The 243793-nt window shown below is 38.8% G+C and overlaps 1 protein-coding gene and 1 pseudogene across 10 annotated transcripts; both read right to left on the bottom strand.

Annotated features, from left to right (window-relative positions):
* Positions 1-547: 547 nt before the first annotated feature.
* PTPN4 (protein tyrosine phosphatase non-receptor type 4) lies at positions 548-197585 on the bottom strand. Of its 10 annotated transcripts, none has more exons than XM_055572900.1 (28): positions 197028-197585; positions 165673-165827; positions 142431-142460; positions 116495-116602; positions 106569-106632; positions 106392-106491; positions 102157-102201; positions 101842-101894; positions 101364-101484; positions 98437-98524; positions 89166-89254; positions 75338-75401; positions 71975-72147; positions 62376-62444; positions 54744-54869; positions 52753-52911; positions 42069-42228; positions 39065-39148; positions 38917-38973; positions 32556-32712; positions 28581-28747; positions 27624-27714; positions 27478-27539; positions 25205-25351; positions 22286-22414; positions 16652-16800; positions 14997-15132; positions 548-8333 (listed from the first exon to the last, which is right to left on the bottom strand). In XM_055572900.1, the coding sequence occupies exons 2-28, from the start codon at positions 165808-165810 to the stop codon at positions 8247-8249; spliced, it is 2853 nt and encodes a 950-aa protein (XP_055428875.1). In that variant the 5' UTR covers positions 165811-165827; positions 197028-197585; the 3' UTR covers positions 548-8246. The 10 variants fall into 10 exon arrangements, with proteins under 10 accessions (XP_055428875.1, XP_055428876.1, XP_055428877.1 ...); XM_055572901.1 differs by having other exon boundaries at positions 106392-106470; XM_055572902.1 differs by having other exon boundaries at positions 106569-106611; positions 197028-197584.
* Positions 45701-47195, bottom strand: LOC129646549 (tumor susceptibility gene 101 protein-like; annotated as a pseudogene).
* Positions 197586-243793: the final 46208 nt, after the last annotated feature.

Below are 243793 nucleotides of genomic sequence, written 5' to 3'. Positions count from 1 at the left end.
CAGAGTCAGACACAACTGAGCAACTAACACTTTCACTTTATTTCTAGATATAAAATTAAATGTTAATTTTCTCCAAGAAATTTTTTTATAGATGAGAAATGGCATACCTAAATGTACTTAGGGAAGATATGAGGCAAGTGGACTTCAGACACATAAAAAAAGGTCATTTACCTTGACTGACAAGGTCTTATGGTAGGAATACCAGAGCAGAGAGGCTAGTGCTGGGAGAAGAGAGGAATCTAGCAGTGGCCAGTGAAGGAGCGTCTCATCAGATGTGGTTTAATCTTCTAAACCCCTTTTAGTTCCTGACTCACCCACTCACCAGCAAATACAACCACTACATCAGTAATTCTAGAAATAAAATTTGCATTTAGCATTCTCCTAGTCTATGATCACCCAATAATGAAAATAACCATTGTTTGAAAAGCCCAACAATGAAAATTCCCATAAAATAATCTTTAAAACTCTTATACTTAAATTACTAAAGCACATCTTTATTTTGCAATTGAACAATTTAAAGTCACAGCTAGAGTTTTTTTCACGTTGAACCTGAACAACTATTTCTCAGTCAAAATGAATTGTGGCCAAGAAAATACGTATAATGACTGCATTTCACATAAATTGCTTTCAGGGTTAAACAGTTTCAATGCAAACCAATATTTTTATCCTGTTTGCTGTTAGTACATAAAATTCATTGCAGGAATTCTAATTTTTCACAGAAATTAAGACAAATCCACAAGGTCTTTCAAGCACACAGTAAGCTGCAGTGACAAATGCACAGAATGCATAGTGATGATTTCAAATAACCCAGTGTTGACCAAATTCAAGTTTACAGATTTTAAATGAACTATATGATTCTTTGTCTCCTAATTACGGGAAACCATATGGAAAGAGGTATTTTTGTGAAACGGGGGAAGAGAATTTAGAGTTAAGGGGCTAATCCCATTTAGCTACTAGTTCAGTACAACCAAACGTGAAATGGCAGCAAACAATGTAAAATCATAATCTAATTAGAAAATTAACTAGACTTTTAATTAGGTGACTTTTTGCCCTTCATATTTACATATAGCACCTGTTACAAGAAAAAAAATTCCAAATTGAAACAGTCTCTACATAGAAATACTATTTTTAAAACTACTAAAAATATCACTGATGAGTCTATCGTATACTATCTGTCCTAAAAATTAAGCCTACACTGTAGAAGATAAAGACTAGCTTTTCTTATTTGAAAAGATTACAATATGGGATGTAATTGCAACATCCTGATGCTGCTGGAACCCCAGGCTGGACAGTTTTTATTTGCCTAAGCACTAATACTCTAATGACAGAAAAGGAAAACAGCTTAATGTAAACTTTTAGTCTCTTAAATCTTGCCCTTCAACATGTATACGAAGTGTCAGAACTCTGCCCCTTGCAACTTACTGGTGGTGAAGCACTGACTCAACACCTAAGTACAACTCAAAACAAAACAAATGGACTCCAGGTGTTCATTATGTAATGTACAAAAATGCAAAGCAGAATGATTTTAGTGAACCAAATGTGGCTGAAGCTAGCTGAGAGAACTGAGAGTCCAGCAAGACTGTCAACTGGGTAGCGTTTATTGTACCAAATAAATTACAGAAGAGTGGCAAAGCTAAAATCACACAAGTTACCTTTTAAATATCAAATGATCAAGGGATCATTGTAAAGCATTTAAACGTGGGTCTAATCCAATGAGCTCTACGTGCTAATGTTATATGTTTCCGTATTTACAAGACTCTAGGATAAATTTTATCTTTAAATGTATAAATTAAGTCAGTAGTAAGCTTGAAATAAAGTGCTATTTGAAATTCAAAAAACCAATTTCAGCAATGAAATATGACCTACTCTATTGGATATTAGAAAGCTTGAGTAATCTTGTCAACTAGCTGAAGGGTTGGCAAAAAACTGGAACACAATTCAGGAATAGAAATGAAGAAGCTTCTTTTAGTAACAGGTAAAATGGGTTCAAGTGTGCCTATAGTGAATTTAGGGAAAACACAAATCAGAACCTATTTTGGCCTAAGATTGTAGGGCTGAGTCTCCTTACTGATTTTATGGTGATAATTTCATGCAGCAATGTGACATTTTAGTTAAGATTATCAGATTATCTGCTAAATTTTGGAAACTCTCAGGGTTGAGGGGGCCTGATATTAATTTTTTAACAACTGTAACAAAAATTAATGAAGGGAAATATTACATCACAAAGACTCTACTATAAATGGAAGTTCAAAAACCTTTTTTACCTTGGAGAAATGGACTGGAGCCCAAATAATGAAGCCCCCGCTGAGTCAAGCTCAGTGCATGATGAATAATAAATACTACCTTTCAAAGAAATTGTTGAACAAATTAATCATGCCTGTTGGTTTAAAATGTAGAGCTTTTTTTTTCTTCTATTCAGCTAAATTAATAAACCCTCAGCCATATAAGACACCACTGCTATAGGTCAGAGTTGGGCTCAGTGGTTTTACCTGTCCAAAATACTGAGAATGAAAACCCGACTATCTGTCAGGGCCTTTGCACTGATTTACTGTGGTGAGTGTTAGCCACAGTTTTCTGGCTTCACCGAAGTCACATACTCCAGACTGTTGTCCTCGTCTGTGGCTGAGACAGGGACGAAGCCCGAGAACTTTCCTTCATGGTAAACACATGCAGCAGAATGCTTACTCTCACACACATACTCCCCCACAACCCCAGAAGTCTATAATTTAATGATCTTATACTTAAAAACAGTATGCACACATTTTTTGGGAAAATTTCTATTCTAGAGCTAACACAAAGCAAAGTGAAAAAGAAGGTATTTGAAATATTGAAATATGCTTCAATAATGATCATTTTTTATAAATAAAGTGACATTTTCTTCTAAAATTGCATTTTGTATAATGAAATGGGAAACACTCCTTCTTTCCTTTTCAATTCCTTGCTAACTTTTTTTAAAACAAAGCGTATCCTTACCCTTAAGATTAAGTCTTAATTCTAGTAACATTTGAAAGATACATTCATTTCTTTACAGCATGAAAGACATACAAATATCTTTTTTTTTCCTTTTTAAAGAACAAAGCAAAAGAAGTTAACAGTTTCAATCTTTTGTCCATAGAAAAATATTTTCTATATCATTTACACAACAATAGGTAGGAAAATTCTACAGTGTTTAACTGAAACTTTCTATGAGCAAAACAAGGCTTTCAAACATTTTCATTCTTGTACTGGTTTTAGGAACACATTAGAACCTCTTCCTAAAACTATAGTCTTAAACTTGCAATATTGCTAATACCTTTCACTGTGTAAATTAAAAAAACAAAACAAACAAAAACTGGTTTACTTATTTATTCACTGAACCCTGCCTAGTCAGCATTGATGGACTGTACCCCAGTACCCCTGGCTGCCCAATCAGCTTAGATTACGACAATAAAGATAACAATGACCACAAAACTTTAGAAATCAACAATAAACTGTAGAAAAAGCATACAAATAAGTAGCAGCAAATTTAGATATGGGAACAGAAATAACTATTTGGTGTCTACCCACAACAATTTCACCCAGATTATAAAAATAAAATGTGTCATTTCTCACTGAAATAGGGATTGTTTTTGATAACATTGTAAGGCTTACTGTAGGAATTGCTACTGAGAAAAATGAAGTCTGTGTATAGTAAAATGTTGTGTTGAAAACAGTTGTAGATATTGTAAAGTAAGTTAATCCCCAAAAGTACAATTTTGAGATTAACTTCATGAGCTCTCTGTAAAATTGCTGAAGTTGCCTATTAGCAGTTAGCCCTCAAATAAATTTTGCTATTATACAAATTCCTTTGGAGCTATACAATTCTCTAAAAACTTTATAAAACAGTTGCTACAAGCTGTGTTGTTATCACACTGAGACACCAATAAAACTTTGCCAACAGATCAGGAATTCTGATACTTGATAAAATTAATCCAATGGGTTTTAAAACATATTTTACTTAGAGGAAACACCAGGAAAAAAAATGGTTGCAGAAACTGTAGTTGGCTAGGTGAAGCAAACATGAGAACCAATAAGCTATATTAATATAAAGCAGTTACTTTGTTGATGTGGCCATTTACATACAGAAGTTGTGACACAATTTATCTTTCTCTTGTATTATTAAAAGGTATTTGTTCTAACAAATATTTTCCTTAATGTAAATGACTTAAATGCAAATTGATCAGAACTACAAAATAATTACTACAAAATAAAAGAGGTGTAAACATATCCCACATTATTGTGGTATAAATAATTTTTATGAATTCAAAACTACTTTGGCAACCTTACCATCAGAATATCTTTAAATATTCAAAACACAGATATTACACAGAACATTGTTAAAAATCCTTATTTCCTTCTTCCTTCCTGATTTAAGATTATAAAACAAATATAAATGCTTTAATTCTACATGTTCACATTATGAACATAATTTATTTAAGTGGACATACATTCGAAATCTTCGTTCTATGTTTCAAGTGCTTTTAAAAATCAGTCTTCTAATTTGCATTTTCGAATGTTTTCACACTGCATGTACATCAGCCCAAATACTTGACAAAAGCTATTGTTTAGTCAGGGAAGCATGACAAGCAGACAGAGTGGAGCCCTAATTAGATTGCTTTTTAAAGCCTACTTGTTTTCTAAATTAAGTAAAAATACTGCCTGAGTATAATTCTTGAGCTGAAATAGACTAAACTTCACAAGAATTTATGATATTCACAAGTTACCTATAGTAATAGAAGGTGAGCCTTGATAAAATCTTTCAAGTTTCTTTCAGCTCTCAGGTTGTGGTACATCTAGTGGAGACGGGAGACTTTTATTCAAATAGCTGATTAGACCTGGCTAATCACCTGCCAACAGATTATAAACAACTCCCATAGTTAACATAATCCTTTACCCCTGTTTGTATCAGCCTTGGTGAAACACACAAATGCATAATCGCATAAAACATCTCTATGTGTATATACTAGTACTTGAAATCTTCAAGCAACTGTCATAATGGCTTAACATATTTTTATACACTCGAAGTCAGTTTTTATATATAAATTTTCTCTTTACTCTTAATCAACATGGTCAACCCTTTCCGCCCTCCTACTTGTGCCAGCAGGCTGTACAAAGGAAGTGAATTCTTACGCTATTTACTCTGCCTTTATTTTGAATTATGCACTGATTTAATAAATACTAAGTGTTCTTCTTATGAATGCAGTTTATTCCAGAATATTCCTCAACCTGTGTACACAGTGCTGACACAAGTCAGATGGTCAACACAACACCTACAAAGAACGTGGTAAAACCATCCTGAATCAGAGGCAAGGTTTTTTACAAACATTCTTAGCATTTACAAAAGTCCTTTGATTCACCAGGACCTATTTCCAGTTGTGAGAATAGCAACATTGATTTCTTGCACATGTGGGTTGTTTGGGGGAGGTAGGGTTGGCTGCTGGAGAGGGGAGTAGTTTAGATACAAGGAATTTGGCATTTTTGTCATACACTATTACATTGATATGAATGGAACCTAGAACTACTAAGTGTACAAAAACTGGGATTATTCCTAGAACTCTACTTAGATTTATGAACAGATCAAAAACAATCCCAGGCAGGGAGTCCCCTGGAAGTCCAGTGGTTAGGAATTGGCTCTTTCACTGCCATGCACATGGGTTCGTTCCCTGGCTGGGGAACAAAGACCCCAAGGCGTGGCCAAAAAATATCAGGCATAAACTCTTATTTGTTAGGTAAACAGGGAATCACAATTAGCAATGTTTACTTTAAAAAGCTGTAGGGATAATTTAAGTTTAAGATCCTAATAAGTATGTCTTTGAAAAAGGATATTTTCTGTACATAAAAATACTGACAGGGTGTAGCTCCCAGAAGAAAAATTCATATATGAGAAATTTAAAGATAATTTAAAATTTTTAATATATTATCATTTAAAAACTGGCATTAATGATTTACAAAGGCAGCAGTGCTTATTGTCAATAAATGATTAGTTACTTTCCAAAGTGTAAATGTAACCCTAAGTCAAAAAACATGACACCACGATCTGCTTACATCTATACAACTTTACCTTTTTGTCTATGGTTGTCATATTCTGTCCATATAGTTAGGATAGGTTTTCTTTTTAATTCAGGTAAAAAACTACTGCCAAAACAGTTACTAATTATGTACACTCCCAACATTTTACTTTTTCACATTTCACCTTACCATGATGTCATATAGCAGTCTAAATCACACCTATCTGTTGGCAGAGAATGGAATGTTCAAATAAGACTGTGTAGCTATTTACTATCTTATACTGTCTTGACTGTGAAATTCAGAAATAGATACAAGAATTTCACTTTGACATAAAGGTTATGCTTACTTTTCTCTTTTAAAAAAAAGTAAAATATTTTAATACAACAATGTATTTGGTATTTTGTCTATTAACGTTTAGGACTTAACTTCCTAAGATTTACTATTATAGATTTTTAACATTTGAAATAACATCATTTAGATTATACCAAAGATTTAAAAATGTACATTTTCCCGCTCACACTAAATGATGTTCCAAAATATCTACCATTCAACTGTAAATTTTATCAAGACATACAGAAATATTCAGAAACCACTAGTAAATGAATCTATTTTAACCATAATCCATATAAAGTAATTTTGTAATGTAACATTTCAATAGCTGAGAAAATTCCCACTTATATTAAAACTGGATAATTTTAAAGTTCTATTTCTCTGAGGACTTAAAAAGAAAAAAACAACGAAAAAACCTGAAGAGGATAATATACACACTCTTATCAGGTCCTCCACCAGGCTGGACAATCAAAACTCTCCATATTAACATGCTTATAACTTAGTAAGTATATATAAATTGGAGTAATTGTACACAAAATGACAAGAAAGTCCTCATCTTAGCTGTTGAGGGATTACATTTAGAAATAACTCAATACTGTTTTATTCCTTGTTTGTAGTATCCCAATCAACAGACCAGTGTGAACAAAGCTTGACAAGAACCGAAATGAATGCTAAAAAGGGATAATTTAGTTAGTGATAGAAACAAGTCACAATTAGCTGCTTTAACTTTAGCTTATTCATATGTTTAACTTCAAAGTGTGTATTAGGTGCCATTTCTAAAGGTAGGAGTAAAATAAATATGAAATTTGAAGAATAAAGCATCTTTTAACTTCAGCTGCTAAACTGTAACCCCTGTCCCTCAGGAAAGGAATGTGCAGGTTTTGAATAATTCCATAGCAGCAGAGCACTCACTCAGTAGGTCACAAATTATCTTGGCTTCTTGTGGCAAAATACAGGAATTGAGTAAGAAATAGAATTTCATTACCCTCCTTTGACTGCATAACTCTCAATACGAGAAGCCATTTTAAAAATGGTGAACTGATTCAAAATGCATAAAACTGTAAATGTACAATATACATACATACCTCCTAGTAGGGTCAAAGGAGTGCCTTTTCATTAGACATACAAAGACGTCGCAAGGCACTTAAGGGGTTAAGACACAATGCATGCATTCCTTTACATCAAGTATGTGAAATCACATGATTTGGAATAAGCCAACCTTATGATAAATGTAAGTTACATTGTTAAATTCAAGAAAATTTGTAGATTCATATTTATACTTTCTATAAGATGCTGGTAAATGGACAATGTGCAGCATTTCCTGGGAAAAGCAAATTCCACTTTCTTCTTCCAAACAGCAGGTCTCTATGGGGGGAGTGTAGGGGAAGATGTGCTGCATCCATAGGCAGTGTATTGGCTAATATTGAGAATGATATTGCTAACATTTAAAAAGTAACATCTGGTCATCAGTATAGTAAGAACACGAATCACTGGGAGACACCAGAGCTGACTCCTGATGTTCAATGCTTTTTGCTTTCAAGATACAGGTATACAACAGAGATGCTGAGAATTCTGAGCCTTGTTTGTGGCAATTCTACCAGAAGGGGACGGCATGGCACCACCACAAGATGTCATAAATTACCCTGAACATACTCAGTTATTCACTATTTGTTTGGAGCAAAGAATGAAATAGTCTTCAAACACATGAATTATAGATTTTGAGAGAGTGACTTTTTCTTTAAAACATAAAGTGCAACAGTGCTGAAGTTTTCAGTTTTTGTTAGTTCTTCTTTTTCGTCTGTTTAGATGCCATTTCCTGTGAGCAGTGTTATGGCACAGTGACTATAATGGAAAGCAATTTCCAATACATTTCCCAGACCTTTGCTTTCTTATTTATTTGATGATGTCGTTAAAGGTTTAACAAATCCTTCTTCATAAACTTTCAAGATAGCTTCGCATACAAATCTGTATTGACTCTGAAAAATAAAATATAAAAAACAGACTTGATCAGAAAGACTAGAAAATAAACAAACAAAAAAGACAAACATCTCACCTGGCTTTCTTATACAAGAAATACAAAGTAAAACTGCACGGATACATAATTTTTCACTAAGACTGGCAAAAAAAGTTTGACAACATATTTTGTTGGCAAAACTCACTCATACATTGCTAATAGGAATGTACAATACTATAAGCCTTATGGGTGAACACCTGGCAGTATCTAACAAAATTACATTAATTTATCTATTGACCCAGCAATCCCACTTCTAGGACTCTATCCAAAAGATAAACTAGAAAAAGAAATTGAAAATATTTATTCATAAATGAGGCTATTCACCGCAGATTTATAAAAACAAAAAAGTAGAAGCAATTCAAATTGTCATCAGTAAAGGGCTGGGTCCGTAATCAGGTACATTCTCAAAGTCGGTACTATGAAATGGAAAGAAAAGGAAAAAAGTCTACAGAATATTACAGAATGATTCCAGGATATTTTGCTAAGTAAAAAAAGGCAAGACAGAGAAAAGTGCATATATTATCTTTATTAGAGAAATGGGACAGGGATATAAACATGTACCTAACTCAATGTGTAAGAAAACAGAGAAGGAAGGACAAATCATTATGGCTTGCTATAAGAAAAGGAATCAACAGGGTGAAGGAGAGAGATAGAGATTAGACTTTATTGAATATACTTCCTTCTTTCATAAATTTCACTTTGGAATCATGTAAAGACATTTCATAATTAGAACATGAATTTTAAAAGCCTCAATAAACTGAAAATACATAACATATCCATGTATGTATCTAGTTGATGGCATAACCACACAGAAAGGAGCTATTTCAAAGGACTTTGAAACAATAATTTGACTATATATCTTTTGTAGAATATATATTCCAAAACAAAATAACTGTGGAAAAGAACTGAAAATTCTCTTTGGTAATCATACTGTTTGTGGTGTTAGCTTTGTTATTCTGAGACTTTGTTGGGTATTGTGTAATAAAACAAATGAGTACTTGTGACATGCTACGTCTTCCATTTCCAGTACCATGGAGAACCTGCACTCTTGTTAAAGAAGAAAAGGGACAAAGATGTTAAGTAGAAAATGGTAAGTGAAAACACTGTGGTCTGAATCTGTAGAGGAAGCACCAGTATTAACTCGTGATAAGTTTGTTTTCCCTCTTCTGGCAACCAAAGATTTTCAGAGACACATACTGACACTTAGCCAACAGCAATAAAAATCCCTCAGAAGGTGGTCCCTAAAATAATTCCCCAATAAAAAGGACCAGAACTTTATGGAGAAATTACTAATGCTAAGTCTGGAACAAGAAATGTACAAGCTGGACATCTATACTGATAGCAATAAGCTATCAAAGTCACTAGCTCTTAACATAAAGGCTCAGGAGCTAGAATGAACAGTTTCCCAGGAACCAAAAATGGAATAAATTATGCATATTTAAGAAAAATAATTGCAATGGGTTGAAATATATCACACACGTTTAAATACATGAATTCAAAACAATACCAAAACAAACAAAAGTAAGTGGTTGCCACTGGGAGAGGCCAATGAACCAGTTCATTACATTAAAAACTTGTAAGTAAAGGGAAAGCATCAAATATTTATCTTGCCTTTCCTATGCAGACTGTATCACCAGTTAACCAAACAACAGATGAGAAGTTTTAAAGAAGTATTCCAACTCTTTTAAAGAAGTATTCCAACTAATAAATAAAAAAAGGAATAACAGAATATCATCATTTTGCAAGCCAAATGGATAAATGATGCAGACACTGATCACCCAAGGCTGCTACCATCACAAAAGGGAGGCAGACACATCATGTGTCTCTCGAAGGAAGAACGTAACATCACTGAAGGTGCTATAGGCTACAGATCCATTTACCAGGTAAGACAGAGAACACCACCTTGTTCCGTCCAGAATGCAACCAGCAAAACCTAGACTATGGGAAAACATGCAGCACAAACATCCTGGTTTGCTCATCAAATAAACTGCAAGATAAAGAAGAGAGATTGGACTTCTCTGGTGGCGCAGTAGATAAGAATCCTCCTGTCAATGCAGAGAACATGTGTTTGATCCCTGGTCTGGGAAGATTTCACATGTGGAGCAACTAAGTCAGTGCACCACAACTACTGAGCCTGCACTCCAGAGCCCACGTGCTGCAACTACTGAAGGCAGAGCGCCTAAAGCCTGTGCTCCGCAACAAGGAGAAGTCACTGCAATGAGAAGCTCATTCGCTGCACCAAAGAGTAGCCCCAGCTCGCCACAACTAGAGAAAGCCTGCACAAAAGCAACAAAGACCCAGTGCAGCCAAAAAAAAAAAGAGAGAGAGAGAGGTAGGAAGAAGATACAGATTAAAAGAGGTTTAGGAGACAAAGACCAATCAAAATATGTGGACCATATTTGAATCTTGGCTTTACACAAACTGTAAGAACAAAATCAAAAACTTATTATGTATGATATGATCCAGCAATTTGACTTCTGAGTATATATCTTAAAAGATTGAAAGCAGAGTCTAAAAGACACTCATGCTCACATTCATGAGACATTCATGCTCACAGCAACATTAGTCAACAAAACCTAAAAGTAGCATCACTAACTCAACAGACATGAGTTTGAGCAAATTCTGGGAGATAGTGAAGGACAGGGGAGCCTGTCATGCTGCAATCCACGGGGTCACAAAAGTTGGACATGACTTAGCAAATGAACAACAACAAAAGGTGAAAATAAACCAAATGTCCAATAACGGATAAAAGGATAAGCAAAATGTGGTATACACATACTATGAAGTATTTTTCAGCTTTAAAAAGAAAGGAAATTCTGCCACACAACATGGATGAGCCTTGAGGATATTATGCTCAGTGAAATGAGCCAATCGCAAAATCATATATGTACGATTCCATGTATATGATATATCCAGAGCAGTCTGATTCACAGAAACAGAAAACAGAATGATGGCTGCCAGGGACTGGAAGAGAGGAAAATGGAGAGTCATAGTTTAATGGGTACAGAGTTTTAGTTTTTCAAGATGAAGAAGTTTTAATGATTGGTTATACAACAGTGTGAATATACTTAATACTACTGAATTGTACATTTAAAAATGGTCAAGATGGTAAATTTTGTGTTCTGTATTTTACAACAATTAAAAATAAATCTACTATGTATGGATATGGATATAAAAACCTCAAGAAAATACCAGCAAATCAAGTCAAGCAACACATAAAGAGAATTATATACCATGTCTAAGTAAGATTTAGCTCAGGAATGCAAGGTAAGTTTAACATTCAAAAATTAATCAATCTAATACACTCTATTAATAGAGTAAGACACAAACCACATGATCATCTCAACAGATACAGAAAAAGCATTTGACAAAACTGAACACCCTTTTGTCATTGAGACCACTCAATAAACTAATGTGAGGGCACCTTCTCAATTTGATAAAAAAGCATTAATGAAAATCTATGGCTAACATGATACTTAGTGGTAGAAAACAGAAAGCTGTCTTCTAAGGCTAGGAACATGACAAGGATGTCTAGTTTCATCACTTCTACTTAACACTATACTGGAGGTTCTTGCCGGGGCGCTTGGGCAAGATGAAGAGAAGATATGAAATAAGATAAAAAGAAAACCATGCCTATATTGGAAAGGAAGAACTAAACTATATTTGCAAATGACACAATTTTATATAGAGAGAATCTTAAGAAATCTACTTTCACACATACAAAAAATTGAGTTAATAAGTGATTTCAGCAAGGCTGCAGGCTATATGGTCTATATTCAAAACCAGCTTATTTCTATATTTAAGCAATGCATAATCCTAAAACAAAATTAAGAAGACAAGTCCACTTACAATATTACCAAAAAGATTAAAAAAACTTAAGAATACATTTAACAAAAAGAAGTACAAGATTTGCACTTTGAAAACTACAAAATACTGCTGAAGAAAATCAGTGAAAACATAAATAAATGGAAAGACATTTTGTGTTCATGCTTTTGAACATGGATTATTATTAAATGGCAACACTCCGCAAAATGACCTATACATTTAATGCAATCCCTATCTTGCTTTTTTTGAAGAGAGGACAAACTGTTTCTAATGCTCATATGGAAATGCAAAGGACCTAGAACAACCAAAACAGTCTTGAAAAAAACAAAGTTGCAAGATACAGATTTCCTGACTTCAAAATTTATTGTAAATTTTTAGTATTCAAGACAGTGTGGTATTAACATAAAAACAGACATAAAAATCAACGGACTACAACTGAAACTCCAGAAATAAACACTTGTATTTGTGGTCAACTGATTTTTGACAAGGGACCCAGAAACAATTCGTGAGGAAAGAACAGTTTTTTCAACAAATGGGGCTGAGACAACTGAAAGTCCATACAGAGAAGAATCAAGTTAGAACGCTACCTCAAACCATATGTAAATATTAACTCAAAATGTATCAGACACCTAAATGTGAGGCCTAAACTATAAAACTCTTGGAAGAAAAGGGAGGGATAAATATTTGTGACTTTAAATTAGGCTGTGATTTCTTAGCTATGACACCAAAAGTATATGTGATTAAAAAGAAAACTAGACTTAATCAAAATTTTAAAAATTGGTGCTTCAAATTAATCAAGAAAGTGAAAGATCAGTATAAAACACTTGCAAATCACAGATCTATAAGAGACTTTATTTAGAAAATATAAAGAACTCTTAACAATTCAATGATAAAACAAAAACCCAAATTGCAGAACAGGCAAAAGACTTGGATATTTCTTGAACAAAGATACACAGATAAATGACCACATGAATCATTACTTATTACAGAAATGCAAATCAAAACCACAATAAGATACCACTCTATATTTAACAGGATGGCTAAAATAAAAAAAAGATAATGACAAGCAATGACAATGATGTGGAGAAAACGGAATGCTCACATACTGCCAGGGGACTGCAAAATGGTACATCTGCTTTGAACAGTTCCTCACATTACCCAGCAATTTCCCTCCTGAGTATATACCCAAGAGAAATGAAAACATTTCCACACAAAAATATAAATACAAATGCTTATGGTATCATTATTCACAACAGTGAAAAAGTGGAAACAATCCAGAAGAATATGTATCTATTCAGTGAAAAAGGAATGAAGTACTGATTATACTACAGAATGTATATCCTTTTAATGTTATGCTAACTAAAAGAAGCCAATTATAAAAGATCAAATTATATGATTCCATTCACATGAATGGTCCAGAATAGGCAAACTGATGGAAATAGAAAGTAGATTAATAGTTGCCTAGGACTAGGTTGGGGAAGGCTGGGGAAGATACTAGGAAAAATGGGTACAGGGAACCTTTTTTGGAGTGAAGAAAATGAGCTAAAACTAGATAGCAATGATGGCTGCCAAACACCATGATATACTACAAACCAGTGAACTGCACATTTGTTATAAAGGTGAATTTTATGGTACATGAATTATATAAAGCTATTCTAAAATTTGAGAAGACATGATTAATATGAAACAACTGGAAATCTGAATACTGGCTATTGCTATTAGAGAATTATTGTTAATTATAATTTGGTGTGATAATGGTGTTACGGTTTTGTTTAGAAGGAAAACCACTCCTCATCTTTTAGAGAAACATACTGAAATACGTATAGACAAAATGATATGGTATCCAGGGTTTGCTTCAAATATGAGGAGAGTAGGTAGCCGTATAAAGGAAACGTGATGGCCAATGCCAGGGCTGAGTACGCAACACAGTGTTCAGTACATTACATTGTCTATTTTTGTGTAAGTTTGAAATTCTCTATAATTAAATGCTAATAATATAGCAGGCATTTATTAGACCACATAGGTCAGTTCACTTGAGTAACCTTAATGCCGCCAACAATGCAAACATTCCACAATGGCTTAATATAAAAAATAATCTTAACTTTAAAATTTCATGATTCTTCTTTTGATTCTTGGAACATAATTCAGAGTCATTATAGAATACAGTAAATTAATAGCTTAACTTTATATTAACAGTAAGTTAATAGCTTAATTTCTATGATTTTTGCTGTTGCAATTTAAGTTCTTATGGAAAAAAGAGAGGCAATTTCCCCATAGCTGTTTCACAGAAAGTAGTCTATCAAGATTCTCCAGTCTAGGGACACTATGGTTCTCAGCATTCCATTTGACTAAGTAACACAGGATAAGTTGCTCCTCTGCACCTGCTGAAGCAGTCAAAAACTAGCAAGCGAGGGTAGTGTAGGCAAACATTTTCTATAAAAAACCAGATAGCAAACATTTTTGGTTTTGCAATCACAAATGCAAAATGCAGCAGGTGGCCTGCTGCAACTTTTCAGCTCTGCTACTGTAATGTGAAAGCAGCCATAGATAATATGTAAATACATAGCTGTGGCTGATTCCAATAAAACTTTATTTATAAACACAAGTGGCGGGCCAGGTTTGGCTCATGGACAGTATCTGCCAATCCCTAAGCTAGAGTTATTACCTCCTGGAAGAGAATTAAAAAGAAAAAAGTATAGTTTGGAACATACACTGATAACAAAAAACCATGACATACACTGATAACAAAAAACCATGACGTTGAGAATATACACTTACACATGAGCTATGTAGTACTTACAGGAGTTTGGATCATCATGGCTCGCTGATCTCTCATTGTTCTCACAATATCTAGTGGATAAACTGGCTGATTGCATTCAATGAGACACATGGCTGTTTCCATAGTAATAAGAACCCCAGTTCTTCCAATCCCAGCACTAAAAAGGATAAATATGGGACAAAGTCTTACTGATACGGTTCTGTTAAACTTCTTATGCCTTTTGTGCAGAAACTTAGAGAACTGAATCATATTACGGTAGAAGAACAACTTGATTTTAATATTTTATATTATCAAAAGTGGCAAGGCAACTGGAAACTATTTTGAAAACAAAAAAAAATTTCACTTAATACAGATTAAATGGTTTGTAACCACCTCTCCCCCACTGTTAGTTGCAAATATACAACTTTAAAAGCGTCACATTTCAGTTTTTAAAATCTGAACAAGGTATAGAAGATTAGTGACATAATAGCTTTAAAATGCAAAATAAGAGAATTACAATAATAAATCAGTAACAAAAGCAAAAAAGACAACTAAAACACTCAAAAAATTAGCTTTTAAAGCCAAATTTAATTTTCATTAAACTTTACCACTGAGGTAGTTAAGATATTGAGAACTAAGGATATCCAACAGCCAAATGGGCCCACCATTCCTGTCATCTGCCTCTCAAATAACTAGGCTAAAATCTGTTTTGATGGATGTGAAAGTCTACCCTTAAAAAGTGCTGGAAAGTATAAGGATAAAGAGATACCTTAATACATCCTCTGAATCAAATCACTTAATAACAGAAGTAACAAAGAGAAGGAGAAAATAATTCCTGGCTCCTAATCTCTGGGTCTGTGGCAATGAGTCTGGAATCACTGATTTCAGTCCCTTGAGGGCAGATGGGCGCCTGAATATGAAAGGAAGGAGGGTGTCCACTACTGCTCACTTGGAGCTCCTGGAAGTGGCACATCCTGAGGTAGTATTGGGTGGAGTCATCACCGACTCAATGGACATGAGTACGGGTAAGCTCCGGGAGTTGGTGATGGACAGGGAAGCCTGGTGTGCTGCAGCCCATGGGGTTGTAAAGAGTCAGACATGACTGGGCAACTGAATTGAACTGAACTGAACTGACTCCAAGGATGTGAAATGCCAATCAAAGGTCTTAGGAGAGGCCAGGATGGAGTACCTTGCTGGAGGGGGAAATCCAAACCTTATGATGATACAATCTAATTCTTACAATATTGTTATTTCTCAAATCTATAATACCATTAAATTTAAGACATAACCCAATTTCAGAAATGTTTGACTATGAAAAAGACAAACTTCTAAGAACTAGTATTATTTTTACTTTTTATGATAAAGTTTCTGCCAATTGTATGTTAAGTCATATTCTTTGCTTTCTACCTTCAGAACACTGCTTTGAGTTCTAATTTACCAGAGAGACAATCACAACTTAAGGGCAAAAGAGAGTACATATTCCCTTTAAAAAATGACCTATTTAGTCACTTAGTGTTAGTCATTCAGTAGTGTCCAACTCTTTGCAACTCCACAGGGGTCAGAGCCTGATAGGCTCCTCTCTCTGGTGGGGTTTCTCAGACAGGAATACTGCAATGGGTTGCCATTCCCTTCTGGGCTTCCCTGGTGGCTCAGACGGAATCTAGTCAGTTACTCAATCATAAAAGAAAATAAAATACCTGCAATGAACAACTATAGGTTCTTCCTTGCCAGCCCTCTTATTTCGTACGTGGCAAACAAAATCCAGAAAGTCGCTTGAATCGTCAGGGACTCCATGGTCGGGCCAGGCTATATACTGGATTTGAGTGAGTGGACGACTCTCATTTTTCTACATATAAATGAAAGATTATGCAACTGACTTAGAAATAATCCTTAAAATATATGTAAACATTCATGTCATTTTAATTTTAGAAGCAAAAGAAACTACTTTCATTATGCCCCAAAAGTAATGTATAAATTCAATAAAACTCAAAAGTTTAAGGAAAAGGAAAGAAACCACTTTATAGAAACAGCTGTATCCATTTAAGAATCAGTCACCTGGATTACCACTCTTCTTATAACTAAATTTCTATATTTGTATTTTTAGGATGATAATCAGGTAAACAGACAAAAATAGATTAAGATTCCAGAGAAATGTTTAAAACAAAATAAAAACTAGATGAGCAAAAAAGGTTAAAAAAAATTTTTTTTAATGAACAAAGTTGGGCTAATCCTGATAAGAACAAGTGAAATTATGGACATCAAGAAAATAAAATCTCAAAGTAAATGCAGATTAAAAACTGGAGACCATAAAACACAAAATCAAATCAATATTTAATTCTTCTCTGGGAACCAATTTCTCCATTGGTATAATGGAGAAAGTAAGGTATTGAATGCATACATCTTAGTTCAAATCTCAATTTCGTCAGTTAAGACAGTATTTCATGGTCTCATTTTCTTCAACTGAAAAATGAAACAACATCTACACCTAAAAGGGATAGTCTTACGTTACAACTGATTCATTTCAAGGACCGGCAAATCACCCAATCACAGCTGTTTGGAATCATATACTCATAGTCAGATTCCAACACTGTGAAATCTGGTTACTGTCACTTACATTGGATGAACTTCCAAAGAACATGAATGTAAAGGTACTTAAGAAAAAAAAATTCCCAGAGAGACCTCAATTCAATCTGGGAACTAATGTTACAGATAATTGAAGGCATCTAATACAGAATACCTTTGACTATTATCGTTAACAAAAGAACTTAATGGTACCAGTAATCTGCAAGAAGGATAATTAAAGTCATACTTTATTAAGTTTTGGGGTAGTGTTTATCTGTTTGTCCATCTATCCATCCATGTATGTACGTATTTATGGCAGCAAATTAATTTTCCCAATTATATTTGGCTCAAACCTTAGAAACCAATTTGTGTCTCAGCATAGTTCTGAGATACTCAGGACTGCAAAGAAAAGCCACTATAACATATAAAACTGCCACAGATAATCTGTAGGTGGAGAACAACAGGATATACATATTACCTGATGTGACCACTGACCATACACAAGCTCATTTTTCACTTCTATTTAGGAAAATGAAAAAAACAGCTTCTTGGCTTGCTTTGTTACATACAACCATTAGTTATACAGCACACATGCCCAAACCCAAAATTCATTCTGATACTATCTCCAGCCCATAAGGTTTTGAAACTGTACTTTCTTGTAACTTCAGTTTTATTCAGTGCCAGATTCCTGCAGTATACATTAGCACAACTTCTAGCTCCTTTCCTTTCTAGTCAGCAAGGTCCCATCTCACTGGACTCTTCTAGTCACTTTCAGGGATGGGGTGCGTTAGGAGTGGTGTATGAGTGGAATTAGGGGAGATGTGGTCTCATCTCCGAAGGCCTCACTGTGGATGCCTGTGATGTTCTTCTCCAGCAATCAACCACTCCTTTTTTCCTACAGCCCCTTAGCCTCAAGATGGCTGGTGTAGGCACTGGCAGCCTGACAAGACAAGCAGATTCTGCTTCCACATACATCTTCCAGTTGGGTGACTGAGCTGGCATTTATTCATCAGTTTGCACTTCTGGCTTTAATCTGGAAGCCAAATGGAGGGACTCAGGGAGCAGGTAAGGAAAACTAACAATTAAAAAGCTGTAAAGATACCCACTCCAGTATCCTTGTCTGAAAAATCCCATGGACAGAGGAGCCTGTCAGGCTACAGTCCATGGGGTCACAAAAGAGGTGAAGATGACTTACTGACTAAACAACAGCAGCAATCTGTCTGATGTTACAGCGTCCTGCCTACAATCTTACCCTCCTAAATAATGAGGAGATTGTGAAACTGGTCTTCTCCACTCATTTCATGTTCAGTCACTCAGTCGTGTCCAACTCTTTGTGACCCCATGGACTGTAGCACAACAGGTCTCCCTGTCCTTCACTAAATCCCAGATCTTGCTCAAACTCATGTCCATTGATTCAGGGATACCATCCAATCATCTGGTCCTCTGTTGTCCCCTTCTCCACCTGCCTTCGATCTTTCTCAGCATCAGGGTTTTTTCCAATGAGTTGGCTCTTTGTATCAGGTGACCAAAGTATTGGAGCTTCAGCTTTAGCATCAATCCTTCCAATGAATATTCAGGATTGATTTCCTTTAGGATTGACTGGTTGGATCTCCTTGCTGTCCAAGGGACTCTCAAGAGTCTTCTCCAACACGACAGTTCAAAAGCATCAAGTCTTTGGCCCTCAGCATTCTTTATGGTCCAACTTTCACATCCATACACAAATACTGGAAAAATCATTAACTTTGACTATATAGATCTTTGTCCGCTAAGTAATGTCTCAGCTTTTTAATACACTGTTTAGGTTTGTCATAGCTTTTCTTCCAAGGAGTAAGCATCTTTTAATTTTCTGGCTGCAGTCACCATCTGCAGTGATTTTGGAGCCCCCCCAAAAAAAGTCTGCCACTGTTTCCACTGTTTCCCCATCTATCTGCCATGAAGTGATGGGACCGGATGCCATGATCTTAGTGTTTTGAATGTTGAGTTTTAAGCCAGCATTTTCACTCTCTTCTCTCACCTTCATCAAGAGGCTCTTTAGTTCCTCTTCACTTTCTGCCATAAGGGTGGTGTCATCTGTGTCATCTGCATATCTGAGGTTATTGATTTCTCCTAGCAATCTTGATTTCAGCTTGTGCTTCACTTAGCCCAGCATTTAACATGATGTACTCTGCATATAAGTTAAATAAGCAAGAAAACAATACATAGCCCTGACATACTCCTTTTCCAATTTTGAACTAGTCTGTTGTTCCATTTTCAGTCCTAACTGTTGCTTCTTGACTTGCATACAGGTTTCTCAGGAGGCATGTAAGGTGGTCTGGTATTCCCATCTCTTGAAGAACTTTCCAGTTTGTTGTGACCCACACAGTCAAAGATTTTAGGATAGTCAATGAAGCAGAAGTAGATGTCCTTCTGGAATTCTGTTGCTTTTTATATGATCCAACAGATGTTAGCAATTTGATTTCTGGTTCCTCCGCCTTTTCTAAATCCAACTTGAACACCAGGAAGTTCTCGGTTCATAAACTGTTGAAGCTAGCTTGGAGAATTTTGAGAATTACTTTGCTAACATGTGAAATGAGTGTAATCATGTGGCAGTTTGAACCTTCTTTGATATTGCCCTTCTTTGGAACTGGGATAAAAACTGACCTTTTCCAGTCCTGTAGCCACTGCTGACTTTCCCAAATTTGCTGGCATATTGAGTGCAGCACTTTAACAGCATTAGCTTTTAGGATTTGAAATAGCTCAGCTGGAATTCCATCACCACTACTAGCTCTGTTCATAGTGATGCTTCCTAATGCCCACTTGAGTTCACATTCCAAGATGTCTGGCTCTAGGTGAGTAATCACACCATCGTGGTTATCTGGGTCATTAAGATCTTTTTTGTATAGTTCTTCTGTGTATCCTTGTCACATCTTCTTATCTTCTGCTTCTGTTAGGACCATACCGTTTCTGTCCTTTATTGTGCCCATCTTTGTATGAAATGTTCCCTTTGTATCTATAATTTTTTTAAAGAGATCTCTACTCTTTCCCATTCTATTGTTTTCCTCTATTTCTAGGCATTGTTCACTTAGGAAGACTTTCTTATCTCTCCTTAATATTCTTTGGAACTCTGCATTCAGATGAGTATATCTTTCCTTTTCTCCTTTGGTTTTCATGTCTCTTCTTTTCTCAGCTATTTATAAGGCCTCGTCAGAAAACCACTTTGCCTTTTTGCATTTCTTCTTATTGGGAATGGTTTTGATCACCACCTCCTGTACAATGTGACAAACCTTGGTCCATAGTTCTTCAGGAACTCTGTAAGATCTGATCCCTTGAATCTATTTGTCACTTCCACTGTATAATCATAAGGGATTTGATTTAGGTCATACTTGAATGGTCCAGTCGTTTCCCTACTTTTTTCAATTTAAGTCTGAAATTTGCAATAAGGTGTTCATGATCTGAGCCACAGTCAGCTCCCGGTCTTGTTTTTGCTGACTGTATATAGCTTCTCCATCTTCGGTTGCAAAGAATATCATCAATTTGATTCTGGTATTGACCATCTGGTGATGTCCGCATGTAGAGCCATCTCTTGTGTTGTTGGAAGAGGGTGTTTGCTATGACCAGTGCGTTCTCTTGGCAAAACTCTGTTAGCCTTTGCCCTGATTCATTTTGTACTCCAAGGCCAAACTTGCCTGTTACTCAAGGTATCTCCTGACTTCCTACTTTTGCAGTCCAATCCCCTATGATGAAAAGACATCTTTTTTTTGGTGTTAGTTCTACAAGGTCTTGTAGGTCTTCATAGAACCATTTTACCTCAGTTTCCTCGGCATTAGTGGTTGGGGCACAGACTTGGGTTACTGTGATGGTTTGCCAAATTGAATGGTTTGCCCTGGAAATGAACAGAGATCATTCTGTCGCTTTTGCGACTGCACCCAAGTACTGCGTTTTGTACTCTTTTGTTGACTATGAGAGCGACTTCATTTCTTCTAAGGGATTCTTCCCCACGGTAGTAGATATAATGGTCATCTGAATTTAATTCATCCATTCCAGTCCATTTTAGTTCACTGATTCCTAAGATGTCGATGTTCACTCTTGCCATCTCTAGTTTGACCACTTTGTCCACTTTTAATTTACTTTGATTCATGGACCTAACATTCTAGGTTTCTATGCAGTATTATTCTTTATAGCATCAGACTTTACCTTCACCACCAGATGCACCCACAACTGGGTGTTTTTATCACTTTGGCTCAGTCTCTTCATTCCTTCTGGAGCTATTTCTATGCTCTTCTCTAGTAGCATAATGGGCACCTACCAACCTGGTGAGTTCATCTTTCAGTATCATACCTTTTTGCCTTTTCATACTGTTCATGGAGTCCTCAAGGCAAGAATGCTCATTAAAAAGGGGGAATAATCTAATAGCTGTCTGTTGTTATTTCCATTTCCATCTCCATTTCCATTGGAGATGTACTTCAATACCTTACTGATATTACTTGGAGAAAGAGATGTATAATTAACACCCTGGTACGATTTTTATGAATAGGGAAAATATTAATAGTAATAAGTATTATTTACTCAATTATTTTTTTACTGATCATTCATACTTAGCTACAGAAATTGGAAATATTATATTAAGAGAACATATTTTATAAGATTCCAGTGTATCCTAATGAAGCAAATAGTTCAATAATTTTTTGTATTTCCTAATAACTAGGACTCAAGATTAAAAACATTTTCATCTTTCAAAGCCTTTACCTTGAACATAACGGCTCTAACCAGTAGGCCCCCCGTTCCCCTACCTCCTGGTTGAACAGTGTCATCTTCCTGAAGACATATGCAGTGTTCCCCTCTTCTGAGTGGCAGGTGACTTGGTAGCAGCCATAGAATGAACTTCCTGTGGGTTCCGGCCAATACTGGTGACACTTAACCTGGTATCAATAAATTTTAGAAATAGACATAATTTAGGTTCTCCAATTTTTTTAATATTTTAATTTTTAAGAACTTTCAAGCTTAAAGAAATGTAACAAAAATAATTTAATGAATTCTCATATACCCTTCAATTGCACTCATCTCACATGCTAGTAAAGTAATGCTAAAAATTCTCCAAGCCAGGCTTCAATAATACGTGAACCGCGAAATTCCAGATGTTCAAACTGGTTTTAGAAAAGGCAGAGGAACCAGAGATCAAATTGCCAACATTCACTGGATCATCGAAAAAGCAAGGGAGTTCCAGAAAAACATCTATTTCTGCTTTATTGACTATGCCAAAGCCTTTGATTGTGTGGATGACAATAAACTGTGGAAAATTCTGAAAGAGATGGGAATACCAGACCACCTGACCTGCCTCTTAAGAAATCTGTATGCAGGTCAGGAAGCAACAGTTAGAACTAGACATAGAACAACAGACTGGTTCCAAATAGGAAAAGGAATACGTCAAGGCTGTATATTGTCATCCTGTTTATTTAACTTACATGCAGAGTCCATCATGAGAAACGCTGGGCTGAAAGCAGCACAAGCTGGAATCAAGATTGCAGGGAGAAATATCAATAACCTCAGATTTGCAGATGGCACCATCCTTATGGCAGAAAGTGAAAAAGAACTAAAGAGCCTCTTGATGAAAGTGAAAGAGGAGCGTGAAGAAGTTGGTTTAAAGCTCAACATTCAGAAAACTAAGATCACGGCATCCGGTCCCATCACTTCATGGCAAACAGATGGAGAAATAGCGGAAACAGTGGCAGACTTTATTTTTGGGGGCTCCAAAATCACTGCAGATGGTGACTGCAGCCATGAAATTAAAAGACGCTTACTCCTTGAGAGAAAAGTTATGACCAACCTAGACAGCATATTAAAAAGCAGAGACATTACTTTGCCAACAAAGGTCCATCTAGTCAAGTAGTCATGTATGGATGTGAGAGTTGGACTATAAAGAAAGCTGAGCGCTGAAGAATGATGCTTTTGAACTGTGGTGTTGGAGAAGACTCTTGAGAGTCCCTTGGACTGCAAGGAGATCCAACCAGTCAATCCTAAAGGAAATCAGTCCTGAATATTCATTGGAAGGACTGATGTTGAAGCTGAAACTCCAATACTTTGTCCACCTAGTGCGAAGAGTTGGCTCATTGGAAAAGACCCTGATGCTGGGAAAGATTGAAGGTGGGAGAAGGGAACGACAGAGGATGAGATGGTTGGATGGCATCACTGACTGAATGGACATGAGTTTGAGTAATCTCCGCAAGTTGGAAGAGGCCTGGCCTGCTGCAGTCTATGAGGTCACAAAGAGTCGGACATGTCTGAGTGACTGAACTGAACTGAACATATACCCTTCACAGAGATCTGTCAACGAGCAACATTTTTTTTTGGTCATTTCTTCTCTTTGTAATAAGAGTCTGTTTGGATATATTTCGAAACTTCAGATATCTTGTTTACAACAAGCTTCCAACCTTAAGTAATTATTACTATGAGGGTGCCAAATGGTATACTAATCGTTATATTTCTTAGATTTAATAGTATGAAAGACTCTTCAACTAAAATGGGAAATGCAATCCATTTACTTTCATAAATTAGGATTAAAAAAATAAGATTTAATGACATACAATTCTGTTACATTCTATTCAGCCATTTAAAACACACTACTCTATCATTTTTAGAATATCCACAGAGCTGTGTAACCCTCACCACAATCACTTTTAGAACACATTCATTACTCCCAGAGGAAGGCCCACATCCATCGGTAACAATCATGCAACTCCTCTAATCCACCTGTCTCCTTCCGTCCCAGACCTGGGCAACCACTGCTCTACTTTCTGTCCCCTGTGGCCTACTTTGGACATCACATATAATTGAACCATAAAATATGTTGTGTTTGGTGACTGGCTTTGTTTACTTAGAATAATGTTTTCTAGGTTTATCCATGTTGCAGCATGTATCACTTTTCATACCTTCTTATTGCTAAATAATATTCAACTGTATGACTACACCATATTTTATCTGGTACATTTCGCTTCTTTCTACCTATGGGCTACTGAGAATAACGCTGCTGTGAACATCTGTGCACCAGTTTTTGTGTGGACATGTATTTAATTCTCTCGGGTATTTCTATGAGTGAAATTGCTAAGCTGCAGTCACACTGTTTAGCCGCTTGAAGAAATGAAGGGTGTCTTCAAGGTAGTTGCATCATTTACCAAATCCATCAGCAAGACAGCAGGTTCCACTGTCTCCACATCATTACCAACATTGATTATTTTCTGTCATATTTACTTTAGCTATCCAACTAGCTATGAAGTAGTATCTCACTGTAGCTTTCACTTCCATTTCCTTGGCGACTAATGATGCTGAGTATCTTTTCATGATCTTATTGGTCATTTGAATGTCTTCTTTGGAGAATCATCTATTTAGATCCTTCGGCCATTTTTAAATGGGATATTGTAATTTCATGGCTAAGTTGTATGACTTCTTCACACATTATAAATACAAATCACTTATTCAAACATTTATCAGTCCATTTAAATAATAATAATAATGGCTAACATCACATTTCTTTTAACACAGTATGTGTTAGTTGCAGTTTTAAGCATTTAACCATGATGATTTTAATCATGACACCATAAGAAAGGAAGTTTAAAGATTACAAAAGAGATTAAATCAATATGAATATTTTAACTATAGATGTAATGTAATTTGAAAAATGTCTGAGCAATGTGTAAGATTCAAGTATGACTTACTCTGCCACGTTCAACCTGTGTGGTCAACATCACAACCATGGAGGAGCCTTGTTCCCAAGTCATCTGCCAAAAATCTGTACAAGTGTGTGGTAATGGCCCTTGACAAGCAATGTACTGATTTATAATTCTAGAAGAAGGAATTTCCATCTAAAAAGAAAAAGACACAAAACCAAAATCGCTTTGCATTATTACTTTTTCTTAGGATCAAATATAGGAAAATCATCTATTAAATGATAACTGAATTAATCTCAATAAATTGCAGAGTCAGTAAAACAAATCTCTATCAACTATTTTATTTGAAGAAGTTTCTTGGCAATGTGCAGTAGCTATATATACTTATCTTTCAATTAGTGGAAACAGAAATTTAAATATTTTCCAAAGTACTCTTATGAAATTAAAAGCATCTATATAGAGAATCCTGTTTCACAGGCACGGACTTGGTATAGAAATAAAAAATATTTCTCTCTCTATAGGAAACAAACACTATATATAAAAATAAACAACAAGGTTCTACTATAAAGCACAGGGAATATATTCGATATCTTTTAAGTTAAAATGGAAAAGAAAAAAAAAGTCTCTAAACAGCTTATTAGTAAATTTTGTGAGGAGCAAAAATTCTGCCATTTGCTTTAGTTTAGATTTTTCATATTACATATGTGTTTATATATTATGTAATATGCATATTAATTATATATAATATATATATAACATGAAAAGATTGGCAAGTATTTTAAATTCATTATTTTCAGAAGTTAAGACTGTAACTATTTGGGGAAGATAAACTATCATCCTATTACATTTTAAACACTGAATTCAAAAGGTGCATGTGTTTATTTCTGGGCTTCCCTGGTGTCTCAGCTGGTAAAGAATCTGCCTCCAATATGGGAAACCTGAGTTCAATCTCTGGGTTGGGAACATCCCTGGAGAAGGGAACGGCTACCCACTCCAGTCTTCTGGCCTGGAAAGTTTTACGGACTGTATATAATCCATGGGGTCGCAAAGAGTCAGACATGACTGAGCGACTTTGACTTTCACCTCACTCACCATACTGTTGTAACACTTTGAACAATAATAACAACAAGCACTTAAATTATTCACATAAAGGAAAGTACAAATCAAACTGTAAGAAATTACCATTTCTTACCTATTAGGTTGAAATATCAGAAAATTTGATAATACCATATACACATATGTAGCCTTTATCAGAAACTACGGGTTCATATATGCATTGGAATTCAGAATTTGGGGGATTTTTGAAAGGTTCTTCAGTGCACACACCATGTAATAAGTAATGTTCCTTGCAGGCTATAGGTCATTACTCTGTCATCAGTCATTATCAAAAAGTCTACAAATAATAAATGCTGGAGAGGGTGCAGAGAAAAGGGAACCCTCTTGCACGGTTGGTGGGAATGTAAATTGATACAGCCACAATGGAAGATGGTATGGATATTCCTTAAAATTCTAGGAATAAAACCACCATGTGACCCAGTGATCTCACTCCTAGGCATACACCCTGAGGAAACCAAAACTGAAAAAGACACATGTACCCCAATATTCACTGCAGCACTATTTACAATAGCTAGAACATGGAAGCAACCTAGATGTCCATCGACAGATGAATGGACAAAGAAGCTGTGGTACGTATATACAATGGAATATTACTCAGCCATAAAAAGGATCACATTCAAATCAGTTCTAATGAAGTGGATGAACCTACAGTCTATTATACAGCATGAAATTAAGTCAGAGACAGAAAGATAAACATCGTATACTAACACATATATATGAAATCTAGAAAGATGGTACCGATTAATTTATTTCTGAAGAAAGAGATATAGAGAACAGATTTATGGACACGGGGAGTGGACTAGAAGAGGGTGAGATGTATGGAGAGAGAAACATGGAAACTTACATTACCATATGTAAAATAGATAGCCAATGGGAACTTGCTGTATGACTCATGGATCTCAAACAGGGGCTGTGTATCAACCTAGAGGGATGATGGGGAGAGAGATGGGAGGGAGGTTCGAGAGGGAGGGGACATATGTATAATACTTGCAGCTGATTCATGTTGAGGTTTGATAGAAAACAACAAAATTCTGTAAAGCAATTATCCTTCAATTAAGAAATAAATCAACTTTTAAAAAAAGTGCTCATCAGAGGTACAAAGTAAAGTTGATCCTCATTAATCATGGATTCTAGAATAAACCTCAAAGTTTAGATCAGCCCCTCTTATTCCAAATGACAAAGGTATAATTAAAAAAAAAACTTACATTTATATAATTTGCATTGATATAGTCTTCATTACCCTTTAAAATGACCCGTGTAGCATCATCTGAAAAAATTTAAAAGACAGAATATTTTAATAAAGTTATGTTAAGAAGATTAAACTTAACACACAAGGAGAATAGATACTTACAAGGCGAAATATCTCTGTATCTATTTTTGGAAATGTTCTGAGGTAATTTGGCACAACACATTGTCATTCCAGGCTTTTTCCGATATAGTTGCTAAAAAAAAGAAAGTACAAGACAAGTTCAGAAAGCCATTGAGAGTTTTTACTTTTTTAGACTTGATTCTATGCTATCAAGAAATGGGTTTTTACATTGGAATACCTCATCTATACAATGATGTATCTTAGGTTAGTAAAGTATTGAACCAGGTTTGCAAAGCTGAATTCTGCAAAATTTCTAATATGAATTATAAACATTTTGAAAAATGGTAAAACATGTAAAAACAATTTTGCTTACAGAAAGAGTACCTGAAATTTTAAATAGCAAATCTATAGGAAATATTTACTTCATTTATTTTATATTTGAAGGTACTCCTTTATTTCTTTTTTAATATATACCCACTCTTTGTTAGATTTTTCTTCCCATTTAGGTAGCATTCATTTAGAGGTGTTTAAAAGGAAAACTGATATGCCCTAAATATTTTATCATCATTTATCTATGACATATACTCCAGAGCAACAGATATTAATGATGGCTAACTATGTTGAAAAAAATTAGAGAAGGATTAAATATGACAAGGCACAAAAACTATTCTTTAATTCAGGATTTTTAAGTCTATAATAGTCTATCTTCATCTGCAGCCTTTCATAAACACAGCTATTTAATTATAGAAAAAAATGTTGTTTGATGACATAGACCTATATAATCTTATCTCCCTCTTTTAAACTGATACCTATTAGTGAAACCACAGCTAGAACTTGGGGAGTAATTTTTAAAACTTTACACTTTACAGCTCTTTTTGCCAATATTTCTCAATAATATTTTATTAATACATTATAACTGATACTAGATTAGGCAGTTAAGAAGTCATGAAATTAATAACAAAATATGGGCAAACACCTTTTCTATATCATGTTACTTACATCAAACTGTGTCAGTACTGTTCCTGTGATAAGGCCCTCAGCCAGCTGGATCATCGACTCTCGCAGGGAGTGGTCATCCTGATGGATGCTGTCGAGAGGGGCTTTCTCAGGAATGTACTGGAAGTCTGGCTCATTTTCTAGCTTTTCTTCCACTACATCATACACAGCTACAAACACAAAACCAATATGGAAACCTTAATGAATTGGCAAAAGGAATTTATCAGATATTATTTAATTTAAAGTGAAAAAAATATTCACTTATTTGTCACTCATCAGATCTGAGTCTGGGGTCACTGTATATGGGCCAAGAGTGTTGTAGAGTTGAAAAAGTACCTCTGGGGAAATGAAGGGTTCTTGGCCATTATTGCTGAAAATGTCTGCAACTTGCAGAGACAGTAAGAAAAAGAGGAATGTCAAGAAGATCTGCTCTGAACATATCTGTCCTTAATCTGTAGAATCTTGGGCAACAGCACCAATAGAGACCTATCCATCACACATGTAGACAGGAAGAGTTACACATGAACTGAACAGAATGCTACACTAAATATGTTCTATTGTTGTTTCTTGACATATTTATTAAACAACTTACAGGACTAGTTTTGTTTTTTTTTTTTTTTTAATATATTTCTTTATTTGGCTGCACAAGTAAGGCACTTGGGATCTAGTTCCCTGACCAGGGATGGAAATCAAGCCCTCTTCTGCCTTGGGAGTGTGGCGTTCTAACCACTCGACCACTGGGAAGTCCCAGGAAACCAAATGTCCAAGGAGAATTCTAGGCCAGAATTCATAGTCATGGGAATGAGGGGAGCCAAACTCTAGGCTGTAATCCTTAGCCCAGTCTCAGCCTGCCCTCCTCTTCTTTCCACCCTCAGCTTCACTCTGTAATGCAGGGGCCTATAAACATACCATGAACAACATCTCAGTCCACACAGAAGCTCAGTCTACACTCCTGTGGAAACTGCTTCTTATGATACCTTATTGGCCTATATCCTGTCACCAACCCTTGGGAGAACGGACCTGAGAAAACTGGCCACAAAAACCCAGGAAGCAGGCTCAGAGCTATTTGGTCAGAGAACTGAGAGTTGAAAAAAGTGGTCTAGAAAGGAAGGAGAGGCCATAGGTGCTGGCTTGCATGCACCCTTGGTCCTGCAGAATCCTGACCCCCATGGGGGCAGCAGAGCTGAAGAAGGGCAGAACCTTCTAAAGGACGGAGTCAAGCTCCTGCCTTTAAGAGGCTTTGTTCCTGCTCAGATATAAATGCATTTTTGAGAAGAACAGATTTCTGAAATGAAGAATGCAAAGACAAAAAGATATAAATGCATTTTGTCTAAGAAGAAATAAGATTTAAAGGGCAAAAGACCAGGAAAAACAAGCTCTTATATTCTGATATTTTTAACTAATTAATTGATTACGGCTGTGCTGGGTCTTCATTGATGCCTGTGGGCTCTCTCTGGTTGTGGTGCATAGGGTTCTCACTGCAGTGGCTTCTCCTGTTGCAGAGCATGAGTTCTAAGCTCTCAGGCTCTAGAGTGCAGGCTCAGTGGCTGTGGCACATGGGCTTAGTTGCTCTGCAGCATGTGGAATCTTTCGGACCAGGGATTCAACCCATGGCCCCTGCACTGGCAGGCAGACTCTTAACCAGTAGACCACCAGGGAAGTCCTTTTCTGATACTTTTGACAAACGTAATTTAAAATTTTGATTATACATTATTATTTTTTTTTAATGGACATGACACCTGCACTGAAAGTGAATCCTGGTCCAGATTTTAATGATAAAACAGTATTAGAAAGATATTTGCCAAAAGAAGTAGGTACCAGGTGGGTTCCTCTCCTAAAGTATAAATGGGGTAACTTGGAATTGCAAAATGACCATGCCTTTTCCATTATGTAGACTTTTGTTCATATTCTCTCTCTTTACTAGTCATGAATTTGCAAGCAGGTAATGAATGTCTTGGTGAATAAATGTTTTCAACTATAATATGATGCTAATTCACTTATCTCACTGGATGGCTGTAAACATTAAATGAGAAGGTACGAAAGAGCCAGGTCTATGGAAAGCATTTTAAAATTATTAGCTAATATGATTATTAAGTTCTCCAGGATCTGTTATCAAGAAAAAATTGAAAAAAAAAAAAAATCAAATTCAGAGACAACTCTTAGTATGAAAATTAAGTTGCTTTATGTGACAGAAAATGCCTAAAAATATCCAATCTAAATAAATGAGTTCCTTTAAAAGTAAAAAATGTAACGTTCTGTTGAAGTCTTCTAAATTTTCCTAGAAAGCTAATTTTTTTTTTTTTTTTTTTAACAAATTGAAGGTGTATGGCAATTCTGTGTTGAGCAAGCCTATTGGTATCACTTTTCAAGCAGCATTTGTTACTTTGTGTCTCTCATATTTTTGTAATTCTCCCAATAAATTTCAAACTTCTTGTTTTTATTATATTTGTTATAGTGCTCTATGATCAATGATCTTTGATTTAGTATTTCAAAAAAGATTATGACTCCCTGAAGGTTCAGATGATGATAGCAATTTTTAGCAATAAAGTATTTTTAAATTATGGTATGTACATTACATACTTAACAGACTACAGCATAGTATAAACAAAACTTTTATATGTACTGAGAAATAAAAAAAATATGTGACTTGCTTTACTGTAGTATTTTATTTATTTACTGTGATATTTATTGTGATGGTCTGGAACTGAAACTGCAATATCTCCAAGGTCTGCCTGTAGAGAAGATAAAATGAAAATGTCCGTACCCAAGAGGCAAAATGGGTGTATAGGGGAGTAGATATTTCTAATTACATTTTGCTCCTTATGGTATGTAGTCAGCAACTAACAATGTGACATTAACCAATAATTACTCTTCTGACTAAAACTATGATTAACAATAAACTGTTCAGAACAAAACTAGAAGAAAATGTCTAACGCTAGATAGTACAGGCACTTAAGAATTTTTTCTCAGAGGAGAATGATTAATGTTGAGGAAACTTGAAACTATGCCATTATGAACACAGGTTGAAGGACCTGGGATTGTATAACTGGGGAAAAAAAAAAAAAAAAAAGGACAGCTTCTAGTAAAACTCACTGCAAAACACTGATGAGGGATTGAACTTATTCTGTATTACGTTTAGTCTGCATATTGCATAGCACAAAGAGACAGCACTAGAAACGCTGGGATTGAAGGAAGATGGACTTTAAGGTCAATTAATAATTTCACACTGGACTTTAAGGTCAATTAATAATTTCACACTGTCCACAGGGGGAATGAACTGCTTCAGGTGCCACTGAGCACTCCACATGGCAGGATATTCTTGAGGTTGTCACGGAAACTAAACTCTAGCTTGTTGGTTTTCTACAGGTGGAACAGCAAGTATATCTGAGTACCTAGGACTCCTTGAGCACCTTGGGGGTGAGAGAGGCAATTTCAGTCATGGTGGTCTGGAGAGAACTTCCTGAGGCTGACATCTCAGCAGAGACCTGAACGATGTGAAGGTATACACTGTACAAACATCAAGAGGAGTGCTTTAAGCAGAAGGACCATCAAGAAGGCCATCACAGACAACAAGAGAGTGAGGAAGGCAGAGGGGCAGGCAAGGTGGCTGAGAATTTGCATTTGACTCTACATGTGAACACTTCTCTGGTGGCTCAGTGGTAAAAAAAAATCCACCTACCAATTCAGGAAACGTGGGTTTGATCCCTGGGCTGGGAAGATCCCCTGGAAAAGGAAATGGCAAACCACTCCAATATTCTTGCCTAGAAAATCCCATGAACAAAGGAGCCTGGTGGGCTACAGTCCATGGGGTCTCAAAAGAATAGGACATGACTTAGCGACTAAACAACAACCACTCTGAATGGAAGCCACAGGTCAGTCTGATGTGACCAAGTTCTAAGAAGTCCACTCTAGCTGTTGTGTCTAGTAATAAACATGAGGGAATTATTAAAAACATGCAGTAAATCATAGAGTACCCACCGTTAGGTCGAACTAGAAGGACTAACTCCCCAGAATGTCTCTCACAGCTCGCTTTGATCAGCAGGACCACCTGGTCGTGGGTGTGCTCTGCAATGTCCCGACCGTTGATCAGTACCACTTGGTCCCCTTCATTCAATCGAGGGACACACAGGTCAGCCTGTCAAGGGATGCAAAGAAGGTTTCAAATTCACATGTAGCTTTCTGGAAGTAAGGAACAGCAATTTACGTTTATAGACTCCAGAAGAGAAATAAAATTACATACTGAAATCATCTATCCATTCACTCATCTATTAAAAAAACAGAAATAGAAAACTCACTTTCAGACCTCCCTGGTGGTCCAGTGGTGAACAATTCATCTGCCAATGCAGGGGACACAGGTTCAATCCCTGGTCCAGGAAGATGGGGCAGCTAAGCCTGGACACCACAACTAATGAGTCTGTGCTCCAGAGCCTGTGCTCCGCAACCAGAGAAGCCACCACCACCAAAATGAGAAGGCCATGTACAACTAGAGTAGCCCCTGCTTGCAGCAACTAGAGAAAGCCTGCATGCAGCAATGAAAACTCAGTGCAAACAATAAGAAATTAAAAACAAAACTCACTTTCCTATAAAGACATTCTTTTTTTCCTTCTTTATTAATAATTTTTCCCCTGATGCCCTAGTACAATTCCAGACATACAAGACTAATGCTCTCAAGTGCATAGATCAAGGTAGCTCTCACTTTGCACTGTCCAGATACATACAAATTTCAGTTGCACAGTTGAGTTAAATAACACCAAACTCCTAACATCATGCGAATTTCAGTTTCACATAAATTACAAGTAACTGCATAAAATTCAAAACTCGCTGTTAGCCCGACAGTCCAAAAATCACTATATAAATCATAAATATGCAGCATGATCAATGACCAATCACATCCCTTCTTTCCAAATGTACTGATGGCTTGTTGTTATGCATCAGTTACTCAGTTTATATGGAGATAGCAAAGCAGGTACTTGTGTGGTCTCCTTATCTCCCAAAGATAAACCCACTTTGAGTAAGGAGTAACTGGCCAAAAAGTTACAAGAGCAGCAAAGAAACAAAAAGGGACAGTGCTGAAGGTGAAATTCAAAGTGAACATAAATGGAGTTATAGAAGTAATTGACTATGTAAATATCAACATTTCTATTGTTTGAGAGACCCTAGATATGCAGGGAAAGGAATTTAGAGAAGATGAACTTATTAGAGAGAAGAACTTTATTTAGAGAAGATGAACTTTCACAAATGATTAAAGTGGCTGTGACAAGAAGGATGAAGATGTCCAAGGAAGTGATGCTGGCAAGAAACTTCTTGGGACTTCCCTGGCGGTCCAGTGGTTAAGACTCCACACATCCAATGCAGGGGGTGTAAGTTCTATCCCTGGTCAGGAAAATACCATCCCACATGCCACATGTGGCAAAAAATAAAAAATAAAAAATTGAGAGGAAATAAAAATGGACAGATCTTTAAAAAACAAAAACTCAATCCAGGAAGTCCTGGAAGATATTTCATATCACTGAAAGTGCAAAGGGCAAGTGGAAGTGGGATCCAAACTTAGATAGAATTATCACTATTTGTTGAGATAAATAAGGAAAAATGCTCACCCTGTAATTTAAGTTATATGACAAGAAAAAGAAAAGCACTGTTCACAAATTACCTTTGGTAAGTTTTCACAAAGAAATAAAATACTTTGATTCTCAATGTTTCTAATGTTCTGAATTACAGGATAATAAATCAGTATTAGTTTATTATTTCTTCATTTCCCAATACATTTAAAAAAGAAAGCATCAGAAATTTTAATGTTTTGATAAAAAATTTAAAGGTCATGGAAAAAAACACTATTTTCCCCATTGACTCGGTATGGGTTCAGGCCACATGGTTATATTTACAGCCCTGCACCACTGTGCGAAAACAAACAAGTAAATAAGGTAAAAGAAACCAACAGAAATATGGACAGCCTGTTCCAGGAATACAGTAATGAGAACACAACAGAATTAAGTTTGCAGGATGATGGGGCTGGGCCTAACAGAAAGGGCTGTGGCAAAGGCTTGAAAGATGGAAGCAGGACTAAACTCATTATACAACACAAAGTCAACAAAATCCAACAAGGTACTGTCATTAGTAGAAAGAGCACTGATCCAGAAGTCAGGTTCTTCCACTGCTGCTTATGAAATGTGTGATTTTAGACACCTGAAATTCTGAAAATGGAACAGGTATCTATTTTAATTATGCTAGTTGTAAAATTTTAAAAATGAGATATTTCAATGTAAAGAATTAAAACCTGGGAAAATTCAAAATTAAGGTTCAGACCATTCCCTTGAGGTGCTCTTTCTCTATTTCTCGGCATGTTATAGCACACTACTAGTTACCTGTTATAACTGAAGGGAACCCTCTTACACTTAATCATCTTCTGCTCTTTGTCAGGTATAATTTCTTACTTGCATTTCATTCTGATTTGGAGTCTACATCAGATGAATTTTGCTGGGACAACAGCTATTGGCTTGAATATGATCAGACAGGAAGAAATATATGACTTTGGAAATTGCTGTTGTTCAGTCACGAAGTCATGTTTGACTCTTTGCAAACCCATGGACTGCAGCACGCCAGGCTTGGAAATAACTTGAAAATTACTCTGTCTGTTTCAAAAGGTGTCCAATAGAGAAAATGACATTAAAATATTTTAAACACTGCCCTTTTCTACCAATCACCTAAAATGAGGTTTCTAAACACTGTAATGGTCTGTAAGTTAATAATATTTATTTATTTAATTGATTCTAAAGTCAGCCACTATTTACAGAACATCATTCTGGCAGAAAGGAAAAATTACCAATATAGTAATCTGTACAGCCTAAAAAAAATTTAGAATCATACAGTTTTGTTTGGAAATTAACCTGTCTATAGAGTGCTCCCTGAACATCCGTGACTGAATTGCAAACTATCCACGTTCACTGCTCAGAAAAAATCAATATGTGTTTTATGACTTTACCTGGCATACAAATAAAAAAAGATTTCTTTCCTAATTGTAAGGGCAATACATGCTCACCATCATGATTCAGACAATTAAAAAAAGGAAGCAAGAGATAAATATCAGTAATTCCACCATCACGGTGAAATACTGTTAACGATTTCAGCATGTTTCCATATTTTTAAAACTAACTCAATTTAAAAAACTGGATAAAACACATATGAAATTATAATACGTATTTTCATTTAGTTGATTTACAATATTGTGTTAGTCTCAGATGTACAGGTAAGTGATTCAGTTATACATAGTAATACAGGTATGTCTTTCAGTTCTTTTCCATTACAGGTTATTACAAGACATTGAATATAGTTCCCTGTGCAATAAAAGTAAATCCTTGCTACTTATCTATTTTATATACGTGGTGTGTATCTGTTAATCCTGTACTCCTAACTCACCCCTCCTAGCCTCTTCCCTCTTTGGTAACCATAAGTTTCCTTTTTATGTCTCTGAGTCTGTCTTTGTTTTATAAATAAATTTATTTGTATTATCTTTAGATTCTACATATAAATAATACCATATAATATTTGTCTTTTTCTGTCTGACTGACTTCACTCAGTTTGATAATCTCTAGGTCCATTCACATTGCTGCAAATAGCATTATTTCATTCTTTTTATAGCTGAATAGTATTCCATTGTAAAATATTTTTCAAAATACTATCTTACGAAAACCTTTCCATACTTACATAATACTACATCATCTATTATTTCAATAGCTGCAAACCAAAGCATAATTTATTTAGTCAGCTCTAATGATATACATTTTGATTTTCCCTCCAATTTTAATTTTCACATACAATACTACAATGAACATTGTTGTGTATCCTATACTCTGTTTCATAAGAGGTAATTCCTAAAAGTAGAATTATCAGGTCAAAAGACATATATTTGACTTTTAGTTAAAACTTTTGTACTGGGAAAAGCTATACATTGCACAGTTTAAAAAGCTGACTTGGTCTGTAAGATTATTATGACAAGAAACCATTTCCTGCATTCTTCCCTATGCTCCCCTCACCGCTCCCCCCTCCACCATCTCATTTGAGGCAATTAGTTTCAACATTTTAGCTACAGCTTTTGTATTTACCTTAGTATCACTATGTAACTTTGCGATTTCATTTTTTAGTTTTTATTTTAGACATTATCTTTCTACTTGATAAATGAGAATATAGCCACCTCTCACCTCCTCATCTTGCAGTAGTAGCCCTGTCCCCTAACACATATTTTCCAATACATACTGAACAAATAATTTTAGACTACTTCCCTTATCTTTCACATGTGTAGTAAGTTTATTTTATACATCACATCCCTGTCTTGTCACTTCTGATCACAAGGGATTTGTCTAAAGGAGGACCTTTGATCCAAGCTGAATCTATGAGGTTTTGCTTCCTCTGAGTCTATAATTTAGAGTGAGGAGTCGATTGACTCTGGGGTGCTGAGCTGGTTACATAAAATACAAACCCAGAAGTTGCTGGTAGGCACATCCCTTCAAAAGAACTGAGGGACATAATGGTGGCAGCTACACAATTTCTATTTAGTTGAAATTTTGGAGTCACCATCATATCTAAACAAAGAGTGTGTCTGTGGTGCTAATGTTACAGGAACTTGGCTTGAAGCTGCTACTAAGTACACTTTTCATTTAGAATGTATTTTATTGTAGCTTGAGAGATTAAGCTGATTCCAGTACAGACCGGTTTACACCGAGAAAGAAAAATTCACAAAAAAAGAAATGAACATGAAAAGTAGTTCTGATGATTTGTAAAATTCTTTCTAGAAGTCTGACTACATTCCTGTCCTGGGGTTTTGTGATACACCTCTACAGCTGTACGAAAAATTTTGTATTTATAATTAAGCCAGGGGTATGCAGTGACAGACTTTATTTTCTTGGGCTCCAAAATTACTGCAGCCATAAAATTAAGACACCTGCTCCTTGGAAGGAAAGCTATGACAAACCCTAGATGGTGTACACCCTAGATGGTGTATTCAAAACCCTAGACATCAATTTGCTGATAAAGGGCTACATAGTCAAAGCTATGGTTTTTTTCAGTAGTCATGTATGGATATGAGAGTTGAATCATAAAGAAGGCTGCTACACAATTTCTACTCAGTAGAGATTTTGGAGTCACCAAAGAATTGATACTTTCAAATTATGGTGCTGGAGATTACTTTTGAGAGTCCCTTGAACTGTAAGGCGATCAAACCAGTCAATCCTAAAGGAAATCAACCCTGAATATTCATTGAAAGGACTGATGCTGAAGCTCCAATACTTTGGGCACCTGATGCAAAGAGCCGACTCACTGGAAAGGACCCTGATGCTGGGAACAATTAAAGAGGAGAAGGGGGTGACAGAGGATGAGATGGTTAGACAGGATCACCGACTCAATGGACATGAATCTGAGCAGACTCTAGGACACAGTGAAGGACAGGGAGTGCTGCAGTCCATAGCTCACAGTGTGCTGTAGGCCACGGGGTCACAAAGACTCAGACACAACTTAACAACAACAAAAATTTCACAAGTACCCTGTTATTTGCAATCAACAAGTTCTTAAAAACCAGAACCAAAACTATATATCATGATATCCTTGATCAATCTTGACTGTGATCTTCAAATCAACTTTGAGGTTGCTGCAAAGCACCAAAATCCCATAACTGGTCTCTTTCTCTCAGGCTGCAGGTTCCTACCTTTCCCAGGACAGAGACAGTTAAATGATAATGGGTACTGACTCAAAGTTTTTTAAGAAAAATGCAGTTAAACAGAATAAACAACAGAAACGGGAATCTGAAAGCAGTATTTACTATATAATGAGCAATAAAAATGATGTACCCACAATTTATTAAGAATTGTCCTTACGATTCACAAGCAGAAAGTTTATGAGTGCTGAAGCTGAAAGAAAGGGCAGGGGGGCAGGGGGATTTTCATCATCATGGGTACATACAGTATTTTCTTTACTTTTGCTTAGCATGTTCACAATAAAGAGTTTCAAATAAATATTTTAAACAGAAAGTAGACAAATATAATGTAAATAAACGATTCTAAATGAAAAAAGAAGTCAACGAAAAAGCAAACAAACTATACCTCTGTCTACATTTTGCTATTTAGAGGGGTTATTTTGATAGAATCTAGAGTCTTTGTAAAAACAAGTATTTGAAAAACTGTTCTAGAAGATAGGGAAGAAATAAAAATTAACTTCTCAGCAATTTAGGAGATTCAGCAAACAACATGTGATACTTGACAGATTAAATGATTCATTTTATTGTTTTATTTATACTAAGAAAATAAGTATGTATTCTTGAAGCTAGGATCACTGAGAAGGCTGTTGAACTCACAGGGGTTCCTGGCGCAACTCGGGACACGATCACAGGCATCTTCTGGTCACATCCTCCCTTTACATTAGAATAAATCAAGCATTAGTCAGCATAACAGATATAGAAACACCTTATTTAAAAGATGAGTGCAATACAAATTCTAAGTTACCTTTACATTGAATCCAAACCTCCCATTTTCATCAGGTTTCATTCTGATTAGAACGAGATTATCATGTGGAATACCACCGTTAGGCTTAAAAAGACAAAAATAGATGACTCATCATTCTCTTCATTCATAGGCTACTTACTTTCAGATATACAGGAAGCATGCTTTGTGTATGTTGATATTATCTAAAGCGTATAAAGAATCATAATTCAAATTTCTCTCTTGCCTTACCACTGTATACTGGACTACAGGCGCCACAGTAACAGGGCCTTTATTAATTACCTAATTAATTAACCACAGTGTCCCTAGAACCTGGCTCAAAGCTTTGCGCAGAACAAGTATTTGCAAGTTTTACATGAATTCATGATTCCCTCTGCTTTTTAAAAACAGCTTCATTGAGATACAATTTATTACACTTCACCCATTCAGAGAGTATAATTCAATAATTTCTGCTACAGTGACAGAATTGTACCAACACCACTACTATTTAACTTTAGAACCTTTTCCTCATCCCCCAAAGAAACCCTGTGTCCATCATCAGTCACTCCCCCTCTGCTTGCCCCCATCCCCCAAGTCTTATTCAACCCCTCATCTATTTTCTCTCCCTCTATATATACATACTTGACTATTCTGAACGTTTCATGTATGTAGAATTACACAATATATGGTCATTTGTAGCAGGCTTCTTTCACTAAATGTTTTATGCCTACTCTTTAAGGTAAGTATCTGGCTAATTCTTTCTTATCCTTCAAGACACAGGTCTGAGATGATCATTTCTGGGAAATCTTCCCTTAAATCCACAGCTGAATTAGTTGTATTTATATACTTGTGAATTCCCTAAAGTCACTTCTAATTACAGAACTCATCCTCCTCAATGCACCAGTAGCATCTGACACAGGTGATTACTCTCTCCGTGACCTTTTTCTCATCAGCTAGCTGGCTAGTTTTCTTTCCTACCATTTTGTCTGCATCTTTTCAGTTTCCTTTGCTTTCCATCTCCCTCATGTTTATAGCTTGGAGGACTAAAATTTCCGAATCTCTTATTAAGGTAATCTGCACACTCTATACTTCCTGTCTCATGGTTTTAAATATTCTGTCTACATGCCATCAACTCTCAACATTATAACTTCAGCTTCAATCCCTCCCTTCAACTCCAGAATCATGTCTCTAGATGGATTCCTAGTAGACATATCATTGTGCCCCTATCGAGCTCCCGATACTCCTCCCCACACCTGTTCTACCTGGAACCTTTCACGTCCCAGCAAATGGCAACTTCATCCTCCTAGTTGTTTAGGTCCCAAATCTTCCTATTATGCTTGATTCTCTCTCCCTAGTACGCTACAACCAGTCCATCAGCAGACTGTGTCAGCTCTACTCTAAAACTCCACCCAGAATACAGCCATGTTGGTCCAATCACCACTGCTTCATGGGATGACACCTAATGGCCAGTTTCTCTACTGCTACCCTGCTTTTGCTTTTTCTCAACATAAAAGCCAGAGTGAAACTATTAAAACCTAAGTGACAGCACATTGCTTCTCTCCTCAGTTATGTCCATTTGCTTCTAATTTCACTTAGAGACTGGACAAAACCTTTACAAGACCGGGCATTTAGGATCTGGCCCTTTCCTGTTCCTTCTAGTTTGCTCATTCTGCTCTGGCCACACTGACCCCCTTGGTGTCCTCTGACAGTATCAGTCACACCCTGTCTTTGCACTGTTGTCCTCTGGGCTTACCTGCTCTCCTGTCAAGTATCCATGTAGTTTATCACCAAACTCATCCCTGGCTCACACTACGTAAAACTAATACTCCACTCTGGAAATTTCCTAGCCCTTTTCTGCCTTGTCTCTGTAGCATTTATCTAATAGGCTATATATTTATTTACTTTGTTTACAGCTCGTCTCATCCTTATCCTTAGAATATAAGTTCCTTGCAGGCAGAGTTTTTTAAATTTTATTCTACTATATTCCCAGAGCCCATAACAGTGCATGGCACAGAGCAGGTATTCAATAAGTAATTTTTGCTTGAGTGGAAAAACAAACTAGATTGTAGATTATTTATCAGCAGGGACAATGTCTGATTTATCTTTATATGCCCACTACCTACCTTAGTAGATAAAGAAAGACCTAAGTTAACTATGAACCAATGAATGATACATAGGAATCATCACACAGGTAGCACTAAAGTTGTCATTCATTTTGAATAAGGATTTTGATCTCTATGATGTGTCTGTGGTGGTACAGTAAATGTGGGAGAACTTTAAATGGCTGCCTCTGGCTTTTCACTTTTAGACAGTGCGGGAGGATCATGGGTGAAGAACAAGAGGGTAAGTGAGCAATGGCCAGCAGGCCATTTGGCTTCACCCACACCTGCTGTGGGGCCTCCTCTCCTTGTATCTCATTTTATTCCTTGATATCCCTTTAAGTTTCCTGAAATACACCCATATTTCTGTCTGTCCTATACTTCTTCATAAACACAATGTATCCTTAAAATTTATTAACAACAATCTGACCTTTGATTCATCTACTTGAAAAAGCAATGAAAATTCACAAATCAGGGGATTCTAAAAATTTACCATTTTTGTTTGGTACAAAGTACTAAAATATCTCATGGATATATTTTGAAGAACACAGCAATTATATATTCCAAAGACCTGCATTCAATTTCAAAAGGCTGATTAAAATGATAAAGTTGCTGCACTTAATTATATAATAAAATTAATGATATATAATAGGCTATTAGCATTTGTTCTGGAAATGTGCTTTGCAAGACTGAAACCAACAAATCTGTCAAATATTAACTTCTAGAGCAATGAACGTTTTATAAATGATGATAAAAGAAAATTCCACAATTGGGTTATATGATGGCACAATTTATGAGTAAACATATGATGAAAAAGAGAAAGTACTGTAATATAATTTACAGATAAAACAGGCTAGGGTACAAAAGAAATTTCATTTACAATTAAACATTTTCAAAGAAATGTGAGAATATCTGAAGAAGCTACTTACAGTAGATTTTTCAGGAGACGATGGAACATCAAATGTTTCATTAACATGGTTTTCCAGATCTTGTTGAGAATGTGAATAATGAATCTGGCTCCAACTGTTCTTCTTTGATTGTTTGGGTGGTAAAGCTGGAGGCTGCCCATCTCCAGGAGTCTCTTGTGATCTAGTTAGGAAAAGAAGGGAAAAAAATTAAGTATTTTGGAAGCTGTCTTACAGAATTGTTATTTTAAAAGCTGGGGTCAAGCAACTCAGATATTTACTATGTCTAGTAGGAGACAAGCTTTGAATACCATATTTATTTGCAAGTGCCACTGTTTCATGAAAACTTTCTTAACTTTGAACTTTAAAGTAATAAATCTAATTTCTTATCAAATCTGTAAACAATTCTACAGATTGTTTATATAATATATAAAATATACTTTAAGGATACCCCTATGAAGAGATTTATTGATCTACCATAACAATGTATATACATTTCCAAAAACCCCTTTCTAAGGTCTTCAGTGGAGTTCTATGGGCAGGCAGAGAGAGAACTGAGAGCCAAGCTGTGCACAGATACCAAGCTATAACACAGATACTCGGTGCCACCTTAGAAGTCAAGGGACTGTCCATTTTATTTGGAAATAAAATGCAATTTATGGAAGTGATGAACACAAAGGTAAGAGTGCTGAGTTCACTGAGGCGACAAAACTAGAGAAGACAGTGTTGGAAAACCTGATTTTAGGTGAGGATGCAAGAACCCAATTAACATTAGAAAGCAGATGCCTTAGGCAGAAGCAGCAGGAGCAGATGAGCTGACTCTGACAGGGGAAACCTCAAGGTTAAAAATGCACCTTTTAGGAAGCAGCACAGTACATGCAGTAAAAGTTGAGTTTTTCACAAAGGCCAGAAGGGGGAACCAGTGGTTCAACTTGGACCCCAGAAAGCCTGCGTCCATGTAAGTCTTGGACTTGAAGGGACCCAGAAGGGGAAAACTGACCATCAGTGGGGTTTTTATTTATCTCAGAGGTAGCAGGAGATCCTTTGGGAAAATAAAAGAATTTTTATCCCACTGTCTAAGGACAGGTGAGAGAGTTGACAGCTGCTGTGTCAACCTCATGGCTGCTGCTGTGGTAATTAGGACAGGCTACACAGATGCTAAGGCACATCTACAAGGCCTGCAAGAAGCAGAACTGTACCCTTCACTCCTCCCTGGCTGACATCAGGACTGGCTATATGATGTGCTCTGGGCAATGAAATATGAGTAGCCACTTCTGAAGGGAGTATTTGTGTTTGTGTTTCTCTCTTCCCTCAGGCAGGAAACCAGCCATGTCCCAACAGGGGCTGCTATCAGTCTGAGCCTTAAATGACCATGACATAGAGCAGAGCCACAGGTGATCCATGAGTATACGGAATGTATGGGAGAAAGAACCCTTGATGTACGTTACTGTGAGTGGGGAGACTCTGCTACCATGGAATAATTTGGCCCAAGATAACTGACACACAGGTTACTGCCAGAGTAGCTCTTGGAGACATGCTGCTCTTGGTAGAGAAGCTGTGAACTTATTGAGAGACTTGCTGCTGGACACCTGGTAGATATGGCAGTGATACTAAAACCTGCTTAGTGCCGAGGTAGTCAGCCAAGATTAACAGCGAATGATCTAACTTCTCCTAAGAGAAAATACAGCTCTTCTAATCTAGTATAAATTATACTTGCTAAATACGCAGATTAACAATAACCACCACTCAGTGGTCTACATGGAAGTCTTCAGGGCTCAAAACGCTCTAAATTCTGGTAAGTCTATAAAGACTGCATCAGAGAGCACATCTCCCCATTTCAGCAAAAGCTTCTCTGAGGTCTATCTTGATGGCTAGAGACTCCAGGTCCCAGACATACTAGTTTTTATTCTGCTAATTTCAACTGCCAAGAACTCAAGCCTCTGAGATCCAATACATTCAAGGGCTGGTGGTCCAAGAAAATGTCCTCACAGATTACAATAGAGATGAGTGCTTCCACTATGGCCTGCTGTAGGGGATTAGGACATGTAACTGTAGGCAACCCTTGACAGAGCCTCAGATATGAAATTTCTAAAAAGCAGTTATCAAAATACTCTAAGACTTCACGAAAACCAGAAGTCACTGGACTTCACATGGATTAATCAATAGGTCTCATCTCTTCTTTAGGACTAAGTATTACCATGTGGGGAAGGTGAAGAGAAGCTTTTTTTTTTAGTTTTGCATATGGCTATCACACCTGGGAAGCATTTCATATTAAAACTAAAGGTCTTGGCAAGACTGTAAGGTTAAGATCAGGTGGGAATGGAGTCAGAGCAACTTTCTTTATCCTTGGTTCAGCTAACTGTCTAAACATAGTGCCAAGACAAACAACAGGGACAAACATAAGCCTGACAGGCAGCACGGTGTCTAAGTGAGCCATGCCTGGTGGGCAGGGGCATCACGGTGGCAGCACTCAGTTACAAGAGGGGACAGCACCGACACACTGACAACATGGGACACTCTGCTGACTGCTGAGCCTGCATTTCCAGGGTTACAGACTAGGGGTACACGGTCCAAAAAACTATAGACGTGATTTTTATTATGTGCTTTTGATTAGTACCTAGAGAAGGAAATGGCAACCCACTCCAGTCTTCTTGCCTGGAGAATTCCATGAACAGAGGAGCCTGGCAGGCTATACAGTCCATTGGGTCGCAAAGAGTCAGACACGACTAAACAACTAACATTCGTTTTGATTAGAAATTATTGTCCAAGAACAGTGGCTGCAAATTCATGGCTTGTGGGCCAACTTTAGCTAACAGACATTTGGCCTGTTCACTGTAAAACTGTGAGTTGACTACATTTAAAAAATTACAAATCTGGATTTCCAGAATGAAAAACTTGGAAGCTCTGGAAAAAATGGACCAGCACTACAAGTTGTTAACAATTGAACAAAGCCAAGTGATAGCTGCTGCCTTTAGGTGACCATGGGCATTCCAGTCCACATGAATCCCACCCACACTTTGGTGGGTGTCTGAATATACCTTCTCCTTTACTTATTCAGAGTCTGCAAGAAGACACAGGAAGGAAGAGACTTTAAGTGTACTGGCCTGAGTTGGGATTTGAGTCAAACTCTATAAAGAAAAGGTAAGGAGAATACAGTGCAGGCTGGAAGGACTAGGCAAGATCTCAGAGAGGAAAAGACAATACAATTTTGGATTTCAGGATAGGACTATCTGTCTTCTTTCATTGTTTTATGTAACTTTTTTGTTAAAGTAACTTCACAGAGAGTGCGACAGGCTCTCCACAAGTCTGATTATTGCAGAGGGTTATTATAGTTGGTCTAGGGAACTTTCACAAACGAATTATGTGTTCGCCCAGTAATCCTGGCAGCAATTACCCTTTCTGTTTTTTCAACTTCAATAACCAAACATTCACTCTCTTTTCTTTCTACCTACCTATCTTTCTACAGTGTATAAAAGTAATTAAGAATATAAACACAGACTCCTAAAATTCTTTTTCTGGGCAAAAGCTTATCAATTACATTTTAAAAACATACCCATATTAACTCATCTTATTTTAAGAAATAACTTCCGTGTTCATATTTAATGCAGAAGTATTACATGCAATCTATTACTTAAACAATTATCTAGGAAGATGACTTTTTTTTTAAAGCAACAAATTTTATTTAGCATAGTCAGTCCCAACATTCAGCACAAAAAAAGTTTACAGAGGATAGAAAGTGCATTAATAAAAGCCAGTCTTTACCAAAAGAAAACAGAAAACATATTATTGATTCAAAATATTTTACACTTGAATGATAAACTGCAATAACTTATTTGGGGCACCTACTAATATAAGAGAAAGTAAGAGAAGAAAAGAATACTTTAGAAGAGTTCAATCTCCATCTGGTATCAGAGAAGTCAGTAGAGGTCACTGAGACCAGCAGTCTTTCTTGCTTTCTGCATTAGTGCCCTCAGCTGGAACTGTTTATGGGACAGAAGACGTACATGCTTTAGGAAGATGTCTAGGTCTATTACTCCCTGCCTCAAAGCTTCTCCCAGGTAAAAAATAGTGTCTTCAATAGCATTTTCCTCTGCATAAAGATTTAGGATCTGTTTGTATAGTGGGGCTGTGGGAATGATAACTTCATCAATATCATTGTTTTCAGATTGATTTTCCATTTTCTCCAGAGCAGAACTGAGTTCTTTCTCAAAAGTTCTATGTTTTTATCAACCTCAGCTACTTCTCAGCTACTCTTCGAGTTTCTGGTGACCTTTTTTCAGGTCTTCCTCTGTTCGTTTCAAGGCATTGAGTTCTGCCTGGGCACGATCCATTTCCTCCTTCATCCGCCATCTCAGTCTGTCACTGACTGCTGAGATAAGAGAGGCTCGGATAGTGTCCTCGCTAATTGTGCCATCTCTACTGGCACCAAGAGTGGTCACAGAAGGCTGGGAAGGGTACTAGGAACTTGTGGCAGGATACTGACCACCAGGTCGGTAAGGGCAGCCTGGGTAACCACTCGGATTGGGAGGGTACCCGGATGGTATGCAGAAATCCCACTTGTCATGCCTGGCATGTAGGAAGAATCTGGTGGCCTTATTGCCTGGTATGGTGGATAAGATGCCGAAACAGTAGGACGAGAGAAGACTGGAGGTTCATCTCCAAACACCACAATCATGACTTGAATAAGCCCCAGTAAGTCTGACTGTGGGTGCTTCCATTCATGTAGATAAGGAAGACATATCTTACCATTAGCATCCACATGCTTTCCTGTTTTAATAGTCATTGAGCTAGTAGGCTTAACAAAACAGATAGGGGGATTATACGGATATGTGTCCAGCAGCCACAGGCAGATTGGAATATTGTATGTATTACTTCTATAAGGCACAGGAATTGTTCCAGTAAGGTTCATTAGTTCCCTGGAACTGCCATCATTAAAAACGTATGAATCCAACACAGGTTTGAGATCTTTGTATAAAGTAATAACGTTAACAGTTTCACATACAGTTAGGTCTCTGTATTTGTACTTGGACACCATTTTCTTGAGCTGGCTCTCCGACCCTGCCATGGCGGCTGCCTCGTGACTCCGGTCCCTGCAGGCAAAGGGTCAGCCACTCCGGGGCCGCCCCGGGCCGCCCCACACAACCGCACATGGACGAGCCAGCCGCCCCACTCCCACCCTCCCTCTAGCAACAGGAAGTCAGCCTCCACCGGAAGATGACTTTCATAGGTAAACCATGTATTGTAATTTAAAATTATAATACATTTGAAATAATATCATGAAATAGGCCAGTTCTTTAAAAAGCTTCTATTTCTAGGCCAAAGCAAAAACAAACAAAAACTGCCAAGGAAAACAGAATGAAGAGACATCACATACTCTGGAAGGACAATCAGGCAGTGTAGTAGAACGAAGCCCTACAAGGAATAACAGCTAGCATCTGAAAGAAGGGACCTATAACTTAAAGGAAGACCAGCATCTACTATCAGGTAGTTTAGACAGGACTTGGGAAATAGGAACAAAGTAAGAAGAGGGATCAGGGCTGTGGCTGGGGTCTTACAAGTAGAAGTAATCAGCTGGCTTTAAGTATGGGAGCTGGGGAAAAAATTGGTCATACAGACAGTATAGAAAATATAATCTCAAAGAGATGATTATAATTACTCATAAAAAAGAAAAATGAACAGGATAAACCCTGAAAACTGTAAATAAAAAAAAAATGCTGCCAAAAGTTTAACCGTACCAATACATCTTTCATACATATAAGTATAAAGTTTATTCTAAGAGTAGAAAACAAAAACCATACTCTTGGTAGACACTAATACAAACTTAACCAGAAATGATGGCTCCTTTTTCATTAAAACTCTTATTTTTTAAGATACACACCAGGAGCTCTTGTCTCATTCAATTACAATCACTAGTGTCACCTGTCTTCATTAGGCATTTACCCCTGCCACACTTCTGTGAGATACAGACAAAATTCTGGGTCAAAATTCAGGCTTCTTGATGTTTTGGCTAATTTATAGTAACATTTAGAGTATTTCAAAGTAAACACCATTTCAGACTGGTTACTGATTTATGCTCAAGACAATTCAAGTGTTTAGAAACTCCCCAGGATATGATTGGTGGTGGTAGTTTAGTCGTTAAGTCATGCCCGACTCTTGTGCCCCCATGAACCGTAGCCTGCCGGGCTCCTCGTCTTGGGATTCTCCAGGCAAGAATACTGGCGTGGGCTGCCATTTCCTTCTCCATAGGATATGATTAACAGAAGAATACACTTGAAAATGTCGTATTATTTTATCAGTAGGCATCTAGTCCAGAACCAAGGTCACAGACCTGAGATTTCTGGTTTCAACCAAACTCCAAGTCTCTGACCTTCGCTTCCAAATGCAAGTCCTGGAGACTTTTGCCGGAGCTGGATGGCAGGTAACCATACTTCAGTGAAACAGCCTACACCTGCACTTAGTCCTGCTCTCACAGGTACAGCATCTCACGTGGTGAATCCTCTGAGGGCCCACGACTTAAGACTCTTACATCCAACCCTCTTTGGTTCTTTTATTTCCTTGTCCTAGAGCAGTTGAGCATTTGCAGGTTAGACTGGATCAAGACTGGCATGGGAGCTGGGTTACACTGAGCCTGCAGGCAAAGTGATCAGTGCCAGTAGTTCAGAGAAGCAAAGGGAAAGCAAAGCTTTGAGGACTAGTCAAAAGGAATTGAAAAGGTAGGACAAAGACACAGTGACTCATTAGACAAGACTGGAATGGGGCAGTCTAGGAGAGAATAGATCAGGGAACTAGATTTAACATTTGAGGATTATGAAATCTGCAGTCTCTGGTGATTAGGAACTGAATGATGAAGTTGAGAATCTGGGGAATTCCTCATTGTGTTCAACCGGATAGCCATACTTCAGACATGCAGACAGGTAAAGGGTTGATAATATACTTAAAAGCTGCTGGTATACACCTCCCCCCAAATTAAATGAAAGATGTATTTGTATTTATTATAGTTAACATATACTAAGTACACTTTCCTCGGCTGAACTACTAATAAGCATCTCATTAAATGTTCACAGAGGACCTATGAGGTAGATATGATCGTCCTGCTTTTACAAACAAGGAAATTAAGGCTTACAGAGATAAAACAACTCACCCAAGGTCACAAAATTAGAAGTGGTGGAACCAAGTTTTAAACCCAGTCTGAATCCAGAGCTTGTGCTCTTAACACAAAGTTATAGTTGCACCTCAAAGAAAACAACTGCAAAAAGCAGGAGGAAACTTATTTTAAATCAGGAGTTTCTTAACCTGTAGCACGCACACATGGTACACATACTTTAAGGGCTTCCCAGGTGGCGCTAGCGGTAAAGAACCCACCTGCCAGAGACCAAGGTTCGATCCCTGGGTTGAGAAGATCCCCTAGAGAAGGCCATGGCAACCCACTCCAGTATTCTTGTCTGGAGAACCCATGGACACAGGAGCCTGACAGTCCTACAGTCCATGGAGCCACAGAGAGTTGGACATGACTAAAGCAACTTAGCATGCATGCAAACCTGTAGCAGTGGACCCTTTTCTTCAAATGAAATGCTGCTCAGAAGCCAGTTTTTAAGATAGACAAAAACTAAGCAACCCTATCTACTAGTATCTGAGGCTTCAACAGACCTTATCAGAGCAAATGCTGAACATGACTGTTTTCTTTCATTCCATTTTGCTTATAATGGTAGCATCTTAAATTCTACCAGAAACTGTTTATATTTAAAATGAACAGAATACAAGATCAGGGCTCTAACAACATCCATATTTACTTTAATTGATAATATATTCCTAATGCAAAGGTTTTTGATATATCTGAAACCAATAACTTGCCTAAAATGATCCAAAGTGGGGGCTAGATGGGAACAAGGACTTGAAACACATACTGTTCAAATTTTATCCACATAAAAAATTTATGGACAAATTACCACCCGTCTTAACTTTTGGATGTTAAAGAAAAAAGGAGAACCAGGAATGTGATTCTATAAGTGTTCCAATGCCCAACTTTCAATAATATGCTTATCTTAAACTCTGACATTTTGGAAAATGTTATGTGAAGAGCAAAAAATGAAAATATTATACTTAGGTGCACTTTGCTGTTACAGGCATATTCTAACACAGCAGCAAAAGAGTTGTTAAAATTGTCAATCAAGCCAAGTGGGTAAAAACTTTCCTGACTTTCAGTCCAGTCAGTTTTAAATTTCCTCATGAATGCTTCAACAACAGCAGTGATTTGATTTGCTTACTCTGCAGTCAAAACAGTTCTCTATTGCAGCCTTTAGCAATCTGTATCATAATAAAAATAAAATTTATCCATCTCCCATTCACATGCTCTGCTGATTATTTTTTAGAAATAATTGAACTTCCCTGTTACATATCGGTATTGTGGTATGAATTTATTTTTTTTAAAAATCTGTTATTTTTCAAGTAATTTAGGGCTAATGATTATCTTAGAAAAATTACAAACTAAAAATAGTCTGATTTTCTCTGGAACATTTAAAGAAAGGAAGGAAATGGTAGGATGTAGTTTCAATCACCCCTGCCTTTAAATGGTAACTTTATTCTAAGCAATAAAACAGCCTCCTATTTGTTTCCACAATAAACACACCTGTGAGTTAATAGCATTTTCTCCTGTGAAGCAGGCAAACTCACCCAGTGCCCCAAGTCAGGACTCACCTTAACTCCCATGGACTCATATAAAAACCAGGCAACTGGTGAGCTAGCTCAACATCTATTTCCATGCACTACACTGAGACACTCTGTGCTTAATCCAACATATTGCTGGAACTCTTTTCACATTTGACCAAGGTAAAACTAAAATCTATGGAGTCCAAGTTGAAAAATATTTGCTCTAAATGGAAAAAAAAAATATCAACAAAGCCTTGTCCAGGATACAAAGTTCTACAGACTGGCTCAGGTAAGAAAATCAGAGTTTTAGTTCTGTAATTTGGAACAAATGCTGTAAGTGTGGCTTTTTCTCTTCTATAAAGTGGGGTTATATACCTTTTCTATTTTATTGAGTTCTCTTGAGTAGAATAGTGAGATAATTTATGAAAAAAGCTGACTGTAAGCTACTAATGTTAGTTACTATTATTAGTTTACCATTATGCTTGTCTTTTCAGAACTCTCTCATTAAACTGGCCGAATTTCAGATGCAGTGTTATAGATTCAAAACTGAATACAAACACATAAGCTTCATAAAATACATGTCCAGAGAGAAAGCCCAAAACATCTGAAATTCTTGTGGACTGGGCAGGGGAAGCAAACACTCTGCATGGTTCCAGTCTATGCCAAACCTGCTTTTCCATTTCAGGTCAGGAAAAGACAACAAAGGTATTCTGAAGAGGGTAAGTGATTTGGGGGATTTGTGAATCTATACAATTCACAAAAGGAAATATTCAACTGTATGTATATGCAGATGTGTATGTGTCTCCACGAAAACAGCCCTTCAAAAACCAGAATGAGGCCATGTGGTCAGGTCCCGGGAGTGACACTGATCTGTCTATAATGAGATGGGCTTTGTCATTCCTCTATGTGGTCAGCTTTCATGTGCTGAAAGCATGTCATTCTAAAATTTAGTCAGCTGGCATTTCAATCACATCCTTAATTATTGTACACTTCTTAAAGTTTCAGAAATAGAATTTACATGCTTATTATTTACAATCAAACAAAAAGGTTACAGTTATAATTTTTAAAGTGATAAAACATTATAAATTTCCACCAATCTTAACTCTCGTCCATCCACAGTGCACACAGGGCACACTCCATGGTGTGCAGTGTGTATCTTTCTATTCCTCCATCCTTTATAAAGTACACACACAGTCAAGATCTTTCATGCAGATGTACATTAGCCAGACTAACCACCCAGTGGTCTTGACAGCTTGGCCGCTTCCCTGCTGGCCACGCACTGAGGACAGCAGTGGCTCCTCTGCACCAGGCAGCCTTTCCTGGAGCACAACACTCCACCTGTTCTCCATCTTTCCATCATTTAGACCCACCCTTTCTTCAACCCTGATCACTTTCACTATATTTTAAACTTCTTTTTCCTTCTCAACAATTAATGGATCATCTTATCTATTATCTTATAAAGTACCTTTTCCCTAATTTGTACACTGTATTTTTACTTCCATATGAATTAACTGCATTATATGAACCAATAAATCAGGAAACTGCCTATTAATACGACGTAAGCATGTTGGCATTAAACTGACATACTGAGTTATGAAGTTTAATTTATGCAGTTTGTAATGAGATAGAAATGAATTTTAGAAATGGTACATGCATGCTTTCTACAACTTATTGTCAGTGTGATATTTTCCCTTGTTACTTAATTTCCCTCAATACTGCCTATTTATTCTTACGGCTCCCTTCCTGAAAAATATTAAGAAAATTCTACCTTTCATCACCTTACTGCCGGACCACAATGATACGTTAAACTACAGAAATATGTAATGGTATGAACTAAAGTTCAAGAATATACAGAGTCAAAAATAATAACAGTGATTCTGTGAAGTGAGGGGCTACCAAGACCTTCAGGAACATATAAGCACATTTACAAATATATGAATTTTTAAAACATTGTACAAATAAAATCTTGTATCAAATACCATAATTTCCCAGATTATTTCAAATGAAATAATTTGGGGCATTATTATTTATAAGAAGGAAGCTAAATGAAAAAAAGCCTTACGGTGATGATTCCAAAACAATGCTATTAGCTTGTGTGGAAGATGGAGAGTGATGATTCCCGAAGGCCTCGCTCGGGGAAGTGTGGACCATGTGGCCCACCAGATGACCCACCGAAGATGGCCGCAGCCGGGTTCCCTCTTGGGTGAACGCAGAATTTCGACTATGAGAAGAGGAAGAGAAACTGAGTGAAAATGTGCTTTACCTCAGTATTTTCAAGTTTCTTAATTATATGATTGCATTAGAAAGTGGGTATGTGTTTTAAGACTAACCACATTTTACTAAGCTGAGTCTCTGACAAAGACAGTATGGGGTAAACAGAAAGAACACAGAATAGGAAGTCAAAGATCTGAGCTATAGTTAGCAATCTGCCATGGGGATTTTATCTGTTTCAATCATCTGTTATCTCTACCAACCTTAATGTTTCTGGGTTTTAGTCACTACAGATTTGCATCTTAAGCAGCATTTACAAAATAAAAGGAATAAATAATTCAGAAATATCTTTTCATATTTGGTCTGAACTCTTTTTTAGTCCTTTAATAAATTCTTTCATTTGTAAATGGGGCTTTCTATAATTTCTAAGAATAGAGATACTGAACACAACATTTCCATCCTCATAAGAGACGCAGTCACTTTAAAATTTAGGGGAAAAAAATTTTTTTTCAGATCATACCTAAAATTGTTTTATTACCAGAAAGTTTGACCAGAGTTAGTGACAATTAATTAATTCAATTGTCTGGTTTAAATTTCTTGTGTTTTCTACAATTTTCTGTAATTGTTTAGAGGGATACTGGAAACAAGAAAGGCTGGCTGGAAAAGAGACCAGGTTCGGGATCTTCTTCAAGCAAGCTGATTAGCCTTTGAATTTATATGCAGTCTATTATAAAAAAGATAACTTAGCAAGATACTGAGAAACTTTTGAGTCTATTTTGTTTCTAGTAGTAAGGAAGACAACATGCTATGAACCAAACTGTTTATGACCATACTTTACATCCAATACAGTAGAAATTTACTCTTAAACTGACACTCATCAGCAAAACAGCTTTTAGGATTTAGTGCACATTTATTGGGAGAAGGCAATGGCACCCCACTCCAGTGTTCTTGCCTGGAGAATCCCAGGGACGGGGGAGCCTGGTGGACTGCCGTCTATGGGGTCGCACAGAGTCGGACATGACTGAAGCGACTTAGCAGCAGCAGCAGCAGCACATTTATTGAACATTAATGTGCATAAAGTATGTCCAAAGGAACTTCTTTAAATATTATATTCCACGCCAAACTTCAAATATTTTGGGGGTTAACAAGAACAGTCAACATTCAACTGACACTCAACAGTCAACTGACACTCATTTTGTTATCATTATCTTAATCACATACATACAATACAACACATCTGTTAACTCTATAAAATTAAGATAACATCTTTGGCCAGAACACATGTATTATTATTACACCCTACACCCAAGCATCCAGCTTTTGTGAGAAATGCTAGGATGAAACATATTCACAGTAACTACTGAATATCTGTGCTCCTCAGCAGAGCTATGGCTGCGCCTGTGGGAACTGAGGCTGGAGACCACTGTTTCCTAGAACACAGACAGTCGCAACCCAGGAGCAGGGTAGGAGCTTAAGTAAGAAAATCACAGCACCTAGCATATTCAAGTAATATGTGGTCCCCTAGAAACTGTGTTGGAGACACACAAGGAAAAGGATTATGTCATCAACAACCATACCCCTAGATTTTAAGTCTACTAAGAGATCTTGATTTATTGGTCAGTAACCTGACTATGAAAGTCAGCTTTGTAGTTAAGAGAGCATTTTTATTTCCTGCTCTGCTTACATAGGGAGTTTCAAGATAAGAGAAAATAATGCCCTGGAGCAATGACAATCATGCCTGAATGAACAATTTAAATTTTACATATTATGATGATGTTCAGCCCCTAGAAACATACAGCCAAAAATTTAGAACCTAGCAAAACGTACGCCTGATGTACTTACTGGTTAGGTGTTCCTGGTGGAGATCGTGAAGGAAGGCTCTGTGTTTCTAACCTGTCATCAGATAGTGAATTTCTGCTGACTACTTCCCAATCCATTAATTTCCGTGCCAAGGGCTTACTTGGGGATCTGGAGTAACAATTTAAATAATATGTAAAAATGTTTATTTTTAAACCCCAAACTATGTACCAAACTTTAGAAATCATCTTAATAGACTATAGTTTAGATGAGTAAACATAATGCTTTTACTTGTAAGAAATCAATGCATTTGGAGGCTATTTACCAAACAATTTCTTAAGATAGTAAATCTGTTTATATGAAGAGAGAAGGCTAAGAAAAAGAAGGAAAGAGAAGAAGGAAGAGGAGAAAAAAGAAACAAAGCAAGGACAGTAAAGAAAAAAACAATGGAACAGCTGGTTAGCAAGTTTTCCCAGATACTATCAGTATTATAGGCATTGTCTGTCTGTTTTCCACAGTTTCTGTGACTCTTATCTTGGGATGTTTTAATTCCTACCATATCATTTCCTGGGTGTCCTTAAACTGAAACCCTGATCCTCTGACTCAATAAGGACAGGACAAAAACGCTGTGTATATTTTATTTAAATTTTCCCCTTTTAAATACAGTAGGCTAGTGGATTTTTTTTTCTTCTTTAGGAAACATTTAGAAAGTTAACTATTTTGTCTCACGGTGGGGCACAGCGTATGTTTCTTTATATGGTCAGTTACTATAGTGATACAGAGACTAAGTGATCTTTGCAGAGAACAAACAACCTTAGAATTTTAGGTAAATTAACAATTGAAGTCATTTGTTATACATATTCAAAAAGTGGCCAAAGTTTATGAAACATACATGACATCTATTTAAATGCCTAGCTTTTTGACATGCAGAGTCATATGAAGATTAATGTAATGAATTAAGTAAATTACATAAAAATACATACTATATCATCTTCTAAACTCAGATAGTTTTATATTTCAGTAATAAATTCACTGATGCACCCAGACCAGATTTAAAAAGCATGGTAATACTGACCAAGAGTACCCAAGAAATTTTATATACATAGTAGAAAACATTAAAATAATGAGTGGGGACTATTAATCCTAGCTTTGACCTTCCCTTAGACAAACCATTTAGGCTTCTACATCTAAATACCTAAATTTACTTGTAAAATATATGCTCCCAAGGTCCTTCCCTACCTTCTGAAATGACCTATGAGTATGTAAATTTTCAGTGCCATGTTTTATTAATATTATTAAATCACAAACAACTTTACTTCTGAATTCAAACCACACAAATGCTCTATCATTTCATGTACTCATAGCCAAAATATTTTTACATTGGCCAATGACATTGCTTTTTTCTCTTTTTATTGAAATATAGTTGACTGACATCTCCTTAAGAACACTGAAAGTTTTCTAAAAGAGAAGTAATGTCATCAATCCAAAAAAAAAAATCATTGACTCAGATTTCACTTTTCATAAGTGAATTTGAAGTAATCTAAACATAAACACTTCCCATTATCATGAGTTTAAATTACAGGTTTTTCTGATTTGAAAATAACTCGGTATACTATTTAGCCTGCCTCATCATTCACAAAAAAGTAAATAATCTCATGTATTAGATTTTTTTAAACTGAAATAAAGATTATTATAACATATAGTATTTATAGCTTTTCTATTAATGCTAATTCTTAAGGTAATAAATAGATTACTCACATATTAGATTATTAAATGTAAACTGCTTAAGTGAGTCCACTAACCACAATCAGAGATCACCTATTTTCATTTTCTAAAAAGGGAAAGAGTTATTTGAAGGAGGAAAAAAAAATCTAGTTATACTCACCTAATGTAAAGCATCAGAACACTTTACTGTTGTTAATAAACTAAACATGGATGGAAATGCTTTGCATTTAAAACTAAATTTCAAGGTATTTTATTTTATTAACAGTTTCAACCTCAGAGACCCACCCACTCAAGCTTGCTGTCTATGTTTCCTGTTCAGTGTGGAAATTTCAGAGAAAAAAATACCACACTTCATCAGTGTTTGCAATGTGGTAAATTTATTTTCTGACCATGGCACCTTATTTTTCTGTTGCATGGGAACATTTTTTTGTTTTTTCCTTAGATATTATATGACAACTGAAAAAGTCTGGAAGCAATTCAAAGAACTGATGTATCAGAAAAATAAAATAAATTAATATTTATTATTGCTGAAAAAGCAATCTTACATAAAAAAGTGTAAGGAGAAACCTTTTCTATCTATTTATACTGCCAACTGAAATCCCAAGGAGTAGGCAAGGACTCTAGAATTCTCTAATACGCTAACAGAATAATTAAATAATTGCTAAAGACCTCCAGGGTATTGTGATAGATGTGCATCAGATTACCACAATCCCAGAAAAGCTTAGTCTTTCAGAGCTAGTAAGATCAATTAAAACAGTACTAATAAAAACCCCATCCTAGTGATGACTTAGTATTTCAAAGAGGATTCATATAATTCCAGCACAACAAAAGAAACATGATACTTCTTTGGGGCCCATCGTATTGGAATTTTAGCTCTATTAGTCACTGAATAATACGTATTTGTTTTATAAGATAACCAATTAAAATAATTTCACGCTTAATAATTTCACACTTTAATTATGTATATATAAAATAAAGAACTATCTGACCAGTGATCTTATTACTAAGTGAAGTAAGTCAGACAGAGAAAGGCAAGTATCATACAATACCCCTTATCACGTGGAATCTTTAAAAAATGATACAAATGAGCTCATTTACAAAACAGAAACAGACTCACAGACTTAAGAGAACAAACATGGTTATCAATGGGGAAAGCTGAGGGGCAGGGATAGATTGGGAGTTTGGGACCGACATGTACACACTGCTATATTTAAAATAGATAACCAACAAACCTCAGATAAGCAGATGACACCACCCTTATGGCAAAAAGTGAAGAGGAACTAAAAAGCCTCTTGATGAATGTGAAAGAGGAAAGGGAAAAAGTTGGCTTAAAGCTCAACATTCAGAAAACTAAGATCGTGGCATCTGGTCCCATCACTTTATGGGAAATAGATGGGGAAACAGTGGAAACAGTGTCAGACTTTATTTTTGGGGGCTCCAAAATCACTGCAGATGGTGAATGCAGCCATGAAACTGAAAGACACTTACTCCTTGGAAGGAAAGTTATAACCAACCTAGACAGCATATTCAAAAGCAGAGATATTACTTTGCCAACAAAGGTCCGTCTAGTCAGGACTATGGTTTTTCCAGTGGTCATGTATGCAAGTGAGATTTGGACTGTGAAGGATGTGTGCCGAAGAATTGATGCTTTTGAACTGTGGTGTTGGAGAAGACTCTTGAGAGTCCCTTGGACTGCAAGGAGATCCAACCAGTCCATTCTGAAGGAGATCAGTCCTGGGTGTTCATTGGAAGGACTGATGCTAAAGCTGAAACTCCAATACTTTGGCCACCTCGTGTGAAGAGTTAACTCATTGGAAAAGACTCTGATGCTGGGAGGGGTTGGAGGCAGGAGGAGAAGGGGACGACAGAGGATGAGATGGCTGGATGGCATCACCAACTCGATGGACATGAGTTTGAATGAACTCCGGGAGTTGGTGATGGACAGGGAGGCCTGGTGTGCTGCGATTCATGGGGTCACAAAGAGTCAGACACGACTGAGCAACTGAACTGGACTGAACTGAACTGAACTGAACTGAAAGGCTTACTGTATGGCACAAGGAGTTCTGTTCAACATTCTGTAATAACTGAAATGGAAAAAGAATTAATACTTGTATATGTGTAACTGAATCACTTTGCTGTCCACCTGAAACTAACACAACATTGTTAATCAGCTATGCTGCTGCTGCTGCTAAGTCACTTCAGTCGTGTCTGACTCTCTGTAACCCCATAGACAGCAGCCCTCCAGGCTCCCCCGTCCCTGGGATTCTCCAGGCAAGAACACTGGAGTGGGTTGCCATTTCCTTCTCCAAGGCAGGAAAGTGAAAAGTGAAAGTGAAGTCGCTCAGTCATGCCCGACTCTTAGCGACCCCATGGACTGCAGCCCACCAGGCTCCTCCATCCATGGGATTTTCCAGGCAAGAGTACTGGAGTGGGGTGCCATTGCCTTCTCCGTAATCAACTATACTCCAATATAAAATAAAATTTTTTTAAAAATTTAAATAAAATTGAAAAAATAAAACATATTGGGAACCACTCTGGGAAAAAAAAGAACTAAGATGCAGATGTAACTATCTGCATATTTCTCAAAATGTGATATGCTCAAAATATTAAAGCATTAACACATACAAATAAAGGAAGTCACTTGCATGTGATATTAACATATAATACATCTATGATTTGGTATTCATATTAGAATATCATATTACAATAGAACCAGTTATGAAATCATGTTCAATGTTTTTATAAAGATCAAGCAGCAAAGTAGTTAAGCTTCTTGTTAGGAAAAGAATAAAAAAAATAAGTATTTTGTTATGGTGCAGTTTTAACAAAGAAGAATCAGGAAAGTATTCATTTTGATTTTAACAAGTCTGAAAGGAGTGTTGCAAAAAAGTTATAGTACTAAGAACTAGAATAAACATGTACCCATTCTAAGTTAAAGCAGAATTGATAGGAAGTAAATTATTTCTTTCTCAAGAGCAATTTCAAGGAAAATTATTTCAAATTAACATTCTGCTGTTCATTTTACCTTTATACAGGTCCTTAGAATTTTCTAACTGGAAACAAGGGTATCTATGACTGTAGAAAGGAGGAATTTGAATAATTTCAGTAGCCATATCTATTAGGGTAGATAACTTAATTGTTCTTACTTTCTTTTTTTCTCTTTTTCTGAATAACCAAAACACTAACATGACACTAAGATTTATATTTAATAGAGAAATAGATAATATTTCCATCAATAAATCTAAAAATAAAAGCAAAAAAAAAAAATTTCAAAACTTCTTTGAACAAATGCCAAAATGAATTATATCATTCCAATTCAAGTTAAACTTATCACAGCAAAATGCTATAGCCCTGACCAGCTAAATCTTTCCTGTATCAAGGCATTTTTCACCAACAATTTTCCAGTTGGGTAGATTATTCATACACAAATCAGGATGAAGGTAAATCAGGAAAGAAGAAAAAAAAATTAAATTTTATTATTCAAACACACAAAAATCACGTTTTAATGATTTTATTTTGTTTCAAATGTCCTTACTCAAAGGCACTTGTAATATTATTTATTATTTATTTTTACAAGCATTCCAGGAATACTGCTGGCACAGCCTCAGATTAAGTAATGACTCCTGACTCTGCAGGCAGATAAGTGGCAGAACAAAGGGAAGAATCTTAGAGTTAAAGCTACAGATTAGGCTAAAAGGACTTAGCTGTTTTAAGATTTACTGACATAAATGACTGCAGATTTTTCAACATTGAAGAAAATTCCTATGATATGCTGACAGAAAAACAAGCAAGAAAAAGCATGAAAAAATTTTTGAAACAAATATAGACATACATAGAAACATCTCGGTGAGCATATATATGGTAAAATTATGAACAGTAAACACTGTTTTGGGGTCAAATTTTTTCTTTACATTATTTGACATTGTTGGAACTTTGAAAAAAATTGAACTATCATTTATATGAGTAGAAAAAAATAAAGCAATTTGTACTTTTAGAGGAAAGAAAAAAGAAACAAAAACTTTTTACTCTAGAAACACAAAGCAGGGAGGTCTTCTGGATAAAGACTAAGAAGAAAATTAAAGTCAAAAACAAAATTGCCTAATTCTCATTTATTAAAACTCTCAGGCCTCCACTGGCAGCAGACTCTCAGCACAGGAACTCTTTAAAGAGCTGTGGCTACTATGGTGAATAAGACCGAGGAACTGCCATCCTCCTAGAGTTGACATCCTACTGGAGGAGACAGACAATAAATAGGATCATTGTTCACATTTGTGGCAGGGAAGGAATCAAACATTCACATGTCTGATGCAGAACAGCAAAAACTACTGCAAAGAGGTTAAAAGTATGGTTAGAACCTAGGATACCTGGTTAGAATCTTGTCTGCATCCCTCACTATCTACATAACAATCTCAGGTATGTTATTCAAACTTACTCAGTTTTCTCATTTGTATTAGATTTATTACAGTAATTCACTGAGTTTGAAAACTGTGAGTTAACATATAAAAACTGACTGGTACAGATAAGTACAAAATAAGTATTAGCCATTATGCGATTACTTGATCACCCTCTTTCCATTCACACCCCATACAGTGATCCTACCCCAGCAGCCAGGATAATCTTCCACCCTCCCCTATATTTTTATTTTGAATATTTCAAACATAAACAAAGTAGAAAGAAAAGTTTGATAAACTCCATGTACTCAGGACCCAGGTTTAGCAGTCATCATCATGAGAATCTTGTTTTGCCTTTCCCACCAATTATTCTGAAGCAAATCCTAGAAACCATATATGATATTTGGAAATATTTCAGTTTATCACTCCAAAGCATGAGAATGCTACCATATTTTTTAAAAATGTAAGTCAGTTTACATCCCTCCCATGCTCTCAGTCCCCGTGGCTCCTACTTAGACTCCTAAGTCCTTACCATTCCCAGCACAGGGCCACAGAGACTCCAGCTGCCGCCTGCCACTTTGACCATTTCCTTGACTATGGCCTTGCACACTCTGGCCCATTATGGGCTCCAGCTTCACGGCCTTCCCTGCCACAGTCCTTCACCTACTGTAGGTCTCTGTTGCACCAATTAGAGTTTAAACTTCATTAGACTCAAGATGTCTATCTTCTTCTTCACTGTATTTCCAGGGCCTGAAATAATGTTCAGCACGGTAGGTCTTCAATTTAATATTTGCTGCCACCAATCTGGTCATTCTCCCTCATCAGCTCTAATTACGTAATCATCTACTGGATAATACTGTTAGATTACTGCTCAGACATCTCAAACTAGATCTGTGCAGTTTAACTTTTCTATCACTATCCGTTTTCTCCTGTAACTCCTGTCCAATTTGCATCACTCCAATCTGGTAGTCTTTTCCAGATACTCCTGTCTCTCACATACCTCTACCAACTGGTCAAGGATTTGTGCTAGCTCTACCCACAAAGTAAATTCCTCAAATTTGTTCCCAATTAATCATTTCATTGCCAGTGTTTTAGTTCAGGCCCTGGCTATTTTCATTTGGATTACTACCTAATTGGTCTCTGGGTATCCAGTCTTTACTTCCAAATCATTTTCTGTCCTTACTCATAAAACTATTCTCTAAACCACAAATCTGATCATGTCATCTCACTTTTAAAAACCAAACTGGTTATTTATAGATCTTAAAAAATGAAGATAACAAAACAGTACCCAAATAAAAAGCAACTTCTTAACAATATGATTTAAATAAAGATGGAAATGGGCTGGATAATACATGAGTTATTATGTTTTTCAAAAGTGTTAACAAAAGGAAAAAAAAAAAACTTCCAACAAAATGTAGCATTTTTTTCCTCAACATAATTTATTGTTTAACTGAAGACAGGATCATGTGGTAACTCTGTGATCATATGTGGGAAAAGAGTTTTCAGTAATTTTAATCTTGCTTTGAAAACAACTCAAGACACTGAATTAGATGTCACTTACCTTGCAAACACTCTGTCTTTATTTGCCTTTTCTTTGCCATACTGAACTGACTGAACTTCAGTTCGCCCACTGAAATACATAAATATGTACAATAAGAAAACCTTAAAGAGAACCACAAGATAAAATGACAACACACAACATGATGAGATTACAATTACATGAGACAATATCTCTAGTGGAGAAAACAGAGCAGAGGGTAAAAAGAATGGACTATACTCCACTTCAATCTGGATGGATGAAACTTAATTACAGTTCTTCCATTAATGAACAAGGACTTGTTCCAAAGACACTGTTTTCAGATACTCTTTCATTTGGAAGTTAGTGTGAAAGAAGTAATTTTGTGTGAGAGGAAACCCTCTCTGCTATGCCCTGGAAAGGCACTCCCTCTAGACTCAGAAATAGGCTGCTCTGTCCCAGCTCATATAAGCCCTGCCCTCACTCCCCACGTCTGTGGTTTGGCTAGTGTCTTTACTACTACTACGACTGAAGTGACTTAGCACAGCACAACAGAGCACAATCAAGGGCCTGATACATGCGGACATCTTCAAGAACTAACTGCTCTTTCCCTGGGAAGCTTTTCTTCCTAATCTACTGATAATGATCATAGATATATCCTCAAATCTCTTCATGTCCAGATACAGGCAACTCCAGAAATTTTTATAAGAGAAGGAACAAAGCACAGAATGTGGTTGGGAGTTGGGTACTGTCTTGGAGCTGATCTGTCTCAAAGCACACCATTTATGTATGAGAAGTGAGATTCCTCTGTGGTACTCCAATAGTTCACACAAAATTTATTAAAAACTCAGTTCTCAGAGAACCCGTTACCTGACACATAACATACCTAAGTGAATGAACATAAATGTCTAGAATACCAAATAAAAAACCATTTACATATAGAAATTTAATATACACAAAAGCAGCCAAATACAGATTTCCAAAGCTAAGCAAGCAATTTTAAGATCATCTTCTACAGACAAGTATAGATAAATGTGAACAGAATGGCATGTTTGTTGAAGTTTTAATGGAAAAGTCAGAAAAATTATCATGATTTTAAAATTTAGATACATTGATGTTTCTTGATAAAATATATTTCCTCTAAGGATAAACTATACTTTGAACTGTGAACAAGGTAACAGATTTAGGTTCACTATTGCTTTGTATTTCCACACTAGAACAAGGACTATAATGCCCTGAATATTTTGGAACAGACATAATAAGGGTATGTGTATGAGGAAGTTGGTAGAGTAAGCACTACATCCTCCGATATTCCAAATTCCATCCCTCAGTCTTCATAATATTTCAACATTTTAAGTATGACAATAGTTCTAGTATTCCTGTGTACGTGCTACGTCCTAAGTCACTTCAGTCGTGTCTGACTTTTTGCAACCCTATGAACTGTAGCCCGCTAGGTTCCTCTGTCCATGGCATTCTCCAGGCAAGAATTCAGGAGTGGGTTGCCCATGCCTGGTCCAGGGGATCTTCTAACCCACAGATCAAACCTGCATCTCCTGTGACTCCTGCATTGCAGGCGAATTCTTTACCACTGAGCCACCGGGGAAGCCCCCCTAGTATTCCTAACCACTGCTTGTTATGAGGGAGGGAAAAAAGCATTTATCTAATGTGTATCCATTAGGCATAGGACTGTGTCCAGACAAACATTTGTCCTGCTGCCATTCCTATATCATTTACAATACTATTAATCATTTAGGTGATTAAAGACATTTTGGATATGTCTTTTAAAGTTCTTAAGGACTAGAAAAATAAAACCTAACTTTTATAACTATAGACATACATGGTTTACTTATACACTCATTTAACTCCATGTTAACTGAGCTGCCAGAGGCCTCAATCCAGTCCATCTCTGCTCAGCTCAGCTCTGCGGGAGGCTGGAGGTTCCTCTGCAAGCTGGCTTTCTGTTAGGTTCTGTTTTTTTCTGGTTGGAGACCAGAAAGTGGAGCAAGTCAGAAGCTGAGGACTGTCAAATGCTGGAGTTGGTGGGATAGAACACACAAAGAAACAGAACCCTGTGGATGGTGCCATCCCCAGTCAAAGCGGCACCTCCCTGGCAGGTCCAGAACCAACCTACAGTGCTCAACAGTGTAGCAGCAGGTCTAGATTTGTGGGCTCTATAGCCTATGAGTGACACAAGCTTCAAATCCTTAGGCATTACCCATTCTTCTTCTTTGCTTCTCCAAAAGCCCCCTTCCCTTTTGGATTTTTCAGTCTTTCTAACATCTGTGTAACCAGCTGCCATAATTGTTTTTATTTGAAAAATCAAAAAGGCTTTCTGTATTCCTGACTGATATGGTACTTTTCTGGTGAAGAGGATTCAAATGGGACACCACTACTCAAAAGGCTTAATTAACAAATTGAATTTCATAATAAAAATATATAAAGATTAAATTAAAATATGAGGGAGAAATTGTTTATATATCATATTATCCATAATATTATTCTATAAGGGTTTAGTATAATTAGAACACAGTGAAAAACTATACCATAATCTAAGAACAATAACTTCTGACAGTAAGATACTTGTCTTTAGAACAATGAGAAAATACCAGTTGGTGAAAGAATACAGGTTTATTTTACGTGATGCAAACAATATCTACAAGCACAACAAAAAAGTAAACAGATTTAGCCACAGCCTTACCCCTAAGAAATAAACCCCATTATAAGTAGGCAAAAATCATTCTGAAACTCTGTACATACATAGGAAAGGCTATAAATATGGACATAATTCTATTATAATGTCACTATGCTATATACGTCACAATAAAAATATTAAATGGATTTCCTTTGAATTAAAGGAAAGAAAAATGCTACCATTCATTATATTAAAAAAAAAAAAAAAAAGGAAAAGGAGAATAAAAAGGCCAGGGAAAAGCTCAAAAACTTAGCATATTAACATTTAATTGTTAATATGCATTCTCATAGTTCACTAGTCCCTGCTTTCTCTTGCTTGTACTTTGTCAAAGTTTACAACATATATTTTATGGGGGGTTTGCACTGGCCAGGTCTTCGTTGCCGCACACGGGCTTTCTCTAGCTGCAGTGAGCAGGGGCTATCTTCACTGTGGAGCACAGGCTGCTCAGTGTGGGGGTGTCTCTCATTGCAAAGCACAGGCTCTAGGCACATGCACTTACACCAATGGGGCCTCAGTAGCTGCGGCTCGTGGGCTCTGGAGCAAGGGTTCAGTAGCTGTGGTGCTTGGACTTTATTTGTTTGCAGCATGTGGAATATTCCTGGACCAGAAATAGAACCTGTGTCCTCTGCATTGGCAGGTGGATTCTTATCCGCTGTACCACCAAGGAAGTTCATAATATTTTAATACTATGCTATAGGTTTTAATTATCATAGTTGGTAAGGATTGGTTCCATATTTAAAGATTTTAATCTTTATTCTTAATTAGCTCATCAAGATTATTCTTGAGTCATTTTGATTTCTCTTGGATGGCTTAAACTTACCATTAAAAAAAAATTTTTTTTTTTTTTTTTTTTTCAAAATGAGGTCAGAGATGTTCTATTCCCTGAGGTTTTATATATGTGATAATGCCTATCTACTGGCCCTTGTTCTGAATGGGAACCTGGTTAAGTGTAATATTTTCTGCTTATTTTTTTCCTTTAAGACTTTGTAGACAAAGGGTGGCCCATAAGCTACATATAAACTTGAAGCAAGGTTTTATTTAGCATTTACAATGTTTAAAAATATTTAATCTAAAGTGATAAACTTCTAACAAGACTAATAAGGGATAATGACAAATTATCAATAACAAGAATGAGAGAAATGACAGTAGTAGATTCTAGAGATATTGAAAATATAATAGAGAAATATTGCAACTTTTATGCCAAAATATTAAAGAACTTAGACAAAACAAATTCCTTGAAAAAACATGAACTGTCAAAGCTCACCTAGGAAGAAAGAGAAAACCTGAACTGCTTCATTTGTGTTAAAGAAAAAAATGTGCTGTTCAAAAGCCTCCTGTATATCACACTTCTGCATTAGAAGAACAGAACAGGAAAATTCTATCAAATATTTAAAGGGAAATAATATTACTACAGAGACTCTTTTAGAAGACTGAAAAGCAATGAAGCAATACTTCCCAACTCATTCAATGACGCCAAAATTACCCTGACACCAAATCTGACAACAATATTACAAGAAAACTGAAGAGAAATATCCTTCATGGACATAGATGCAGCAAACATTCTAAACTAAATGCAAGCAAACTGAATAAAATAATATATAAAAAGTATAACAGATCATAACTAAGTGGGGTTTCTTTCGGAAATGTAGGGTTACTTTATCACTTGAAAATTCAATCAATATAATTCAGCACATCAATAAAAAGAAAACCCATATGATCATTGTAATAGGTGCAGAAAAAGCTTTTGACAAAAATTAACATCCAATCCTAATAAAAACTTACCACAAATGAGAAATAGAGGAACTTCCTTAACGTGCCTGATATACAGCATCTGTGAAAGCCCAAAACCAACAGCACACTTAAGAATGAAAGACTGAGTGTCCCCTACTAAGATAAGGAACAAGACACGATATCTGCTTTCACCACTTCTACTCAACACTATACTGGAGCTATCAGTAAAGAAAAAGAAATAAAAAAGATCACCGCTACCCTGGCAGTCCAATGGTTAAGAATCCACCTGCCAATGCAGGGGACACCTATTCAATCACTGGTCCAGAAAGATCAAGACGGTGTGCCAAACTACTGAGCCCACATTCTAGAACCCACAAGTCACAACTACTGAGCCCATGTGCCACAACTACTGAAGCTTACATGCCCTAGAGCCTGAACTCTGCAACAAGAGAAGCCCGAACACAACCAGAGAAAGCCTGCATGCAGCAATAAAGACCCAGCACAGCCAAAAATAAAACAAATAATTTGAAAAAAGATCAAACTAGAAAGGAAGAATTAAAACTGTCTTCATTCTCCAGGAAGAAAATCTGCTGGAAAAGAGTTTTTAAAAGCTCCTAGAAGACACAAGGTAAAGGAAAGTTTAAGAAAATTTAAGAGCAACATAAAAAAAATTGCATTTCTAACTGTGATGAACAATCTGAAATTAAAACATAGTAAGACAACTTCTAACAGCATCAACAACATGAAATAATTAAGGATACATTTGACAAAGATGTGAAAAACCTGTATACTGAAAACTACAAACAGAGGAATAAGATTTAAATAAAAAGATACCATGTTCCATGACTCAGAAAACTCAATACCATGTCAATTCTCCTGAAACTGATCTATAGTTTCAGCACAATTCCAATTAGATTTCCAGAAGTGTTTTTTGTAGAAACTGATCAGCTAATTCTAAAATTCAGATGGAAATGCAAACAACTTTTAAAAAGAACAAAGGTAGAAGACAAATACTACTGGATTTAAGACTGTTTATTTAACACCCATTTATTCTCTAGTTTTGCCAATATGGAGACACCCTCCTTGAAAAAGGCATTAAAATCCTTCCATTCATTTAAACACCCTGTGCTGAAAACACTGTGTTTCAAGGTTTTAACTGTAAGACTCAAGTTCTCAGCACTAATTCTTAAGTCTCATCTAGATTTCTCCCCATGGGTCCGGGGGAGATGATCCAAACACAGTGAAGAACATCTTAGGATTGTAGGCTCGGCTGGCCCAGAAGATTTTGCAGCTCCCTGACCACTTGGCTGGAGGATTTCAGGATTAGGACCCCAAATGGGCTGTGGCCACCAGCGGTGGAACACCACTGTCTTGGGTGCACCTGCCTGCCACCAACACGAATGGCACCCCAACTCCTCTTGTCCTCTTCACTACATATACTGTGACCTGGAGTTTCTGGATTCCAGGCGATCTCTGGTTACGCTTCTGTAAACACACCTGCTGCCTCAGCCCTGGTGACCCACATCAAGGGGGGAAAGACACACAGAACTGTTTTTCAACATAGCATCATTCCACACAAAATTATTTTCCTAAGCCTGCAGATTCTTTTTCATTGGAGGACATTCCCAAGGCTGTGACTTTCTCCGACTCTGCGGCACCACTGTGAGAAGGCTGGATGTGCGTGTCCAGTGCTGTGTGAGTCGGGCAAGCCCCTCTGGCTCCACGCTGGTGCACTCTCCTGAGGAGGTGAGGATGGGGCCCTGGACTCCGCAGCAGGACCCCCATCTTGGGTGGGAAACTCAGGACCGCAGAGTACTTCTGTCCTGAAGTAAGTCCTGGAGTGACAAAAGCCACATGCGCAGGACTACTCCACTGAGCAGCTGCATAGGACTGAGCTGGACCCACAAATGGGTCGTTGATGGCTGACCATTCTTGCCTATCTTCACAGGCTAAGAGTCACTCTCCTTCCTTTCCTGCCCATAACTGTACCTGCTGCTGGCACACATAAGGCAACCTCATGTTCTGGGACCAGCCAAGAACTGAGACCCTAGCAGGAGGCCCCTAGTTCATAGTAGACAAACTCCCCATTGAATGACTGCTACCTCATGGTGTTCTTGATGCTTCAGAATTGGAAAAGGATGGAGAGCACAGCAGTGCGCAGGCCCCTTACCCCACCCCCGTGATACCCTGAGGGGCACCAGAACCTCGCCTCACTCAGCCCCCCAAGCACAGACGACCTCTGTGCCCACCTGTCCTATGGGCCCTGGGTGCACCTCCAGCCACTGGCACCGAAGACAGAGGTGCAGGTGCAGGGCTCAGTGCGCAGCAGGCTCTGAGGCCACCCAGACCTGCCATGGTCCCCAACATCTCATCTGCTAGGAAAGCTGGACTAAGACTCACTATTTAAAAAAGAGTCCAGAAATATGTCCACACAAATATGGACTACACTGATTTTCAGCAAAGGTGCAAAGGCAATGCTGTGGAGAAAGAATAACCTTTTCAACAAAAAAATGCTGGAACAACTGGATATCCATATACAAAAAGATAAACTTCAATCCATACTTCACATCATATACAAAACTACTTTCAAATGGATCACAGACCTAAATATAAGAGTTTAAACTATAAAACTCAGAAGAAAACAGAGGAATAAATCTCTCGGACTGTGGGTTAGGCAAAGATTTCTTAAATATGACAAAAGAAAGATCTATGAAAGAAAAAACTGGTAAACTGAACTTACCAAACTTATATGCTTTTCAGAAAACTAGCCACATGAAAAGATACCAGGAGGCAGTGGTTTGAATGTGGCGGAACTGGAACTCTCACAAACACTGCTGGCAGGTGCATAAAATGATGCAAGTTCTTTGGAAAACGACCAACAGTTTCTTAGAAAGTTAAACACACATCTACTATATGATTTGGTCATCCCACTCCTAGGGAACTTAAAGCAAATGTCCATACACATCCTTCCATACTAATGTCCACAGCAGCTTTATTCCTAACAGTCCAAGCCCGAAAGCAATCCAAATGGAGAAACAGTCTGTCTGATATCCACAATTAAGTGAATGGATAAACAAATTGTGTTATACCTACACATGGAATACTACTCTACAATAAAAAGAAATGAACTATCAATCCAGGAAACAAAATGGATCAATTTCAGAATAATTATGCTGGGAAAAAGAGTATATAACAAACACAGACTATTTTAAATGTGTACTTCAATTTATATAAAATCCTAGAAAATGCAAACTGATATTTAGGTGCAGAAAACACAACAGTGGCTACACAGAGACAAAGAGAGGTGGGAGAAAGGGCGTTTCAGAAGAGTATGAGGAAAATCCCAGGGTGGATATACTTACTGTCTTAATTGTGGTGTGGGTTCATGGATATATATACATTATATATTCCAAACAAAAAATTTTAAACTTTAAAAATGGTAGCTTATTGTATATCAGTTATATCTTAATAAAGCTTTTAAAAATGTAAAATCTGCCAGGACTAGGTCCACATTCCCCCAGAGGCAAGAACAGCCTGAACGGGAAGTGTTGCTCCCATGCGAACCAGTATTTTCTTCTTAAATTATATAGTTCTTGAGCTCATTTTTCAAAAGGAACTATTTAATTTACTATTTAGTACTTTAATTTCCATGATGAAAAATCTGCCTCCTTCTTTTTTGTTTTGTTTGGCTGTACCATGTGGCATGCAGCATCTTAGTTCCTCGGCAAGGAATCGAACCTATGCCTCCTGCAGGGGAAGCACAGAGCCTTAACTACTGGGCCACCAGGGAAGTCCATTGAGCTTATTTTTTTTCAAATTAATATCCAGGTAGAAATTTCATCCTGTTTCAGGGACGATTTTCTCCCAAAGTGGTTTCCTTAACTATCTTTTGTATCTATAGTCATCATGATTAGATTTTGTTTTCTATGGTACAGTCAGGGTAAATTACTTGATTTTTCTTTTTTCATCTGAGTCTGGTTTAAATCTGGTTAAAGACTGGTTACTATGATCTATTAATTTTTTTATTGCCTAAATGAAGTGGTGTGTGTATATTTACTGTGTATATCATATTTTCAAGAAGAGAGGGAATAAAAAATGTTGCAAAAGTGTAGTTCTTGTATAACAAGCCTGGTGGTCTTTAGGTTAGGGATGCAGTTTATCGAGGGAACACCGTTATGGTCTGCACTGCTCTCTCATGGGGCTCTCGTCTGTCCCTACTAAGATTTAGCACCAATAGATAAGACTGTTTGATTTTTCCTTGACTGTCACAATTGTTGTCATGCTGCTGCTGCCGCTAAGTCGCTTCAGTCGTGTCCGCCTCTGTGCGACCCCATAGACGGCAGCCCCCCAGGCTCCCCTGTCCCTGGGATTCTCTAGGCAAGAACACTGGAGTGGGTTGCCCTTTCCTTCTCCAATGGATGAAAGTGAAAGTCAAAGTGAAGTCGCTCAGTCGTGTCCGACTCTTAGCGACCCCATGGACTGCAGCCCACCAGGCTCCTTGGTCCATGGGATTTTCCAGGCAAGAGTACTGGAGTGGGGTGCCATTGCCTTCTCCGAACTGTTGTCATACTCACTATCTAAATCTAACTACCTTTAAATTTACAAGTACTAATACTTACTTTTCCCAATACTGTTTTTAGGATAGTGACAGGGAATCAATCATAACATCAAGCCAGTTAAGAATGTTCTGTGCCTATTTTGTGATTACAATTTCCTTAATTCTAGTTAAGTGCTGATAATGAGTTTTTGGGCTATTTTTACTACTTATTTGGAAGAAGATGTATTTTTGATGGTATATCCTGTACTACACTACAGGCTGTGTTTTGTTTTTTTCTGATTACAAATAGGGCAATTATAAATGCTTGAGGTTTATAAATCTTTTCTGGGCCACACCTGAATATTTTCCTCATGAAAAGGTTTTCTTGTAAATATTTAGCAAAGATACAATGGAAATTATAACATGAGCAGGTTGTAAATAATATGGTTGATTCTTTAGAAAACAATGACCTGGAATTGTCAATGGAACAAGTTTCTTAAGTCTGTTTATATGTTGAGAACCTACAGAACTTTTTGCTGATATAAATACAGGAGGCCACATTTCACAGAGATTTTGACCCAGTTGGCATGTATGAGTAACAGATTCTCTAGTTCAATAAACTAGACCTTTATTTAAGGGGAGGAAAAATCAACAGTAAAGAATCAAAGCATAAGCAATACTTACCAGTACCGGAATTTTGAACCTAATGTAAAATAATGTGCAAAAAAATTCTTTTGAGGTGGAAGTGGTCTGTCCAAACGGAAGAATGTGTGATGTTCTACACACGCTTTCCACAAGTTTTTACATGCTCTGTAGTTCACCATGTTAAATCCCAATAATGTTTCTCTAGATTCATGCTGTAATAAATGACAAAAGGCAGGGAATATCATGAAAATGTTAGAATCTAATACTCCATTTATTTTTTACAGATAAATATTCTAGTCCTACGAACACTAATCCTTCTTGTGTCTTTTCTGCTTATCCAATTGAGAACCAGTAATATAAATAGGTGGCAAAATGTGGCCCTTATTTGGCAATGTTACAAATCATAGGAACTTTTACTTTAGAGTACAGTTAGAAATAAATTTAGGGCTTCCCTTGTGGCTCAGCTGGTAAAGAATCCGCCTGCAATGCGAGAGACCTAGGTTCAATCCCTGGGTTAGGAAGATCCCCTGGAGAAGGGAAAGGCTATCCACTCCAGTATTCTAGCCTGGAGAATTCCATGGACTGTATAGTCCATGGGGTCACAAAGAGTCGGACACGACTGAGCAACTTTCACAAATAAATTTAAAACTTGATATATACCTATTTTCAAAACTTAATAGCTATAATCATTTTAAAATACAATCCTTGCCCACAAATTAAACTTTAAGATACATCAACATACCTTTCAACAATATTTTTAAATTTATAAATCTGTCTAGATTGTAAATAAGTAAATAAAAACATTCAGCACTTCAGAACACTATTTTGAAACTCATTTTAAAAATAAGTAGCAACAGAATAGAAGCATTCCTTTAACTTTTTAAACATTTGGCACCAATTACTATTTAAGTAAACTGTTTTGTTTTTTTTTTAATCTATAGCAAGGCAGACACGTCATAAATGTAAAGCTCTGATTTTCAGTGACTGTAACCTTTGACCCTCCCAACCTGATTCAGAAATGTGTCATTAGCAGCACCTGTGAGTATCCTTCATCCTCCCTTTCTACCTGATTACCTCTGTAAAGGTGACTACCCTTCTGGCTTTATGACCACAAATTGTTATATTTGTTTTCAATTTTACATACATGGACGCATACATGTGTATCTTGACTTCTTTTGTTCATTATTATGTTTCTATATTCCTCCATTTAATTGTGAAGCAGTAATTGACTCATTTTCACTCTACACAGTATTCTATTGTATGAGAAGACCACAGTTTATTTATCCACTGTTGACAGACATTTACTGTTTATAGCTTGGTAATGTAAAAATATTGCTCCTATGTATATTCCTGTATTTTGTCTGATGCATGTAGGTGTGAATTTTTGTTGTTGGATCATAGATGTCATGTGCTCACCTCTAGTAGGTACCACCCAACAGTTTCCCAAGACGATTAGCTCAATATTCACTTCTTCCTACAAGCAATGAATGTTCCACACACTCCCAAATCACTGGGTTCACCAATCTTTTCATTACACTATTCTGATGGCTGTGAGGAATTATCACATTCTGGTTATAATTTGTATTTCTCTGCTGTTTAACGAGGTTCATGGTACTGGATAAGGAGATATTCTCCGTTCTGTTCTCAACTCTGGAGTGTCTGTTCAAGTCACTAATGTATTTCTGGATTGGCTTGGATATACAACCAAGGACATGGTGTGTATGTTTATTATACACATATTCTATGCTATTTGCCATAGTTCTTAATTTTAACACAGTCCAAATTATCGATCTTCTCCTTTAATGTTCATTTTCCTTCTACGTCCTATTAAGGCAATCTTTGCCTATCAAAAGGTCATGAAGATTTTTTTCTGTAATAAAATACAGTAAAATGTCCATGTATAAATATTAAACAGTGATGCTAGAAAATGATTCATCAGAGAATTCTTAATTATGCATAAGAGTTGGCTTTGTATGTACTAACACTACCTCAGAGAATCGTTTTGAAGACTAAATGATATGAAAATAGTTGATACACATTATCAGGCACATAGTAAGATCTCCAGAAATGTTAGATACTATATTATTATTATTACAAATAACAAGAGTACCACAGGAAGCAAAATGGAAAAATTGGCTTCAGTATCACCTCCTACCAATATAATTATCAAAAGTAAAATGTCTGTTCTCCAGTTTCCAGGAATGATTTAATATATTTTATTCCTCTAAACATTTATTTAAACATGTAGAATAGTGTTCATTAACAGCATTAATCATGATAGCCACATTCAGAAATGGCAAAACTGTCCATTAAAATAATTAAGAATGAATAACTAATTGATAGTATATTCATTCAGTAGAATTCCAAATAGCAATGGAGCAAAATACTGCTCTGTGTAACAACACAGATGAATCTCCCAATGCTAAGGGAAAGAAGGCAGACAAAAACATTCTGTATGATTTCATATTTTAAAAGCTCAAAACAGGACAAACTAATTCATGATGCTACAAATGAGAATAATATTCACCTTTTGGGAGAGTTAATAACTGTTACTGCATCAGCTCTGTTAGTAATAATACCAGCTTCTGAGGTGGTAGTAATGTTCTACATAATAACATTGTATATTATATACCTATCAAGCACTATACTTAATTTCTGCCTGATTTATTTCAAAAACTCTCTTCAAAAAACTTCCATATTTTGTGAATATAAATGATGATGAATTATACTCAATAGATCAAGATCCTCTATAAAATGCATTTGATTCAAATACATTTTGCACACATATAAACACCCTAAAATATGCGTTAATTTGTCAAGACTTCTAATAATGTCAGTCAAAGGATAAGGCTAATTTAATTCAATGAAATAGATAAAAACTATTTATAAGATGACACTCTTTACAATACTGTACTTTCTACAATAACTCAACATGTTGTATTTATTGATAATATAAAAAAAGGACATTACCATTTGTAACAAAGGCAGGAAATGTACTACACGTTCATGAACTACAAAGAAAACTAAACACTCAGATTCCCTACAATGAAATGAACTTACATATAAAAGGAAGTGCTACAGATTTAGTTTAAAAAAAAGAAAGATACAAAGAAAAAGGACATATAAATCCTCAGTTACTGACCTTATGAATAGAATACAGGGACTGACAATGAATATCACAACTGAAATTAGTTTCTATGTTCAAGAGACAGCAGAACAGCTATCTAGAATAACCTCAGATCAGAACCACAGAAACACTGGAGAAATACTTTGTCACAAACTATAAATTAACTTAGTTGGCAGTTATTAATAGTATTAATAACACTTTTATTTACACTAAAAGTTCTGTAACGAATATTTATTTCTTTATAAACAATTTATATTAATAAGAACAATACTTACCAATTCTTTTCTTAACTGAATAAAAAACTGTTTGCACTTAAAAGAAATTTTCACAATTTTCAACCTGGATAAAAAGAGAACGGATTGAAGTATTTAAAATATTGAACAAAGATAAAAGTATCAACCAAAGAGTAGTTAAAAATAATCTTTTAATTGCATGTTTAGCAATATCTATTTAACTATATGTACATATACACCAAATAATATATATACATATATACATTAAAAAATCAAAAGTTTTTGGTATGTCATGAAAAAATAATTAGAATTTATACACTAAGTTGAGCTATTTTACCAGAACATTTACTGAGAACTTATCCATTTTTCAATTTTGTATCCGAAATTTACATAAAAACACATATTACAAGTTAAAAATTCAAGAATACCAAAAACATAGTTTATTTATTCTTTAAAACTACAAGTAGTTTCCTTGTTCTGCATGCAAAGAGCTTAGAAATCACCACTACATCCTAGCAACAAGTAAAGAGCTAAACAGACTTAAACATCATCAATTCTTCTTGGATCCGAAAGAAAGAGAAGAGCACAGAGCAAACTCGACCTCCGAGATTTGAGAGATGAACAGCTGAGTACAGGGAATCAGAGCTTCCCAGGGAAGAGAACTGGGAGCAGAAACTGTCAGAGGAAGCAGTGCCAGGGTAGGAAAACCTGAACTGTATTTCATGAATTGTTGAAGGCTCAGCATGGCTAACTATGAGAGTGAAAAACTCCAAGAGGACCCACTCATAGGAAGGCCCTTACAGAATTCTAAGATTTATCTCCAGAAGCTCAAACAAATTCCAACAGTAAATATCAGAGGAAAATACCCTCAGGTTTCCAACAGGGAAAGGGGAAAAGAAACCATGTTGAAATAGGCCAGAGCACTCTGCTCTTAACAAGGTCTGCATTTACGGGGGAAACAAGTTAACAAGAGCCTTAAATGATCCAGGGAAAGAAAATACCCAATTTCACTCCACTCTAGAAATCTTGTCCCACCCAAAGAGGGAGAAAAAATTGAGAAACACTTGTGAAGCTCACAATTCAGAGGTCGAGGCTCAGAAAAACACAAAGCTAATCACAAGACTATACCCCCCACTCCCCCCCGCCAACCCCCACCTCATCACTACATTCAGTTCAGTTCAGTTGCTCAGTTGTATCTGACTCTTTGCAACCCCATGAGTCGCAGCACGCCAGACCTCCCTGTCCATCACCAACTCCCAGAGTTCACTCAGACTCACGTCTATCGAGTCAGTGATGCCATCCAGCCATCTCATCCTCTGTCGTCCCCTTCTCCTCCTGCCCCCAATCCCTCCCAGCATCAGAGTCTTTTCCAATGAGTCAACTCTTCACATGAGGTGGCCAAAGTACTGGAGTTTCAGCTTTAGCATCATTCCTTCCAAAGAAATCCCAGGGCTGATCTCCTTCAGAATGGACTGGTTGGATCTCCTTGCAGTCCAAGGGACTCTCAAGAGTCTTCTCCAACACCAAAGTTCAAAAGCATCAATTCTTCGGTGCTCGGCCTTCTTCACAGTCCAACTCTCACTTGCATACATGACCACTGGAAAAACCATAGCCTTGACTAGACGGACCTTTGTTGGCAAAGTAATGTCTCTGCTTTTGAATATGCTATCTAGGTTGGTCATAACTTTCCTTCCAAGGAGTAAGCGTCTTTTGATTTCATGGCTACATTACTAACAGCCTATTTACAGCAGTTCCTTTTACCAGTTCCTTTTACCAAGGTTACTAATCAACCCTGAATATTCATTGAAAGGACTGATGCTGAAGCTCCAACACTTTGGCTATGCTATGTGAAGACCCAACTCACTGGAAAAGACCTTTGATGCTGGGAAAAACTGAGGGCAGGAGGAGAAGGTGGTGACAGAGGATGAGATGGTTAGATGGCATCATCGACTCAAGGGACATGAGTTAAAACAAACTCCAGGACATAGTGAAAGATAGGGAAGCCTGGAATGCTGCAGTTCACAGGGTCACAAAGAATCAGACACAACTTAGTGACTGAACAACAATCTTTTACCAGGATATCAGATCAGCCCATCAAGAAAAAATGACGAGGGATACCAAAATGCAAAACAAACAATATAAAGACACAGTATGTAACAGGACCAGATGTGAAAGAAGTGCTGGAATTATCATTCTGAGAGTTTAAAACAACTTACTTAACATGCTAAGAGCACCAGTGGATAAAGTAGAGAGCAAGAAAAGATAGGCAATGTAAGCACAGAAATGAAAATCATGAAAAAGGGTACCAAAATATAAAATTAATATTCAGAAACCAGCTCCACTTCTATACACTAACAACAAACTAACAGAAAGAGAAATTAAAACAATCCCATTTACTATCACAGTAAAGAGAATAAAATACCTGGGAATAAACCTACCTAAGAAAATGAAAGACATGTACTTGGAAAACTGAAACACACTGATGAAAGACACTGAAAATGATGCAAACATATGGAAAGATACATCATATTTTTAGATTGGAAGAATTATTATTGTTAAAATGACCATATTACCCAAAGAAATCTACATATTCAAGGTAATCTCTATCAAAATACCAATGCATTTTTCACAGAACTAGAACAAATAATTTCAAATTTTGTATAGAAATACAAAAGACTCTAAACAGCCAAACAATCTTGAAAAAGAAAAACAGCAGAAGGAATCATGCTCCCTGACTTCAAACTATACTACAAAGCTACAGATATCAAAACAGTATGGTACTGGCACAAAAACAGACACAGCAATCAATGGAAGAAGATGCAAAGTCCAGAAATAAACTCATGCATGCACCTATGGTCATGAATCTATGACAAAGGAACAAAGAATATACAATGAAGACAGTCTCTTCAATAAGTGGTGCTGGGAAAACTGGACAGCTATATGTTAAAAAATGAGGTTAGAAAATTCTCTAACACCATAAAAAAAACTAAACTCAAAATGGATTAAAGACTTAAATATAAGACTGGATACCATAAAACTCCTAGAAGAAAACATAAGCAAATAGTCTTTGACATAAATCATGGCAACATTTTTTGGGAACCATATCCTAAAACAAATGAAATAAAAACAAACAAATGAGACCTGCTGCTGCTGCTAAGTTGTTTCAGTTGTGCCTGACTCTTAGCGACCCCATGGACTGAAGCCTACCAGGCTCCTCAGTCCATGGGATTTTCCAGGCAAGAGTACTGGAGTGGGGTGCCATTGCCTTCTCCAAATGAGACCTAACTAAACTTAAAAGCTTCTGCATAGCAAAGGAAACCAACAACAAAAAGAAAATCTACTGAATGAGAGAAAATATTTGCAAATGATATGACCAATAAGGGGTTAACATCCAACATATATAAACAGCTCATACAATTCAACATGAAAACAAAACAAAAATCAAACAACCCAAGTAAAAAGTAGAACTGAACAGATGTGCTTCCAAAGAGGAAATGGAGATGGCCAACATGCATATGAAAATATGGTCAATACTACTAATCATCAGAGAAGTACAAATCAAAACCACAAAGAGATACCACTTCACATCTGTCAGAATGGCTAGCATCAGAAAGACAATAAATGTCGGGTGGGAATGGGGAGAAAAGAGAACTCTCACGCATTGTTGATGGGAATGTCAACTAGTACAGCCACTTGTGGAAAACACTAAAACTACACCAACTAGTTAAGGGATATATACAAATTAAAAGATGCAAAATATAACATTAAAAACGTATAATATGACAGGGGAGGAGTATAAAAGATATTTTTCACAGAACTAGAGCAAATAATCATCTAACTTGTATGGTACCACAAAAGACCCAAATATCCAAAGCAATCTTCAGAAATAATAAAGCCAGAGGTATCAGGCTCCCTGACATCAGACTATATATTACAAAGCTACAGTAACCGAAACAGTCTGGCATTGGCACAGAAATAGATATAAATATCAGTGAAACAGAATAGAGGTCCCAGAAATAAACCCATGATCACATGGCCAATTAATTTATGACAACAAGGAAAGAATGTACAATGGAGAAAAGATAGTCTCTTCAATAAATGGTGTTGGGAAAACTGGATGCTACGTGCAGGAAAATGAAACTGGACAACTTTGTCACACCATATACAAAAATAAATTCAAAATGGATTAAAGACAAAAATGTTAATACCTGAAAACATAAAACTCCAAGAAGAAAACACAAATAGTAACCCCTTTTGACATCAGTCTTAGTAATATTTTTTGGATATGTCTCCTCAGGTAAGGGAAGCAAAAATAAACAATGGGACTGCATCAAATTAAAAGATTTTGCACAGTGAAGGAAACCAACAAAAAGAAAAGATAGCCCACCAAATGAGAGAAGATATTTGCATATGATATACCCAGTAAGGGGTTGATATCTAGGAATACAAACAACATACAACGCAATACAAAAAAATTTTGATTAAAAAAATTAGGCAGAAGACCTGAAGAGGCATTTTTACAAAGATATACACATGACCCACAGTGACATTAAAAGATGCTCAATATCACTAACAATCAGAGAAATGCAAACCACAATGAGATACCATCTCAGACCTGTCAGAATGGCTATTATCAAAATGACAAGAAATAACAAATGTTGATAAGGATGTGAAGAAAAGAGAATCTCTGTGCACAGTTGGTGGGAATGTAATATGTGCCATTATCATGGAAAACAGTATGGGGGGGCCCCAAAAAAACTAAAAACAGAACTACTGTATGATTCAGCAGTTCCACTTCTGGGTATTTATCCAAAGTAAATAAAAACACTGAATCAAAAAGATTTATGTATCCTTCTGTTCACTGCAAGAAGCAACATTTAGAACCTTATATGAAACAACTGACTGATTCAAAATTGGGAAAGGAGTACGACAAGGCTGTTTATTGTCACTCCATTTATTTACTTATACGCAGAGCACATCATGAGAAATGCTGGGCTGGATGAGTTACAAGCTGGAATAAAGATTGCTAGGAGAAATATCAACAACCTCAGATATGCAAATGATAACCACTTTCATGGCATAAAGAGAAGAGGAACTAAAGAAATCCTTGATGAGGGTGAAAGAGAAGAGTGAAAAAGCTGGTTTAAGACTCAACATTCAAAAAAATTAAGTTCATGGCATCTGGTCCCACCACTTCATGGCAAGTAGAAGGGGAAAAGGTGGATTTTTCTTCCTGGGCTCCAAAATCACTGTGGATGATGACTGCAGCCATGAAATTAAAAGACAATTGCTTCTTAGAAGAAAAGCTATGACAAACCTGGACAGTGTATTAAAAAGCAAAGATACCACTTTGATGACAAAGGTACGTATAATCAAGGCTATGGTCTTTCCAGTAGTCATGTACAGATGTGAGAGCTGGACCATAAAGAAGGCAGAGCACTGAAGAACCAATGCTTTCAAACTGTGGAGCTGAAGAAGACTTAAGAGTCCATTGGACAGCAAGGAGATCAAGCCAGTCAATCTTAAAGGAAATCAACCCTGAATACTCATTGGAAGGACTGATGCTGAAGCTGAAGCTCCAATATTTTGGCTACCTGATGTGAACAGCCAACTCATCAGAAGACTGCTGCTAGGAAAGATTGAGGGCAGGAGGAGAAGGGGGAGACAGAGGATGAGATGGTTAGATGGCATCACTGATTCAACAGACATGAACTTGGGCAAACTCCAGGAGATGGTGAGGGACAGGGAAGCCTGGAGTGCTGCAGTTCATGGGGTTGCAAAGAGTCAGACACAACTTGGCAACTGAACAACAATGTTCATTGCAGAACTATTTATAACAGCCAAGATACAGAAACAATCTAAGTGTCCATATGAGTGGATAAAGAAGATGTGATGTATGTGTGTAGATGTGTATGGATGTTCAGTTCAACTCAGTTTAGTCAGTTAGTCGTGTCTGACTCTTTGCGACCCCATGAACCTCAGCACACCAGGCCTCCCTGTCCATCGCCAACTCATAGAGTCTACCCAAACTCATGTCCATCGAGTCAGTGATGCCATTCAACCATCTCATCCGGTCACCTCCTTGTCCCAACTTCAATCTTTCTCAGCATCAGGGTCTTTTAAAATGAGTCAGTTCTTCGCATCAGGTGGCCAAAGTACTGGAGTTTCAGCTTCAACATCAGTCCTTCCAATGAATATTCAGGACTGATTTCCTTTAAGATGGACTGGTTGGATCTCCTTGCAGTCCAAGGGACTCTCAAGAGTCTTCTCCAACACCACAGTTTAAAAGCATCATTACTCAGTCATTGAAAAGAAATCTTGTCATTGTGGCAACATGGATGGACCAGGAGGGTATTATGAAAATGAAATAACTAGAAAGAGAAAACAAATACCTTATGATTTTATTTATATGTAGAATCTAAAAAACAAAAAAGTGACTCACAGATATAAACAGCAAATGAATGGTTGCCGAGGGGAGGCTTTGGTGCAGATAAAGACAAATATGTGAAAGGAATTAAGAGCACAAACTTCCAGGTGTAAAATAAGTCATGGGAGTGTAATACACACGGAGGGAATACAGTCAAAAACACGTAATAATTTTATATAGTGACGGATGAAAACTGGACTTATTGTAGTGATTGTTTCATAATGTATATAAAATACTAAACTACTATGCTGTATACCTGAAACTAATGTTACACTAATTATAACTCAATAAAAAAAAAACTATTGAAGCTTGTTTTATGGCTAATATATTTCTTCTTCTAATAAATAAGCTATGTATCCTTGAAAGGAATATGTATTTTGCTATTGCTAGGCACAGTACTGAAACAAGAGGGAAGGGGGCAGGGCACAACCTTTAAAAGAATGACACAGCCACAGGACATGACAAAAACCGGTTGGAACCAACTAGATCCAAGATGGTGGAAGCTTTGATTTCCAGTGGATCTTGAGCCTTGTTATTTGCTTACTGTAATGCATTAGCTACATGACACACCTGAGCTTCCCACCGAACCTGAGATTCAGTGCTAAAGAAACCGCATGCAATGTAGGAGACATGGGTTTGATCCCTGGGTCAGGAAGTTCCCTGGAAAAGGAAATGGCAACACACTCCAGTACTCCTGCCTGGAAAATCCCATCTTCCCAGCTTATTATTATTTGGCAGTTTACTTGCATGAACTCTACACCCCAATCTTCAGTTTATGTTTCTGCTATTGCTCTTCAGGAAGGCACAGCCCTGGGTGTGCCCAAAGTAATACTGAAATGACGGTAGTATCAGTCACCCCATCCTTTCAAAAACCACACCCAGCTGTGAACTTCTCTAACTGCCAACACATTGGTCTATTATTTTCAACAGTGCCCTATGTCCTGAATTCCTTTAGAAACTAATTCAATTCAAATTGTTGCTATTCTGAAGAACAGTTTCTGTGGTAAGCATTTGAGGCTATCTCTTCTACTGTCCTTGATTTTGTCTCCTCTGTTGCCTTTGGCTTTCCCAAGAGAGTCCTTCTTAATTGGTCTGAGCTTTATAGTTAAATTTTGAACCTTCATTATTATACAGGAGCCCTGGTGATGTGGCAGTTAAGTCTGGGGTTGGGCAGATGCCAGTCTCTTATCCTGTGATCTGGTCTCAGTGGGTTAGTGGTCTGGGCCTCTTGGCTGCACCCTTCAGTGCTCTGCAACTCACCCCTCCCGAGCTGAAACAAAAAGTAGAGAGAGGGCTTCCCTTCCTCCACCTTGGTTAGGCCCTGGTAACACCCATTTTGATTAAGTATAAATAGACTTCCTTAAGGACAGATCTTTGCTACTGAGAAAAGAAGGCTCTGAGCATATTTCAAACTACTTTCCTGCTCAACCCCTATACCCTGCCCTTCGATCACAAGTGGATTTTCTGTCAATCTTGGCCCTGAGATCACTGGTAGCAAAGGGCCCTTCCTAAGTAAGCAGGGCCTGAGGGAGTGTTTATCTGACAAGCTAGTCTCTGCTCTGTCTCCAGCAATTTGTCAACCACCCTTTATGTACTCCTGCGGTACTGCTGTAGCAGTGGTTTCTAGACCTGGTAAGCTGTCATTTCTTGTATTCATCTGTTTCTTCAGTTTTCAGAAATGCAGTTATGTCCTGTGTTTTCAATTCTTTAGAAGATCTAAAAAGAGTTGTTGATTTTGAGTTTTTTCAGTTTTTTTTTTTTTTTCTTCTGAGAATAGGAGTAACAAGTTGCAAAATCTTTACCTGCTAGACTGGGAACTAGGACTGTCCCCTTCCCTTTTCATTTTACTAATGATGTTTTTTGATGAGCAGTAATTTTAATTAAGTCTAATTTACAGAATCCAAGTAATTCCCAATCCAGTACTCAACATTTTAAAGCATGAACTTGAACTGGATAATTTAGGGCTAATCATATATAGAAAGAAATGAGGAAGTATATTTATCACATAGAATGTAACTTTATTCTACACATAGCTCTACTTTTGAAAGAAGAGGTTAAGTGAGAAGCTTGTTTCAGAATCTGAAAGACCCAAGTTTAAGGTTCCACTTCATATTTATCACTTATTAACCTTGGCCCAGTTAGCTTCTCTGGCATTTCTTATTCCTTATCCACAAAACAATGCTAAGGACATCCAAGTTGCAGGGTTATCAGGTACAGATAAAATGCATTAAAATCCATGAGTGATTTTCTTCCTTGCCTTAACCTCCTTTGAAAGGACTTAGGCCAGCCCACCGCAGCTCCCAGGACTGTTGCAGTCAGTGACCCTGACCCCATGACAGGCCACTGTTGACCCACACCTCCACTGGAGACTTCTGGACACTGACTGGCAAGTCTGGCTCAGTCTTTTGTGGGGGTCACAAAAAAACATCTATCTCTGTTTCATTGACTACACTAAAGCCTTTGACTGTGTGGATCATAACAAACTGCGGAAAACTCTTCAAGAGATGGGAATACCTGACTATCTTATCTGTCTCCTGAGAAACCTATATGTGGGTCAAGAACCCTGTATACATACAGTGAGAACCCTGTATGGAACAACTGACTGGTTCAGAATTGAGAAAGGAGTACAACAAGGCTGTTTGTTGTCACCCTGTTTATTTAACTTATACACTGAGCACATCATGAGAAATGCCAGAATAAATGAGTTACAAGATGGAATCAAGATTAGCAGGAGAAAAACATCAACAACCTCAGATATGCAGATGATACCCCCCCCAATGGCAGAAAGCAAAGAGAAACTAAAGAACCTCTTGATGAGGGTGAAGGAGGAGAGTGAAAAAGCTGACTTAAAACTAAATATTAAAGAAAGATCACAGCATCCAGTCCCATCACTTCATGGAAAATAGAAGGGGAAAAGGTGTAAACAGTGATAGATTTCCTCTTCTGGGCTCTAAAATCACTGCAGATGGTTACTGCACCCATGAAATCAGAAGATGATTGCTTCTTGGCAGGAAAGCTGTGACAAACCTAGACTGTGTGTTGAAAAACAAAGACATCGTTTTACCAACAAAGGTCTGTACAGTCAAGGCTATGGTCTTTCCAATGGTCATATACGGCTGTGAGTGCCAGACCGTAAAGAAGGCAGAATGACAAAGAATTGATGCCTTGGAACCGTGGTGCTAGAGAAGACTCTTGTGAGGCCCTTGGACAGTGAGAAAATCAAACCAGTCAATCTTAAAGTAAATCAACCCTGCATACTCATTGAAAGGACTGATGCTGAAGCGCCAATATTTTGGTCACCTGATGTGAAGAGCTGACTCACTGGAAAAGACCCTGATGCTGGAAAAGATTAAGGGCAGAAGGAGAAGGGGGCATCAGAGGATGAGACAGCTGGATGGCATCACTGATGCAATGGACATGAACTTGAGCAAATTCCGGGAGATGGTGAAGGACAGGGAGACCTGGTGTGCTGAGGTCATGCAGTCGGACATGACTGAGCAACTGAACAACAGCAGATGGAATATATAAGATCCTTCAAAATCTGAATCCAATTTCTCTTCTAAGCAATATCATGTTAAAATCTTACTCCCTTGCTTCTGTCCTCAGTGAAGATAACTTTAAAAAAAAAAAAAAATCAGGGGCTTCCTTGGTGACTCAGTGGTAAAAAATCCACCTGCAGGAGATGTGGGTTTGATCCCTGATCCAGGAAGATCCCACAAGCCACAGAGCAACTGGGCCCAAGCACCAAAACTATTGAACCTGTGCTCTAAAACCTGTGAGCTGCAACTACTGAGCCCACATGTCACAACTATTGAAGCCCATGTGCCTTAGAGCCTGGGCTCCTCAACAAGAAAAGCCACCACAATGAGAAGCCCATGCACTGAAACTGAAGAGTAGCCCCAGCTCTCTGCAACTAGAGAAAAGTCCTCAAAGCAACCAAGACCCAGCACAGCCAAACATAAAGAAATAAAAATCAAACCACATATCCCATCATTTGAACTTGCCACATCCTTTCTTACTATGAAAGAAATTAAGTGAAGTCGCTCAGTCGTGTCCACCTCTTTGCGACCTCATGGACTGTAGCCCACCAGGCTCCTCCCTCCATGGGATTCTCCAAGCAAGAGTACTGGAGTGGGTTGCCATTTCCTTCTCCAGATTCTTACTATGAGGCCTTTGCAAATGTTTGGTACCTTTACCCCAAATTCTGACTGAACCTTCCAGACACACATTCCTCTTCCATACTCCCTCTTCATTGAGGAAATTTCTATTCATCCTTTAAAAACCACCTCAAATACGGCAAAGGCCAACACAATACTGTAAAGCAATTATCCTCCAACTGAAACAAAACAAAACAAAACAAAAAACCACCTTAAATATCATGAAGACACTAAAATTCTCCCTGGTAAAATTATATCATTGGTACTTCCAAAGTAATTTGTCAAAAACTCTTCCAGAATCTTTATTTTATAATAATAAATATATATATATATATGCATAAAGAATTTTGAAAATACAGAAAAATTTAGATTATCATTTTAACCCATATCATCTGAAAAGAATTTCTGATTTTGACATTTATATAATATGTAAAGTTAATAAAAAATGTTTAATTCTCTTCAGTAAATCAGAAAAGCATTAAAATTAAAGATACACATTTACCATTATGAAAATAAACAATCATAACTGTTTTTTCTGAAACACTTAATTCACCAATCTTCTTATGTTTTGTAATTAATTTTTATGTGCTCACTTTTAGGCAAGGACCATGTCTCAAGCTGTTTTGTACTTTCCTCTAACCATAACACAAGTTGAATTACACAGAAGAATTTAAAGATATGACATGAAACATTAAATGATCTTTGGCTTTCTTTAATGAACTTTAGAGAGGTATAATCTATATATAAAATGAAATATCCCAATTTTAAATGAACAATTCAATGAGTTTTGACAAATGTATTGAGTTATATAACGTCCATCCACCAAAATCACCATATAGCAATTTGCATCACCTGAAAATGTCCCCTTAGCACCCCTTTACAGTCAATTTCCTCCCATTTTTAATCCCTGGCAACCAAGTGGTCTGTTGTCTCCATAATACGTGTTTTCCAGAATTTCATATAAATAGAAACAGAGTACGTCATCTTTTGTGTCAGGCTTTTCACACTTGACATCATGTTTTGAAGGTAGGGTCACCCATATTGTTTAGTGTGTCAAACAGTTCGTTTCTTTCACTGCTAAACAGTATTTCATTGCATAGATGTAATTTGCTTGTGCAGTCACCAACTGAAAGACATCTGAAATTCTGTTTTGTGCTATTATGAATAATATAGCTATAAACACAGTGTGCACATCTTTATACAAACTTACGTTTTCATTTCTCTTGGGCAAATATCTAGGAACAGAATTGCCAGATTATACGGTTAATCTAAATTTAATCTTTAAGAAATGCCAGTTTTCCCAAGTTGGTCTATTACTTGGCATTCCCACCAGCAATATATGAGGTTTCTAGATGCTCTGCTTCCATGCCATCACGTGGTACTATCATTTTTTTAATTTTTAAATATTTATTTATTTGGCTGCACCAGGTCTCAGTTGCAGCATGCGAACTCTTACTTGGGCACGTGGGATCTAGTTTGCTGAGCAGGTATAGAACTCAAGTCCCCTGCACTGGGAACATGGAGTTCTAGCCACTGGACCACCAGGGAAGTCCCACTGTTGTTCTTTTTAATTGGAGCTATTCCAGTGGGTGAATGGAAATAGTTCACTGTGGTTTTAATTTGCATTTCACTGATGACTGAGCATTTTTTTGTATTTATCTGCCATTTATATAACTCCTTTGGTGGAAGTATCTATTCACAAATTTTGCCAATTCTTTTAAATTAAGTTAAAAAGTTAAAGGACCTAAGAGTCTTTTACATTTTTTGGATAAGTCCTTTATCAAATATATACTTTACAAAAGACTGAGTTTTACCTTTTCATTTTGTTTACAGTGTCCTCTGGAGAATAAAAATATTTAATTTTGAAGAGGTTCACTGCATCAACTTTTTATTTTATATTTAATTTTTTCCTAGATAGTGACCTACCAGGGAAATTTATGTTTCTTTTCTCAACATAATTGTGGTGATTTTCTAAAATAATAGCTTCTGTCAGTTATCATAGTTCTATTAAGTGTTATGTAAGTGACTAATTACAAAAATCTATTAATAATAATCACAGATATTGAAAAGCCTGGCCATCTCATTTCAGAGATATATAAATAAACAGATTGATCCAATATATTTCTTTTGTATTTATTTCTTCCTTAGAAAGGGCTTGGGCTTGGCCTTAGGGCTTCCCTGGTAGCACAGAAGTAAAAAATCTTCCTGAAATGTAGGAGACCCAAGTTAGACCCCTGGGTGGAGAAGATCCACTGGAGAAGGAAATGGCAACCCACTCCAATATCCTTGCCCGGAGAATCCACGGACAGAGGGGCCTGGTGGGCTACAGTCCATTGGCTTGCAAACAGTTGGACACAAATGAGCGACTAACTTTCTTCCTTTCTTCCCTTAGTGAAAATCATTGTGTTTACTTTTCAAAAACCTAAGATATTTATATGGCATATGCACAAAAATCAATGTCGTGTTTACAATTTTCAGGCTATCCCCTTAAAGGGTAGTGGTAGATGCTACTTCTCTTTCTACCTCACTCTGGGATACTAAAGTGATGGTTGGTAAGTCACTGGACAGTTAGGACAAGGACAACATACTAAGGGCAGTAGAGCAATGAGACAAAAGAAACATGAGTTTCAAACCACATGGAGTCACCTTCCTTTCCCAGCACCAATCTAAACCATGCCAGTGTTCCAACTAATAAACTAGCACCCATCAAATGCATTTAAATGAGGTACTGTATTCAATACTTTGTACAACGCTCCAATACTTTGGCCACCTGATGTGAAGAGCCAACTCACTGGAAAAGACCCTGATGCTGCAAAAGACTGAAGGCAAAAGGAGAAGGGGGTGGTAGAGGATGAGACGGTTGGATAGAATCACTGACTCAATGGACATGAGTTTGAACAAACTCAGGGAGATAGTGAAGGATAGGGAAGCCCGGCATGATGCAGTTCATGGGATCACAAAGAGTCAGACACGACTTAGCAACTAAAAAACAAGAACTGTATCCAAAGCAATTGGCAAGGTGCAAGACACAGAGTATACATGATGATATTAACTATTGTACTACAGTACAAATTGAGAGATTGTCTAAGAGGAAAAACTTGCAAAGTAGTATTTTCTTTAAGCTAAGAAATTTTTGAAAAAAATAATTCAACTATTTTTGTATCTTCTAGTAGATTCCAAGTAAGTGGGATAAAGTTGTATGATAACATTAAATAGTTCAACAAAAATATGAACTAAATTTGGTAATACAATAGTAAAAGTGAAAAGTACTGACGGAAGTTCTTACCATGGAAAGGTATTCATTCGTACTCTGTTCTTATAAATCAGAATTCCTCCTGACATCACTCCAATCATAATTTCATTGTTACTTTGATCCTTCAAAAAACAAACAAAAAAAATGGGAAATCTAAGATAATGAGTTTTAACTGATAAAGATATAATTTTTAAATATGATTAGTTCTTTTACACAATGTGACATTATATCAAAGGCAGCAGTTAACTGCACAATATATATAAACCCATATGGTAACTATTACATCATAAAAATAAGACATACTTCAAATCAAATTTAAATGTTACATTATCAAAATTCATTAATGTAAAGCAAAAATAATCTTAGGCTTTTCCATAGTTTATAACTGGACTCTTTGGGATAGAAAATCCAAGACCACATCTTGTAGAATGTTAAGTTAGTATCCATCTTTCCATTTCTAAAACTATTACAATCCAATCACTGTGTAAATATGGTGTTAGGATTGCAAAGGTGAATAAAACCTGTAGTTCAGAGCATAGTGAAAGGCAATTTGTAATAAAACAGTATTTCCAATATAAGGAGAAATTCTTTAACTAACATAATACAATAAAAACATCACAGGAAAACAGAGTGGGGAACACTATTGGAGAGTGTGGAAGAAAATTTGAATTGTGCTTTCATGAGTGAGTTTTCATGCTGATTCAACTTGAACAACTGACTTGCAACTATTAACAAAGTAAGTAGAATTAAAAGTTTCCTCACTTGCTAAAAAGTCTTGAAATAGTTTTGCTTAACTTGAGACCCACTCCGGTATTCTTCCCTGGGAAATTCCATGGACAGAGGAAACTGGCAGGCTATAGTCTATGGGGTCACGAAGATTCAGACAAAACTGTGCATGCATGCAAGAGTGCTTAATTTGAGACGTACTACAGGCAAACTAATATAGCAATAATGCTTTTATCCCTAGCATTCATGTGATCAGAAGACAGAACTAACTGATGAAAATATAACCAAGAGTTTATAACTGTCTCTGTAGGAAAAAATGTCTAAAATGTAGTTTCAATAATTTCTAATTACTAGAGTAAAAACTTGTTTCCCATCAGGTCACTTCCATGTGTTTTGTATATCCATAATTATATGTTCTATTAATACTGTTCTCAGGCACCCCACTCCAGCACTCTTGCCTGGAAAATCCCATGGATGGAGGAGCCTGGTAGGCTGCAGTCCATGGGGTCGTGAAGAGTTGGACACGACTGAGTGACTTCACTGTCACTTTTCACTTTTCATGCATTGGAGAAGGAAATGGCAACCCACTCCAGTGTTCTTGCCTGGAGAATCCCAGGGACGGGGGAGCCTGGTGGGCTGCCGTCTATGGGGTCACACAGAGTCGGACACGACTGAAGTGACTTAGCAGCATCTCTTCTTAATGTCTCTCTGATGGATCATATCAAACCTAACCAAAGTCTACATCAAGTCCAACTTCTCTGTGAAAACTTCATTAGACCTACAGAATGTACTGAATTATACCATGAATATGTGATCAGCAAAGTCCAGGCTGTGGGAAACTAAAGGCAAAATGGCCCAGTTCTTTAACAAAAAAATTCTATACAGTAAAGGAAGAAGGCATTAAAAGACATTTAAAGTTATTCAGTTCAAAATATAAAGCAAAATAAATTATAGTATCTAGAAAGACACACTGGATGATAAAACCACAAAAAAATACATAAGGTGGGCAGGAGCTGGGACAGGGTGTAAAGAAGGTTTCTGGAATGGCTGGCAGAAGTTTAAGGATGACCTGGGTAGTATTTACAAAATTGTCACAAAATCAGATTGATTATATTCTTTGCAGCCAAAGATGGAGAAGCTCTATACAGTAAGCAAAAACAAGACCAGGAGCTGACTGTGGCTCAGATCATGAACTCCTTATTGCCAAATTCAGACTTTAATTGAAGAAAGTAGGGAAAACCACTAAACCATATGACCTAAATCAAATCCCTTATGATTATACCTCCTGCACTGCTTCCCTGGTGGCTCAGAAAGTAAAGGGTCTGCCTGCAATGCAGAAGACCCGGGTTTGTTCCCTGGGTTAGGATGATCCTCAGGAGAAAGAAATGGCAACCCACTCCAATACTCTTGCCTGGAAAATTCCATGGACTGAGGAGCCTGGAGGGCTACAGTCCATGGTGTCGCAGAGTTGGACACAACTGAGTGACTTGACTTTCACTTATGATTATACAGTGGAAACGAGAAATAAATTTAAGGGACTAGATCTCATAGAGTGCCTGATGAACTATGGATGGAGGTTAATGACATTGTAAAGGAGACAGGGATCAAAACCATCCCCAAGAAAAAGAAACACAAAAAAGCAAAATGGCTGTCTGAGGAGGCCTTACAAATAGCTGTGAAAAGAAAAGAAGTGAAAAGCAAAGGAAAAAAGGAAAAATATGCCCATTTGAATGCAGAATTCCAAAGAGGAGCAAGGAGAGATAAGAAAACCTTCCTCAGTGATCAATGCAAAGAAGTAGAGGAAAACAATAGAATGGGAAAGACTAGAGATCTCTTCAAGAAAATTAGAGATACCAAGGGAACATTTCATGCAAAGATGGGCAAGAATAAGGACAGAAATGGTAGGGACCTGACAGAAACAGATATTAAGAAGAGGTGGCAAGAATACACAGAAGAACTATACAAAAAGGATCTTCATGACCCAGATAATCACAATGGTGTGATCTCTCACCTAGAGCCAGACATCCTGGAATGTGAAGTCAAGTGGGCCTTAGAAAGCATCACTACGGACAAAGCTAGTGGAGGTGATGGAATTCCAGTTGAGCTATTTCAAATCCTGAAAGATGACGCTGTGAAAGTGCTGCACTCAATATGGAGCAAATTTCGAAAACTCAGCAGTGGTCACAGGACGGGAAAAGGTCCGTTTTCATTCCAATCCCAAAGAAAGGCAATGCCAAAGAATGCTCAAACTACTGCACAACTGCACTCATTTCACACTCTAGCAAAGTAATGCTCAAAATTCTCCAAGCCAGGCATCAACAGTATTTGATGTTCAAACTGGTTTTAGAAAAGGCAGAAGAATCAGAGATCAAATTGCCAACATCCACTGGATCATTGAAAAAACAAGAGAGTTCCAGAAAAACATCTATTTCTGCTTTATTGACTAGGATAAAGCCTTTACTGTATGGATCACAACAAACTGTGGAAAATTCTTCAAGAGATGAGAATACCAGACCACCTGACCTGCCTCCTGAGAAATCTGTATGCAGATCAAGAAGCAACAGTTAGAACTGGACATGAATAGACTGGTTCCATATAGGAAAGAGAATATGTTAAGGCTGTATTTTGGCACCCTGTTTATTTAACTTATATGTAGAGCACATCATGAGAAACACTGGACTGGATGAAGCACAAGCTGGAATCGTTTGCCAGGAGAAATATCAGTAACCTCAGATATGCAGATGACACCACCCTTGTGACAGAGAGCAAAGAAGAACTAAATGCCTCTTGATGAAAGTGAAAGAGGAGAGTGATAAAGTTGGCTTAAAACTCAACATTCAGAAAACTAAGATCATGGCATCTGGTCCCATCACTTCACGGCAAATGGATGGGGAAAGAGTAGAAACAGCGAGTGACTATTTTCTTGGGCTCCAAAATCACTGCAGATGGTGATTGCAGCCATGAAATTAAAAGAAGCTTGTTCCTTGGAAGGAAAGTTATGACCAACTCAGACTGCATATTAAAAAGCAGACATTACTTCGCCAACAAAGGTCCGTCTAGTCAAAGCTATGGTTTTTTCAGTAGTCGTGTATGGATGTGAGAGTTGGACTAGAAAGAAAGCTGAGTGCCAAAGAATTGATGCTTTTCAACTGTGGTGTTGGAGAAGACTCTTTAAAGTCCCTTGGACAGCACAGAGATCCAACCTGTCCATCCTAAAGGAAATCAATCCTGAATATTCACTGGAAGGATTGATGCTGAAGCTGAAACTCCAATCCTTTAGCCACCTGATGCGAAGAACTGATTGATTTAAAAATACCCTGATGCTGGGAAAGATTGAAGGAAGGAGGAGAAGAGGATGACAGAGGATGAGATGGGTTGGATGGCATCACCAACTCAATGGACATAAGTTTGAGTAAACTCCGGGCATTGGAAAGACAGGGAGGCCTGGCATTCTGCTGTCTGTGGGGTTGCAAAGAATCAGACATGACTGAGCAATTGAACTGAACTGACCTGATAGCTCAACTGGAATTCCATCACCTCCACTAGCTTTGTTCCTAGTGATGCTTCCTAAGGCCCACTTGACTTTGCATTCCAGGATGTCTGGCTCTAGGTGAGTGATCACACCATCGTGGTTATCTGGGTCATGTAGATCTTTTTTGTACAGTTCTTCTGTGTATTCTTGCCACCTCTTCTTAGTATCTTCTGCTTCTGTTAGGTCCATACCATTTCTGTCCTTTATTGTGTCCATCTTCATGTGAAATGTTTCCTTGGTATCTCTAGTTTTCTTGAAGAGATCTCCAGTCTTTCCCATTCTGTTGTTTTCCTCTATTTCTTTGCATTGATCACTAAGGAAGACTTTCTTATCTCTCCTTGCTATTCTTTGGAACTCTGCGTTCAAATAGGCATATCTTTCCTTTTCTCCTTTGCCTTTCACTTCTTTTCTCAGCTATTTATAAGGCCTCCTCAGACAACCATTTGGCCTTTTTGCGTTTCTTTTTCTTTGGGATGGTCTTGATCACTGCCTCCTGTACAATGTCATGAACCTCCGTCCATAGTTCTGAAGAACTATGTTGTCTGTCCATCAGATCTAGTCCCCTCAATCTGTTTGTCACTTCCACTGTATAATCGTAAGGGATTTGATGTGGGTCATACCTGAATGGTCTAGTGGTTTTCCCTACTGTCTTCAATTTAAGTCTGAAATTTGCAATAAGGAATTTATGATCTGAGACACAGTCAGCTCTTGGTCTTGTTTTTGCTGACGGTATAGAGCTTCACCATCTTTAGCTACAAAGAATACAATAATCTGATATTGGTATTGACCATCTGGTGATGTACAAGCGTAGAGTCAGTTCTCCCACAATGCAGGCAGATTTTTAGCAGCTAAGCCACAAGGGAAGCCCAAGAATACTGGAGTGGGTAGCCTATCTCTTCTCCAGCAGACCTTCACAACCCAGCAATAGAACCGGGGTCTCCTGCACTGCAGGCAGATTCTTTACCAATTGAGCTATCAGGAAAGCCCGTCAACATTAGTCATTAGGAAAATACAAAGTAAAACCATGATGAGATAAAACACACTTATCAGAAAGGCTTAAAAAGAACAAAACAAAATGGGCAGTACCATATGCTAAAAAGGATGTAAAACTATTGGAACTTGTAAATAAGCTGGTGGGGATGCAATGAGGCTCAGGTACTGTAGAAAACAATTTGATAATTTCATATAAAGCTACAAAAGTCCATCTAGTCAAGGCTATGGTTTTTCCAGTGGTCATGTATGGATGTGAGAGTTGGACTGTGAAGAAGGCTGAGCGCTGAAGAATTGATGCTTTTGAACTGTGGTGTTGGAGAAGACTCTTGAGAGTCCCTTGGACTGCAAGGAGATCCAACCAGTCCATTCTGAAGGAGATCAGCCCTGGATTTCTTTGGAAGGAATGATGCTAAAGCTGAAGCTCCAGTACTTTGGCCACCTCATGCGAACAGTTAGCTCATTGGAAAAGATTCTGATGCTGGGAGGGATTGGGGGCAGGAGGAGAAGGGGACGACAGAGGATAAGATGGCTGGATGGCATCCCTGACTCGATGGACGTGAGTCTGAGTGAACTCCGGGAGTTGGTGATGGACAGGGAGGTCTGGCGTGCTGCGATTCATGGGGTTGCAAAGAGTCGGACATGACTGAGCGACTGATCTGAACTGATACACTTGCTGCATGATCTAGAAAGACCTTTCTGGGATTTGCACTCTACATAAATGAGAATTTAAACCCACATAGAAATTATAAATGATTTTTTGCAGTAGGCCTATTAAAAAAAAAGAAGCAAAAATTAGGGAAGCAACCCAGGATATCCTTCAATGGGTGAATGGAGAAACCAACCATGGTACATCCACACAACGGAATACACTTCAGCAATAAAAGGCATAAACTATTGAAGCACAGTATGTTAGATCAATCCCAAATGCATTACTAATTAAAATAAGTGAAGTGCAGTGAAGTGAAAGTCACTTAGTTGTGTCCGACTCTGCAACCCCATGGACCATACATAGTTCATGGAATTCTCCAGGCCAAAATACTGGAGTGAGTAGCCTATCCCTTCTCCAGGGGATCTTCCCAACCCAGGGATCGAACCCAAGTCTCCCATATTGCAGGTGGATTCTTTACCAACTGAGCGATCAGGGAAGTCCCTAAGTAAAAGAAACCAGTATCAAAAGGTTACATACTATAGTATGATTCCATTTATAAGACATTCTGGAAAAGACAAACTATGGAGTCAGGGAATAGGCCAGTGTGGCCAGAAACTGCGGGTAAGAATGAGGCTGGACTACACAGGCAGAGCAGGAGTGCGGTTTTTTAGGGGCAAGGAAGGGGTGGTGGTGATGGAATCGTTCTGTATTCTGTTTGTGGCAGTGGTTACACAAATCTACACATGTTAAAATTCATACAACTGAACACCAAGAAAAACTGTATTACTGTGTTACTTTAAGAAACAAATATTCCCATGCTCCCTCCCCTCAAATCTTTTTTCCTTCCCTTTAATCGTGAAGTTGTCATTCACTCTTTACTTTTCTACAGTTCTCTTATTCATATAATCCTCTAGGCATACCAAATGTCTTCATGTTTTCAACCAAGCCATGTTCCCTCTTGATTTCAGGTTTTCCTTCATCCTGATGGGTCTATGATGGGAACTACTATCTTAGCTAATTAATTCTTACTCATTTTTCTGGCTTCAGTGAATTACTTCTAAGAAGCCTTCCCTATGCTCTGCTCCCAAGCTCAATTAGAAGTTCCTGCCATAGGATCCCACAGCATTCTGTACTTTCCCTTTCATGTTCTCAAATGTTTAATTGTTTGTACAGGTCTAACTTTTTCCCCTCACTGTCTAGTGTGCTTCACGAGGGCATGGATGACTGATGTTTTGTTCACTGAGTCATCCTCAGTGCCTACAATGTACAAGGCATATAACAGATGCACCACAAAGAAGGTTCTAAGATGTTTCGTATCTTGCAGATTGCTATATATAACTTGGTTCCACCCTGATCTTTTTTCAGCCTATAGTCTAGAGGCAGAGAGAAAAGATCTTACCTTGCTTTTCAAAATAAAGTATTATTTTATATTCAATTAAATATTGTGATATTCAGTTAAAACAAGTATTTTCTTTATGTGTCCTCTTCCCTCTTCCCTTTGTCCCTTTTTGTTTCTGATGCTGAAAATTTCCCTTCATGTTCACTTAACATCTGCACATTTTCTTAAGTTCTCCATATCCATATACAATAGAAACACCTTTTCCTAGCTCATTTTTTTTTTGGAGTCTGTATAAAATACTTAAAAATTCCTTTAATTCAGTACTCCACATTTATGGTTTTCTGAGAGTTTTTTTACAATGTAATAATTTAAACAACAAAAAAATAAATCAATGAAAAATAAAAGTTAATTATGCATGAGATCCAGCCATGTCACTTAATTTAAAAAAGGAATATCTAACATTCTTTGGTAGGCTCAGTGGTAAAGAATCTGCCTGCCAATGCAGGAGATGTAGGTTCAATCCCCGGGTCAGGAAGATCCCCTGGAGAAGAAACTGGCACTCCAGTATTCTTGCCTGGTAAATCCCATGGACAGAGGAACCTGGTGGGTTACAATCCATAGGGGTGGCACAGAGTCAGACACAACTTAGAGACTGAAGAGTAACAACAAACATTCTTTGTACTTCACTGACAGCAGTCAAAGAAAGCAGACAGCAGTCTAAACTACCTTTAGAAAACTGTTCAGGACTAAAATGACTGACTTTAATGGTCTTTTTACTGTTAACCACAGACTAGTATACATATTTACAATTCCATTTGTTTTAAGCTGTATTATAATAAAAAAACAAAATCTAGTGACAACTTGTGTCCAAAAGTAATAGCCACAAAGAGAGAGGAAGGGTGAAGGGCCCATTTTAAAGTACATAAAAAGTTAAAGAGGAACTTACTTACACACTTCAAATCAAACCAGACAGGTTTTCAAGTCACAAATGCTCAGAATTACCAAATACAGTCATGTGACTAAAGCAAGTCATTTGATTTTTTTTAAAGGAATGACTGACACAAGCTTTGCGAAAAGTAAGAACTAATCAATCCTCCTCTCCGAGAAAATGGCCTAAAGAAGCCCTATATAAAACCATTACATGGAGTAGGACTCTGAGTTCTCAAACTACTATCTGTCTGTGGGTCTGTGTATGTCTATATACAAAAATAAATTCAGAACAATTATCTAAGGAAAACTTAACTTCCTTTCAAGCTGGTATCCTTATGAGGCTTAGTAGTTGTCCCAAGAAAACATAAACCTATTTACCAATTCAACTGATGATTACCTATAATCCCGCTTTTCATCAGGTATAGAGAACAGCTGTACTTCAGGTACTTCTAAAGGAATATAACCTCTTGATAAAACAATCATAAAAAGGAATCGAGGTGACAAGGCACACAAACGAAGGACAGCTACATACATGCATGCTTACAGTAGGAGGATAACAGTCTTCTGGAAGCATCAAATTGACACAGTGAACAAGAAGTTAGGGTGTTATACAGGAAAAGCCAGTAATTATAAAATTTCGTGTTAACAAAGGGATGGTGTAGGGGGAAAACCAAAATATGCAAATACAATTGATTTTGTGCTTTATAAGTAAAAATTTATAATGATATCACTAGACGATGAAAAGAATGTAGTAACACAGGCCTCAGTGAGGTGGAATCATCTTTTATAATAATGATTTTCATAAAAATCAAAAATACAAATAACTACTTTTATTGTAACAATTTTTAGTTTGCAAAATAAAAATTCTAAAGGCACTGCCTCTTATGGTCAGCAAAAATTATCCTTGTAACACACTACCTTGAAGAAAAATAATATGTAAAATTCATGGTTCTTGTCAGGTAATGAATCTTGAGTGACTAGGTTAGTAAAATTACTTATATCAGAGGAAATTGTCACTGCAATGTTGGTGGCACTCACTATTGCATTTGTTGCCTAATCCTATCAGGGAATTAAAAACTTTTTTTTTACTGAATATTTATGCTTAACTCAACATCAGAATGTTTTCTTCACTTACCCTTGCATAGTGGAATTCAACTCCATAGTGTTCTAAGGTACGTGCTGTGTTCAGGTAACTAAATTCTGCTTCTGCAGGAGATAAGCCTCTGTAAAAACATCACTAGGTTAAAAACTGTAACAATCACAAATATGACCAAGTTATATAAAGGTTATTTATCTAGAAAATTTTCAGCATTCTAATTAAATCTTTTACAAAATACAAAATGTACGACGAATAATATTCCTCTTAGTTATGTACAGTAACAGCTACCTTTTCTGGAGGATACATTTTCAGTAATGCTAACTATTTTGTAGAATATGTTCTTATTTTCCAGAAACACAAGAATGGGTCAAGTTTTTAAAATTCCAAGCTATACTTATGGATGTTACAAAGTCACTCTCAGACCAAAACAAGTATTCTTCAAAATTTGGTCTACATTCCACATGTGCATTTTAATCATACAAGGTACTTCTGACATACGCAGTCTTTGGGGCGAGCTCCAGAGCAGGGTTTCTCAGGGTGTGGTGCCCAGACAGCTGTTGACTCATAACAAGGACAGAAATTAAGAGCGTCACAGCCTTTCGTAGCACTTTGGCAGAGTTATTTTACATCTGTTGCATCTAACGACAACAAAAAGTAACTGTAATTTTTAAAGCCTTTGTTTATTTCTCCATTTTGTTTCTCAAGTGATTCATTTTTATTATATTTTTCAGAAGTACTGTTCCATGAGAGACTGGGGGGAAAACTGGCCTTCCATCACAGATAGTTTCAGAAGTACTGTTCTATACAACCCAGTATTAGAATAAAAGGGGTTCAAATCGTTTATATTTTAAGACATATTCCAGTGATTCTTATGAACATAAGTGTGAGAACTACTACTGTAAATGCAAAGCCTTTAAAAAGGTTCTATTATATATAGTTCTAACAACTTTGGTTATCTGATATCAGGCTCTAGCAGAGCAAAAGCAGCAAATTAAAAATGCAAAGATAACCATTCATTAATGATACCAGAAAAGGGAGTTAAGCAGCTTGCCAATGTATGAACATAAAAATAGGATTCCTCAAAAAAAAAAAAAAAGGCAGATATACTTCAGTTTTCTATAAAATTCAATTAAGTTAAGTAAATACTCTACTTTTTCTCCAAGCCCCACGGTTAAACTGGTTGATTCTTTTTTTTTTTTTCTTTAAAAATTTGCAGAATCATTTCTTAAAGGCAAATAGAAATACATAACCAACACTTTGTAAAATGTACAAACATTCTTCTGACAGAAGAGGCTTTTCATTATTGGTAAATTTTTTAAAAATCTGATTTATCTTCAAACCCTTAGTTCAGATATGCTATGTGTAGAACTTTTATAATAAATGACATTTACTTTTAGAACAAAACAGCCCCCACACCTCATGAAGCCAATCTATTAAAATTTTCAGTCATTAGTCTTATTTTAGATTAGGGGTCAGCAAACCTTTGCTGGAAAGAGCTGGACAGCTAGTACTTCAGGCTTTCAGGCCATTGAGGTCTCTTTCAACAACTCAGCTCTGCTGTTAATAATGTAGAACAATGAGGGAATCTATGTGCCAATGTTCATTTATGGACATGGAAAGTGAAATTTCTCAAGCTTTCATGTGCCATGAAATGTTATTTTTCTTTTTATTTTCTTCAACCATTTCAAATGTACAAACCATTTTTATTAACCTGTAGGCCATACAAAAGGCGGCAGGGGGTCATAGTTTGCTAACCTGTTTTTAACACATGGGCCATTACTCAATGAAAGTAAGTTTCTTTATTACTAAGAGTTAGTATTTCTTCAGTGCTTACTATGTGCCAACCACTATTCTGAGTATTTTGTATATATAAACTCACTTAATCCTTAAAATAACACCAGAGGTAGATCGCTTTATCATCCCCAATTTACATATAAGGAAACAGAAATAGAGTGATTGGGCCAAGGTTTTAAGATAGTAAGCTGCCTCATTAGAATTTCAAACCAGATTGAATGAGTCTGATTCAGGGTCTTAGAATCTAGTCTTTCAATCAATATGTAACACTGCAAAATACTTCAGGAGTATTTTGAAAAGTGTGGTAAAGCAAAACTGAACTCTGAACCAATAAACAATACAACTTTCTATTCAAAGCAATGAATCTCTTCTTGAAAACTCATGTCATAGAAAATTAGACTCACAAAATATCAATGCTGAATATTGTTATGAATGAAAAAAGTTACTATTTCAAAAGAATGTTTTTTATTCATTTAAAATTCCATGGACAGAGGAGCCTGGTGGGCTACAGTCCATGGGGTCGCAAAGAGTTGGACTAACATACAGAGTCATTACCAAACAGAATGGATTCCTTTCACACAGCTAAAAACTAGAAAAGAATGCTAAGTAGATTGATCTGTACATTATGAGTACATTATTAATATTCTAAAATTCCTTTTCAAAGAACTGGCAACTTTGTAGAATAGCAAATGCTATGTCTATTTACATATAGCTTTATGTTTCTTAACAGACATGAAAATAAGCCTCATATATTCTATGAAATGGGCTTCGATGATGGCTCAGCAGGTAAAGAATCTGCCTGCAATGCAGGAGACACAGGACTGGTGGGTTCAATCCCTGGGTCAGGAAGATCCCCTGGAGAAGGAAATGGCAACCTACCCTAGTATTCCTGCTGGGATAATCCCACAGACAGAGCAGCCTGGCAGGCTATAGTCCACAGGGTTGCAAAAAGTCGGACATGACTGAGCATGCATGCATTCTATGAAATAAGTGATATTTTTTAGTATAAATTACCTACATTTCTTTATAGTAATCATACTATTTTATATAATAGCAACTGTTCTATATAAAGTAAATAAAACCACATTAGAAATAATTTAAAACATTTCTCTAGAAGAGATATCATCAAGAAGTTTACTAAGTAAGCAGAAAAGTAAATAATTTCTTACATATGTTGCTGATGTAATTTTGCAATTTCTTTTTCAAAATCTTGAGGTTGATTAGGAATGAAAGAATAATCTGAGAGGTAGCCTGACAAGTTTTCTGATTGATTGTAGTCTCCAAGTTCAGCTAATAAATGGAAAAAATATTAATACTTTATAAACAAGTATTCAAGTTTTATAGCCAAATCAACAATGTCATGAATTCCATTATATTTCTGGAAGTAAAATATCTGTTTCTACTGTTACCATTTAAGCAAGTTATAATGACACATTTAACATTTTTCTAGGTCTGAAACAACTTCAGAAAAAGTCCTTCCAGGAACCAAAGTAATTGCTAATTGGATGTTTTATTATGTTTTCTGTGCAGTCCCTTTTTTCTGTATGGTAACATACGTCTGAATAACTCATACATTAAAGGTAATGCTCTATTAACAGAAACCATGCAATCATATGCTATTTGGCCAAAAACTGGGCTGATACTTACACTGAACAGCAAATGAAGCCAAAAGAGCAGCAGTATTATAAGGACAGGGCAATCTAATAAAATAAAACAGAAAATAACCCAAGGTTAAACACAATAATTTTAAAAGCACTATAATTTAAATTATATTATTCACACTTGAAGTTTCCAGGTGATTTACATGTTTAACTATTAAGTAATGAACTTATCTGATGAAAGGAATTCATGCTACATAGAGCCATCTTTCAGTAGATAATCTGTTTGCAATGATCACAAACTACTAAATGCAGAATTAAAAGTATTTTTAAAGCCCATTACTAAAAATTTAAAATGGCCTACCTTCCAGTAAGAATGTCTTGTTTGATTTGCAAAAAATACTGGTACCTTGGGGAAAAAAAGAAAATTAGTATTTATTGGAATCACAAAATTTAGAGTTTTAAAAACTGTATATTTACATTAACAAATAAAACTGAAATATGTGCTTTTATAATGAACATATTAGCACATGTAAAGATATTTTAAAATAAACTTTCATAAATTCATGAATCCAAATATTTAGAATTCTTTGATAAATGAAATTTTATACTTCAAATATTTTGTTTCCTAGCTTCTATTATAAAACTTTCATGATTTTAAGAATTACATGACTGAAGAAGATGAGGGAGAAATACTCTGAAGATTGGTGTTTGCCAAAAGTAGAACTGGAAAGCACAGGAAATGTAAGTCAGAGACACAGAGAACTGACAGTAGCAACACACTAGCGATCAATTGAAGAAAGTCACTCTTTCTGCTGAGCCAGGAGGCCAGCTCAACATAGTGAGCCTATGTTGCTCACTACAGCATCAGGCAACAAGAAGTTGCTAACTGTAGAAAAGCACTTTTCCATCTTCATTTGAGTTAAGAAAGCTCTCTTTGATCGGGGGTGGGGGGGGAGTTCCCTTCCTTACTGTTGCTCTACTATTAAAATTGCCAAGTAGCCAATTTCCTTTAAAACCAACAAAAATTTAAGTATCCTATACTAAGAATACCAAGGTTGCTCACAAGATGGCCTTGCCCTTCTGTCCCTTCTGGTGGGTACAGGCATCCCCTCACTGGGTTTATCGGTGCCTGGGTAAAGGCACCTATGCTGTATCATGTGGGCAGAAGATAAAATTGTGTGGCTTTTAATGTTTAAACAGAGAATTAAGACTTTCATTTCACCCCACTAAAAAAAGTACACCACAAGACTCAAAATAATTTAAAATTTTAGTTGTTTGGCTATTCCAGTTATTAAAGAGTTCCATGACAATCAAATTACCAAAGAATGTAATTAAGATTTTCAGAGAATCAGATATAAAACAGCTGATACAAATATCCTGGCTTCATATATTAATGAAGTACATAAACTCCTTGTGAGGCTTAATACATAGTATTACAATATTACCCATGTACTCAACCCAAGACAACATATTTCTATCTGGTTTACTTGATTTCATAATTAAAAGTTAAAGATCTCTGGTGGGAAACAGTCTTATAGTTAAGACTGAAATGTGTATATCCTTGATATAATACTGTAAATCCTATACAAATAACATCTATGCTTCCTGAATTTTGATTTACACACTGAACAGTAAGAACTGATGGAGTGGAAACCAGAATTAAAGTCCTAAGCTAAACCAGCATATGATCTTTGGCAAATTACTTAAAATTTGGTGGAGCCTTAGTTTCTCTATTTGTAAAAAGGAAGTAATACACTTGCCTAGTATATGTATCCGAGGGGCCCTAAATATGGTGATAAAAGTCCAATTTTTAAAGACAATTAAAGACCTTTAAGATAGATTAATAATGACTGACCTAAATGTAGAGACAATCTGTTTAAGTTGTAAAAATAATATAATAACATATCATGCACTAAACACCTACTATGTACTGAATATACTAAGCACTAAAAAGGTATGAAAGAAATGTCGTTTGTATTGTAATGCTGCTGCTGCTGCTAAGTCACTTTAGTCGTGTCCAACTCTGTGCAATCCCATAGACGGCAGCCTACCAGGCTCCCCTGTCCCTGGGATTCTCCAGGCAAGAACACTGGAGTGGGTTGCCATTTCCTTCTCCAATGCGTGAAAGTGAAAAGTGAAAGTGAAGTCACTCAGTCGTGTCCAACTCTTCGCAACCCCACGGACTGTAGCCCTCCAGGCTCCTCCATCCATGGGATTTTCCAGGCAAGAGCACTGGAGTGGGTTGCCATTGCCTTCTCCAGTGTATTGTAATGACTCCTAAGAAAATGCCAACTCTAGTTATGCCAGCACCTGTTAATACAAATGACATTTAACCTGATGAAAGGTCTGTAATTCTTTTTTCTTTTTTTAACCATTAATCCAAAAAAGAATCTCAAGGCAAGGAGGCACTCAAGGCAAGTAGACTTCCTTTTTGTGGGGCTTAAACCAGTCCTTAAAACTGAGCAACTGTGGCTAGGGGTGTCCTACCCTACTCATGACCATAACCACTAAAGTCTTAAAGGAGTCTTTTTTTTTAAACCCTGGCTGCATATTATTAATAGAACCACCTGGAAGCCAGGTCTCATCTGATACCTATTAAATCAGAATATCTAGGGGTCTGGCCATGGTATCAGCATATTTTAAAGCTCCCCTATGGTGATTCTAACTTGTAAATAGGGTAGAAAATCCTTGATGTATAAATGGTAATAAAATTAGAATTTGCCATTTACTCATTTTACCAAAAAGTACCAGTTACAAGATTCCAGGACATTACATTATAAAGGATTTTTAAAATAATGCATTATTTCTAGGGAAAACATATTTTAGACTGATAGACTTTAGCACAATTCCACTACTACTACCAAATGTGATTTTACTTTATTCTACTTCATGAAGATAGTTTGACTTTAATTATCAGTGAAACATTTATTCCCTGGTTATGTTTTAACACAGGCTATAAAAGAACCAACACATCAAGCTTATTAAGAAATTTAAAGACAGTGTTTTGAGTGAAGTAAATTATGAATATAGCTAAAATTGACATTTTAATTGTTTATGCTAACAAAGTTTTCATAAACATTAAACACATTAGAAATCCAATTAAAAATTATTGGTCTTTTATTTTTCATATACATTTAAAAACTAGTTACATAAATACATATTATGGAATACTTGGTTACTTGATTTCAAGTTCCATGTACCAGTAAAAAATGCATTTTAAAATGCTTTATAATTCCCAATTTTCAGTAATTCAGAGCAGTTTCCTTGAAGTTCATCCAAAATTTGGGAAAGTTTTATTATACTGAGAACTATTTATTGAGACAAAAGATCCTATATTTTAATTAGTTAACAACAACAAAATCTGACTGATTAAGAGTTACAATATTAAACTAAGGCTTTCATATGATACAACTTTGCATTTCAAGATAAATTATGTTGGACATTATTAGTGTCAAAGGTTAGGACTACCTAATCCTGGGTCTATATTCCTGAGTTGTTATAAAAATGGTAACACCCTGCCCCACAACAAACACATAACAAAGGACTCTCCACAGTGCTTTGCTTCTCCACTTTACCAAAATATTCTAAAGGATAATGAAAACATTAGCATCTAACAGTCTACCTACAGATAGCTTTAGGGGTGTGTGTGTGTGCTAAATCGCTTCAGTGTTTTCAGACTAATTGCAACATCATGGACTGTAGCCCAGCAGACTCCTCTGTCCATGGGATTCAGATATTTAATTTGTCACCTATCTTTTAGAGTAATTCTGAATATAGTCAATGACCTATATTCTTATATTATGTGGAAGGTATAATATACTAATTTTTAATTCTGTCTTTAAAAACAAAAACTACTAATTCTGTCTTTCAAGCAATACGTAAGGTTATCATTTAAGTTATTTTAATAATGACAGTTACCACACTGCGATTATTCCCCATGATTTCTACCTTAAACAGTTCACCTAACATTTATGTGATGTCAAAATGTTTATCTGGGTCATTCTTGTGTACATTATGTCAAGTAGAAGGGACAACAGGATTAATTGTAAATGAAGATCAAACTTAAAATGGCCAGTGATGCGGGAATTTTCAGCCTGAATGTGCTGGTGAACTCTCTGCCAGCATGCTCTACAAAGACACCTGCTGACCATCACTCCTACACACAATGGTTATACATTTAATAAAGTCTACACTCTCTTCAATGGAAGTAAAATACAGAATATTCTTTCACAAGGGGGAAAAAAAAAACTAGGTAACTGTCACTACGCAGAATCCCTGGAATACAACTGCAGCATCATCTAATTACTACAATTAGTGACAGCAGTGCTTCTGAACCATTTTTCACAAAGTTAGTATTTACATGGTTCAGGAAGCTGCTTACGGCTGGATGAGCTGGCCCTAGGGTTACAACTTCCTAAATCTCTCCCAGCCATCTAAAAGTGGAGGAAGAAATTTATCTTAAAACATCCACAACCTATTCTGTGTGCTGGCAGGGAAGCTCAGAACTATGTCATAGTCATCTATTTTTGCCTAATTTCAAAATTTTGTAAGAGTTTTTACAATATTTTCAAGTAAAAATATGCTCCATAAACCCACCTTGTATATTCTTCTTGTAACTTGTTGGGGTCACTTACAAAAAATTTGACTCTAAAGTTCAAACTGTAAGGAGATCCTCCTAGAATTAATAAAAGCAGTTCTAATTAATCAGATTATATTAATCCTTTATCTTTATAAAGTATATTTGTATAACATCAAGTAAATATGTTTGCTCACTCTTTAGCTGCTTCCTTATTGGTTTGTTTGGATCCAGCCACCTCTGAAAAATAAATAAATAAGACTGATTTGTTTTTTCCTTGAGGAACTAATACATCAATTCTTGCAAATCTATTCCATTTGAAGATTAATGCTAAAAATTGCATTTTTTGAAAAGGCCTACTAGGTGAGGGGGGAAAAAAAAATCACTAAATTACAAACTCATATCAAATGTAACAAAATTCTACAAGAAAGTACTGAATATATTTGTGATTTAAGATTTTGATTTAAATTTCTCATTAAGTTATACAGTGTGTAATAACCTCTATTCCAAAAGTAAAAATGCTTCATCACTACAATATGAATTGATTCTGTTAAGTATTAACAGCCTATCAATTTTAAAAAATTCTCTTTATCTCTCATAAAAATATGCTTGGCTTTATGCTCTCATTCAGACAAAATTTACACATCATGAAAATCTACTCTTATGAAAAAAATTTAACTCTTTCTCTATTCCTCAAAAAAGAAAACAAAATACTCCCCCTAAAAACATCCCACACTAATTTTTTTAAGAGACAATATTTAGAGAAAGACTGCTTTTTTGTATATGAAAATTTCAAATAGTCTAAACACTTCTGAATGCCACTTAAGCTCTATTTCAGGAAAACTATAAATTCAGAAAACATTTCAACAGCCAATGTTTCAGTTAAAAAAATTAAACAACCCCAAACGAGGTCATAGATATGGCAGTATTTTCAAAGCACTAGAAAAATATAAGCTTATATATTGTTACTTATAAACTATCCTGCTACCACCCACAGTTGACCCAATAAAGTGCACACAACAAGTGGCTGAGAGTAATCCACGAGTCTTTTCTTTCCACTGTCCAAAACATCCAACACATCAAATCCAACTAATTCTACCTCCAAATCATTCCTAGAATTTAACAATTCTTCTCCACCTACTCTGCTACCATCCTTTAGCCTCTTAATAATCGTAGTCTGTCTCTTCTCTTCCTCTCATCCTTCATCCTCCAGAAGCTAGTCCTATTTTTTTTTCTTTTTGGGTCTTAGTTGTGGCCCTTGGGATCTCTGACCTTCGTTGTGGCATGCAAACTCTTAGTTGCAGCACATGGGATCTAATTTACCAAGGATTGAACCCAGGCCTCCTGCTTTGGGAGCTTAGCCATTAGATCACCAGAGAAGTCCCTAGCATAGTCTTTTAAAAGTGTCACTCCTTTGTTTGGTATCTCTTGATAATTTCTTAATGTAAGATCCAAAGGCCTTACTATGGCTTACATGATCTCTCCTTACCTCTTCTTTTTTTATTTCTTTAATGTTTTATTTGCCTCAGTTAATTTAAAAAATGTATATTTCAAAGAGGCAATTCTAGACTCCTGCTAAATTTTAGAAGCCTTACAATACCAATCAAAATAGGTGTCCAGTTCAGATTTGACAATTCCAGATCTGTGGCTGTCAAATTTTTTTTTACATATCCACATATCTACTCTCTTTTAGATACTCTTCCCAAATAAGCCAATACAGAGTATTGAGTAGAGTTCCCCTGCTATACAGGAGGTCCTTATTGGTTAATTATTTTATATACTGTAGTGTGTATATGTCAGTCCCAATCTCCCAATTTATCCCCCTTCCTTCCCTGCCCTGTAACTCTTGTTTGTTTTCTACATCTGTGATTCTATTTCTGTTTTGTAGATGAGTTCCTTTGTATCCTTTTTTAAGATTTCACATTTAAATGATATATTTGTCTCCTTAACTTCTTCCACTGAAGTTTTCCTAGCTTCAGTCATAATGGCCTCCTTTTTTTTCTCCAAGATGCCTCAATTCCAAGCATCCTGATGCAAAGAATGTCCTTTCCCAGCTTTTACCATGGTTGACGTCTTTCGTTATCTGTCTCAACTTAAATTTCACTTCATTAGAAAGGCCTTCCTTGACCGCCCTATCAAAAATATGTCACAAAGCTCCTATCTACTTAGTTATTTTCCTTCTGGTAAGGAACATTAAATTCCTTTGTAACATTTTAATTGCAATGTGTTTGTTTTACTTTTTATTGCCTATCTCCTTTTGTAGATTATGAACTCCTTAAGGTAAGGAATAATATCTTATTTATTCAAAGCTGCAAGGGGGAGTACCCAGCACAAAATATAGCATATAACATCTACTAAAACTATCTGGTGAAGGGCTAACTAACCCTGTTGAATGACTCAGCAGTTCCTATTTCTGTGCCAATAATCAGATGGTTTTACCCCTATTTAACACATCTGTTCCCCCTAGGTATTCACCCATTTATCCACAGTCTCACCTATGTATTTATTAATATAGTGATTTTTTTCCTGAATATTTTCTAGAAAAAAAGCATAAATTATATTTATTTTACTGTCTGTCTAAAATCAAAATTTGGGACCATTTAATTCTCCATAGCCTGCCTTCCTCACTTAGTTCCCCTTCAAAACATTCTGATATCATAGATCCATACGTTTAAATATACAAGATATGTGAGGCTGGCATAGCTTAGAGAAGTACACTAACAAGCACTGGGAAATGTCACAGATTCCCTCAGTGATGGCAATTAAACAGGAGGTATACTCTTGACTTAAACCATGAAGATGGAGCAAGATGAACTTCAGGGTGATGGGGTCAACTTCACTCACTCCACCCCAAAAATTCAGTTCAGATTCTAACTAGCAATTGTTAGTAAAATCTTCATAACATTCTTCCTCATCCTGAACATGATATTTCTTCATTTACTCATGTCGTCTATTATCTCTTCCTGTTAAATTTTATGGTTTTCTTCCTGTAAGTTTTGATACCTCTAATATCAAAAGTTTATTCACAGATATTTAATGGATTTGGGTTTTCAAAAGAAAATCTATTTAATTTGCTATTTTGTTGGATTATGTTCCCTAATCAGTACATAGAAAGTGATCGACACTTGTTTGTTCAGTTTTAAGTCCGACTAGTTGTAAAAAGTTTTCCAAATGATTCATTTGGACTCTCAAGGCAGATTAATCATATCGCTAAGAAGATATGAGTTCTCTGCACCTTCATGCCAAACATACAAATATATTTATTCCACAAAGAACAGTACACACTGCCTGAGGGGTTAAGAGCCTAGATGTTTCAAACAGTTTCTCAGTGAACTGTTTGACAAACTGTACTGCGTCACCCTGAAAACTCTCCCACCTCCCCCATATTTCTCTTCTACATTCTCTTTTTGATTCCCTCTATTTGATTCTTCCACTAATCCTTGTAAGCACAGAATCTAAGAAGTCCTTAAAATTTCTTGTCTGCTCATGGCACTCATTTTTATTCTGTGTGTATGTACAATATTTGACATCAGAAAGCAACCAAAATCAAGCAGAAGAAACAGCACCCAAGTTTAATCTTGAAAAACAGAAAAACTGCAATGGGTGAGATTTATACATTTGCAGTTTTTTCCCTGAGGGCAACCTCAAATCCAGCACAAGGCAGGGGACAGTCTCACTAACTTGAGGTGTCAATGGACAGAGTTCAGGCAGAGGAAATCCTTGAGGAGGAAATCCTGACAGACAGGAAACAGTAGAAGGGTTTAACTCAAGTCTAGATATAAAAGCCATCACAACTCTGGTTAACGGTTCAGCTTTTGCATGCACAGAAGATTCCAAAACCCTAGGAAAAAGAAGCAGTTGGAAATATAAGGAAATGATATTCATTTCCGATAACTGACATAACCATTCACCCAAAGGGAAGCAGAATATGGATGTGGGTCCAGCCAGACGGCACTCATTCTCCATCCACAGTCCAAGTCACGCAGGGCCTCACTACCGACCTCTTTCTACGACGCTGAGAAGTTCCCTGTATCCTTTCGCAATCAGCCCCTCAACCCCCCAGGCAATCACTGATCTGCTTTCAGTCACTATGGACAAGTTTTGCTTGCTCTACAATTTACTATGAATAGAATAATCGAGTATATACCATATAATATTCCACTATGTAAAAACATAACAATTATTTTTCATCCATTCACTTACTGATAGATGCTGAAGTTAATTCAGGAATGAGCTATTATGAATAAAGCTACTATGATCATTTGTATACAAAGTTTCACAGAATGTGTTTTCCTTTTCTCCTGGATAAATATCCCAAAGGTAGGATTGCTTGGAGATATGTATTAAACCTATGTTCAAGTTTATAAGAAAGCGCCAAACTATACTTTCCAAAGTGGTTGTATCCTTTTAAAGTCCTACCAGCAATTCTTAACAGTGGCTCCACATCCTAGCCAAAACCTGGTACTGTGAGACTCTCATCTTTTAACTATTCCAATGGATGTGCAGTGACATATCATGGTGCTTTTACTTTACAGTTACCTGATGCACCTGTGCTTAGTATATGTCCTTTATCACAGCAGTAATGTTCCTTTTCCAAGTTTGCTGATAGTTTTCATTATGAACGGATGTTGGATTTTATCATATGTAAATTATGCCTTTGGGCTTCCCTTGTAGCTCACGTGATAAAGAATCTGCCTGCAATGCAGGAGACCTGGGTTCAATCCCTGGGTTGGGAATATCCCCTGGAGAAGGAAATGGCAACCCACTCCAGTACTCTTGCCTGGAGAATCCCTTGGCCAGAGGAGCCTGGCAGGCTGCACAGTCCATGGAGTTGCAACAGTCGGACACAACTTAGCACTAAACTACCCGATTATGCCTTAATTATACTGTTTTTTAAAAAAACAAACCCAGCAGCTAAAAGCATCCTTAATGGTGAGACACTGAGTACTTTCCTCTGACAGACAGCAGGCGAGGCAGTTTGTTCCCTTCACCTCTATTCATCAGTATCCTCATAGTCTCAGCTTTCATGTAACAAAGAATGAAAAAATAATGGGCAAAAAAATAAATAAATAAAGACTGGGAAGGAAGAAGTAAAACTGTTGCTATTCACATATGACATGATTTACACAGAAAATTCTAAGGAATCAATGAAGAAAAAGATACCAGAAGTAATAGTGAATTTAGGAAGGCCTTAAGATACCAGGTTGATACACAATCAAGTGTGTATCCTGGTTTCTTTCTTGAATACAGAGTTGGTTAAAAATTTTTAAATAAATGTAATTGACCATATGTTTACATGACAATCTCTGTAGAAAATTCTAGGGAATTTACAAACAGTGACTAGAATCAGTAAGTGAGTTTAGGAAGGTTGCACAATAAAAAATAAACCATTTCAATAAATAGTTGGTAACTGAAAAAGAAAAATCAACAATATCATTTGGATGGTTCTTCTATCTACTTGCTGAAGACAGAATTTGAGATATCAAACTCTCTTAATTTACTCTTTCCCTCATGAACCCTTCTGACTTTATCTCCTAAATATCTTGAGCACTTACCCATCCATCACAACAGCCAGTCTAGTAACTTCATTAGTGCAACAATCTCCCAACAGTCTCTAGTTGTCAGCTTTACTTGCCATTGGCTATACTGCAACCAGAATGATATGTCTAAAATACAAGTTTCATGATACTTGTGTAAATAAATCCTTAAGCCAGTACAACCGTACCTCACATCAAAAGCACTTGATGATCTATTGTACTACTCATATCTCATCTTTGACCCATCTTCTCTTCTGGCTCTATAGTCCAGCCATAGGTGTTAAGATGTTTTTCAGTTCCTCAAATGCAACAATCCTCTCTCTTCACTGTGGAACTCTGTATATGTTACTGATTCTCTGTGAAATACTTCTCTGACCCCAGATCCCTCTGCCATTCCCTCCGCAAATGAAACCAGGAGAGAACAAAAAAAAAGATCTACCATTTGGCAGACTACTGAAGAGGCTTATACAAAAGGTAGTAAGAGTTGAACTGAGGTACACAGTAGAAACAGATGGAACGTGAGAGAAATACTATAAGAACATGACAGAAAATAAAAGCATTTCACCAATCATGTCGTACTAAAATGTGGTGTGTCAAAATAAATCATCCTCAATGTAACTGCTATATTTCCTCAAACTGGATAAAATAATTCAAGAATACTGAGTTATGGTAAAATTAACTCAAACAGTAGACTAAATTATTTTCTATGAATCATTTCTTACTTAAGTAACAGCCCACTGGGTTAGAGCAGTGGTTTTCAAAATGTGGTCCCTTGAACTAGCAGCACTAGCATTATAGCGGAATTTGTTTGAAGTGTGAATTACTGAGCTCCACCCCAGACTTTTTGAATCAGAAATTCTAAGCATAGGGTCCAGAAATCCTGAACTGTGAAAAGCTTTCAGGTGTTTCTGATATAGGTTCAAATTTCAAAGTCACAAGGTTAGGGGATATGGAAATAGTAATAAACCAGTAAAATATCATAACCATAACAAAACTATCATCAGAAGGATGAAACTAAAGAAAGAATAAGTTAAGAATAATCAATTTAGTCCACTCTTTGTCTCACTGAAAGGCACTATAATTCACTCTGGGGGGAAAAAAAAAAGTAAATATATTACCCTTGATGCACACAAGTAATATAAGGCTCAAGGCTCTATTGAAATCATGCTGATAAAGGCCACCAAGGTACATCATCATTAAGTGTGTATGAAATTAAAGAAATCATGGATAATGAATTATAGCCATTTACTCATTATTTTGCCCTCTCATTCAATACATATTTACTGAACAAAATTATTATATAAGACATTATGCTGACAGCTAAAGCTATGATAAATAGGTTTTAAATCAAAGCAGAAGAAAAATTTCAAAATTCAAAGCCTTTAAGTAATTTTGTTTGCTGCACTGGAACTCGTTGCCAGGGAAGATTCTAAAGCAAAGGATAGTCAATTATGATTCTGTATTTCCACATATGACTCTAATCAAATGCTAAGTGCTTTTTTAGTTTATCAGTTAAACTGATATCAGTAGCTATGTGCCTAGACAATATTAATTCTGATCCCCTAAAATGAGTATATAGTGGGTATATATGTGTCTGTATATATATATACACACACACACACACACGCGACATACATTTATACACGTACATGTATAAGTAACATATATAAGCTTTAAGATAAAAAAACTGTTAACTAATAAGAATTGACAACAATTCATTTTTTAGGAATATTACCAAATTCCTTTTGATCACTGCTGGTAATTTTATGGCATGATCACCCCCTCTCCTCAGTATGCTCATTTTTATAAGTCCTGTGTATCTATATCATTGTCTCTTGGGAAGCAATACTTTTCAGTAGAGAAACAAAGGCTTTGGAGTCAGATAAATATGACTTCAAATCCTTTCTCAGCTACTTAATTATCTATGTAACTAAACAAGTTCTGTAAGCCTCAGTTTTTCATCTTCAGGAAAATTTTAATAACAATTTCATAAGATTATTGTGAGAATTTGGTTTACTAACAAGTCTACAATAGATGTTTCATAAATGTTACGCCCTTACTCCTTCTCTTTTTAAAAATGGCATTTTTCTCCTTCAATCCGTTAATTATCATTAAAGGCTTGATACACTTCATACTGACAATCAGAAATGGGACAATAATGAGATTTGTGCTCTAAAGGCTCCTCCTCAGACATGTTTTCCCATTACACGGATTCCTCTGAATATTTAAATACTGAAGTTGTAGTGCTGTGAAAAGACTTGCAGGGGGAGTTAGGAGATTCAAGTCTAATTTCATTAATACCAGCATGTACCTCGGGCTTTAGGGTTTCCCTGATGGCTCAGACAATAAAGAATCTGCCTGAAATCTAAGAGACCCAAGTTCAATCCCTGCGTGGGGAAGATCCTCTGGAAAAGGAAATGGCAACCCACTCCAGTAATCTGACTGGAAAATCCCATGCAGAGAGGATCCTGGTGGGCTACAGTCCGTGGGCTCGCAAAAAGTCAGACACAACTGAGCGACTAACGTTCTTTTTCAGCTTGGGCTTTATCTCTTTTATGTCCTTGGATTGCGGTATTTCTCATGAAAATTAAAGGTGGTAGACAAAATAATTTGTTCTCTTCTTTGAAACTGTATGATTCTAAGCTGGTGGGGTGCGGGGTCCACAGGGAGTGGTAGAATTCTTTTGGATCATCAGCAACTGGCCCCTGGGAATGTATCTTATTTCAGAAGGAATGCTCAAGATAGAAAAGTAAAACAAATTAAGAAAAAGTATGTGTGTTAATGCTCAGTCGTGTCTGACTCTTTGCAACCCCATGGACTGTAGCCCACCAGGCTCCTCTGTCCATGGAATTCTCCAGGCAAGAATACTGGAGTGGGTTATTCCCTTCTCCAGGGGATCTTCCCAATCCAGGGATCGAAACCAGGTCTCCTGTATTGCAGGCAGATTCTTTACAACTAAGCCACCAGAAAGTAGGAGACAGCAAAAAGACCAACCTAGCTCAAAATATCTCTGCTTCCTCACATTCATCCTGCTGAAATTGTTTTACAGTAGAAATGTCTTCTTGTGTATAAATTTATGTGACAGAATTTTAACTTCCTGTAATACATGTGGTCTCACATACAAGTCCTTCTGGAACACTTTCTTAGTGACCATGGTGGTTAAGTATTGATAGTTTATCTCTTTCTCCTCTGTTTACTAATCACTTCTTCAATCTATCTGAAGACAGGCTTATATTTAGAAAGTCTGACCTATAAGTGTCAGTAAGATCAAGTAAGAATTATCTATTTTTTTAAATCTCAATATTGCACATTGTAGTAGGTACCTTTCAGGTGTTTGCCTGGTTAACAATTTATCTTTCTGTGAAAGGTGGCATTACTGTCATTTCTCCTCACTTCTATTATCAGGTGCATTTATTTATTAAGAAATAACATTGTTTCTTCCAGGCCCTTGGAGCACCCCAAGTCATCTGTTGAAGTCAAGAAAGTATGAGAAAAGTTTGTTTTTCTCATACTTTTCTCATTTCAGTTAAGTACAAAACGATTTATTTCCACTGAGACTAACTGGATCTTGCTTTATTTCATCCACATTTTCTTCAAGTTTTTCACACAGAATCAGTACGCAAAGCCAAGAAAAAGTAATATTTAACATTTCATATTTACTTCCCACTAACCATTCATTCAGACACCCAGGACCTAACCATGAGAGCAAATGAGAACAAGAGATAGAAAGAAACTCTACTTTTCTCACAAGAGTTATTCATATTTTCCATAGTCCTTCTATTAATAAGGCCTCACAAACTGATTTCTAAAGTTCAGCCACCCCTGTATACAAAACATTTCCTTCTAGTCATTCTCCTTTACTAATGAAAAGAATATCATATTCTTTTGTGAAAACCCCCCACTGTATAACCATATAAATTTACAAAGAATTCACTATTTCTGTTATTCATCACATAGTATCTTCTATTTCTATCATTTGATCTTTCTAATAAAAACAATCATTACTGCACTTACTAAGGAATTAGTTAATAATCTAAGGAACTTAATGCCCAAGAATTGTAGACCTCTGAAATTTAACCTCTGTCATTTGGAAGCATCTCCTGTGAATCTTTGTACTTGGAAAATTTACAGTTAACATATTAAGAATTTTGGTGAGAAATAGCTTGCCATGAATGCCACAAAAAACTAATTTCCTCTTAATACAGCCTGATTTATGAAAGACTCAAGATACATTAATATTTTAAAAGTATTTACTTCAAAATTTTAATGTTAACATTATAACTTTTATGCCCAATATTTCTCTCAAAAAAGTATGAATTAGGTTTGCCATTCAGTTGTCTAAGACATATAGAGAAAGAAACAAGCATTTGATTAGTAGACTGACTTATGATCATGAAAGCCAAGGAAATAACCTAACAGATTAAAACATAAGAAACTGAAGTTTGAGGCTAAAGAATTACCTCTAATCATTCAAATTAAAATTTTTTTAAAAACTCACAAAATCAGTGAACAATGTAAATCAGAAAGGACCTAGTATAAAGACAGAAAAACTGCAATGACAATGAAAGACAACAGCTTAAACTTACTGGGTTATCTGTGGAATCGTCAGTCAACTGCAAACCAAAATAGTCACGCTCAGTCAAATCAAGATGCTTGAAGACTATATCCAACAGAACTTGCCCCTGATCATGTTTCTGGAAGAAAAACAAAAAGCAAATCAAACTCACAGGCTATATACTTACAGATTGTTAAAACTCTTGGACTCTTCTCTCATAATAAGTTTGCAACTGTTTTCATGCCAATGACTTGGTTAAGCATAAGGACTCCACATATCATACAGTAATTTAAAAAGTCTGACTCGGGGCAAATTGGTTCAAAGAGTATATAATTAAAATGAAGATAGAAGATATTAGGAGAACTTTGCAAATGTCTTCTGCTTTCAGGTTATTCAGTTCAGTTGCTCAGTTGTGTCCGACTCTTTGCAACCCCATGGACTGCAGCATGCCAGGCTTCCCTGTCCATCACCAACTACTGTAGCATACTCCAACTCATGTCCATTGCGTCAGTGATGCCATCCAACGATCTCATCCTCTGTCGTCCCCTTCTCCTCCTGCCTTCAATCTTTCCCAGGATCAAGTTCTTTTCAAATGAGTCAGCTATTCACATCAGCTGGCCAAAGTATTAGAGGTTCAGCTTCAACATCACTCCTTCCAATAAACACCCAGGACTGATTTCCTTTAAGATTGACTGGTTGGATCTCCTTGCAGTTCAAGGGACTCTCAAGAGTCTTCTCCAACACCACAGTTCAAAAGCACAATTCTTCAGTGCTCAGCTGTCTTTATAGGCCAGCTCTCATATCCATACATGACTACTGGAAAAACTACAACTTTGACTAGACGGACCTTTGTTGGCAAAGTAATGCCTCTGCTTTTTAATATGCTATCTAGGTTGGTCACAGCTTTTCTTTCAAGGACCAAGCGTCTTTTAATTTCATGTCTGCAGTCACCATCTGCAGTGATTTGGGAGCCGAAGAAAATAAAGTCTCTCACGGTTTCCATCATTTCCCCATCTATTTGCCATGAAATGATGGGATTGGATGCCATGATCTTAGTTTTCTGAATGTTGAGTTTTAAGCCAACTTTTTCACTCTCCTCTTTCACCTTCATCAAGAGGCTCTTTAGTTCTTCACTTCCTGCCATAAGGGTGGTATCATCTGCATATCTGAGGTTGTGCTTCATCCAGCTTGTGCTTCATCCAGCCCGGCATTTTGCATGATGTACTCTGCATGGAAGTTAAATAAGCGGGGTGACAATATGCAGCCTTGACGTACTCCTTTCCTGATATGGAACCAATCTTTGTTCCATGTCCAGTTCTAACTGCTGCTTCTTGACCTGTTGCTACATTAACTCCTGTATTTAATCCATGTCTTATTGTCCTAGTCTTACCTTTAAATTATGACAGGAAAGTAACATATTTGACTAAATACAATTTAAAATTTGCATGTGTAGAATAATGTCACAAAAAGGGAAATAAAAACAGAGAAACTGATTTGTAGCAAACTGATACTATTCTAATTATACAAGTAGACAGGAAACTTTAGAAAAATATCTCATTTTAACCTACACCAATTTTATCATGTAGGCATTACTACTGTTGTAGTAATGTAATAGTTAATTGCAACTTTCCAAAGTCCCATAGCTACTAAGCTGTGGAACAAACAGAATAACTCTCTAAAGAAAAGTGTAACTAATCAATAAAACATGGAGAAACTACTAACACGTTCAGCAATAAAAGAATCAAAGTGGAAAACCATAATGACACATTATGAGCAAAGCGAAAAGTGAAAGTCACTCAGTCATGTCTGACTCTTTGTGACCCATGGACTATATAGTCCATGGAATTCTCCAGGCCAGAATATTGGAGTGGGTAGCCCTTTCCATGCTCCAGGGGATTTTCCCAACCCAGGGATCAAGCCCAGGTTTCCCACAATCAACCAAAAAGTAAAATACAAGGAGCAAAGTAAAAGTCACTTGATGCTGTTAACCTTGTAGACAGGTATATCTGTCCGGAAAGCACTTTGGAAACATTAGCAAAAGCAACAGCCAACGAGAAGGGTCATCAAGCACCAAGTTTCTCTCCATCTCTCTAATCTGCATTCCTGATGTTGCATTTATAGGCTGTAAGTAAGATGGTCAGAGCAATTTCAAAATTAAAACTCACAGGTAACAATGTTCAAAAGGAAAATCTTCCTTGTAAAGAGCTTCCCTTCCTGTTTCAGGGCCTCATAGAGTTTCATCAATGGTAGGAAGCATGTGCTTCAAACAGTGCTTCACAATGAAGGACCCAACTGAATAACCTGTGAACATTTTCCACATTAATGCAACTCAGCTCCTTGACCCCACTACCATTCTCATAAAACTGGCCCAGGATGGAGAGGGGAGCAGAGAGTTCAGTTCAGTCGTTCAGTCACGTTCAACGCTTTGCGACGCCAAGGACTACAGCATGCCAGTTCATCACAAACTCCTGGAGCTTGCTCAAACTCATGTCCATCAAGTCGGTAATGCCATCCAACCATCTCATCCTCTGTTGTCCCCTTCTCCTTCTGCCTTCAATCTTTCCCAAGATCAGGGGCTTTTCAAATAAGTCAGTTCTTCCCATCAGGTGCCCAAAGTATTGGAGCTTCAGCATTAGTCCTTCCAATGAATATTCAGGACTGATTTCCTTTAAGATGGACTGGTTGGATCTCATTGCAATCCAAGGGATACTCAAGAGTCTTCTCCAACATCACAGTTCAAAAGCATCAATTCTTCAGCGCTCAGCTTTCTTTATGGTCCAACTCTCACATCCATACATGACTTCCAGAAAAGCCATACCTTTGACTAGACGAACCTTTGTCACCAGAATAATGTCTCTGTTTTTTAATATGATGTCTAAATTGGTCATAGTTTTTCTTCCAAGGAGCAAGAGTCTTTTAATTTCATGTCTGCAGTCACCATCTGCAGTGATTTTAGAGCCCAAGAAAATAAAGTCTCTCACAGTTTCCATTGTTTCCCCATCTATTTGTCATGAAATGATGGGACCAGATGCCATGATCTTTGTTTTTTGAATGTTGAGTTTTAAGCCAGCATTTTCACTCTCCTCTTTCACTTGAATCAAGAGGCTCTTTAGTTCCTCTTTGCTGTCTGCCATAAGGGTGGTATCATCTGCATATCTGAGGTTATTGATATTTCTCCCTGCAATCTTGATTCCAGTTTGTGCTTCATCCAGTCCAGCATTTCACAAGATGTACTCTGCATGTAAGTTAAATAAGCAGGATGACAATATACAGCCCTGACTTACTCCTTTCCCAATTTGGAAGCAGTTCATTGTTCCATGTCCAGTTCTAACTGTTACTTCTTGACCTGCATACAGATTTCTCAGAAGGCAGGTAACGTGGTCAGGTAGTCCCATCTCTTGAAGAATTTTCCAGTTTGTTGTGATCCACACACTCAAAGGTTTTAGTGTAGTCAATGAAGCAGATGTTTTTCTGGCATTCTCCTACTTTTTCAATGATCCAACGGATGTTGACAATCTGATCTCTGGTTCCTCTGCCTTTTCTAAATCCAGCTTGAAAATGCAGAAGTTCGTAGTTCACATACTATTAAAGCCTGGCTTGGAGAATTTTGAGCATTACTTTGCTAGCATGTGAGATGAGTGCACTTGTGCAGTAGTTTGAACATTCTTTGGCATTGCCTTTCTTTGGGATTGGAATGAAAACTGACCTTTTCCAGTCCTGTGGTCACTGCTAGGTTTTCCAAATTTGCTCGCAAATTGAGTGCAACACTTACACAAAATCATCTTTTAGGATTTGAAACAGCTCAACTGGAATTCCATCACCTCCACTAGCTTTGTTCGTAGTGATGCTTTCAAAGGCCCACTTGACTTCACATTCCAGGATGTCTGGCTCTAGGTGAGTGATCACACCATCGTGATTATCTGGGTCATGAAGATCTTTTTTGTACAGTTCTTCTGTGTATTCTTGCATCTCTTAATATCTTCTACTTCTGTTAGGTCCATACCGTTTCTGTCCTTTATTGTGCTCATCTTTGCATGAAATGTTTCCTTGGTATCTCTAATTTTCTTGAAGAGATCTCTAGTGTTTCCCATTCTATTTTCCTTTACTTCTCTGCATTGATCAATTAGGAAGGCTTTCTAATCTCTCCTTGCTCTTCTTCAAAACTCTGCATTTAGATAGATATATCTTTCCTATTCTCCTTTGCCTTTCAGTTCTCTTCTTTTCTCAGCTATTTTTAAGGCCTCCTCAGACAACCATTTGGCTTTTTTGCATTTCTTCTTCTTGGGGATGGTTTTGACCATGCCTCCTGTACAATGTCATGAACCTCTGTCCCTAGTTCTTCAGTCTGTCTATCAGATCTAATACCTTGAATCTATTGGTCACTTCCACTGTAATAATCACAAGGGATTTGATTTAGGTCATACCTGAATGGCCTAGCAGTTTTCCCTACTTTCTTCAATTCTGAATTTTGCAATAAGGAGCTCATGATCTGAGCCACAATCAGTTCCTTGTCTTGTTTTTGCTGACTGTATAGTGCTTCTCCATCTTTGCTGCAAAGAATATAATCAATCTGATTTCAGTATTGACCATCTGGTGATATCCATGTGTAGAGTCAGCTCTTGTGTTATTAGAAGAGGGTGCTTGCTATGACCAATGCATTCTCTTGGCAAAACTCTATTAGCCTTTCCCCTGCTTCATTTTGTACTCCAAAGCCAAATTTGCCTGTTACTCCAGGTATCTTTTGACTTCCTACTTTTGCATCTAGCTCTCTATGATGAAGAAGACATTTTTTTTGGTGTTCTAGAAGGTCTTGTAGGTCTTCATAGAACCGTTCAACTTCCACTTCTTCAGCATTAGTGGTTGGGGTATAGACCTGGATTACTATGATACTGAATGGTTTGCCTTGGAAACAAGGAGAGATCATTCTGTCGTTTTGAGACTGCACCCAAGTACTGCATTTTGGACTCTCTCATTTATTATGAGGGCTGCTCCATTTCTTCTAAGGGATTATGGCCCACAGGAGTAGATATAACGGTCATCTGAATTAAATTCACCCATTCCAGTCCATTTTAGTTCACTGATTCCTAAAATGTCAATGTTCACTCTTTCAATCTCCTGTTTGACCACTTCTAATTTACCTTGATTCATGGACCTAACATTCCAGGTTCCTATACAATATTGTTCTTTACAGCATCAGACTTTACTTCCATCACCAACTACATCCACAACTGGGTATTGGTTTTGCTTTGGCTCAGCCTCTTCATTCTTTCTGGAACTATTTCTCTACTCTTCTCCAGTAGCATATTCCACACCTGGGGAGTTCATTTTTCAGTGTCATATCTTTTTGCCTTTTCATACTCTTCATGAGATTCTTAAATCAAGAATATCAAAGTGGTTTGCCATTCCCTTCTCCAGCGGACCATGTTTTGTCAGAACTCTTCACCATGACCCATCCGTCTCAGGTGACCCTACATGCCATGGCTCGTAGTTTCATTGAGTTAGACAAGGCTGTGATCCAAGTGAACAGTTTGGTTAGTTTTCTGTCATTGTGGTTAGTCTTTTTTTTTTTCCCAAGCTTTTTTTTTTTTTTTTCATTTCATACATGATATTTTACATGTTTCAATGCCATTCTCCCAAATCTTCCCACCCTCTCCCTCTCCCACAGACTCCATAAGACTGTTCTATACATCAGTGTCTCTTTTGCTGTCTCGTACACAGGGTTATTGTTACCATCTTTCTAAATTCCATATACATGCGTTAGTATACTGTATTGGTGTTTTTCTTTCTGGCTTACTTCACTTTGTATAATAGGCTCCACTTTCATCCACCTCATTAGAACTGATTCAAATGTATTCTTTTTAATGGCTGAGTAATACTCCATTGTGTATATGTACCACAGCTTTCTTATCCATTCATCTGCTGATGGACATCTAGGTTGCTTCCATGTCCTGGCTATTATAAAGAGTGCTGCGATGAACATTGGGGTACACGTGTCTCTTTCCCTTCTGGTTTCCTCAGTGTGTATGCCCAGCAGTGGGATTGTTGGATCATAGGGCAGTTCTATTCCCAGTTTTTTAAGGAATCTCCACACTGTTCTCCATAGTGGCTGTACTAGTTTGCATTCCCACCAACAGTGGAAGAGGGTTCCCTTTTCTCCACACCCTCTCCAGCATTTATTACTTGTAGACTTTTGGATCGCAGCCATTCTGACTGGTGTGAAATGGTACCTCATAGTGGTTTTGATTTGCATTTCTCTGATAATGAGTGATGTTGAGCATCTTTTCATGTGTTTGTGAGCCATCTGTATGTCTTCTTTGGAGAAATGTCTATTTAGTTCTTTGGCCCATTTTTTGATTGGGTCATTTATTTTTCTGGAGTTGAGCTGTAGGAGTTGCTTGTATATTTTTGAGATTAGTTGTTTGTCAGTCGCTTCATTTGCTATTATTTTCTCCCATTCTGAAGGCTGTCTTTTCACCTTGCTAATAGTTTCCTTTGATGTGCAGAAGCTTTTAAGGTTAATTAGGTCCCATTTGTTTTATTTTTGCTTTTATTTCCAATATTCTGGAAGGTGGGTCATAGAGGATCCTGCTGTGATGTATGTCAGAGAGTGTTTTGCCTATGTTCTCCTCTAGGAGTTTTATAGTTTCTGGTCTTACATTTAGATCTTTAATCCATTTTAAGTTTATTTTTGTGTATGGTGTTAGAAAGTGTTCTAGTTTCATTCTTTTACAAGTGGTTGACCAGTTTTCCCAGCACCACTTGTTAAAGAGATTGTCTTTAATCCATTGTCTAGTCTTGCCTCCTTTGACAAAGATAAGGTATCCATATGTGCATGGATTTATCTCTGGGCTTTCTATTTTGTTCCACTGATCTATATTTCTGTCTTTGTGCCAGTACCATACTGTCTTGATGACTGTGGCTTTGTAGTAGAGCCTGAAGTCAGGTAGGTTGATTCCTCCAGTTCCATTCTTCTTTCTCAAGATTGCTTTGGCTATTCGAGGTTTTTTGTATTTCCATACAAATTGTGAAATTATTTGTTCTAGCTCTGTGAAGAATACTGTTGGTAGCTTGATAGGGATTGCATTGAATCTATAAATTGTTTTGGGTAGTATACTCATTTTCACTATATTGATTCTTCCAATCCATGAACATGGTATATTTCTCCATCTATTAGTGTTCTCTTTGATTTCTTTCACCAGTGTTTTATAGTTTTCTATATATAGGTCTTTAGTTTCTTTAGGTAGATATATTCCTAAGTATTTTATTCTTTCCGTTGCAATGGTGAATGGAATTGTTTCCTTAATTTCTCTGTTTTCTCATTATTACTGTATAGGAATGCAAGGGATTTCTGTGTGTTGATTTTATATCTTGCAACTTTACTATAGTCATTGATTAGTTCTAGTAATTTTCTGGTGGAGTCTTTAGGGTTTTCTATGTAGAGGATCATGTCATCTGCAAACAGTGAAGAGTTTTACTTCTTCTTTTCCAATTTGGATTCCTTTTATTTCTTTTTCTTCTCTGACTGCTGTGGCCAAAACTTCCAAAACTATGTTGAATAGTAATGGTGAAAGTGGGCACCCTTGTCTTGTTCCTGACTTTAGAGGAAATGCTTTCAATTTTTCACCATTGAGGATAATGTTTGCTGTGGATTTGTCATATATAGCTTTTATCAAGCCAGGAGGGAATGGCAAGACATACTTAAAGTGATGAAAGAAAATAACCTAGAGCCCAGATTATTGTACCCAGCAAGGATCTCATTCAAGTATGAAGGAGAAATCAAAAGCTTTTCAGACAAGCAAAAGCTGAGAGAATTCTGCACCACCAAACCAACTCTCCAACAAATACTTAAGGATATTCTCTAGACAAGAAACACAAAAACGGTGTATAAATTCGAACCCAAAACAATAAAGTAAATGGCAACGGGATCATATTTATCAGTTAATTACCTTAAACGTAAATGGGTTGAATGCCCCAACCAAAAGACAAAGACTTAGTGAATGGATACAAAAACAAGACCCCTACATATGTTGTCTACAAGAGACCCACCTCAAAACAGGGGACACATACAGACTGAAAGTGAAGGGCTGGAAAAAGATTTTCCATGCAAATAGGGACCAAAAGAAAGCAGGCGTAGCAATACTCATATCAGATAAAATAGACTTTAAAACAAAGGCTGTGAAAAGAGACAAAGAAGGTCACTACATAATGATCAAAGGATCAATCCAAGAAGAAGATATAACAATTATAAATATATATGCACCCAACACGGGAGCACTGCAGTATGTAAGACAAATGCTAACAAGTATGAAAGGAGAAATTAACAATAACACAATAATAGTGGGAGACTTTAATACCCCACTCACACCTATGGATAGATCAACTAAACAGAAAATTAACAAGGAAACACAAACTTTAAACGATACAATAGACCAGTTAGACTAATTGATATCTATAGGACATTTCATCCCAAAACAATGAATTTCACCTTTTTCTCAAGCGCACATGGAACCTTCTCCAGAAAAGATCACATCCTGGGCCATAAAGCTAGCATTGGTAAATTCAAAAAAATAGAAATCATTCCAAGCATCTTTTCTGACCACAATGCAGTAAGATTAGATCTCAATTACAGGAGAAAAACTATTAAAAAAAATCCAACATATGGAGGCTGAACATCACGCTGCTGAATAACCAACAAATCACAGAAGAAATCAAAAAAGAAATCAAAATTTGCATAGAAACGAATGAAAATGAAAACACAACAACCCAAAACCTGTGGGACACTATAAAAGCAGTCCTAAGGGGAAAGTTCATAGCAATACAGGCACACCTCAAGAAACAAGAAAAAAGTCAAATAAATAACCTAATTCTACACCTAAAGCAACTAGAAAAGGAAGAAATGAAGAACCCCAGGGTTAGTAGAAGGAAAGAAATCTTAAAACTTAGAGCAGAAATAAATGCAAAAGAAACAAAAGAGACCATAGCAAAAATCAACAAAACCAAGAGCTGGTTCTTTGAAAGGATAAATAAAATTGACAAACCATTAGCCAGACTCATCAAGAAACAAAGGGAGAAAAATCAAATCAATAAAATTAGAAATGAAAATGGAGAGATCACAACAGACAACACAGAAATACAAAGGATCATAAGAGACTACTATCAACAATTATATGGCAATAAAATGTGGTTAGTCTTTAAGACTAATTGAACATTACTGTTTTTAAAAAGCTAATAAGGTGAGTCTAATGCGCTTGTCTAGAAAAAAGAGTAGATGCATTTTTCCCGGCCACCTGAGTGAAATCAACAAACAACAACAACAAAACATAAAATTTTTTTTTAACTCTGAAAGAAAAGAAGTAGCAAGCAGCAGGGCCAGGGAACTCCTAGTGTTTTCTTTCTGTTTCTTTTTACTGAAATAACATTCACACAATGCAAAAGTAACCATTTATGAGTATGCACTTTTGGGAATTCCCTGATGGTTCTGTTATTTAAAATCTGCCTGATAAGGCAGGGGATACTGGAGGGACTGATGTTGAAGCTGAAACTCCAATACTTTGGCCGCCTGATGTGAAGAGCTGACTCATTTGAAAAGACCCTGATACTGGGAAAGATTGAGGGCAGGAGGAGAAGGGGATGAAAGAAGATGAGATGGCTGGGTGGCATCACCGACTCAATGGACGTGGGTTTGGGTGAACTCCAGGAGTTGGTGATGGACAGGGAGGCCTGGCATACTTTGGTTCATGGGGTCGCAAAGAGTCAGACACGACTGAGCAACTGAACTGAACTGAACTGAACAGGTTCAATTTCTGGTCCGCAAAGCTTCCAAATACCATGGGACAACTAAGCCTACCCATGATAACTACTGAGCCCGCAGGCTCTAGAGCCTGTGCTGTGCAATTAGAAAAGCGACAGCAATAACAAGCCTGTGCACCTCAATGAAGAGTAGCCTCTGCTCACCACAACTAGAGAAAGCCTGCATGCAGCAACAAAGACCCAGTGCAGCCAAAAATAAACAAACAAGTAAATAGCTCAGTTCAGTTCAGTTCAGTCGCTCAGTCGTGTCCGACTCTTTGCAACCCCATGAATCGCAGCAAGCCAGGCCTCCCTGTCCATCACCAACTCCCAGAGTTCACTCATACTCACGTCCATCAAGTCAGTGATGCCATCCAGCCATCTCATCCTCTGTCATCCCCTTTTCCTCCTGCCCACAATCCCTCCCAGCATCAGAGTCTTTTCCAATGAGTCAACTCTTCGCATGAGGTGGCCAAAGTACTGGAATTTCAGCTTTAGCATCAGTCCTTCCAAAGAACACTCAGGGCTGATCTCCTTCAGAATGGACTGGTTGGATCTCCTTGTGGTCCAAGGGACTCTCAAGCGTATTCTCCAACACCACAGTTCAAAAGCATTAATTCTTCGGCGCTCAGCTTTCTTCACAGTCCAACCCTCGCATCCATACACGACCACTAGAAAAACTATAGCCTTGACTAAACGGACCTTTGTTGGCAAACTAATGTCTCTGCTTTTCAATATGCTATCTAGGTTGGTCATAACTTTTCTTCCAAGGAGTAAGCGTCTTTTAATTTCATGGCTGCAGTCAACATCTGCAGTGATTTTGGAGCCCAAAAAGATAATGTCTGACACTGTTTCCACTGTTTCCCCACGTATTTCCCATGAGGTGATGGGACCGGATGCCATGATCTTCGTTTTCTGAATGTTGAGCTTTAAGCCAACTTTTTCACTCTCCTCTTTCATGTTCATCAAGAGGCTTTTTAGTTAAATTACAAATAAATAAAAGTGTGCAATTTGTTGCATTACTATATCCACAGTATTGTACAACCACCATTTCTACCTAGTATTAAAACATTTCCATCAACACTGAAAGAATACCATATCCATTAAAGAGTATCTCTTATCCTAGCCCTGGCAACCACTCATCTGCTTTCTGTCTCTATGGATTTACTTATTGTGAATATTTCATGTAAATGGAACTGAACAATATGTGACCTTTTTTATCTGGTTCCTTTCACTCAGCACTAATGTTTTCAAGGTTCCATGCTGTACTATGTAATCATATTTAAATCCTTCTTATGGTTAAATAATATCCCATTATATGGATACATAACAGTTTGTTTATCAGTCAGTGGACATTTGGGTTGTTTCCACCTTCTGTGTACTGGCATTATGTACAAGTATCTACAGTGGTAGATTTTATTTTTCTGGGCTCCAAAATCACTGCAATGGTGTCTGCAGCCATGAAATTAAAAGACACATGCTCCTTGGAAGAGAAGTTATTACCAACCTAGACAGCATATTCAAAAGCAGAGACATTCCTTTGCCAACAAAGGTCCATCTAGTCAAGACTATGGTTTTTCCAGTAGTCATGTATGGATGTTAGAGTTGGACTATAAAGAAAGCTGAGTGCTGAATAATTGATGCTTTTGAACTGTAGTGTTGGAGAAGACTCTTGAGAGTCCCCTTGGACTGCAAGGAGAGCCAATAAGTCCATCCTAAAGGAAATCAGTCCTGAATATTTATTGGAAGGACTGATGCTGAAGCTGAAACTCCAATACTTTGGCCACCTGATGCAAAGAGCTGACCCACTAGAAAAAACACCCTGATGCTAGGGAAGATTGAAGGCGGGAGAAGGGGATGACAGAGGATGAAATGGTTGGATGGCATCACCAACTCAATGGACATGAGTTTGAGTAAACTCTGGGAGTTGGTGATGGACAGTGAGGCCTGGCGTGCTGCAGTCCATGGGGTCACAAAGTGTCAGACACGACTGAGTGACTGAACTGAATGATAAGTATCTGAGTGTCTACTTCCAACCCTTTTAGGTTCACAGGCAGAAGTGGAATCAATGGGTCATATGGAAATTGTTTACCTTTTTCAGGAACCACCAAACACTTTTCCACAGCGGCCGAACCATTTTACATTCCTACCAGCAATGCCTGAGGGCTCCAATTGCTCCTCAGCCTTGCCAACGTTTTTTCTATTCTTTTGATTATAGCCATCCTACTGGGTATGAAGTGGTACTTCACTGTGGTTTTGATATGATTTGTATTTTTATAGTAACTAATAATGTTGAGCATTTTTTTTCATGTGCTTGTTGGACATTTGTATATCTTTGGAGAAAGGTCTAATCAAATCCTTTGCCCATTTTCAAAACTGGATTGATAATCTTTCTGCTGTTAAGTTCTTTTTATATTGTAGATGCTAGACCCTTATCAGAAACATAATTTGTGAATATTTTATTCCTTCCCATAGGTGTTTTTCCACTTTCTTGATCATATACTTGCATACACAGAAGTTTTAAACTTTTGTGAAACCCAATTTATTCATTTTTCTATGCTTGTGCTTTCAGTGTCATGTCATATCTAAGTACTTATTGCTAAACCCAACGTCATAAACAATTATCTATATATGTTCTTCTTAAAGTTTTAAATCTTACATGTAGTTCCTTTAGCCTTTTTGAGTTTATTTTTGTTTATGGTAGGCATATACCAAGGAATGAAATTTCATTTTTTGAATGTGGATACCCAACTGTCCAAGCATCATTTGTTGAAGAAACTATTCTTTCCTCACTGAATACTCCTGATAACTTTGTTGAAAATCTGCTGACCACAGATATATGAGTTTATTTCTAGACTCTCAAGTTTTCTTTTTACCTCCCACATACCAAAGACTTGGTACTAGAAACTCTTACAACCCAGAAACACCAATAGGCTGGATGGAAAGAGGCCATGTAAACCTGTTTTCTCCAGCAAATGACCAAGAAAAGGATACCTAAAGCAAGACAGAAACCTTACTGCTAATTCTGACTCAAATCCTGCCAAACCCAATGGAAAAACACAGAGCCTGTCTCCAACAGCACCATGGAAATCAAGTAAGGAGCCTGGAGTTCTATCTGCCTACTGGTACTGCCGCACCAAGTGGGAAGCCTGGTCTTCTATTCTTTCCCAATCAACAGCAAGCTGCAATACATAGTCTCTCCCCAGGCATGGTATCAGCTGAAGCTGAGGACACAGGCTAAACCTCTGACTAGTGGTAATAGGCCGTGCTCAGATTCCCCCATCGGGGTGGTGACAGCAGGAGCTGAGAGGGAAGCCTAGACTTCTACTCCCACCTCCACCCAGCTGCAGTAGGTAGCATCTGCCAAACAAAAACAAACAGGACGATCTGGGATGGGAGGTTGCCAAAAAAAGAGAAAGTTAAATCCTGAAATAAAAATTCAAATAATGAACCATATGTAAAACTGACCAAAATTAAAACAGCAAAGGTTTAAAACTCACAGTGTGGAATACATGTATAATTTTGAGTAACGTCTCTAGATAAAACACACACACACACACACACACACACACACACACACACACACACACAAACTACACCGAAACAGTATTGCAAAGGATCTGGAAACTAGATTGTCATTAGAACCACAACTCAAAAGAGCAGGCCAGGACCTGTTTACTACCGGGTTGACTCTCTGCTACAAAGAAGATTAAATATAATCCGCAATCTCATAATATACTGCCCCAAATGTCCAGGATACTAACTAAACTCAGTAATCATAACCAGGAAAATTGCAACTAGAATAAGGAAAAAAATCAACACATGCCAACACTGACATGACTCAGATGTTGGAATTATCTAACAAGTGTTTTGAAGCAGCTATCATAAAAATGTTGCAATGAGCCATTACAATGTTGTTTAAAAAATAGAACATTTCCGCAAAGAAACATAAGGTATAAAAGAACCATATGGAAATTATATAACTAATGAATACAGTAATGAAATGAAAACTGACTGGATGTGCTCAATATAAGAATGAAGATGAGAAAGAAAATAATCAATGTATTTCAAGACAAATCGATTAAAAATTACTCAATCTAAACAACACAGAGAAGATAGATTACCAAAAAAAGAAACCACATCCTTAGAGACCTATGGGACAAGAAGAAAAGATATAACAGTCATGGCACTAGAGTACTTAAAAGAGAAAGAGCTTCAGGATGATAAAATATTTGAGAAGAAATTCACTAAAATTTTCACAAATTTGGCAAAAAGTAAAAACACAGAACTAAGAATCCAAGTGAGGGTTTCCCTGGTGGTTCACTGGTAAAGAATCCACCTGCCAGTGAAGGAGACACAGGTTCAGTCCCTGATCCAGGAAGATCCCACATGCCGTGGAGCAGCAAGTGCAGGCACTGCAAATACTGAGCCTGTGCTCTAGAGCCCAGGAGCCACAACTACTGAGCACATGTGCCACAACTACTGAATCCTGGGAGCCCCAGAGCCCGTGCCCTGCAGCTAGAGAAGCCACCACAACGAGAAGCCTGCTCACTGCAACTAGAGAGTAGTCCCTGCTCACTACATCTAGAGAACAGCCCCATGCAGCAGTGAAGAACTGGCACAGCCAAATAAATAAAATTATATACTTTAAAAAAAAATACAAGTGAACTTTAATCAAACTGAATCCAAACAAATCTACCCAAGACACATTATGATCAAACTACTAAAAACAAAATGAAGAGGAAAAATCTTTAAGGCAATAAGAATTTACCTATAGGGAATGACAGCTCAATTAGAATAGGTTTATCATCTGCAACCATAAGACCAGAAAAAATGGCACAACATTCTCTAGGTACTGAAAGAAAAGAACTATCAACCCAGAATTCATTACTAAGAGAAAATACTGCACAGCAAAGAAGAATAACTGAAGAAAGTAGGGAAACTCCCTAGCCCATTTAGGTATGACCTAAATCAAATACCTTAGGATTATACACTGAAGGTGACGAATTAACTCAAGGGATTAGATCTGGTCCACAGAATACCTGAAGAACTATGGACAGAAGTTTGTAACACTGTACAGGAGGCAGTGACCAAAACCATCCCAAAGGAAAGAAATGCAAGAAGGCAAGTGGTTATCTGAGGAGGCTTTACAAATAGCTGAGGAAAGAAGAGAAGTGAAAGGCAGGGGAGAAAGGGAAAGATATACCCAACTGAATGCAGAGTTCTAGAGGATAGCAAGGAGAGAGAAGGCCTTCTTGAATGAACAATGCAAAGATACAGAAGAAAACAACAGAATGGGAAAGACTAGAGATTTCTTCAAGAAAATTGAGGATATCAAGGGTACATTTCATGCAAGGATGGTCACAATAACAGATGGAAACTGTAAGGGTCAAACAGAAGCAGAAGAGATTAAGAAGAGATGGCATAATACATAGAAGAACTATACCAAAAAATGTCTTAATGATGGGATAACCATGATGGTGTGGCCATTCACCTCGAGTCAGACATCCTGGAGTGTGAAGCTGAGTGGGCCTTAGGAAGCATTAGTAAAAACAAAGCTAGTGGAGGTGACAGAATTCCAGCTGAGCTATTTTAAATCCTAAAGATGATGCTATTAAAGTGCTGTAACTCAATATGTCAGCAAATTTGGAAAACTCAACAGTAGTTACAGGACTGGAAAAGTTAGTTTTCATTCCAATCCAAAACAAGGGCAATGGCAAAGAATGTTCAAACTACTGTACAAGTGTGCTCATTTCATATCCTAATAAGGTTATGCTCAAAATCCTTCAAGCTCAGGTTCAGCAGTATGTGAACCAAGAACTTCTGGATACAAAATGGGTATTGAAGCTGGGTTTTGAACAGGCAGAGCAACAGATCAAATTGCCAACATTCACCAGATCATGGAGAAAGCAAGAGAATTTCAGAAAAATATCTACTTTTGTTTCATTGCCTACTACACTAAAGCTGAGCACCGAAGAATTGTTGCTTTTGAACGGTGGTGTTGGAGAAGACTCTTGAGAGTCCCTTGGACTGCAAGGAGATCCAACCAGTCCATTCTAAAGGAGATCAGTCCCGGGTGTTCTTTGGAAAGAATGATGCTAAAGCTGAAACTCCAGTACTTTGGCCACATCATGCGAAGAGCTGACTCATCGGAAAAGACTCTGATGCTGGGAGGGATTGGGGGCAGGAGGAAAAGGCGACGACAGAGGATGAGATGGCTGGATGGCATCACCAACTCGATGGACGTGAGTTTGAGTAAACTCTGGGAGTTGGTGATGGACAGGGAGGCCTGGCTTGCTGCGATTCATGGGGTCGCAAAGAATCGGACACGACTGAGTGACTGAACTGAACTGAACTAAAGCCTTTGACTGAGTGGATGACAACAAATTGTGGAAAATTCTTAAAGAGATGGGAATACCAGACCACCTTACCTGCCTCCTGTGAAACCCGTATGCAGGTCAAGAAGCAATAGTTAGAATCGGACATGGAACAACTGACTGATTCAAAATTGGGAAAGGAGTATGACAAAGCTGTATATTGTCATCCTGCTTATTTAACTTACTTGCAGAATACATCATGCAAAGAGGCAGGCTGGATGAATCACAAGCTAGAATCAAGACACCCAGGATCAGTATCAACAACCTCAGATATGTAGATGATACCACTCTAATGGCAGAAAGTGAAGAGAACTAAACAGCCTCTTGATGAGCATGAAAGAGCAGAGTAAAAACGCTGGCTTAAAACTCAGCATTAAAAAAGCAAGTATCATGGCATCCAGGTCCATCACTCCACGGCAAATAGAAGGGGGAAAAGTAGAAGCAGTGACAGATTTCATTTTCTTGAGCTCCAAAGCCATTGCAGACGGTGACTGCAACCATGAAATTAAAAGACGCTTTGCTCCTTGGAAGAAAAGCTATGACTAACCTAGACAGCGTATTAAAAAGCAGAGAGACCACTTTGCCAACAAATGTCTGAATAGACAAAGCTATGGTTTTTCCAGTAGTCATGTACGGATGTGAGAGCTGGACCATAAAGAAGGCTGAGCACCGAAGAATTGATGCTTTCAAATGGTGGTGCTGCAGAAGACTCTTGAGAGTCCTCTAGACTATAAGATCAAAGCAGTCAATACTAAAGGAAATTAACCCTGAATATTCACTGGAAGGACTGATGCTGAAGTTGAAGCTCCAATACTTTGGCTACCTGATGTGAAGAGCAGACTCACTGGCAAAGACCCTGATGCTAGAAAAGACTGAAGGCAAAAGAAGAGAGCAGAGGATGAGATGGTTAGATAGCATCACTGACTCAGTGGACATGAATTTAAGCAAATTCTAGGAGATAGGGTAGGACAGAGGAGCCTGGTATGTTGCAGTTCATGGGGTTGCAGAGTCAGACAGGACTTAGCAACTGAACAACAATAAATGAAGGGTAAATAATGACATTCTCAGGAAAAACAAAAGGTTAAAGTAATTTATCATCAATAGACTACCACTAAAAGAATGCCTAAAAGAAGCTCTCTAGCCAGAAAGGAAATAATAACATGAAGAAACGCAGAAAAATAAAAAAGCAATGACTAGGAGAAACTGAGAAATACATAAAAGCCTATCCTCTTCAGTATTAAATTATGTTTGATGGTTAAAGCAAAACATTTAACTTTATCTGATATGCTCCCAAATGTACAGAAAAAAATATCAAGACAATTATAAAGGGGGGGAAGGTAAAAGTACACCTAAAGGTAGATAAGTCTTCTACACTCCACTCAAGGTGGTAAAATGGTATTACCAATATTCTATAATAATTTATATATGTAAAATGTAGTAACAAGAGCAACCACCACCAAAAACAAACAAAAAAACCTACCCAGAGATACTAAAAAATACTGAAATAAAAAAAATGAAAATTCTTTTGAATGCTCACATAATCCATTAGAAAGGCAGGAAAAAGAAATGAAAAACATAAAAAACAGAAAGCAAGTAAAAAAATGGCAAACTTAAACTCTAACATAATAATTATAGGAAAGTACATGGTCTAAATACACTAATTAAAAGGCAGAGATTTATACTAACATATAGCTGATTTACAATGTTATGTTAATTTCGTATGTATTTATTTAATATTATTTTCCATTATGGTCTATCACAGGATGTTGAATATAGCTCTCTATGCTATACAGCAGGACCTTGTTTACCCTAAAAGGCAGAGATTGACAAAGTAGGGGAAAAACCATAATCCAACTACATACTACCTAAAAGAAATTTACTTCAAATATAATATCAATAACATATATGTAAGCAAAGGGACAGAAAATTTCAAATACTGTTTTGTTTCTTATCCCTTTTGAAAGGAAAGGGATAAGAAAAAGATATATCCTATAAACATTAATTTTAAAAAGTAGGTTTGAGAGAAAGTAACTTTACCAAGGGTAAAAAGGACATTAAAAAATATTTCTACACAAAAGAATATAGTTGGAAAATTAATGAACCAAAAATTAAAAGAATGAGAAGAAAATTAGAAAAAATTAAAGGCAAAAGTATAACTAAAGATGTCAACAATTAAGTAATTGCTAGAATTATTAAACAGAAAATTAGCAAGAATATAGAACTCAATGATACATCAACAAACAGGATCTGACTGACATTTAAAGGACACTCTACTCAACAACAGAATACCCATTCATTTCAAGTGTCTATGGTCATAAACCAAACCTTACCAAATTGAAAACTGGTATCATACAGAGCATGTTCTATAATCGTAATTAATTGAAAATAGAAAACTGCAGAGAGATAAGAAGAAAAATTTAGAAACTAATCACCTGGTGGGGGGTAGGGGGCGAGGGCGGGGACACAGTTCCAAATAATCTATGGGATAAAGAAGATTCAGGAAAATTTAAGGAAAAAAAAGGGATAGATCTCACACATCAGTAGTCTAAGGTCTAAGCTCCCTCCTAATAAAAACCAGAAAAAGAGCAAAATAAACAGAAGGAAGGGAGTAATACAGGTAAGAGCAGAAATCTATAGGAAAACTGGATATCTACCTGCAAAAGAAGGAAACTGAACCGTGGATTCATTTTGATATTTGGCAAAACTAATACAATTATGTAAAGTTTAAAAATAAAATAAAATTAAAAAAAAAATGAACTCCAAATGAATCAAGCCCTAAAATTAATAGCTAGAACTATAAAAATCTTACAGAAAAAATATCTTTGTGATCATAGACCAGGGAATGATATTTTAGATATGATACCAAAAGCATATGTGATAAACATAAAAAGGATAAATTAGAATTCATCAAAGAGTAAAACTTGTGCTTTGAAGGATACCATCAAGCAAGTGAAAAGACAACTTATGGACTGGGAGAAAATATTTGCAAATGGTGTATCTAATAAGTGATTTGAATCAGAATATAAAAAGAATTCTTATAATTCAACAATAAAAGGCAAGTAATTACAAAATGGGCAAGGGGTTTGAACAGACATTCTTCCAAAGAGAGCAAATATTATATAGTTCTACTTTTCTGAGATATTTAGAACAGGTAAAAACATAAAATTTGGGGAGCAAGGAAAATAGGGAGTTATTGCATAATATTTACAAAATTTTAGTGTGGAGTGATGAAAAAGTTTTAGAATAGACAGTGACTGTAATGATTGAACAACTGTGTGAATGTAATTGATGCCACTTAACTACATGTAAAAATGGTGAAATTAGTAATGAATTTTGTTTTGTATGTACAACAGTGAAAAATTAATGTTGTGAACACACAAAAATATACCCCCAAACCCACTGAATTATACACTTAAAAAGGATGAACTGTACATTTTAAATGTAAATTATATCTCAATAAAAATATTAAAAAATACACAGCATAAAAAGCTGAAAGGTCCTATAAGAATAAACTGATAAATCCTGATTTTAGCAAAGGGGAACCAAATTACTGACAAACTACAGAGTGAGGTTAAGAGCTAGACACCTAAATGACCAATAATTATATGGAAAAATGATACAAATATAAATAACAAAAACATCAAAATGAAGTGGTGATAGTGAACATTCTTGTTTCCAGTCTACAGGCAGAAATTTTCCGTATTTCATTTCTAGGTATAATGTTTGCTTTAGGGTATTTGTAAATACTCTTCATAAGTTAACAGAAATTCTTCTCTATTTCCACTGCACTAAGTTTTTGTTTGTTTTTAATACACTGAAGAAAAGATTATATGGTTTTTCCCCTTTATTTTACATCTCACATTCTTTGAACAAACCTAACCTGGTATTAACACATTTATATGAGTATGTGTGTGTGTGTGTGTGTGTGTGTATTATAGACTTAATTTGCTCATAATGTTTGGAAATTTTATAATTCTTGTTCACGAAAAACTGGTCTATAATATTTCTTTTTTGTATAATGATATTATTAGCTGTTAGTATGAAGGTTATGCTGGTCATCATAAAATGAATTATGCATCCTCCTATTCTCTGGAAGAGCTGTGAGAATAACATTATTTACAAATGTTTGAAAAATTCATTAGTAGAAGAAAAAGTCACAAAGAGATACTACAACACTAGCATCAGAATGACCAAAATACGTTATATACTAAGTGTTGATGAGGATGTAGAACAAATGTAAATCTCATATAAACTGCTGGTGAAAATGTACGTACATATAAGCAATTCAGAAAACTTTCATAACACTTGATTCAGCATTTCCACCCTTAGATATCTGTTCAACAGAACTATGTGTGTGCTCAGTCGCTTCAGTTGTGTCCAACTCTGTAACCCTATGGAACGTAGCCTGCCAGGCAACTCTGTCCATGGGGTTTTTCTGGCAAAGAATACTGGAGTGGGTTGCCATGCCCTCCTCCAGGGGATCTTCCCATCCTAGCAAGTGAACCCACGTCTCTAGCACTGCAGGCAGATTTTTTACTGCTGAGCCGCTAGGGAAGTATATTTTGATATATACACCAATATACACATGTATAAGACTTGTTTAGAGCTGCAGTATTCATAGAAACCCCAAAACTATAAAGAAACCAAGGGTAAACTTGATAAATTTTGATATACTCATGCAAGAATGTCTCACTATCCATTGCTAATACGGTAAACACACCACAAAAAAATTTTTTTGAAGTATTAATATATCTCATGTTTCAGTGGCTTGACTAAGCCTAGCTTCAGTTCTCACTTTTGACTGCAGTTAGATGGCAGTGATTAGAGTCCCTGAAGTTTGACTGGACCTGACACACAAGATGGCTCACTGGTGTAACTGACAACCAATGTGGACTGCTGGCTGGACAATCAGCTGTGGTGTTAACCAAAGAACCTATGTACACAGTCTCTCCATATGGGATGGGCTTCTTACAGAATGACAACTAGGAGTCTGAGCTGAACTGTTCCAGAGTGAGTGTCCTAAGAGACCCAACTAGAAGGTGGAAGGAAGACTTCTTACTTTACTAGGTGTCACAAAGACCAAGATTCAGGGGAGAGGGACTCTGCATGGGTGTTAGTAGCAGAAGGGGTGGAGGGAGGCCACCTTTGGAGACTAGCTACCACAAATGTAATACTATACAGCAATGAAGAAACAAAGAAATGTTTGCATTGAGCCATACGTGAAACTGTTAATATTATGACCTATATAAATAACAATTATACAGTTTATTCTAATAATGTTAAAAAGACAAGCAAAACTCATCTATGGTGATAGATGAAGTAGAATGCTAACTAGTTTAGGCAAGGAACACATACTAACAAGGAGAAAGTACAGCTATCCTTCTACTGGAGTGGGTAGCCTATCCTTTCTCCAGCGGATCTTCCCAACCCAGGAATCGAACTGGGGTCTCCTACATTGCAGGCAGATTCTTTACCAACTGAGCTATGAGGGAAGCCCTATCCTTCTAAGATACTGGTAATATTCTTCATCTTGAGCTAATGGTGGTTTCACAAAGTATTATGCTTTGCAATTCTTATCAATCTTATGTTTATTTATTTATTTTTGGCCATGCTGTGCAGCATGTGGGATTTTAGTTCCCCAATCACAGGTAGAACTCATGTCCCCTGCATAGGAAGCACAGAGTCTTAACAACTGGACTGCCAGAGAAGTCCCAATTTTACATGTATTTAAGATTTGATTTCTACTGTATGCATACTATACTTCAAATAAAAAGTTACTTTCACCCAAAATGCACTATCAAAACCCTCAATGAAATACCAGCTCATACTCATTTAAACTGGTAAAAGTTTTCTGTTTAACCAAGGAAAACTAGCAAGTAAATGGGAACTCTCATTTACTGATGATGCACACAAAACTTGCAATTTTACTCTTTGCATGTTAGAACTCCCTACTTCAAAATTAATACTGGGAACATTCTACTTTCCCATTTTCCCTTCTTTTAAAGCTGAACTCAAATCGATTTTTTCACAGGAAGAAGACAGATTTGTACATTGATCTGTCTTAATTTAGCCACTTTTATTTATAGAGCATGATTAATATACAAATATACAATGCAAACTATCAACTTAGGAAGAAAATATTTGTGTATGGGGGTGCAAAGGGGATAAAACTAAATGTTTTAACTCTTTCAACTTTCAAAAGTAAAAACTCCTAACTGGCAGAAAACTGCAACTAATAGAAGATTCTTTTAAAAATTAATTTATTCATCAAAAAATATTTATTGAACACTAACTTTATAGAGTACAGTTTCTCAACCAATCTTGGCATTGTTGACAATTTTTTTCAGATAAACCTCCATGCAGGGAGTAAGGGTATGGGGGGACCATTCTGTGTATTTTAGGATTTTACACAGCATTCCTGGTTTCTACCCACTAGATGCCAGTAGCTTGCATGGACTTTAACAACCAGGAATGTTATGACATTGCCAACTCAGTCCTATTTCAATATCCCTGCTGTAGAGGTACATTCACAGTTCTGCAGAGGGGCACAAAACCTCTTGCTAGAGATTACCCTAGTAAAATATAGATTACTTTCTCATTCAGTTTTAGAAAATCACTAAACAGAAAATTCTACTCTATGACTGATAGCAACAAGAAGTATAATACAGCTAGGATTTAACATGGATTTTGATTTTGTCCCATTGAGTATATTCAATGAACAAACAGGAAAAAGTGCTTTATAAATAATGGCTAATAATAGAACGTTAATGAGGCCACGGCAGTCTCCATCCCTCCCAACTGTTTCTCTGCAAGGCTAGAGACTACATGCATCAGTACCATCTTGTGTTCACATTTAAAATACAGACTCTTGAGCCCCAATGGATCTATGAAATTGAGGTGTGGGGGCAGCAATGTGAACTTTCAGTAAGTCTTCCTTAAGATCTCACCATTAAATCCTCACAAAATATAAAAATGTAAGAAAAACAGCACAAGAGACTACTTATTTCCAATCTTTCCTGATCACACTTTTTTTTTGGCTGTGCTAGGTCTTCCTCGAGGTGCATGAGCTTCTCTTTGTTGTGAAGCATGGGCACTAGAGCTCAGTAGTTGTGGTGCATGGGCTGTTACCCAGCGGTATATGGAATCTTAGTTTCCTGCTCAGAGATAGAACCCACATCCCCAGGATTGGAAGGTAGATTCTTAACCACTGAACCACCAGGGAAGTTCCCATGACCACATTGGTTCAGTTCAGTTCAGTCATTCAGTCGTGTCCGACTCTTCGCAACCCCATGAATCAAGCACGACAGGCCTCCCTGTCCATCACCAACTCCTGAAGTCCATCAAGTCGGTGATGCCATCAAACCATATCATCCTCCGTCGTCCCCTTCTCCTCCTGCCCTCAATCCCTCCCAGCATCAGAGTCTTTTCCAATGAGTCAACTCTGCGCATGAGGTGGCTGAAGTATTAAAGTTCCGGCCCCAGCATCAGTCCTTCCAAAGAACACCCAGGACTGATCTCCTTTAGAATGGACTGGTTGGATCTCCTTGCAGTCCAAGGGACCCTCAAGCGTCTTCTCCAACACCACAGTTCAAAAGCATCAATTCTTTGGCGCTCAGTCTTCTTCACAGTCCAACTCTCACATCCATACATGGCCACAGGAAAAACCATAGCCTTGACTAGACAGACCTTTGTTGGCAAAGTAATGTCTCTGCTTTTGAATATGCTATCTAGGTTGGTCATAACTTTCCTTCCAAGGAGTAAGCATCTTTTAATTCATGGCTGCAGTCACCATCTGCAGTGATTTTGGAGCCCAAAAAATAAAGTCTGACACTGTTTCCACTGTTTCCCCATCTATTTCCCATGAAGTGATGGGACCGGATGCCATAATCTTCATTTTCTGAATGTTGAGCTTTAAGCCAACTTTTTCACTCTCCTCTTTCACTTTCATCAAGAGGCTTTTGAGTTCCTCTTCACTTTCTGCCATAAGGGTGGTGTCATCTGCATATCTGAGGTTATTGATATTTCTCCTGGCAATCTTGATTGCAGCTTGTGCTTCTTCCAGACCACATTGGTAATATGTTTCAAATTTGTGTCATTGATCACAAATTTAAATATACAAAGAAGCAATAGAAAACTGTTCAACTGATAGCAGATAGTATGAAAAATAAAACACTAGTGTGAACAAAGTTCAGTTCACTTAACAGCATGTATTTATGAGCAAGGCACAAAACCCCTGGGTTTGAAGTCTCTATTTGTAAAAAAGAAAAAATTGCTGTACCACATTAATATTGATATAAAGAACCAAATACAGATATGAAAGCTCTGAGGAAATAACACAGCACCTATATGAAAGATTAGTATCACTGGACAGATATGAATACAAAGGTACAATTGAGAGACAGAGTCCAGTACAATTATCCAATGCACTACTAACTAGGATACATTAAAAAAAACCTGTTTCTGCAAAAATATATCCAAAATACTAAAGGAAGGGTTGTGAGCAACTGCCAAAGATAAACTTACTTTAGTATACTGCAGCTAAAAAAAGATTTATCTTTAAATTTTGGTGTAGACCAATATGACATAAGCATACCAGAGGCTGCTTTTCCCGCTGATTACAGCTAAGACTCCAGATAAGATTACAGAAAGCAGTTATATGAGAAATTCAAGCAGCAAATTATAGAAAGCCATATATTATAGAGAAAAAAAAATTACGGATTGAAGTATGATGAGTTTTCTGTTACTTTTTTAACTTTCTGTCCCTCTACTGTGACTCCAAGGTGGGTTACACTGAAGAACAGCACAGCAGGCATGGGTAGCAAGAGAGACAAGGGAAATGCTATTTTCTGGTAAGAAGACCAGAAAAGGAGCTCTTATCAACTGGAGTGGGTTGGGGGAGGGGAGGGAAGGCTGTCCACTGCCCCAGTGCTAGCCCCAGTCCTGGAACTCTCCACACAAAAAGAGCAGAATACACTTTCAAGTGTACATGGAACATTCACCAAAATATGCCATAAACCTTACCAAATTTAAAATAAACCTTATAAAAGCAAACATTATTAAATTCAAGAGAACTAAAGTCATACAAAGTATGTTTAGTAGCCATAAGAGAATTAAAATAGAAATTAGTAAGAGAAAGATATTTGAAAAATCTTCAAATATCTGAAAACTAATATACATGTAAACAACCCATAGAGCAAAGAGAAAGTCTTATGGGAAATTAGTAACTATTTTGAACTGAACTGAATATGAAGAAAAATGACATATGACACTTTGTAGGATACAGCTAAATCACTGCTTTGAGATATTTACATTAAAAAACAAAAAATATCTTAAATCAATAATGTATGCTTATACCCTGCTCTGTGAAGATTCCACATGCTGCAGGGCAACTAAGCCCATACACCACAACTACTGAGCTCATGCTCCACAACAAGAAAAACTACCACAGTGAGAAGCCCACACAACGCAACTAGAGAGTAGCCCCCACTCACCTTAACTAGAGAAAGCCTTTGCGCAACAACTAAGATATAGCACAGCCAAAAATAAATAAATAAAAGATATACAGACAGCATATACACATAGAAAAAGATGTTGTACATCATATGGCATTAGGCAGATGCAAGTTAAAACAGTTAGATACCACAACACATCAATAAAACTGACAAAATCCGTAACACTGAGAACACCAAATGCTGGATGGGGAGCAACAGAAATTCTCTTTCAAGGCTTATGGGAATGCAAAATGGAACAGCCACTTTGGAAGACACTTTGGCAGTTTCTTACAAAAAGAAAGACTCTCACCATAAGATCCAGAATCATGCTCCTTGGTACCTGCCCAAAGAGAACAGAAATGTATGTCTACACAAAAACCCTCACACAATGATTACAGCAGGTTTATTCACAGTTGCCACAAGTTGGAAGCAACAAGATCCCCTTCAGTAGGTGAAGAGATTAAACTGAGGTATTGATATATTAAAAAAAAAGAATGAACAATCAACAATAATAACCCAGCACTAAAAAGAAATGAGCTATCAAGCCATGAAAAAAACTTTAAGTACACATTATTAAGTGAAAGAAGTCTATCTGAAAAGGCTACATACTGTAAAATTCCAAGTGTATGACATTCTGGAAAATGCAAAACTATGAAGAGGGTAAAAAGCTCAGTGGTTACAGGGCTTATAGGAGAGGAAATGGGCTGAACAAACAGAGCACAGAAGATTTGGGGGGCAGTGAAATTACTCTGTGTGATACTTTAAACGGTGAATACATGTCATTTTACATATGCTTAAACCCACAGAACGCACAATATCAAGACTCAACCCTAATGCAAACTATGGACTTACAGTAATAATGTGTACATCATCATGTATACCACTCTGGTGGGGAGACTGAAAATGGGGGAGGCCATGCATGTGTGAGAGCAGGGGTATATGGGAAATCCCTGTACTTTCTGCCCAATTTTGCTGTGAATCTAAGACTGCTCCAAAAAAGGTGTTCTAAAAAATGTTTAGGCTTACTATAAATGTGATAACTGAACATGTGTTTACCTTTGCTTCTTCCTGAAAAATTCATTATATTGAAGGGAAAAAAATAAGACAGACATGGGCTTTTTCTCAACCAGAGAAAGCAGCAACAAAGACACAGTGCAGCCAAAAATAAAATAAATAAAAGTAAAAAAAAAAAAAAAGGAGGATAGGCATTAAAAACATAAACACCACAAAGAGCAGAGAGTAGACATCAGTTGAAGAAATATGAACACGTTTATAAAAATGAGAGCATAAGGCAGAGATGGTGGAGCTAAACACCAAATACCAGAGAGAGAAGGATCCAACAAAAAGGAAGTCAAAGGCATGCAAAAGCTTTGGAAATTGAAGGCATGTGTATCAGAAAAGGCGAGAAGAAAGCATGAGGCTAAAATCTGGAAGAAAAGTGGTAAAAAAAAAAAAATTTTTGTCGGGAACTGTAACATCCCTCAATTTCCAACTCCATTTGCTAAAGCTAAGAGACTATACAATTCCCGAGACATTCCAAGATAAACACAAGTGGCTGCAAACCTAGGGACACTGGGCATAGTGGAGGATAGGGAGGAGTGTCATAATGGGAACCAGTGGATTTTGTGAATAATCTACATGAACCTTCAAAACAAGATGATAGCAATGGGTGACTCTAGTTATACACCAAGTGTATAGAGCAACCAAGCCAAAAAGGGGCATAACAGAAGGCTCTTAGTTTTCTCCAAGAAGGTGAATTTGATAGAATATCTGACACAAAGAACATATTAAGAGAAGATTCAGACAACTATTAAAAGAGTCTGGGGTAATTAATAATGTATACAGGAATCTAAGAGGAGAGAGAGAGAGAAAGGAAAAGGTAGTAAGATAAGAAAGAAGGAAGGAAGGAGGGAGAGACAAAGAGAAACGAAAAGTACCAACTGTGAAAACCAAGAAGTTTAGTACAAAAGAAAAGGATAATGTGCTATGTGGCTCAACTATGAACAGCATTTTCATAGACATAATACTACCCATTGAATACTAACACATTATAAAAGTCAATTATACTGATAAAATAAGAAGGGTTAGGGGTAAAGAATCAAATTTTCATCTTTTTAAACGGGGAATCAACATACAACGCCAAAAACTGAAAAATTAAGTATTAGTAACACAAACATGGTATTTAGAGATATATAAGCAAGTATCAAAAGAATCTACTGAAAAGATTAAGCTGGTTGTTTCAGAGGTGGCACTAGTGGTAAATAATCCGTCTGCCAATGCAGGAGACGTAAGAGATTCAGGATCAATCCCTGAGTCAGGAAGATCCCCTGGAGGAGGGCATGCTAACCCACTCCAGTATTCTGACCTGGAGAATCCCATGGACAAAGGAGCCTGGTGGGCTACCGTCCATAGGGTCAAAAAGAGTTAGACACAACTGAAGCAACTTAGCACACACTCAAGCAAGCACACTGTAAGGACAGGTGCAGATGACTGCTACTTTGTAACATAGAGATAGGACTTGTAACAGAGGTAGGACTAGCTAACTCTTTAAATACAACTGGAAAAGGAAAAAAACTAAAGAAAGAAAACTAACCATACTTTTAAAAAGATGCAATGAATAATTCTAGAAGAACAAAATATCATGTAACCATACTACACTACATGGCTTAGCAGTGAATTAACTTGCACAGTCACAAAAAGGTAATCAATGAAGTCAATTAAGGGAGAAAGCGCTAACTGCTTCTTCTGTCATATCCATTTTATATTATTTCTTTTAAATAAAATTTCAGTATTGTTTGAGATAGCAACAGAACATAAAATACCCAATGTGCCGACCAAATGAGGGCCTATGACTAAATTTAGGTCAATAAAGTATAACTAGAAGCTACAGGGTATAACTTTTAAGCAAAGTTTCTTAAGACTGGGAAAGAAATTGGCACGTATGCCCTTTTGATTCTCCATCCTTCCCCTCTCCACCCTCCATCACCCCTCCCCTCCTTCCCTACCTGCCTGAAAACTGACATTATTGTTAGAGGTCTAATAACTATCTTGGATCATGAAGCGATCTTATGTACAGCAATGCTCTCAGCAAAGTGAAGGAAAAACAGGGAGCCTGGTTCCCTGATAACCATGAAATTGCTATCCCATTCCTTGGATTGTCAGTCTCTAGAATTCTATGTGAGAAGAAAATGAACGTCACTCATTTATGTTACTGCTCTTTCCAGTTTCTTTTACTAGAGCCAAATGCAATTCTAACAGAGAAGATTTAATTAAAAATTATGACCTAAGAATTTTAGGAGAGGGAGTGAGGGTGTAAAATGTACTAAGAATATGAAATTCTCAACCCACGTAATAGGTAGTCAATAGCTAATGCCCCAAACAGAAAATATAAACCAGCATAGAAAACTAGTAGCGAACGTGTAAAGGAAATCTCCAAACCTATTTGGAAGCTAGTACTAAAAGAAAAGGGAGGGTGCGTTTCATTAGGCTTTTACAATTTGATTTATCTTCTTGGCTTCTAAAAAACTATTTAGTATTTATTATACACTATTATTTAGATAAAAATCCCTCTGTCCATGGGATTTTTAAGGCAATAATCCTGGAGTGGGCTGCCATTTCCTTCTCCAGGGGATCTTCCTGACCCACGGATCAAACCCAGGCCTCCTGTATTGCAGGCAGTCTCCTGCATTGCAAGTGGATTCTTTACCAACTAAGCCACATATACTGTTATTTAGATAGGAATTAACAACCAAAATATTAAGTACTGAACAATTTAATTAACCAATACAAAAATACAGCACTAATGTACAGTGAAGAAACAACCTTTTCCAAAGAGAGATCTGGCCTTTGTCCTCAGCTACTGAAGGAGATGATCTCTAGGCCTCCAGAATGCCCTACCTGATAGGGGTGTCTTTGTCTGCCTGGGGACTTTGGTCACTGGACAATATGATTTATGATGGAGGCTTTGGACCACATCACATCAGTTCTGACTTCAGAGGAATGGAGATTAGGGTATTAGCCTGACCTCTGTGAAAGGACAGAGACTGGGTAAGTCACACAAGAAGTACATGACTGAGTCCCAGTAAAAAGTTTGGACCCAAAGGCTCAGGGCAGCTTCACTGGCTGGAAATGCTCTGAGGGTAAATGCCACACACAGTGACCAGGAAGTGGCAATGTCATTCTTGACTCCACAGGGAGAGGAGGACTAGAAGAACCTCTTCATTCAGATTCCTTGTGACTGCCCAAGGCAGTGTTTCTTTGGATTGGTTTTAATTTGTATCCATTCCCTGTAGTAAACCACCAGATCAGATCAGATCAGATCAGTCGCTCAGTCGTATCCAACTCTTTGCGACCCCATGAATCGCAGCACGCCAGGCCTCCCTGTCCATCACCAACTCCTGGAGTTCACTCAGACTCATGTCCATCGAGTCAGTGATGCCATCCAGCCATCTCATCCTCTGAGTCCCCTTTTCCTCCTGCCCCCAATCCCTCCCAGCATCAGAGTCTTTTCCAATGAGTCAACTCTTGGCATGAGGTAGCCAAAGTACTGGAGTTTCAGCTTTAGCATCATTCCTTCCAAAGAAATCCCAGGGCTGATCTCCTTCAGAATGGACTGGTTGGATCTCCTTGCAGTCCAAGGGACTCTCAAGAGTCTTCTCCAACACCACAGTTCAAAAGCATCAATTCTTCGGCGCTCAACCTTCTTCACAGACCAACTCGCACATCCATACATGACCACAGGAAAAACCATAGCCTTGACTAGACGGACCTTTGTTGGCAAAGTAATGCCTCTGCTTTTGAATATGCTATCTAGGTTGGTCATAACTTTCCTTCCAAGGAGTAAGCATCTTTTTATTTCATGGCTGCATTCACCATCTGTAGTGATTTTGGAGCCCAGAAAAATAAAGTCTGACACTGTTTCCACTCTTTCCCCATCTATTTCCCAGGAAGTGATGGGACCAGATGCCATGATCTTCGTTATCTGAATGTTGAGCTTTAAGCCAACTTTTTCACTCTCCACTTTCACTTTCATCAAGAGGCTTTTGAGTTCCTCTTCACTTTCTGCCATAAGGGTGGTGTCATCTGCATATCTGAGGTTATTGATATTTCTCCTGGCAATCTTGATTCCAGCTTGTGTTTCTTCCAGCCCAGGGTTTCTCATGATGTGCTCTGCATATAAGTTAAATAAACAGGGTGATAATATACAGCCTTGACAAACTCCTTTTCCTATTTGGAACCAGTCTGTTGTTCCATGTCCAGTTCTAACGGTTGCTTCCTGACCTGCATACAAATTTCTCAAGAGGCAGATCAGGTGGTCTGGTATTCCCATCTCTTTCAGAATTTTCCACAGTTTATTGTGGTCCACACAGTCAAAGGCTTTGGCATAGTCAATAAAGCAGAAATAGATGTTTTTCTGGAACTCTCTTGCTTTTTCCATGATCCAGCGGATGTTGGCAATTTGATCTCTGGTTCCTCTGCCTTTTCTAAAACCAGCTTGAACATCAGGAAGTTCACAGTTCACATATTGCTGAAGCCTGGCTTGGAGAATTTTGAGCATTACTTTACTAGCGTGTGAGATGAGTGCAATTGTGCAGTAGTTTGAGCATTCTTTGGCATTGCCTTTCTTTGGGATTGGAATGAAAACTGACCTTTTCCAGTCCTGTGGTCACTGCTGAGTTTTCCAAATTTGCTGGCATATTGAGTGCAGCACTTTCACAGCATCATCTTTCAGGATTTGGAATAGCTCAACTGGAATTCCATCACCTCCACTAGCTTTTTTCGTAGTGATGCTTTCTAAGGCCCACTTGACTTCACATTCCAGGATGTCTGGCTCTAGGTCAGTGATCACACCATCGTGATTATCTGGGTCGTGAAGATCTTTTTTGTACAGTTCTTCTGTGTATTCTTGCCATCTCTTCTTAATATCTTCTGCTTCTGTTAGGTCCATACCATTTCTGTCCTTCATCGAGCTCAGTTTTGCATGAAATGTTCCTTTGGTATCTCTGATTTTCTTGAAGAGATCTCCAGTCTTTCCCATTCTGTTGTTTTCCTCTATTCCTTTGCATTGATCACAGAAGAAGGCTATCTTATCTCTTCTTGCTATTCTTTGGAACTCTGCATTCAGATGTTTATATCTTTCCTTTTCTCCTTTGCTTTTCGCTTCTCTTCTTTTCACAACTATTTGTAAGGCCTCCCCAGACACCCATTTTGCTTTTTTGCAGTTCTTTTCCATGGGGATGGTCTTGATCCCTGTCTCCTGTACAATGTCACGAACCTCAGTCCATAGTTCATCAGGCACTCTATCTATCAGATCTAGGTCCTTAAATCTATTTCTCACTTCCACTGTATAATCATAAGGGATTTGATTTAGGTCATACCTGAATGGTCTAGTGGTTTTCCCTACTTTCTTCAATTTAAGTCTGAATTTGGCAATAAGGAGTTCATGGTCTGAGCCACAGTCAGCTCCTGGTCTTGTTTTTGCTGACTGTATAGAGCTTCTCCATCTTTGGCTGCAAAGAATACAATCAATCTGATTTCGGGGTTGACCATCTGGTGATGTCCATGTATAGAGTCTTTTCTTGTGTTGTTGGAAGAGGGTGTTTGTTATGACCAGTGCATTTTCTTGGCAAAACTCTATTAGTCTTTGCCCTGCTTCATTCCATATTCCAAGGCCAAATTTGCCTGTTACTCCAGGTGTTTCTTGACTTCCTATTTTGCATTCCAGTCCCCTATAATGAAAAGGACATCTCTTTTGGGTGTTAGTTCTAAAAGGTCTTGTAGGTCTTCATAGAACCGTTCAGCTTCTTCAGCGTTACTGGTTGGGGCATAGACTTGGATTACTGTGATATTGAATGGTTTGCCTTGGAAATGAACAGAGATCATTCTGTCGTTTTTGAGATTGCATCCAAGTACTGCATTTTGGACTCTTTTGTTGACCATCATGGCCACTCCATTTCTTCTGAGGGATTCCTGCCCGCAGTAGTAGATATAATGGTCATCTGAGTTAAATTCACCCATTTCAGTTCGCTGATTCCTAGAATGTCGACATTCACTCTTGCCATCTCTTGTTTGACCACTTCCAATTTGCCTTGATTCATGGACCTGACATTCCAGGTTCCTATGCAATATTGCTCTTTACAGCATCGGACCTTGCTTCTATCACCAGTCACATCCACAGCTGGGTATTGTTTTTGCTTTGGCACCATCCCTTCATTCTTTCTAGAGTTATTTCTCCACTGATCTCCAGTAGCATATTGGGCACCTACTGACCTGGGAAGTTTATGAACAGTATGAACAGTAGTAAATCATAACATGTAAGTATTAAAGCTTGCAATGAGTTCTGTTGAGTCCATCTAACAAATTATTGCAACTCAGGATGACTTTAAGAATCTCCCAGAACTTCCCTGGTGGTCTAGTGGTTAAGAATCTGCCTTGCAATACAGGGTACGTGGGTTTGATCCCTGGTCAGGGAACTAAGATCCCACATGCTGTGGAGCAACTAAGCCTGCATGCCACAGCTGGAGAGTCTGTGTGCCACTGTAGCAAAAAGATCCCATGTATGCAACTAAGACCTGACACAGCCAAGTAAATATATAAATATTTTTAAAATAAAATAAAATGAGGAATAATCTTAGAGATATTAAAAAAAAAAAAAAAAGAATCTCCCAAGCTTGCAACTGCTGTCGGAAGTGCAGGCACTTTAGGGATCACTGTGCCCTCCTCTGAACTTTGCCTTGGCTAACTCTGAGCAAATAAGGAAGAACAAGAGAAGAGAAAACAAAGGAAAAGGGTGAGCATGGTGTCATATTTCTAGAGCATCTACTAGAATCTTTATTGGGTGCTTGATACACATTCATTTAACCCTGACAACCCTAGTATTAAAGATAGTCTTTCTACTTCAAATATAAGGAAATTATATATAAAAGTCAACTTAGTGGAACGATGCCACAGAGCAAGTACTCAGTATGTCCAGGACACAACTCCAGCCTTTGGGATTCCCAGGCCTGTGCACTTTTCATTGTAACACAGCATACCACAATGCTTCCTGTAACAATTCATACAGGGCTTAGGATCTTAATTTTGACATCACTATATGCTTAAATGATCTGTCTGTGATAGTCCAATACCTAGAATCCAGGACCAGATTTATGTACTATGTTCTTTGTAGAACTATCATAGTTCCCACCCAAGTTATTTTTGATGAAGGAAAATAAAAGTCACCTCATAGCAATTCAAAGTAAAGTGATATCAAAAGAATACATAGTGAATCCAAAGTTGTAAATTAATCGAATACTAAATTTGAGTACCTACCTAGTCAATGTAATTAAGGGCCTTATCTCCTCCATATTTCCTTATCGTGGGAAAAAAGTTAAATAACTGCCAAAGAAATAGCAAAAACTATACACTCTCAAGTTTAGTTTACACAAATCAAAGGAAGCATCAAAAAGGAGTATATGCACATTCAGAAAAATGTCTGTCATAACAGTACTACTAATTCCTCATATGTTACAGCTGTTGCTTTTCTTTGTGGAAACTAAACAAACTGTTACATTAAAAATTATGTGTAGAATTCAAAAGATGAACAAAAAAGTCAAAAAATCAGCTATTAGGAAAAATATTTAAGATGAAGACATATTACTATACTGAATTCCCAAACAGGAGGAGAAAAGAGTTTCAGGATAAGTAAAAGTTTTTGAAAGTGATCAATTTTGCTGCATGTTATACATGCAATGCACACCCAGTGTTGTTTTATTTTAAACTTTTGGAAGCAAAATTATTTTAAGTCTTTTTTAATTAAAAATAATGTTAAATAAAGGCAAAGACTCCAATAAGGCTAAACAGATGCTACCTCTAATATAAAACCAAATTTCTAATATACAAATATTTAACTACCTAACCTCCTAAATGGGTACAAAGCTGAAAAGGAATTTCCTTTCTATAGTACGGTACTCAGGAGACTCCAACCACAAGCACCAACATCAGCCTCTGTGCAAAAGGTCACACTGCGCTTCCTCTGGGGGAATGTTGGGTCCAAAAACGACTCAAGACAGAACTACCCAGGGAAGGTGCTCTCACAGGTATCACAGGCAGTGGGGCCTCAGAGAGTCCTGTAGCTCTCTTATGTTACAAAAAACGCCATCTCTTTCTGTGGTCACCAGCACCACTCCAAAGAATACTGACAGGTTGTTTGCTAATTCTAGTAGAGAAACAAAGCTATGTCATATATCTTTTTCCAAAGAACAGGTCACATCTGAGAAGGGCATGCCATTCAACTTCAAAAGAGACACACATAGAACAAGAGGAAGAAAGCAGACTCCCAGCTAACCACTGAGTTTCATCAAATTAATCTTGGCAACCAGTGCCTAGACGGACCAGTCCTTACATGCAGTACAATATAAAAACTCCATATGATGGCAAAAACACTTAAATGACTACTCCCTCAAAGAATATTAAGCAAGCCATACAGTAGTGCATACCAGCCCTGTATTCCATGCACACTGTGAATATGGCAGTTAAGAGACAAACTATGGGTTAAAATATTAATAAATTGTTTTAAAGATGCTGGACATATAAATGACAAACACAAAATTGTTAAATAATCATTAAGAATTGATCAGCCAAAGAAAGTTTCTCTGATGCTGAGCCCAGCTCATCTAGGGTTAAGGTGTACCTTAAATGTGGCAAATAATTTGTGAGTTGAAATATTCTAAAAGAGCAAGCTGTTGGCTCACCTGGTTAGGGCCACATTCTTTGGAAAGCAAGTGCCATTTTATTTCTTAAAATTAATTAATTTTAGTTATTTATTTTTGGCTGCACTGTGTCTTCGTTGCTGCGTGCAGGCTTTCTCTATTTGTGGCGAGCAGGGGCTACTCTTTGATGTGGTACGTAAGTTTCTCATTGCGGTGGCTTCTCCTGTTCTGGAGCACAGGCTCTAGATGCGTGGGCTTAGTAGTTGTGGTGCGTGGGCTTAGCTGCTCCATAGACATGGAATCTTCCTGGACCAGTGATCAAATCCATGTACCCTGCACTGGCAGGCAGATTCTTAACCACTGGGCCAACAGAATGTCCCAGTATCATTTTATACCCTTTGCCAAATCTATGTATCTTAGAATGACCTGATTTTGTAAGATGCACATATTTACCATTGTACACTGAGATCCAAGTCCTTCTATTTGGCTCAAGTGAACAAAGAATGAAGGAACAGAGAAAGCAGTATGTTCAGTTCAGTCGCTCAATCATGTCCAATTCTTTGTGACCCCATGAACCACAGCACGCCAGGCCTCCCTGTCCATCACCAACTCCCGGAGTTTACTCAAACTCATGCCCATTGAGTCAGTGATGCCATCCAACCATTTCATCCTCTGTCATCCCCTTCTCCTCCTGCCTTCAATCTTCCTCAGCATCAGGGTCTTTTCCAATAAGTCAATTCTTTGCAACAGGTGGCCAAAGTATTGGAGTTTCAGCTTCAGCATCAGTCCTTCCAGTGAATATTCAGGACTGATTTCCTTTAGGATGGACTGGTTGGATCTCCTTGCAGTCCAAGGGATTCTCAAGAGTCTTCTTCAACACCACAGTTCAAAAGCATCAATTCTTCAGCACTCAGCTTTCTTTACAGTCCAACTCTCACATCCATATATGACTACTGGAAAAATCATAGCTTTGACTAGATGGAACTTTGTTGGCAAAATAACGTCTCTGCTTTGTAATACGCTGTCTAGGTTGGTCATAACTTTCCTTCCAAGGAGCAAGAGTTTTTTAATTTCATGGCTGCAGTCACCATCTTCAGTGATTCTGAAGCCCCCAAAAATAAAGTCTATCACTGTTTCCACTGTTTCGCCATCTATTTGCCATGAAGTGATGGGACCAGATGCCATGATCTTAGTTTTTCTGAATGTTGAGTTTTAAGCCAGCATTTTCACTCTCCTCTTTCATTTTCATCAAGAGGCTCTTTAGTTCTTCTTCACTTTCTGCCATAATGGTGGTGTCATCTGCATATCTGAGGTTATTGATATTTCTCCCAGCAATCTTGATTGCTGTATTGTCTTGATAGCAGTATGTTAAACGTTCTCAAATCAAAGTCCACTATTATGAGATATAGTTCCCATTTCAAAACAATCAGGATTCTGGTCTTGTCATGATGGAGCAGCTAGTGTTAGAATACCCTTCTGCTATAAACCATCTGCAGAAACTGGATCAAATATACAGAAACAGAATACTATTTGTAAGCATTAGATGGCATCCAACACAACACAACACTATTATCCTAGATAGAAGAGATCCAGATTAATCAAATCCTACATTCACACTAGCTTTCTCCTTAATGGCATTTTCCAAATTATAGTACAGAGAAACAGAGCCTAAGCAGAGTAGCTGTCTTGCTGGGATGAAAAAAGTTTGGGACTGCTAAGATAGCTAGATTGGGGGGAGAGGGGGGGACAGGTTATTAGAGGAAAGAGTGAAAAAAAAAAAAGCTATAGAAATCTATATAAAAATCCCCTCCAGGTCCTCATCTGCCTCCTAGACTGCACACATGCAGGGTGAGGCTCCTAGAGGCCTAAGAGAGAACAGCTGTTAGGAGGTTGTTAGCTAAATGAAGATTTAAAAGGTTGCACACTTCCAAAGAAATGGAGCTCAGCCTTCATCAGAGAAGAAAAACCTTGATGAACAACCCAGCATTGAGCTGAGACCCTAGACAACCCATGCCCAAATTCTGCAAGAAAACAAAGTTAAAACAGATCTGTCTTACTTACCAACAGCTAAAACTAAGTTTCCACAGGATCAAAGTAGTCCACTACCAATTTAACTGGCTGTCAAAATAAAATTCAATACTATTTAGAGGAAGATAACACTCCAGAGCTTCTACACTAGGGTTGAATAGGGGTCAGCAAACCTTTCTCATAAGAGGCCAGCAGGTAGATATGTTCAGGTTTTGAGGGCCATAAATAATCTCTGTTGCTCATTCTCTTTAAAAATGTAAAATCCATTCTTAGCTTCATGGGCCACATAATAATTGTCCCTAGACTGGATTTAGCCCAGTGGTCAGTCTGCTATCTGGTGCTCCACATTATGGTTTCCCAGGTGCCGGGAGCCGGCATATTGCATATTGAGTGCATATTGCATATTGAGTGCAGCACTTTCCACAGCATCATCTTTCAGGATCTGAAATAGCTCAACTGAAATTCTATCACTGCTGGGAGCCAGCGTGAGGAGCTCCACCCATGACAAAGGTCACGAGGAAGGAGGCTCGGCATACGCAAAGGCGGGATCGAGCCTCAGGAGTCCCCCTGGAAATTCTCGAGCATCTACCTCCCAAACCAGAGTCTGCCTACTTTCTGCTTTTTGCTTTCACCTACACCTCTGACTTTATGGGGGCTGTCCCCCACTACCTCTCTCTGAAAAAAAGAGTTAGCTTACAGCTCCAGTTAATAATTCCTGGGTGTGACAGTGTTTCAACCTACAAACTCCTTTGGAAATCCTCTAGCCTGCCTGAATGGGTTTTTCCGGCCACATGTGATTGTTCAGAGCCTCCCAACTGTGAGAGGCAGGAGATGTTCTAAACTGCCTAAACACAGATTCCTTTGAGTAGTTAAAAGATTGATTAGAAATTGTATTGGTGAAGGGTTTTTCACTTGTTGGGCCAATGTTTGCTGCTAAGTCTCCATACTCCTTACCTACTGTGTCCTTGGCAGTGTATTGATTGATATAATGGGTGTATAGAAATGTAAAATGCAGCTTTGTCCAATGCTTTTTGGGAGGCTGGTGCCTGACTTTGGAATAATCACCTTTAGAGAAAAATAAGTTTCTTAAAATGTTAACAGGCCTCCGGGCCAGAAGATGATGTCAATCACCTGAACTTTTGCATATGATAAGTTTGAAAGCCTGGCTTAGATTAGAACCAGGAACTGCTGTCCTTGCATGACTCCACCCCTTCCCCCATTATCCTCTATGCATAACTTAAGGTATAAAAACTACTTTGGAAAATAAAGTGCGGGCCTTGTTCACTGAAACTTGGTCTCCCCATGTCACTCTCTCTCCCAAATTCTAGCTGAGTCTCCATCCGGAGCACGGAACCCACCATGCTTGCTAATTATGCCTGGGCTTCTAAGATCCGACCAGGGAGGCCTCAGTGTCTCCTCTCCTTCGGGAGAACGGAAGGACGCCTGCGGCCTACGTAAGTGGTGCAAACTTCTTGTCTTGAAGTTTTATTGGTCTCCCGCGTAAACCAAGCTACTCAGCCTCTTTTCTCCACTGAATTTTCCTACTGAGCTATCCTCATTCTATTACTCTTTGTATCCTTAATTAACGTGTAATTAAGCAGTTGTTTCCTGACCCTTGCCTATGCCATCTCTCCTTCGAATACCCTGGATCAGCTGGGGCTGGACCCCAGCACCCAGGTGGCACAGTGGTAAAGAATCTGCCTGCCAATGCAGGAGATGCAAGAGATGGAGTTCAATCCCTGGGCTGGGAAGATCTCCTGGAGTAGGAGATGGCAACCCACTCCAGTACTCTTGCCTGGAAAATTCCATGGAGAGTGGAGCCTGGAGGGCTACAATGTATGTGGCTGCAAAGAGTTGGACACAGCTGAGTACATGCGCGTGCACACAAAAACACACACACACACACACACACTACATTACCCTCACAATATCAATCATATAGATGAAGCAGGGAAAGTGACTAATAATCAAGAGACAAAGCAGTCAACAAAAATACACAGACTTATGAGGGATCTACATGTTGGTCTTGGTCAGTAAGGGCTTCAAAATAATTATGATTAACATATGGACAATAGAGGCAGAATAGAAAAAATATATTAAAATATGAAATACCTCACAAGAGAGTTATAATCTATAAAAATGATCATGTAGACATTCTAGAACTGCAGAATACAGTATGTGGAACAGGAATTGGTTGGATGGTTTTAACAGCAGAATAACCACAGCAAAAAATGAAATCAGCATATTCAAGAACAAGTTAGTAGCTATTCAAAACACAGAAAGAAATTATAAACAACAAAACAGAACATATGTTAGATGTGGGATGTAGTCAAACAGTCTAACAGATGTAACTGGAGTCAAGAAGGAGAGAAGGAAAAATGGGCCAGAAGCAATATTTAAATCTGTAAAGAATAAGAAATTTTCAAATTTTATAAGATATCAACCTATGGATTCAAGAAACTCAGTGAATACCAAGCAAGACAAATGCACAAACACAAAACCATATCTATGTATATTATAGACAAGAGACTAGAATCAAAAATAAAGTGAGAGAACTCAAAAACAGAGGAAGAAAGGACTTATGTCTCATACTGCTTGAAAACAACAAGAATAAAAAATTACTTCTCAAGGGAAACTATGAAAGCCAATGAAATGATACCTTTAAACTACAAAGAAAAAAGCCTATCAATGTAGAATTCTATACCCAGAAAAACTATCCTCCAAAATAAGGAGTAACTAAATGCATTTTCAGACAAACAAAAAGTTGAAAGACTGTTATTAATAGACTCTATTTCAAAAAATAATAAAAGAGATTCTTTAGGAAGGGAAAGATTCTAAATGAAAGCACGGATATATAAGAAGTGAATAGATGCAAATAGTGTAAATATAAACACTATATTTATATAGTGTTTATATTTATAAACAGAATATTGACAGTTTAAAGTGATGTCTTACAGGGCTGGCTTCTTATGAGAAAGGTTTGCTGACCCCTATTCAACCCTAGTGTAGAAGCTCTGGAGTGTTATCTTCCTCTAAATAGTACTGGATTTTATTCTGACAGCCAGTTAAATTGGTAGTGGACCACTTTGATCCAATGCTCAGTCCTGTCTCTCTCTTTGCAACCCCATGGACTAGAGCCTACCAGGTTCCTCTGTCCACTGAATTCTTCAGGCAAGAATACTGGAGTGGGTTGCCATTTCCTTCTTCAGGTGATCTTCCTGACCCAGGGTTCAAACCCAGGTCTCCTGCCTTGCAGGCAGATTCTTTACTGTCTGAGCCAACGGGGAAGCCCAAAAACATGAGGAGGAAGCCCCAAAACATATGAGGAGAATGGTAAACATAAGAATGATAGCAAAAAAAAAACAGGACACAAGTAAATAGATTCAAAATGCTTTAAGTTTTTCCACTTGGGGTTAACATGGTATAAGTACAGTTGACCCTTGAACAACCTGGGGATTAGGAGTACAGATACTCTGCATAGTAGAGAATCTGTGTGTAACAGTCTCCATATCCATGATTCCATATTTGCAGTGTTAACCAAATGTGAATTGTGTAGTACTGCAGTATGCATTCATTAAAAATATCCATGTACAAGTGGAACCACACATTTCAAACATGTTATTCTAAAGAGTCAACTGTATAAATAAAGGTAGGCTTTTGTAAGTTGACAAATTTTGCAATTTCTAAGGTAATAATTGAAAGCATAACATTAAAAGGTTAACCAAAAATTAACCTAGCAAAGATAAAATGGAGTAAGAAATACTTAACACAAGAATTTTTCTTGCTGAGGGAAGTATTTGGTATCTTAATCTCTGTGTGGTAGTTCCACAGATACATACGGAGATAAGCATTCATTGAGTAAAGATCTGTGCACCACACTGTATAACATGTATTATACATATTATAATAAATAAACAAGAAAATTATACATTATTTCTAAAGTAGAGGGCACTAAGTTACAGAATCTTTCTAAATAGAATCCATCATATTCATCAAAATTTTAATGACCTACAGCTGTTTTCTGAAACTTTTTCCCATCATGTATAATATGCACTAAATAACTGTCATTAAATGAAGTCCATGAACAATGACAATTTACTGTAGTAGCCAAGATAAAAAATATCTAATTCTCAAAGATGTAACATTTGACAACTCTTTAAGAATAAACTTGCATCTTTACAATTTTCATGTATACTTCTTTTTGTTTGTTTTTGGCTCTGCTACTTGACTTTCAGGATCCTAGTTCCCTGACCATGGATTAAATCTGGGTCCTCAGCAGTGAGAGCCTGGAATCTTAACCACTGGACTGCCAAGGAGCTCCTGTGTACTTGTGTTTTTAATCAATATGCCAGAAACAAGCTGGGTTTTGGAAACTGGACATGTACAAAGCACATGGTAAAAATATCATATATACGTATAAAGCAATTAGGAGATTGCTATTTTGTGAAATTTTTATAATAATATTCTTCAAAGAAACACTTCTGGAACTAGAGTATAGGTCGACTGGATCACAAGCAATAAAGAATCAATCTTGTGAGTTAGACACATACAGAACACTTCATACACACTCTCATTTAATTCTAAATGTCCTATGCAAGATGCGTGTCCTTTCTTAACAAATGAAGAATTTGTAATACAGAAAGGGAGAGCAACTTGTGTATAATCATAGAACTAGTAAATCTTCAAAATAAAAACTTTTAAATTCATCACTGCATAACTGCCGAGGAAATCTTTAAACAGAAGTAACTGTCTTGAGACTTCCCTAGTGGACCAGTGATTAAGAATCTGCCTTTCAATGCAGGGTACTCATGTTTGATCCCTGGTCGGCGAACTAAGAGCCTATATGCCATGGAGCAAACCCATGCATCACAACCACTGAGTCTGCATGCCACAAATACAGAGAAGCCCATTTACTGCAACTAAGACCTGACACAGATTTTAAAAATACATTTTTAAAATACTATCTATAATTTATTTTTAAAAAAGAAGTAAATGTCTTTATAAGTAAAGACTTATACATGACAAACATGATACAAGACCTAAGAACTACACGTGCCTGATAAAAATAAAAAACAATCAAAGAATAAACCAAGAAATATGGTGACTTTATGCACAACTACAAATCTGATTGATACTTTTCTAGTGCTTAATATTATATAGCTTAGAGAAAAAACATTCAAATTAAAGAAAAGATTTAATGATCTATCACATACTACAATGTTGGAATTTTCAAACACTATGACAATTTTCAAACACTATGACATGGAACAACAGACTGGTACAAAATAGGAAAAGGAGTACATCAAGGCTGCATATTGTCACCCTGCTTATTTAACTTATATGCAGAGTACATCATGAGAAACGCTGGGCTGGATGAAGCACAAGCTGGAATCAAGACTGTTGGGAGAAATACTGATAATCTAAGATATGCAGATGACACCACCTTTATGGCAGAAAGTGAAGAATAAGTAAAGAACCTCTTGATGAAAATGAAACAGGAGAGTGAAAAAGTTGGTTTAAAGCTCAACATTCAGAAAACTAAGATCATGGCATCAGGTCCCTTCACTTCATGGCAAATAAATGGGCAAACAATGGGAATAGTGGCTAACTTTATTTTTTGGGGCTCCAAAATCACTGAAGATGGTGATTGCAGCCATGAAATTAAAAGATGCTTACTCCTTGGAAGGAAAGTTATGACCAACCTAGACAGCATATTAAAAAGCAGAGACATTACTTCGTCAACAAAGGTCCATCTAGTCAAGGCTATGGTTTTTCCAGTAGTCATGTATGGATGTGAGAGTTGGACTATAAAGAAAGCTGAGTGCTGAAGGATTGATGCTTTTGAACTATGGTGCTGGAGAAGGCTCTTGAGAGTCCCTTGGACTGCAAGGAGATCCAACCAGTCCATCCTAAGGGAAATCGGTCCTGGGTGTTCATTGGAAGGACTGATGTTGAAGCTGAAACTCCAGTATTTTGGCCACCTGATACGAAGAGCTGACTCATTCAAAAAGACCCTGATGTTGGGAAAGATTGAAGGCAGGAGGAGAAGGGGATAAAAGAGGATGACATGGTTGGATGGCATCACTGACTCAATGGACATGAGTTTGGGTAAACTCCGGGAGTTGGTGATGGACAGGGAGGCCTGGCGTGCTGTGGTTCATGGGGTCACAAAGAGTCGGACATGACTGAACAACTGAACTGATATTGATGACTGCAAGGAGATCCAACTAGTGCATCCTAAAGGAAATCAGTCCTGAATATTCATTGGAAGGACTGATGCTGAAGCTGAAACTCCAATACTTTGGCCACCTGATGCAAAGAACTGACTCATTGGAAAAGACCCTAATGCCGGGAAAGATAGAAGGCAGGGAGAAGGGGACAACAGAGGGTGAGATGGGTGGATGACATCACCAACTCTATGGACATGACTTTGAGTAAGCTCTGGGAGTTGGTGATGGACAGTGAAGCCTAGCATGCTGCTGTCCATGGGGTCACTAAGAGTTGGACACGACTGAGCGACTTCACTTGCACTTTTCACTTTCATGCACTGGAGAAGGAAATGGTAACGCCCTCCAGTGTTCTTGCCTGGAGAATCCCAGGGAAGGCGAAGCCTGGTGGGCTGCCATCTATGGGGTCGCACAGAATCGCACATGACTGAAGCGACTTAGCAGCAGCAGCAGCAGACCATCTTTTCATGTGCTTATTAGTCATCTGTATGTCTTCTTTGGGAAAATGTCTGTTCAAGTCTTTTGCCCATTTTTTTTATTGGCATGTTTGTTTTTATGATATTGAGTTATAAGAGCTGTTTGTATATTTTACATATTAACCCCTTTTCAGTCATATCATTTGCAAATATTTTTTTCCCCATTGCATAAGTTGTATTTATTTTGTCGACAGTTTCCTTTGCTGTGCAAAAGCTTTCAAGTTTAATTAGATCCTGTTTATTTTTGCTTTTATTTCTTTTGCTTTGGGAGACTGAGCTAAGAAATTATTGCAATAATTTACATCAAAGAGTATTTTGCCTGCATTCTCAATATCGTTAATTATTAAAGCAACACAAATCAAAACCACAATGAGGTATCACCTCAGAATTGTCAGAAAGGCCATCATCTCAAAAGTCGTAATAAATACTGGAGAGGATGTGGAGAAAAGGGAAACCTCACACACTGTTGGTAGGAATGTAAATTGATGAAGTCATTATGGATAACAGTATAGTGGTTCCTCAGAAAACTATAAACAGAATTACTATATGATCCAACAAGTCTACTCCTGGGTATATATCTGGAGAAAGCAAAAACAGTAATTTGAAGATACATGCACCCCAGTGTTCACAGAAGCACAATTTACAACAGCCAAGAAAAAGAATTCAGCCGAGTGCCTATCAACAGATGAATGATTAAAGAAGATGTGGTATATATACATAATGGAATATTATTCAGCCATAAAAAAGACTGCATTATTGCCATTTGCAGCAATCTGGATGGACCTAGGTATTATCATACCAAGTAAGCAGAAAGAAAAATGCTATACATCACTCTTCTGTGGAATCTGAAAAATAATACAAATGAATATGTATGCAAACAGAAACAGACTCACAGATACAGAAAACAGACATGGTTACCAAACGGAAGGACAAATTAGGGGTATGGAATTAACAAACTACTATACATAGAATAGATAAGCCACAAGGACTTACAGCATAGCATAGGGAATTATACCCAGTATCTTATAATAAACTGTAGTAGAATATAATCAACAACAACAAAAATGAATCACTACGCTGTATACCAGAAACAACATAATTTTATAAATTAATTGTATCAATACTTCAATTAAAAAATTATCAGTTATTCTTTATTGACTACATCAGAGATACATAACAAAGAGAACAAAAAGGAAACTGAGGGAATAATGCTATGTGGACAAAAATGAAAAGAAACAAACATAAATCCTCACTGCATAAGTCTAGTTTTGTCTTTAAGTACTGCTACCTATGAAGTGCCTCAGTACTGTGCATTGAATCATGTGTGCTAAATAAATGATCATACATTTTGAGTATTGTTTCAGTTTTTCCAAATATAACTATATATGTCAATTTTACATACATTCACATATAAAATAAATATATAAACCCCAGAAAAACAATTTAAATGATATAAAAGGTAGACAGTAAAAATTAAATCTCCCTCTTATCTCTGACCTCTGATATGTAAGCCATCTTTCAAGTAGCAAGGGAGACAATTGTGGGAGAACATTCTTAAGAACATATGAAGGCAAACACAGGTTTAGTTGTGTGAAGAGAATGTGTTAGATGGAAGCCTCCCACCAGAGGACACACTGGCAGATTATACTTTCCCCAGAGTCTACAGCAGTTGTCTGACCCCACATGATCTTTTAGAACCTTGCTACTTTCCATCAACTGACAGTCTATTCCCCTTTCCTTGATCCCAAGTATGACTTTGTGATAGTCTTGACAAATGGAATATGGTGGAGCTGACATTACGTGCCTTTCAAGGCCAGATGAGAAAAGGTAATGTGGCCACACCCTGGTGCTCTCTCTAAGGATGCTTACTTTTTTTTTTTTTTTTTTTTGGATGCTTACTTTTAGAAGGCAGTCACTGTGCTGTGAAGAAGCTCAGGACACAGAGAGGTCACATACAGATGACCATCTAAGGTCTCAGGTAACTGTCATACGAGTGAGCTAGACTTCAAAAAATTTTAGCTTCCAGACTTTGAGTCTTCTAGCTGAGGTCCAACATACACAGCAGCAGGTATAAATCATCTCTGTTGGACCTTTGACTCACAGAATCCCTGAGGATAATAAACATGCCATGAAGTTTTGGGGTAATTTCTTGCACAGCCCTAATAATTCCAACAGGCTGGTTCTATAGAACCCTTCCTTGTCACACAGGCTACTGCTAAACAGCTCTAACCAAAGTGAAAATAAAAACAAAAATTAGGGGAAAATCATCATAGACTGAAATCAATCCATGTATAATACAAATTCAGTTCATTCAGTCACTCAGCCATATTTCAACTCTTTGCGACCCCATGGACTGCTTCCGAAGCTTGTTCAAACTCATGTCCATCAAGTCGGTGATGCAACTGACTCATCATCAACCGTGTCATTCCCTATCATCCCCTTCTCATCCTGCCTTCAGTCTTTCCCAGCATCAGGGTCTTTTCTAAGGAGTCAGGGCTTCGCATCAGGTGGCCAAAGTATTGGAGCTTCAGCATCAGTCCTTCCAAAGAGTATTCAGGACTAATTTCCTTTAGGATTGACTGGTTGGATCTCTTTGCAGTCCAAAGGACTCTCAAGAGTCTTCTCCAACACCACAGTTCAAAAGCATCAATTCTAAGGTGCTCAGCTTTTTTATGGTCCAACTCTCACATCCATACATGACTACTGGAAAAACCATAGCTTGGTCGGTAAAGTAACGTCTCTGCTTTTATAGTACAGATACTATGTATTTTAAAGTTTCTAGTAGAAACATGTTTTTGGTAAACTGATGATAATTTAGGCCATGACGGAGACAGATCTATAGGCCGACTACAGTAAAATGAATGGCCATGAAAACAGAACTTGAAACTAAAGTAACAGTAATGAGCTTATGTCACTCCTATGTCCACAGAGAGAGAGAACTAATAAAGTTCTATCAACTCCTTTAGCACAACATTTTCTCTCAGAAAAATATAAAGGAAAAACTTCGATGAGATGAATATCAAGATGGAAAAAAAAAGCAGGCTTTGGCAACAATGAATATTTTACCTATGATATAAAAATCTTTAGGGAAAGGAATGGCTCCAACAACTAAGGTGTTACAAATCACTCACTGGTAATCTCCAAATCAAACAGTGGTTCTCCTTCCCAGTGAAGAGATGCTGGAGAATCTAGGAACTGTCCACAATGGGGATTTCTGAGACTGACAGGTACTTAATGGACATGAAAGAATAACTAGCAAAGTTTAAGCTCCTCTACTAGTGTGCAGGCTACCATGAACCACTGCACAGACTGTAAGCTGCATAAATAGGGAACTGTTCACATAGATTAAAATATGCAGCATCAATAACAGAAGTGCAAAGCAACTCTGACACTCTGAATGATTCCAGACCTGACACCAAGAGGAATAAATATATTACATATCCAACAGTCAGTTTCTCATATTGTTTCCCATAAGTTTGCTGGTATCCTAAAGTAATGATAGAGAAAGTTCCTAGTAATATACTCAACTCTATTAGAAATGATATTTAACTATACAAAACATATTAAAAAGATCTAAATATAAACATATATAAAATAAATATACTAAACATATATCTTCTTGAAAGAATAAGTAGATAGCATTCTGATTACTACACTGAAAAATATAGAACTATTATCAACTAAAGTACACAACAAGAAAATTATGTCAGATAGGAAATGTAACATAGGCATAGTATGTGGTGAGAACAATTAACGATTCATTCTCTTAGCAACTTTCAACCATGTAACACAGTACTGTTGCCATTATACCCCATGTTGTACATCAGCTCCCCAAAACTTACCTATCTGATAACTGAAAGCTTAACCCAATCTCCCCATCTTGCCCATTTCTTGGCCCTGCCAAAATTATTCTACTCTCTGAGTTCAGGTTTTTTTCAGATTCCACATATAAGTGAAATCACACCATATTTGCCTTTCTCTGTCTGACTGATTTCACTTAGTGTGACATCTATCCATGCTGTTACAAAAGGGAGGAATTCTGAAGATTAATATTCTATATTACGTAAAGATTCCAAAGTCTAGAAATACCTGGCTAACACAGCAGGAAGGAGACCAAAGTGTTATCCTGGAGATGCGGAAATGAGGAATTCCAGTTTCAATATGGACTATGTATTAGGTACTACCGTTTTCATAATGTTAAATTTGGGGATGTGATAATGGCATAGCAGTAATCTATGAGATTCTTAGGCTGCCTTTCTTGGTGGCTCAGATGGTAAAGAATCTGCCTGCCATGTAGGAGACCTGGGTTCCATCCCTGGGTCAGGAAGATCCCCTGAAGAAGGGAGTGGCAACCCACTCCAGTATTCTGCCTGGAGAATTCCACGGACAGAGGAGCCTGGTGAGCCTGATGGGCTGTATGCAGTCCATGGGGTCACAGAGTAGGACTCGACTGAATGACAAACACAATAGGCTCCTGAAACACAGGTAAAGTGTATCACCTACTTTCAGAAGGCTAGGAAAATACAGACAGAAAAAGAAAGATAAAAGAAACAAGCAAAATGTTAACAACAGGTCAATCCAGGAAAAGAGTAGGTGGGTATTCATAATATTATTCTTTCACCTTTCTGTAGGTTTGAAATCATTTAAATTAAAGAAAAAAAAAAAGAGGAATGCCATTGTTCATACTTTCAAACACATTTACAAAAACCTCAGTGGTAAAGAATCCGCCTCCAATGCAAGAGATACAGGAGACGCAGGTTCAATCCATGGGTCGGGAAAATGCCCTGGAAGAGGAAAAGGCAACCCACTCCAGTATTCTTGCTGGAAAAATTTCATGGACAAAGGAGCTTCAAAGGCTACAGTCAGACACAAGTGAACACACACATGCATGCACCCACATACTATTGATGTGCTCCACTAATAATCCACTGCTGGCTTGTCAACCTCTTAATAGACCCTATTTGAATTTAGAATGTGTATTTGACAGTTACAAACCCAAACTAACAAGACTTTCCTCACTGAATAAGGCTTTTCAAACTGTACTATAATTAAACAATTTTAGCTTTAAAACTTAGTATAAATTCAGATTTATAACAAAAATATCAAAATTTAAAAAGACATAAAATACTTACATTAACTTTGAAAGCTTGTACAGTGTTATCCAGAAGAAGGATGTTGCAAACCACCTCTGTATGCTGTCTATCTCGGGCCAACTCTGATGCGCGTACATTGTAGGTTCTGCCAGCAGGCAATCGGAAACGTGAGGTCATTACTGTCCGCACAAGGTCTAAGTTGAAAAAAAAAAAAATTAAATAAAAGGACAGTTGAAGATACAAATTATTTATATAAAAAGATAGAAAGTTATTACATACTTTTCAACAACCAGTTAAAAAGCAGTTACAAATTTTGAAACACCTGGATAGGAATTGTAGGTATAAAAGAAGACACCATCTTTAGCTCATCATCTAAACTAAAATTACAACTGTCTGGAGGAGGAGCTTTATTTTGAACTGTCCATTAAGAAGACAATAAACAAATTGTTGAGGAAGCTATATTCCAACTCAAAATACATAAATTAGGGCGTAGTCAAAAAGAAGGAAGGAGAATATGCTACCCCAGGCAACTGGGCATTACTCACTGACGCAAGCATTAAAAAGATACTGTAGGATGACCACAGGAGGGAAAGTTATTTGACTCTGAGGGGCCTTCCTTTTATTCAAGCTTAAGATATGGGGGGAAAATGGGAGTTTATTAATTGGGATTTTTTAAATATAACGATACGCTTCATCTTCGGAGAAGGCAATGGCACCCCAATCCAGTACTCTTGCCTGGAAAATCCCATGGATGGAGGGGCCTGGTGGGCTGCAGTCCATGGGGTTGCTAGGAGTCAGACACGACTGAGCGACTTCACTTTATTTTTCCCTTTCATGCACTGGAGAAGGAAATGGCAACCCACTCCAGTGTTCTTGCCTGGAGAATCCCAGGGACGGGGGAGCCTGGTGGGCTGCAGTCTATGGGGTCACACAGAGTCAGACTCGACTGAAGCGACTTAGCAGCAGCATACCCTTCATCTTACCTATCTTCAAATTTAAACTAATTCTAACAGAACTATTCTTAGGAAAACAAAAGCAAATTAGAAATCTTAAGACTACAGACCTTTGCTTCTCAATTTTTTAACTTAACAGGGAACAAAAACTGCCTACCAAAAAATGCCCCAAAAAACTGGTATCGTATCATTTTTGGCATGTTATGATGTTAAAAGACAATGAAATGTAGCTTTGAAGTTCTGAAAGAAAATCATATGAAACAGAATTATATTCCCTCAAAATGAGCATTCATGTGAAAGAATAAAGCTAAAGCCATTTTCAGACATTCAAAAATTTGCATTTTAAAATCCATAAAACTTCCCTCTTTCAAAAGACAAATGGATAAAGGAAACAAACTACACTACAAATAAACACAACTCTATAAAATTCTTAAATATGAGTAAGCAATAAGTACTAAGAAATGTAATAAGTAAAAATTAATAATAAAAAGAAATTGCAATTCAAATCAATGGTATTCAATAACTGCTGTTGACATCATACTGCTTATGTCAAAATGATTAAAGCTAGGAGTAAATGTCAATGTTATATATGGATAAAAAATTGTATAGAAGAAAATAGCTTTGGCACGTTGACAGAGAGGGGCTAGCCAAGTAAAATTCACAATTAAAAGACAGTGACTGACTGGGCCTTCGCTGGTGGTCCAGTGGTTAAGCATCTGCCTTCCAGTGCAGAGGAGGTGGGTTTGATAGCCAGTCAGGGAGCTAGATCCCACATGCCTCAGGGCAACTAAGTCCGCTCACCCCAACTAAGACCCAACACAACCAAAAATAAGTAAATAAATATAAAAAATAAAGTGGAAGAATTAATTAAAAAAAAAAAAAAAGACAGTGGCTGTGATTTCCAGTTCCACACTTAAAGAGCTCAGAAGTCTTCATTCTGTCCTAACAAGTAAAAAAAAAAAGGCAGAACAGACTGGAAATCAGCAACCGTTCCTAGATCCATAAGAGAGGACACAGGGCAAACTGCAAAGATTGAAGAGATAGGTAAAAACAAAGAGTCACAGCTTATGGGAGCAGAGATCTGAAGCAGAAACTGCCACAGAAACCAGCATTCAGGTAGGAAAGACTGAATTCGGCTGATAAATTGCTTGAGGCTCAATGTAGATAATTTTAAAAGTTAAAAACTTCAGGGGGTGTGGGTAGGGGTGGGGGGCAGTCATACCAGGACTCACACAATATTGTGAGATACAGCTCCAGCAGCAGTGTGAAGGCTAGTGTGCACTGTCAAGGATAGTGCACACTTGGAGGGGACAGAGTTGGCTTGGACAAGACACTGCACTTGAATAGGGCGAGTGAAACCACTGCTGATACTAATGGAGACAACTGATGGGGAGCTGTATTGAGCTCTGGGTGGCATGCTGTGACCATCCTTGCAAATGACTTGGCCTATACCAGCTCCTCTTGCTCTAGTGTTGTTCCCCTTTGGGATGATAGTTCCATTGCTGAGAGGGGAGAGAGAACACACTTAAAGGGAACAGAACCACCTTGGACCCAGACTCCAAGGCTTTTGCTCCAGCATGTTAGGACATGACTCTGTGCCCAAGAGGGCAGTGACAACCACTAAGCACAGCTCTGGCTCAAACCTGAGAATAGCTCCAGCACCTTCTTCTCCAGTCTCACCTTCTACCAAGATGATAGCTGTGAGTCCACCTTGAGCAAACATGTGACCCGTGCTCACTTCAGCTCCAGCTCTCCTACCAAAGTCACAGGACATCTGCAGAGTGTATAGGGACACTCCCATGTAAATATACGTTCAAGACCAGGACAGATAAATGTGCTTCACCCAATTTCATACACAGAGAGTTTACCAAAATGAGAAGAGAGAAATTTGCCTCAAATGAAAGAACATGAGAGAAAACCCTGGAAAAGAAGAAGGGAAAAAAAAAAAAAAACTATTGAAAGAAATAATTTACTGGATAAAGCATTCATAGTAAGAATGATGCTTGAAACTGGGAAAAGAACAAATGAACACAGTGAGAAATCTTACAAGGAACCAGAAAATATAAAGAATCAGTCAGAGCTGAAGAATACAATAACTGAAATGAAAAATACACTAGAAGGAAATTAACAGCAGAGCAGGTGATACAGGAAAAAGCATAAGCACTCTGAAAGATACAATAATGGAAATTACTCAATCAGAGGAGCAAAACAAAAACAATTTTTTCAAAAATGAGGAAGGAACCTCTAAGACAATATTAAGCATATGCTATCCACATTATAGAGGTCCTGAAGAAGAAAGAGAAAAAAGGGTTGAAAATATTTGATAAAGTTATGGTTGAAGAATTCTTGAACCTAAAGAAGGAAACAAATACCTAGGTACAGGAAGCACAGAATCCCAAAAAGAGAAAACCAAAGAGACCAAGACATATCGTAAGTAAAATGGCAAAAGTTAAAGATAAAGAGGATTGTTAAAGACAAAGAGGATTCTAAAGGCAGCTAGAGAAAAAGAGTCACATACAAAGGAACCCCCAATAAGGTTTTAAGTTGATTTTTCAGCAGAAATTTTGCATGCCAGGAGGGAGTAGCATGATATATTTAAAGTGCAGAAACGGGAATAAACACAACCTAGGATACTCTACCCAGCAAGATTATCATTCAGAATTAAAGAAGAGAGAAGCAAAAACTAAAAGAATTCATCAATACTAAATCAATTATAAAAGAAGTGGTAAAGGGCCTTCTCTAAGTGAAAAAAGATAAAGCTACAAGAAGAATTTATAGGAGAGGAAAAACCCCACTAGAAAAGCCAAATATATAGTAAAGGTTGTGGATCAACTATTTAAATAAGCTATTATGAAGATTAAAAGACAAAAATTATAAAATCAATCATAACTGCAAAGAACTATTCAGGGATAAATATGATGATGTAAAATATGAACTCAAAAACACAAAATGTAGGGAAAGGGAGTTAAAAATGTAGATCTTCTAAAATGTGTTTGAACTTCTGTAACTATCAGTTTAAAACAAGCAGATATAGTTTTATGTCAACACATATGAATCCCATGGTAACCATAAATCAAAAACCTACAATAGATACAGGAAATCAGAATGAAAGGAACACAAGCATACCACTAAATAAAACAAAATCACAATGGAAGAAATTATACTAAGAGAACAGGGAATAACAACTTGCAGAAAACAACAAAAATGTCAAGAAGTATTTATCTAACAATAATCATTTTAAATGTCAACTGACCAAAACTCCAATCAAAAGACATAAGGTGTTGGATAGACCTAGAGAGTGAAGTAAGGCAGAAAGTGACCTACAGAGTGAAGGTCACTGATAAGTCAGAAAGAGAAAAACAAATATAGTATATTAAGGCATATATGTGGAATCTATAAAAATGGTATAGATGACCTTGGGTGCAAATTAGAAACAAACTCACAGACATAGAGAACAAATGCCAAAGGGGAAAGGGGTGGGATGGGAGGAATTGGGAGATTGGGACTGACACATATACACTATCAATACTATGTATAAAATAGATAACAGATGGGAACATACTGCATAGCACAGGAAACTCTACTTAATGCACCGCAGTGCCCTAAATGGGAGGGAAATCCAAAAGGGAGTTGATATATGTATATGTATGGCTGATTCATTCTGCTATATAGTTGATGCTAACACAACATTGCAAAGCAACTATAATGCAATACAAACTACTTTAAATTTTTTTTAAAAAAAGGAAAAAAAGATGAGGTGACTGATTAGATTAAAATGACCCATCTACGTGCTGCTTTTAAGAGACTTGCTGTTGCTGCTGCTAAGTCGTTTCAGTCGTGTCCGACTCTGTGTGACCCCACAGACAGCAGCCCACCAGGCTCCCCCATCCCTGGGATTCTCCAGGCAAGAACACTGGAGTGGGTTGCCATTTCCTTCTCCAATGCATGAAAGTGAAAAGTGAAAGTGAAGTCACTCAGTCGTGTCTAACTCTTAGCGACCCCATGGACTGCAGCCTACCAGGCTCCTCCATCCATGGGATTTTCCAGGCAAGAGTACTGGAGTGGAGTGCCATTGCCTTCTCCGTATAAGAGACTTACTTCAGAGCTAATGACACACAAAGACTGAAAGTGAGGGAATGGAAAAATGTATCCCAAGCAAACAAAATGAAAAGAAAGCTGGGGGAACTAGACTTTAAAATAATCTATAACAAAAAACAAAGAAGGGTATTATATACCGATAAACAGATCAATATAAGTGGATGGAACATTTGTAAACATATATCCACTGGTATAGGAACACCTAAAAGCAAATATTAACAGATATAAATGGAGAAACTGACAATATAATACAATAATAGTAGGGAACATTAATATGCAACTTGCATCAATGGACAGATCAACCAGTCAGAAAACCAGTAAGTAAACAGCCATCTTAAATGACACCTTAGACCAGACTTAATAGATATCTATAGGATATTTCATCTGAAAATAGTGGAATACATATTATTTTCAAGTACACATGGAACATTCTCCATGACAGATCACATTCTAGGCCACAAAATAAGTCCCAACAAATTTAAGAGGACAGAAATTAGAGGAAGCATTTTTTCTGAGCAAAACAGTATTAAACTACAAATCAATTAGAGGGGGAAAAAATGGAAAAACACAAACATGTGGAGACTAAAAAACATGCTATTAAAAAAAACTACTGAGTCAATGAAGAAGTCAAAGAGGAAATCAGAAAATACCTGCAGATGAATAAAAATAAAAACACAACTTTCCAAAATCTACGGCACACAGGAAAAGCAATTCTAAGAAGGAAGTTTAGGGCAAACACCTCAAGAAACAAACAAAAAAAAAACCCTCAAATAAACAACCTAAGTTACTTATAAAAAGAGCAAAATCCAAAGATAGCAGAAGGAAGGAAATAATAAGGATCACAGGAAATAAATAGAGAGCAAAATAAAAATCAATAGAAAATATCAATGACACCAAGAGCCATGTTTTTTAATTTTTTGAAAAGATAAAACTGATAAGTCTTAAGTCAGGCTCACCAAGAAAAAGAGAGCCTAAATAAATAAGAACTGAAACAGGAAAAATTACAACTGACCTCAGAGATACCAAAAAACCATAAGAAAACACTACAGATATTTATATGCCAACAAACTGGACAACCTAGAAGAAATGGATAAATTTCTAAATACAATACAATCTAAATACAATACAATCTCTAAAACATACAATCTTCCAAGACTGAATCAATCCAAACATACCAATCACTAACAGTGAAACAATTAGTTTAAAAACTCCCAGCAAACAAAAGCCCAGGACTGAATGGATTCACAGGAACTCTACCAATCATATAAGAACAACTAATCCCTAGCCATCTCAAAATATCCCAAAAAACTGAAGAGAAGAGAATATGCCTAAATTTATTCCATGAGGATACCATTACCCTGATACCAAAACCAGACAAAGATACTACCAAAAAAAATAATAATAATTACAGGCCAATATCTCTGGTGAATATAGATATAAGAATCTTCAACAAAATATTAGCAAACAGAATTCAACAATACATAAAGAGGATCATATACCATGATCAAGTGAGACTCACTCCTGGGATGCAATGATGGCTCAATTCCCACACATCAATCAGTGTAATACATTAACAAAAAGAAAGGGGGGAAAAAATCACATGATCATCTACAGATACAGAAAGAGCATCTGACAAAATTCAACATCCATTTATGATAAAAACTAATCAAAGTTGGTATAGAGGGAACACACTTCAACATAATAAAGGCTATTATGACAAACCCATAGCTTACAAATTCAATGATGAGGATTCTGGGATTAAGAGATACCAACTACTGTATATAAATAGATAGGCAACAAGGATAGATAATTATAATCTTGTAATAACCTATAATGGAGTATACGCTGCAAATATACTGAATCACTCTGCTGTACACTTGAAACTAACACAAAACTGAAAATCAATTATACATTCATTAAATTTTTTTTCAAAAAAATTAATTTACATATATTGCTTTCTGTGTCCACTATTAGAACCTAGAAGCAAAAATATTCCAATAACACTGAACATACATACTGCCCTATGTACTACTCCCACTAAAAGAAACCAGGCTTTCTTGGGAGAAATGGCTGATTCCAGAACTGGAGCAAAGAAAATACAACGTCAGGCTAAAATATCAATATTTGGTGCCAGTAAGTAAAGAAGTCCTCAAAATCTGATGGGAAAAAATGAAAAACCATGAGAGGAAATTAAAAGGGGCTGCCACCAGTCAAATGAGACAAAATAAGTTTCAAAATAAATAATATGAATAGATAATACTCTGAATAACACAAGAACGCACAGGTCTAAACTGATACTAATTTTTTTTAAGTGAGGGAGGAAAAAACTCTTCTTAGTAAAATAATGTCAAATGATAAATGTTGAATAATGCAAAAAGAAAACTGCCATTTACAACTACCATACCTGATTCAGGCAAGAATCATCAATGAATAATAAAATCACTGGGTGTACTGAGGAACAAGATACACATATAATCACAAAGTATTTTCCCATTGATTCCTTATTAATTACAATGGGGAAAAGGTATCTTTACCATGGAGAAATCTGTCAAATCCCACCTTCATCAAATGATCAAATTTATCCTCACCAAAATTACTGTTACAGGCACCATGATGTTACACACTGAGAACACAGCGCCTATGTAATATTCCTGCAAAAAATGTTTAAGCTGAATCTACTTATGAAAAAAATTAAAACAATCAGACAAATCCAAATTGAGGACACTCTACAAAACAACCCACTAGAGTCTTCAAAACTGTGAAGAGGGTGAGGGAAAAGGGAGACGAAAGAGAGGATATAGAAGGGTGGGGAAGCACTGTAGATTAAGAGATGTAACAACCAAATGCAATGTGCAGTCCTTGATCCAAATATGAATCAGAAAAAAAAGTCATATATGTGTGTGTATATAGATACACACACACACACACACATATTACATATGCACATAATTGAAGAAATCTGAATGTGGAATGTATTTCAGACTATAGTACTGTGTCAGTGCTGAATTCCGTAAGTGTGATCACGTGGTTATACAGAATGTGTTGATTTCTAGAAGATCAATGTTTGCACGCTATAGAATTTTTAGAGGTAAAGTGTTATGATCATGATATCTGAAACCTTCAAATAATTCATAAATTTTTAATATATAAATACAGAAGCAAAGTAGCAAATTGTTAGCAATTGGTGAATCTATATGAATGGTACATGGGTACTCAATATACTATTCTTGCTACTTTTCCCTAAGTTTGAAATATTCCAAAATAAAAAGTTGTGAGGAAAAAGTAAAAGGAAATGCCTTCCAAATTCTGTTTTCACACTTATAGAAAGAAGCAGATACACTAATACCTTTGCTATCCAAAATTATGAAGCAATTAACCACTCACAAAAAGTTATCTGGATAGCTAACAATCCCTTACAGTTATCATTTTCTACAGAATGTTCTCCAATGAACCATATGCTTTACTACAATCTTAATTTCTTATATATGATGCTCTGGATATAACTATAAATTAAAATGTTGGTGTTGTAAGTACTGGACTGAATAACTTAGCTTACTGCTATAATACTGTATTCAGTGAAGGCTCCCTCAGTCCTCTGAACTGAAGCTGGTAATATAAAACTGATTATCTTAGGACAGTGCTATCAAAACTATGAGCTATAATACTAATATTCTGTAGGAGAAAAAAAATCAAATTTAACAATAGTTTTGACCTAAAATTTCTCTATATATTTAATATACCAAACATATCTGCACAGTAATTATTATATAGTAACTTACACAGGAAGCTTATTTAAGAAATGGTATATAGTACAGCAAAAAAGTATCCCAGATAACCATGTACAAACCAATGACCCAAGACGTGAGCACTGGACATGCACACTGATTCACTGATGTACAGGCAGCATTTTCCAAATGTCCTTTCCGTATCTGGGCTTTCCAGGTGGCACTAGTGGTAAAGAGCCTGCCTGCCAATGCAAGAGACGCAAGAGACACGGGTTCAATCCCTGGGTCAGGAAGATCCCTTGGAGGAGAGCATGGCAACTCACTCCAGTATTCTTGCCTGGAGAATCCCATGGACTGAGGAGCCTGGCAGGCTACAGTCCATAGGGTTGCAAAGAGTCAGACATGACTAAAGCAACTTAGCATGCACACATGCTTTGTATATCCTTTATTCAACTGCTACTGACCTGCTAAGACTGAATTACAATATGATATCATTGTGAACTATGAACACAGGAATTGAATTGGAACCATTCTGTGTATCAAATTTACTTCTCTGAGGCTTTTCATTTTCTGTTACTTAATATTTTACATCTCATTATCCTATTTATACATTGTAGCATTTAAAGTACTATGTGCCTGTGTGTCTGTGAGATACAGATACATAAGGGACTAAGGCCCCTAAAGAGTTCCCTAATCCTGTGTCTTCAATACACCTGTTTACTCATGTAAACATGTCAGCAGCCCCAGTTACTAGACACAGCATTAGATGCTAGATACACACACACACACACACACACACACACACACACACACACACACACACACATATCTAGCTCTCTGCCCTCAATGAGCTCACAGTCTAGTTGGGAAAGAGACTTTAAATAACTCAGTGAAACAGTAATACTAAAAAAAGATATAAACAAGTTGTCCCAGTGACTCCAAGAACTACTTCTCTTCTGTCTGTAGCTCATTACCTAAGCACCAGAAACAACTTCAACAGCCACTAGTTCTCTCCCTCTCTTCCCCTCTTCATTTTGTAAATTTCCAAAAATAAAGCCAATCCTTCATAAGTACCAACAGTCAATGAAAAAAAAATTTTCTTGTCTAAAAAGGGCCAGTCATGTAGCCTATGTGGTATCATTTTGGGGGCTCTGGTGTTCCCCTCTTATTCATTCAGCAAAATAAATGAATATTAACTAGGGGTTTAATGTAGAGCATTTTTAGATGGAAAAAAAGAGAGAATGCTGGGCTCTAGACTTTTGATCCTTCCTTTAGAAATCAAGTACTTCAGGAAAGTAGTTTTCTTTGTAACTGACCACAAACAATAGAGTTGATAGCATATAAATGTTTAATGAAATCTTTCGAAGTATAATTTGAAACTCACTGGCTATGAAATCAAATTAGTGGACCAAACACCAATGTTTTTAACAAAATAGAATAGCATAAAAGAGAAGCTATCAAGAGCATGATATAAAAGGTACCTCTTAATTAGGTAAAGTGCAAATAGTTAGAAAACTATTGACTTTACATCTCCTAATACCACCCTACAATCCTATTTATTCTCTCATGTTTTCATGGGTCCTTTCTGTTTGTTGTAAAGAACTGATTATTAGTCTTTCACAAATAAAGTTAGATTAAAAGAGAAAGTCACCTGCAAAGGGGTCAAGACTAAAAAATATCAACTATGGGAAGTAACACTGATTAACAGGCAAGACTGTGGGCTCAGAAATCAGAATGTTTCAAGGCTCAAATCCCTATTACTTTTATGACCTTGATAGCTGCCAAACTGCTGTGCCTCAGTTTCCTCATTTATAAAATGAGCTGCTATGAGGATTAAATGAGATAACAAGAAGCTTTTAGCACAATACCTGACATTCAGAAGTATCTAATAAGTGTTAGCCATATTATCATAATCATTATTAGGTAATAACTCTCTAAATACTAAAAACTGACTTTTAAGAAGAAATTTGGAAACGCACATGGTTTTATTAAAATATTCTAGTTACACCAGAATTAAAACAGTATTATTAAAAGCCTCAGAAACCAATATCCAAGAAACAACAGTAATCCAGTTGAATGGAACACAATTCATCAGAGGAACAGCAACCACTGTAGGTGGAAAGATACTAAAGACTACTGTGGAGGAATCTGCGTTAATTTGGGCAAAGGTCACATAGTCCAGAGGTCAGCAAACTATGGCCCACAGACCAAACCTGTTCACTGTTTTGGGGTCACGAGGTAGGAATGATTTTTACAGATGAACATTCTCAATTGATCCAATGACAGGGGACACTAACTTTGAACTCTACCAAAGGTAAATATTATCCTATAAAGAAGAATTATATTCTTCTCATTATTAGATCAAATACAACAAAATATATTCAATTACTGTATTTTGATTTCACCAATAAAACTCTGGGAAATTTATAAAAAATAAAAGTCTCAAATTAAATGTCTATATGTTAGATAATTAATGTTACTCTTTACTTTCCCCAACCCTTCCCTATTCATATTATCTACTGAATGTCCCATAATTTGCCAGATACAGGGAAGCAACATGACTATATCAACAAATAAGAAGGTAAAAGCTCCTGCCCTTATGAAGCTTCTTTCTAATAAGGAAAGAAAAAAGTTACATGGTAGAAAGCAGAGAATGTTCGAGCAAGCAGAGAGCAATTTTAGATGCAGTACTCAGGGGAGGCATGACTGAGAAGGTCATTTTTGGCAGACTTGAAAGGGAGTGCAAGAGTGAGTCATATGGATACTCTGCCTGGAGCACGTGCCTTGAAATGTGTTCCAGGCAGAAGGAAGAACAGCACGAAGACCTGACGTAGAAGCACACAGGCCTGTCCCCGGAAGAGCAAAGAGGCCAGTGCACGCTGCGAAAAGTAGACAAGGAGAGTAGTCAGAGAGAGAGCAGGAGCTACAGGCACTGTAGGGCTTTGGTGGCTGTGGTAAAAAACCTCAGCTTTTTTACTTCTAAGACAGGACATCAGGCAAAAGAACATAGTCACCTCTCTTACACGACAAGTTCATGAATTTTCAACTTGCTTCTTTTCCTACTGATGTGTTGGATACAAAAACCTTAGACTATGTCATAAGCATGCTACTGCACTAACAGAAAAATCAGTTAATGTCTGTAATATTACAAATTGGCAAGAAAAAAAAATTAAGACCCTATCAGAAAAATGAACAAAAAACTTAATGTTTCCAATATGAAATTAAATCAGTAATTTTTTAAAAAAGCCTAGCTATACTATCACTAAAAAGATATTCTAATTAAAGATATCTTAATTAGGTAAAGTGTAAATAGTTAGAAAATTATTTTAAATACTTAAATTAGTTAAATATTGTTTAACTATTTAAACAAAATAAAACAAACTGTCATTTATCACTGTCTGCTAGGGAAACTGGTAGTAATAAAAACTGCTTCAGGTCTACAATCCTGTATCCGAAACCTCTGGTTTCAAAACACTTTCAAAAGTGTTTTGAATTTCAGAATAGTTAAATTATAAAGAGGTGATATTGCACAGCTACCTTAGATTAAGTAACCTTCTTGGTTGGGTCTGTCTGTATTAGCCACACTGCTATTAAAATTTCTTTGGAAAACCTTAAGAATGTTCACTCTAAGGACTTCCTTGGTGTCCAGTGATTAGGAACTCGCCTTCCAATGCAGGTTCAATACCTGGTCAAGGAACTAATATCTGGGCCCATGCGCCACAGCTAGCGAGAAGCCTGCACGCTGCAACTAAAGAGGCGGACACGCCACAATGCGGAGCTCATGAGCCACAGCTAAGACCTGTCACAGTGAAACAAATATTTTTTTAAAAGAGAATGTTCACTCTATGGGGAATAAATAATGTATAAACACCCTAACATTAGTACAGGTCAAGTATGACTGCCAAATTAATTACAAAAACTTTTGTAGTTCAAAACCATAAAAATAACCAGATGCAAGGTGGGTCACAATATCAGATCACTTGGGGGAACTTTTCCAAACCGCAAAACCCTTTCCACTGAAGATTCCCCATTTCCCTATTAGATTGTGTAGTAAGTCACTGGGACTGACACGAGTATACTACGCAATTTGAAAATTCTTGAAGTTTGTGAAATATTTTATGATACTTCCATTCAACAAGAAGTATCTTAAAAAGAAAACAGAAAAAAAAAAAAATACCAACTTATATTAAAGACTGAAATTTTCCAAATATTAATCTCCTTGTAAAATTCTATTCACTCGAAGAGTTAAAACTGAAAGTGAAAATGTTAGCCACTCAGTTGTATCTGACTCTTTGCAACCCCATGGACTATGTAGCCCACCAGGACTATGTAGCTCCTCTGTCCACGGAATTCTCCAGGCAAGATTACTAGAGAGGATGGACACTCCGTTCTCCACGGGATCTTCCCGACCCAGGGATCGACCCTCAGTCTCCACACTGGAGGCAGATTCTTTACCATCTGAGCCATCAGTAGTCTATATTAACGAGCACGTATCACATTTAAGGCATTGTAAGTACCAGGTAATACCAGTAGAGAGGCTTAAATAGTTAGACAAGAGGCTGACTATGGGTTTAGATTTTACTTTACAAGCAGATGGAAAGGAAATAACAAAATTCTGAGCAGAGGTATCAAGTGGTCAGATGTGCATGTCAGATCACTCTGGTAGTAATACAGAGGATGGATTAAAAGGGCAACACCAATAGCGGAATGCACCTTAAGTAGACTATTATAAAAGTCCAGATAAGATACAATGACCTTTCAAAAAAAATCACCCATAAGTTGTGCCCAAGCATCCTCCTGCCAAGTGGTGATAGGGCTACAAGACAGCACCATGAGGGCAGAAAGGGAAACTGAACAGTGATGATGAGAGGCAATCCAGACAGGCGATAAGAAAGATATCCATTTTAGAGTGCCAGGCAATAGGCAGTGACCCAGGCAAGCGGAGCCCAAGCTGTAGAGAGCAGATAAGCAGGTGGTACCCCAGCCGTCAGAAGCACACATTAGGGAAACATGTCTTACTTCATGGTTCTTGAGAAAAGGCTTACAGCACAGTACAGAGCTCCAGCTATAATACTGGAGTTCACGAATTCAAGAACAGGAGACAGAAAATAGGACAGCAGAAGAAAAGACACAGGTTCAGTACTCAAATTAACCTACTTTCAAAACCTAAATCTGTTATTTTCTAGCTGTGAAGGTCTAGACAACTCAGCTTTTTGAGCCTCAGCTTCTCTATCTATAAAAAGCAGATAACACTACCTATTGCACAGGGTTGGTAGGAGAACGAAATGTGACCTCATACATTAAAACATCTGGTAGAGTTCAAGGAATACTAGTTTTGTCCTTTTCTTCTTATAAAAAGATAAGTTACTGAGTTTTTTCATCTAAGCTACAGAAATAAGGAAGTCTTTTGCTTGGCCACAAGGTCTGAAAGCTTACCCAAAGGGGCACTGTGCTGTTCTTAGCCGTTCAGTCAGGTCCAACTCTTTGCAATCCCACGGACTGGAGCCCTCCAGGCTCCTCTGTTCCTGGGGATTCTCCAGGCAAGAACACTGGAGTGGGTTGCCATGTCCTCCTCCAGGGGATCTTCCCAACTCAGCGCCTGAACCCAGGTCTCCCAAAATGCAGATGGATTCTTTACCATCTGAGCCACCAGGGAAGCCCAAGAATACTGGATTGGGTAGTTGATCCCTTCTTCCGGGGATCTTCCAAAGCCAGGAATCGAGCTGTGGTCTCCTGTGCTGCAAGCTGATTCATTACCAGCTGAGCTACCAAGGAAGCCCAAGGAGGCATTAGAGGACTTCATTCAGGTAAAGAAATTAAGGTTGGTCACTGATGCAAAATGCCTCACAGGAGCTCCAGTCCATACTGAGGTGAAAGTAAATGAGTTACACAAGTAAAAGAATCTAAAAAACTAGAGTAGAGTAAAAGTTTAAATAATTAGGATCAGCTAGCCTAAGAGTGGGAGAAGGCAATGGCACCCCACTCCAGTACTCTTGCCTGGAAAATCCCATGGACGGAGGAGCCTAATGGGCTGCAGTCCATGGGGTCACTAACAGTCGGACACAACTGAGCAACTTCACTTTCACTTCTCACTTTCATGCACTGGAGAAGGAAATGGCAACCCACTCCAGTGTTCTTGCCTGGAGAATCCCAGGGATGGGGGAGCCTGGTGAGCTACCGTCTATGGGGTTGCCCAGAGTCGGACATGACTAAAGCGACTTAGCAGCCTAAGAGTATACCCACACAAAAGAACATGTCACTGTATTTAAATTAGGAAGGAAAAACGTGGGAAGCTCTCTGAATGAGTCAAAGGCTCTCCAAGGTATGTTTTAAATGAAAGAATTACTACATAAAACATTAATATAGTGGGCTACCATCTACATACAAAGGTAGGGGAAAATATTAATTTACATTTGTATTTTATTTCTCTTTGCAAAAATACTGGTAAAATATACAAAAACAAAAGTGGTTACCTATAGAGAGCAGGGTTGGGAGAGACAGAGATAAGAGTAGTATTGAGACTTCTAATTATATGCTTTTTTATATTATTTTGAAATTTGAATGAAGTAGCCATACCTAACAATTGTCTAACAAAAGGGCAATACACGTATTTAATTAATAGCAAAACTAACAATGACCCCTGAATAACTCCAGAACTCACTATAAGATGGCAATCATTTGAAATGGGTGTAGGGAGTTGGCTTAGATGTCTACCAAAGTTCATTCAGGACTTTTTTTTGATAGTAGCTGTTGCTATATAGTTTCTCTTACCTATCTTTCAAATAATTACTACAGTTTCTTTCTTTTAATCCTCCCAAAATATTAAGGTGCATGTAATCTTAAAAAAAAGGTATTTTTTTCAGGAATTCCACGGCGTCCAGTGGTTAGGATTTGGCACTTTCACTGCCAGGACCTGGGTTTGATCCCTGACTGGAGAACTAAGATCCTGCAAGACAAGTGGCACAGCCAAAAAATAAGATATTTTTCTTGATTCTGTTCCCGATTCCTCTATGACCTAAGAGCTCTTCCTTCTTCCCCTCATGACCAAATTTCTTAGTGTCATCTAGTCTACATTCACTGCTATGTCTAGTTTCCTCTATTTACTTTCTCATCACACCCTTCTATTGTAACTCTTCTGCTACAATGAATCTCAAACTTTACTGTACCTTAGAATAACTGTAGCAGCGGCAGCAGCACGGCATTTAAGCAGGTTTCCTGTGTGGTAACCTCCACATTCTTCACCCACCCTTTAAAAACTCTATGCAGTCTGAAAAGAAATCTGCAGAATTGATATTTTTATTCAGTAGCTCACTTGATTCTGATACAGGTGGTCTGCCTGAACACCTGAAAACCAATTAGCTAAGGGCATAATATGCTGTTGTTTAGTCACTAAGTCATGTACAATTATTTTGCAACCCCATGGATTGCAGCACAACAGGCTCTTGTGTCCATGGGATTTCCCAGGCAAGAATACTAGAGTAGATTGCCATTTCCTTCTCCTGATCTTTCCAACCCAGGGATCAAACTTGCATTTCCTGCACTGGGAGGTGGGTTCTTTACCACTGAGTCACCAGGGAAGTCTAGAGTCATAACAACCTTCCCCCAAATTCAAAGCCCTTTGGATCTCATCTCTCTCTCTGTAGCATCTGACACCTTACACTAACTTTTTCTTCCATTACCTTCCCCCACACAACTGGACTCTCCTCTCTTTTCTGAGAGCCCTTATCCTTTACATGATGTTGGAGGGGCCCTCACAGTGGCCTTCGTCCTAACTTTACACACACTTCATAAGTAGTATAAGTCACATCCACTGCTTCAACTACCATCTGTATAACACTAAATTCTCACACTTTGATTTCCCAAGAATTTTCAGGAAGTTGGAGGTTATGCAGTCAGTACAGGAGAAAGAAGATGCTTCAACATCATGCACATTTGAATTCAAAGTATCTGTTATTCACATGGTAATACATCCAAAGTCACATCTTTCTGAATTTCATCATTGTTATCGTATGGGATAACACCTTTAAAACTAGAGATAACACCTTTCTGACAATTTTTGTTTGAATTAAATAAGGGAAATAAAAAGATTAAATGAGAATTTTCCTTCCCTTCCTAGCTCAGACTTGACAGCATGCCCTGTGGACCCCATGCCATGGGCCTGAGGTGGCGGGCAGGAAACAACCAGCCTGGGGCAGAGAAACTGGCACCTACAAGGTGACTGAGCAAATAAGTATATGTACTAAGGATAATGGAGCCAATATCTCATTGCTGAAGACAAGACTTAAAAATATAGAAAAGGGACAACTGGAAAGAAATCTGGAGTGTTGGACTGGAAATGGATTATCAGTGTGAACTTTTGAATATCAGTTCAGTTCAGTTGCTCAGCCGTGTCCAACTCTTTGTGAGCCCATGGACTGCAGCACGCCAGGCCTCCCTGTCCATCACCAACTCCCGGAGTTTACTCAAACTCATGTCCATTGAGTCAGTGATGCCATCCAACCATCTCATCCTCTGTTGTCCCCTTCTCCAGACTTCAGTCTGTCCCAGCATCAGGGTCTTTTCAAATTAGTCAATTCTTCTTTTAAATATATATACATAGTTAGATGACGAAAGAGATTCAAATGTGTATACAAATATGTATATGTATATTCAAATGCATATATATACGTATTTCCTAGCTCTGTCTGCCTTAAATGTGATGATACTCCAGCAGAAATGAGCATATTAAGTACCGAAATTTTGGTTTCTGATACTACCTCCATTAAAAGAAATCAGGATTCCTAGGGAAAATGAATGACTCCAGAGTTGGGTCAGGAAAAGTACAAAGTGAGTCTAAAACTCATTAATGTGCCAGAAAGTAAGGAAATACTCAAAGGATGGGATGTGTCAAAAAGATGGGAGCCATCTTGAAGGGGCTCCCGCTATTCAAATATAAGACAATTTAAGCATCAAAATAAAATCTGAAATTATAATAACTAATAAAATCTACTGAATAGGAATATAAATCCATAGGTATGTTGATGTAAATAAATAAATTCATTTATTTACAAGTGAATGAACAAATACATGAAAGAAAGGAAATTTTCAGTAAAAAAAAAAAAATTAATAAATGCAGGTGGCAGCCTTCATAGTAGTGGTTGATCCAAGCAAGTCATCAGTGGACCCAAAGGCTGGTGGGCGGAGATCTCAGGAGGAACAGGACATCAACAAAGTCTTGGAAATCTTCCCACAAAAGGCTTACCAGTTACAAAAGGGAAAATAATGATTGTATAATAAACTCAGCAGAAATGAACTTAACAAGGTGTTCAAGGTTAAAAAGTCAGTGGTGGGACAACACACTGTGCCTCCTAGAGATACACTAAGAAGAACATATCATTTCCATGGTATTCCTTCCCCACACAAGCAACTACTGAAAGAACAGAAGTTAAGGAACATCTCAAAGAACAAAAGAGTCAAGGCCATAAAAAGACAGGGAAATATCAAGGGCCCCAAATATTCAGTGCCGTTCCAAACTAAAGGGCACTAAAGAGACATGACAATTAAACACAGCATATGATCCTGAACTGGACCTTGGACCAGAAGGTAAAGAAAGACACTATTCAGGGAGTTGGAAAACACTGAATGGCCTCTGGGTTATTTTTTAATTTTTTTTTACTGAAGTATAGCTGATTTTCCAGCCACAGGACTGGAAAAGGTCAGTTTTTATTCCAATCCCAAAGTAAGGCAATGCTAAAGAATTTTCAAACTACCGCACAATTGCACACATCTCACACACTAGCAAAGTAATGCTCAAAATTCTCCAAGCTAGGCTTCAACAGTATGTGAACCAAGAACTTCCTGATGTTCAAGCTGGACTTAGAAAAGGCAGAGGAACCAGAGATCAAATTTCCAACATCCGCTGGATCATAGAAAAAGCAAGAGAATGCCAGAAAAACATGTATTTCTGCCTCACTGACTATGCTAAAGCCTTTGTGTGGATCATAACAAACTGCAGAAAATTCTTAAAGAGGTGGGAATAACAGACCACCTTACCTGCCTCCTGAGAAATCTATATGCAGGTCAAGAAGCAACAGTTAGAACTGGACATGGAACAATGGACTGGTTCCAAATTGGGAAAGGAGTACATCAAGGCTATATACTGTCACCCTGCTTATTTAACTTATATGCAGAGTACATCATGAGAAATGCCGGGCTGGATGAAGCATAAGGTGGAATCAAGACTGCCAGGAGAAATATCAATAACCTCAGATATGCAGATGACATCACCCTGATGGCAGAAAGCAAAGAGAAACTAAAGAGCCTCTTGATGAAAGTGAAAGAGGAGAGTGAAAAAGCTGGCTTAAAACTCAACATTCAAAAAACGAAGATCATGGCATCCAGTTCCATCACTTCATGGAAAACAGATGGGGAAACAGTGGAAACAGTGACAGCCTTTATTTTCTTGGGATCCAAAATCACTGCAGATGGTGACTGCAGACATGAAATTAAAAGACACTGCTCCTTGCAAGAAAAGCTATAACAAACCTAGACAGCATATTAAAAAGCAGAGACATTACTTTGCCAACTCAGGTCCATATAGTCAAGGCTATGGTTTTTCCAGTAGTATGTATGGATGTGAGAGTTGGACCATCAAGAAAGCTAAGCACCGAAGAATTGATGCTTTTGAGCTGTGGTGTTGGAGAAGACCCTTGAGAGTCCCTCGGACTGCAAGGAGATCAAACCAGTCAATCCTAAAGGAAATCAGTCCCGAATATTCACTGAAAGAACTGCTGCTAAAGCTGAAGCTCCAATACTTTGGCCACCTGATGAGAAGAACTGACTCACCAGAAAAGACCCTGATGCTGAGACAGACTGAAGTCTGGAGAAGGGGACGACAGAGGATGAGATGGGTGGATGGCATCACCAACTCGAGGGACGTAAGTTTGAGCAAGTTCAGGGAGTTGATGATGGACAGGGAAGCCTGGCGTGCTGCAGTCCATGGGGTCCCAAAGAGTCAGACACAACTGAGCAACTAAACTGAACTGACAACTGATTTACAATGTAGTATAAGTTTCAAGTGTACGATACAGTGATTCAGTTTTATATATGTGTGTATGTGTGTGTGTTAGTCGCTCAGTTGCGTCCAACTCTTTGTGACCCCATGAATGGTAGCTTGCTAAAGCTCCTCTGTCCATAGAATTCTCCAGGCAAGAATACTGAAGTGGGTAGCCATTTCCTTCTTCAGGGGATCTTCCCGACCCAGGGATCAAACCCAGGTCTCCTGCATTGCAAGACGATTCTTTACTCTCTGAGCTACCAGGGAAGTCCCTTTATTCTTTTTCAGATTCTTTTCGCTTACAGATTATTACATAATATTGAGTATAGTTCCCTGTGCTATACAGTAGGTCCATGTTAGTTACCTACTTTATACACAGTAGTTTATACAAAGGGGTTTTTCTGGTGGCTCAATCAGTAAAGAACTGACTGCAAAGCAGGAGACCCAAGTTCAATCCCTGGGTGGGGAAGATTCCCTGGAGAAGGGAATGGCAACTCACTCCACCAGAGTTTCAGAGAATAGCAAGGAGAGATAGGACCTTTTTAAATGAACAATGCAAAGTTATAGAGGAAAATAAGAGAATGGGAAAGACTATCGAGATTTCTTCAAGAAAACTTGAGATATCAAATGACCATTTCATGTAAACACGGGCACAATAAATGACAGAAACGGTAAGGACCTAACTGAAGTAGAAGAAATTAAGAAGAGGTGGCAATAATACAAAGAAGAACTATACAAAAAGGTGTTAACGACCTGGATAACCACAACGGTGTGGTCACTCATCTAGGGCCAGACATCCTTGAGTGTGAAGTCAAGTAGGCCTTAGGAAACATTACTATGAACAAAGATAGTGGAGGTGATGGAATTCTAGCTGAGCCATTTAAAATCCTAAAAGATGCTGCTGCTAAAGTGCTACATTCAATACATCAACAAATTTGGAAAATGCAACAGCGGCCACAGGACTGAAAAAGGTCAGTTTTCATTCCAATCTCAAAGAAGGGCAATGCCAAAGAATGTTCAAACTACTGTACAATTGCACTCATTTCACATGGTAGCAAGGTTGTGCTCAAAATCCTTCAAGCTGGCATCAGCAATACGTGAACCGAGAACTTCCAGATATACAAGCTGGGTATACAAGCTGGATTTTGAACAGGCAGAGGAACCAGAGATCAAATTGCCAACATTCACTGGATTATGAAGAAAGGTAATTTGGGAAAAACATCTACTTCTGCTTCACTGACTGCTAAAGCCTTTGACTGTGTGGATTACAACAAACTGTGGAAATTTTTTAGAGAGATGGGAATACCAGACCAGCTTACCTGTCTCCTAAGAAAATCTGTATGTGGATAAAGAAGCAACAGACACAGAATAACTGACTGGTTCAAAATTGGGAAAGGAGTATGACAAGGCTGTATATTGTCACTCTGCTTATGTAACTTCTATGCAGAGTCTATCATGCGAAATGCCAGGCAAGATGAACCACAAGTGGGAATCAAGATTACCAGAAGAAATATTAATAATCTCAGATATGCAGATGGTACCACTAAATAGCCTCTTGATGAAGGCAAAATAGGAGAGGTGAAAAAGATGGCATGAAACTCAGCATTAAAAAAACTAAGATCATGTCATCCAGTCCCACTGCTTCATGGCCTACAGAATGGGAAAAAGTGGAAGCAGTGATAGATTTTATTTTCGTGGCCTCCAAAATCACTGCTGACAGTGACCCTAGCCATGAAATTCAAAGACGCTTGCTCCTTGAAAAGAAACCTATTACAAACCTTGCTGCTGTTCAGTCTCTAAGTCATGTCCAGCACTTTGTGACCCCATGGACTGCAGAACGCCAGGCCTCCCTGTCCTTCACTAACTCCTGGAGTTTGCTCAAACTCATGCCCATTGAGTCAGTGATGCCATCCAACCATCTCATCCTCTGTCACCCCTTTCTCCTCCTGCCCTCAATCTTTCCCAGCTCAGGGTCTTTTCCAATGAGTCAGCTCTTCACATCAGATGACCTAGATGCAAAACCTAGACAGCGTATTAAAAAGCAAAGACATCACTTTCCCAACAAAGGTCCATATAGTCAAAGCTATAGTTTTTCCAGTAGTCATGTACGGCTGTGAGAATTGGACCGTAAAGCACAGAAGAGTTGATGCTTTAGAACTGTGGTGCTGGAGAAGACTCCTGAGAATCCCTTGGACTGCAAGGAGATCAAACCAGTCAATCCTAAAGGAAATCAACTCTGAATATTCACTGGAAGGACTGATGCTAAAGCTGAAGCTCCAATACTTTTGGCCACCTGATGAGATGAGCTAACTCACTGGAAAGACCCTGATGCTGGGAAAGACTGAAGGGAAAGGAGAAGAGGGAGGCAGAAGATGAGATGGTTAGATGGCATCACCATCTCAACAGACATGAATTTAAGCAAAATCCAGGAGATAGTAAAGGACAGAGGAGCTTGGTGTGCTACAGTCCATGAGGTCACAAAGGACACAACTTAAGACTGAACAACAAGTGCTACAGTGTGTAACTTCTAATTTATCCCTCTCCCTGCCTCCTTTTCCCTTTTGATAACACTAACCACATATAAGTGATACTGAATGATATTTGTCTTTCTTGGTCTGGCTTACTTTACTTAGTATGACCATCTCTAGGTCCATCCATATTGCTACCAATGGCATTAATTTATTTCTTTTCTATGGCTGAGTAATATCCTATCATATATATGTACCACATCTTCTTTTTCCATTCATCAGTCAATGGACATTTAGGCTGCTTCCATGGCCAGGCTATGGTAAATAGTGCTGCAATGAACATTGAAGTGCATGTATCTTTTTGAATTACGGTTTTCTCCACAATATATGCCCAGGAGTTGGATTGCTGGATCATATGGTAGCTCTATTTTCAGTCCTTTAAGGAACCTCCATACTGTTCTCCATAGTGGCTGTACCAATTTACATTTTCACAATGTAGCAGGGATCCTTTTTGTCCACATTCTCTCCAGCATTTATTATTTATGGACCTTTTGATGATGGCCATTCTGACTGGTGAAAGGTAATATCTCATTGTATTCAGTTGTTTTGATTCACATTACCTAATAACTAGTAATGCTGAGCATCTTTTCACGTGCCTGTCAGTCATATCTATGTCTTCTTTGGAGAAGATCTATGCAGGTCTTTTGCCCAATTTTTGATTGGGCTTTTTTTAAAATATTGAGTTATAGGCATCTGGGATTTTGAAGGTACTGCTGTGTCAATGCTGATCTCCTGATTTGGGAGTTTTGTAAGAGACTGCCCATGTTCTGGTAAAAACACACTAGATTATTCAGGAATGATAGGCATCACGTCTGCAACTTGCTCTGAGATGGTTCAGGAAAGTCTATTTAGATGAGAAATGGTACATTCCTCTGGAATGGTTATAAGTAGAGATGAAAATGAGGAACCAAAAATAAGATGATTAGGTAGTTTCACTGAAATTTGAGAATTCAGTAACAGAGAAAGAAAGGGTTGACGACAATCTCAAGGTTCCTTCTCTGGGCACCTGAAAGGGAAGGCTTCACTGCAACCCCTAGAGTGAGCCAAGTACAAGATGTGCGGGTTTATATTCTGTTTACACACAATATATATGTAATAATGTGTCCAAAACTGGTTGAGGTTCATGTGGAGAGATGAGAGCTTATGGGTCATCTCTGTACCTTCCCCTCAATCTTGCTGTGAAACTAAAAGTGCTATAAACAGTCAAGTCTTACAAAAAGTATTTTTTTAAGAGGCAAGAATAGTTCAAGGAAAAGGAAGCTGGTTGAAGGGGATTCTGGAGCTCTTTGTGCTATTTTTCCAATTTTTCTGTATGTTTGAAATTATTTCAAAATAAATTAATTTTAAACATTCAGTGAGAACTCATGACAAACGTTGGTGCCTAGCAAAACACCTGGTTCACTATAGGCACTCAATAAAAATTATTTGGCCTTCCCTTTCCAGTTGCCCAAAGAGAAGTCTTAGCAGCAGCACCAACTCTTCCTCTTCCACTACAACCAAATGGACTCTCAGTTCTCAGGAAACTGCCTCATCAGTTTTCAGTTCCAGGCTGACACCCTCATCTTTATTTCCTCATTTCTGGCTCTTACCACCTCTCACCTGGGCTACTGCAAGAGCATCCTAACCGGTTTCCCTGCTCCTTCTAACCTTATCTTTGCACCATCCTTATATCTTTGCATCATTATTTAGAAGTCAAGGTTTATCTTTCCTTATTTAAATATCTGTAACTGCTCCCAATGTAAACGCTGATTTCCCAACAGGCAGACAAAAGACTCCTGTAGGGCACTAGCAATGCAGAAGCACCAAAAAGATATTTCAGATACACACATAAAATAATCAACTAGTAACCCCTGGGGGGAGGAGGAGGAGAGAGGAGAGAAAAGATGAGGACTTTGACAGGACTTCTTTCATTTTTATATTAAGGTTTGGTGTTGGTTTTATTTTTGATTACATACACTGAGAATGCCAGGAGAAGTGTGGGTACCATAAATTTTCCAATACTAACAGTGCTTTTCCCAATGCTTTTCACAACTTGCACCAAAGAAAATAATTTTTAGCTCTCTGGGACAAGCCAAGGAGATTATTCTAGGTCAAAAGAAACCACCCTGGTGGGTCCAATGTACTTTGGTCACATACACTGACAGCCATCTTATTCTCTGGCACAATAGTAAGCCATTCAGGGCACCCCAGTTGGGAAGCTCCATTCTAAAGGTCTTAATATGATTGCACTCACAGCCCAAACAAGGATCCTCACAAGGTTTTATCTCCTACCACAGTCAACAAACATATATAAGCACATGGATTCACACATAAAATCAGACACCAATGCCCATCTCATAGACCACTTCTCTAAACGCATGGATCCTCTCATTCTTGCCTTTTTGTACATGCTGTTCTCTCTACCCAGAGATCAACCCCTACTCATCCTTCAAGATGCTGCTCAAATGCCACTCTCCTTTCCACAGATCTTATTACACTTGTCACTCTGAATTGTAATTGTTGACATACGTTACCACCCTAGAATTTGAGCTCAAGGACAAAAATCATGTCTTATTTACTGGTATACCAGTGATCTCTATAACAGACATTCAAATGTCTGTTTAATTACACACAAATAAATGTTCACTATATCATTTCCCAATAAGCCAAAATTTTCAAATTACATTAACTAAAAAACAAAGTATAATTTTATAATAAAATTAGTATTTTTCCCAAAACAAGAACACCCATTGTTCTATAAGAGATTTGGCAGAGAGAGATACTCAAACCATTATCCTAGTCCTAGAGTTTTAAGTTTTAGACTGAGGAAACAAACCTACAAACAAGTTATAAGCACAAAAATCTTCACTGCAGATTTTAACAGTGGAAACTTTAGGAACAACCAAAATATTCAACAAAAGGTAAAAGACTAAATCACCTGATTGATAAATCACCTGAATGTCTAAGCAATTGTTTATATTCATGAAGATGGGAATGGGAAAACGGGAAATAATGTTACCATTTACTGATCATCTCTTCTATTTAAAGAATAATGCTGGATGCTTTATATATATTATCCTAATCCTCCCAACAATTCAAGGGCAAGTACCATTATCCTAAATTCACAGACAAGAAAGTAAGCACAGAGGTTACATAGTTTTTCCAAGGTTTATGAGACCAGATTCCTACCCATATCTCCCTCACTCCAAAGTCTGTCACCTTTTCCCTGTATTGTTCTTCCTCTACAACATTCCAATGCAACGTTTCCAGTATATTAAACTCCAAAACTGTTATCTCTACAACTGTATAAAAAATACAATAAGACAATGGCCTGGAAGGAAACAAAAATATCTTTTCGAGTAGTGATTATGGGTGAATGTTGTTATAGTATTTATAATTTTTTTATTAGCAACTTTTTAAAAGCAGAATTGCTGAGAAATGGTCTAAACTCATTAAGCAATACAGACAAAACAACCCCTATTTTTTATTTTTTAACATGTTTATTAAGGACACACAGTAGGTAACATATAAAAACTTAAGAAGGAAGAACTCTAGGGGCCTCCTTGGAGGCTCAGTGGTAAAGAATCTGCCTGCCAATGTAGGAAACACGCGTTTGATCCCTGATCCAGGAAGATCCCACATGCCACAGAGCAACTAAGCCCATGTACCACAACTATTGAGCCTGTGCTCTAAAGCCTGGGAGCCACAACTACCGAGCCCATGTGCCACAACTACTGAAGCCACTGCAGCCTAGAGTCATGCTCCACAACAAGAAACCACGAGAAGCTCCACAACAAGAAATCACAATAAGAAGCCCGAGCACCGCAACTAGAGGAAAGGCCCCACAGCAACCAAAGACCCAGCACAGCAAAAATTTATATAAATAAAACTTTTTTTTTTTAAAAGAGAAGGAAGAACTCAAGAAACTATATATAAATAATCATATAGTAAAACCAGGCTACTCATTACTAGGATTAAGCACCATTCTTAAAAGGTGAATTCTGTGAAAGACTTGTGGACTAGAGATGTGCATGTGTGCTAATAAGTCACTTCAGTAGTGTCCAACTCTGTGCGACCCTATGGACTGTAGCTTGCCAGGCTCTTCTGTCCATGGGGATTCTCCAAGCAAGAATACTGGAGTGGGTTGCCACGCCCACCTCGAGGGGATCTTCCCAACCCAGGGATCAAACCTGCATCTCTTATGTCTCCTGCATTAGCAGGCAGGTTCTTTACCACTAATGCCACCTGGGAAGTCCCGTGGACTGGAAACAGGAATGTTTAAACTGAAGAAACGAGGGCAGGGGGAGGAAAAAAGAACACTTTCTTTTTAAGCAAAAATGAGAAACAGGGTTAGTGAGATGAAGTTGGCAGGAAACCTGTAAGGCCAAGCAAATTAATTCCAAAGTTTGGAATTAACCTGATAAGCAACAAGAACTGTAATATATTCTCAAATGGTAAGTGGCATTGGGCTTCCCTCGTAGCTCAGTTGGTAAAGAATCTGCCTGCAATGCAGGAAACCTGGGTTCGATCCCTAGGTTGGGAAGACCCCCTGGAGAAGGAAATGGCAACCACTCCAGCATTCTTGTCTGAAGAATCCCATGGACAGAGGAGCCTGGCAGGCTAAAGTCCATGGGGTCCCAAGAGTCCATGAGTTGGACACAACTTAGCAACTAAACCACCACCAAGTGGCATGCCGAAAATAAGATCTTTAAAGATTCAAAATTTGTTTCAAAGTAAAGTACTGTCTTTGGTTACACAGTGTTTTCACCGAACAACTGAGGGTAAAATAATCCATTATCCTTTATGTGCTTTAAACATAACTCTTTTCCCAAAGAGAAAGTGACTAAACAAACAAGTTTTTATATAAGGAGTATATGGGGAAGGGATTCATTCAGATATAATGCTTGCAAATATGAAATGCTATAGTGTATTTTAATAAGAATCAAAGAACTTTAGAGCAAGAAGGGATACTAGAGATAATCTTTTAGTGATAACATCTTCATTTTTCACAAGGGATTAAATTGAGGCTCATGAACTAAGTAATTTAACTAACATCATATATAAGCTAGTGGCAGATTCAATATCAAAACTCAGATTTTCGGGTATTCCCTGGCGGTCCAGTGGTTAGGAGCTTCCCTGATAGCTCAGATGGTAAAGAATCTGCCTGCAATGTATGAGACCCTGGTTCAATTCCTGGGTCAGGAAGAGCCCCTGGAGAAGGGATAGGCTACCCACTCCAGTATTCTTGGGCTTCCCTTGTGACTAATCCAGTAAAGAATCTGCCTGCAATGCAGCAGACCTGGGTTCAATCCCTGGGTTGGGAAGATCCCCTGGAGAAAGGAATGGGCTACCCACTCCAGTGGATATTCTCTATTCTGGCCTAGAGAATTCCCGGGAATGTATAGTCCATGGGGTCCCAATAAGTCAGACACGACTGAGCGACTTTCACTTTCATTTTCCAGTGGTTAGGACTCTGGGCTTTCACTGCAGGAGGCAAGGGTTCAATCCCTGGTAGGGGAACTAATATCCTGCAAGACGAACAGTGAGGCTTGGCAAAGAAAAAAAAAAAAGAAAAGAACACCCAAACCCAAAACAAACAAAACTTCAGATTTTCTAGGTAGCAAGATCTAAAGTTGTCCTGCCCAATACTATACTTACTAGTGAAATCTGATTATTTATATTTAAGCTGATTAAAATTAAATACAATTTAAAATTTAGGTCCTCGGGCACAACAATCACATTTTAAGTGTTCGATCTGTGCCACACACGGCTAATGGCTACCACATCTGACAGTGCAGAATAAGAATTCTGCCACCACTGCAAAAAGTTTAACTGAACAACATGATCTAAAGAATAAGCTTCAGAATCAGATAAACCCAGTGAAATTCTACTTACTAGCAGTATGATCCTTGACAAGTTATTCATGCTCCCATTTGGAAGAGGGGAGGAGAAGTAGAGGATTAATAATTCCTACCTCCCAAAGTATACTTGATGCTTATGTGGGATAGCATGAAAAGCCCCTTTACATTGTCTGGCATGTAACAGACAATAAACACGTCCATTCTGGATCCTTTTTCCCTTTATATTCCTCTATAAAAACCTCCTTCTTAAGAGATACAATAACTCACAATAATGCAATAACTCACCCAAATTAATATCTTTCGCACAAGATAATCCACAGTGCCTAATTTTCATTCTGTTCCCCTCAATTCCTTCAAATACTTGCACCTCTCTTCCAGTGTTTCTGCTTAGGAAGAATGAAGAATGAACGTGGGGGAAATCACCTCTAATGAAATGGAGGAGAATGAAATAAATTTCCCCTCTAGTTTCCCATTCCATTTTAAATACGACTGTACTGACCACGCAAAGAAAAAGAAATAAATTATATTCCTCCTAGGTACCATACTTCCACATTAAGAGAAGATTCTACAATACTTGTTCACTATACTCCTTCTCACCATCTGTGCTAATCGAATATTAAATGAAGAAATAACACCTTCCTCCTACAGTACTTCTCTGGCAAACAATAAAAAGATTTCCAGAATACTAAGCCAATCTTCAAAGCTTCACAGCTTAACGTAGTAAACTAATTTGACAAATCTAGACTACTGAATATAAAAAACTTCATAACATGCATGTTATTACCCAGAAAAACAACCAAATTCAACTCAACTTGGAACCAGTGAATTTCTGCCAATACTAAATTTTATTTAGAAGCAACAAATCATACTTAGCCACATTAAGTCACACAGACTTGCCATTTCTAGTGAGGTCTCCAACTTTACATTTTTAATAACTAACAATTAAAGGACAGCTTTAAAACATGTTTTTAAACATCCACCAAACAAGGTTTCTACATATTTTTAAAGCTTCCTTGTTGTTTAAAACTGACCATATTAATCCAGGGAAGGGGGGAGGAGAGGAGGGAGTCCTCTCAGTAACAGTAAGAATGTCTCCTTGAAATTATCTGTCATTCTTACTTCATTCCTTAAAGATAATTTACTTAAAAAACATGACCACTCACCCTTAAAGAGCTCAGAATAAATCATAATACTAAATAGATAACATTGCACACTATACTATCACACCATTTAAATTATGTTTGGTAGACGAAATTAAAATATTAGTATCTCAAATATACAAATCAGAGTTTAATAAGTCTACGGGAGTCACATAAGTTAAAAAAAAAAAAGGCACTGTAAACAGTTTTCATTACTATCCCACATGAAGTATTTTATATTAATAAAGTTAGGCTTCTATGCCTGAACTGATGAAATCTAATCGTGAGTCTATAATGTTTTAAGTCCTTCTGTAATAATGAAGTGTACAATGGTCACAGTAAGAATAGTTCAAATGAATTTTCCTGAGGCTGCATTCTAAGTACATCTGACCCAGAAAGTATTTTTAGCAAGTGTGTTCAATCAATGCTGGTTTATGCCTAGTCTAAATTAGAAATTGGATGCCACAAATTTAAAGTAACGAAGTTACTAGGGATATTTTTAAAGATATTCAATTAGAAAATCAGAAAAAACCACAAAGTTTAAACAATTCAATACCCACAGCCTATAATCTAAACAGGTTCTAGGAAAACAGGCAATAAGAAAGCCACATCTTCATCCATAACTACTTTTGAGGAACCTATGATTTTCTAATTTTAACCTACTCAATTAATAAAACTGCAAAACAGTGATGGCTCCCTGTTTTCAAAATCTCTTGCCAAATGTTTAAAATAGGCTAAGTCACAAACACTTCCATATACAAAAATAAGGTCATGAGTCTCTTCTTAAAAACTACTCAAGATCATGATATTGTGCGACCATGCACATGTTTCAAAGAAAAGAGGTGACAAAGATATGTGTGCCATTAAAAAAAAGGAGAGAGAGAAAGACATAAAAATAGCTTCTGTGGTAACTGGAGCATAAATTTATTCTGACAAAAAATGGTGGGATCCACAAAATGATTGCGTTCTTCTGCTATGAGTTAGTAAAGAAGCTCTGTAGAGAAAAACTTTTGCTTACAAAAAGCCTTTAAAAAAAAAAAAACTATAGGCTGAATTTCTCAAATTCAAGATTTAACTGATGTACTATCTAGCTCTATTCCATTAAGCACATTTTGGGCTCTGAACAATCATTTATTTTAAGGTCATTCTCCTTCCCCTTAAAAATGTATTTTTTTCCCTCTGGCAACAAAGATTAAGGTTCAAAAATCAGGATAAAAAAATATCCTGGCCTAACTGTTCCACAGTCTTCTCTTTACTCAAACCATTCTTTACAAGTCGGATACTTTGGCGTTTTGATTTTTTTCTCCATAAACATGGTTTAAACTGTAATGTTTCAACTGGGCCCAAGATTTGGTTACATAAACCGAATATTACTCCAATCTCTGATTCTAACAGCAGTTGGTACATTGCAGATACACAGACTGTCCTAGAAAAAGCGCCTGAAAAACCCTCCCCATACACATCGTCCTCCGCTGTGGTTCACTGTATAATGCCTTCCAGGCATAAAGTCTCCCATTCTAAGTTTCCCAGAACCATCCGTGCGTATATATGTGCCACTGTAAACTACTCCATGTTGAGGAAACCCTGGGAAGCGCATCCGTACGTCTATTTTGCTACACCTCAACTTTTTCTTTTGGCTCAACTACAGGTTCCTAAACACAAACATGCAAAGGCAGAATCATAAAAGGCTTAAAACTTCAAGGGTAGAACAGTATGCCCAAGCATCAAGTAGGAAGCTCTCAAAGGAGCCAATTTTTTTTTTAAAGGAATCCTATCAGCAGTGGAAAACTCTGAATATTCTAAAACCTCACCTAGAGTTTAGGGGCCGTGGAACATTCCGTCTCCGCACCTATTCCATCCCTTCTCCCCTGACTCCCCCAGAACAGAGATTCCAACTAAAACATCAGGAGGCTGAGAGCAGGGGTCCCACGAAGAAAGGGAGTAGGCAAAAAGCATCCTTTCCCCCTGACTTGAAATCAGCCTCACGCCTTCGGCCGGCCCCACCTGGCGGGCCGCAGGTAGCAGCCTCGCGTGCCACGCAGGGCCGAGAGGCGGCCGGGACCCGGAGCCTCTTACCTTCGTGTCCCAGCCGCGTCCTCCGGGCTGGAGAAGAAAAGCCTGGAGGCCCGGCCGCGCCGCCCCTGGGGCTCCGTCAGCGTCCGCCCAGCAGCCGGCGCCGCAGCGGCCGCGCTACGGCCCCGAGCCGCCGGCACCACCTCATACTGCGGGGCTGCCGCGCGCTCCCGCACCTCCCTGCGGGGATGAGCTAATCCAGCCCCGCAGCGGTGTCGCGGGGGTGGGGGCCCCGGAGGGGGCCCAGAATCCAGCCCCGGGGACCCCGGAGTCCTGAGAGAACAATGTGGGGCCGCGAGGAGGAGGAGCGGAACGGCGCGGCGAGAGCGAACGGGCGACAATCCTAAGCAGCGTTTGTGTGTGAAAGTGCAATGGGCGCTCAGTCCCTCCCGCAGCCGCCGCCTCCTCCTCTTCCTCCTCCTCCTCCTACTCCGTCTACTCCTCCTCCCTCAAGCACACCCCGTCTCCCAGGCCACAGCATAGCAACCGAACATGGCGGCTGCGCAGACGCCGCCAGTCAGCCGCCCGGAGCTGGGGCCGCGGCCACGGGAGGCGATCTCGCGAGAGGTGAGGCCGAGCCCCCTCCCCGCCGGCGCGGGCTGGAAGCGGCCCCACCAGCCGGAGCGCGGGGGACGCGCAGGTGCGAAGGAGGAGGGACCTGGGCGGGTGGGAGGGGCTAGGAGGGGCGGGGCGCTGTGGCTCCGCGGCGATTGGTTACTGAAACTGGGACCGTCCCCCCCGCTGGACCTAGAGACTTGAGGGACCCCACAGAGGGGGGAAAAAACCTCAGTTTAAAGTGGAAAACCGGACCTTTTGGCCCCAGGTTGTCCCAACTTCAGTGCTGAAAAAAGGACACAGGTTTTACGGTGCAGATTTGAATGACTTCCTCTCCTAAATATAGACCCTGAAACAAAGAACAAATAACGTTCATTTATAGCGTTTGAGTGTCTCTATGTGCCAGGAACGGTGTGCTGTTAAATATGAAATTAATTCATGCTAACCAAGTGTATGAATCGGTTATTACCAGGCTGGGGTTTTTAGCCAGGTGTTCTAAAATCTTTTTGATGATACAAACTTACTGGCGTTGAGACAAATACCTGTGGGCTGGATAATAGTGGAAATGCTGGCGGGAGGAATTTTTGCATTCATTTTTGTCAGAGTCCTCTTCTGTCATCAGACACCTTCTTGCTCTTCCTTGCTCTTAGCTTCAGGACCCCACCCACCAGAGCTGTCCTTCCTGAAACATTCTTTCAAAAATCACTTTGCCTCCAACCCGACAAAAGTCCTATTTACTAATCAGGGATGGTTTTTGCAAGCTAAAACCTTGCAGATCTGTACAGATCTGTGAAATCTGCAGTTTCTAGGGACTCTCTTCTCCCTCTCACCTGGATCAGTTTTTCTGTTTGAAAAAGACAACCCATCAGTCCATGTTGTTCTGACTTTCCTTCCCACAGCTTGGTTCCAGCCAGGTTCCTTCCTCCTTCCCAGACAGGTTCTCCGGCCTCTGTGTCTCCGTTCTCTGTGCCTTTATTCATACTGTTCCCTCTGCTGAAATGCTCTTCCCTTCACCTTCATCCTGTCTACACTCAGTCATCCTCCAACAATGGATCTTACTTCTACCAAAAGTAAGAATTTCTTCCTCTTTGACATGATACTTTTAGGTTTATACCTCCCTTTTCTTACAGTGTTCTTTTTATTATAGGATACTTATCCCTGTGCGGGTTTTATCGCCACTATCCACGGGGAGCTACTGGAGTCAAGGATCTTGTCTTGGTCATCTCTGTATCCCCTCTCATGCCGGGAGACAGTGACATTACCCGGTGTCAAAAGAGTTTGTTAAGAGAATGAAATGCTTAAATCTTTAATTGGTGGGATTTGGAGAAGGTACTTGAGACAGACTGGTCTCTTACTGAGCTCCAAATCTGGTAAATTGCTGTGACTCTGAGTGACACTCACCTGATTTGAATTTGTCTTTGTTAATGTCCTGTAGAGCTTTGTAACTAGTCCTCCAACTAACCTTCATATCTCCAGACCTTCTCCCTCAGCCCATTCTGCCTACCCTCATCCATAAAGCACTGTGACCTTCTATACAAATAGAAATCTTGATTGTAATATAACTGGAGTCTCAAGATTGGAGAGGCAGGAGGGGGATGCCCTTTGTTTTGGAAAACTCCACAGGATGAGTCCTTTAGGTAAATGGACTATCTATCTACTATTCTTTAGGAAAACTGTGAAGTCACTTTTTAAAATTTGAGTTATAATTCATATACTACAGTGCTTATTTGCAAAGTTGTACAGCCATCACCTCTACCTAATTATGGAATATTTTCATCAGCCCCAAATGAAATCCCATACCCCATACCCAGTCACTCCTCATTCCCTCCTCCCCTAGCCCCTGACAACCACTAATCTACTTTCTGCCTCTAGGTATTCACCTACTCTGGACATTTCATATACATTGAATCATACCATCTGCAAATTCTCTATCAAAATGGATAAATGTGGGACTTCCCTGGTGGTCCAGTGGCTAAAACTCTGTGCTCTCAGTGCAGGGGGCCCAGGTTTGATACCTGGTCAGGGAGCTAGATCCCACATGCTACAACTAAGACCCAGAGCAGCCAAATAAATAAATAAATTTTTTTAAAAAAAGGATAAATGTTTGTTTATATTTAAAATTATAATCTTTAAAAAAATTAATCGATGCCTATTCCGGATAATTTTGATGACCACCTTGTCATCAAATGCTGGCATTTGATTTTGTATTTGGCACCAAGAATTATATCTTGCATTTTCTTGAGCTAATGAGAAAAAAATAGAATACTCTTTGTAGACACGACAACCTTCTAACTAGGAGGTGGTCAAATGTCCTCATGGTTCAGTTCAGTTCAATTCAGTCGTTCAGTCGTGTCCGACTCTTTGCAACCCCATGGACAACAGCACGCCAAGCCTCCCTGTCCATCATCAATGCCCGGCGTTTACTCAAACTCATGACCAACAAGTCGGTGATGCTATCCAACCATCTCATCCTCTGTCGTCCCCTTCTCCTCCCGTCTTCAATCTTTCCCAACAACAGAATCTTTTCAAATGAGTCAGTTCTTTGCATCAGGTGGCCAAAGTATTGGAGTTTCAGCTTCAGCATCAGCCCTTCCAATGAATATTCAGGACTGATTTCCTTTAGGATGGACTGGTTGGATCTCTATGCAGCCCAAGGGACTCTCAAGAGTCTTCTCCAACACCACAGTTTAAAAGCATCAATTCTTTGGCTCTCAGCTTTCTTTATAGTCCAACTCTCACATCCATACCTGACTACTGGAAAAACCATAGCTTTGACCTTTGTTGGCAAACTAACGTCTCTGCTTTTTAATATGCTGTCTAAGTTAGTCATAACTTCTCTTCCAAGGAGCAAGTATCTTTTAATTTCATGGGTGCAGTCACCATCTACAGTGATTTTGGAGCCCAAAAAAGAAAAGTCTCTCACTGTTTCTATTGCTTCCCTATCTATTGCCATGAAGTGATGAGACCAGATGCCATGATCTTAGTTTTCTGAATGTTGAGTTTTAAGCCAACTTTTTCACTCTCCTCTTTCACTTTCATCAAGAGGCTCTTTAGTTTATCTTCGCTTTCTCCCATAAGGGTGGTGTCATCTGCATATCTGAGGTTATTCATATTCCTCATGGTACACTGTGCAAAAGTTTCACAGAAATTCATGCCTAAAAAAGCCAATACCATTGGGGCAGAAGGATAAATTAGGAGGTGGGGATTAACACATACACACTACTATACACATAACAGATAAACAACAAGGTCCTACTGTAAGGCACAAGAAACTATACTCAATACTCTGTAATAACCTATATGGGAAAAGAACCTGAAAAGGATATGCAAATATGTATAACTAAATCAGTTTGCTGTACACCTGAAACTAATACAACATTGTAAATCAACTATACTTCAGTATAAAAATAAAAAATTAAAAAAATAGACCCTACAACAGCAGTGAGTTTCATAGTCTCATTACAAAAAAAAAAATTAATTTCAGCAAAACATCATTTACATTACATACTTAACATTAATTGAATTTTTCACTTTATTAATCAAAGGTTCAAAATTGTCATTTTATAGATGTAGAAGGGCTATGAGAATGAGGACTTTATACCTAATCTTATGTTTACACAAAACAAAGAAACATAATCTAAATAATTTAATATTACATTGAGAGTTAGCAAGACTTTATTTTCAGTTCAAAGTGGCAGCAAACATTCCTAGATATTGGCAGACAATGCTGTTGACTGTGACTTTTCCCCTTTGTTTGTGCCTGCTCTTGGCTGTGCTTTGGGAGTGAGGAGCAAGGGTTGTGTCCACACTTGGAGGGTGTTGGCAGAAGGGACTGGCCTCGCACTGTGTGACTGACTCCCAACCCCGGGTAGCTATAGCCAGAATGGAAAAGGCATCCGTTCTAGCTTGTGCAGCCAAGCCAGGCTGCCTGTGCTGAGGCAGTGACCTCTGGCAGCTGCAAGGCAGCAGAGAAGGAGCTTTGATCAGGCCTTGTGGCCAACTCACCAGCCACTGTCTCCCCCCACCCCAGCCTCCCTATCAACAACTTAGGAGGACCCCTTTGGAAGAATGATAAACTCTTGGGTCACTGGGGACTTCTGAAGAGGACAACCCCTTGGGAAACTGGACTGGGCTTGCTGGGTGGAAATCAGAGCGGTATGAATTTTAACATTAAAAACACGTGACTTAAAGTGACCCGGTTTTGTCACCTAAGCTGGTGAGGTGGGTCATACAAGGAAAACAGGGTTTCAAACACCTGGTTTCTGACATGTGACCTTAACTGGATATCTGTCTGCCTTAGCTGGATTAATTTCATTCTTTCATCTGTCTGGAATCTTCAGACATAACTTGAAGCAAAGCAAAACAAGACAAACAAATTCAGGCTTAAACCTTTGAAGTGTCATACATTTTCCCAAGAAGTTTAGAATTCTATGGCTTTAATCATAGCTCCTTTGCAGCTCAGTGTTCTGTGATAACCTAGATGGGTGGTATGAGGGGTAGGGGTGGGGGCAGTGGGAGGAAAGTTCAAGAGGGAGGGGATATAAGTATACACATAGCTGATTCACTTTGTTGTACAGCAGAAACTAACACAACATTGTAAAGCAATTATACTCCAGTAAAAAAAAAAAAAAGAAAAAACCCGTAGAGCTCCTTTGAATGTACTTTTTAAAAATAGGTATTTATTTTTAAAAATTACATAACATATATCTCTAAGGCAGGTGACCCAGATTGGTCACTCTTTAGATATAACCTGCTTCCTCTTCACTTGCCAGAAATTCTTTCTTATTCTTTCTTTTCTTCTTCCTTTCCTCCTTTCCTTCCTTCCTTTTTTCCCCCTGCTTTCTTTCTCAATCTTTTTCCCTCCTTCCTTCCTTCTTCCCCTTCTCTTTCTTTCTTCTTTCTCCCTCCCTTCCTTCCTTTCTATAGCAGGAAAAGATCCACATTAGCAATCCCTGGGATCAAGAACTATACAGAAAAATGTAAAATTTTAAAAATCAAAGACTTCCTCCTACTTCCAGCTCCAGCGTCCAAAGGTAGGCAGTATTCACAACTTCTTGAGTGTGCTTCCAGAATTTTCCCTGCATTTGTAAGCTTAATATCTTTTCCCCCTAACTACAATCAATGTCTTTTTTCCATACTTACTATATTTTACTTACAAATGTTCTTAATAGAACATATGGATATACGTCATTCTTTCAAAGGGCTGTATCATAGTGTATTTAATCTTCTCTATTGGGCATTTAGGGACTTCCCTGGTGGTCTAGTGGTTAAGACTACAAGCTCCCAATGCAGAGGGGCACAGGTTCAAGGAACTAGGATCCAGCATAGTCAAAAGTGAAGGTGGGGAGCATTTAGGCCATTTCTGGTTCTTTGCTATGACATACAATGCTGTAAAGCACATTTTCATGACAAAGCTTTGTACATAAATAAAAGCATTTCTTTCAAATTTCTGGAAATACAATTGTTGGCTTGAAGTATCTGAGTATGTTCAATTTTGACAAGTATTGCCAACTTGATTACCAGTTGCACCCATCAACTATGTGTGAGTTATTATTAATCTCTTTATCATTTCTAGGTTTTGTGTTCTCCTCAGCCCAAAATAAACAACAACAAAAGAAAAGAAAACATTTTCTTCTAGTACTTTTAGGTTTTTTTTTTTTTTTTAAATACTCAAGTCTTGACCCATCTGGAAATAATTCTGGTGTAAGGAAATAGGGATCCTGCTTAATTTTTTAATGGTTTTCTAGCTGTCTCACTGTTACCTTGTTGAATAATCCATTACACACACACACACACACAGTAAATTTCTTTTTTCAAATACTAAATTCAAAATTTTGAATTGGGGATTTTTTTAGTTTACTGCACAGAGCTAACTATCTTTCCTCTGTATAAGTTTCCTCTTGATGCTATAACAAATTACTGCAACTTTAGTGGCTTAAAACACAAAGTTATTAAACTGAAAGTGAAAGTGAAGTCGCTCAGTCGTGTCCGACTCTTTGTGACCCCATGGACTGTAGCATACCAGGCTCCTCTGTCCATGGGATTTTCCAGGCAATAGTCCTGGAGTGGATTGCCATTTCCTTCTCCAGGGGATCTTCCCAACCCAGGGATCGAACCCGGGTCTCCCGCATTGTAGACAGATGCTTTACCGTCTGAGCCACCAGGGAAGTTCTGGACATAAGAATTATCTAAAATGGATCAACATGCTGTGTGCCTCTGGAGGGTCCAGGGGAGAATCTTTTCTTGTCTTTTCCAGCTTCTAGAAGTCACATGGCCCCTTGGTCCATCTTCACAAGCAGCAGCCTAACATCTTCAGATCTCTGTGTCTTGTTACCTTCTCTGTCTTCTAAAGCCCTCTATAAAGTCTCTTATAGAGACCCTTGTGATTACATTGGATCCACCCACACAACACAAGACCATCTCCCCATCTCAAGAGCCTTCATTTAATCACATTGGCAAAGTCTCTTTCACTATGTCAGCTATGTATTCACACAGTGACCCTGTGCATGAGGTTGTGATCATCTTTGAAAACTATTACTCTATGAGTCACCATGTCTAATATCAAACTTTTAAGCTATTAGAGTTTCTAATAAGTTATAATATCTGAAAGCATGAATTTCTTCTAACTTTTTTCCAAAATGAACATACTTTTACTTGTATGATTTTAAAATATTTGAGCCCCCTAGAAGACCTAAACAGACATTTCTTCAAAGAAGACATACAGGTGAAAAGATGCTCAATGTCACTAATTATTAGAGAAATGCAAATCAAAATTACAATGAAGATACTGCCTCACACCAGTCAGAACAGCCATCATTAAAAAGTCTACAGACAATAAATGCCAGAAAGGATGTGGAGGAAAGGGAAACCTCCTACACTGTTGGTGGAAATGTAAACCGGTGCAGCCACTATGGAGTACAGTATGGAGGTTTCTAAAAGCAAAATAAAAATAGAGTTACCATATGATCTGGCAATCCCATTATGGGCATCATGCACCTCCATGTTCATAGCAGGACTATTCACAGAAGCTAAGACATGGAAGAAACTTGAGTGTCCATTGACAGGTGAATGGATAAAGAAGATGTGGTACATATATACCACGGAATACTACTTAGTCATAAAAAAGAATGAAATAATGCCATTTGCAACAACATGGTTGGACCTAGAGATCATCATATTAAGTGAAGTAAGTCAGACAGAGAAAGACAAATATCATATGACATCACTTATATGTGAAATCTAAAATATGACACAAATGAACTTATCTATGAAACAGACTCATAGACATAAAGAACAAACTTGTGGTTGCTGAGGGGGAGAGGGTATGGGGAAGGGAAAGATGGGAGTTTGAGACCAGCAGGTGCAAACTAGTATGTATACAATGGATAAACAACAAAGTCCCTGCTGTACAGCCCAGGGAACTTTATTCAATATCCTGCAATAAACCATAGTGGAAAAGAATATAAAAAAGAATGTATATATGTATAACTGAATCACTTTGCTGTACAACAGAAATGAACACATTATAAATCAACTATACTTCAATAAAATAAATTTTTTAAAAAGAAAAATAATAAAATATACAAGCCCCAGATCATGACTAAAATATTAAATTGTATTAATAGCATATTGGGTGTGTCTAATTTAAGATCTATATATTATCTGAAAAAAATTATTTGTAGATGTATAGTAGATGTAGGTGAGTATAATCTTTATAAGTACATTCATAGGACACTGATCATCCATAAGTCGCTTAACCTATAAGTCTTTTTAATGAAATATTAAAGCAAATTAGTTCTCATAATTTTCATTTATTTAAAAACACATGCATTGCTCACATACTATTTGAGAGCCACTGGTAAGAGGTGGCCCTTGCCCTCAAGGCAAGAATTTTTCATTCTTAGATTGTGACTTATCAGAGGGTTTTGAAATCAATTTAGTGGATTTTGAAAAGAGAAATGAACCAGTGTAGACAAGAAAACAGAATGTGTCACACAGACTGAAGGTAAACATGGGACTGTGAAACTTTCAGTTTGTGCTTTTGTATGCATGTGAATTTTGATGTGAAGTCTCTTTCCTATTTTGGATGTGGTGGTCAAAAGGTGTGAGAGCCTCTAGTTGAGAGAGAATGAATAAGCACACAAACAATACTAATTAGTCTGAGACGTGCTTTCACAGATTAAACCCTATGAGGGTGGGCACCCTGGCTGTGTCACCATTATTTCATCATAGCCTGACCTAGTGTCTGAGATATAATCAGCCCTTGGTTATTCTTCTTGAGTCAATGAATGAACGAGGTGGGCCTGGGGTGCCAGGGACAGCAGGAAAGCAGATCAGAGGATGAGAACATTTTGTCCTTACCTGTCCATGGCTCACTATGAGAGCTGTGGGCTACAGGCACAGGGCCGGAGAGGAAAATGATCCAGTGAGGAATTGAAGGTTGGGCAGCGGGAAGCCTGAGGGACCTTGAGTGACATCTAGTGGCATTTTGGACCACATGGCAGCCCCAGCCTCAGTGATCTCCCATTAGGTGGAGTATTATTGCATAAACTGCTTTAATGGGGGAAAAAGGGACTCCATTCCTGCATGGAGTGTGGATGAATTTTTAGATGAATCCTGTGGGTTTACTGGGTTTATCTTTTTTTTTTTTTTTAATATATGCTGGCTTTGTCCAAAGAGGCTTTCACATCACATTAGAAAATCTGGGTTAATATTTGTGCATTTGTAGTCTGTTACTCAGCACCTGGGACAGCACTTTCAGGTGTGGTTCAGGTGTGTAATAAATGCCTGCTGGTGGCTGGCTGACATGTTTAAACATTCATTCAACCTGCGCTCCTTGATCAGCTATGGCCTACATTAAGGATTCTCATCCCTAGTCACACATTAGAAACATCAAGGGCATTTTTTAATAAATATAGGAGCCTTGCCCTACCCTGACCCCTCCTGCATGCTTACTTAATTGATTGGGGTGGATCCCAGACTTCTCTTTAGATATGGATGTAGGTATTTTTTTCAGCTCCCAGGGTGATCCTACTGTGCAACAGGGTTGAGACCCACAGCTCCCATTTGGACAGGCACTGGAAGTAACAGAACATCAGTGGAAAATGGGACTCCCTGAATCAGCGCTTCTCAAACTGCCTGGGGTGGAAGGACCAGTCTTCATGGACCCACGTTTTTGTAAAATACAAATAAAAAGAAATTCTGAGAAAATTAAATGAGGAGACAAAGACATATAATAAAATCCAAGCCCCACTGTTCAGCAGAAATGATTTTCTCTGTTTTATTTCTCTTAAAGGTTTTAACTGCTTAATTTGAATTTCTGTACATGTGAGCTTGTGACACACCCTCTGCAGGGCAGCACTTTGTCATGCTCTGGATGAAGGTGGGGGCATGAAGAAGACAGGAGATCCAAAAACACACCAGTGCAGTAGTGACAGGACACACAGGTTGTTCTTGTGTATTTGAGCAGGAGGCCTGTGGACCCCTCTGCCCCCTCAGTCACAGCCCTGTGGGGCCACAGGGCCAGGGTCCCAGGCCTCAGCTCCCCAGAGCCAAACTCTGATCTTATCAGAACATCCACATGATCAGGCACTTGGTACCACCTATGAGTTAAATGTTTTTTTGCAAACTGGTTTATAAAGCAAATATCACTCTGCTTTTAAAACAAATTTAAAAGCAAATCACTCCCCTTTCCAGGAGCCAGACACTGATGTTTGTTATAAGGATAACCTCCTTCCAGATTGAAGGTCTTCAGGCCCAAGACAATTATTTAGGGAACAGGGGGTGAAGCCCTGCCCTGTGATGGAGCATTCCGTCCAGCAATGTGATGCTCACACCCACTCCACGCAGGTGTCTCTCTCTTAGACAGTAATAAATAACCACCATCAGACTGACAGCTGTCACACTTCTAGCTGTACCTCTGTCCTTCCCCACCTCCTGCAGGCAGGCTCAACACTCTAGATTGTTACCACTTCTTCTACACCTGGGTCTTTGTCCTAAGCTTTTTTTTTTTTTTTAATGCTTTAAGATATCCCAATTTAATCACAGTAGTAAATTGAGAATTTTTCCAAGGCTGTGCCTTGTTTCTGTTTTGGGCATATGACGTTTGGAGTGATCATACGTATCAGAGTCTTTCCATATATGAATGTTTATGCTTAGGGGATGCAGAAGGGAAGGAAGGGTTTTACAGGAACACTGATCTGATCATTGGGGGAAAAGAGGAGAAACAAACCCAATAGGAGACAATTGCAATTGTATCTTCATTTGGTGTATTAAGAGGGAGCAGATGTCACTCTAAAGCATAACTGTAAGGTGATCTTTCTTTTACAAGTATATATCAGAATCTACACATTTAAACTGGTACCACCCTCCAACTCAGTCATTCGGGGAAGCTATATGTTTTCCAACAACTTGACTATTTCTCAAATACCATCAACCCTCATCTAAGTTCATCTCTACCACCCACCTTCCTTTATGAGAGGATGCTTTGACCGGTCCTTTGGGGCTATTCTGCCACCCCACCCCTATTCTAAATCCTGGTTGAAGCAGAAGGGATCCAAGGACCTCTAACCCCACCAGCAGGACTGAGGACTTGACTTAGTTCAATGCCTTCTGGTGCCTGTGTACTGGGCATCATGCCAGGATTGGGGTTTGCAGAGATGAAGACAACACAGCACCTGCCCCCAAAAACTTCTCAGACCAGTGGAGAAAGGGTTGACCTAAAAGCCTGTACACTCATTCTTCCTCTATGAGGAGTAAATCTCTAGGTATTCATACAGTTGAGACCAAGTATGGGAGACCTTTGAGTGTTGACATAAGGTACACACTCCAGTTCTTGGGATATACCTTTAAAGCTGCCCCTGGATTGTTGACAGTTTGGCTAAAATCGAACCCAATGGGGGAAAAAAACTAGATAAATCCTGTGAGTGTGGACCACGTTGCTCCAGATAAAAGCCAAGTTTAACCAAATGGGCAGCCACAAGTGGTCCTGTTTTAAAGCTCCTGTGAAGTGAAGACAACATAAAATGGCAGTTTTGAAAAGAGCAAAAACTGTTAAAGTGTCTTTGAAGCTCTTTCCAAACTCCTTCATGTACAAGGTAAGAGCTTTAACTTTGCTCTGAATTATTTGGGTATCAGTGATGTCAAACCAATTAGTTACTGGATCAATTCAGTGGAGAAAGAGAGCCTTTTTTAAAAAAAAAAAAAGAAGAAGAAGAAGAAGTGGAGGTATTCCGGTATGGTTGAGGACATGTTATTGACTTTATACTAACATTCTAGAAATTAGTTCTTAGATTTTTGTGTCTGCCGCAAAGTAATTTGTAACATGCTTATTAGAAACTCTGGTGCATATACTTAGAGCAAATGGATTAATGTGAAAGACCTGCAGTCAGGAGGAGGTAGGTTTGTACCACGGTTAAGGGCAGCGTGTCCTGTGCTGCCATGCCAGGATTCTTCTCCCGTCCTTGAAACAATTGGGGTGTTATTAGATGAGGTACTTGTTCTAAGCCGAATTACGTCCTCCCCCAAGTTCGTATGTTGAAATCCTAATCCATAATACCTCAGAATGTGACTGTATTTGGAGATGGAGATCTCTAAACAGTAAGTTAAAATAAGATTATTAAGGAGGGGCTCTCATCCAGCGTGACTAGTGTTCTTTTTCTTTAATTTTTATTTTTGGTTGTACTGCATGGCACATGGGATCTTAATTCCTCAACCAAAGATTCAGTCTACACCTCCTGCATTGGAAGAGTGGAGTCTTAACCACTGGATCACCAGGGAAGTCCCCGGTTCTTTCTTGAAGTTCTTTCTTGAAGTCCCTTGAAGTTCTTTCAAGATGAAGAAATGTAGACACATGAACACACAGAGAGGACCACATGAACACACTGCAGGAGGTGGCCATCTGCAAACCAAGGAGGGAGACCTCAAGAGAAAACAAAGTGCTTGCACTTTGATCTTGCTTAGATAGCCTCCAGAGTGGTGGGAAAATAAACTTATGTTGTTTAGGCCACTGAGTCTGTGGTCCTAGCTTACCAATATGCTACTCAAACCCTCTGTGCTTTCTGCTGCATCCACAAAATGGGACTAATAATATGTACTTACCTCAAAGGATTATTATGAAGATGAAGAGAACTAGCAAATATGAAGCACTTAGAATTATTACCACTGACTGGACACTGAACATGTGCCATGTCTATTAATTTACTCCTCCCATTTTCCTTCTGAATAAGTCATATGTCTCCGTTTTGCAGATATGCAAATTTGAATTTGGAGGTTTCAGCAAGCCCAGCCACATTTAATATTGGCCTCCCACCATGGAGCTATAAAGATTGAAAGTGTTATACATAAATGCAAGCCACCCACATCATCAAAGCTTCAGCAGTGTGTTGTTTGCAACCAGCATAGGGAGGGTATAATCTAGAAGAAAGAACAGGAATTAGAATGGAGAGGTGTATCACCTTTGCATTTTTGTGCCGCAGATGGTGTTAGCAGCAGAGGAGAACCATAGAAGGAGATGTGATTGCCTTCATGTTTTATAAAGTCCATTGTGATGATAGGGGAGCATAGACTGGGGGTGGAATGAGGGATCAGTTTCAGACCATTGTAATAACCCAGAAGTTTATGATAAGTGCTTGAGCCAGGGTGGAAATTGTGGATATAAAAGAGAACAGAGATCCTTGAGATATTAAGGAACATAACTCAATCATTTATTACATGGTCCAGGTGAGACCCAGGTTTCTCACTTGCCCAGGTGGCTGGACGGGTGGCACAATCAGTCACCAGGATCAGCAGCACAAGAGAAAAGAGGGTGGGTTTGAAAATGATGAGGATGAATCCAGTTTAGAAGAAATTGAACTAGAGGTACCTGTGAGATTCCAGGTAGAACTACCCAGAATTCAATTAAAGACATGGATCTGCAGCCCAGGTCTCCAACCTGCTCTGATGTTAGCAGTTTGTGATGGTAGCACAGGTCATAAGGACAGTGTCTGGAGGAGGAAGAGAAGGAGGAAAGGAAAGAATCCTGGGGAATGAGCACCATCATTTGGGAATAGGCCCCCATGGTGGCCTAGTTGGGGTGGGGAGAGAGGAGGGTCCCAGGCTCCAAGGGAAGAGAACCCCTCCAGACTGCCATAGAGGTTGACGGCGCCAAGTACCCTGGAGCTGACTGAGTAAGCGGTGGGTAGGAAAGGATGCCCGGGATTGAGAATTCAATATTCAATCATGACCTTTGCCAGACAGTTTCAAGGAAGAGGTGGGGGTGGAAGGCAGATGTCAGTGAAGAAGGAGTGGGAAGGAGAGAGAGAGAAGACAGGTTGCAAGGAGCTTCACTGAATAAGGGAAGTGACAGGAATAAAAGGCGGGGGACAGGAGTGAGGGGAAACTTTGATTAGAACATTGTGCCAACAACGTTATGTCATGAGGTTCAAGTTTTCATGAGAGTCAATGAATATGCTCTTTTTAAAAAATCACAGTTAATAAACCCTAACCCAAGGTAACCTTTTGGTAAATGAATAATCCGTGCTTCACCAGCTCCCCAGTGAGTCTGGAGCAGCCTGTAGGGTTGTTGGCCTGCCTTTCTGACTACATTCCCCCAACTGTCCTGGGCTGCTGGCCCACTGAGCTCACAGACACAGTGCTCAGACCTTGTACCCCCTCCAGCACCAGGCAAGCCAGCGTCCCCAGCCCTGGTTCCCATCTACTGGCCCTGCCCACTGCACAGTCAGCCAGGTTTTCCCAGGCCTCCTCCTATGTTACAGCAGGTGCCAGGGAACCAGCCCCCATATCCGACCAAAAACCACAGAATAAACGCTGTGGCCAGAAGGTAACATCAACCAAATCCACACCCTTCGCTACTGTGACACTCCTTGGGGGAAGGTGTCTCCGTCTGTCTTTCACCCGCAGCTTAGGAAGACGGTGCTGAGTCATGAAGAGAATGTACACTTTGGATCAAGGCAATGATGCAAATCCCAGCTTCAACTCTTAATAGCAACTTGAATTTGAACAAACCATGTCATCTTTTTAATCATAGCAATGACAATAGTGGTAACTAGTATTTATTGATTGCTTATTTCTCTGCTAAACACAATGTATTCCTTCTATCCCCTGGGGTACCCTATAATGGCGAATGTGTTGTTCTCGCCATTTTACAGATGAAGAGCCCAAGACATAGATTGTTAAGTAACTTCTCAAAATCACAACCAGTGGGTGGAGGAGCTGGATTGGCTTGATTCTGGAGTCTAGACTCTTTGAGACTCAACTTCCTTATGTGTGGAACATGCACAATGATAACAATCTCATGGAACTGATCTAGAATGAGACGTAACTTCTATGAGGCCCCTGATAGATGCCTGGCAACGCGGGTTCCCTCCTGCTGTCTTCCCTTCTAAAGGAATCTATACAGACTGTTAGGGCAATGGCTCTCAGTGAGGATTTATCCCCAAGGCCATTTCCTGGTGAACTGATTTGCAACGAGGAATCACTATTGTCATCTTGCAGATCCTTCATCGGTCCTTTTGAAAGAGTTCTTGGAGGTTTCAGTCCTCAATTCAGTACATTGGACATGCAGAAACAGTAAAGACTGTCTTCACATTCCATTACTCAGACACCGACAAAACTCTGTTCTCTGCTTTCCTGGACACCAACTGAGTGTCCCACCATTTAAATCAGTTCTGACACTAATTACCAAGAGTTAGTGTCTGACCCCACAGGTTAAGGACTCAGTCACACAAAGTGAAAGTGAAGTTGCTCAGTAGCGTCTGACTCTGCGACCCGATGGACTGTACCAGGTTCCTCCGCCCATGGGATTTTCCAGGCAAGGATACTGGAATGGGTTGCCATTTCCTTCTCCAGGAGGTCTTCCTGACCCAGGGGTTGAACCTGGGTCTCCCGCATTGTAGGCAGACACTTTACTGTCTGAGCCACCAGGGAAGTGACTACACTCAGTTGCAAATCCAAAGTCACCAGCCTCCTGTATTTACGATCCACTGGTCATAAAGAGGGGTCCCATGACTCTGTCCTTCAGCTTGATAGTTTGCTAGAATGGCTCACAGAACTCAGGAAAACAGTTTATTTACTGTTACTAGTTTAGTACAAAGGCTACATACAACTCAGGAAGAGCCAAATAGAAGAGGTGCATAGAATAAGATACGGGGTGAGGCATGGGGCTCTCCTGCCTTCTCTGGGCACACCACCCTCTGAGGACCTAAATGTGGTCACCAACCTGGAAGTTCTCCGAGCCTTGTGGTTTAGGGGTTTTTATGAAGGTTTCATTACATGGGTGTGATTGATTAAATCATTGACTAGGGGTGATTATCTTAACTCTCATCCCCTTACCCCTTCCTGGAGGTGCCAGGCTGGACTGCAAGTTCCAACCCTCTAATCCATAGCTGGTCCATCCTGAAGCTGTCTATGACACCCTCATCCAAGAGTAACTCATTAGTTTACCTAAGGCACCCCCAATCATTCAGGAAATTCCAAGGGTTTTAGATGCTCTTGTGCCAGGAACCAGGGACAAAGACCAGATATATATTCCTTATTATATCACAGCATCACACAGTGACACAGTTGTTGAGAAAAACATCTTCCAGAAACACACGTATTCTTAGAGGACAACCAGTATTAATGGGGACAGGACAAAGACCATGGACAAAGACCGTCTTTGGGGAGGAGGCAAACTTGGATACCAAACTTGTGTGAAGTTCCTCCGAGTTGACTCAAGTCTGTAATTTAGAACCACACATAAAAATTACCTTTTTGAGAAAGGCTCAAAATTACTTAAATGAAACTTCTTTCTTTCCATAATGTGAGAGCAAAGACTCCCAGACTCACCCACACACAGTTTCCTCCACGTTCTCTTACGGCTGGTTAGTTTGCTTCCCCTGCCCATCCCCTGCCCACCTCCCTGGGTTCATGCTTTTCCTGGCACTGCTAAGAATAGCATAATTTGGAGTGGGTTTTTTTTTTTTTCTCTTTTGGTCTATGTAAACGGTCTGTGGATGTATTTCATTCCAGATGTTTTTCCCCAACCTGTCTTTCTTAAGAAACCCAGAATTATTTTTAAACATAATTTGGGGGCTTCCAAATAAAACAAATATCCTAACTGCCTGCGGGTTCCTAAGTTACAAGTCCTTGCTTGGTGGTGGGGAGAAAAGAAGACATAGAACAAATAGAGCCAGGTCTGGAGACGAAGTGAGGCCTCCGAGGCTGTCCCTGGGTTGGCCTGTTTTCCTCTTCTCTCTTTTCCACTTCTTGGTATTGTTAAGGGCTGAATTTCGTGTCCCTCAATACCTGAATTCACATATTAGACCTCTAATCTCCCATGGGAATGTATTTGGAGATGGGTCCTCTAAGGCAGTAATTAGGGCAAAATGAGGTGCTAAGGGTGAGGGCCTGATCCCATAAGATTCAGGTCCTCATAGGAAGAGACAGCAGAGAATTCTCTCTCTGTCCACACACACTCAGAGGAAAGGCCATGTGACAATGAAGTAGCCATCCGCCAGCCAGGAAGAGAGCTCTTAGCAGAAACCGAACCCTGTTGGATCTTGATCTGGGACTTCCAACCTCCACAACTGTGACAAGATAAGCTTCTGTTGTTCAGGCCACAACAGTCTGCGATGGTTTGCTCTGGCAGCCCTCGCTGACTAATACAGGCCCTCTGGCTGTCCCTGAGGAACCCTTCTTGAGATTCTCACTTCTGTCCCCTAAAACACACCAAATAGGTCTTCTGTTGAATTTTGTCAGCCTCCTTGTCCCCCAGGAGCTAATCTGAGAGAGTGACTCATCCAACAATAACAGCAAATCACAGCACTTCTCCCAGTTAATACACTGGTGGGGACCCTTAAGGCTTTAACCCGGGGTTCTCCATTCTGGTTTCATATGAGAATCATACGGAGAACTTATTTAAAAGATTTTATTTGTATGGGAATCTGAAAAAATAATAGGAATGAACTTATTCACAAAACAGAAAGAGACTCAACAGACAGAGGACAAACTTGTAGTTAACAAAGGGGAAGGTGAGGGGAGGGATAAATCAGGAGTTTGGGATTAACAGATACACACCACTATGTACAAAATAGATTTTAAAAAGGACCTACTGTATAACATAGGGAACCATACTTAATATTTTGTAATAACCCATAAGGGAAAAGAATCTGGAAAAGAATATAAATATGCTCAGTTACATATATGTATACAGTTATATACATATAACTGAATCATTTTGCCCTACATCTGAAACTAACACAACATTGTAAATCGACTATACTTCATAAAAAGTATTTTCCAAGCCACACCAATCCCAGATCTGGGGATAATACCTCAGAAACCAGACCTTAAAAAAAAAATGGTTTCATTTTTTATTGTAAATGTAATGTGCTCAAATGTCCAATTTGGTTTCTTAGATAATTAAACTAGTACTCTATTTTCCACTCTTTATGGGGATTACCTTCTGAATTTCAGGGTTATTTTCATCACCCTTTCCAGTATGGTGATGTGTCAAGGAGGAGAGAACTCACCCCACCCCATCCCCCTGCCCTGCCTCGTAGCCCTGGTTCTGTCACTACCTTGGTGTATAAGGTGACATAAGTCTTGTAACTTGATTCGGTACCAGCTTCCTTAACTATGAAATGATGTGAATAAGTTAAATGATTTTTAAGGTCTTTTCTGGCTTACAAATTCAAGGTTCCATAACAATGACCATACACAAACCATAAAGGAAGTTTTTAAAAACTACAGCTGAATTCAGACGGTAGAATCCCACCACCCAGCTGGGTGATTCCTATTTACACTGTTGCTTTCCTGACCTGAGTAGCTCTTTCCCTTTCAAAACTGTAATTGGTTTGAGCTTGCTTTTTCCCAGAGTTACCACCACCCTATCACTTATTCATAAGAATATTGTCCAGTGTAAAGCACTGTAATAACAGTGATGTCTTATTTGTATGATCTTTAGTAGGATATCATGAATGGTATTTTAGAAAGCACATGGGATTTTCAGGAAGAGATACCAGGGTTTGAATTCAGCATTGTAGCAGTCTGGGATTTAGATGCAAATAGAAAGTGTTTCTGGTTAAGGTAAGCAGGAGAGAATTTACATGAGGACCAATGGGTAATTCACAGAATCACTGGGTGCTGGGAGGTGCTGGCTGGGCCAGGACCAGAGTGGGAGAGGCACCTCAAGAGGTGGCCTGGGGACCAGCTACCTGGTGGGGGAGGGGGACATGCTTGTCACAGCACTTCAAGCCACTTCATAGAACCTCTTATGGACCTTGTGTCCTGGCTTGTCTTCCTCAAGGGTCAAAGTTTTGAACAACCAAAATGATACAACCGACAAGGGCCTAATCTCTAAAATATACAAACAGCTTATATAATTCAATAGCAAAAAACAACCCAATTGAAAAATGAGCAGAAAACCTAAAAAGACAGTTCTCCAAAGGAGACATACAGATGGCCAGCAGGCACATGAAAAGATGCTCATCATTGCTAATCATTAGAGAAATGCAAATCAAAACTACAATGAGATACCACCTTACACCAGTCAGCATGGTCATCATTAAAAAGTCTACAGATAATAAATACTGGAGAGCGTGTGAAGAAAAGAGAACCGTCTTATCTCTTGGTGGGAATGTAAACTAGTACAGCCACTATAGAGAACAGTAAGGAGGTGCATCAAAAAAACTAAAAATAGAACTATCATATGACCTAGCAATCTCACTCCTGGGCATGTATCCAGGCAAAACAATAATTCAAAAAGATATAGGACTTCCTTGGTAGTACAGTGGATAGGAGCCCACCTGCCAAAGCAGGGAACATGGGTTCGATCGCTGGTCTGGGAAGATTTCACAAAACAAGGAGCAAGTAAGCCCTTGTGCCACAACTACTGAAGCCCACACACCTAGAGCCTGTGCTCACAGACAATCACCAAAATGAGAAGCCTCTCCATGGCAACTAGAGAAAGCCCTCTTGCAGCAACAAAGACCCAGTCCAGCCAAACAACAACAACAACAACAAAAGATACATGCACTCCTATGTTCATAGCAGCGCTATTTACAATAGACAAGACATGAATACAATCTAAATGTCCACTAACTGAAGAACGAGTAAATATATGGTACACATATACAATGGAATACTACTCAGCCATAAAAAGAATGAAATAATGTCATTTGCAGCAACATGGATGGATCTAGAGATTATTATAGTAAGTGAAATAAATCAGATAGAGAAAGAAAAAATATAATATGATATCATTATATATGAAATCTAAAATATGACTCAGGAAATCCCCTGGCAGTTCAGCGGTTAGGACTGTGGGCTTTCACTGCTAAGGACCTGGGTTCAATCCCTGGTTGGAGACTAAGATCTCACAAGCCACACAGGGCAGCCAAAAAAAGAGAAAAATGAACTTATCTATGAAACACAATAGACTCACAGAGGTAGAGACCAGATCTGTGGTTGTCAAGGGGGAGAGGATAGGGGAAGAATGGATTGGGAGTATGGGGTGAACAGATACAAACTATTATATTCATAATGGATAAACAACAAAGTCCTACAGTACAGCACAGGGAACTATATTCAATATCCTGTGATAAACCATCATGGAAAAGAATATGAAAAAGAATGTATATATGTATACAATATATAACCGAATCACTTTGCTGTATAGCATAAATGAACACAACATTGTAAACTAATATACAACAGTATAAATTTAAAAAGAGAACTATAAAACTTATAAAAGAAAGCATAGAATAAGTATTAAATATATCCAACGGATTTCCCTGGTCCAGTGGCTGACTCTGTACTTCCAGTGCAGCCCAGGTTCCATCCCTAGTCAGGGAACTAGATCCCAAATGCTGCAGATAAGCATTCTGCATGCCTAAACTAATGGCCTGGCACATGCGTGCTTGCTTAGTCGCTTCAGCCGTGCCCGACTCTTTGTGACCCTGTGGACTGCACCCTGCCAGGTTCCTCTGTCCATGGGATTCTCCAGGTAAGAATACTGGAGTAAGTGGCCATGCCCTCGTCCAGGGGCTCTTCCTGACCCAGGGATTGAACCTATATCTTCTGCATTACAGGCAAATTCTTTACCATCTGAGCCACCAGGAGCTCCCCAAATATCTCTGTTGAAACTTCCATGATGGGGTGGGGGGTGGGGGGTTTGCTGGAGGCATGAGCTGCCATACCTGTACCGTGAATTCGTCTGTCCTCTGGCCGCTGGGGCCTGAGAGAAGGTGGGACACATACACTCTCTCCTCTTGGGTTGTCCTCACAGCCCTCTGAGGTCTGCAGAGCAACTACACACAGGCTCATTTTTCTCCCTAGAGGGGGAAAGTGAGGCCAATGAACTGCGTACAAGAGATTTGCTGAGACCATTGAGCTCGGTCCAGGGGCTTGTTTTCCTTATCCTGAGCTCAGCATCCTTTCCACCATCTGATAGGCTTTCCTGTGCTGGTCCCTCCGTTATTAGAACACCTGGATATTCTTAGCTAACAATGGGTGACAGAAATAAACTCTCTGCGGTTTCCCCGAATTTCCGCACAGACCCGCTGCAGGTGGCAGAGGCCTTGCTCTGAACACACCGTATGAAAAAGCATGTCAGAAGAGCTCCGGCACTAATGGCATGAATCATCACCGGGTGGCAGGGAGTGGCCTGTAGGGGCCAGAGGCTACTTTAGGAAAACTGGGGACCCTCATGATGAGAGGTCAAGGTTGTAATCCCAGTCTAGTTGGGGGCTGACTGCTCCAGAGAGCAGTGCTTGCGCTCAGTCTTCGTGGATCTCACCGTCTGCTGCCCTCCCCTACAGAGCCTGGCCTGCAGCTTTATTCCGGGGCCAAGATCCGGCCTCCTCCCAGGCCAAGGTGGGGGAGGGGTGGTGTCTGCCTGTGAGGCCAGCCTGGAATTCTCCACGTATTTACTGAGCCAAGGAGGACAATCAAAAATAGATCCTGGAAGAAAGAAGAGGTCAGAGGCCAAAAGAGGCCGCTTCCTGTGTCAGGCTGGGAGGTTGTGGAACTGAGGTCCAGGGGGACGGCGTCCTGAGCCCATGGGGATGGGGTTCAAGGGGGAGAGTCAGAATGCTCTGTGCCTGGCAGAAGGGAGACTGACAGTCAGTGTTGGTTGAAGTAATTATTTTAGGTTAAGTCAACCTTTAGAAAACAATCAGCAGTGTGGAAGAAACAGTGTGTCCATTTAGTAACTTGTACAGATTGATGATTCTCGGAAGCTGGACTCTGAGGTGCCGGCAGCTCTGTTTATCTGGCGGGTGACCTTGGTCACATGGTCTCTTGCTGGGGAGGTGACAGAGGCCACTGAAGCCCTGTTCCAGCCCACCCCCGCTCACTAAGTGCCCATCTGGGCTGCTGCACTCTCTGAGCCCTGGGGGGGTCCAGGGGCTCTGTGGTTTTATTAGCCCTCAGGGATGCCCTCCTGGATGATGGCACCGCGTGGGTCCGGTAGCTCTCAACATTCCTCGCCTTCTAATTTTCATGTCACGCCATCCCTTGGAATCCTGCCACTGGAAGAGGGATTTTTCTGGCTGTTCACTCCAGCTTCCTCCTTCTCCCCCTTCCTTCCTTTCATGTAAAATGACACGACTGGGCTGGATCAGCTCCAAATCCTTGCTGTTCTAACTGGCCCATGGGTTTAATGAAGGCGCCATCGACATACCCAGGCAGGGGTCCCTCTCCAAAACCACTGAGGGAGACGGGTGGGTACTCCATACGCTGTGTCCACACAGCTTTGCTCCCTACGCAGAACTGAGAGGGCTTTCTGGACAAAGCTAGAAGACACAGGAGCCAGATGGAGAGCAGGACGGAAGGCCGGTTTTCAAGGATCATTGTGCCATGGAGGGAGGAGGGCCTGCCCATGGCACTCAGGGCTTTTGCAAAGTGGATTTGTCATCCCATTCCCTCAGGCTGACAAGCAACTCATTGTTCTCAGAAAACAGCTGCATCTGGGGAGTTTCAGCATTTGGGTGTGACAGCACAGGGAAGCTCTTCCTAGCATCAGGCCAGAGGCTCTCCCCTCACCAGGAAGGGGAGAAGTCTCCTGGCAGGGCCTTGGTTTTCCAGGCCTTTGCAGCAAATCTGGTGCTTCAAACAACATAGTTTACATACAGTTCTGTAGGTCAGGAGACCGACATGAGTCGTGTTCCTTTGCGGAGGCTCTAGAGGAGCCTCTGTTTTTGTAGCCATGCTGTGAGCAGAACTCAGTTCCCTGGGGTTGTACGACTGAATGTCCACTTCCCGGCTGGCTGTCAGCTGGGGGCTGTCCTTAGCAATTCGAGGCTTCTCTCTGGTTCTTACACCTGATCCACTGCATCTTAAGTCCAGTGTCAGGGCCCCTCCTCCTGCCATCTCCGTGACCTCTCTCCCCTTGTCCACAGCTGAGAATGGTTCTTCACCTTTAAGGACACATGTGATTAGATTGGGCTCAGCTGGATAACCCAGGTGACTCTCCTCCCCTCAAAGCTTTAACTTAATCACACTGGCAGAGTCCCTTTTGCCATGTGAGGTAACACTCATAGGTTCTGGAGATTAGGGCATAGACATCTGTAGGTGTGTGCTAAGTCGCTTCAGTCATGTCCGAGCAAACCCATGGGCTGTAGCCTGCCAGTCTCCTCTGTCCATGGGATTCTCCAGGCAAGAATACTCAAGTGGGTTGCCATGCCCTCCTTCAGGGGACCTTCCCAACCCAGGGATCGAAACCACGACTCTTTTATCTCTTGCATTGCGTTGGTGAGGGACCCACATTCTGCCTCCCACAGTCAAGGTGAGGCAATATGATTTGCTGACCCTCTGCTAGAAGTCACACTGTGATGGTAGACCTTTTGCAGGTGACTCACATCTCCTGTGCGAGTTGAGAGGTACGGAGGTATGTGAGCTACAGTGAGCCAGGGCCAGCTGGCATTGGGCAAAGTAAGACTTGAATGCATGTGTCCCAGGCACTTTGTGGTCAAGCCATCAGATTCACTGCATAATTAATGCTCACACAGCTTTGGGAAATGCAGTTATGTAGGCTTGCTCATAAAGTGTTTTTTTACAGGATCTGACAGATAGAACCCTCTCAGCCTGCTTGTCCGGTTCTAGCCTTGCCAGGTGTAGTCCAGACCCTTCTGGACCTTCCCAGCATCCCCCTCTCACCAGTGTGGTTGGGTCCCTTTCAGCCTCTGACCTGCAGGCTGGATCTACAAAGGCACGTTGACCCACCCTGAACTCCTCCTCTGTGTTCACACTTGCCATCCTGCCTGCAGTGCCGGCCCTCCCCGTCAGGAGCTGAGCAATCCCCTCTCTGCTCAGAGTGGGTCTGAGTTGCAGGAAATGTAGAGTCTCAGGCCCCACCCCAGACCTATTCAAATCAGATCTGCTCTTTAAAATTTTTTTTGATTTACAATGCTGTGTTAGTTTCAGCTGTACAGCTTCAGGTTGTTTTCTATTATAGGTTGTTACAAGATATTGAACGTAGTTCCCTGTGCTACAGTAAAACAACAGTGAATCCTGTTGTTTATTTATTTTATATATAGGGTGTATATCTGTTCAAATCTGCTTTTTTTTTTTCAGTCCCAGGGATCACAGGCACTTTAAAGTTTGAGCAGTGCTGGATGAGGGCTTGCTGGGGGCTCCTCTTCCAGGAAGCCCTTCCTGATTGCCCCAGACTTAGCTAAATGAGTTCTTCCCCAGCTCCCACTGTACCCCATTTGCCTGTCACTCATAAGAAGGTCATATAACTGGATGTTAACAGGGACTTTTTCCCTGTGACACAGAAGTTTCAGCAGAGGCCTCAAAGTCAGAGAAGCCCTGTTTCCAAGTGAGGTGCCAAGACCCCATGTAGGTCAAGCTTGGAGAAGGTGAAACTTCCTCTGTCAGCTTCAGTCCTTCCCCACTTCAAGCCTCCAAAGGACAAGTCAGAGGATTTCTCTGGAGAGAGAGGGTTGGCTGGAGGCTGAGTCCATATATCCCTGTTGCCCTTCCACTGGGGAGGGGGAACAGCAGCCTCCCCTCACTTCCAGGTGAACCAGGACTTCAAGGAGAGCGTTCCTTTTACCTGTAAGTGTCTGGGGAAATGTAAGGATGGGTTGGAGAAGTGGGGGCCAATGCAACCCTGTCCCCGAAGGCAGAAACAAAGGTGTGTGGTTTCCATGGACCTGATGAGGCTCATGAGCTGGGGAGACTTCCTTGAAAGGGACCCCACCCAAGAGAGCTGCCTGGGGACGGCTGACAAAGGCACCAGCAGAAAGAAATGGACCGCTGGAAAACCAGAGGCTGAGGGCTACTGCAACCCCTTCCCTAACTTCACAGTGAAAACTACCAGAATTAACAAATACAAACACAAGGTGGACATTTAAATTTGAATTTCAGGTAAACAATGAATGGGTTCTCGTACGTTTTCAGTGTGTCACATGTAATATCTCAAATAGATACACTTTAAAAAAAGTATTTATTGTTTATCCGAGCTTCAAATTTAATTAGGCATTTTGTATTTTACCTGGCAACCCTGAGTCAGAAGCTTTGCAGCAGAAATCCTTGTGGGTTCTCAAAGAAATCCACAGAAGTGGCCCAAACGGTAGTCAGCTATTGGACCCCAATGTCAGATAACTACTGAAGCAATCAAATAAGATTCTTTTTGCTCCTTCATCCTTGTTCCTTACCCCTCCCCTTCCAAATTTCTCATCAATTACCCCGGCTGATCAGTGGGAGATGGAAGAAGGGAGGGAGAGTCCCTCGAGATAACTCCCAACCTCTCCCTTCCACCACCACAGAACTAGTGGACAGAAACACTTGGAGTGAAATTGAGCATTTGGATTATTACCTGGATCAGACTTCCAGTCACCGTTCCTGTGACTTAAAGGGACCTAGAGATGCTGCCTGCCTGAGACATCATGCAGGGAAGGGGAAGGAAGTGGACCCCGGAGCCAGATTGAATGACAGTGCCTGAAAGACTAGCATTGCCTTGTGGTGTGCCCTGCTGGGGGTGCTGGCTCTAAATGGATTTCTCGTTTGCATCCATCTCTCTCACTTGTGTCCTCTTATTCATCTGCATCCCAGTGCCTGGTGTATATAGAAGATCTTCAGTAAATGTTTGAGTGTTGAATGTAGAAAATTCAGTGAATTGACCTATTTTTTCACCCATAGAAGCTATAGAGGGTTTTCCTGGGGTTGTATACTCCTGCCCAAAGGTTCTTTGGCTGTGCTAAGCCTTCTTGTTACAAAACACACCAGGTGCGATGACAGAGGTGAGCTCTGGATCTGAGATCGTCTCTGAGAATGTTTCCAAGGCGTATGCTCTCAGCCAGGGCTTCCCAGGTGGAGCTAGGGGTAAAAACCTGCCTGCCAATGCAGGAGACAAAAGAGACATAAGTTTAATCCCTGGGTGGGGAAGATCCCCTGGAGGAGGTCATGGCAACCCATTCTGGTATTCTTGCCTGGAGAATCCCATGGACAGAGGAGTCTGGCAGGCTATAATCCATGGGGTCGCAGAGTCAGACAAGACTGAAATGACTTAGCACACACGCACATATACTCTCATCCGGGTCAGAATCATGGTTTAGAGAACCTGAGGCTTATATAAACTGGAACCCTTTCTGAGAAAAGAATATCAAATGGTGAAGTCAAAATTAAGCATAAACATGAACATTAATTTTGGGGAAATCAAAACAGATTACAAATTTTTTTAAAAAAATTAAAATTTTATTAAATTTATTTATTAAAAACTAATAGATACCCCCCCAAAATCACAAAATCCAGGAAAATAACACAGTATTTGTAGTGTTTAACTGAAGGACAAATTGCTATAATACACTATATATAATCTACTTTTTTTGCTAGATTATTTTTCTACACTGTTTGGTCAATGTCCTTTTAGGTGAAACTTGCTCAGTTGTGTCCGACTCTTTGCGTAGTTCATGGGGATTCCTAGAATACTGGAGTGGGTTTCCATTTCCTTCTTCAGGGAATCTTTCCAACCCAGGGATGGAACTGGGGTCTCCCACATTGCAGGAGGATTCTTGACCAGCTGAGCAACGTACTTTTAGTAGCAGCCTGTTATGAGTCTGTTGATGTCAATATTTTGTGGTCAAATCACAAAGAATGCAAATCTTTAAAAAATATATTCATATGATTCACTTTTGTTCATTAGATTGGGATTTATTCAAATCATTTTTTATGGTCAAAACATATCTCTTCCTCTTAATGAAGTACTGCTTCTGACCTGATCTGATTCTTATAAACTTGTCATTTTCATGATTTATATATTCTTAGTTGTGATTTTTTATGACTCCTTCCCTTAATTTCATGCTTTTATCAAGTAGACTCTTTTAGCTTCTGTTGTGATAGAACAAGAGAGTTTTTGACATTTTGAAGCTTCTTCCAGTCAGTTTTTGTCTGAGGCTTCCACTAAGATTTTTTCTAAATACATTTGAATTTTGTATAATCAAGAAATCTGAGGGAATTCCCTGGCTGTTCAGTGTTTAAGACAGCACTTTCACTGCCAAGGTTCAGTCCTTGGTTGGGAAACTAAGATCCCACGAGCCATTTAGTATGGCCAATCAATAGATCAATAAAAAGGATAATAAAATAAAGAAAATTTAAAATAAAATAGATAATACAATAATAAATTAAAAGGATAGATTTTAAAAAATTTTTTACAGGATTCTGAAAAAAATATACAAAATTAATCAGAAATAAAGGCTTCCTCAAGAACAATTCAAAAACACTTAAGATAGTTTGAACTGAAAAAAAAATTTTTTAAAGCACTTAAAACTTGCTGAAATTCCTGTTGAGTTAATACTGCCTAATCAATTACTCTTCTATATAGACCGATCTGTTGGTGAGTATGTGTAGGGGTTTGGTTACCATGAAATATTCTTTTCCTTTTTTTTTTTTTCTGTATCCGTGGTAACTTGGTGCACAGCTTCATCGTGAACTACCAGAGCTCATCATGACAGAAGCATCACTCTCAGGGTGATCTGCTCAAAGGAAAGCTTTGGAAAGCATTATGTGTGATGCGCAATCTCCTTTCTTTACAGAGAAGAGTGGGAAAGCTATATTAAATGGAAAACGTAGACTTCAGACCAAGGCTTGGTGTGAACTGGGATAAAGGAGTTGGAAAGCAGTAAATATTGGAAACCTTAAAAATATTTATATGCCTCTCAAACACACTTGCCTTTGACTTTGGGGTGTTGCTCTTAAGAAAATACTACTTCTGAAAATGAACAAAAAATATTATGTTCCACATGTTAACAATATATACCTAACAAAAAAACATTTGGAATAACTTGCTCTAATAATAAATGACTGATTATCTAAATCATGAAACATCAATCTGATGAGTATCAGATCAGATCAGATCAGATCAGTCGCTCAGTCGTGTCCGACTCTGCGACCCCATGAATCGCAGCATGCCAGGCCTCCCTGTCCATCACCAACTCCCGCAGTTCACTCAGACTCACGTCCATTGAGTCAGTGATGCCATCCAGCCATCTCATCCTCTGTCGTCCCCTTCTCCTCTTGCTCCCAATCCCTCCCAGCATCAGAGGTTGTAGAAGCTTTGTTATATGGTGCAAAATAGTGCTTATATAATGTTAAGTCAAAAAGAAGCAAGTTGTAAAATTATGTATACATTCTCATTTCAGGTGGACTTTAATAATACCTATGCTCTGAAAAACCTTGGAATATACACTATTTTATATTGTATAAAATACATTTTAAAATGTATACTCTATAAATATATACACTATACATATTGTGAACATCTTCCCATGTTAATAAATATAGATCTATGTTATCACTTTTAATAGTCCATCAACAGATGAATGGATAAAGAAGATGTGGTACATATATACAATGGAATTACTTTGCCATAAAAAGGGATGAAATTGGGTCATTTGTAGAGACATGAATGGACCTAGAATCTGTCATACACAGTGAAGTAAGTCAGAAAGAGAAAAACAAATATTGTATATTAACACATGCATGTGGAACCTAAAAAAATAGTACAGAGGAACTTATTTGCAGAGCAGGAATAGAAATGCCAATGTGGAGAACAGACATGCAGACACGGGGCCGGGAAAAGGGGAGGTGGGATTGACATACATACCCTGCCACGTGTGAAATAGATAACTAGTGGGAACCTGCTATAGAGCACAGGAAGCTGAGCTCTGTGCTCTGTGATGATCTAGATAGAGGGGGTGGGGTGGGGGGCGGGAGGTCCACGAGGGAGGGGATAGATGGATACGCACAGCTGATTCACTTCCTTGTACAGCAGAAACTAACACAAAGTGGTAAAGCAACTATAACCCAATTTGAAACAATGTTTGGATTGTTTTCAAGCGTTTCTTATGTTAAGTATATTTGCAGTGAATAATAACACACATTAATCTTTAGCCAGTTCTTTGTTTCCTCAGAATAAATTCCTAGAAGCAGAATTGTTGGGTCAAAGGCATTTTTAGGGCTTTGGAAACTTATTGCTAAATGATCTTCCAAAGAGACTGTAAAACTCTCCCAAGCAGTGGATGCATGTGTGCCCTTTCCCTGGAGCCTCTGCAACACTGACTCATTAATCTGCTTTCAAGTAGAGAAAATAGCTTAGGAAAATACGCCTGCAACAGATTTGAAACTTTTAATAGTTTTTATTACCTGTAATAATGTTGATAGAACTAACATTTATTATGCAATTTCTAGGTCCCAGATACTGTGCTACGTGGGTTAACTCATCATCCTTAAGGTCTTCTAGGAGGTACGGACCATTGTCAACCCATTTCACAGGTGAAGAAATTGAGGCACAGAGATGCTAAACAACTTGCTTGAGGTAATGAAAGGATGAGCTAAAATTTGAACCAGGCCATGATCTATATCCAGTTGCACAATTTCTCTCTTGAAAATCCCTACTGAAATGTCCTTAAGCACCTGGGAGGAGGGTGGTGGATTTCTTTAGTTCAGGACTCACTGCAGCACTGGAAATTGCTCTGATCCATTTGGGAGGATGGGTTCCCATTTAGGCAGAGGTCTCCGAGGCAACCACTTAGAAAATGCCAAGGATCTACACTTTAGAGCAAGGTAGACCCACTATACTGAACCTGCTGAGAGACCATAAAGTTGGTCTGCCAGTTCTAACCCACTGGTCACCCCAGGCTGAAGAGTCACAAGGAAATGGTTCCTTTGGAGGGAGCTGAGGAGTATGGCATGGGCACCCCCCTGAGTAAGGTGACCAGTGCCTCCTGGTTTGCCTGGGGCTGTCCCAGTTCTAGTGCTGAAAGCCTGCATACTGGAAATTCTGCAGCCCCAGGCAGATAAGGACAATCGGGTACCAGATTCTTAGGAGAGGGTTCTGGCACTTTTCTTTCCCCTCCAGACAAGGGCAAAAGGCTTTGGGGTTCCACTCTGGAGCCATAGTCCTGAGCCAGAAGGAGGTCCAGTGAATCAGACACCCGGAAGACTCGGCCAGAGCTCCCAGGCCCTTTGTCTGTGGAATCTGACCTCAGGTGGTCTGAAACCCAGTGAAGGACTCTGGGGTTGAGATGGAGCTGGAAGAGAGAAGAAGCGGATGACACAGACCCCCTACCCTCGCCACAGCAGCTTCTAAGCCTGAAGTAGGCCTCAGCCTGCAGCTGCAGGACAGCACAGAGCTTAAATCTAATGCAGTTTTGAGTTTGGTTATCACACTAGTTGGTACATTTTAGTCACTGAAATGAGACTTGAAAAGGCCCAGACACACAATGGCAGGTTCAGGAGATGGTCCCCAGGGATGCAAAGATGATTGCGGAGGGCAGCCTGCGTTATAGTTGCACACTGCTGAGTCCAGCCCTTTCAATAATGGGGTTACCTGCAGTGGCCGTGGAGGGCCCCCCTAGGGCCCTGCTCCCCTCGGTGAGGGATGGAGCCCCAGCGGCTGCCACTGCTGCTGCTTAAGAGACAGGGGTGGGGCTAAGAGCCCAGGGCCCCCTCACTCTCTCCAGTTCATCAGGCTGTGGCTGGACTCTTCCTCAGAGTCCAGGGTCCCTCCCTCCGTGGAGCACCCCAGTTCCTCAAACTGCTAGGGCCACCCCTGCCCCCTCTCCTGAGCTGCTACAGTAATAAATGATGGCTTGCTACAGACACAAGAGCCTTTACTAGGTCCTTCTAATGCATTGTCCTCTTTCGTGCTTGTATGTCACCTGTGAGGTATTAGAATCATCCTCATTTTTCAGAGGCTCAGAGAAGTTAAGGAATTAGCCCAGTTATTAATTAGCAGAGGTGACTCAAAACCAGCTCCATCTTCATCCAAAGCGCATGCCCGGTTCATAGGTCTGTGGGGCCTCTAAGCTATCTGGGCCAGACCTCTTCCTGCCAGGGGCCCTGGTGAGCTTGCTGGTTCCACCTGCTGTTGTTGATTAGTCACTAAGTCATGTCTGACTCTTTGCAACACCATGGACTGCAGCCTGCCAGCCTCTTCTGTCCATGGGATTTCCCAGGCAAGAATACTGGAGTGGGTAGCCTTTCCCTTCTCCAGGGAATCTTCCCGAACCAGGGATCGAACCTGCATCTCCTGCATTGCAGGCGGATTCTTTACTGCTGAGCCAGCAGGGAAGTCCTGCTGGTTCCACTAGTCCCACTTGAAACTTAGAATGTGCTTCTGCTTGGAAACAATAGGATGGAGGGTTGTTTCGACTCCACTGTGGTTACTTCTTGGTTAAGTCAGCCTTTGTGACCTGGCCTGGGGTTCTCACCACATCAGATCACATGATTTCCTGGGAAGAAAACACATCCTGTGTCCTAAATAGCAAATTCCAAACACACTGTTAGAACACAGCTTATTTGTGAGTTAGGGAAAGTCTGCCTGAAACTATTTGATTCCGCATGACAAGAAAAATAAGCTGGGTTCTTAAATTTGACTGTTTGGGTTGTTGGTTTAAAATAGCCTAGAAGCCACCGGGCTGCCTCTCACGTTGTCCTTCTGCAAGGGCGGCGTCTAGTTGAATCATGAAATCTTACAAGAGTCTGTGACTGTGGTCATAAGAAATCGTCAGTGGTGCAGTGGGTAAAGTCTAGCTTAGGATCAGGTGATGTGAGTCTGACGCTGCCCGTGCCCTTGCTAGTTGTATGGTGTTGGGTGAGTCACTTGACCTCACCAGGCAACTGCTTCTCCATCTGTAAAATAAGGGGTTACATGAGAGGGTCCCCAAGCCCCCTTCCTGTTCTCATATTCAAGGAAACAAACAGCCTCAGGTGCGGAATTACAAATGAGCGTCGGCTCAGAAATCGTGTTTTTTTCTTTTATTTCCTTTGTAATTTTTATCTCTTGGGAGGGGCCTTTTAGCTGCAGCAGAAGTTATAAAAAGGGAGAGAGAGGTTCTTTTGTGCTAAATGGAGCGTTGAATGATGGATAAGCAGAAAGATGTGTGATGGCTCTTTTTCTCACATTAGGTATTTGACTAATAGATCAGCAGACCCCGGCATCCAAGTGACAACCTGCATTGAAGAGGGTGGAACTTGGCTGTGCGACCCTTCCAGCTGTGAGAGCTTGAAAGGGAAGCTCTGGGGGAATGTCTCTCATTTTCCCCTGGAAGCTGGGAGACAGCTCAGCTCAGCACTGCCAACCGTGTGATGCGGGTGCTTGTAAATGAAGCCTTTTTCCTTGGATGTCTTTCAGGCTGCAGTCTCCCCTCTGGCACCTCCACCCCCTTGGAACAAAGCCCAATGTAAAGTCTGGGTGCAACTCAGACCAGCCTGGGAAAGAATTTGCTCAATAGTGGCAGGGAGGCCTTGATACGTCTTCAATGGCTTGAAAAAAAAAAAGAAAGCTAGAATTTGTTTTTACCCTATCTCTTTCAACAACAACAAAAAAATGGCTTATATCAGGGACACAGCAAACTGCTCCTGGGAAGAACAAAAAAACATAAGTAGAAATATAGGCACAAGGAAAACAGCAATAGAAAATAAAAATAAGAGACTTCCCTGGTGGACCAGTGGCTAAGACTCCATGCTGCCAATGTAGGGGGCCTGGGTTCAATCCCTGGTCGGGGAACTAGATCCCACATGCTGCAATTAAGTGTTCACATGCCACAACTAAAGATCCCGCCTGCCACAAAAAGGCCTAAAGATCCCGCATGTCACAACTAAGACCTAGGAAAGCTAAGTAAATAAAGAAGAAAAAAAAAAAAGAAAATCAAGATTTTCTTGGGCCCACATCAGCTGGGCCAGCAGACTGAACACAGAGCCCCAGTCGCTGGGTGGGCAAAAACAGGGGAGCCTGGGCAGGTGGGTGTATGGGGTCACACATGGCTATAGCTTATGAGTTCGGCAACAATATAGGTTTTTATGGAAGGAATATAAACAGGGGTCCTAAACTCCAGAAGCATGGGCATTTATTCCTTTTGCTCTAATTTCAGGTACAAATTCTGCCAATGATTCCTGCTGCCAAGCTGAGCTCTCTCAGACTAGGTGGGCCCCAACCTGTGCTGAAGCATCCTTAGCAACAGCAGAAGGAAACAGCTCAGGGGTAGCCAGGCAGGCAGAAGCACAGAGAGGAGCTTCTGTTAATATGAATCTATCAGGCACATCCTCCTTTTAAAGTCTCTGGTCAGGGGCAAAGGCCAACCATAGGAGAACTAGGAGAGATTCAGGAAGCTGTGGCTTGTGACCAGGCACACAGCTTGTCAGCAGCCAGAGGCTCAAGAAAGAGCTCCTGAATAACTGGACTCCATCAGCCAGATGACAGTGTGGTTCCCAATAATTACAAGCAGAGCTGGCTTCGTGGGCATGTGATGTGTGCAGGCACACGGGGCCCCAGGCTCAGAACAGCCCTGCCACTCTCAAGATTCTTCATAACTCTGAACAGGGGCCCTGCATTTTCACTTTGCACTGAGCTCCACACTCTTAGCAGCCAGTCCTGGGAATGAGAAGGGCCAGTGGGGGGAGGTGCCTTATGCCTCCTCCCTGCCCTGAGGTCCTGGTAGCCCGTGAAGAATTCAGTCCAATTGGTCCTGTGTCTTCCTGCCCCTAGAACTGCCTTTAGGTTCCCCAGCTCCCTGCTTCAGGCCTTCCCTACTTCAGAAATCCCAAATGGGTCTCGCTGGGCTTCCCTGGTGGTTCAGATGGTAAAGAATCCGCCTGCAATGCGGGAGACCTGGGTTTGATCCCTGGGTTGGGAAGATCCCCTGGAAAAGGGATAGGGTACCCACTTCACTATTCGTGCCTGGAGAATCCCCATGGACAGAGGAGCCTGGTGGGCTACAGTCTATGGGGTCACAAAGAGTCACGTCTGAGCGACTAAGCACAGCACAGCACATAGGTCTCACTGGGCTAAAAGAGTCTTCTAAAGGCTCTGAGGGGAGAATTTGCATCTTTGCCTTTTCCAGCTTGAGAGATCAGCCATATACACCTGGGTTTCCAGCCTCTTCCTTCATCTTCAAAGTTGGGGTGGTGGGAGCCCTTCTCACAGGCCTCCCTCTTCCACTTTTAAGGACCACTAGGAATATGTCCAGCTCTCCTGCATAACCTCCCTACTTAAGATCAACTGATGAGTGACCATAACTCCCCTTTGTGTAGCCTAACACACTAGCACTTCTGGGGATTGGGACACAGACATCTTTGGCAGTGGTGGGGGGCTGGGGGTGTTACTGTTCTGCAGCGTGACTGTATCTTTGTCCTTCTTTCTTCAACTTGAGGCCCCAGTTTATCTTGTCCCTTGGCAGGTTTTTGCTCAGGGCTGTTTTTTTTTCCTTCATAAATCTCCTTCATATGAACCTTAAGGAGAAACTGATGCAAAATGGAAGGAGAGAAATAGAGGGAACATATACAGAGTACCATATAAAATAGATAAACAGCAAGGACCTACTGTAGAGCACAGAAACTATACTCAGTGTCTTGTAATACTCTACATTGGGAAAGAATATGAAAAAGAATATATATTAATATATATATACACACATATGTATACATTAAGTTATATATATACAACTGAATCACTTAGCTTATACCAGAAACTAACGCAAAATGGTGAATCAACTGTGCTTAAATAACAATTAAAAAAAAAATTGGGGAGGGAGGGGAAGGAAGAGGTAAACATTTTGATGGCCTCTCAATTTATGATTTTACTTGTTCATACTCCCTTTACCACCTCCATTTCTCTTCAGCACTACTATTTCTGACATATTCTAAGATCAACAACATTTTAAAGTTAAAAAAATTACTTACGAGAAGGTAATAGGAATTACATCCATTGAGCAGGCCAAAGAACCAAGGCCCTAGAAAAAGCCTTTTAGAAAGAGAATATAAGAAAGATCCTTGAATAAGTGCATTTCTTTTCTTCTTTAATGTGACAATTTTTAAATTGAAGTAGATTTACAACATTGTGTTAATTTCAGGTATATAGGAAGTGATTCAGTTGTGTGTGTGTGTGTGTGTGTGCTCAGTTGTGTTGGACTCTTTGCAAACCCACAGACTGGAGCCTGCCAGGCTCCTCTGCCCGTGGGATTCTCCAGGCAAGAACACTGGAGTGGGTTGCCATTCCCTACTCTAGGGTATCTTTCTGACCCAGGGATCGAACATATGTCTCTTGCATCTCCTCCACTGGCAGGTGGATTCTTTACCACTGCACAACCTGGGATGAACCATAAATGTATTCTTTTTAAAATTTTTGATTTTACTGGAGTATAGTTGATTTACAACGTTGTGTTAGTTTCAGGAATATAGCACAGTGATGCAGTTATACATATACATATTTTTATTCTTTTTCAGATCCTTTTCTCACATAGGGTATCAAAGAAAATTGAGTAGAGTCCTCTGTATTATACAGTAGGTCCTGGTTGGTTGTCTATCTTATGTAAAGAACTGTGTGTATGTTCATCTCAAGCTCCTGATTTATCCCTCCCCTCCACGTTTCCTTTTTAGTAACCATAAGTTTGTTTTCAATATCTATAAGTCTGTTTGGCAAACAAGCTCATTTGTTTTGTCTTTTTAAAAAATTAGATTCCACATGAGTAATACCATATGATATTTGTCATATATATTCTTTTTCAGATTCTTATCCCATATAGGTTATTACAAAATATTGAGTATAGTTTCCTGTGCTATACAGTAGTCCTTGTGAATAACTGCATTTCTGTCTTTCACTTCTGATTGTGAAGTCTATGGTTTGGACCAAATGAATTACCCAAGACTCTCAAAGTTCCCTAGAAAGTCTCCATTCCATTCCTACCTCCAAGGTCAGGACCTCCCTTCTTTGAGGGGGGGTGAGTGTAAATTTGCCCCTGTATATTCCTCACACTGCCTTCTCCCCCCGCTGGGTTTTGAGCATTGCAAACAAGAACTTTGAGCAGATTGCTCAAAGAGGATCCTGGCTTGGAAACTGTTGCCAGCTGGTCTCGTACCCATATCTTTTCAGTAAATTTCTCTCAAGCATATGTACACACACAAATACGCCTTCTGTTGAAGGCAATGAAATCATCGTTCACCACGGAGACTGGAGGAGAGTGTGCTGAACCATGAAATTGAAGTAATGCTTTTGGGTCTGGGTACAGTTTTTCCTGGAGTAAACGTTCTTATTAACATTGCTGTTTTGTTCATGGGTGCACCCCGGCATCTAGGACCTGGATGCTCCATCCACACTGGGACAGGCCTGACCGTGGGGACCACATGTCTTAACTCTGGACTATCACTTAGAGCTCCTGACTGTCAGGCCGCCCAGCCCCTCAGCTGCAGGGCAGTCACTTCTGACCGCCATCTTCTCCTCTTGACCTAAGACCCAGGGAAAGGCTTTGCCAGTGGGAGGTCACCCTGCAAGAATCTGGGGCAAGCCAGGTCACAGGGGAGCAGAGAGGGCTGGTGCTGCCAGGGCTGGGAGTCAGCGAGGGAGAACCCCTCATCTGGTGGAAGATGACACGCAAAGAGCCTCCTCCAGATCAGTGTGGCGGGTGCTCTCGGAGAGCCAGCTCTAAGTGCTTGAGACACCCTGGGGCAGCCGGGAAGGCCTCTAGAGGAGAGGTTCTTGAGTGGAAACTTGAGGAATGAGCAGGAGATGGCCAGGAGCAAAGTGATTTGTGCCAAGGGACATGGGTTCAAATCCCATCACTGCCACCGTGTGACACTCATACTCTTGGTTTCTCCGTCTATGGAAGTGTGATCATAGCCTCCATACTTTAGGCTCCTAGAATCCCCAGCAGTGGAGTCAAAGGACCTGGCTCCTGGCTTTCAGTCCTAGGTACCCCCATTCCAAGCGTAGGGGGCACACCCATCCTGGCTTCCCTCTGCCCTCGTTCCCTCCCTATTGCTTCATCTGCTCCAAACCCTCTGCCTGCCTGGGGTCTGTGCATCAGATCTTGCCTGTATTGAATCCCATGGGTCTCAACCAGGGCTCTACCTGGACCTCCGCCCAGCACTACCCCCAACCAGCATCACAGGCTGGTCTTTATCACCGGGACCTCAATCTTAGCAGCTTTGAGCGACCCAGCCCAGTGTCCCGCATGGCCTGTCCTGTGGCTGCCCCACCCTGTGGGGCTGCAAAGCCAGGCCCGTCCCCAGGCTGGGTCTGAGGAACTGGGCAGAGAAGCAGACTGGAGGAGGGCACATTCAAGTGGCATCCCACGAGGAACCCTCCGGCTGCCGGCTACTCCTCTTGGAGGAGGTCATCCACACGTCGTCCCCACCTTTCCTCGTCCCTATACTTCACTCAGGGCTCTGGAAGGAGGATTCATGAGCTCATGTCTCAGAAATGCTTTGAAGATGAGAAGCCCTGAACATTTCCCCACAGCCCTCAATTTAACTTTCCCAGAACTCTCTCTGGGTTGTCAAGACTTTGTAGCTATTTTTATAAACAGTGATCGCTGGCTGCTTCCATTTTTACCGTGGCTACCCTCCTACAGCAGACTGGGCGAGGGGCTGGATCTACCCTCTCACCCTTCTTCTCACACGCCTTCCTCTACCTCAGACCCACCCTTACCATCCCCTGTGTGCTCACAGGGTCACCTGTCTCCTTGATGCCCAGCCACTGATCTACCCCAGTGACTCCTGGCTTCTCCAGTATGGTGCCCAGTGCCCTCCAGCTCTGGCAGCTGCTCACCTGCTCAGCCACACCCCTGCCTGGTGTCCAACTCTAGACTCAGAAGCCCCAGGCTCGGTCACACCTCCACGCCAGGAGAGAAGCTAGGTCATAGGAAATGGAAACTGAGTCTGCTGGTGGGCCTGCCCAGCATGTGACTATTCAATGGACATTTTTTGAATAAAATATTTAAATCATAGAAAAAGTGTATGGGAAGACAAATAAACTGCTTACATGTGGAATTAAAAAAAAAAAAAAGATACAAATGAGCTTTTATCCAAAATGGAAAAAGACTCACATACACAGAAAACAAACATATGGTTAACCAAAGCAGAAAAAGGGGTAAATTAGGAGACTGGGATTAACATATACATACCACTATGTGTAACATAGATAAATAAGGACCTACTGTATAGCATAGGGAACTATATTCAATATCTTGTAATAAACTATAAGGGAAAAGAATCTGAAAAAGAACAGATATATGTGTATATATATATATCAACTATGAAAGTGAATGTGTTAGTCACACAGTCATGTCCCTCTCTGTGACCCCATGGACTAGAGCCCACCAGGCTCCTCTGTCCATGGAAATCTACAGGAAAGAATACTGGAATGGGTTGCCATTCCCTTCTCCAGGGCATCGTCCTGACCCAGGGATCGGATCCGGGTCTCCTGCATTGCAGGCACAGTCTTTACAATCTGGCAACCAGGGAAGCCCAATCTACCTTTATGTCTCTGGACCTCTTTTATTTCTTTCTCCTATGATCTCTCCCAGAGAAAACCACTATCTTAAATTTGGTGTCTGGTGTTTCTAGGAAAGTCTTTACACTTTGGTTACATATGTATTATCAATATGTAATATTAATAATATGTAGTATTATTTTGTGTTTTAGACTTTACATAAACACTAACTTGTGGTGAAAGAAAGCGAAAGTCGCTCAGTCGTGTCGACTCTTTGTGACCCCACGAACTATGCAGTCAATGGAATTCTCCAGGTCAGAATACTGGAGCGGTAGCCTTTCCCTTCTCTGGGGGCTCTTCCCCACCCGGGAATCTCACCGGGGTCTCCTGCACTGCAGGCTGAGTCATTACCAGCTGAGTCACCCGGGAAGCCCAGTCTGTGGTACATATCCTCATCGGATCTACCTACTGACATTTTAGTCACTTATTCAACACACTAACCTTGCTTCCTTGATGATCCCAGTAAAATCTTTTTGTCATAATGACAAGACACGGAGTGGGTGATGGGAGTGCTCTAGGCTGCAGGAAGGAGCATTTTATCACTGACGTTCTTTGGAACTGCTGGTGCATGCTGGTAACAGAGCTGACTGACTTTTAGTGGTGTCTTAGCTCGGGCTGCTGTAACAAAATACCACAGATTGGGGGGCTTAAGTAAAGACATTTACTTCTCATAGTGCTGGAACCTGGAAGTCCAAGGTCGAGGTGCCGTCAGATTCAGTTCTTTTCTGGCTTGCAGATGACCGCAGGGGAAGGGGAGAGACAGAGACAGAGAGAGGGAAACAAGCTCTCTGCCACCTCTTCTTAGGAGGACACTCATCCCATTTGGGTTTCCCACCCTCGTGACCTCATCAAAACATAATCACCCAAAGGCCCCACCTCCAAGTACCATCATATTGGAGATTAGGGCTTCAATTTAGGAATCTAGTGGGGAGGGACACAATTCAGTCCATAGCAAATGGTTTTACTATTTGTTTCTAAATCCTTTACAGACAACGCACTCCTTTCTGCCTGCAGCAGGTTGGCAGGGTGGGGACAGAGTTCAGTACCTAGCTGTGGCATCCTGAGATGTCCTGGGAAAGAAAGCATCTGTGTAAGGGACTCTGTGAGGGAGAGAGGGTAGAACTAGGGTGAGTTGGGGGCTAAGTGTGGCAGTGCCCCCCACCCTGAGTGTGTATGACAGGTTTTTGGTTTTGGCCATGTTGCATGGCATGTGGGATCTTAGTTCGCCAACTAGGGATTGAACCAGGACCCTGTCAATGGAAGCGCCAAGTCCTAACCACTGGACCGCCAGGAAAGTCTCTGTGTGTGCATCTTGTGACTGGAGGATGGATCAGATTAAAAGACACTCAGAAAAAAAGACACTCGGGAAACACATGTACCAAATGCAATGTGTGGGCCTTGTTTAAACATTAATTCAAACAAGCCCAGTGGTAAAATAGTCAACTTCAGAACTGGGAGAATATGACTGTGGATTGGGTGGTACATGACCACAAGGAACTTTCGCTCGTTTTGTTAGGTATGTTAGACTTTCCAGGAGGATCAGTGGTAAAGAATCTGCCTGCTATTGCAGGAGACTCGGGTTTGATCTCTGGGTCTGGAAGATCCCTTGGAGAAGGAAATGGCAACTGCTCCAGTATTCTTGCCTGGGAAATCCCATGGACAGGGCAGCCTGGCAGACTAGAGTCCATTGGGTTGCAAAGAGTCAGACACGACTGAGTGACTGAGCATGTTAACATGTGAATACAGGTAGGAGCCGTTTAAATATACTTGTTATGTAAGAAAACATCCTTATTCTTTAGAGATACACACTGAACTCATTCATTTAAGCAACATCAGCAGGGCTGGGATTTTTTTTTCCCACAAAACCAAAAATAGATGAAACAAGTATGGCAGAACTGCAATCTTCGTCAAACCTAAGTGATGGTTATTTGGGTGTTTACTGTACTGGTTATCTGAGTCAAGATCTAGCCAGGAGGCGAGAACCACTTGAATATTTAAAGCAGTGGGACTTTGAGGCTGAGTGTTGGTCACACAGGCGATGGAAGCCTGAGGAAGCCAACAGAGAACGAAAATCAGTGTGGACAGCTGCCAGCCTGGAGAGTGACACAGGAAGGCGGTGTCACTGGGCCCAGAGGCTGGGATCACTTAGCAAAGTAGAAAATCAGCAGGCCTTTTGGGGGGCGGTGGAGCTATGGCAGGGACAGCACCTGAGGTGGAAAGGGAAAAGAAAGGCCCTTCCTCCTACCTGTCACCCTGCTGCCCAAGCTACAATCACAATGAAGACATTGGGGTCACCCTCGGGGACACAGGGCAGAGCGAGGTGGGCAAGTCTGCTCTGGGGGCAGACTGGGCCTGCATGGAATCCCCTTACATTCTGCATGTTTTTCAAAAGAGAAGGAATAGAGACCTCCCCTCTAAGCACTGCTGACACAGAGACCTCTCCTGCCTCCAGAGAGCATGGATGGCAGGGCTCCTGGGCAGAAGAGCCATGAGCTCCATTTTATGGCAGCTGTAGTTGGAATCAAGATTGCCAAAGATCAACAACCTCAGATATGCAGATGATACCATTTTAATGGCAGAAAGGGAAGAGGAAGTAAAGAGCCTATTGAGGAAGATGAAAGAGGAGAGTGAAAAAGCTGGCTTAAAACTCAACATTCAAAAAAAGAAGATCATGGCATCTGGTCCTATCACTTCATGGCAAATAGATGGGGGAAAATGTGGAAACAGTGTCAAATTTCAGTTTCTTGGTCTCTAAAATCAATGTGGCTGCTGATTGCAGCCATGAAATTAAAAGACACTTGCTCCTTGGAAGAAGAGCTATGACAAGTCTAGACAGTGTATGAAAAAGCAGAGACACCATTTTGGCAACAAAGGTCCATACAGTTAAAGATACGGTTTTTCTAGTAGTCATCTATGGATGTGAGATTTGGGCCGTAAAGAAGGCTGAGGGCCGAAGAACTGACGCATTTGAACTGCAGTGTTGGAGAAGACTCTTCAGGGTTACTTGGATACCAAGGAGATCAAACCAATCAATCCTAAAGGAAATTAACCCTGAATATCCATTGGAAGGGCTGATGCTGAAGCTGAAGCTCCAATACTTTGGTCACATGATGTGAAGAGCTGACTCATTGGAAAAGACCCTGATGCTGGGAAAGATTGAGGGCAGGAGGAGAAGGAAGCGACAGAGGATGAGAGAGTCGGATGGCATCACTGACTCAATGGACATGAGTCTGAGAAAACTCAGGGGGACAGTGAAGAACAGAGAAGACTGGCATGCTGCAGTTCACGAGGTTGCAAAGAGTCAGACATGACTTAGTGACCGAACAACAATTGTTGCTCGGATAATACTCTCCTGGCAAATAAAGCAGGAACCCCTGGGTCAGCATAGGCTGTTGATGAAGAACCAGAAGGAATTGGCCTCTGTCATTGCGGGAAACTGTAGACGTGTTTCCTGAGCTTTGAGAGGCCATGGAGATTTGGTCTGGGACCCCAAGTGGTTCTGCAGATGACCAACCCCCAATCCATTTCCCATCTTTCTACTAATGGAACTTTAATTTTATTCCTCATAACAATGTGCCCAGCTAAAAAATTTACCTCCCCCAGATCTCTCAGAGTTAGTGGTGACCATGTGGTCAAATTCTGGTCAACGCGATGGAAGTGGAAATCCTGAGGAAGGGTGATCCTTCCAGAATAAAAAGGCATGTCTCCTTCTTTTACCTGCTTCTTCCTGTGTGAAATATGGATGCTATGGCTGGTGCTGTGGTAGCAGTCTTGTGACCTTGAGGACTAAAGTTAAATGCTGGAGCAAGGAGTTGCTTTGAGTAACTGCATTAACCTTAAGACTTTCTAGCCCTGGGCTTTTTGTTGGGTGATTAAAATATACCCCTTACTTATTTAAGTCACTGTTTTTTGGGTTTTCTGTGGTCTGAGGTTAAAGAGATATCTCGACTGAAAATGAAGAAATTGGCTTTTACTCAACAGAAGGAAAAGAAAGAAGTAAAGAAATTGGCTTCCTAGAGACTAGCATTATCTTTATGAACAATGCTAAGCACACAGCAGGTGCTCAAGAAATATAAGCCAATAAATGGGTGAATTGATATGGTAAGTGCATGACCACCTGAGCAGTGAATCTGAAGAGTTTAAAGGCTTCTGGTAGTGAGTCCATCTCTTCCACTGCCTGAAAGGAAAGCAGCTGCAAACACTGCCATAATATTATGGAATTATCTAGTGATAAGCGAATACTTCCTGAGCATCCAGGGGAAAACGCAAATAGCATGCATAAGAGGAAAAGATATAAATTTACTTATCACCCAACAGAATATGGAACTGTGAGGGGACAGTTGTGGCACAGACACCCTAAGGTGGCCCCCAGTGAATCACAGACTGTATAATCCCACCCACCCACTCACCCACTCATTCACTGGGTGTGGACAGAACCTGGGGCTTGCCTCTAACCAATAGGATATGGCAATGGTGACAGGCTGTCACTCCTTTGATAAATTACATTCTATGGCACGGTGCTTAATGCCGACTCTGAGGAAGGAAGCTGCCATGTGTGAGGGGGTCATTGGCAAGGAAGTGGGGGCAACCTTGAGGAGCCTAGAGGAATGCTTTCAGCCAGCCAGCATGAAAACAAGGACCTTAGTCCTACAACTAAGGAGCTGAGCTCTGCCAGCAACCAGAATGAGTCTGTGAGACCCTGAGGCCAGTTGACAGTGTGGGCCAAGGCTCTGAGGCTAGCCTCAGTCAAGGCTCCAGATAAGAACACACCCCTGCCTGCTCCTTGAACATAGCCTGCGAGTCCTTGAGTAGCAGACCCAGTGAGACTGCCCCCAGAAACCTCAGATAATAAATGTGTGCTGTTTCAAGCCACTGTGGAAATTCCTCGGGCTTCCCAGGTGGCACTAGTGGTAAGGAACCTGCCTACACACACGGTAATTAAAACAAGCAAAGTAGGATAGAGAACGACCTGTGAAAGAGCGGAGGGGGACTTCCCTGGTGGGCCAGTGGTTATGGATCTGTCTTCTAATGCAGGGGGATACAAGTTCAAACCGTGGTTAGGGAACTAAGCCGGCTCGCTGCAACCAGAGAAGCCTGAGTGCCTCAACAAAGGGTCTGCATAGCCAAAAAAAAAAAAAAAAAGAAAGAAAGATAGGAGGCTGCACAGTGTTCTTGGGAGTCAGCCTGGGGAGGGCAGATCTGGGCAGAGCATCCATTTGTTCATTCACGGACTTGTCAGCTGCTTATTAAGGGCCACTGCCACATGCCAGGCATAGCTCACAGCACGAAGTTTTTGCCTCCTATACCCCATTTCTTCGTCACCACGCGGCTGCAGCAGAATGTCCACTCTAGACAAGGTGGCTGAGTCCCCACAGTGACTTGGCCTAGGGCCAGACGCTTCACATCACTGACTCATCAGCCATCACAATGACCCTGGAGGTAGGTATTAATCACCATACGCATTTAAAAGACTAACATCACACAGTGGAAGAGCTGGGATTCTAAGAAATTAAGTCAGCTCCTCCTGTTCCAAGTTGGCTTAGAATTTGGCGTCAGGAAAAATAAGGTCATCTGCGCTTACATGGCCTCTTCCTCCTCCTCCTCTCAGAAGCACATTCTGGTAAGTATTAAGCATGAAAAATTACAATCTAGGAGACACTTATGTCAATTTAAAAATGAAATAAATATCCAGTGTGCATTTTTCACTTTTTCCTTGTCAGCATCTTCTTCCTTTCCATAAAGACATGATTAGAATGTTCCTTCCAATGCTTTCTAAATTTGAATCTGGTATCAACACTCCTTTTGACTGCATTCTGCCATGCTGCTGTGAGGGTTCAATGAAACGATGCAGACAGAGCACTGGACCTCTTTTTCTGCACAAAGCTTTGTATTTGTCTCTCTTCACTTCACATGTGTGTCACCCAGAGACCTGACCGGAAAAGCATTCACTCTGATGGTTCAAAGGAAGAGCCACGTAGTGAATGACAATACAGAGATGTGGACAAGTCTAAGGGAACCAGCGAAGGATGCCCAGGCACCCAGGAGCTGCCCAGAGCAGGAAGCTCTTACTACTTTAAGAGCCAAAAGGGCAAGGGGAGAAAATGGTGGCAACGCAGCCCAAAGAGGGTGCAGATGTAGAGGGGGGCTGACCACTGGGAGATCACTTGTCTAGAGGCACCAAGGCAAGAGAGGGTAGTGAAGACTCATCCTAGCTTTTCTCCTACCCACCTTCCACCTCCTGCTGCCATCTCCCACTGGCGTCTCCAACTTGTGGCCAGAAGCAAAGGGACTTGGGATGACATCTTGTCCTGGGGTCTATATCCTGGGGTGCAGAGCAGTGCAGAAAATGATTCTTGAAGGACAAGTGGAGAATTAGTGCATTATATTATGAGAATTATCCCATGTTATCAGAGAGTTCTTGAAGACACTGTTCTTAAAGTATAGTTGACATACAGAGTTTACAATGCCATGTTAGTTTCAGGTGTACAGCAAAGTTATTCAGTTATATATATATATATATATTCTTTTTCATACTCTTTTCCCACTATGGTTTATCACAGGATATTGAATATAGTTCCCTGTGTTATACAGTAGGACCTTGTTGTTTATTTTATATATAGTAGTTTGCATCATGGAGAAGGCGATGGCACCCCACTCCAGTACTCTTGCCTGGAAAACCCCATGGACAGAGGGAGCCTGGTAGGCTGCAGTGCATGGGGTCGCTAAGAGTCGGACACGACTGAGCAACTTCACTTTCACTTTTTACTTTCATGCATTGGAGAAGGAAATGGCAACCCACTCCAGTGTTTTTGCCTGGAGAATCCCAGGGACAAGGGAGCCTGGTGGGCTGCCATCCATGGGGTCACAGAGTCGGACATGACTGAAGTGACTTAGCAGTAGCAGCAGCAGTTTGCATCAGCTAATCCCAAACTCCTCTGATTTATCCATCCTCCATTCCCTCTCCCCTTTGGTAATCGTAAGCTTGTTTTCTATGTCTGTGAGTCTGTTGAAAGTGAAAGTGAAGTCGCTCAGTCATGTCCAACTCTTTGTGACCCCATGGACTGTAGCCTACCAGGCTCCTCTGTCCATGGGATTTTCCAGGCAAGAGTACTGGAGTGGGTTGCCATTTCCTTCTGTGAGTCTGTTGTTGTTTTGTAAATATGTTTTGGTCATATTTAAGATTCCACATATAAGTGATATCATATGATTTGTCTTTGACTTATTTCACTTAGTGTGATGACCTCTAGGTCCATTCATGTTGCTGCAAATGGCACTATTTCACTCTTGTTCACAACTGACTAGTATTCCATTGTGTGTATGTACCACTGCTTTATGAATTTCTCTGTTGGACTTTTAGGTTGCTTCCATGGAAGACAGTGTTTTCAATGGCTAAGAGTTATTTCATCATTTGGTAGGTGTGTTATTTGTTATTATTATTTAGTAGTAGCAGCATTGGTAGCAGCAGCAGCAGTAACATTAATCAATACTTAGACCGGTCTCTGTTCAATTACTACAATGGACATCTTTGCCCATAATTATTTTTCTACACTTGCCATGTTAAGGAACTTAATCATGGAGGTCTCTCCACAGCCCTCAGGCTTGAGGAGTCCCGGTGGGAACACCACTGGCTCGGCCCACTCTCCAGCCATCCTGGGTTCCCTGGAAATCATGCTGGGCCATCACCTCCTACCTTTCTAGAGCAGTTACGAGTCAGGATGAGGCCTGGGTAGCTCTTGGATGAACTGTTCATAAAATAAGGGCTGGATTCAGGGCTGGGGGAGGGCGGGTGGAAGCCTGGGGTCGGAGGGTAGGGGCGGGAGGGGCTGACACTCCTCAAAGTGCTCACTCCCTCGAAGACTATTAAACGCCGCAGGGAGACTCAGCATCCTGGCTTCCACCCACTGGTTTCCTCCCTGGGGCTCCCGGGCCCCAGGATGCGGCAAGCTTGCGCCCCCTGCCGGTCAGCGAAGCATCTGCAAGAAATAGTCCTCAGCATCAGCCATCCTGAGCACAGTCATCAGCTCTGGAACTAGCCCCGTGAAGAGTTCTCACAGGGTTCTGAGCATCTGAGGGATCATCTCCCTGGGGTAGACAACTGAATTGGTTGGCACAGGATCTCCTGGACATGGTGGAAATGTAAATATGCATACATATCAAGAACCTTCAAATTTTTGATTCAGCCTCACCTCCTCCAGGAAGACTTCTATGACCACATGCCTCAACATCCCAGTTTAATCTGTATTTCTCTTTTCCCTGTAGCATTTTTGCTTGTCTCTGACTCAGCTGAATAAGAAAAGTAACTTTATTTTGCTCTAATTGTTTACATTTTCATTTTGAACCCCAACTTCACCAACTATTTGTAGTAACTTGATTTTAATTATTTCAGGGTTTCTTTGTGCCCTGTCTTTGGGATTACGTCCTGGAGGCAGGTGGAGGGAAGAAGGAATGTTTATGAAGCCAAGAC

This window comes from Bubalus kerabau, chromosome 3 (genome assembly GCF_029407905.1).
Source record: "Bubalus kerabau isolate K-KA32 ecotype Philippines breed swamp buffalo chromosome 3, PCC_UOA_SB_1v2, whole genome shotgun sequence".
NCBI classification, from domain to species: domain Eukaryota; kingdom Metazoa; phylum Chordata; class Mammalia; order Artiodactyla; family Bovidae; genus Bubalus; species Bubalus kerabau.
This window is presented reverse-complemented; position numbering and strand designations above follow the sequence as displayed.

Bases quoted from the DNA above. Each gene is read 5' to 3' on its own strand.
- PTPN4 (XM_055572900.1), bottom strand. From the start codon at position 165,810: ATGACCTCACGTTTCCGATTGCCTGCTGGCAGAACCTACAATGTACGC. The intron at 28,748-32,555 runs GTGGGTACTCTA...TTGTGTTTGTAG, and splicing joins CCTTCTAGTTCGACCTAACG to CTGTGTATGATGTAGTGGAA. The intron at 16,801-22,285 runs GTAGGGGAACGG...ATTTATATGTAG, and splicing joins TGACACTGTTCAACCAGGAG to AAAAATGAGAGTCGTCCACT.